Source organism: Pelodiscus sinensis, chromosome 20 (assembly GCF_049634645.1).
Source record: "Pelodiscus sinensis isolate JC-2024 chromosome 20, ASM4963464v1, whole genome shotgun sequence".
In the NCBI taxonomy this organism is placed as follows: domain Eukaryota; kingdom Metazoa; phylum Chordata; order Testudines; family Trionychidae; genus Pelodiscus; species Pelodiscus sinensis.
In genome coordinates, this window is record NC_134730.1 from 30,249,700 (window position 1) to 30,537,368 (window position 287,669).

Below are 287,669 nucleotides of genomic sequence, written 5' to 3' on the forward strand. Positions count from 1 at the left end.
TCTGCCGACAGCGGCCAACCCTAGGGACCCTGGAGGGGATGGACCGAAAACAGTGACCAAGCCATTTGTCTCGTGCCATCCCTCTCCAGCCTTCCACAACCCTTGGGCAGGGACACCACTCCTACCCCCTGGCTAATAGCACTCCATGGACCCAACCTCCATGACTTGATCTCACATCCCTTTAAACTCTGTTCTAGTTCTAGCCTTCACAACCTCCACAGGTTGACTCTGCTTTGTGAAGAACAACTTTCTGTTACTAGTTTGAAGCCTGCTACCCATTCCTTTCCTTTGGTGTCCTCTAGTCCTTCTTTATGGGAACTAATGAAGAACTTTTCTGTATGCACCCTCTCCACACAACTCCTGCTTTTTGAGACCTCTATCCTGTCCTCCCTCCGTCTCCTCTTTTCTAAGCTGAAAAGTCCCAGTCTCTTTAGCCTCTCTTCATATGGGACCTGTTCCCAACCCCTCATCATTGTAGTTGCCCTCCCCTCTCCCAGCCTCTCTCTTCCCCTCTCCCACCTCCTTTTCCCAGTCTCCCCCAGTTTTGTTCAATAAAGACAGACTCCATTTTTTAACACAATTGTCCTTTATTTTGTACATCAAGAAGAGGGGCTAGGGAAGGGTAAGTGGAAGGAGGTGAGGGAGGAATGGGGTACGCGCCCCCGATGGGGAGGACTGGGCTGGCTCTGCGGGCTTCTGGGGGTGGAAGCTCTCCTGCAGGACACCAATTGCCCCCTCTCCCCAGATGGCAGCCTGTGGCAAGTGCAGCCAGTCTGATGACCGAGTTCTGTGATGTGCCCAGTGTAGGTAGTCCGGGCAATCCAAGCCAGGACTGCTTTGCAAGTGGGGCACCCCTGAGAACTGTCTGTCTGGGGTGGGGGTCGGGACCCTTTAAGCACAGCCCTCGGCTAGCCTGAGACAGCATCTTCACGCTCTAAGTCCTCCTCTGATGCCCTGCCGGCACTGCTTCCGGCCATCCTTAAGCCTGGTTCAAGGTCCACTTAATGTAGACATGCTAGTTCGAATTAGCAAAACGCTAATTCGAACTAGTTTTTTAGTCTGGATCCATTAGTTCGAATTAGCTTAGTTCGAATTAACTAATTCGAACGAAGTTAGTTCGAATTAATGTAGTGTAGACGTACCCTAAGTGTTAAGTATCAGAGGGGTAGTTATGTTAGTCTGAATCTGCAAAAGTGGCGAGGAGTCCTGTGGCACCTTATAGACTAACTGAAGTGTTGGAGCATAAGCTTTCGTGGGCAAAGACCCACTTCATGCATCTGACGAAGTGGGTCTTTGCCCACGAAAGCTCATGCTCCAATACTTCAGTTAGTCTATAAGGTGCCACAGGACTCCTCGCCGCTTTCACCAAACTAAGTGACTGGACAACAAAATGGCAAATGAAATTTAATGTTGATAAATACAAAGTAATGCACATTGGAAAAAATAATCCCAACTATACATACAATATGATGGGGACTAATTTAGCTACAGCTATTCAAGAGAGAGATACTGGAGTCACTGTGGATAGTTCTCTGCAAACATCCACTCAGTGTGCAGTGGCAGTCAAAAAAGCAAATAGAATGTTAGGAGTCATTTAAAAAGGGATAGAGAATAAGACAGAGAACATCTTATTGCTTCTCTATAAAACCATGGTATACTCACATCTTCAATACTGCCCTGAGACTAGCAGCCCTTCATTGATGAGCTTTACCTGTAGTGTAGAATATTTGATAGAAGGCCCAGGTCCAATGGCATGGAATCCACAATGATTGGGAATCTCCTGTCCACTGCAGCCTTCATCTGCCTTCACAGTCGTGAGGACTTCTAGGATCATTCTTTGTCTAGTCCCTCCCCCTTGACCTTGCCACCATAGGTGACCCTACCAGAAGTATAAGACTTCCTATGGCATCGCTCTCAGGTTCATTGGAACATGCAAGTCCACTCATCATGACAAAGTGACAATCCGGAGACTGATCTGTCAAGGATGGTGTGGTGGCTGCAGTACAACAGTTCCCCACGTTAAAAGAAGTAACGCACAAGCATTTTCCTATGTGCACTACTCTCCTAAGCTTAAGCCCTACAGCCACTGGTGAATGGTGATAGGAGCAGAACTGTGAAATCCAGAAGCTTTTAGTCAAAGACCATCACGTAAGTGGTGGATGTGTGTATCAGTCATTCTGTTTTGAGGACTGAAGTGGTAGAATGGTCCGGCAGCTGCATCCATGACTGAGTAGCCCTATTTAGGATCTATTCTGTTCACCCCATATGGGGAGGGGGCTAGAAAAGATGTCCTAAACATAGTCCACCTCAGCCCCTGATTGGATAATCGTGTCCAGTGAGTACACCTCTATGCAGTAAAAATCAAAGGTTAAATTTCGGAACATGGAATATTCAGATTTTAATGGACAATCCAGACAGTGGATGACCTGAAAGATGCATGGCAATTATCACCTACAAGCTCCAATGATTTAAAATCGACATAGCTGCCCTTGCAGAAATGCGTAGACCAGAAGGAGGACAGCTAAGAGAAGAAGGTGGAGGGTATACCTTTTTCTGGGAAGGAACCCTAAAGGAAGAAAAACAAATTAATGGAGTAGGATTTGCCATCAAGAACGAACTGACAATGATCCTATCTGAAGTCCCTGTTGGCATCAATGAGCATCTCATGACTCTCCACTTGAAGCTTGCCAAAAACCAACAGGCAACTATTGTGAGTGCTTTCGACTTTAGACGCTGAAGATGATGTGAAGGAGAAGTTTTACACCCAACTGGACACAGTCTCAAAAGACATCCCCAAAGAAAACAAGATTATTCTTTTGGGAGATTTCAGTGCCAAGGTTGGAAGAGATGCGGACCTCTGGCAGACCACCATTGGAAAAGAAGTCGGCAATAGCAACTCCAATGGAGTGCTCCTTATGAAATTCACGGAACATGAGCTTATCATCACAAACACACTCTTCCGCCAGAAGAACAAATTTAAGACCTCATGGCAACATCCTCGATCAAAGCATGGCACCTTATAGATTATTCCATCGTCCGCTGTCAGGATCGGCGTGATGTCCATCTCACACGTGCAATAACTAGCGCTGATGTCTGCTGGACTGATCACCGCCTCATCCAATCCACGATGGTGATTAGGATTGTCACCAAATGGATAACTCAGAAGAAACTGATCCAACGTAAGATCAATGTACAAGGCTTGAAGGACCCCACCAGACAAAGTCACTTCTAGATAGCACTCCAAAGAAAGCTGCCGACAGTACACCCTGAAGACATGGAAAAACACTGGTGTCAATTGAAAAATGCCATCATTGGAGCTTGTGGAGAAGCCATTGGCTACCAGTCCAGGAAGCATTGGGACTGGTTTGATGAGAATGATGTAGAAACTGAATGTCTGATTGAGGTAAAAAGGAAAGCCTTCAGGGCCTGGCAAAGTGACATGAACTGCACAACGAAGAGAGAAGTGCATGCCAAGGCCAATGCGGAAGTCCAATGCAAAACAAGGACTCTGAAAAATCAATGGTTGACTGAGAGGTACGAGAGCTCCAGCATCTCTCAGATATCAACAATACGAGAGGTTTCTTCAATGCCACCACTGCTGCTTAAGGACCAAGAAACCATGGAATTAGGCCCCTGATATCAAAGGATGGCACCCAACTCTTGAAAGACCATGAAGCCATTGCTTCTCACCAGACGAAGCACTTTTATGAGACCTAAGCCGCCCCTCTACCGTAGTCCCAGAAGCCCTTGACTGACCTTGCAATACTTTTGACCCTGAATGAGGTCCAAGCTGCCATCAAAGTGATAAAGAGTAACAAGGCAACTGGACTAGACGGAATCCCTGCCGAAGTCTTCAAAGAAGGCAGGACAGAGCTCCATAAACAACTCCATTTCCTGATTCTCAAAATCTGAAATAGGGAACAGATACCATGAGAGTTCAGAGACACACTGATCATCAGTCTCTTCAAAAAGGGTGACAAACTGGACTGTGGAAATTATCATGGCATCTCTGTCCTGGCAACGGCAGGGAAAATCTTAACTCAAATCCTTGCCAATCAACTCCTGCCACACTCAGAAGAAATTCTTCCACAGTCCCATTGTGGCTTCCAACTATTCCATGGAACAGTGAACATAATATTCTCCGCTCGACAACTGCAAGAAAAATATCATGAACAAAATCAAGCCTTATACATGAGTTTCATCGACCTGACCGAGGCGTTTGATTCAATCAATCGTAGTGCCTTGTGAACCATCCTCTCAAAGATTGGTTGCCCCAAAAAATGTCAGCATCCTGAGGCTGCTTCACAACAACATCACGGCCACACTGCTGAGTAATAACGTATCCTGAAGCAACCCCTCTGAGGTCAAAACAGGAGTCAAACAAGGCTGTGTCATTGCCCCAGCGCTATTCTGCATCTTCATTGCCATGACCCTCCAACTCATTGATGGCAAACTTCCAGATGGTGTGAAGACTATCTATAGAACAAATGGGAAGCTTTTCTCACTCAGGAGACTAAACGCCAAAAGCAAGACCTCCACAACTTCGATCATGGAGCTCCAGTATGCAGATGATAATATGGTTGCTACTCTTTCCCCTGTAGCTCTTCAGACCATCTTAAGCGCCTTCGCTGAATCGTACGAGAATCATGGCCTCACACCGAACATCAAAAAGACCAAGGTGCTCCATCAATCCTTGCTGACGAGACAATCTCATGTACCATCTATTAAAGTCAACAGAGAACTGCTGGAAAACATGGAGCATTTCCCATACCTTGGAAGTCATCTCTCCACCAAAGTCGACATTGACACAGAAATCCGTCAACACCTGAACTGTGCAAGCTCTGCTTTTGCCCACCTGAGATGAAGGGTCTTTGAGAACCAGGACATCAGTGCCAAGACAAAGCTCCTTGTGTACCGCGCAGTGGTTGTTCCAGCACTGCTGTACGCATGTGAAACCTGGACAACATATAAGCATCACTTGAAGGTACTTCAACAATATCATCAACACTGCCTCAGGAGAATCCTAAATATCCCCTGGGAGCACAGGCACACAAACACTAGCATCCTGGAAGAGTCAAACATGACCAGCATTGAAGCTATCATCATCATCTACCAACAACTTCGCTACACTGGTCACGTGGTCTGGATGCCTGATCAGCACCTCCCAAAACAGATTCTGTTTTCTGAGCTGAAGGAAGGACGGAGGAGCATTGTGGGCCAGAGGAAGTGATTTAAGGACATGTGAAAGGCAAACATGAAAAAAGTGCGGCATCAGTGTCAACACTTGGGAGAACTTTGCCCAGGACCATCCTCAATGGAGATCGGTAATCCATGAGGGGGTGTTGCAATTTGAGAGGTCCCGTAGCAGTGCAGACGAGGAGAGGAGAAAAGAGCGGCAAAAAGTACCCTGCGTCCCTCCAGTAGCCACCAGCACTTGCCTCTTCTGCGATAAGACTTGCGGCTCCAGAATTGGGCTGGTCAGCCATCAATGGATCCACAAATACGAGGGTGACAGAAAGGCATGCTACTCATTTTCAAGTGACCACTGAGGAGGATGTTTGATAATGCCAGAGTCACAGAGTTGCTGACATAGTCTGTGCCTTGGTACTCAGGCAATCTTCTAGATTCTCTGGGCCCTGGTCATTGAGTGTCTTAGTGAAAATAATTTAGACCATTCAGTATTCTACAGGAAGCTAGCCCAGACAGTGGGGGACAGGTGTGATATGTGTGCAGTAGCTAGTGTTGTTGAGAAGATGATCTGCAGTGTTCTGTGCTAGTTGGCATTTCCTCGCATGGAAAGGAAGCCTGCAGTCTACACACAGCTTCAGATGGGAGGTGACAAAGGCATGAATAATTGAGACCATGTTATCTGCCAGGACAGGATGGAGTCTTCACCCATATGCTGCTAGGTGAGAGCTTAGCATCAATGAGGAATCCAGGAGCAGTACTATATTATGAACTAACTAATTGTGGATGTGAAGCTTCAACCAAAAGCAACTCCATAATGGCAGTAAGCTCTTCAAAATGCTTCCACCCACCAGCATCAGCTCTGTCTTGCTCAGATTCAGCTTCAAGCAGCAGTTCAATAGCCATTCGCTGATCTTGTGCAAGCACTGGGCCCTCTTTGTGGTAATGGTGTGGTTGAATGTGGTGACAGATAGGCAGAGCTGTGTTATCTATATGTTGCAGGAACTTGAATCCATGTGGGTCTGTCCAGTTCACCTAAGGGCTGCATGTTTATAGAACAGAACCAAAGAGAGACATGACCTTGTGGGATTCTATAGCGAGGGAAGCAGTTTGCCATCCCTATTCATTTGGGCTGTGTCTACACTGGCATGAATTTCCAGAACTGCTTAAAACGGAATACCATTCCATTTTAAGTTTTTCCGGAAAAGGAGCGTCTACATTGGCAGGCTGCTTTTCCGGAAAAGCCCTTTTTCCGGAAAAGCATCTGTGGCCAATGTAGACGCGCTTTTCCGGAAAAGAGCTCCAATCGTCATTTTCGTGATCGGGGCTTTTTTCCGGAAAAGACTACTGGGCTGTCTGCACTGGCCCTTTTCCGGAACAGTGTTCCGGAATAAGGACTTATGCCCGAGCGGGAGCAGCGTAGCTTTTCCGGAATAGTGGCTGATTTTGTACAGTAGAGCGTCGTTGCTTTTCCAGAAATTCAAGGGCCAGTGTAGACAGCTCGCAGCTTATTCCGGAAAAGCGGCTGATTTTCCGGAATAAGTGACCCAATGTAGACACAGCCTTGGTGTATTCTTACACTGAAATGGCTTAAGCCCTTCCTGGATCAGCCTGAACTACCACACTCCCAGGCAATGTTCCCTCTGATCTTTTCTATCCACATGCAGATAATTTTTATATGCACCGAGGCATGTACAGCTGTGCACTACCAGTAGAAACACTGGCTACCTGCTGTGGGTGCTCTGCTTATCAGCTGGATGGCATTTGAATCTCTCCTGAGTGGCCACACAAGTGCACAGCTTACAGGAACACTGCTCCCAGGCAAGACAGGAATATTTCATGGTAACCAACATAAAATGCTGCAGACTGATTTTCCATGGGTCAGAGGCCCGACCCAAAAAGGGTTCCCCATCCCTGCCTTAAGCCTAGCCTTTTCCTAGCATCTCTGTGAGCTTGTGCAGGAGAAAGAGATTGGATAGCGAACAAACATTAGGCTGGCCAGCATCAGTATATCAAGGGGAGGATTCTGCAGTGTTGGTTTGGAGAATTGTGTGTTTGAAAAAGAAAGGGAAGATCTGAATGAGGTATTGGCTGTTTTAGTCAGGTGTTGCACTGACGGCTTGTAACTGTCACAAGTCAGCAACTCATGGGTCAGGTTTGATTCCACATCAGGTAATGCAATGTATCCTCAGGTCAGATTGGGGAAACTGAAGGAGGAGTCCCACAGGAACCTTAATCTTTTTTATGGGAGGAGAAGTCCTGAAAGAAGGGGCAGCTACTCACCTGGTGCAGTAACGTCTGTTCTTCGAGATGTGTGTCCCCGGGGGTGCTCCACTGAAGGTGTTGGGCTTGTCCCGGCACTGCAGGTTGGAGATTTTTCACCAGCAGTAGCTCCGCCAGACCGCGCATGTGCGTTTGCTGCCTCGCGCTATTTGTGCCTTTTTGTGGAGCGCGGTCCGGCTCTGCCAGTTCCTCTTAAGCCGGGAGCATCTGAAAGCGATAAAGACACTAGCTCCAAAGCAGGGAGGAGGGCGGGTCGTAGAGCACCCCCGGGGACACACATCTTGAAGAACAGACATTACGGCACCAGGTGAGTAACTTCCTCTTCTTTGTTGAGTAGTGTCCCCATGGGTGCTCTATTGATGGTGAGTGGATATCAGTGGTCCTGTGCTAGTGATGTGCTTCCAACTCATGGCCTCATTGCTGTGGATAGGACTGCCTGGGCCACTGCAGAATCGTTTCTCAGTATATTCGCAAGGGTGTAATGCCTGGCGAAGGTCAGGGTAGAGGACCAGGTTGCTGCACGGCATATGTCTTGTAATGGTATGCCCTTAAGAAAGGCTGTGGAGGTCGCCATTGCTCTAGCGGAATGGGCCCTCGGTCTGTGCGGTAACATTCTATTGCGCAAGGAATAGCATCGCGTGATGCAAGATACAATAAGGTTAGAAAGGCGCTGCATGGAGAGCTGTTGGCCTTTTGAACGTTCCGCTATGGATAACAGAAGATGCTGTGATTTTTGGAAGACGCGTGTTCTTTCAAGGTAAAATGCAAGCGCTCGTCTGATGTCCAGCATATGTAAGTGGGTTTCTTCCACGGTGGAATGCGGTTTCGGATAGAAAGTTGGGAGGCTTATGGGTTCATTTATATGAAAGACCAAGTTCACCTTCGGTAAAAAGGTGGGGAGGACGCGGAGCATTACTCTGTGCTCAGTGAATAATGTGTATGGAGGATCCACAGAAAGTGCTGCTAGCTCACCCACCCTTTGTGCCGAGGTTATGGCAAGCAAGAACTCCACCTTTATACTGAGCGTGTGGAGATCACATGTCACGAGTGGCTTGAAAGGGGGGGGCGAGTCAAAGTGTCCAGGACCAGACCTAGGTCTTACGGCTCCAGAAGAACCCTGTGAGGAGGTATAGGTTTCCCAAGACCCTTTAAAAATCTTTTGGTTAATGGGTGAGCGAATATTGAGTGGTTGTCGATGGGCAGTTGAAAGGCCGAGATTGCCTCCAAGTGGATCTTGAGGGAAGATATCGCCAGGCTTGCCATCTTTAGCTGTAGAATATAATCAAGTATTTGCTGAATAGGCAGCGAAAGAGGATTGAGGCCCCTCACTGAACACCATGACTGGAACTGATGCCAGTTGTGAAGATAAGTCGTTCGTGTGGTGTGGCGTCTGCTGTGTATGAAAACATGCTTTACAGCCTGGGAACAAATCATTTCCAAACTTTGGAGCCAACTAGGAGCCATGCGGTGAGGTGCAGGTGATGGATATGTGAGTGGATTACTGTACCCCGCTGTTGAGACAGTAAATTGTATAGATTCAGTAGTTCTAGTAGTTGTGACATGGACATTCATGATAGCAGCGGTAGCCACATCTGTCGGGGCCAAAATGGCACTATCAATATCGCTGTGGCACTGTCCATCGCTATTTTCTCCAGTACTCTCGGGATCAGTGGAAGCGGAGGAAAGACGTACAGCAGATGGTGATGACTTCAGTCAAGTAGAAAAGCATCCTCTTGGGAAGCTGCACCGATGCTGACCCGTGAGCAATAATGATGACACTTCTTGTTGCGGTGGGTGGTGAAGAGGTTTGTACTGGGGTATCTCCAATGTTGGAAGAGGTCATAGGCGACCTCGTTGTGCAGTTCCCATTCGTGTTGTGGGAGGAATTGTCTGCTGAGGATATCGGCAATGATGTTGTCCTTGCCGGGGAGGTACATCGTGGTAAGGGTGATCCCGTATCAGATAGCTCAGTTCCACAACTGGATGGATTTTGCGCAGAGGGATCGAGACCGAGCATTGCCTTGCCGGTTGATATAATAAACAGTGCATATGTTGTCCGTGAGGACCTGTACTGTGAGACCGCAGATTATGTGTAGAAATTATTTGCATGCGTTGAATACCGCTCGTAATTCGAGGAAGTTTATATGCTGTAGGGACTCCTGAGGTATCCACAGACCCTGAGCCCAATGATTTTGTAAGTGGGCTCTCCAGCCAAGTAAGGATGCATCTGTGGTGATTTGCATGGTGGGCTTCAGGCCATGGAAGGGAACACCCATTAGCATGTTTCTGGGATTGTTCCACCACATTAGTGAGTCCCTGACATGTTTTAGGATGGAGACTGCCTTGTGCTTGCTCTGGACACCTGGCGCAGACACTGTGAGTACCCAATGTTGAAGGCACCGTAGATGGAGTCTCGCGTAAGGCACTACGTAAGTGGTGGCAGCCATGTGCCCCATCAGCTGTAGGCAGGTAAGTATAGGGGTTTTGGGAGCAACCAATAAGGTATGAACAAGATCTTGGATGGTATGAAACCTGTTTAGGGGGTAAGTATGCTCTTGCAGTTATTGAATCCAGCCTCCCACCAATGAATTCCAGGGACTGATGTGGTGTTAGGGAAGATTTTGCGAGATTGACTATAAGCCCCAGGACTTCAAATGCTGCCTTTGTTGTGCTGACCACCGATGTAGCCTCCTCCAAGATGGGAGCCTTTAGTAGACAATCTTCTAAATAAGGGAATATTGTGATGTCGAGATGTCGAAGGTAGGCAGCCACGACCACCAGGGTCTTTGAAAATACTCTTTGCACCATTGAGAGCCTGAAAGGTAACACTCTGTATTAGTAGTGCTCTGTGCCCACTATGAATCGGAGGAACCGCCTGTGGTCTGGGTGTATTGTTACATGAAAGTAGGCATCCTGCAAGTTGAGGGACGTGAACGAATCCCCTTTGTTGAGAGCTGGGATGATTGATGCTAACATGACCATTTTGAATTTGTGTTTTCGAAGGTGGCGGTTAAGCCGGCACAGGTCCAGGATAGGCCACCAGCCTCCTGACTTCTTTTGAGTGAGGAAGTACTGAGAATAGAAACATTTCCTGGAATTGATCTGGTACCCTCTCCATTGTCCTGATGGTAAGGAAGGATGAGACCTCTTGTTGCAGAAGAGGCTCGTGAGAGGGGTCCCTGAAGAGGGACAGGGAAGGTGGGGCGGGAGGGGGCAGTGTAGTGAAAGGGATAGTGTAGCCCGATGTGACTATTTTTCGGACCCATTGATCAGTGGTTATGGTGAACCAATGCAGGTGATATGGCCTCAACCAGTGATGGAATAATTTCTTTGCATTGTGTGGTACCTCTGTTAACGGGATGGTGCACAGTCCCTCAACTGATGCATCAAACCTGCTGCTGGCCGTGTTGTTAATTGGGCACCTTGTTGGACTGCTGGCGACGTTTTTGTGGGCGTTGTCTCTGTCTTGGCTGTTCATATGGCCTGAAGCATAAGAGAACGGTCTCTGTTTTTTGTAGGGCGTGTATCTTCATCGATACGGCAGCATGTACATTCCCAACATTCTCAAGGTAGTGCGAGAGTCCTTGCCTGAGTGGAAGACCTGATCCGTATTTTGGGCGAAAAGCAACTCACGGTCGAAAGGTACGTCCTCTACCTTCGATTGTAGGTCTTTCGGAACTGCTGCTAACTGAAGCCAGGATGCGCGGCGCATGACCACTGATGTGGCTGTGTCAGCGATGTCAAGGGTGATCTGCAGCGCCGTACGAGCTGCTGCGTAGCCCTCTTGAACTACTGTTTTTAGGATGTGTCTCTTGGTGTCTGGTAAATGCTCTAATAGAGCGACTAGTTTTGTATAATTGTCGAAAACGTGGTTAGCAAGAAGAGCCGTGTAATTAGCCATACTTAACGTTGAGGTGGCAGACGAATACCCTTTTCTGCCCAAAATGTTCAGGCATTTGGTTTCCCTATCATTGGCGGCGTTTTTGCACTGTGGTATTTTTTATCTCTGTTGTGCAGTGTCCATAACGAGGGAACTAGGTTGGTGGTGCGTAAACAAAAACTCCGTCCCCTTAGAAGAAACGAAATACTTTTTATCTGACCATTTGTTAGTCGGTAGGGTGGAGATTGGAGTTTGCCAGATGTTGTTAGCGATTTTCAGTACGACCTCATTGAAGGGAAGTGCTAGCTTGGATTTCTGGGACGGCTGTAGGTTCCTTAGCAGGCAATGTTACTTTTGTTCCATGTCTGTGGTTTGCACCTCCTGAGACTGAGCGACTCTTTTAAAAAGCTCCTGGAATTGCTCATAGTCGTCTGTTGGAGAAGAGTCCCCTGTGAAAACTGCGTCATTGGGTGAAGATGACTGGTTGGTGGGAGAGTCTGAGTGCTGTTGTTTGTGATCCGAAGGCTTGTTGTCATCCTGCTCCTGGTGGCTACGGACTGAGGGCACATCACCTGTGGGCGTTGGTGGTACCGTGTGTGAAGGCGAGGTGTCCTGAGCAGGATGCTGCGGAGACACTGGACGCCTATAGCGAGGTGATCTCGAACTAGGGTATTCTCCGCTGTGCGAGTATGGGCGCTCACGATAATAGTGGCTGTAGTGCTGCCTGTGATGGTATGTGCCGGGGAATACCTCGGAGAATACCTGCTTGCACTTCCATAACGGTGGGAGTACACCGAAGGTGGTGGAGATCTCAGTGACGTTGACCTCACAGTGTAGTGAGATGGCGACCGGGAATAGTGGGCATGATAATATCATCGGGGAGATGGAGAATGACGTGGTGATCTGTGGTAGTATTCCCTGGATGAAACATAGTGTGATGCACGGTCCTGGCTCCCGGAGCGAGAAGAAGGCAAAGGAGGCTGGATCCAGGCTAGGGGAGGGTGTGCGAATGCGTCTGGACTTTCATTGTGCCTTTGTAGGTACTGGGGAGAGGAGCACAGGAAGCTGTTTGCAGAGGGCTGGCCAGTGCAGAGACATCATAGCCCGGTTCCGTTATATTGCTGGGTTGTGTCGGTGCCGTCGATGCCGCTGGTAACAGTGCCGGTGCTGTTGGCCCAATGTGTGCTGCTGCCGGAGGGGTCGGTGCTGAGACCGTTGGTACGGTCTTAGTGTGAGTCCTTGGGGCTGTTGCTGGTGCTGCCTCTGACCGCGGCACTGTATGGGATGTCGGTGGTGGGTCATTGGATAGGGCTAGGCTTGGAGCTGATGTGCTACGGCCCTTGTTTGTTTTGTCGACATCTTGACTCGGTGGCATACCCAAGGTGCCAGGTCTGTCTCCCACATTCACTCGTCTGGTAGGTGTGGAGGTCCTCTTATCCGAGGCAGTGGAGATAGGGCGAGGTTTGTGTGCCATAGGTGTCTTGTTAGCCAATGAGGCCGTGGTTGGTGGCTGTAAAGCTTCATTGACTCGCCTGGCTCGTGCGGTTAACTTAGTGCAGTGGGTGAACTTTTGAGGGATATGACCCTCTCTGCGGCACTTAATGCAGTGCGAATGTCCATCTGATGTGGTAGGGCTTTTTTTTTTTTTTTTTTGAGGTAGGGCTAATCTATTGAAGGACGTATAACTGGAAACAGGAACAAACAAAAATTCTTTTTTTTAAATTAGAAACTGAACTATAAGAACTATAATTAACTAGAACAGCTACTAACAACAACTAGACTAAACGAATGAACTAATTATTTCTGTTTTCCTTTTCTCCTCAAAGCGGAGAAGGAGCTCGTCCTGACTCCATCTGCAGCTGTGGACGGTTAGGAGGAACTGTCAGGGTCGAACTGCACTCCAGAAAAGGGCGCGAATGGCGCAAGACAGTACGCACGCATGCGTAGTCCGACGGGGCTACTGCTGGTGAAAAATCTCCAACCTGTGGTGCCGGGACGAGCCCAACACCTTCAGTGGAGCACCCACGGGGACACTACTCGATAAAGAACATCATCATTTCTCACTGAAGAGACCACTGATACGGGTAGCAGAGGATATGGGGCTCAAATCCCCAAGATGTATAGTGTCTACATGGAAGAAAATCCAATTAAGATTTAAACTCTGGGAGGCGTCCAAGGGGGCATATACAGCTCTTTCATTGACCTGGGTTCCTCCTCACTGGGAGCTGCAGCAGAATAGGATTGCACCAGCTTATCTTGTATCCCAGGTTACAATACTGAGCTCATTCCCATGGGTTCTACAGATCAGGTGATGGCACAAGCCTGTCCTTAAAAAGAAATTCCTTCAGAGCTAACGGCTCATGGGCACAATGCTGAGGGATCAACTATTTCAGAGGAGATGTTGGAGGAACCAATGCAATGGAGCCAAAAGGAGAGTATCTGGGGTTCATTAGCACTGACAGTTCCAAATCAACCAGCATCTCCTCCCACACTGCCTTCAAAGAGTGTTGACTTCTAGTGCTTAGGGGACACACATCTGATGGTTAATGGATAACTAGGTCAAGCTGCCTGGATCAGAAGAAGCTTTGTTTTGAGGTGAATCTTGTGCTCCACAGAAGCAGACTGCATTGGGGTCCGTCTGGATCAGACAACAGATTTCTGCGGAACACCATTTTGCTGAACTTAGTGGCCTCTGGAAGCTGCTAGAACTGTAGGAGATGATTTCTTCAGCTTCATTTTGAAGAACTCTGATCTTGAGTTGGAACAACTTCCTTCGATGGTTCGAGAAGTGTTTATATCAGGACTGGGATTTTGGATCAGACTCTGGAACTGATGGAGGCTCAGCAGCCACATGGTTTGTATGTGGCTATTTTAGGAGAAGCCACCCAGATTCACATTTTACTACTGTCTCTTGCAGGAGCACATTCCAGAGTGGAGTTTTATGGTCATCTTTGGCAAGGCCTTGCAGGCATCACAGGCCTATGCTAAATGCCTTTCTCTGAGAAAGGAGAACCAAAAGGTACTTTTCATGCCCAGCTTTAGGAGGAAACATAGTGAGGCTAAGAGGACACTTCTTAAACCCTATTTTCCGACACAACTCCACCATCTTAGGCAAGGCCTGAGATGAAAAAAACAACAACAAAAATTGATGAGAACTAGGAAAAAAATCAAACTAAGACTCAAGTTTACACTACGTCTATTCACTATTTACAACTATTATATGGACACAAAAAGGGAGAGAAAGAGAAGTTGGTTCTGTGACTGTCCCAGCAGGTGGACAGAGAAACTGCCAGAGAGCACAGAGTATTTATACATGAGGGTATGAAATGAAGGCCACTTGGGATATGTGCACACACTCTTTAACAGCCAACTACTATCCAAATTGCTTCTTTGGCCACATAGGGTGTGTCTACACTGTAAAATTGCATAGCTTATTTTGAGTTAATTTCAAAATAGTTTATTTCATAATTTGGTGCTGTCTATACAGTGCGAATTTCAAAATAAACCACTATTCTGAAATGGCCCTTAATCCTCATGGAACAAGGTTTACAGAGACGTCAGAATAGGGAGCCCATTATATTTTGAAATAATGGGCTTGTTTCAAAGACATGGAATAGCTATTTCAGGATACTGGAACTATCCCATAATAGCACCGCAGTATAGACAAACTCATAGTTAGACATAGGATACCTATACGGGGGCTCTGTGGAGGCTGTGTTACAAAAGAAAAGTACACTTTCAATTTTTTTTGTCCATCAACAGAAAGAAAAGCAAATCCTTAACTCAGTATTAATAAGTAAGGGGAAAGAAAAGCTTATAGAATACTTAGGTAAATTATATGGCTACATCTACACTACAGAGTTTTTTCAGAAAAACTGTGTTTTTTTCCGAAAAAACTTCACTTACGTCCACACTGCAATCGAGTTCTTTAAAAAAAAAAATCAAAAGAACAGAGGGGTTTTTCTATTGGTAAACTTCTTTCTACGAGGAAGTAGCAATGGCAGTAGCAATGCTGAGAAGCATCTGGGAGTTATGGTGGACTGGACTGGGTTACCTGGGGTGGGGGCTATGGAATCCGTGTCATTAGAGAATTTTAAGAGCAGTTTCCACAAGCATCTCACTGGAGTGGTACTTAGTCCTGCCTTTGTGCAGGAAATGGACTAACGTAAATGCCGCCAACCCTATATGCCCATTCCTCAAAGTGGTTTTGAACATAGTTAATTTCTCTACACTAAATGGTATATATCTCAGCATTGCAATTTTATGAGGCAGGAATGATCAAGAGTGAATACCCAAAAGTGAGAGATGTTATTTAAAACAAAAATGTTTGCAAGAGGGCACTGGAGTAAGGGTAGGAAAAACTCTATGTGCCACATTCTGCTTGAAACTGTACAATGCTCAGAAACTTCAGAGGGATAGTCAAGTTAGTAATTGGAAAAATTTAAGAAACAATGAATAGTCTTGCAGCACCTTAGAGACTAACAAAACATATAGATGGCATCATAAGCTTTCGTGGGCACAACCCACTTCTTCAGGTGAATGGAATTTACTTAAAGGTCCAGTTTCTAAATAAATAGGGGATGGAGTAGAGGGAGAGAAGGAAAAAGAAGAAGCAAAAAGGGGGAAAGAAATAGTCAATTAGAGTGTCCATGCTACATGAAGCTGATAGTACTTTCTCTAACTGTTCTTAAGTACCCATTATTTGGTTTTTTATGTCATTGGGATGTGGAATGTAGTGGGCCATTCAGCCAATGTCTTTGTTCATAACTCAGGGTATGTCTACACTACAAAGTTAATTCGAATTAACGGATGTTAGTTCGAATTAACTTTGATAGGCGCTACACTAGCGCTCTGCTAGTTCGAACTTAATTCGAACTAGCGGAGCGCTTAGTTCGAACTAGGTAAACCTCATTCTACGAGGACTAAGCCTAGTTCGAACTTACTAGTTCGAATTAAGGGGTGTGTAGCCCCTTAATTCGAACTAGTGGGAGGCTAGCCCACCCCAGCTTTCCCTGGTGGCCACTCTGGCCAACACCAGGGAAACTCGTCTGCTCCCCTCCCAGCCCCGGACCCCTTAAAGGGGCACGGGCTGGCTATGATGCCCGTGCCAGGTGCAAGCCTGCCAGCACCCAGCCCGCAGACCCTGCACCTGGCACGGCTCGAGCCAGCACTCCCCCTCTTCCCAGGACCAGGCTGGCGGCTCCTGGGAGCTGGCCCGGGACTGCAAGAGGCAGGCACCCGCCTGGTCTAGTGCAGACATCGTGGACCTCGTCCACGACCTCCGCACTAGGTACAGGAAAGTGGCCGTCTAAGGCAGGAGAGCTGCCAGCCTGGCCACCCAGGAGCAGGTGTGCATGAAAATCAAAATCAGGCCCCGACCCTGAGCCCTGAGCTTACAATGGCCATACTGGGTCAGACCAAAGGTCCATCTAGCCCAGTAGCCTGTCTGCCGACAGCGGCCAACCCTAGGGACCCTGGAGGGGATGGACCGAAGACAGTGACCAAGCCATTTGTCTCGTGCCATCCCTCTCCAGCCTTCCACAAACTTTGGGCAGGGACACCACTCCTACCCCCTGGCTAATACTACTCCACGGACCCAACCTCCATCACTTTATCTCACTTCTCTTTAAACTCTGTTCTAGTTCTAGCCTTCACAGCCTCCTGCAGCAAGGAGTTCCACAGGTTGACTCTTTGCTTTGTGAAGAACAACTTTCTGTTACTAGTTTGAAGCCTGCTACCCATTCCTTTCCTTTGGTGTCCTCTAGTCCTTCTATTATGGGAACTAATGAAGAACTTTTCTTGATGCACCCTCTCCACCCCACTCATACTTTTATAGACCTCTATCCTATCCCCCCTCAGTCTCCTCTTTTCTAAACTGAAAAGTCCCAGTCTCTTTAGCCTCTCTTCATATGGGACCTCTTCCAAACCTCTGATCATTTTAGTTGCCCTCCCCTCTCCCACTTCCTTTTCCCAGTCTCCCCCTGTTTTGTTCAATAAAGAGAGATTCTATTTTTGACCACACGTTTTCTTTATTTTGTACATCAGGAAGGGGGGCTAGGGAAGGGTAAGTGGAAGGAGGTGAGGGAGGAATGGGGTACGAGCCCACGATGGGGAGGACTGGGCTGGCTCTGCGGGCTTCTGGGGGTGGAAGCTCTACTGCAGCCCCCCAATTGCACCCTCTCCCCAGATGGCAGCCTGCGGCAAGTGCAGCCGGTCTGATGGCCGAGTGCTGTGATGTGCCCAGTGTTGGCACTCAGTGCACTCCAAGACAGGACTGCTTTGCAAGCGGGGCACCCCTGAGAACTGTCTGTCTGGGGTGGGGGTCGGGACCCTTTAAGCACAGCCCTCGGCTAGCCTGAGGCAGCAGCTCCATGCTCTAAGTCCTCATCTGATGCCCTGCCGGCACTGCTTCCGGCCATCCTTAACCCTGGTTCAGGGTCCACTTAATGTGGACATGCTAGTTCGAATTAGCAAAACGCTAATTCGAACTAGTTTTTTAGTCTTGATCCGTTAGTTCAAATTAGCGCTGTAGTGTAGACATACCCTCAGTGATAGAAATCAAACTTGTAAATGCAGTTAAACTTTAAGGCTTCCCTGTGAAGCTGGTTTTTTAAATAGGTCTGAAACAATTCAGTGACTTTGAGATCCATTAAATGAGTGCCCAGGCAAGTTAAAATGTTCCCCAACAGATTTCTGTGTGTTGCCTTTTCAGATATCTGATTTGTGTCTATTCATTCTTTCTTGTAGAGACTGTTCAGTATGGCCAATATACATGGCAGAGGGGCATTGCTGGCATTTGATGGCAAGCGTCTGATGTGGTGGTTTATATGGTTAGGTCCAGTGATGATATCTGTTGTATATCTGATGTGTGGACAGAGTTGGCACCGGGGCTGATTGCAGAGATGGGTTCCTGGATGATTATGATGGATGTGTGCTGCGTGGTTACTGGAAAGAATTTGTTTTAGGTTAGAGGCCTGTCTCCTGAGGCCTGTGAGAGTGAGGGGTCATTTTCTAGGATAGGTTGTAGATTGTTGATACTGCATTGAAGGGGTTTAAGTAGTGGACTGTAGGTGAGGACAGGTGTCCTGTTTGTTTTCTTTTCTGAAACTGTCTTGAAGTAGCTGATGTCTGGGTACATGTCTGGCTCTTTCGATCAGTTTTTTCACTTCTCCGGGTAGGTATTTCAGTTTTAAGAACGCTCTATATAGATCCTGTAAGTGTTTGTCTCTGTCCATGGGATTGGAGCAAATCCATTGTATCTTAGGGCTTGGCTGTATGCAACAGATTGAGAAATGTGTCTTGGATGGAAGCTAGAGGCATATAGGGAAGTGTAACGGTTGGTAGATTTCCGGTATAAGTTGGTGGAAATATGTCCATCATGTAATTGTACTGTCGTGTGACGGAAGTGGATCTCTCGTATGGACTGGTCCAGGCTGATGTTGATGGTGGACTGGAAGTTGTTGAAATCCCTGTGAAATTCTTCAAGGGTCTCTTTTCTGTGGGTCCATATGATGAAGATGTCGTCAATGTGATGTAAGTAGAGTAAAGGTGCTAGGGGGCAAGAGGAAACATTATTCAAGGTCAGCCATAAAGATGTTAGCAAATTGTGGGGCCATTCGGGTGCCCATGGCTGTGCCGCTGACTTGAAGATACAAATTGTCTCGAAATTGGAAATAGTTGTGGGTGAAGACAAAGTCGCAGAGTTCTGTAACCAGGCGCACAGCGGTGTCATCAAGGATGGTGTTCCTGACAGCCTGTAATTCATCTTCATGTGAAATGCTGGTGTTCAAATAGACCTTTGACAGAACCATCAGGAATATATGTTATGTGGGTTAAATATCCAGAAAGGCTGAGCCTATTTTTCCTTTTAGCAGGTAGAGATATGAGTAGAGGCAAAACTATCAAAAACACCAGGGTGACGTGGGAGTTTAAGGTCCAATTTCAAAAGTGACTTAGGCTCCTTGGAGCTAAGTCTCACTGAAAGCCAATGGCACTGTGGCCAAGTGCATAAATCACTTTTGAAAATGGTTCTTAAGCTCCTATGCTCTTGAAAATTTTATCCTACATCAGATTTGTACCCACATTCTGAGATGTGTGCCTGCAGCTGAATTCCAGGTAGCCAGTTTGGATATGCAAGCAGAATCTTCAAAAAGGAGGCTTTTCTGCTGAAATGCTGGCTCAGTATATATGTTTAACCCAGCACCACTGCTGCAGAAACACTGAATTGCTTGCCATCAGGAGTATGTCTAGTTCAAGCTGGAAGAATGTTTTAGTGCAGAAAGCATAACCAGAGCTAATTAGTTAGTATTTGTAAAGCACTTTAAAGATGAAACATTTTACTTAACATAGATCAGAAATAGTGAGTCCTCCTCAGGCTACAGCCAGAAAAAAATAGAAATTTCTCTTGGTTAATATTTTACCCAACATCCCTGCCACAGCTGGCTTTTTACCTACATGGATAGCTCTTAAAAGTGCAACAGTCTGAAGTCAAAGCTGTTGAAATTCTGTCTAGTATGGGACAGTAAAAGATAACATTTCAGACCAGACAGCTGAGCCAATAAGAGCAAGAAAGAGGATTATGGTAAAAGTGGCTCTTTAGTTTTCTATATCTAAGTTCAAATATTGCAAAAGAAAAGTTATTTAAGTTCCAAGCATCTCCTGTTCGTTTGCTTTTTTACACGATACATGCTAAAGCATAATGCCAAACTTAGCTGCTCCTGTCCCACCCAGCTGCCAGTGTGGGGTTATAGACTTCGCTGCACTTTAGAGATCTTTAGCTACCATATTCATTTATTTGGCTGATTAATTAATTTGATTTCCTTGTGTTCCCTTAGCCTAAAATCAGTGGCAACTTCTTCTCTCAGATGTAAAAAACAAGTTCTAAATGTGTTTTAGCTCAGGGACCTTCAAGCAGTACAGAGAATGGCCAGAAAGAGTTGATGGCCACAGCCAGGAACCTCTTGCACAAACCATACATAAATTATGTACCTTACCCTATGATTTAATATCTGAATTAATTCTCTTCCTTCAAACCCTTCTTTTTCCCACCCCACCACCAAAACCCTTTTATTATAACATACTATTTTATTGAAATTCTAGGCTTTTCAAGATGCTCCGTTTTCATAACTTATTCTTTGCTTCAGGTCAAGACATGTCTTGCTAAGGCTCTCTCGTCTTACACAAAGCAAAAGAAAATTATTTTCTAGCCAGCAAAAGAAATAAAGACGCACAAAACTGTGCAATCAAATACCAGCCATAATTTAAGTTTCTGAGTTCATGCAATTTTGTATGATTCACGCAGCCTTAATACTCAAATAAATCTAAACTCACTAAAGGCTCACAGACTTCCTGTAGCCAGACCTCCCTCCCTCCCCGTAACATCCATCTTTGCTTGCTTGAAAGCATGCAGGGCACACAGAGCAATAAAACAGCATGATCTTTGAAAGCCTTGAAGCAGGAGGCTCAGATATGCTGGCTCACCCAGTGACCCTGGACAACTGTAAGCAGAGATAAGAGGGTGGTCAAACTAATCGCTGACCAAGAGGCTGCCGAGGAGTGCCCTTGACTGAAACCCATGTTGATACGATCACACACTCGTCCGGGGGGGGGGGAGGGGAATCTCCCGCCCAGCAAAGAATGTCCAGTACTCCTAATTTAGCTCTCTCTCTCTCTCTTACAAGTGTAAATTATTTGAAACTCCCTTGTAAGAACTGGCGCCACAAAACGGACCAGTACAATTTGGCATCTTAGATAAGAAAGAGGATACGGGCCCCTACGGGTATAAAGATGGGTCCAGCAGCACACTCACTCTGAGCATCAATCTACCATCTATCTGCTGGTTGGGTTAGGTGTTTGTCCTCCCGAGGTTCCATGGGGACGTCCACCTCGTATTCGTCTTTCCGAGGAATTGAGAGACCGACCCTAGCAAATATAGATCTTTAAATGGTTACAAAGGAAAAAGGAGGATAGAAAATAATGGTACCAAGTGACAGCTTAATCTTTAAAGAGCTCTAACACTATGTATATACTTAAACAAAGGACACATACAGGTACAATTTTTTTTTGTATCCTTTGGTATATATGGTTGTGACTACTTTCTTCCACTATTTGATCTGAGGAAGTGGGTCTGGCCCACGAAAGCTCATCATCTAATAAACCATCTTGTTAGTCTTTAAAGTGCTATATTGTCCTGCATTTTGCTCCAGTGAAGGAGCTTCCACAACCTCTTGAGGCAGACAGGTATGTCTACACTACCACCCTAGTCTGAACTAGGGTGGTTAATGTAGTCATACGAACTTGCAAAAGAAGCCCGGGATTTGAATTTCCCGGGCTTCATTTGCATGTTGCCGGGCGCCGCCATTTTTAAATGTCCGCTAGTTCGGACTCTGTGCCCGCGGCTACACGCGGCACAAACTAGATAGTTCGGACTAGGCTTCCTATTCCGAACTATCTGTACACTTCGTTCCACTAGGAAGCCTAGTCCAAACTATCTAGTTTGTGCCGCGTGTAGCCGCGGGCACGGAGTCCGCACTAGTGGACATTTAAAAATGGCGGCGCCCGGCAACATGCAAATGAAGCCCGGGAAATTCAAATCCCGGGCTTCATTTGCAAGTTCGTATGACTACATTAACCACCCTAGTTCGAACTAGGGTGGTAGTGTAGACATACCCCCAGTTCCATGGCTTACTATCCTCACAGTTAGAAAGACATGACCCCATGTCTTTTTCAGAATCACCACTTCCTTGGTAGAATCGCCCATACTGTAAGTCTGATCTGCATGCTTTGTTCACAAATGTTTACATTAACATTTGGATCTTAAAACACATTTTGTCTGTCCACAGCCAGCTTACCACACCAGCCAGATCACTCTGCATCAGTGACATCTTGTATTCATAATTGCTTTACATGAAGAATTTCCTTTTGCTTTGCTTTTGGTACCAGACCTAAGTCCAGACATATTAAAACGCTGAGCCCTTTTCACGTGGATACCTTTTACTTACAAGGTGTCACATACAAAATGTCATAATCCTGCCAGCCTTTTCCAAACGTATCCTCTGTCCGCCTGTTTGTGGGTTTTCAGGCAGGCTGATGAGGTGCTATGTCAGGAATCAGTGAAGGTTTCCCACAACCATTTGTAAGGTTGAGTCAGGTCAAGCCAATCTCTTGAATGAGTCCACCCAGTTTCTTTGAAGGCCCATCAGTGTTAATCCCCTCCCTACCTATCATCTCTCATTTGCTATCAAGCTGTCAAAGCTCGCCTCTGGCTGGACTATGGATGGCACAAACAACAAACCCACTCCCATGATGCCTCACTCCCTTGAGAGGTGCTGCCTATAAACATCTGCAAAGCTACTTCATTGTTCACCTTCAAATCTCTCTGCAAAACTCTCTGTGGTGATACTTATAAAATCCTGAAGGCTAGCCTGTTGCTGTGCAGAGACATCTGCCCATCATGACCAATACTGTTTCATTGTTTACTTGTTCTCCTTTACCTGTTCTCTTTTGTCTTATACTTAGATTGTGAGGTCTGGGAGACAGGGATGTTATCCTCATTCCACCAAGTTTTTGTTTCTCATCAGATCTTATCTGTATTTTATCATCTTCCATCCTCTCCTCCTTACTAGGACATAGCAAATCTCTCTTAATAGACTCTCCCCTAAAGGACAGCTCTGTCCTTCTCACATGCTTCTCTGCACCTGTTGGCTTTCTCCCAGCCCATAGTTTAAAAACTGTTTTACGAACTTTTTATTTTTAAGTGTCAACAATCTGGTTCCATTTTGGTTTAGGTGGAGCCCTTCTTCTCTGTATAGGTTCCTTCTTCCCCCAAAAGTTTTCCCAATTCCTAATAAATCTAAACTAATCCTCCCTACACTATTGTCTCATCCACACATTGAGATAGTTATTCACCTTGGTGCAGTAACTGTCGTTCTTCGAGATGTGTGTCCCTATGGGTGCTCCACTGTAGGTGCTGGGCTCATTCCGGCACCACAGATTGGAGACTTTTCCATAGCAGTATTCATCCAGACCGCACGTGCGCAGAAGGCGTCTTGTGGCGTTTGCGCTCTTTTGCACACACGCGGTCCGGCTCCTGCCAGTTCCTTGAACCCACCTTGGAATCTGAAAGACATAAGAAGAGACTCCAAAGCAGGGAGGAGGGCAGGTAGTAGAGCACCCATGGGGATACACATCTCGAAGAACAACAGATACTGCACCAAGGTGAAGCAAAATACAGGACTATGTAGCACTTTAAAGACTAACAAGATGGTTTATTAGATGATGAGCTTTCGTGGGCCAGACCCACTTCCTCAGATCAAATAGTGGAAGAAAATAGTCACAACCATATATACCAAAGGATACAATTTAAAAAAATGAGCACATATGAAAAGGACAAATCAAATTTCAGAACAGAAGGGGAATGGTGGGGGGGGGGGAGGTGAATGTCTGTCGGCTAATGATATTAGTGATAATTGGGGAAGCTATCTTTGTAATGGGTAAGCTAACTGGATCCTTTGTTTAGACTCAGATGTAAAGTGTCGAATTTTAGCATGAATGACAGTTCAGAGGATTCCCTTTCAAGTGCAGAGTTAAAGGGTCTTTGTAGCAGGATGCAGGTAGTTAAGTCGTTGAGACAGTGTCCTTTCTGGTTGAAATGGCAAGAAACTGTTTTTTCTTTGTGATCCTGTCTGATATCTGTTTTGTGGGCATTGATCCTTTGGCGAAGTGTCTGAGACGTTTGTCCAATGTACATAGCAGACGGACACTTTCGGCACATGATAGCATAAATTATATTTCTGGATGCGCAGGAATATGTGTTCTTGATCTTATAACTCACTTGGTTAAGTCCAATAATGGTATCAGCAGAATGAATATGTGGACAAAGCTGGCAACGGGGTTTGTTGCAAGGGAAGGTACCAGGGTTAGTATTAGTGTGGTATGTCCTGTGGTTATTGGTAAGAATCATCTTGAGGTTAGGTGGTTGTCTATAGGAGACTATGGGTCTGTCTCCCAGAGCCTCTTGGAGTTTGGTATCCTGTTCCAGTATAGGCTGTAGTTTATTGATAATGTTTTGGACAGGTTTAAGTTGGGGGTTGTAGGTGATGACAAGTGGTCCAGGCTGAGGTTGATGGTGGGGTATAGGTTGTTGAAATCTCTATGGAATGTCTCCAGTATTTCTTGGCCATGCGTCCAGATCATAAAGATGTCATCGATGTAGTGTAAGCAGAGAAGGGGTAAAAGGGGACGGGAGTTGAGGAAACGTTGTTCTAGGTCAGCCATAAAGATGTTGGCATACTGTGGGGCCATGCGTATACCCATGGCTGTGCCGCTGATCTGGAGGTATAAGTTGCACTCAAACTGGAAATAATTGTAGGTGAGAACAAAGTTACTTAAGTCTGCTATCAGGTTGGCAGTGGTGTCCTCTGGGATAGTATTTCTAATTGCTTGTAATCCGTCTTCATGTGGGATGTTGGTGTATAGAGCTTCTACATCCATGGTGGCAAGGATGGTGTTATTGGGGAGGTTATCGATGTTTTGTAGTTTCCTTAGGAAGTCAGTAGTGTCTCGGAGACAGCTGGGGGTGTTGGTAGCGAAGGGTTTGAGAAGAGAGTCTACATAGCTGGATAGACCAGTAGTGAGCGTGCCAATACCAGAGATGATGGGACATCCGGGGTGTCCAGGTTTATGGATCTTGGGAAGCAGATAGAACAATCCTGGTCGGGGGTCAGAAGGTGTTTCTGTGTGGATTTGTTCCCGAGTAGCTGCGGGGAGGCTTTTAAGGAGACAGTGTAGTTTCTTTTGGTATTCCGAGGTGGGATCAGAGGAGAGAAGTTTGTAAAATGTGGTGTTCGAGAGTTGTCTGGTTGCCTCCTGGTTATAGTCAGCCTTATTCATAATAACCACTGCATCCCCTTTGTCAGCTGGTTTGATTATAATATCCAGGTTGTTTTTGAGACTCTGGATGGCATGGTGTTCAGCGCGGCTGAGATTGTGTGCTGCTTGTTGTCATTTGTGAATAATGTCAGTCTGTGTGTTGTTGCGGAAGCTTTGTATATAGAAATCCAGATTGTAATTCCGACCGTCAGGGGGAGTCCATATAGAATTATTTTTCCTTTGGTGTTGATAGGGGGGATCTGGTAGGTCAAATTGGTGTTTATTGGTGGTTTGGAAATATTCTCGGAGGCGGAGGCGGCGAAAAAAAGCCTAAGGTCACCACAAAATTGTATCCAGTTTGTGGGGGACGTGGGGCAGAAAGAGAGACCCCAGGACAAGACGGACTCTTCTGCTGGATTGAGTTTGTAGCTGGAGAGGTTAACAATATTATCCGGTGGGTTGAGGTAGTTGCTGTTATAGCCTGTGGTATGAAGCAGGTTAGAAAGTTTATTGTCTATTCTAACCTACTATATACAAAGCTTCCGCAACAACGCACAACTCTTGTGAAGTTAGCTCTAGGTGGCAATGGAAGAGGTACACATTGCGCAGAATAACATTCAGCTATACATGAAGTTATGATTTTTGACACACATTGAGATATTGGCTCGCCTTTAGATCGCTCAGCAAGTTTAGACTATCAGTAGATCTGTCTCTATAAAAAGCAGGTGCCCTACAGACATCTGGGATGTGGAACGATGCTTCACATAGTGAGGTGTGTGGTTTAGGATAAAAAGATGGTAAGATAATTGGCTCATTGACATGGAATTCTGAGCAGATTTTGGGAATGAAGGCTGAATGGTGTCTCAAAACTACCCCATCCTTGTTAAAGATCGTATATGGGGACACTGCCATGAGAACTGATATCTCTCTGACCCTGCAAGCCGATGTGATGGTGAAAAGAAAGACCACCTTCATAGTCATTATTTGTAAGGAAATTGTAGCCAGTGGTTCAAACGGTGGTGCGGTTAAGGCCCCAAGTACTATGTCCAGGTTCCATGGTGGGGGGGACAGGTTTTCTAGGAGGATTTCACTTTGTAAGGTCTTTGATGAACCTTTTGGTAGTGGGATGGGCAAACACTGAAGTGTTATTGATGGATTGTCTGAAGGCCAGCGATTGCTGTGAGGTGCACTTTTAGAGAAGATAAAGCCAAACCTGTCTGTTTCAGGTGCAGGATACAGTCGAGGACGAGATGGAGAGGGATTGAATGATGTTCTGTATCATGTACGGAACACCAGGAGGCAAACCTGCGCTATTTGGAAAGGTAAGTGTTTCGGGTGTTCTGCCTACTACTGTGGATCAGTATGTCCTTGACTTGTGTGGAGCAGAGGTCTTTGGATGCATTTAGCCAATTAGGAGCTATGCTGTGAGTTGTAGGGTGTGCACTTGGGGATGAAGCAAGAACCTCTGGTTCTGGGTGAGGAAGTCTGGGAGAAACCAATGTTGGCATGCCCATAAGGGTGTCACTAATATCATGCTGGCTTTGTCCACCTTGACCTTTTCCAGGACTTTGGCCATGAGGACTGTGGGAGGAAAGGCATCCAGGAGAGGCCCGTTCCAATTGAGTAGGAGTGCGTCGCCCAAGGATCCCTGACCTACTCCTGTTCTGGAGCAGTAATAGCGGCACTTCTTGTTGCGATAGGTCGCAAAGAAGTCTATGAGGGGTGTCCCCCACCATCAGAAGAGGAGATGAAGGACTCTGTCATGGAGCTCCCATTCATGATCCGGTATGAAGGGCCTGCTCAGGAAATCTGCAGCAAGGTTGTTGACTCCGGGTAAGTAAGATGCCACAAGTGTGATGTTGTTTTGAATGCACCAATTCCAAAGTCGAATTGCTTCTACACATAGGCTGCATCTAGACTGGCATGATTTTGTGCAAAAGCGATTGCTTTTGCGCAAAATCTTGCCACCTGTCTACACTGGCCGCGAGTATTTGCGCAAGAACACTGACTTTGTAATGTACAAAATCAGTGGTTCTTGCGCAAAAACTCTGATGCTCCCGCTCAGGGATAAGCCCTCTTGTGCAAGTATTCTTGTGCAAGATGGCCAATGTAGACAGCCACGTTAATTTCTTGCGCAAGAGAGCCTGATGGCCAAAAAGGGCTATCGGAGCTTTCTTGCGCAAGAGAGCGTCTACACTGGCACGGATGCTTTTGCACGAAAGCAAATCTTTTGCACAAAGGCACATGCCAGTATAGACGCTCTCTTGCGCAAATACTTTTAACGGAAAAAATTTTCCGTTAAAAGTATTTGCGCAAAATCATGCCAGTCTAGACGCAGCCATAGGGAGCTAGAACGTGCTCCACCTTGATGACTGATATAGTACATCACCGCGATGTTGTCTGTGAGAATCTTGACTGACATATTGTGAATATGGTTGTGGAAGTGCCTGCATGCGTTGAAGACCACTCTGAGTTCCAGGTTTATATGGAACGAAGTCTCCTGAGGCAACCATCGACCCTGGACCGACATGGTGCCCATGTGCACGCCCCAACTTATGAGGGAGGCATCTGTGGTGATATGGCATGAGGGCTGTTGTTGAAGAAAGGGGACACCAGCAAGAAGATTTTTGTGGTCTGTCCACCACTTGAGGAAATGCAGGACCAAAGTCAGAGGTGTCACTGATCTGTGAGCATTGTGCTTTGTGTGGTTGTACACAGATGCTAGCCAGTGTTGTAGGCTGTGGAAATGCAGCCTGGCATGATGGACTGCATATATTGTAGCCACCATATGCCCCATGTGTTTTAGGCAAGCTATTATCTGTACGGTAGGGCTGTATCATATAATGTCTATCAAGTTCCGAACAGCTTGGAACCTTTGAAGGGGCAAATAGACCTTGCCATAGTGGCGTCTAATCGGGCGCCAATAAATGCCAGCTCCTGAGTAGGGTGGAATGTTGACTTGTGTTCGTTAACTAATAGCCCCTGGAAATCGAAAGTCCATTGTGGTGATATCTACCATAATAGATGTCTCAGTTGATCAATGGCCCTTTAGCAGGCAGTCATGAGGTAGGGAAATATAGTTACTCCTTCTCGACGTAGATGCACCGCAACTACTGCCAGGGTTTTTGAAAATACTGTGAGGGCAGTGGACAGACTGAAGGGCAAGTCCCAGTACTGGAAATGGTCTATGTCAACTGTAAACCGAAGGACTCTCCTGTGTGCAGGATGAATCGTGATATAAAAATACGCATCTTGAAGGTCAAGAGCAGCAAACCAGTTGTTGTGATCTAGTGCAGGTATTACAGAGGCAAGAGTCACCATTTTAAATTGTTGTTTTTGGAGATATCTGTTTAATTTCCAGAGATCAAGTATTGGTCTCCCTCCACCTATTTTCTTTTGTGTGAGGAAATAGTGGGAGTAAAACCCTCTCCCTTAGAACTCATCTAGAACTCTTTCCATTGCACCTATGGAGGGTAAATGGTTGACCTTGTTGTGCAGCAAGTTCTCGTGAGAAGGGTCCCTGAAGAAGGACGGGGTAGGTGGGGTGGTGGAGGGGATGGAGAGAAAGGGTATTGTGTAGCAGGACTGAATTATCTCAAGACTCACTTGTCGGTGATGACAGCAGCCCATTGCTAGTAAAAGGGCTGCAGACGATGGTAGAATAAGTGGGTGCTACGGTGCATGTTCCTAGTGTGTGTGACTGTTTGCATGCTCTCGACCGAGGAGTCAAATGTGCTGCTTGTTGACAGGTTGAGATTGTGTGCAATTATTTTGGTTACGGCATCTCTGAGGTCTTTGTCGGGTGTGGTATTGATCAAAGCCCCGTTGTTGATGTTGCCAATGTTGGCTATTATAAGAATAATCATAACGCCTCCAATAAGGGGTATAATGACGCCTCCAGTACGAGGGAGTGTACATCCCCAAGGTGTGTAAGGTCGTGTGTGAGTCTTTACTTGAATGAAGCATGCTATCTGTCTTCTCTGTGATAAGTCCTCCACTCTATTTTGCAGGTCTCTGAGGACTCCTGCTGATTGAAGATAAGAAACCCGTCTCATCACCACTGCAGTAGCCATCAACCGAGCTGCTGTGTCCGCTACATCCATGGCTATTTGGAGCCCTACTCTGGCGGAAGTGTACCCCTCTTGTACGATGGACTTCAATATGGGCCTCTTTGATTCAGGGAGGTAGTCTAAGACCGATGTTAGCTTGGTATAATTATTGAAATTATGATTTGATAAATGTGTGACGTAATTTGCTATCCTAAGCAGGAGCGTTGCAGACGTGTACACTTTCCTGCCAAATAAATCCAGCCTCTTATTATCTCTGTCAATGGTGGAGTTTTTGTAGTGCAGTGTTTTTTATCTTTGTTGAGCAGCATCAACCACCAGGGAGTTGGACTGGGGATGGGTGAATAAAAATTCCATCCCCTTAAGCAGCACAAAGTACTTCTTGTCCATTTTCTTACTGGTGGGCAGGGCAGATGCAGGGGTTTGCCAAATTTCATCTGCTACTTCAAGTATAGCTTCATCCAAGGTAATGGCTATCTTGGAGCTTTGTGTTGGCTGGAGATTCTTGAGAAGATGGTGTTGTTTCTCCTATATCTCTGCTAACTGCACTTCCTGGCTGACCGCCACCATCTTGAAAAGTTCTTGAAATTGTTTGAGGTTGTCAGGAGGTGAGATGTTTCCCGGAATAACGGCCTCATCAGATGAAGTGGAGGATTGGTCCATTGGGGAGATGTCAGATGGATGCTCCTCTATATCAGAAGACTTCCCCTCCTCTGGTTCCAAACTGTTGCAGCTGTGGTGATGCAGGTTATTGGACTGGAGTGGGGGGGGGGGAGGAGAGCTGGAGCCGGTGAATGCCTGGATGAGGTAAGTGGTGACAGTGATGGTCATAGTAACAGTATACTCTGTGAAGGGGTGACCGTCTTTCAAGGTGCAAGTGCCTGTAGTGTTCCCAATGCGCCGTCCGTGGTGATTGTGGCGAATGGGATCAAGTGTATGAGATCATGGATGAAGGCAATGGGGAGACAGAAAAACAGTGGTGGGAGTAATGGGCATGCTCTCTCGGTGCCCTGAGGAATGGGGATGATAGTCTCCGGTGCAGGGAGCAAGGAGACCTGTGACGTTCCCCAGGGTGAGATCTCAGTGTCGGTGATTTCAGTGCCAGCGGTGAGGGCGATAGCGCTGAAGAGAAAGTAGGCAACGGCGACTGAGGCGTAAGGCTTCGGTGCCGAGGTGTTTTCGATGCCGACTTCCTCCGTGCCGCATCGTCTGGACGCGGGCTTGGTACTAACAGCGCTGGTGGTCGTGAGCTTGGTGCCAGTGGTGCCAATGAGGAATGCAGCGCGGGCATGTCAGTTGGTGCCAGAGATTTGGTTGTCGGAGTTGCCGGTGCTGAGGTTACTCTCGGCTCTGTCGGTGAGCGTGGTGTTGGCACTGCAGTCATCGACTTTTTGTTTTGGAAGCTGAGACTGCTCTGGATTGAGAAACGGCAGTGCCAGACGTGCCAGGCTTGTCTCCAATACTCAATCTGCTCTGCGACATAGCAGGCAGAGATCTTGTAGGGGATGCCCTTACTTTCTTGGGCGGAGTGGCAGTAGAAGATGAGGCTCTGCATTTTGAGCCGGCTGGTCAGAAGAGGCTGTGTAATCTGATCCGGTGGGCTGGAGAGCCTTATCGAAAAGGATCATCTCTCTATCTCTGTGGGCCCTCGCCGTTAACTTACTACAATGAGGGCACTTCTGTGGAACATGAGCTTCGCCGAGACATTGAATACAAACCGAATGCCCGTCAGAAGCAGGCATGGCTTCGAGGCTTGTGTCACACTTTTTAAAACCTGGTGAGGCAGGCATTTTGCTGTTCTTCAGTTAGGCTTTTTTTTTTTTTTAAAGTCCTCAAAGTGAAGAGGAATGAGAAGGGATTTAACTATATATATATATATGAAAATCCTTATGTACTATCTAGTAAACGAAGAAAGAAAGGGTGTTTTTTTTTAAACAAGAACAAGGGTCTTAACTAAGGCTGTGTCTAGACTACACCTCTTTGTCGACAGAGAGATGTAGATTATGTATGTTGAAATTGCTAATGAAGCAGGGAGTTAAATAACCTGTGCTTCATTAGCATAAACATGGCCGCTGCTTTTTTTTTTAAACAGAGCTTTTTCGAAAAAAATGGCAGTCTAGATGCAGATCTGTTGAAAATAAACCCTTTTTTGATAGATCCTGTATTCCTCAAAAAATGAGGTTTATAGGATCGGTCAAAAAAGGGTTTATTTTAGACAGATCTGTGCCTAGACTGCTGTTTTTTTTAAAAAGCTCCATTTCGAAAAAAAAGCGGTGGCCATGTTTATGCTAATGAAGCATGGGATATTTAAATCCCTGCTTCATTAGCAATTTCAACATGCCTAATCTACATCTCTCTGACGACAGAGAGGTGTAGTCTAGACGTACCCTAAGTAACTATCGATTATTAACTATAAACTATGAAAAGTACTATTAACAAATTTGAATACTCTCACAAATGAGGAAAGGTTGAGACCAGTTCACTCCATCTGCAGCCTGAGGCGGTTGAGAGGAACTGGTGGGAGCCGGAGCACGAATGCCGCAAGGCACCCTCTGTGCATGTGCGGTCTGGCTGAATATTGCTATGGAAAAGTCTCCAATCTGCAGCGTTGAAGAACCACCTGCAGTTCTGCCTATCTACTTGGCCCTGAGCATGGAACTGGAAATCCAATTAAAATGCAATTTTAATGAGGTCTCTTCTTCAAATTCTTATACCACCACTTGCAAGTCTCCTTACTATGTCTTCTGATTATCACATTTCTCAGAGTACCCACTCTGATTGTCAGTTTGCAGAAAGTTTATAATCTTGTGGGATGAGCTGAGCCCTTTACAGGGTCAAATTCAGTAATTCAATGCTGCTTCTAAGTTGAATTTCAGAAAACCCATTCCTAAAATTCTAAGGCATGACACCTTTAAGTGGGCAAATAGCTTTAGCTTGAAGTGCCAACCATTTCAAATCTCAACAAGCTGTGCTATAACTGTTTAAGGAATCAGAACTGTGATGTGACTAGTTCACATGTCCTGAACCTCTTCAGAGCATCTGCAGTCAAAAAAGGCTAAAAGAATATTGGGAACTATTAGGAAAGTGAAAGAAAATTAGACAGAAAATAGAATAATAGAATACTAGGACTGGAAGGGACCTCGAGAGGTCACCGAGTCCAGTCCCCTGCCCCCATGGCAGGACCAAATACTAGACCATCCCTGATAGACATTTATCTAACCTACTCTTAAATATCTCCAGAGATGGGGATTCCATAACCTCCCTGGGCAATTTATTCCAGTGTTTGACTACCCTGACAGTTAGGAACTTTTTCCTAATGTCCAACCTAAACCTTCTTTGCTGCAGTTTAAGCCCATTGCTTCTTGTTCTATCCTCAGAGGCCAAGATGAACAAGTTTTCTCCCTCCTCCTTATGACACCCTTTTAGATACCTGAAAACTGCTATCATGTCCCCCCCTCAATCTTCTCTTTTCTAAACTAAACAAACCCAATTTTTTCAGCCTTCCTTAAAGGTCATGTTCTCTAGACCTTTAATCATTCTTGTTGCTCTTCTCTGGACCCTCTCCAATTTCTCCAAATCTTTCTTGAAATGCGGTGCCCACAACTAGACACAATACTCCAACTGAGGCCTAACTAGCACAGAGTAGAGCGGAAGAATGACTTCTTGTGTCTTGCTCACAACATACCTGTTAATGCACCCCATATTATAAACAACTATATAAATCCATGGTGCAGCCACATGTTGAATATTGTGATCAGCTCTGGTCATTCCATCTCATACAGGATGTAGTGGAACCATAGAGTTTCAGAGCAGGGTAACAAAGAAGATCAAGAGTATGGAACAGCTTCTGTACTAGGAGAGGTTAAAAAGAGGTTCTGCTGGAAAAGAGACAATCAAGGGCAGCTGTGATAGAGGTCTGTAAAATCATAAATGGTGTGGAGAAAGTACATAAAGAAGTGTTATTTTCTTTTTCCCCCACAATACAAAAATCAGAGGTCACTTGATATAATTAATAGGCTGCAGGTTTACTATAAACCCGAGGAAATACTTTTTCATACAGTGCACAGTTAACTTGTTGAACTCGTTGGGAGGTTGTTATGGCCAATAGCCTAACTGGGCTAAAAAACCCACCAAGGTAAATTCATGGAGGGCAAATCCATCCATGGCTATTGGCCAAGATGGATAAGGAATACAACCCCATGCCAAGGGCAATTTGAAATTTCTGTCAGCTAGAAACTGGGAAGGAAAGAAAATGATATAATCTTTCCAAAAATACCCTGTTCTACGCAAGGAATAGGGTAGATTTTTTATTGTAGCCAAGAAGCTAATGGCGTATTAGGGTGCATTAGGAGGAGCCCTGCCAGCAGGTTTGAGAAGATATTATTCTCCTTTATTTAGCACTGGCGAGGATACATCTGGACTACTGCATCCAGTTCTGGGCCCCCCACTATAGAAAGGATGTGGACACATTGGAGAGGGTCCAGCGGAGGGCAACCAAAATGATTAGGGGGCTGGAGCATATGAACTACGAGGAGAGGCTGAGGGATTTGGGCTTAGTTAGTCTAGAGAAGAGAAGAGTGAGGGGGGATTTGATAGCAGCCTTCAACTTCCTGAAGGGAAGTTCCAAAGAGGATGGAGAGAGGCTGTTCTCAGTAGTGACAGGTGGCAGAACAAAGAGTAATGGTCTCAAGTTACAATGGGAGAGATCTAGGTTGGATATGAGGAATAACTATTTCACTGGGAGGGTGGCGAAGTACTGGAATAGGTTACCTAGGGAGGTGGTGGAATCTTCATGCTTAGAGGTCTTTAAGTCCCTGTTTGACAAAGCCTTGGCTGGGATCATTGAGTTGGGGATGGTCCTGCTTTGGGCTAGAGGGAGCACTCGTCTGACCCACTATGGCTGTTCTTATTCTATCCTTAACTAAGCCTTGAGTCATTGGAAGTGACACATAAAAATGTTGTTGGTGGGGCTGATTTACAGGGTTGGACTTGCAAAGAAAACGCTTAAAAAGGTAAGTTGGCTTTCCACCCCACATCCTCAGAATCCTCGTTAGAGAATTTCCAGGTCCTGCTGACAGACACAAGTCAGCCAGTTATACTGGCTCTCTCCGAACAATGGTACATTTGATGGAGAAACTGAACCAAACGGATGTCATTAGGCATGAAAGATATTGGAATAACTAGATATGAGTCAGGCCCCTTCAATGGTGCTAACTGCCATCTGCTAACACCACGTTTGATCTTCACATTACAAAATATAAGTCCCCTGAAAATGTTGTATATACTGTTCTACCAAAACGGACAAATACATCTAAGTAACAGAGCTATTCCTTTACACTCTTTTCGCCTGAAACCTGCAAATTCCTGAACAACCTGGCAGAGCTAAGGAGATGGTTTGGAGAAGGGAACAAAATGAAAGCATAACAAATTTCATGTTTGAAAATTATTTCTTTACCAGTTTTGTTTACTTCCTTTTGGCAAAAACTGAACTGTTTTCTTGTGTTGCTAATGCAGCAGAAGTGATAATAGCTGCCTTTTGTTTATTTCCCTGTTAATTATGAAATCATTGTTAATTCTGGGAATATAGATAGCTAGTAGCTGCTGTTCATCTCACATTGTAACTTGATCTTCAGAGGGATAGCTGAGTTCTTTTGTAACAGGAAAAACTTAAAAAACAACCTGCCATGATTATGAGGGTTAGCCAGCAGCCTGGGGATTAAGGGGTTAACTACACCTAGCCAGGTGGAGTGAACAGTAGGAATGTAGGTGGGACTTTCAAACTGGGACAAAGGAATTCGAGTTTTTTGCTTTCTCCCTTTTGTCTCTCTGGGTGTGTTCTCTACAGCTACAGAGAGGGACAAGCATGTCTCTCTCTCTCTCCAAGACACCATTCTTCATTTTCTGTAAGTAGAGTAAGTTTAGGTAGTTTCGTTAGGCTTTATTGTTTTAAGGGTTAGATCTGAGATCTGGCACTGTTTAAAAGATGTTTTGGCTTTTCTTTGTAACTAAGTTCTAGGCCCATGGAGTTTCTCCATGAGTATATTTTGTTACCTTCCCATCTAGTCATTATGCTTGCAACAGGAATATTGTTGTAATAATAAAAGTTCTTTCTTTTCTTTCTATTAACCTGGCATTGGTTACTTGTGTGTCCTGATTTTTATAATAGGGGTGAGATTTCCCAAATGATCTTTCCCCTGATTTATTTATCAATATTTGGGTGGTAGCAGCGGAAGTTTTATTCCCAAGATCTAGGTTTTTAAGATTTTGGGGGAAGTTTTATACCAAAGCCTGGTAGATAAGGCTTTGGAGTACACTTGCTGGCCCCAACTTCTGCTTTTATCATGCCAGAGTGGGGAAGGAGCCATGACACAACCAATAGACTAGTAGCACTTTAAAGACTAACAAAACATGTTATGATACCATCTACATGTTTTGTTACTCTTTAAGGGTATGTCTAGACTACATGCCTGTGTCATCAGAGGCATGTAAAATAGGCTACCCGACATAGTCAATGAAGCGGAGATTTAAATATCCCCGGCTTCATTAAAATAAAAATGGCTGCTGTGCTGTGCCGGCTCAGCTGATTGTCGGCACAGTGCAGCAGTCAAGATGCGAATGCCTCGTTAAATGAGGTTTACAGGAACGGTCAACAAAGTCTTCCCCTGTCGACCGATCCACATCTTGCCTGCCACGCTGTGCCGACAATCAGCTGATCCGGCACAGTGCAGCGGCCATTTTTATTTTAATGAAGCCGGGGATATTTAAATCCCCGCTTCACTGACTATGTTGCATAGCCTATTTTACATGCCTCTGCCGACAGAGGCATGTAGTCTAGACATACCCTAAGGTGCTACTAGTCTAGTTGTTTTTTAAGTTTTTATTGTAGCTTGAGGTATTTGAGAGAAATTTAACAAATTTCTGTATATTGGTTCAAGTAGGTATAGAAATGCATTTGCAGTCTCTTGTTAATTTGGATGGGAAAGCTTTTTTTTTTTAAACAAAAATAATTTGCCTCTCCTTTGATATCCTGAAACAGCTCAAATGTAAAAATTTCATGTTTCAGTTTCAGTTTCTCCCGGTAAATGCTATCATAAACTGTACCCCAAATTGTTCAAGACTCTTCATGCACGTGACAGCCCTTTGTTAGCAGTTTCAGAAGGAAGGAATTTTTCTTCTTTTCCAGAAGGAGGCAGGAAACAATTTAAAAGACAACACAATGTCCTGCACTCCTTATTCATTTCAGAGTCTGAGTGGGATGAATAAGAAGCTCCTAAATTAACTATTCTCTGAATCAATCCAGATGCTCAAATTATCAGATTCAGGCTGTAATCACCATTGGATATCTTTACCTAATGATTTCATTCTGTTCCATCTCTGAGTTTCTATCAGAAATAGTGGTGTCTCTATTGTTTCTATTTCAATAAGCTTTGGACACCTGAAAATCTTGCAACAAGTGTTGCAATTCTGGTTGGAAGTTGCCAGAGGTTAGGAAATTGGTGTCCTTGTAAGGTTGCCAGTTGTGTTGCACCAGACTCAGCAGCATGAAACGACATGATATTATCAGCAAAATTACCATGACATATACATGACCAAACAGAGTTTTTGTTTATCCTGCCAATATAGATCTGACCTACAGTACCCCTGCTATTCCATTCCTGGACGCACAAAAGGGTGCATGAACTATAACCACCAGCACTGTTTCCATTCCAGTCCAAGGAGCCACCTCTGCCATAGTTCTGTCAATGTACATTAATCTTATCCTGCATTATGCCTGCCATTGGAGGTCATATTAATAAGTACCATTTATGATGCACTCTTCATTTTCAAAGCCATTTTCAGCTAATGAAGCCTATTCCCAAAAGTCCCTCAAAAAGAAACTGTTCATGTCCCAAATTGTGTTGTATTGTACAATGAACATCAATGTGTAAAGGGACAAATTTAACTCCAATACAAATGTTAAATTAAGTCTACCGATCTAAATATCTAGTACAAATTTATGGATGAGAATTCTACCTAGTAAAATGAGATACTAGGGACATATGTTACAGAACACATAATCTCACTAAGGAACAGAACAAATTGCTCTTTGCACTTCTGTCTATAATGTGTAAGAACAAAACCGGTCATAACGGATAACTTTAACAAAGGGCATCTGCTGGATATCTCATGCAGCCAGTTAAAAAACCTCCTTTACGTTTCTCAAAATAAAAGACAATAACATCTTAATACAGGAAGTCCTGCACCCAGCATGGGGTACGTTCAATAATTGGACTTCATTAATTCAAAAAAGAATTAATCACTGATATAAACATTAATAAAAACAAGGAATGCTGTGTTACCTTGGGACTAACACGACTCCTCGTTGTTTTTGCAGATACAGACTAGCATGGCTACCCCTCTGAGACTAAATATTAGTGTTGCCGCCATACCAAAAAATCACAATCTGGTTATATTTACCTTCTGCAAACAGAATATAGCATCAATCAATAATATGTATATTTAGCGCTTTAAAAGGGTCAGTATCCTAAAAAAATAATGCAATCACTGGTATAATCCAGGGAAAATAAATTTGAAAAGGAAAGCATTAATGAAAACTGGGACTTGTTCACAAATATCCTATTGGATGCTCATGATCCCACAGACAGATGAAAAGGTAAGTCTGGGCTAGATGCCAACCTGGTTAAAAATGTATACATACAAAAGATGGGGAAGTAAAGTTATAAGGTAAAAAATGTAGATGACATCAAAAGAGAAGTCAAAGGAATCAAAGAAAATATAAGTAGCCAAAGGACTTAAAGGGTATGTCTACACTACAACGTTAGTTCGAACTAACGGACGTTAGTTCAAACTAACTTTCATAGGCGCTACACTAGCACTCCGTTAGTTCGAATTTAATTCGAACTAACGGAGCGCTTAGTTCGAACTAGGAAAACCTCATTTTACGAGGATTAAGGGGTGTGTAGACCCTTAATTCAAACTAGTGGGAGGCTAGCCCTCCCCAGCTTTCCTTGGTGGCCACTCTGGCCAACACCAGGGAAACTCATCTGCCCCCCTCCCAGCCCCGGACCCCTTAAAGGGGCACGGGCTGGCTACGGTGCCCGTGCCAGGTGCAAGCCTGCCAGCACCCAGCCAGAAGACCCTGCACCTGGCACGGATCGAGCCGCCCACCCGATGCCCCCAGCCCTCCCCCTCTTCCCAGGACCAGGCTGGCGGCTCCCGGGAGCTTACCCGGGACCGCAAGAGGCGGGCACCCGCCTGGTCTAGTGCAGACATCGAGGACCTTGTCCACGACCTCCGCACTAGGCACAGGAAAGTGGCCGTCTAGGGCAGGAGAGCTGCCAGCCTGGCCACCCAGGAGCAGGTGTGCATGAAAATCAAGGTGGTCCACTGAGACCCCCGACCCTGAGCCCTGAGCTTACAATGGCCGTACTGGGTCAGACCAAAGTTCCATCTAGCCCAGTAGCCTGTCTGCCGACAGCGGCCAACCCTAGGGACCCTGGAGGGGATGGACCGAAGACAGTGACCAAGCCATTTGTCTCGTGCCATCCCTCTCCAGCCTTCCACAAACTTTGGGCAGGGACACCACTCCTACCCCCTGGCTAATACTACTCCACGGACCCAACCTCCATCACTTTATCTCACTTCTCTTTAAACTCTGTTCTAGTTCTAGCCTTCACAGCCTCCTGCAGCAAGGAGTTCCACAGGTTGACTCTTTGCTTTGTGAAGAACAACTTTCTGTTACTAGTTTGAAGCCTGCTACCCATTCCTTTCCTTTGGTGTCCTCTAGTCCTTCTATTATGGGAACTAATGAAGAACTTTTCTTGATGCACCCTCTTCACCCCACTCATGCTTTTATAGACCTCTATCCTATCCCCCCTCAGTCTCCTCTTTTCTAAACTGAAAAGTCCCAGTCTCTTTAGCCTCTCTTCATATGGGACCTCTTCCAAACCTCTGATCATTTTAGTTGCCCTCCCCTCTTCCAGCCTCTCTCTTCCCCTCTCCCACCTCCTTTTCCCAGTCTCCCCCAGTTTTGTTCAATAAAGACAGATTCCATTTTGGAAGACACGTTATCTTTATTTTGTACATCAAGAAGAGGGGCTAGGGAAGGGTAAGTGGAAGGAGGTGAGGGAGGAATGGGGCACGAGCCCCCGATGGGGAGGACTGGGTTGGCTCTGTGGGCTTCTGGGGGTGGAAGCTCTCCTGCAGCCCCCCAATTGCCCCTTCTCCCCAGATGGCAGCCTGCGGCAAGTGCAGCCGGGCTGATGGCCAAGTGGTGTGATGTGCCCAGTGTGGGTAGTCCGGGCAATCCAAGCCAGGACTGCTTTGCAAGCGGGGCACCCCTGAGAACTGTCTGTCCGGGATGGGGGTCGGGACCCTTTAAGCACAGCCCTCAGCTAGCCTGAGAAGCAGCTCCATGCTCTAAGTTCTTCTCTGATGCCCTGCCGGCACTGCTTCCGGCCATCCTTAAGCCTGGTTCAGGGTCCACTTAAAACGCTAATTCGAACTAGTTTTTTAGTCTGGATCCGTTAGTTCGAATTAGCTTAGTTCGAATTAACTAATTCGAACTAAGTTAGTTCGAATTAACGTTGTAGTGTAGACATACCCAAAGATAGTAAGAAAACATGTTTTACATGTAATCAGTAACAAGAAAAACCCTAAGTCAGGTATATAGCCATGGCCAGGGCTTGACAAATTATGGAAAACCCTACTTGCCAGACAAAAAAGGGACTCCTCCCCTCCCCCCCAAAAAGTGTTTTTAATAGCATAAATTCCGAATAAGAATAAGAACAGTAATTACTAATATGTTCTGAATAAATATCACCCAAGTTATTAATAAATATCTTATAAATGTCTACCTTTTCCCTCTGCTGCCCTGTCTCCTCCCCTTGCTCCATTAGCTCCCCTGGTGCCTGCTGCCCCCCCCCCCAACTCCTCACTCTCCTCTGCTGTCCTGACTCCTGCCCTTCTCACTGCCCTCAGCCCTCCTGAGATCTGGCCCCCTCCGCCAGCCCTTCTCTCCCCTCTGTGCCCACTCCTCCAGTAGCCCCACTCTGATCATGTGAGCTACCCCTCCTCATTCCCTTTCCTAACACCTCCCTCTACACACCTGCCCTGCCTCTCTCCTCTGATGCTGGTTCATCCCCTGCAGGTGCCTGCCCTTCTGCTTCACCCCAGAATCTCCTGGCACCTGCCCTCTCCTGGTGTCTCCCCCTTCCCTCACTGCCCTGCCCCATTTTTCCCCTGATACCCACCCCCTCAGCACCCTCTATCCCCATCCCCCTCATGACCCTGTGCCCTAACACATGCATTGCTCCATCCCCGCCTTCCTCATGCCCACCCCTTCTTTCAAGTCTTCTCCCAGCACCTTCCCCTCCCCCCTCTAGCCCCCAGTGCCCTTACCCTCTCCTCTCCCAGCATCACCCCATTCCCCCCTCCCACTGACACCTCCCCTCCTGCCCTTTTCCTCATTGTCTGCACTTGACCCCCTAGGATTTGTCTTTCCTGCACCCCGTCCCTTGGTGCCTTCCCCTTTCTTCTTCTCCTGACTGCCTCCCCTCAGCACAAGACCCTTCCCCATATTTTCCCCCTCCCCTCCTCTCCCCACATCCCAGCCCAGTCCCTTCCCCTCCCCCAGGGACAGAGCTAGGTTTTTTGCTGCCCCAATCAAAACATTTTTGCTCCCCCCCTTTTTTGTTTTCTTTTAAACGTTTGCATTTTGCAATTTTTTTTTCATTTTTGTCCCAGCATTTTAGCCCTATAAATAGCAAATAGCATTTTCATTCATTTTTTTCCATAAAGGCAAAGGCGCTTCAAGTGAACTCCCCCTTTCACTCGCTGCTGGGTCACAGCAGCCTTTTCCCTGGCCTGTCCAGCCCCTCCCTGTGGACAAGCACCCCTCACTCCCGACCCACAGGGGAAACGGTGCAGGGAACAGTGGGGGGGGGGGGGGGAGGGGACACGGGTGGCGCAGGGAACGGAAGGCACAGAGCCAGAGAGACGCAGGGATGGAGGGAGGGAGAAGTGTGCGGTGGAGGCACGGGGAATGGGACGTGGGGAACGGGAGGGGCAGAGGGATTGGGGTCTAGGGGCAGTGCAGGGAACAGGCAGCACAGAGCTGGGGGGGCAGGGATCAGGGGGAGCAGGGTGCAAGGGCAGTGCAGAGCCAGAGGGAGAGCAGGGGATCCGGGGTGGAGGGGTGGCGTGGGGAATGGGCAGTGGGAGCCAGATAGGGCGCGGGGCGGGCGCAGCGAGCTGGGTGGTCGGCCGGGATAGGAATAAGGGATCTTTCGGAAAAGGGTTCATTTTCTGAAAGATCCCCGTCTAAACTGGCGCTTTTTTCTGGCAAAGTTCCGAGCCGGAAAAAAGCAGCAGCCATGTTTATGCAAATGAAGCGGGGGGGATTTGAATCCCTGCTTCATTTGCAATTGCGATGTGTCTAATTTGCATCCCTTTTACGGAAAAGGGATGCAGTCTAGACACAGCCATACTGTGCTAGTAAAATATGCGTGGCAACACTGTACGTAAAGTTCTAATATTTTACTGAGATATATTCCAAGTTCAGACAAGCAGGCACAACACCTTTTCTCAAAGACAAAAGGCAAACTGATACCTCAGTTAGGTGTCAACAACATCAAATCAAATGGACTACCATTGGGTTGAGCAGCTATTCTTTGGCAGGAAAATGTGTGAAAAAGAAATTTAATTCTTGGCAAAGAAACAGCTGGAGGTTCCCATCCCACAGACTTTCTGTCTTATGAAACTCAACTGGAGATGTTTTTCAAAGAGGAGGAAAAGATCTAAAACATAGGGGGACATGCCCCAAAAGATCTCTCCTTTCATGTCTACTCACAACATCAAATTTCTTGATCCTTCTTCGCAGTGCTACATAATCTGCAGTGACCCGCTCAAGGTCATTCTTGGCCGTATCGTTAGTTCCCACATGGAGAAGCAGGAAGGGAGTAGTGATCCGAAGATTTGATCAGTTTTGGAAGACTCTTGGTCACATTCTGAATGCAAGCTCCCGGTAAGCAGCACACTTCTCAAGATTGCAGGTCTGGATGGTAGATGGATGACTCAGTCCCTCTTAGGAGGAGTCCCCGACCATCACCACCCGTCGTCTTCTTTTGGGGGTGGTGGTCGTGGAACCCCCATCCCTAGGACTACACATCCCATGCCTTCCGGTAGATGGTGTTCCCTTCTGATTTCTTCCCTGAGAGGTCCCTGCCAAAGCATTCTCCACCACAGTGTCTGTGGAGAAAGCCTGAAAGTGGTTCCTTACCTTTACAGGAATAGGGGATACCTGAGTGGGCCTTCTTCTTCTAGAGGTTACATGCTGCCAGTTCTCTTCTCTGTCCTGTACTGCCCTCAGTGGCTCTTCAGCCTGCTGTGCCTGCAGGATTAAATACTGCCTTCTACTGAAGAAGTGTTCAGCTTCCTGAACGTAGGGTCAATACTTGGGCCTCAAGTCCTTTAATTTTTTCTTCCAAAACGGCAACCAGCTTGCACTTAGTGCAGATGAAATCCCTTCTTTCTTCTAGAAGGAAGACAAATATGGCACATGATGTGCAGGTAACAAGAGCAGACCTATCACTATCCATACCTACCTTCCTTCTGAGAGATTCCTCAGATGTTATTAAATGCCTCCTTGAAAGGCAGGAGAGAGAAAAGAAAAAAAAATTCTTCAAGGAAAAGAGTACGAAACACTACTGGGGTCTCCCAGGGAGAGTTCCAAGGCAAACTCCTGCGTTGGCCGCTGCCCTGTTCGTTGCTCTCAGCGGTCGCCCTGGCTCCCTTTTTTTAGAAGGCTGAGGCTAGGCCCAACTCAAAGCCTTGCCTCTGATGCAATCAATCCCTGAAGGCCCACCAGAGGTCAGGAAATTTTGGTAATGGTTTAGTGAAAAGATTTTTTAAAGAATGGCAAGTGTATCGCCACCCCCCTTCCAAACTCCCTCTTACAGCTCCCTATTATCAGCCCCTGTTCGAAAACTCCTTGGTTACTGACTCTCTGCTATATAAAGCCCTGGACTGCCCCATAACCCCTTCCCCTGATTAAGGCTCAACCAATGAGCAGAGGGAGACCATCCCTTAGGAGGGGAGTGTGACAGCGCATTGGGGTTTTCCCATCTCCTGCACCCCCATAATGGCAAGAACAAACTCTACCAGCCAGTGGAATAGAGGGAGTTTATTACTTCTCCAGGATATAGCACAGCACAGATGTCATCTGGTTACAGGAACAGGGCCTAGGATGCCTCAGCCCTCCTTGAGAGGGGGGAGACTGGGCCCCTAAATTCCAGCCCCTTTCCCTAGGCTGTCTCCTCCATGATCCCAGACAGAAACTAACTCTCTTCCAGCCCTGCCCCCCAGCCAGGGCGGGATTCCACCTTCCTTTGTTTCTCTCCCTGGGGGGTAGCTGGTCAGACAGGTTGAGAGACTCTCTTCGCATAATGACTCATCCCCTGCCCTGCTGGGCCGTGCTACAGACAGCAGCCAGTGGGGGTAACCCACAGCCCCAGCATAGCAACCAGCAAGATACCCCCACTACGTCACAGGGAGCGATGGCAATAATAGTAGGAGTAACGAGTCGGTGCATGTTGGTAATGATGGTCATTGTGATAGTGAGAGCTGCCCGGGGATGAGTGCCTGTAATCTTCCCACTATGCAGTATGTGGAGATACCGGGGAATGAGCGGGCATGTAGGAGGCTCTGGATGACGACGGTGGAGAGATGGAAATTCATCTAGTATGGTAATAAGTATGCCTCATCGGTTCCGCACTAGCAGGAGACAGTGATCTACGGTGCGGAGAATGAGGGGAGCCGTGCTGTTCAAGTGGTCAGGTGTACCATGCTGGTGATCTCAGTGCCAGTGGAGATGGTGCTGGTGCTGGAGAGAAAGTCGGTGAGATGGAACATGGAGTGGGACTCCGATGCTTATCTAATTTAGATGAGGCTTTCCTGGAAGTGGGGAATACCTCAGGTCTCTCCAGTGCCAATGGTGCTTCCCATGGTGCCAAAGCTGCTGGTGCCGACAAAGTTGTCGGTGCTGTAGCCAATGGTGCCAACGGAGGTGCAGGTACGGCTTTGGTGGACGAAGCCACTGGTGCCAAAGCCGTTCTTGGTTCCACTCAGGGCCATGATGTCAGCACCATAAGCAGCATCTTCTTGGTCTTAGAGGTCCAAACCGCCCTTGAATGGGAAAAGGCAGTTCTAGACATGCCTGGCTTGTCCCCAATGCTCACCATGCTCCGGGAAAGGGACAGCAAGGAGCAAGTTGGTGATGCCCAAGTGTTTTGGGGCGGAACGGAGCCTGGTGAAGAGGCTCTACGTTTCTGAGAGACAGCCGGTTCTGAGGAAGCTGTGGACTTTGAGTCCAATAACTGGAGAGCCTTGTTGAAGAGAATCATTTTGAGGTACATCTCTCTGTCCCAACGTGCTCTCACCGTTAACTTTGTACAGTGAGAACACTTCTGTGCTATGTAGGCCTCGCCGAGACAGGGGATACATGATGCGTGTCCATCTGAGGCGGGCATGGCTTCGTGACATGTGTCACACATCTTAAAGCCTGGTGAGCCAGGCATCTTGATTTTCTTTCTTCTTTCTCTCCCTCTCTCTCTTTTTTTTTTTTTTAGTGCACGGCCTGAAGGCCAAGAGGTCGGAAAGAACGAGGAGGTTGCGTAACGCAATCTAACTAACTATATTCAGAAGAAAAAAAATCTTACCTCTTTTTTTTATTTCTTAAACTAAAGTACAGAAAAAAAGTCTGAGCAACTAAGAATTATAAAAACTAATTTACAGAGTATCACAGTCTCTGAAGAGAGGTAGTTCACTCCATCCACGGCTGGGGGTGGCTGACAGGAACTGGCGGGAGCCGGACCACGCGAGTGTGCAAAAGAGTGTGAACGCTGCGAGGCGCCAGCCGCGCATACACGGTCCAGCTGACCACCGCTATGAAAAATCTCTGAGCTGCAGTGCCGGGACAAGCCCGACACTTAACAGTGGAGCACCATGGGGGTTTCCCAGGATTGTTCTGTAGTATAACTCATGGAGGGTTGGCCATAGCACTCAGTATGGCTGGGAGTGATTTACTCATAGGAGGCTGTTTGTGAGCAGACCAGGAATGGTTATTCTCACAGCAAGGCAGGGTAAAAGGCACCCCACACTGGAGAATTGAGGGGATGCATATATTCAGCAGTCCATACTGTACCCTGGGGAATGTCACAATATTCATTAGATGGATTAAATACGGGCTCACTGGCAGATCTCGAAACATAGTTGGTAATGGCAAGATCTCATGCTATCACCAATCTAGATGAACACATAAAATAATATAGATTTGGCTACAGAAATGAAAATATTATGAGCCTGGTGAGGGTGATGCAGACAAATCTGTTCTCCCCATGGTCTATGAAGGAAAGGGATGAAAAGGGAGTACTTGGAATAAGATTTCAAAATCCAAAAGGACCATTACGACCATCCATCCCCTATTCTGACCCCTTGCAAAGCTTGAGTAAAATGTAACTTTTAAAAAGAGAGCTACATTCTCCATAAAGACTCCAAGCCAGTGCTCTGCACTATTTTTGAAGTGGGGGCCATTTTAGCAAAAAACTTTCAATATGAGAGTAACATCAACTGCTAAATTAACACATTGCTTACCACTCCTTATCTTACAGAGTCACTCATGTAACTAAAAGTCTGCTACTTGTACAATAAGCCAATACTTCCTTTATAAACAGGTGGGATGCGGGAGTGAGGACTGGGCGGGCGCATAAGCACCGGCGGCCCGTGAGCCTAGGCGAGCTAGGCAGGGCCCAGGCGCCCGATGATGACGTCACGACCATTGACAGCCATGCAGGCAGGGGCGTCGATTGCGCTGCCCCGCCTAGGGAACCAGCTGCTGCAGCTGGCCTCGGGCCACTCCTGTGCATAAGCTTATCAGGTAGTCAACTGGAGTATCAACTACTCTCACTCCCTTGCTGCCTCTCATAGAACCTGTGCTGGGGGGAGAGCCGCAATGCTGTCTCCCCACTCCCCCATTGTCTCTATCAAAGGGCCGAAGCTCACCAGGGCAGAGGCTACTTCAGTAGCAGCCCATGTCCGTGGGGGTTCTAACAGGAAGCTGGGCCCCTCCCCCACAGACAGGCTGTTGCCACCAAGTAGCCCCTGTTCATGGCGTCCTGGCTTGGCTGTACACAGGGGCTGCTCTGGTAGCAGCCTCTGTTCGTGGTGGACAGGGCTGACCACTGTGAATTAAGGATGTTAAGGATTGTATAATTGACTAATCAAGTAATCAATGCATTTTTGCATCGAGTATTTGATTAGTCAATAGGGCGGCGCTACCCTTTGAAATGCTGTGGCTGTATTTCAAAGGGGCAGCGCTGCACGGAGCCCAGGAACTCCCTAACTGACCCCAGGCTCCACGCAGAGGAGTTTCAAAGGGGTAGTGCTGCACATCTGATCCCGGGCTCAAAGGAGCAGTGCCACGCAGCTGATCCCAGCTCCCCACGGTGCTGCCCCTTTGAAATGCCACCATAGAGTTTCAAAGGGGCAGTGCAGCGCGGAGCCCAGGTCCCCCGCTCCTTGCTGCCTCTATCAGATAAAGGCAGTGGGGGGGGGGAGGGAGGAGTGACTAGTGGACTATCCAGTCAACTATCCAATAAGCATTTGCTTATTGGCTAGTCAATTAGTCCTTAACATCCCTACCACGAATAGGGGCTGCTGGACTCAGCGCGAGCCAGGATGGATCTTACTACATTTAAAATGCAAAGCCACAGCACAGATGGCTCCAAGAGCCAGCATGAACCAGGACTGCTCAGTCTCGGCTTGAGCCTTCTCCTGGAGCTTCCCCCACTGAAGCTCTGCAGAGCAGACCTTATCACCTAATCATGCAGTCGATACAAATATCAATTTCACGATTAGTCATATAATCATAATTTAACATCCCTAGTCTGCGTTGGGGCCAGGAATGAGGAATTTAGGGTCCCCCTAGCTCTGTCCCTCTAGGTAGCATCTAGCTCCAGGATAGGGACCTCTCTGAGATGGGACACCACCAAAAGAGTGGACCAGTGGCCTAAAGAGTTACAGAGGATCTTCTTTCTAGATGCCTAGCTGTTTATGATATAGAGCTCTGTGTAAGCTTGAAAGCTGGTCTCTCTCACTAGCAGAAGTTGATCCAATAAACGATATCACCTCACACATATGCTCAGGGTCATACTGATCACCAGAGTTGAGGTCAGGAAGGAATTTACCCCTACGTCAGAATGGCTGGGACCTTGAGGGTTTTTCACCTTCCTCTTGCTTCCTCCTGCTTTCAGCATGTGACACACAGTTAAGTCTCCTGAAGACTGAAAGGTTTTGATCTAACCGAAGTCTCTGACTTTTACATGGGGTATGAGGATGAAGTGTAATGGCCTATGACATATAGAAGTTCAGACCAGATGATCTAATGGACATTTCTGGCCTTAAAACACTATGCAATTTTAATTCACAGTCCCCCAAAATTAGCGATTTCTTTAAATCTGTGCCAATAAGTTGTTAGCATAGGAGGGTTATGGAGAGGCAGTGTAGTCCAGTGGCTGGGCTGAAGTCAGGAGACACAGCTGCTGTTCCCAGCTCTGATATCAATCTGTTGCATAACCTTGGTCATTTCGCATTAGCTTTCTGAGCCTCTATTTCTCCTCCCACCATTTGTCTGTTTTGTCTTTTTTAGTTAAATTGTGAGATTTTTCAGGCCAGGACTGTTCCTTACTGTACATTTATATGGTGACTTGCACAGCAGGGCCCTGATCTCAGTGAGGGTCTCTATTACCATGACACACGTAAATAATACAGAATGTTGAGGGAATTTATAGCTGCCACAAAGTAATAGCTTCGTGAGGACTGGTGGAGATGGCATGCTCCAACAGCAGCACAACAGGATAGGAATTCTTCAGTTATCAAGGACACACTTTTATATCTTCTCTTATTAAAGCGCCTGCTGTATAGGCAGGATGGCATCCGCATTCCACCAGTTAAGGATTTTATTAAGAGGGAAACAGTATTCTTAACAAGCATGAGAATATTGGGGAGAAGTGTTAGTGGTCATCAACTGTCTGTTCCTAGCAGCAGCAATATTCAAGTATCTGAATAATTCCTGAAACATTTATGACAGGAGTTTATAGATAATTAAGTGATAAACTTTAGGACCAACATATAATAAAATCTGGGTAAAAAAAGACTCTACCACTGTACTGTGACTCCTCCAGAAGACTGATGTTCTGTGAATTCTTTCCTAGTCATGCTTACCTTCATCTGTGTTGCTTTGAGGGCTGAGAATGGAAGGGCTTGATCCCATATCTAGAATCTGCCAAATATCCTGGAGGGAGCTGTGTACTCCAGATGATGACAACCGGCTCTGCTGGGACTGGCCAGTGTTCTCCCTACTGAGTTGCTGTGATCGGTTTGTTTCTGAGGAGGTACATCCCTTCTGTTGCCCTTGACTGCCATTTCTAACTGAAGAGTGCAGCTGAACCTATGAGAATCAAAACATCGTCTTAAGAAGATATCTACTCTTCAGATGGATTACACACAGAACCTGGGTTAATCAGAAGAGGGCAGCAGAGAGAGGGTCAGAACTGGAAGTATCTCAGTGAGGGTATGTCTACACAGCAGTATTATTCCAAAATAACATAGTCTGCGTCTACACAGCAAGCACTTATTTCAACATGTCAAAACAATGTCGAGCTGGAGGACTTCTAACTCTGACTTCTGTAACCTCACTGTATGAGGAGTAAGAGAAGTCAGAGGAAGAGAGCTCTCTCTCAGACTTCCTGCTGTGTAGACAGTGCCAAAAGCTGAAATAAGCTATTTTGACTTAAGCTATGCAATAGACGTAGCTCAAGTTGCATAGCTTATTTTGGCTTTAGCCCTGCTGTGTAGATGTGCCCTGAGATAGCTATATGGTTTCCAAAGCTGTGAGACAAGCTGTGTTGTTATTTTTAATTCAGATGGAGGCATAAGGGAAAAGAGAGTGAGGATGGAACATGGACAGTTTGGTTGGGATACAACTTGTTTAAAGGGCTGTCCATTAATCTCACACAATTAGCTCGAAAATTAATCTTGATTAATTGTACTCACGTGATTAATTTAGAAAAATTAATCTTGAATAATCACACTCAAACAACAGAATACCAACTTAAATGTATTAAATATTTTGGATGTTTTTCTACTCTTTCAAATATATTGTTTTCTATTACAACACAGAATACCAAGTGCACAGGACCCACTTCATATTTTTATTACAAATATTTGCACTATAAAATGATAAAAAGAAATAGTATCTTTCAGTTCATCTCATATAAGTGCTGTAGTGAAAACTTACAAATGTAGAAGTGTTTTTGCACTTCGAAACAATGTAACATTTTAGCACTTCTAAATCCATGCATTCTTACCTCTTGCTCTGCCAATCACCAAGACAAACAAGTGTGTTTACATTTACAGGAGATAATGCTGCCTGCTTCTTATTTACAATATCACCTGAAAGTGAGAACAGGCGTTCACATGGCACTGTTGTCTAGCATTGTAATGTATTTATGTATCAGATATCATATGTTAAACATTCATGGGTCCCTTGAAGCTTCAGCCACCATTCCAGATGACATGCTTCCATGCTAATAATGCTTGTTAAAAAATAATGCATTAAATAAATTTGTGATTGAACTCCTTGGGAGAGAACTGTATGTCTCGTTCTGTTTTACCAACATTCTGCCATATATTTCATGTGATAGCAGTCTTGGATGATGACACATCACACGTTCTTTTTTTTGAACACTTTCACAGCAGTTCTGACAAAAAGCAAAGGTACCAATGTGAGATTTCTAAAAACAGCTGCAGCACTCAAGATTAAGGATCTGAAGTGCCACCCAAAATCTGAGAGGGACAAAATGTGGTGTATGTTTTCAGAAGTCTGAGAAGAGCAACGCACCGATGTGGAAACTACAGAACCAAACAACCAAAAAAGAAAATCAACCCTCTGTTGGTGGCATCTGACTCATGTGATGAACACATCTCAGTCGCACTGCTTTGGATCCTTATCAAGCAGAACCCATCATCAGCATGGAAGCATGTCTTCTGGAATGGTGGCTAAAGCATGAAGGGACTTAGGAGTCTTGAGCATATCTGGCATGTAAATATCTTGCAACAGCAGCTACAACAGTGTCATAAAAATGCCTTATTTCCACTTTCAGGTGACACTATAAACAAGAAGCAAGCAGAATTGTCTCCTGAAGATTGTAACGAAACAATACCGTCATCATTGTCAACAATGAGGACTGCAACAATATCATCATCGTTGTCAATGATGAACTAACCAATATTTTTTACATAGAACTAAAGCACACATTTAAAGTAGATCACACTAGCCAAAACCTCACGTACTGTACCTGAAGCTGGGGTAATTCTGCTCCCTTGCCACAGCTACTTGGAGCATTTTCACCATTTACGCTCTCTATTGAGCTAGGAAAGGCAGTCCTAGAAGTCAATCTTGAGACATGTTGTTGCTGTGCATACTGGAGCTCCTGTTATGAAAAGAAGCCAGCCCAAATTATTGTACATTTCATTTAACACCAGCATCCACAGATAACCTGCAATATATTTCCTGACTGTACTTGCAGGTCAGCTTCTTGTGTGTTACTGCAAGCACTAGACACATACAATAGAGACTGTATTAAGGAGGAGCCTGAACTACGTTATGTATCCACGAGATCAGTATTGCTACGATGGACTCGTTTGCACTGCACACGCAGTAGCACATAGTGATCAGGTCACCCTGCTACATGGCATGGACATTGAAAGGTTTGAAATGCCCAGTGTAAGGACCTACGAGGGATACAAACAGAGAGAAAAGGGCCCAGGAATGAATGATGCTGGGAGGAAAGCCCTTCACTGTGTCTTTAGGGATCTGGAGCCAGAAGTCTTGCAGAGAAGGTGCAGCCAGGTCCCTCTCTCACCCAGTCAATTGGAAATGGGCTGGATCTCAGGCGGGGACTAGCATAAAAGCTGGCAATTCCCTCGTAACAGGGCAGACGCCAGCAAGAGAGGGTTGCCTGTTGGGTCCTCTCAGCCTGGAGATTAATTGAGGAAAAAGGAGCCAGCTGAGGAAGCAGCTGGTTAAATTATAGCCCAGGCCCAAGGAGGAGAGCTGAGCACTCCTACAGAGGTGTTAACTCCCTAATTAGCACAAAGAGCTGACCAGGACTTTTCTAGGGACTCAGTGCAGGGTCGTCTCAGGGAACTACCAAAGCATGTCATCCTTGGTGGAAAAACTTAATCAGATCCCATGAAGGAGGTACGGTTTTGAATGAATCCAAGTCTGGCAACTGATAGAAAGACCCCCAGGGAATGCTGAGTGCAATGAACTAGGAGGGTTTCAAGGGAGTTTGCTGGAGATGCTCACCCCTTGCCAAGAACCAAAACTCTCCTGCTAGAAATTCCTACTAAACTCTCGCCATAACTTCTATTCTCTATTGCTACTGCTAACATCATCCTACCTAAACTTAAAAAACAACAAATGGTCTGGTAGCACCTTATAGACTAACAAAACATGTAGATGGTATCATGAGCTTTCATGGGCACAGCCCACTTCTTCAGATGACCGGAGTTTTGAGTTTGGGATGTGCAGACCCAAAATAAATAGGGAAGAAGGGGGGGGGGGAGAAAAGAAGGGGGCGGGAAACAAATAACAGAGGGTATGAAAATATCAAAGGGAAAAACAAGTAGGCAGAACTGGTAACCTATAAGCACCTAAGGATTGGATAGTTAAAAGAAGCAGATAAGGATCATAGGATAGCAATTAGATAGGAAGGGTACTAACATCCTGCCTGTTGCCCAGGCTTGTAACAAGAGTCATTTTTAACTTCTTACATTCAGGCTATGGCGAAATGACATAAAAGTATTTGACAGTGCAAATAATCACCAACCTAAAATATTTTGCTAATGGAGATGATAGGAATCTCTGTTCAAGAAGTGGTCCCTAGGATGCCACATACAGAAGTATGTCTGGTGTATTTAGTTCATCTCAGTAACATAAAGGAGACTATTAGTTCAACTCAATCCAGAACCAAAACGGTTTAGAGAGCCCTTATAGCAGACTTCCTGAAATTAAAAAAAAAACAAACAAACCCAGCTCTAAAATGATCATGCCGGGGCTCTTGATCAAGTCACCTCTTAATCTCTTTGTTGACTAAAAGAGATTCAACTCTATGGGTATGTCTACACTACAGCACTAATTCGAACTAACTTAATTCGAATTAGTTAATTCGAACTAAGCTAATTCGAATTAGCGCATCTAGATTTAAAAACTAATTCGAATTAGCGTTTTGCTAATTCGAACTAGTGCGTCCACACTGATTGGACGCTGGGTCGCATTTAAAGGCAGCTGAAACTGGTTCTGGCAGGGCATCAGGTCAGTAGTTGCTTTGTGTGGCTGCTGTCTGAGGCTATCTGAGGCTCGTGCTTAAAGGGACCCCCCTGGATAGCCGGTTCTCAGCTTTTCCACTTGTTTGCCTACCTCGCAGAGGGACAGCAAAGCGTTTTTCTCTTCACATGCCTGTGTTGGTGCTTCCCATTGGGGATGCTGTTGCAGTTGGCAACATGGAGCCAGAGATCACCCTGGGCATGCTACTCCAGTTTTTGGACTTGCTGCTGCAAGCCTGCCAGCAATGGGTGGAGGCTGCCTTGCACCACCTGGTGCATGTCAGCCCTCTGCCTCTCCCCCTGGCCTCCCCGGGGGTCGTGGAGGAGTGGCAGCAGCGCCCGGATGCCAGCGTGCCCCGCTGCATCTGGCGTCTGGACACCAGCAGTGACTAGTGGGACCGCATCATCCTGGAGCGCTGGGGAGACAGACAGTGGACCCAGAACTTTAAGTTGAAGAAGGACACCTTCCTGGAGCTCTGCGAGTGGCTCGCCCCTGCTCTGCAGCGATGGGACACTCACATGAGGCCCGCCATCCCCCTCCAGAAGCATATGGCCATCTCCCTGTGGAAGCTCTCCACGCAGGACAGCTACCGATCCATCGGGAACCAGTTCGGCATGGGGAGATCTACCGTCGGAGCACTGCTCATGCAGGTACAGCACCCACCGGCCACTGGGCCGGCGGGGAAGGGGGGCTGCAAGGAGGGGGTGGGCCGCCCCAGGGAAAACGGCGAGCGGGGGGAGGTGGCAAAAGTGCCCCGCACGTGAGGGTTCGGTCTGTCCCAGCCGTACTACATGCTGCCCGCGGGGGTTGCTTCTGGGAGTGGGGTGCGGGGCAGTGCCAGGGAATGAACACTCTCAGCCACCTGGGCACCCCAGTGATTTGCAGTTTGCTGTGTCCCTCTACAGGTGGTCAAGGCCATCAACCGGGTGCTGCTCCGCAGGGTGGTCCACCTCGCCGACCTGGACGCCATCATCCAGGGGTTCGGTGCCCTCAGCTTCCCCAACTGCGGTGGGGTAGTCGACGGGACACACACCCCCATCCTTGCCCCGGAACACCAGGCCTCCCAGTACATCAACCACAAGGGGTACTTCTCCGTCCTCCTCCAGGCCATGTGTGACCACTGGGGCCAGTTCACGGACATTAATGTGGGCTGGTCCGGCAAGACACACGACGCACGGGTGTGCCGGAACTCCTTTGTGTGCCACAGGCTGCATGCCGGGACCTTCTTCCCCGACCGCCACATCAGGGTCGGGGACGTGAACATGCTTGTGTGCCTGGTGGGGGTTGCGGCCTACCCCCTACAGTCCTTTCTGATGAAGCCATACACAGGACATCTCAACCCCTCCCGCCAGGCCTTCAATGCCAGGCTCACCAGGGCCGGCATCGTGGTTGAGGGGGCCTTCGGACACCTGAAAGCCAGATTTAGGTGCCTCCTCACCCGCCTTGACCTCGCCGAGCACAATATCCCTCCCGTGGTGGCAGCATGTTGTGTGCTGCACAATTTGTGCAAGCGGAAGGGGGAGGCTTTCCTGCCAGCCTGGATGGCTGAGGTTGACCGCATGGCTGGCCAGTACGTGCAGCCCCGCACTACTGCCGTCCGGGAGGCCCAGCGGGGGGCCGTCGGATCCGGGAAGCCCTGAGGGAGAGCTTCCAGGTGGAGAAGGAGGACTGAACTCTCCCTGCATGCCCCACTGGGGCCTTCTTCCACCCTCCCCCCTTCCTCTTTCCCCTCCCTAACCCACCTTCCTAATGTCAAATAAAGATACCTGTTTTGCCAACAAAAATCTTTTTTTATTTGACATGACTGGGGTGGGAGAGGGGAGGGGGAAACCTGGGAGGAGGGAGCTGAAAGGGGAGGAAGGAAAGGGAAAGCTCAGGGTTGGGGGTCCTGCGGGCTCTCCCATCTCGCAGCACTGCAGGTGCGGGGGCATCGGGGAGGAGTGGGTGTGGAGGATGGGGCAGGAGGGACGGGGGGGCGTAGGAAGCGGAAGGGGAAGCAGGGGTGGGAGGAGGAGCGAGAGCTGGGGTGGCTGCAAGGGCTGGAGCAGGAACCTGTCCACCAGGGTCTGGAGGTGACCTCTGAGGGCAAAACTCTGCTCCTCCAGCACTTCCAAGCTCTGCTGCCGCAGCCGCAGGTCCTCCCGGACCTAGTGCTCCTGGATGTGGATCTGGTGCTCCAGTAGCCGCAGGTGCCACCGCTGGTAGTCCTCCAGGTTCCTGGTGCACCTGCTGGCCCGGGTGCAGGTGCCTGTTGCAGGAGGGGTGGTGCGCCCTGCAGTCCCAGGTGCTGCGGCTTTGGTGAAACAAGAGCAGTGGTCAGTTCTCCATGGGGACATGGTGGGTGAAACCCAGCCCCCCTCTGCAAGGTGAGGTCGGTGTGTGGGGAACAGTCCAGGGCCTCTGCAGGACACCCAGCTGCTGCTCCATGCTGGGCAAGGCCCAGGTGCACAGTCCCTGGGCTCCCTCTTCCCCCCACGTCCCCCATCCACATGAGGGAAGCATGATGGCACTCACATGTGGAGCCCTCCCCGGCCTCAGACGACACAGCCGATGTGCTCTGTGGGATTCCTTGGGGGTCCTGGGTCCTGGGCAGGCTTCCTGCAGGCTCCTGGCTCTCGGCATCCTCCTCCTCCGTGTCCAGGACGGGTCCCTCTGCCCCGGGGTCGATCACCACCCGGGGGGCATGGATGGAGTAAGCCCCCAGGATGCGGTCCAGGGCCTCAAAGTGGCGGCAGGCCTCCAGGTCAGCCCCTGGCTGGGAGGCCCTGGAGTAGGACTGCCGCAGGTCTTTGACCTTGCAGCAGACCTACTCCCCGGTCCGCATATGTCCTCTGGTGGCCAGGCTGTCAGCCATGTGGCTGTAGACAGCCGCATTCCTGTGGCTAGTGTGGAGATCGTGGACGTTGGAGGCTTCCCCCCAAACCTCGATGAGGTCCACGATCTCTGCACTAGACCAGGCGGGCGCCCACCTCTTGCGGCCCCGGGCAGGCTCCTGGGAGCCGCCAGCCTGGTCCTGGGAAGAGGGCTGGGTGGCAGCGGGTGGCTGGCTCATCCCGTGTCAGGTGCAGGGTCTGCTGGCTGGGTGCTGGCAGGCTTGCAACTGGCACAAGTACCGTAGCCAGACCGTGGCCCTTTAAGGGCTCCAGGGCTGGGGGGGGGGGGGGCAGAAGAGTTTCCCTGTTTATGCCCAGAGTGGCCACCAGGGCAAGCTGGGAAGGGCTAGCTTCCAACTAGTTTGAATTAAGTGGCTACACAGCCCTTAATTCGAACTACTTAATTCGAACTAGGCGTTAGTCCTCATAGAATGAGGTTTACCTAGTTTGAATTAAGTTTGAACTAGCGGTTTGCATGTGTAGCGCCTATGAAAGTTAATTTGAACTAACGGCTGTTAGTTCGAATTAACTTTGTAGTGTAGACATACCCTATGAATCTTTCCCTATGTGGAGGCAGGGAAAAGGGAATAAGGGAATTTATGTGCAGCCATCTTGGTCTTGGTAGCAAGAGAGCAAGAGTCAGGCTATATTTGTGGCCTGACAACGCGAGAGCTGTAATAAGACGCTGCCTTCGCCTCTCGCCTCCCGCCTCCATACGGAGAGGGGAGGAAGGGAAGGGAAAGCTCAGGGTTGGGGATAGAACGCTGACTCTGGCAGGGATCTTGAGCAAAGGAGCATCTGGGTGGAACTAAAATAACTGTTAGCCACTGGTGTCTGTAATGAGAAGCAGACTAATTGTTTAATGTTATTATATCTAATGGACAGTATATAAACTGCTTCATAATTGTTTGTATTCGACGATCTGCCTAGCAGCAGCTTCTTCCCTTGCAATATTGCTTGAATAAACTGTCTCTGACTACTTGTTGCTCACAAACACAGAGTGAAGTCTGGTTTTCTAACACACCTATGAAGAAGCTTTCTAATTTCTATTTCTTAAGTTGTTCTCATGGCTCTTCTCTGAATCCTCTCCAATTTTTTGACATCTTCCTTGAATTGTGGGCATCAGAATTGGACATAGTGTACCAGTAGCAATTGAATCAGTGACAAATAGAGGATAATAGAAGAGGTAGAAGGTGCAAAAAAGCTTGTAACTTTAAATCAAACATACATCAGTTTAACGAATAAGAGCAACAAAAATGATGAAGGGGTTGGAACGGGTCGCATATGAAGAGAGATTTAAAAGACTTGGACTTTTCAGCTTAGAAAAGAAGAGACTAAGGGGGGATATAATAGAGGTCTATAAAATCATGACTGGTGTGGAAAAAGTGAATAAGGAAAAGTTATTTACTTATTCCCACGATATAATAATTAGGGATCACCAAATGAAATTAATAGGCAGCAGGTTTAAAACAAACAAAAGGAAGTTTTTGTTCACTAAGTGCACAGTCAACCTGTGGAACTCCTTGCTGCCAGAAGATGTGGTAAAGGCTAGGACTTTAACAGGGTTCAAAAAACAACTAGATAGATTCGTAGAGGTTAGGTCTATCAATGGTTATTAGCCAGGATGGGTAAGAATGGTGTCCCTAGCCTCTGTTTGTCTGGAAATGAGTGACATGGGAGGGATCACATGAGGATTACCTGTTGTGTTCCCTCACTCTGGGGCATCTGGTAATGGCCACTGTCGGCAGACTGAATACTGGGCTAGATGGACCATTGGTCTGACCCAGTATGGCTGTTCTTATGAGTAAAGATGCCAGGAATACAAAGGAGATGAGGCATAACACATCCCTCATATATTGCTTGTACCTTGACAATATTTTGAAGATGAGAGAAATCACAAGACTGATGGTTCATTACCCCTGGATAAAAAAATTATCAGTTATAAGTTTCTCTTTGAGCCAACAAACCAGCTAGACAATACTGTAAAAAAACAATCATTGCTATATTTATTTATTTCACGTGGCTCGTCAATAAGTAGGCCAAATTCCATTTTTTTGTCACTGAAAATGGCTCTTCTCTGAAAAGTAGTTATTTAAAGTACATTGCAGGGCTCCTAATATTAAAATTCATCTTAAACTGACACATAATAATACATGATATGTTGCTAGAAAAAATAAGGTTTTTTTTTTTTTTAAATCAAGACATTTGCATTTTTGAAAGTATTCCAGTTTTGGAAAATAATTGCAAAATTTCCTTTGAACCCAAAACATAATGTTTTTATCATTCTTATTTCTTAAAGAAACAAATCCGTTTTTGTTTTAAATATGAAAAATGTTGCACTTTGGATTTGTGGCAAATATACATTTTCTGGAATGTTTCTGAAAAATCGTATTTCCAAAACGTAAAAATGGCCCAAATCTAATTGGCAATTTAGGTAATTTTTGTACAGCTGTTTGTACAATGCTCAGTGGTATTAACAAGGCACTATTCATCCGGGATGCACTGTGCAGGCAGATGCCTGAAACCTAATGAACCCCACTGACTTCACAGCTGGCTGTACAATGCAGCGGAGTTAACACTGCTGCGAGTATCTTAACTTTTATATTCTAGAGTAGTTTTGGGAGGGTGTTTAGAAAAAGGGGGGAAAAGCCACACCAGCACTTACTGCCTGGCACATTCCTTTACATCAGGAGTAGCCAACCCGCAGCTCGCAAGCCGCAGGTGGCTCTTCAAAGGAAAAATTGTGCCTCCCATACCCGCAACTGTTCTGCGTTCCCCTGCTCTGACCTTTTTTCCTTGTCTGGTCAGGGTGCTGCTACAGCCGATGGAAGCCTGCTCGGGCCACATGTGGCTGTTAAAGGAGCAGCTTTTTTTGTTGTTGTTTTTTGGCTCAACAACTTCTTTACCTTGGCTCTTTGCACTGTATCCACCACTATTTTCATTCTTTGTTTGTAATGCATTGGCCTGTGTGACAGGGCGAGGCAGCCGCACACTGAGCCTGCAGGGCCCGGCCCCTCCCCCGCAGCCCTACCAAGCATGCTCGGGCGGTAGCTCTACTATAAAAGCCTGGGGAAGGACTCAGTCAGGGGTGGCAGCCGGAGGAGAAGGACCTGGTGAAGGGAGCTCCCGCACAGCTGTCACCAGAGACTCCAGAAGAGGCCGGTGGGGATGCAGAGACGAGCTGGTGCATCCCAGAGACTGCCTGCTGAGGAGACGCCAGCCCAGAGGGTGCAGCAAGCTGGACGAGTACATGGGGAGAAACCCCAGTGAACCATGTAGGAAGTGGCCCAGGGCAGGAGCGGGAACCTCCTCTCTTGCCCCGAGAACCTCGGCGCGTTTTGGCCAGATTGCCCCGCCGAGGGAGTGACACACTATCCGGTCACTCACAGGGCCCTGGGCCGGGACTCAGTGGAGTAGGGTGGGCCCAGGTCCCCCTACCTGGGGTGCGTCCCCGCTACAACCCTGAACTGTGTTTTGGGACTAAGGCCGGTGGGCCTTGGCCTCGCCTTATAGGGCCAGATTTAAACTGTGTTTCGGACTCAGGCCGGAGGGCCTTGGACTTAAGAGGTCCTGCGGGAGTGGCCCGCCACAGCCACCCCTGCTTTAAATACATTGTTTATGCACACTCACTGCAACATGTGGGCACTTAGCATCACCTTAGCAATATTTGCAAAAATGTACATGGGTGCTTTCAAGGAACCATCCAGGGAGCAACGTGAGGACCCATTCTTCACTGAACAAAACAGAGACAGTTATTAGTTACCCTCCTCTGCCAAAGCAGACACAACCCAAGTGGTATATACCTAAGGACTCACCTCTCAGTCAAGGAAGCCTAGGAACAATTTGTGAATTAGCTCCCTAGTCAGCTACTTTACATTTTCTGAACTCTGGGGGACTTTATTCTGGTGGGCCATAGAAGAAGTGGTCAGGAAATCTGAATTGTGCGTGTGATTTAAAGATCACAAATTTTAAAAAAATACCACTAAGGGGAAAATAAGAAACCTTTAGGGCTTGCTAGAGGATAGAAGGGTCCAGGCTAGAAGGTAGCAATCAGACTTTGCATTCTGTTTGGTATCTTTTAAGTGGGCAAGCGACAATGTGTTTTGTGTTAAAACAGAAGTGAGCAGACACTACCACAGTGAAGGCAGCATGATTAAGATGATGCTGAAAAAAGCAAAACAGGAAATGTAATCTTTTTGGGTAAGAGGGGCCAACCTAGGGAAGAATCAGGAGTTACAGTGCAGATGTATTCTAGAAATGGTGCGAATAGCTTTGAGGGGCACCACATTTGTTTTTGCTTAATGACTACTCCTCAAATTCATTCACTTTACAAATAGGAACTATTTTTTCCTGATTGCCAACACTATAAACTCAGACCGGAAATTGAAAGTGTCACTAGGTTCTTTATGGCTTTGAGACAGTTCTGCCCTTGAAACTCTATTGGAGACATGCAAGTCAGAAGAGTCTAGCTGGGCTGTTCTGACTCAGTGTTTACAAAGAATGTATCTGCTGCTTACCAGCCACAGACAGGATGAAATACCAGCTCTGCTGAAGTCAATGGCAAACCCCTGCTGACCTCTGCAGAGCCAGGATTTCATTTACACTCTGTTTCTCAGACCATAATTTCATTTTAAGCAAATAAAGTCTGACTTTAAACTCTCCCTTCTCCAATTCCCCCCCCCACACACTCTCTATTTGCATGTTTAAATAGACATGTTATAACAATTATTTGGGTGACAGCGCTTTAAAAATCTGTTGGTCTGAATATTCAGAGGTGTGCTCATTGACTTGTCATTCCAAGTACATTTCAACACATTGCACGTGTTTTCAAATGGACTACAACCATCATTTTAAATCTAAATTACTTCAAGATAAGCACACTATTCATTTAAGACTCAAATGTTAATACAGTAACATAGAAATGAATCTGAAAAGTTTCTTAGGTGAAAACCATTTCTCCTTCTCTCTAGGTTCAGTTAACTCTAATTCAGTCAAACCCAGCCTTTTACAAAACAATTTCAAAACCTGGTTACAAAGGAAGGCAGCTGATGTGGATGTAAAAGGAGATCTAGCGTGAGAAATTTCAGTCCAAGAAGATGCTGGAGAAAGTTATAAGGAACTGAAACTATGGCTCAGCACAATATCTCATTAATCTGGTCAAAAACCTAGTTTCTGGAGGCTGTGTCATTACCTGTGTTGTAAGCCGGTACTGTAGATGCTCCAAAGCAGAGAGTCGGTGATGTGCTTCGTTTGCAAGCTCTTTAGGACTGAGAGCACAACAGCCCGTATGAACTGGATACTGTTTAGAGCTAATGTAATGCTGGAGTCCTAAAAAGGTGAGAAAATAAATTATGAAGAGGGAGCTTTCTATATTGTCATTCTTAACTAAAAGAAAATCCCCCCTTCCTCTAGGTGCTTACAGCAGCCAGAAAGGAGTTACAGAACATGGCAACTTCTCACTGCATAGGGATACAAAAAATGGCCTAGAAATGTCTTTTCCAGGTAGTGATTTTTTTTCAATCCTTTTTCCTAGCAGAATTTAAATCTCTATAATGAAATTCTCTCATATGACATCTACTTTTCACCTCAATTGTATTCCATAATAAGGATATTCTGCTTACTATTCCTCTTCCAAGAGAAACTAACAATTATAACATAAGACAAATAATCTCTTTAAAAATACAGATACAATTTTTAACTTTCTGTAGAGTCCACACTAATACTTTAGCTCTAGGTTGTTCTTTGCTGAATATCTCCATAAGCAACAGTCACTGACTGCCAGACTGTGCCACGTTTTAGCCCAGCACCTTCTGCAGCAGAGACAAATGTGCTCTCAACTCCAGCACCTAATTCTCTCATTAGAAATGCACTGTCTCCAGGATCTGCCTGTTCCCCATACTTTCACATAAGAATCTGGCTCTCAGTCTCAAATCCCTGCCACAGCAGCAAGAGCTTTATGCAGAATGAATTTACCTTCCTTTGAAACTACTCCAAGTTCTGCTCGAAATCTGTTTCCCATTTCAATGAGTTGCTGCTTTTCCTGGCTCAGAATAGAGATCTTCCTCACTGCTTCCTTCAGTTTACTCTGCATCTCTTGTACAGAGCAATTCATATACTGGTGAAGGCCATCTCCTGACCCCGTGCCTGAGAGTTGTTGTCTGAGATTAACAGTGTCTCCTTGAAGCCTTTGGATGACTGAACCCTGAAAGGGAAAGAGACAGCACAAACATCACTTTAATTTAAGGATAAGGGCAGGATACAAACTATTTGACTTAGAAGCTGGTGGCCTGCTTACCCTCGCCCCTCTAACCTCCACCAAAAACAACAACAAACCACATGAATGGTTACATTCTCAACTGCAGCCAATACTGAAGCCCATTTTTAGTATTGCCATTGACAATGTAAATGAAGGTGTAAATTCAGCCAGGATCCAAATCACCATCTGAAAAGATTAGAACAGTGGCTCTCATATGCCAAGAGGGAATACATGACTAGTAAATGTAACCCCAGACATTGAGGAGGAAAGAAAAAACAAGAGTTGTAAACAGGAGCGTGGCAAGACTGAGAAAGATCTGGAGAATGAGGTTTCACAATAGACAGTAAATTAAACACAAGCTCTTTGTGCAATACCAGAACAAAAAAAGGCATAATCTTGGATGTAATATATCACATACAAAAGAAAGATGTTAAAAATTAATGTTGCATAGTCAAGCACGCCAAAGGTAGAAAATTCCAGAATTAAGGTGACCCCCGAGCACCTAAATTTGGCTCACCTGCGCATATGCATTATGACACAGTCTTTAATTACAAGTTCCCATTTTATCCGGAGGATGACTCAGAAATTGGGTTAGTGATAAATAATGAAGAAGAAAGGCCACTGATCCAGACCTAGATCAGTTGGTAATCTGGGCACAAGCCAAAGAACAAAGAATGTAGGTCATATTTATAAAATGGAAAAACATGAGAAGTCCTGACACACCTTAAAGACTAAGGCTACATCTACACTGTGCTTTCTTGTGCAAGAACATATGCAAATGAGGCATGGCAATGAATATCGCCACGCTTCATTTGCATACTTAACTAGCCACAATTTTTGTGCAAGGGGCTTTTGCGCAAGGAGTAGTCTACACTGCTCCTTCTTGCTCAAAAACCCCCTCTTGCGCAGGAGCTGTTCTGTCACTTATTTTCAGGAAGAAGGGCTCCTGCGCAAGAGGGAGTTTTTGCGCAAGAAGGAGCAGTGTAGACAGCTCCTTCTTGCGCAAAAGCCCCTTGCTCAAAAATGGTAGCTTATTAGGTATGCAAATGAGGTGCGGCAATATTCATTGCTGCGCCTCATTTGCATATCTTCTTGCGCAAGAATGCGCAGTGTAGATGTAGCCCAACAGATTGGGAAAGTTTATGATCTGCTGAAAGTCATTGTTCTATCTACATGCGCGTCTCGTCAGTATATATGAAGTTAGGAGGTTGTGCTATACTGTTGTCACTAAAACATACTGTTAATCTGGTCAATCAACCAGATTTTAGCTCCCCCACAGACTACAGTAAGGAGAGTAGCCAGTGCTTAGGCCGGCTGTCAACTATCAACAGCCACTGTTCAGCCAGGGAGCTACAATGCAATGACTTGCATGGGGAATTGCTCAACCTTGCCTGGGGCTCAGCAATGCCCCCAGACATACCTGGACTTGCATTCTCCAGGCACCTCAGATTGAGGGTATAAAGGAGGCCAGTGGCCCTGTGCTTCTGCTTTGCCTTTCTCCTGCCAGCACCTTTGCTGTGAGCAACAAGGACACTGAGACAGAAGACTCCAAGGGAGGGAACTGGCCCAGGTTTCAAGGGTGAAATCTGATACTGTCACCTGCAATATCCAGGGGGGGTGAGAAAAACTGCTTCACGGGATGCTGCTTAGTCTGACAGGGCGGAGACTTCAGACTGGGGGCCTGTTTTGTGTCTTGGCAACTAACTGACTTTTGGCCTAGTACTTAATATCTCTCTTTGGTAGTCAATAAACAGTTATCTTTACCAGCGAGCTCACCTGACATGCTTAGCAAGGGAGCTTGCTCCAGTGTCACAAAGGTTGGGGTTTAGCCACTTTCCACTGATGAAGCGATAAACCAATTAATAAATTAGAAGGCATATTTGGAGACAAGTTCTGGGAGCTGGAGGGAGGATTTGGCTGGTGCCTTATTCTGTGTGCTTCAGGGGTGGTTCTAGGATAGGAGTGGGCAATAATTTTTGCCTGGGGGCCACTTCAAAACATTTTGAAGTAGCCCCAGGCCACCCCAAAAGGGGTGGGGTCTAAACAGGAAGGGGCGGGGCTAGGGTTGCCAGATGGTTTAACCAAAAATACCAAACACCCCCCTAAAAAAAAACCACCAGGGAAAAAATTCTTGGGGCGGGGGGAGGGAAAGGACTCCAAGAGTTATTTTCGCCTCCTGGCATAGGAAAAAAACACAGAAAATACTGGGCATTTTAAGTGTCTGATATTTTCTGAATTTTTTTTTTTTTACTGGACAGGAAGCGAAAATATCAGACTGCCCAGGTCAATACCAGACACGTGGCAACCCTAGGCGGGGCTAGGGGGTGATTGGCCTGGGGGTGAGGGAGATTGGCCTGGGGGTGAGGGAGCCCCTTTGCCCCCCTTCCCACTAGGCACCCATACCCTGGAAGAGGCTTGGCACGCTTCCCTACCCCTAGGCCAATCAGGGCCTGGGGAAGGGGGAGCACGGGAAGCCTCCTCCCACCCTTGGAGGAGCATGAGGCATTTTGACAGGGCCTGGGCAGGGCAAAGAAAGCTTCACGCAGTTCCCCCGCCCCCAGGCCCTGATTGGCAAAGCCACCTCTGCTTCCCCCACCCACACAAGTAGCGCGCGGCACTTCAAAGTACCACATGCTCCTCGCTGGGCGGGAGGAAGCTTCGCACACTCCCCTCCCCCAGGCCAATTAAGGCATAGGGACGGGGGAGCAGCAGGGCCAGATCCAGCCCGCAGAGGCCCTTTTGCCCACCCCTGCTCTACGCTGGGTGTGGGGCTCCACATGCAGTTGTGCTGAGTGATCACTGTGTCCAGAGGCATTTGCTGCTTGTCACCAGCAAGACATTGGCAGAGACAACCCAAGCAGGAGAGAGTTAAGGGGGCCACTGCTGTGCCACCGTCCCAGGCTGCTCTCTGGGGATCCCGTCACACTGGTTATGGGGAAAACTGTCTATGATCTTGTAATCTTGTGATGTGCTTCATAATACGTGTACACAAGGGAGGCAAATAAAGGGTGGTTGTAATTTGTTCTGTTGCTTTAAAAAGCAAAACTGACAACATGTATAGGAATTTCATCATCTGGAACCATACCAAGCCATACTTGGACAGCAGCTGGAGGGGAGTTAACATGGCAATCTGCAGTTATAGTAAATGATTACCCAACGTGTGGACCAGCCGTGCAGGAGAGGAAATACACAATTAGCCAGATACAGTAACTGCAAAGTACAGTGGAAGGTACAGACCCTTTTGCCTCTGCTCAGTCCCTATCCACCATATCTCATCTGTCCATTTTCCCCTTTGGTCCTATCCCTGCATAACCTGGTCCTATCTTCCTCTGCTATCTCTGTCCCTTCAACTTGCATCCCCCCACATCCTACCAGCCCTTTTCTCCATGCCTGTGTATTTGAGCAGGTCAGGCTGTGTCCTTCTTCTCATGCTGCCCAGGCACCAGCACAAGAAGCACTGTGAGCACAAGGGAAGCATCCCGCTGTTCTCAGTTATGGTGCTAGATGCCCCAGCAGTTCTTAACTGGTACCTGTACCAATGTTCTGCTCAGCCGCAGCTTACCCTGAAGCCCAGGGTGGAGCACGCTCCACCACGGTGCAGGGCTTCCAGTTTTAACTGATAAAACACCAATAAAATACCCTATTAAAAAAGAATGTGTGTTTATGCAATAAATATCAGAATGGTTAATTGTATCTAAGGGTTATCTACACAGAGCAGTTATATGGACCAGGGAAGTGGGATTTCTAAAGCACGCTATTGCTCATTAATTGGCCTTGTATACACTGTTGGTGCACACTAGTGGTTACCGCATGTGCTTTAATATAATGCCCTTAGCACAGCATTAAATTAAAGTGCACTAGGGAATGTTACATGATCAAATTTATCGGGAGAAAGTACTGAACTCCCCCCCCCCCCACCCACACACACACAATTTTTGGCTATCTACATAATACTAAAATATTACTCAAAATAATCCCCATCACTGTATCTTTAACAGGGTGCCTTGCAGAGTGGGCCAGGCCCCTCCCTAGTCCAACTAATTCAGAGTGAGCTAGGAGATGGGGACTAGCAGATATTCTGCCTTTGCCTACTCCCTCTTGAAACAGCAGACACCAAGGAGAAGGCTGCCAAATCTGAGCCTGAGGATGAAGAGGGGTTAGCTGGAACTGGTCTCATGCCTCCAGAGTGCTCTCTCAGGGTATGGCTACACTACAAAGTTTAATTCGAACTAACGGACGTTAGTTCGAATTAACTTTGATAGGCGCTACACTAGCGCTCCGTTAGTTCGAAACTAATTCGAACTAATGGAGCACTTAGTTCGAACTAGGTAAACCTCATTCTACGAGGACTAAGCCTAGTTCGAACTTACTAGTTCGAATTAAGGGGTGTGTAGACCCTTAATTCGAACTAGTGGGAGGCTAGCCCTCCCCAGCTTTCCCTGGTGGCCACTCTGGCCAACACCAGGGAAACTCTATTGCCCCCCTCCCGGCCCCGGACCCCTTAAAGGGGCACGGGCTGGCTACGATGCCCGTGCCAGGTGCAAGCCTGCCAGCACCCAGATAGCAGACCCTGCACCTGGCACAGCTCGAGCCAGCCACCCGATGCCCCCCAGCCCTCCCCCTCTTCCCAGGACCAGGCTGGCGGCTCCCAGGAGCTTGCCCGGGACCGCAAGAGGCGGGCACCCGCCTGGTCTAGTGCGGAGATCGTGGACCTCGTCCATGACCTCTGCACTAGGCACAGGAAAGTGGCCGTCTAGGGCAGGAGAGCTGCCAGCCTGGCCACCCAGGAGCAGGTGTGCATGAAAATCAAGGTGGTCCACTGAGACCCCCGACCCTGAGCCCTGAGCTTACAATGGCCGTACTGGGTCAGACCAAAGTTCCATCTAGCCCAGTAGCCTGTCTGCCGACAGCGGCCAACCCTAGGGACCCTGGAGGGGATGGACCGAAGACAGTGACCAAGCCATTTGTCTCGTGCCATCCCTCTCCAGCCTTCCACAAACTTTGGGCAGCGATACCACTCCTACCCCCTGGCTAATACCACTCCATGGACCCAACCTCCATCACTTTATCTCACTTCTCTTTAAACTCTGTTCTAGTTCTAGCCTTCACAGCCTCCTGCAGCAAGGAGTTCCACAGGTTGACTCTTTGCTTTGTGAAGAACAACTTTCTGTTACTAGTTTGAAGCCTGCTACCCATTCCTTTCCTTTGGTGTCCTCTAGTCCTTCTATTATGGGAACTAATGAAGAACTTTTCTTGATGCACCCTCTCCACCCCACTCATGCTTTTATAGACCTCTATCCTATCCCCCCTCAGTCTCCTCTTTTCTAAACTGAAAAGTCCCAGTCTCTTTAGCCTCTCTTCATATGGGACCTCTTCCAAACCTCTGATCATTTTAGTTGCCCTCCCCTCTCCCACCCTCTCTCTTCCCCTCTCCCACCTCCTTTTCCCAGTCTCCCCCAGTTTTGTTCAATAAAGAGAGATTCTATTTTTGACCATACGTTTTCTTTATTTTGTACATCAGGAAGGGGGGCTAGGGAAGGGTAAGTGGAAGGAGGTGAGGGAGGAATGGGGTACGAGCCCCCGATGGGGAGGACTGGGCTGGCTCTGCGTGCTTCTGGGGGTGGAAGCTCTCCTGCAGCCCCCCAATTGCCCCCTCTCCCCAGACGGCAGCCTGTGGCAAGTGCAGCCGGGCAGATGGCCGAGTGCTGTGATGTGCCCAGTGTGGGCACTCAGGGCACTCCAAGACAGGACTGCTTTGCAAGCGGGGCACCCCTGAGAACTGTCTGTCCGGGGTGTGGGTCAGGTCCCTTTAAGCACAGCCCTTGGCTAGCCTGAGGCAGCAGCTCCACGCTCTAAGTCCTCATCTGATGCCCTGCCGGCACTGCTTCCGGCCATCCTTAACCCCAGTTCAGGGTCCACTTAATGTGGACATGCTACTTTGAATTAGCAAAACGCTAATTCGAACTAGTTTTTTAGTCTGGATCCGTTAGTTCGAATTAGCTTAGTTCGAATTAGCGCTGTAGTGTAGACGTACCCTCACTGCTGGAGGTGCCAAGCCCCCACAGCATACAGTGACTTCAGGAGCAGTTGTGAGAGCTCAGTACTTCTACATTCAGTCCTCAGGGTGTCAAACTGGACAACCAGCAAATGAAGAACACAAACTTAGTGGCTAAGAGAGAGCCAGAGATATGAAGCCTATCATAAGAGGCACGGTGATAGAACCATGTACGATCATGGTAACCAACCTGTATATTGTGATTGACTGGTCGATTTCAGGGAGAAAAACCAGTCGATCATGAGGTGTTCCAGCCTCCCCGCGCCCCCCCCCCCCCCCCATTCCCTCTCACCCCCAAGAAGGAGCCTGCGCTGGCATGACAACCTCCTGGGAAAATTGAACTAGTGCCAGCTTGCTGTGGCTGCGCTCCTGATCCGGCATCTCAGGAAGTACGTGCACCGCTCCTCCCCTCCTCAAAACAGCGGGCTTGCTTCCTGAGACACCAGCTCTGGCACAAAGCCGGGGACTTCCTTCCCCACGCTGCCTTCCTGCGCCGGGTGGGGAGGGGAGGAGAAGTCCTGGGGCTGCATGCCAGATCTGACTTCTTAGGAAGCACGCCATCTGTTTTGGGGAGGGGAGGAGCAGCGCGTGTACTTCCTGAGACGCTGGATCTGGTGTGCAGCTGCAGGACCCCCAGGTACCAGCTGAGCTGTCCCGGCTCCCTCCCCCTTTCCCCACCAGCATCCTGCCCCTGCCCTGCCCAAGCCCCCACCAGCACCCTGGGCCCTGGCCAGACCCCAACTGGCAACCTGGTCGCTGGCCAGACCCCCACCAGCACCCTGCTCCTACCTCCTGGCCAGATACCCACCAACACTCTACTCCTGCCCCCTCCCTCATGGCCAGACACCTACTCCTAGCTTGCTCCTGAATCATATTTTCCACCCAGATTCTGCACCCCCAGCTCTATCCCACTCACTGGCAGCCCTGTTCCGCACACTGGATCCCTTGTTTTTGGCCCCACCTCAAAGTGTAGAGGGGCCCACAAATTCCACTAACCCTGGAACTCAGAAGAGTTAATCTGGCCTGAGGCCTTGAACCTTGGTCCTACCTACCCTCCCCCCCGCCATGGGGCTACAGTGCCAGAGGAGTGAGGGTCTCAGTTGAAGCCACATCAGTAAGGCTTGGGGGGGGTTGGAGGGGTTGTTTCTTTGTATCTCATTTGTATGGTCCCCAACTGATTTTTCTGTGGGTCAGTGACCTCTGACCCAAAACAGGCTCCCTGCCCCTCCCATAAAGACAGTGCTGAAACATTTTGTGTTTGACATAATATTTTATTTAAAAATGAAGCCTGGCCAACAAGGCCCTATCTGACTGCAGCATCATAATATTCCTGCAGCCCCCACACACCCCAACCCTGAGCCCATCATACACCTGAACCCCCTGCCCTAAGCCTCTCACAAATTTCCAACCCTGCACTCCCACATCCCCAGTCTTCTGCTACAACACTCCGGCACCATCCACACACTGAACCCCTTGAACTCCTCATACTCCCAACCCCCCGCCCTGAGCCCCTCATACATCCCAACCCAAACTCCTGCACCCCTACATCCACAAGCCTGCGGCTGGCTCAGCACCTCAACCCTCCACCTCACCCCAACACTCTCTAGCCTGGAGCCCCCTCCCTGAGCCAGCATCCCCTACTCTACCGCCTCCTGCACCCAAATTCCCTCCCAGAACTTGCACCTCTCACTCCTTCCCCACTCGCACAGAACTCCTTTGTGTCCAGGCCAGGGAAAGCAAATTCCTCTGGCCATGGGGCTGTGCAAGGATGGAAGGAGAGCTAAGTTCACCAGCACTGGGGCTGCTTGGGTAGTGGACAAGAGTCAGTCCACCTGCTGTAGTGGAGAAAGTCAGCTCTTTTGCAGGAGATCATAGACTCACAGAACACTACAACTGGAAGGGACCTCGAGAGGTCATCGAGTCCAGTCCTCTGCTCTCACAGCAGAACCCAATACCATCTAGACCAGTGGTCCCCAACCTTTTGGGGCTGCCGGACACCTGGGGGTGAGGGCCGCACATGCACTGGATGCCCAGGGCACAAGAATGGCTCAAGCTGGCCCTGGTCACTAGGCAGTCGCACATAAATGCCCCGGCGGGCGCCATGGCACCCGCAGGCACCGCACTGGAGACCACTGGTCTAGACCATCCCTGACAGATGTCTATCTAACCTGCTCTTAAATTTCTCCAGAGATGGAGATTACACAACCTCTCTAAGCAATTTATTCCAGTGTTTAACCACCCTGACAGGACGTGTTTCCTAATGTCCAACCCAAGCCTCCCTTGCTGCAATTTAAGCCCATTGCTTCCTGTCCTATCATCAGAGGCCAAGGAGAACAATTTTCTCCCTCCTGCTTTTAACACCCTTTAAACACTTGAAAACCGCTATCATGTCCCCTCTCAGCCTTCTCTTTTCTAAACTAAACAAGCCCAGTTCTTTCAGTCTTCCCTCGTAGGTTATGTTTTCTAGACTTTTAATCATTCTTGTTGCTCTTCTCTGGACCTTCTCCAATTTCTCCACATCTTTCTTGAAATGTGGTACCCAGAACTGGACGCAGTACTCCAATTGAGGCCTAATCAGTGCAGAATGGAGCAGAAGAATGACTTCTCATGTCTTGCTCACAACACTCCTGTTAATGGATCCCAGAATCATTTTTGCTTTTTTTGCAACAGTGTCACACTGTTGACTCATATTTAACTCATGGTCCACTATAACCCCTAGATCCCTTTTTGCAGTACTTCTTCCTAGACAGTCGCTTCCCATTCTGTGTGTGTGACTGTTCCTTCCTAAGTGGAGCACTTTGCATTTGTTCTTATTAAACTTCATCCCATTTACCTCAGGCCATTTCTCCAGTTTGTCCAGATCATTTTGAATTATGACCCTGTCCTTCAAAGCACTTGCAACCCCTCCCATCTTCGTATCATCTGCAAACTTAATAATTGTACTCTATGTCATCATCTAAATTGTAGATGAAGATATTGAAAAGAACTGGTCCCAAAACTTACCCGTGAAGAACCCCACTTGTTATGCCCTTTCAGCATGATTGTGAACCACTGATAACTACTCTTTGAGAACAGTTATCCAGCCAGTTATGCACCCACCTTATAGTAGCCCCATCAAGCTTGTATTTCCCTAATTTATTGATAGGAAGATCATGTGAGACTGTATCATAGGCTTTACTAATGTCTAGATATAATACATCCACCGTTTCCCCTTTATCTATGAGACTTGTTATCCTATCAAATAAAGCTATCAGATTGGTTTGACATGATTTATTCTTTACAAATCCATGCTTGCTATTACCTAATCACTGTATTCTCTTCTAGATGTTTGCAGATGAATTCCTTATTTCCTCCCTTATCTTTCCTAGAACAAAAGTTAAGCTGACTCGTCTGTAGTTTCCTGGGTTGTCCTTATTTCCCTTTGTATAGATGGAGCACTCTGCATCAAAGGGGGACTTCATAACCCTATGAAGGGTGACACTGAGGTCCCATGCTGGAACAGAGCCAGTAACAAATGGATTTGTACTCACACGGCCTTAAGGAATTTGGATGACGTTGGACTGGAGAAGATGGAGTGGGATTGTTTGTGAATGGCATGCAAATATTGCTGCCAGCTGGACCATACTTGAAATAAAGGAACCCAGTGTGATTTGAATTGCAGTAAGTAAGTAGTCCAGAATATTTGATACCAAGGCCTGTACTGGCTCCAGCCTGCTTAGGGCCAATCATATCAAGAATCAAAGAGGTTTTCCTTGTGGGAAATTTCCTGCTCTAAGATCTCCTGACCATGCAAAGAATAATCTTTTCCACAGTGCTCAGCCACCCATATCCAGGCCATTAGGGAGCAACTTAGAGTCAGGCGGAGAATCTGGCCTTGATTCTGTGACAATAACTCAGGGGTAGTCTGGAGTTTAAACCAGTCGCTAACACAGGGGTGGGCAAAAGCCTCTCTGGCCTGCAAGGCAGTTTCAGGCCCCACCCCCTAGCTCCTTGCCTGGAGCAAGAGAGGGGCACAACCCTTCAAATTGCTTCTATTTAAAGGGCTCGAGTCTTCCCCACACCTTGCCTAGCAGCTCCGGGAGAGGCACAATCCCTTTAAATAGAAACAGCTGAAAGGGCTGGGGGTCTCTGGTTCCCTAGCAACATGCTAGAGGCAGGCGAGAACTGAGCCCTCCCAGCTGTTTCTATTTAAAGCGCTCTCCTGTTCCCCTGTTGCGTTGCCTAGCAGCGGTGGGGAAGGCACCAGCCCTTTATACAGAAACAGCTGAAAGGGCTTGCAGCTGCCCCAGCCTCTAGCATATTGGTGGACTGCGATCCCTTTCAGCTGTTTCTATTTAAAGGGCTCATGCCTTCCCCAGGACTGCTAGACAACGCATTGCCTAGCAGCCCAGGGAACCAGGAGAGCCCTTTAAATAGAAAGAGCTGAAAGAGATTGTGGTGTAGTGTTTTAGTACCTTGTTGGTTATGATGCTTGGGCTGTGGGAGATGGCCCAGCAGGGGTTATCCTGCCGCTCCCAAGATGGTAGCAAAACCGATTATACAAGTTAAGGGAAGAGAGGGACAAAGGACTTGTCGGTGGGGGGAGAGCCAGTTGCTGTCTGGGAAGCATGGAGAGAACAGGCTAAGCTGGGGGCTGGGGGTGATGAACCCTAACCCTAGGGGCCTGAGCCATCCTGGCCCTGCCCCCAGTAGCCACATCACATATATGCTGTGCTGTATTCTGGAAAATCAATAAACTGGCTGGTGGAGATTATTCTGGCTGCTACAGGGGTGCAGGATCGGGGAAACCCCAACTCACCGTCACAGCACTAGAGGCCGGGGGAGCTGCAAACCCTTTCAGCTGTTTCTGTATAAAGGGTTCTCTTGTTCCCTGGGGCTGCTAGGCAAGGGTTGCTTGACAGGCGCAGGGAAGGCAGGAGCCCTTTGTATAGAAGCACTTAAAAGGGCTTGAGTCGGACTCCCTAGCAATAGCATTAGAGGCTGGGGGAGCTGCAAGCCCTTTTGAGTGCTTCTATTTAAAGGGCTGGTGCCTTCCCTGCGCTTGTCAGGCAACCCGTTGCCTAGCAGCTGTGGGGAACAAGAGAGCCCTTTAAATAGAAACAGCTCAAAGGGATCCTGTGTCTCCAGCAATGCAGTAGGGGCACAGGGAGCTGCAAGCCCTTTCAGCTGTTTCTATTTAAAGGGCTCTTGTGTTCACCCAGCTGCTAGGCAAAGAGGTTGCCTGACAGGCACAGGGAAGGCGCCAGCCCTTTATATAAAAGCACTTAAAAGGGCTTGCAGCTCCCCCAGCCTCTAATGAGTTGTTAGCCCTTTCAACTGCTTCTATTTAAAGAGCTCGCCTGCTGGGTGGCTGCATTGCCTGGCAGTCACCAGCAGGTGCAAGCCCTTTAAACAGAAACAACTGAAAGGGCTCACAGCTCTCAGTCCCACTGGCCCATTTCCTGGGAGCTGCCTGGGAGGCATGAGCCCTTTCAACTGCTTCTATTCAAAGGGCTTGTGCCTGCCGGGCAGCTGCCAGGCAATAAGTTAGAAGTGGGGGGCATGGCTTGATTCTCCTCTCCTTTCACATATGTGGTGGACAATGCTCCAAGTGACCTCCAAATTGAACTTATTGACTTGCAGAGTGATGCCTTGCTTGCGGAGCAATACAAATCAACGCCACTTCTGGAATTTTATGCATTTCTCAATGAACAAAGCTTTCCAAAGATCAAGGCTCATGCTCAAAAGATGCTTGTATTGTTCCGATCAACTTACATCTGCAAGCAGACATTTTCTGTGATGAAATTCATTAAATCTAAGAACAGCTCTTAGATCGCTGATGACCACCTTGCAGTAGTGCTCCACATGGCAACATCAGAAATGACACCTGACTTCACGTCCCATGTTAATGCCCAACAGAGACTTTTTTCTTCACACTGAGTTGCACTTTTTCTTTTACACTTAAATTTAATGCACATAAGTTGCATTAAACTCCGGTGGGCAATAAGTTGTATATGGCTTCTGCCAGTGCTTATTAACCAGTGCCTCTGCAGATATGGCCATTTAAAGCTCCTGTTGGCTGTGGACCACCATTCCTAGCCCATGTGAGCTGTAGGACATGGTGTCCCAATTCACCCACTGCCCATTGGCTAGAGATGGTGCTCCATGGTGAATGGGAGGTTCAAGTGGCTGTACCAATGGAGGTGCATGTAAATAACCGGGGCTAACCCTGGTGAACCGTGTCCACTCCGCGGGTCGGATACTGCCCGTCACTGATGTAACTAAAAGTTTAGTGTTAGTGTTGTTGTTATTACAAATGTTACAAGTGTTCTCAAAATGTTAGTGTTATTATTACCAATTTTACAAGTGTTGCCTTATATGATAACCTTTGGATAATGTTGTATGCAGTTAATTATTATTAAAATGTAATTACTTTGTTGTGTAAAAAACATATTGGCATCTTTTTACAGCACACGGACCGCCCCTTCCGCCTGAGGCCCCGGCCCTTCCGGGTCGGCTGGTAGACACTTCTGAAATTTGTGAAGTGGCCCCCACTTAAAAAATTATTGACCACCCCTGTGCTAACAGCTACAGGTCATATTTTCACTCCAAATTATAAATTCTACTTTTGTTTGATAGATTAATCAAATATATCACTGATCATGTGTTTTGTTTCTTCAACAGTCTAATGAGAAACTGTATCTCTTTTTATGTCTATAATGTGTCTTGTTCTATTGTAAGCCCTAAAGGATGTGAAATGCTTATACAACCAGAGATGTACAGACTATGTCCACTAGATTAAAAGAATATAAGGGATTTTTTTTTGTTTTCTTTCTTTATGATTATTGCACTATAGAAAGTGCATCACAACGGGGAGAAGAATATTACACAGAACAGAAAGGGACATTCTGGGTAATCTGGTATTGGAAAATATAATCACATAACCAGAGTAAAACATTGAAATATTAAGAAAAATTGCTTACAAATGGGAGTGGAGGATTCCAATTATTAATGTGGGCTAATGCTGACATACAATTTTTTAACTCCGCAACCATGAAAACCCTCAGAGACATATGGAAGAAATTTGTTATACAACATTGCCATCTACAGGAAATCAATGGAAGAGCAGATGAACTAAGCAGAAACCAGAGTGCCCTGACAATCAGTATCCAGGAGAAAAGTGATAGAAAAGTAGCCGTGTTAGTCTGGTGTAGCTGAAACAAAATACAGGACTATGTAGCACTTTAAAGACTAACAAGATGGTTTATTAGATGATGAGCTTTCGTGGGCCAGACCCACTTCCTCAGATCAAATAGTGGAAGAAAATAGTCACAGCCATATATACCAAAGGATACAATTTTTAAAAAATGAACACATATGAAAAGGACAAATCACATTTCAGAACAGAAGGGGGATGCCGGGGGGGGGGGAAGGAAGGTGAATGCCAGTGAGTTAATGATATTAGAGGTGGGGAAGGGTAGATGTCTGAGAGTTAATAGTATTAGAGGTGATAATTGGGGAAGCTATCTTTGTAATGGGTAAGATAGCTGGAGTCTTTCTTAAGTCCCCTGCGGAGAGTGTCGAATTTTAGCATGAATGCCAGTTCAGAGGATTCCCTTTCAAGTGCAGATTTGAATGTCTTCTGAAGTAGGATGCAGGTTAGCAGGTCATTGAGACAGTGTCCTTTCTGGTTGAAATGGCGAGAAATAGTTTTTTCTTTGTGATCTTGTCTGATATCTGTTTTGTGGGCATTAATCCTTTGGCGAAGTGTCTGAGACGTTTGTCCAATGTACATAGCAGACGGACACTTTCGGCACATGATAGCATAGATTATATTTCTGGAGGCACAGGAATATGTGTTCTTGATCTTATAACTCACTTGGTTAGGCCCAATAATGGTGTCAGCAGAGTGAATATGTGGACAAAGCTGGCAGCGGGGTTTGTTGCAAGGGAAAGTACCAGGGTTGGTATTAGTGTGGTATGTCCTGTGGTTGTTGGTAAGAATCATCTTGAGGTTAGGTGGTTGTCTATAGGAGACTATGGGTCTGTCTCCCAGAGCTTCTTGGAGTTCAGTGTCCTGTTCCAGTATAGGTTGTAATCTATTGATAATGTGTTGGACAGGTTTAAGTTGGGAGCTGTAGGTGATGACAAGTGGTGTTCTATTGTTGGTTTTCTTGGGTCTGTCTTGTAGTAGATGGTTTCTAGGTATTCGTTTGGCTCTTTCAATTTGCTTTTTTATTTCTCCGGGTGGGTAGTTGAGGTTTATAAATGCTTGGTAGAGATCCTGAAGTTTCTGGTCTCTGTCTGTGGGATTAGAGCAGATGCGGTTGTATCGAAGGGCTTGGCTATAGATGATGGATCGTATGGTGTGTGCTGGATGGGAGCTGGAAGCATGTAGGTAACTGTATGAGTCAGTGGGTTTTCTGTAGAGGGTGGTGTCTAATTTTCCATTGTTGATTTGTACTGTGGTGTCCAGGAAATGGATCTCTCGTGTGGAATGGTCCAGGCTGAGGTTAATGGTGGGGTGTAGGTTGTTGAAATCTCTGTGGAATGTCTCCAGTGTTTCTTGGCCATGCGTCCAGATCATAAAGATGTCATCGATGTAGCGTAAGTAGAGAAGGCGTAAAAGGGGACGGGAGTTGCTTTCCAGGAGAAAGATTGCTTTGACGTGGACCCCTGGAACTGAATACATTTACAAAGAAGCTGCAGAATCCAGAAATACTACAAACACTTGGACCAGCTATGTGGAAAGAACCCAGTTCCAGTGTTAACAGGACAAAGAAGAAACTGTAAGATTTCATTTCACAGATTGTATTTCTCTTTCTGTTCTTGAATATAAATGATAAAAACAAGGAGTCCAAATTCAACACTATCAACTTAGGACTATTAAGGATTTCAACTGGTTAACGCATTAAAAAGGCAATTTTCCCTCTCTAGATATTGACATCTCCACACCAAATGCTGTGAATGATCCACTTCCTCCCTGACTTAATTAGCTTCATTATCACAAGCAACTTCTCCTTATATATACTCCTGCATATAAAACTGAAGAAGTGGTTTTTACTCACAAAAGCTTATACCCTAATACATTTGTTAGTCTCTAAGGTGTCACAGGACTCATCATTTTTGTAGATACAGACTAACCCAGGTACACATTTGAGACATAAATAACAAAGTTCTCTTGTGAGTCCACACTTTTTAATGAGACCTCATGTTTTGGATTTTAACTAATGCTACATGCGTGTTCTCCTTTGTAAACTCAAGCAAAGCAGCCTAACAGAGATTTAAACAACTTTCAGCAATTTCTTTTGACATTTTAAACTGGACTCTTCCATACCAAACTATTCAAATCACAGGGACCTATCTCTTAGAAAAGTATTTGAAATAAGACATCCTCACTCCTTACAAAATGAACTGTTAGTGGTATTACAAAACTGATGACTGATGAGCATAAGCAAATGTAATAAGAAACTTTGCTAATTTGTATTATTATATCTTATAGCTGTTGAGCCTTAACCTTACCTATGACAATTGCTAGAAAGACTACATGAGTGTGTTCAGTACATACCTAGAAAATGTGATGTGCCTAATTTTGACCTATACACTGGATATATATTTATATGTTTTGAATGAATGAATGAATGAATGAATGAACTGTTGATTAACATCACTAAAGTGTCCTGACTTGCGAAATACTGTCCAAAGTAAAATCTGACCTGAAAAAAATCTAGAATTAAAATTCAGCTTTAAAAACTAACTAGCAACTCAGCAAATTCATAAAACTGACCCCATTCAGACTTACAATTGGAAAACACGGTTATATATAAATATAGTATAACCATAGAACATATAAAATTATGTTATTGTCAGCAAGTGACCTGTGTTATCTGGATTTAGAGCTGTATTTGTTAGCTAAAGTTAGAGAATGTATTTAAGTACATTCCAGCAGGCATTTGAAAGAGACCCATGCCTGTCAGATTAAGAGATTCAAAGGTGAAAAGGGACCATTGTGACATAGGGTCTGCTCTCCTGTGCAGCAGAGGTCATACAACATCTCGAAAACAACTCCTAGAGCATACTTTTTAGAATTTTTTTTAAACAATTTTGTGAGGCATTCTTTAACTGTTTAAAAATTTACACCTTATTGCCAGTCTGTACATAAGAACATAAGAATGGCCGTACTGGGTCAGACCAAAAGTCCATCTAGCCCAGTAGCCTGTCTCCCGACAGTGGCCAGCACCAGGTGCCCTGGAGGGGATGGACCAAAGACAATGATCAAGTGATTTGTCTCGTGGCATCTATCTCTAGCATCTGACAAACAGAGGCCAGGGACACCATTCCTACCCCCTCGCTAATAGCCTTTTATGGACCTAACCTCCATGAATTTATCTAGCTTCTCTTTAACCTCTATTATAGTCCTAGCCTTCACAGCCTCCTCTGGCAAGGAGTTCCACAGGTTGACTATGCGCTGTGTGAAGAAGAACTTTCGCTTATTAGTTTTAAACCTGCTACCCATTAATTTCATTTGGTATCCTCTAGTCCTTATATTATGGGAACTAATGAATAACTTTTCTTTATCTGCCCTCTCCACACCACTCATGATTTTATAGACCTCTATCACATCCCCCCTCAGTCTCCTCTTTTCTAAACTGAAAAGTCTGAGTCGCTTTAGCCTCTCCTCATATGGGATCTGTTCCAAACCCCTAATCATTTTAGTTGCCCTTTTCTGAACCCTTTCCAAGGCCAAAATATCTTTTTTGAGGTGAGAAGACCACATCTGTACACAGTACTCAAGATGTGGACATACCATAGTTTTATACAGGGGCAGTAAGATATTCTGTGTTTTATTTTCTATCCCTTTCTTAATAATTTCTAATTTTCTATTTGCCTTTTTGACCTCCACAACACTGTGTGTGGATGTTTTCAGAGAGCTATCCACGATAACTCCAAGATCTCTTTCCTGATTTGTCATAGCCAAATTAGCCCCCATCATACTATATGTATAGTTGGGGTTATTTTTTCCAATGTGCATTACTTTACACTTATCCACATTAAACTTCATTTGCCATTTTGTTGCCCAATCACTTAGTTTTGTGAGATCTTTTTGAAGTTCTTCACAGTCTGCTTCTGTCTTGACTATCCTGAACAGTTTGGTATCATCCACAAACTTTACTACCTCAGTGCTTGCCCCTTTCTCTAGATCATTTATGAATAAGTTGAACAGGATTGGTCCCAGGATTAACCCTTGAGGGACACCACTAGTTACCCCTCTCCATTCTGAAAATTTACCATTTATTCCTACCTTTTGTTTCCTGTCTTTAAAAAAGTTCTCAATCCATGAAAGGACCTTCCCTCTTATCCCATGGCCATGTAATTTACACAAGAGCCTTTGGTGAGGGACTTTGGTGAGGGATCCCCCTTGTCCACATGTTTGTTAACCCCTTCAAAGAACTCTAATAGATTAGTAAGACAGGATTTCCTTGTATTTGTCTAGATTCAGCTTCCAGCCACTGGATCACATTGTCCCTTCTTCTCCCAGGACACGTCCCCTCCCTGCGGTTGGCTCCATTCCACTGCCACTGCTGGGTTCCAGCCTGCAGGGCTTGGACTTCGGTTCAGGCCTGCTGGGGCTCCCCAGCTGCCATGGCCTTGCTTCTCCCCAACCCGACTGCGAATCCCCGGGGACAGGGCTTGCAAACTGCCTCACTTCAGCCGTGCTCTACCAGGGAGCCACAGACATGGGCTTGCCAGCTACTCCACTTCTGCCGTGCCCTGGGGATGGGGTTTGCTAGCTCCACTTCTGCTGCACTCTGCCTGGGAACCCCGGGAGGGGGCTTTCCGGCTGCCCTGCTTTTGCCGCTGGCTGCCCAGCTGGCCCACCCATCCAGGGCTCCCCAGGGATCGGGCTTACCTGTGTTGCTGCTGCCCTGCTGGCTGGGGCTCCCGGCGATGGGGCTCCCAGCCGGTTTACACTCCCAGGCTTTCTGATCCAGAAACATCCATGGTCCTGCCAGACCACAGATGTTGCCGAGCCAGAGAGTCCCAGATATCAGAGGTTCAACCTGTAGTTGTAAAAAATGAAACAAAATACAGGACTATGTAGCACTTTAAAGACTAACAAGATGGTTTATTAGGTGATGAGCTTTTGTGGGCCAGACCCACTTCCTCAGATCAAATAGTGGAAGAAAATAGTCACAACCATATATATGGTTGTGACTATTTTCTTCCACTATTTGATCTGAGGAAGTGGGTCTGTCCCACGAAAGCTCATCACCTAATAAACCATCTTGTTAGTCTTTAAAGTGCTACATAGTCCTGTATTTTGTTTCAGCTACACCAGACTAACACGGCTACATTTCTATCACTTGTAAAAAATGGTGACTGCAATTCTGAGTTGCATATCACAAAGCTCCACACAGTATGAAGCATCAATGTAATAGTTCTGCTTTCTTTCAAGGACTCGGATGAGATCACAGCTATAATACTGAGTTCAAATCTGTGTCATTCATTACAGAAAAGATATTTAAATATCTGTGGGAGTTCAGAATAAAAGCAATAAATTTGATTGGGAGGTAGAAGGATCAACTGGTGAGGACAGCTAAATCTGCATAGCTTAGACAAATAACAACAAACAGGGTGGGAGGCATGACAAAAGTCAATAAAATATATGTGTAAACATCAAGAAAGGACATGAACCAGGGATAGGACCAGACCCTAGCTTGCCCCTGGATTGTAGGAACATCAAATTGGCTTAAAGCCACCTTTGCTTCCTCTCCAGTCTTGCACTGAGCACTTGTAGTACCCTGGTGGGCCAAGCTTCAGTATCCCCATACATCATCAATAAGTTAAATAAGGATCTACAAGGGGTGGGGAACCTTTTTTGGGTCAGGGGCCATTGATCCACAGAAAAAAAATCAGTCAGGGGCTGAAGCAAAAGCAAAAAAACAAAACAAAACAAAAAAAACACCCACACCCCAAAAGCCTCCAAACCCTTATTGATGTGGCCCCCTCGACTGAGGAGAAAGATGCTTCCTCACATTCTCCTCCGACACTAGAGTCTAGGCGGGGCCTAGCCTAGTAGATTGTGTGTGTGCTCCAGCCCCGTGGTGCAGTGGCGGGAGAAGGGAGCCCTGAGCCACAGGGGCCAGATCTAGGCAAGCCGGGGACTGCATCCAGTTCCCCACCCATGCACTACAGTGAGCAATGCCGCTTCTGGGGGGGGGGGGGGGTCTAGTTTATTAAGGGACAGCCTAATGAAAATACAGGCAAACCTTCACCTCAACATCCTAGCTGGGCAAGAGAGTCAGCCTTAGTTTATCCTTTCCAATCCAGGGCCCCCCACTTCCCTCCAATGTGGTTCTCTTGGCTCAGTCCCTTCCCTGAAGTCAGGCCTCTTGCCAGTTGTGTGAGGAGTTTCCTTTGCTGGTGCCAGAGGACTGTGGAGATCTGTCAGTTGCAGCTCAGCACATAGCTCCTAACAGACAAGGCATCCTGAAAGAGCTCTCCGTAGCCCACCACGCACCTCCAGGCCCCTGCTCCTGGTTTATTCTCCCTGTCAGGAACTGTCACAGATAGGCTGGTCCCTGGCAACCCCCATCGGGGCCAGCCTGTGTGACAGATCTTGCTTAGGGTTGCAAACTCTCCTGGACCGGATATCATTGCTGCAAACAACATCCAGTTCGTCTGGTCAGGAGAGTTGGCAACCCTCATTCTTTCTCCAGCTATTGAATGTTTTGCCCACAAAGAAAATTTGCATAAGAAAATCTATAAAATAGCAAAGATAACAGCTTTGGGTAGCTCAAGTTTCTTCACACCTTTTGTACGTACTGTGTTTCCTTAGAGTCTGAGTGAGCAGTTCTGGCTTGAAGTGTCTTCAAAGGAGTGTCACAGAAAACTTCAGCACAAAATGCACCCTGACCTGAAAGAAAACAGGTAAATGAAGCAAAAACTGCCATGACATATTAGCACTATAAGAAATACAGACAAATCAACAGTTGTTTTTTTTTATTTGGGGGATTTAAAAAGCAAACAATCTGATCAGATTACATCACAGGTATATTGTTCCAGCATACGTAATGAATATTTTAAGAGTACTGTAGATAGTCTTAAACATGCAGGTACGGTAGGGTAATCTAACAGTATATGCTTTCTATTTATCTTCAATAGACAGAAATACTTCTAGATAATGCAATAGGGTGCATGCTTCATAAATCATGAGCATGCACCCAGCAATAACTTTGTTTAAAGGTGCTATTTAGGAGAAAAACAATCTTGGGCAACTGGTATTCACATTCCAGCATCAGTTCCAAATGTAAATAGGACAATCAGGAGATGATAGCCTTACAGTCAGCATATTTATTTTCAATAATCCTTGGAACAATGTTTCCAGAAGATAGCCAAATCTTGCCTTTTTTTTTTTTAAAAGGGTGACCAGGACAATTCAGAAAATTATATGACTGACTGCCTGACATGGTTTCTTGGTAAAATAACAGAATGGCTGATATGGGACTCAATCAAATAATTACAAGAGGGTAATATAATTAGTGCCAATCAACGTGGGTTTATGGGTAATAGACCCTATCATGCCAAAGGGACATCTTTTTATGATGAGATTACAAATATAATTGATCAAGGTAATGATGTAAATATAATATTCTTAGACATCTGTAAGGCCTTTGACTTGGTACTGCATAACATTTTGATTAAGAAACTAGAACAATACAAAAACAACATGGCATACATTAAAAGGGGTAAAATCCGGCTGTCAGGTCTCTCTGTAACTGTCAATTGACAAACATAATTGAATAGGTATTTTTCATCTAGTGAGGTCCCTAAAGGGACTGGTTCTTGACTCTACTTTATTAAACATTTTCATCAGTGTTCTAGAAGAAAACAAAATCCGCACTGATAAAGTTTGCAGGTGACACAAAGAGTGCAAAATAATGAAGAGGACAAGCCACTGAACCCTGGTCTACACAAGAGAGTTATTTCAAAATAACTCCCCTTATTTCAAAATAAGAAGTGGAGCGTCCACACTACCAAGTCCGTTACTTCGAAATAAGGGGATGGCTATTTTGAAATAATAACTCCTGCTTTCCACCAGGAATAACACTAAGTTCAAAATAGTTATTTTGAAATAGCATGAGCAGTGTTCACTACTGCTATTTCAAAATAACTACTCCCCAGCGTCATTCAGAGTAATTACTTCTCAGTGCTTCCTGGGGCTCTAAATTGAGGTAGTGCGTCCACATTAAGGGAGCCTGTCTCGGGCTAATTCCAAGGCTTCCTTGTAGTGTGGATGCGCTACTTCAAAAGTTGTTTCAGGAGTAGTTATTTCAAAATAATTTCCTAGTACACACATGCCCTGATAGATAGTGATCTGGATTTCCTAGCAGACTTGGCTGAGGCAAACAATATTCGAATCTCGCTGTGGACCTGAGGAGTGGAGCTGGAAAGCACACAATGTGGGTAGCAGGGTAATGGCAGCCCACCTGGAGTTCACAAGTCTGTGCCAGTGACTGGGATCTGCTTTCTCCAGATAGTGATCTGGATTTCCTAGCAGACTTGGCTGAGGCAAACAATATTCGAATCTCGCTGTGGACCTGAGGAGTGGAGCTGGAAAGCACACAATGTGGGTAGCAGGGTAATGGCAGCCCACCTGGAGTTCACAAGTCTGTGCCAGTGACTGGGATCTGCTTTCTCCAGATAGTGATCTGGATTTCCTAGCAGACTTGGCTGAGGCAACCAATATTCGAATCTCGCTGTGGACCTGAGGAGTGGAGCTGGAAAGCACACAATGTGGGTAACAGGGTAATGGCAGCCCACCTGGAGTTCACAAGTCTGTGCCAGTGACTGGGATCTGCTTACTCCCTGCCCCCATGTTCCATCTCCGTGACAGATAAGATGATTTGGGATACGTGAATACTGGGGGCATCCCCTCTTCTCATTAGACACCCCTTTCCCACCACCTACTGCCCCCAGTGATAGCCGTTGTGTGTAACTGGGCCTAGAGATGCGTCCAAGACTGCAGGAGAACAAGCTTTGGAAAAGACACTTTGAAAAAAAAATCTACTAGCCTATATTTCCCAGGACTTTCAGAATTCAGGGGGCCTCAGTGAGGCTATGTCTAGACTGCAGGCGGATCTTTCGAAAGAGCAATCCGCTTTTTCGAAAGAGAGCACCCAGCGAGTCTGGATGCTCTCTTTCGAGGAAGCCCTATTTACATTGAAGAATGCCTTCTTTCGAAAGAGGAACTTTCGAAAGAAGGCGTTCTTCCTCGTGAAACGAGGTTTACCGCCATCGAAAGAAAAGCCGCGTTCTTTCGAAATTATTTCGCAAGAACGCGGCTTGAGTCTGGAAGCAGGGGAAGTTTTTTCGGGAAAAGGCTACTTTTCCCGAAAAAACCCCTGAGTCTGGACACAGCCCATAACTGTGAAAGTCACCAAAAGGAAACTACTGTTGTCTTAAAAATAAGTTTTGTTTCCAATGGAGATTAGAGATCATGATTTAACAAACAATATACTCTTTTCTCTATTTCTTGCTTTTCTCTCTCTTCTCCTGTTCTCCAATATTAATCCGGATATTCACGTAGAAAACTGAAGTTAATTTTTACACTCCTCTGTAACTATTTATTAATTTCTGAACAAAGACTGCTAAATTCCTATGCAATTAAAAATAAAAACAAGCACAGAGTGAATCTGAAGTAGGGAGAAGGTAAGGAATTGGATGGAGGAGCAGTAGGTTGGAGTAAATAGCCAATCAGCGCAAGGCAGAGAAAAACTCTGAAGACATTCTAAGGTTTTAACTGGACTGTCCTGAGGGCCACAAATATGCTTTGACTCCTTCTGCTCCTATCCACAGGAGCCCCAGGTTGTGTCTCCTTTGCAGTTCTCTTCCAAGAGCACATGGCAGGAAGGCACCAGCTGGATCCTAGTGGAGATTAATCATGGAATCCTAGAACTGGAAGGGACTTGGGGAGTTCATCAAGTCCAGTCCCCTATCCTCATGGCAGGACCAAGCATAAAGTTTAAACATATTTCTCTTACCATTCATTTCATTGAAATTGTGGCTGTGCAGCTGCGTGAGGGATTGTGCTGACTGATGCTGAATGCTGGATGGGTCATGGGAAGGAGCAGATGATTTTCTGGGAAGCTTCAATACCTTTTCTAGTTGCTCTTCCATTATCCAGTATTTGTGCTTTAACTTTCTTATTTCCTCTTCCAGGGATTGAACATAATCTACAAACACAATTAAGAGTGTTCTTGGAAAAGGTATTTTAAATTAAAGCAGAGTGAGTTTCACAGACGACGTGCTACCCAACCATGCAAGGGTCTTTAATCCAACCCCTGCAAGGGGCAGGGTTTGCGTCTATACCATCCAAGATCAATGGCCATCCAGACACCTTCTGAAAACCTCCAGGAAAGGAACTTCGGGGGTGGCTGAGTTAGTCCGTTACAGAAAAAAACCAGCAAGCAAATGGTCTGGTAGCACTTTGTAGACTAACAACACATGTAGCTGGGATCATGAGCTTCCACAACCTCCCTAGGCTCTCTTCCATCGTCCTGCTGTTCTTACTGTTCAGAAGTGTTTTCTGAGATTTAATCTAAATCTACTATGCTCCCACTGCCTCTTGTGGCTAAAGGAGAACAGCCCCCCCTTTTGTACTGCAGCCTTTCAAGTATTTGAAGATCACAATCACATCCCCCCTTTAATACCTCTTTTCAAACTAAACATGCAGTTCCTTCTGCCTTTGCTCACATGGCTGCATTCCATCCCTTTAATCATCTTTGCCACTCATCTTAGAACATAAGAACGGCCGTACTGGGTCAGACCAAAGGTCCATCTAGCCCAGTATCCTGTCTGCCAACAGTGGCCAGCACCAGGTGCCCCAGAGAGGGTGGACCGAAGAAAATGATCAAGCAATTTGTCTCCTGCCATCCCTCTCCAGCCTCTGACAAACAGAGGCCAGGGACACCATTTCTATCCCCTGGCTAATAGCCTTTTATGGACCTAGCCTCCATGAAATTATCTAGCTTCTCTTTAAACTCTGTTATAGTCCTAGCCTTCACAGCCTCCTCTGGAAAGGAGTTCCACAGGTTGACTACATGCTGTGTGAAGAAGAACTTTCGCTTATTAGTTTTAAACCTGCTACCCATTACACTCATGATTTTATATACCTCTATCATATTCCCCCTCAGTCTCCTCTTTTCTAAACTGCAAAGTCCCAGTCGCTTTAATCTCTCTTCATATGGAACCCATTCCAAACCCCTAATCAGTTTAATTGCCCTTTTCTGAACCCTTTCCAAGGCCAAAATATCTTTTTTGAGGTGAGAAAACCACATCTGTACACAGTATTCAAGATGTGGGCGTACCATAGTTTTATACAGGGACAGTAAGGTCTTATTTTCTATCCCTTTCTTAATAATTCCTAACATTCTATTTGCCTTTTCGACCACCGCAACACAGTGTGTGGAAGTTTTCAGAGAACTATCCACGATAACTCCAAGATCTCTTTCCTGATTTTTCGTAGCCAAATTAGCCCCCATCATACTGTACGTATAGTTGGGGTTATTTTTCCTGATGTGCATTACTTTACACTTATCCACGTTAAATTTCATTTGCCATTTTGTTGCCCAATCACTCAGTTTGGTGAGATCTTTTTGAAGACCCTCACAGTCTGCTTCTGTCTTGACTATCCTAAACAGTTTGGTATCATCCGCAAACTTTACCACCTCACTGCTTACCCCTTTCTCCAGATCATTTATGAATAAGTTGAAAACGATTGGTCCCGGGGGGACACTACTAGTTAACCCTCTCCAATCTGAAAATTTACCATTTATTCCTACCCTTTGTTTCCTGTCTTTTAACCAGTTCTCAATCCAAGAAAGGACCTTCCCTCTTATCCCATGGCTATGGAATTTACACAAGAGCCTTTGGTGAGGGACCTTGTCAAAGGCTTTCTGAAAATCTAAGTATACTCTATGTACTGGATCCCCCTTGTCCGCATATTTGTTAACCCCTTCAAAGAACTCTAACAGATTAGTAAGACAGGATTTCCCTTTACAGAAACCATGCTGACTCTTGTCCAACAAATTATGTTCTTTTACATGCCTCACAATTTTATACTTTACTATTGTTTCGACTAATTTGCTCGGTACTGAAGTTAGACTTACCGGTCTGTAATTGCCAGGATCGCCTCTAGAGCCCTTTTTAAATATTGGTGTCACGTTGGCTACCTTCCAGTCATTAGGTACGGAAGCCGATTTAAAGGATAGGTTACAAACCACAGATAATAGCTCAGCAATTTCCCATTTGAGTTCTTTTAGAACCCTTGGATGAATGCCATCTGGTCCCGGAGATTTGTTAACATTAAGTTTTTCTATTTGTTCCAAAAGCTCCTCTAATGACACTTCAATCCAGGACAATTCCTCAGATTCATCACCCACAAAGGACGGTGCAGATTTGGGAATCTCCCTAACGTCCTCAGCCGTGAAGACTGAAGCAAAGAAATCATTTAGTTTATCCGCAATGTCTTTATCATCCTTGATTGCTCCTTTTATATCTCGATCATCTAGGGGACCCACAGGTTTTTTAGCAGGCTTCCTGTTTCGAATGTACTTAAAAAACATTTTGTTATTTCTTTTTGAGTTTTTGGCTAGCTGTTCCTCAAAATCTTTTTTTGCTTTTCGTATTACATTTTTACACTTGATTTGACAGTATTTATGTTCCTTTCCATTTATCTCACTAGGATTGGACTTCCACTTCTTAAAAGATGCCTTTTTGTCCCTCACTGTTTCGTTTACATGGTGGTTAAGCAACGGTGACTCTTTTTTAGGTCTCTTGCTATGTTTTTTAATTTGGGGTATACATTTAAGTTGGGCCTCTATTATGGTGTCTTTAAAAAGTTTCCATGCAGCTTGCAGAGATTTGGCTCTAGTCATTGTGCCTTTTAATTTCCATTTAACTAACCTCCTCATTTTTGTGTAATTCCCCTTTTTGAAATTAAATGCCAGAGTGCTGGACTGCTGAGGTGTTTTTCCCAGCACAGGAATGTTAAATGTTGTTATATTATGGTAACTATTCCCAAGCGGTCCTGTAACGGTTATCTCCTGGACCTGATCCTGCGCTCCACTGAGGACTAAATCGAGAATTGCCTCTCCCCTTGGGGGTTCCTATACCAGCTGCTCCAAGATGCAGTCATTTAAGCCATTAAGATATTTTATCTCTGCTTCTCTTCCTGAGGTGACATGTATCCAGTCAAGATGGGGATAATTTAAATCCCCCATTATTATAGAGTTCTTTATTTTAGTAGCCTCACTAATCTCCCTCAGCATTTCAATGTCAGTATCGCTGTCCTGGTCAGGTGGTCGGTAATATATCCCTACTGCTAATTTCTTATTATTGGGAGCATGAAATTACTATCCCTGGGTCTTTCCATTGTCTCTACTTCCTTGCTATACTCTTGTGATTAAATTGGACACAGCACTCCAGCTGAGGCCTACCCTGTGCTGATTAGCGCAGTAGTTATTGCAGCCTAGCACTGCATCTGCTTGTTTTGCAACATAACACCTTGTTACGCATGTTGAGGTGGTGACCCAATACAACTCTCAGCTCCTTCTCAGCAGTGCTACTGACAAGCCAGTTATTGCCCATTCAGGATTTATGCATTTGATTTTTCTTCCCTAAGTGTAGCACCTGATACTTGTCTTTGTGGAATTTCTTTTTTTTTTTTGTCTATAGCCCAATTGTCCCATTTAATTTTAGCTCTGTCCTCCAAAGTGTTGGCAGGCCCCTGAGCTTGGTGTCATCAACAAACTTGATTAACTATGCTGCTGGGGCCTCTCCTGTCATTGTTACTGTGGCAAATGGCCAACATTACTGTGGTGAAACCCATGCTTTTCTTTTTTGTGGTGGGTAAGAGCACTGCTCCCTACCCCACTCTTGAATGTTGTGGGCTCTGATAGAGAAGGGACCAAGAAAGGTCCCAGCCCCTTCAGCTTGTGGGCTGCTTATCCTCTTTCTTCTTGGGTAGGGTTTCCCTCAGTCCTCTGTGCTGAGGGAGTCCCTCTGTTCTGCTTGGACAGGGTTTCCCTTCCCCTGATCCTCTGCTGAATAGCAGCACTCTTCTGAACTCTAGTCAGCTCCGCCCACCCCTCTTCCTGTCTGACTGAAGCGGGGTTTTTTTTAATTAGGTCTCTGATAGAGCCTTAAATAGCTCCAGATGCTCCAATTAACCTGTAGTAACCTTTCCTCAGCCCACACGGAATAAGGCCTTGATCATCCTAGGGCTAATATCTCTCTCATCTACCACTCCCCTGCTGCTCTCTGGCCTTGCTGTATCACAATGCCCAGGGCTCAACAAATAATATAAGCTACTTGCCCGTGGCGAGTAGATTGTAACCCGGAGGAGCCGGGTTTGGGCGATTTGTGCATGCGCAGATCGCCGGACAGCGCAGCTGGTGAGCAGGGCTCGCCACAGTTCGGCAAGCCCTGACAATGCCTACATCCGGGTTAATAATAAATAAGGTTAAACACTGGATCCAGAACAGAACTGTGGAACCCACTTGAGACATCCTTCCAATCCAACATCATTCTGTTCCTCTCTCACTGTCTGCAGTTCTTTAACCAATTATGTATCCACTTAGTAGTAGTTCTGTCAAGCCTGCATTTTTTCAGCTTATCAAAATTTTGTGTGGGACTGTGTGAAAAGCCTTGCTGAAGTCCAAGTATATTGTGTCCATCACAGTCCCCCTATCCACCAAAATCAGTCGCCTGTCAAAGAAGAAATCAGATTGGTTTGGCATGATTTATTCTTGATAAATCATCTCTTAATCCTCCAGGTATTTGCAAACTGAATGATTTATCCATTGCTCTAGTAGCTTCCCAGGTATCGAAGTCAGGCTGACGGCTCTATAGTTCCCTAGCTCCTCCTTTTCCCCACGGCCATAGCCTCCAACAGCTGGAAACAGAAACAGCTGAGCTCTGGCAGCTGCAAACTTATTGTATATAGGAGCATCACCAAAAAGGCTCAAAGGAACTGTCTTCAGCTATGAGCAGGGAAGAATTTATGGCTGTAAAATTATAGCTGAAATGGTTAAATTTTCAGCAAGTTATGAGGTGTGGGCTGCAAACAGAAATAACGGACACATCTTAATAATAGTGGTTGCTACCAGTCCCCCCTGTAATGTAGGGTTAATTCACAACCAATGTATTTTTATGGATTTTCTTTGGAGTGATGAATATTTAAAACATCTCTCTCATGAATAGTGACAAGGAAAAGAAAAATAAGTAAGTGTGATTCTAAAAAGTTTCAAAATATAGAAAGATACTATTCAGTGACAGGATACCATTTTTAAAGAGTATTTTTTCTCATTTATAACCATTATTTCTATTAAATAAAATAGAATTGGTATTCTCAGGCAAGAGCTGAGACTTAAGGAGAAAGTGAGAACTGGTATACACAACTGCTAGAAATTTCAGCCTGGTTCTCTATATTACCACAAGTCAATATGACCATAGTAGCCTCGGCATCAGTGACAGTTTGCTGGGTGTGCGATATCTTTTCTTTCATGGGGACCAAGGGTGGCATCTGATCACCGAGAGTCTCCATTTCCCTCCTCATTTCTGCAATGGCAGCCCGCAGGCTGGTGTTCTGTTCCTTTAATATTTGGATCTCTGTGGCAGGAACATCTTTTCCAAGAACTCCTTTATCATCACCTAGAAACATCTGAAAAATAAAATAGTGATATCATGTTATCATCAGTGATGGAGCTAAACCAAGGTCATGTCTCTTCCCAACACAGCAAATAATAAACGACTCAAGGTTAAAAAGTATTGAGATCATCTGGAAAGAGAAGAGTTGAAAGAGGAAAATAATTTGGCAATTCTGGCTATGTCTACACAACAGCGTTATTTCAGAATCACAGATGTTATTCCTAAATAACATAGTACACGTCTACACACAGAAGGTTATATTGACATAATGTGCAAATAATGGAGAGCTGGAGGAGTGCTTACTCCGACTCCTGTACCCTCATTGCATGAGAAGTCAGGGAAGTCAGAGGAAGAGTGCTCTAACTTAAAATAACTGTTGACTAGACAGCACCAAAAGCCGAAATAAGCTATTTTGACTTAGGCTACGCAATTAGCATACCTTATTTCAAGTTTAGCCCTGCTGTATAGATGTGCCCTCTGAGAGTTACTAGAGAGAAAAGTGCTAGTAGAACTCTGGTCAGATTTATTAAAATGACTAAAAGAAAAGGAAAACTAACAGGAATACGCTTTTCCCTTTTGTATTCAACAGAGTTTTTATTTAAATAGGGTCCTTCTTCAAAATCAGAGATGAGACAGTATTTTGCATAGATGAGGATGGTGTATCTCACAGGCCGAAAGGGAAAAATCACAAATGTAAATTGAATAGACTAGGAAGAGAAAACTAAAATGTAACATGGCAAATATCTCAGTAATAACTACTGCACTCAAGTAACAGTGAGGGAAGACTAAAAGCAGCTGATATAAATGGAGAATCAGGTGAATATCATATAGTTATGCAGTGCCTATGAAGTCTGCAATTTCTCAGAAAGTTGCTGAAGTGACTCTCTAAGAAAGGATACACAGTAACTAGCTTTCCATCATCAGCCTAATTTTGTCTTCTCACCTTACTACATTCTCAAATCAAATTCTTTCCAGCTGAAATTTCTTATGCAGAGACATTTCTGCCAGAGGAGAACATTTTGAGAAAGTATAAAATTAATAAATACAACAAAATGCCTGATTTCATTATGCTACTATATGATGTTTCTATGAAATGTTATGAGAATGTAAAATTTAAGTCTTGAAGTTAAGGAGTGTTTGCGGCTCACTTGTGATGAATGGAAGGTGGTGTGAAGCCAAGGGTTTGTGCTCCATATTGGAAATGTTATGACATTGTGGCATGGCAGTTTAGTAGCTGGGTGTAAACGAGTTGTTGGTACACAAGCAAAGATGAGTAGTGATGTGGTGCTGGTGTTAAGGCAGTTTGTGCAACGTAAAGATATAGATTCTCAGCAGCTAAAAACTGCCATAGATCTCATTTGACTTCAATGGAGCTGATCATTTACACCAGCGGAGGATATGCCCCAAGAACTTAATTTTTAATTTAGATTTCAAGGCTTTCAAATATGTGTTTGTTATTTTAAAAGAGTTAAATTGCTGTAATAATTTTTTATTAATTTACATGTATTTGCAACAATAATTCTATTTTCATATAATTTGTACCTGGGAATATATATAAAGTCTATACTATAGAATTTTCTTGTATCTAAGATTTCTGTATCCTAGCTCTAGAAATCAGTAGACAGGGTTAGTACTTAGAGTATGCTTTAAGACAGTGTTTCTTAAATTTTTTAAGGCTGAGGAACGCCAAACAATTTTTTGTTATGAGTAACACCAAGGAATTTTTGTTGAGAAAAAAAAGGGGGGGGGGGAGAGAAGGGTTGAGGGGGAAGTTATTGAATTTTCTGTTGACCTCCCGCCCCACCCAAAAAAAAGGTCACCCGCCCCTTTAGGGCGGGCCATTTTCATTCTGTTGTTCTCCGTGGCACACCTCCGACTGCCTCGTGGCACACCAGCGTGCTGCGGAACACAGTTTAAGAAACACTGCTTTAAGACATACAGAGTTCTTCATGTTTTATTCCAGGAGGCCCCTATTTTCCTGGTTAACCACTGGTGATTGGACAGTAGGGTGGCACCGCAACACATTCCTCACTTTCATCCTTCAGAATGGCTTGCTCTGAATTCTGTTCTGCCAAAATCTCATTGGGGCAAAGTAACAGATATTAGCAAAGTCACAAATCTCCTGCCCAGCTGCAAGAAGGTTTTCAGATTTCTCAGTGATGTGCAAATATATCTCAAGGATTTAAACCTAAAGCAGAGATCAGTACGCTAGATGGCAGAGATGTTAAAAGTTACACCAACAGCCTGAAAGTAGTGTTTAGGGCAGGGGTGGGCAAAAGGGCCTCTGTAGCCCAGATCCGGCCCGCCGAGCAGGTTGATCTGGCTCATGAAAGCCCTGCCACTGCCCCGCCCCCAGGCCAATCAGGGTCTGGGGGCAAAGGGGAAGCACATGAGGTTTCATCTGCCCTGCCCCCACTCTGCAAGGAGTTTGTGGCGCTTAGAAGCACCATGTGCTCCTGGCAGGGTGGGAAGACACTTTGTGTTCTTCCCTCCCCTGTGGCCAAGCCCTGATCAGCCTGGGGGCAGAAGGGGGAGCGCGTAAAGTCTCCTCCCACCACCGGGGGGGGGAAGACTTCACTCACTCCCCCACCACCAGACCAATCATGGTCTGTGGCTGGGGAAACAGGGAAGTATCCTGTATCAGAGGGGGAGCCATGTTAGTCTGAATCTGCAAAAGCGGCGAGAAGTCCTGGGGCACCTTATAAACTAACTGAAGTGTTGGAGCATAACCTTTCATGGGCAAAGACTTGCATCTGACGAAGTGGGTCTTTGCCCACGAAAGCTTATGCTCCTACACTTCAGTTAGTCTATAAGGTGTCACAGGACTCCTCGCCGCTTTTTTAGGGAAGTATCCTGACACTGTCCCTTATGCCTGAGGCCCCGTCCTCTCCGGTGCGGCCCAGGGCCATTTAAAAAATGTCTGAAGTGGGCCCCAATAAAAAATTACTTGCCCACCCCTGATTTAGGGATACCATTATGCTTGGGTTATACTTTCCTGTTATACTGCACTGCAGTTCTCACCAAAATATGAAATGTGACAATCCAAAATGAATGCCCAATTAATGCCAACAACGTGCACTTCCCCCCCACTTGCTGCCTCTGTATCAGAAGCAGCGGGGGGGGGGGGGGGGAGCAGGAGCCAATGCCTGTGAGGAGCTGGATTTAAAAGCAGGCTCCCCACACTCACTGGATCCACCTGCCCTATCCACCCTTGCCCTGCTGCCTCAGAGAGACAGCATCGCAGAGGGTCAGGGGGGCAGGCAGGAGCCAATACGCATGGGTAGCTAGCCTTCAAGCAGGCTCTCCATGTGTCCTGACTCCACAGACCTGCCTACCCCTCCCTTGCTGCCTCCTGCAGAGGCAGCAAGGGGGGACCATCAGGAGCCGTACTGGGGGGAGCTGGCTTAAAAGCCAGCCCACCCCAGCACCAGCACTGTGGTGCCTCCCCCCACACTGCTGCCTATATCAGAGGCAGCAGAGCAGGGGAGGCTGCTGCAAAACAACCTCTGTCCACAGTGGCCCAGGCTTGCCGCGGACAGAGGTTGGTCTGCAGCAGCAGCCCCTGTCCACGGGGGCAGGGAGTCTGAGTTTCCCACAGGCAGAGGCTTCTCTGCATCCCATAGAGCAATCTCTGTCCATGGCAAACCTGTGACTGCCTTGGACAGAAATGTGTCTGCGGCAGCAGCCCCTGTCCACGGGCAATCTGATCTCCCTGTGGACAGGATCTGTGCTGGCATCCCATGGAGCAGCCTCTGTCCACGGGAAGCTTGGACTCCCTGTGGACAGGGGCTGCTGCCACCCTGTGCTGCTGCCTCTGTATCAAAGACAGCAGCACAGGATGGCAGGCAGCCTGTCTTGCACAGGGAGCTGGTTTCTAAACTAGCTCCCCTGGCAGACTGGCTCCTGCCTGCCACCCCACGCTGCTGCCTCTGATACAGAGGCAGCAGTACGGGATGTCGAGGGGCTCCCTGGGAGTGGAGCCGGGAGTGTACTGGCTGCTGGCCCCAACCCCAGGAACTATCAAATAGTCATGTAACTGCTGAGATTTCATACGGTTACACAACTATTCAATTACAATATCTAACATCCCTTGGGGTGACCTCTCCAGACAAATCCCCACAAACACACACACCCCAAACCCCTTGTCCTGAGCCCCTTCTCATTCCCACCCTGACTCCTGCACTCCTCCCACACCATCCCCTTGCTCTCAGCCCCTCTGGATCCCCCAACCCTGACTTCTGCACCCCCTGCCTGAGTCTCCCACATCCCCAAGCTCCTGCTCTGACTCTTGCACCCCCTATATTCCCACCCCCTGCCCTGAGCTCTAACCCTACCCTGACACTTCCCACTCTCCTGCCTTTAGCCACACCACACTAACATTTTTTACAGGTACTGTTGTATTGCAACTCCCTCATCCCAGGGGAGTTGCGATACAACAGTACGTATAAAAATGTAAATTATTTTCATCTCTGGACTGAACCAATATGAGCCAGAGAAACAGGATGAACCAGCAATAGGATTGCTTCTCAATAAACTTTACACAAACAGTCAATTGGGGTACTGCTCTGTTTTGGTACAGCTAAATCAATGCTTAAGGTTTGAAAACTAAAAGAAACTGTTATTGCAAACTACTTTGACTACCCTTTTTTGTTAAAACATAGCAAATGATAACAATTTATAAGGATTAAAAAAAACACACGACAGAAATTTTAAAAAATTTACTAAAATAAATTAAAAACGGAAAAAAATGTAACAATCCCTTTTTAAGAAATCCTAAATAAAATTAATTTCCTTAAAATAACACTGCAATTCTGAAAAATACAATCATTTGCATAAAGCATGTACAGGCAGTCCCCGGGTTACGTACAAGATAGGGACTATAGGTTTGTTCTTAAGTTGAATCTGTATGTAAGTCGGAACTGGCGTCCAGATTCAGCCGCTGCTGAAACTGACCGCCAGTTCTGACTTACATACAGATTCAACTTAAGAACCCCAAGTCCCCAAGTCAGCTGCTGCTGAAACTGATCAGCAGCTGATTCCAGGAAGCCCGGGGCAGAGCAACTGTGCCTTGGGCTTCCTGTAGTCAGCGCTGGTCAGTTTCAGCAGCGGCTGACTTGGGGACGCCTGGGGCAGAGCAGCTGGGGTGCTGCTGGGTTGCTCCAGTAGCGCCGCTCCTCGGTGCTATTGGACCAACCCAACAGCACCCCAGCTGCTCTGCCCCAGGCGTCCTGATTCAGCCGCTGCTGAAACTGACCAGCAGCGGCTGAATCAGGACCTGGGGCAGAGCAGCTGAGGTGCTGCCAGGTTGGTCCAATAGTTCCCAGAGCGGCGCTGCAGGACCAACTGGCAGCGCCCCAGCTGCTCTGCCCCAGGGTCCACAACAAAAGCCTGGTCTGCTGGGGGGGCACACTAGCTGCGCCCCCCCCAGCAGACCAGGGACACAGGGAGCAAATCCGCAGTGGCATAAGTCGGATCCGCGTAAGTCGGGGACTGCCTGTATATTTTTCTTTTATTTTCCAAAAAAAAAAAAATTAAGCAAAAGGGTCTAAGTAACGCTGTGCAAATGTGCTAGTTTACAGCATAATTTTAAGCACTGGTGAAACACTCTTTATTGTGTGATTCCCCATTTAGAATATAGCAACCACAAAAATATTTTCCTCTGGTATATTTTCAGATTTTCAATTTTTCCTTCTGTGCTCTCAATCTGGGATTCTCAACATTTTAAATCTGTCATAGGTGGCATAATTATGGAAAGACTATGACAAGCCTGTCCCTTAACAGGTACCTACAGAAGTGGGATGATATTTCTATCTACTTCATCACCCTGAAGCTTATAAAATAGTTATTTTTTAGTATTTCCAACAGAATTTAATTTCTTTCAAAGGCAGAAATTGTTCCCTAAACACTATAATTCCTTCCACTGTAATATTCAAACAAGAAACTAAGTCTTTTTCTACACACTATTTATTTCCCTGCTTTATATTTCTGGTCATATATGAGCTGGCCAAAGCCAAGTTTCTGTGGACTACAATCTTAAAGGACCGAAGACACCAAGAATGATTTTGCAAAAACTAAAGGGCCATTTTACTTCAAGAAGGAACAGGAAATACACAGTCCTTCAAGGACAGCCACAATGCCATATGAATATGAGATTAGAAGTACAGGATATGAGAAAGGGGCTGGGAAGGAGCCAACCACTTTGTTCACAACAAATTTTCAAACCATATTATTTACCTAACACAAAAACTAACCTTAATTTATAATCTGCTTTTTTAGCTAACTGAAGAAATAAATTGAGAAAAATATACCACATTCTTCCTCAAAAGGAATATTTCTTGTAAAAATGTTAGTGGGGCCCAGAGGTCCAACTAGCAGAGCCCTCTACAACTGGAGTCTTGTCGTGAAGCCAGGGTTCCCTCTATGATTTTCCATCCATGAGAAGAGTGAGTTTTGTCTTGTGTACCAATATTGAGGTCATGTGTACTTGTTTGGATGCGTGCCACAGTGGCGCCCACCAGTTACTAACAAATATCCAATATATATATTTTTTTAAATGTTATGGAAAAAGAATACTAAAATAAGGGATAATTAACAAGGTGCATGACTTTAAATATTGGCTTCAGTCAGTGTCTGTCTCTTCTGCACCCAGTGCAAGTTATGGGATGAGGGAGAAGCAAAAGTGAGTGAACTGTTATGAAATCCTTGGGCCAGCCAAGGATAAGGCAAATCCCCAGGGCAAAGGAGAGTAACCAAGTGCTAAAGGAATTTGTTCTTAAAAGTCTCAGAGCAGTAGCGGCCTTGGTTTGCATCTTAAAACAACTTAAACAACGAGTGGTCCTGTGGCACCTTAGAGACTAACAAAAATATAGATGGTATCATGAGTTTTTGTGGGCACAACCCACTTCTTCAGATGAATGGAGCAAGAGGTACAGAGAGGACTTTGTGCTTGTCAGCCTATAGCTCCTATGGGCCATTAAAGCAGTTGGGAATTATTGGGAGAAACTCTCTCCTAGATATACTAAAGCAAAATGCAGGACAATGTAGCACTTTAAAGACTAACAAGATGGTTTATTAGATGATGAGCTTTCGTGGGCTAGACCCACTTCCTCAGATCAAATAGTGGAAGAAAATATACTACTCTACACAATCAAGATGCTGGAGGAATTCTACACAAGCTGGTTAAACTCTGCTATCTGGCATTGCCAGAATGGGGCAAAGCGTAGCACAAGTGGATCTGACCCAATCTTTTTATGTAAAGAAACCCAAAGCAGGCTATGACATATTTGCAGTATTTCCTCTTCCCCATACATTACTTACTATTATATATAACAGGGCTACTCAACATGCGGCCTGTGGGTCGTTTGTTTGCGGCCTGCGGGGTGGTTTCGGTTTACACAGGGCTCAACATGCGGCCCATGGGTGGCCTCCACTGGGAACACGCTCCACAATGGTGAGGCATCTCCTAGGTGGGGTGAGCACTGAAAGATGCAAGCAGATGGGCTGGCTAGAACAGACCGGGTACAGGGTGTCAGTGTTTCTAGCCCCCAGGGGGGCAGTGCTGGGAGCGCTGGGGGAAGTACTTTATATTTATGCCCCCTGTCAGTGTGAAATAAGCTATTTGCATATATATGCTACCATACTTAAGTTGCAGCCCTTGGCATGTGCTGTGAGTATCACTGTGGCCCATGGGGCTTCCAAAGTTGAGTAGCCCTGATATACAAGATACAGTTCCACCATTGCTCTGAATACCATGTATGCTGAATAAACATCAGTATCAGAGCAGTTCTAATCAATATGGATAGACCCAGTAATCTGCTAACTATATATTTTCCCTTCCTGGAGCAGAGGACAGCCCCCAGGGTTTGTATGGAGAGGGAGGGGGGATGGGAGTGAGGTAGAAACATGCAGGGAGCCAGATGGGGACTTAAGGGGACAGAGGGCTCTGAGGGTGTGTCTCGACTACAGGGTTTTGTCGACAAAAGTGGACTTTTGTCAACAAAACTATACCTGCGTCCACACTGCCTTTGAGTTATGTCGACATAAAGTCGACAAAACTCAGCAGTTTTGTCGACGTACGTAAACCTCATTCTACGAGGAATAACGCCTTTTATCGACAGAGTTCTGTCGACAGAAGGGATTATTGCATTTACACTGTCCTTTGCGTCCACACTGTTATGTCGATAAAGCGGCTTGCTTTGTCGACAGAACTGAATGTAGTCTAGACGCTCTTTGTCAACAGAAACTTTGTCGACAGTATCTGTCGACAAAACCCTGTAGTCTAGACATACCCTGAGAGCCAAAGGACAATGAGGGGGGGAAGAGAGGTGTGGAGGAAGGGGACAGGGATGCAGGGGGCCCTGGCCCCAGGAGCAGTCGCACTGCAGCCCTGGCTCTAGCTCCAGCAGCCAACTGCCATGCAGCCCACCCTGGGAACAGCTGGCCAGCCCCACATGGCCCCGGCTGTAGGTCCAGCTCTGCCATGTGGCTTTGCTAAGGAGGTGGGTGGGATTAAAATTCTTTGTCTGTGTCTGCACAGGCGCACACCCTAGAGGGAACTTAGAGTGAAGCCCCTTAGAAGGAGAAAAATACCTGCCACGCCTTCATCGTGCCAGGAGCATGAAGTCACAAAACTGCTCAAGGATAGACAGTTTACTTATATGGTACCATACTGGGAGGGGTTGCAAGTGCCATGGAGAAGAGGATTAAAATTAAAAATACTTGGAACATACTGGAGAAATAGTCTGATGTACATAGGATGAAATTCAATAAGGACAGATGCAAAGGACTCCGTTTAAGGAAGGAACAATCAGTTGTGCATGTACAAAATGGGAAATGACTGACTAGGAAGGAGTAGAAAGGGATCTGCAGGTTAGAATGGATCACAAACTAAATATGAATCAACAATTTAACACTGTTGCGTGAAAGTGAACATCATTCTGCGGGAGTATTGTAAGCAATGCGTAAGTAGTAATTCTTGCATTCTACCCCATGCTGATTAGGTCTCCTGTGGAATATCGTGTCTAGTTTTGGGCATGACCTGCCAGGAAAGGTGTGGACAAATTGGAGAAAGTCCAGAAGAGAGCAATAAAAACTATTAAAGATCTAGAAAAACAGGACCTATGAGGAAATACTGAAAAAAATGGGTTTATTTAGTCTTGAGAAGAAAAGACTGCGGGGAAGGGCAGGACATGAAGTACATAAAAGGAAGAGGGAAAAAAATATTCTTCATAACCTCTGAGGATAGGACAAGAAACAATGGGCTTAAATTGCACCTAGAAAGGTGTAGTTTGGACTTTGTGTACGGGTAGTTATGTACAGGAACAAACTGCCTAGAGAGATTATGGAATCTCCATCACTGACAGTTTATAAAACCAGATTAGATAAACAGTTGCCTGGCTGTGTTCCTTGTAAAGCCGTGTGCTTCGGCAGCCGCCTGGGTGAGAGTCAAGTGCCACCCAACTGATTGGCAGAGTGCCCACAGCACCCACAACTGGCAGCATGTGTTTCTACTGGGGGTGCACATCTACACATCTTGGTGCATATAATAACATTTATTCCACACCTGAGTGGGGGGGGGGGGGAAATAGAGAGCACATTTCTGTTAGGAATGGTCTAGTTCAGGAGTCTCAAACTCCTAGCCTAGGAATACTAGTGGGCTGCGGGTCAGGAGGAGCTGTCTGTTCCTTTCACCCAAGCTCCATCCCTTCCCACCAACACCACGCCCATGGCACCCTATGAGGGACGTGACCCCAGAAATTATCTGGGGTAGGGGGGCTGGTGCAGTGTGGCAGCAGCAATTGGTTTCCCCCTGCATTCCACTCAGCAGCAGGAGGTGGAGAGTACTTGGCAGATCCAGTAGCTCTGCTTCCCCATAGCTCCTGCTACTGCAGGGAAAGGGGGAAGGTGGGGGGGAGGGTGACCACTGCTCCCACCCTGTGCCAGGTCCCATTAGGGACTGGATGCCATAGCAGGGAGGGCAAAGTGGTGGCAGAAAGGGGCGAGGCTTGGTACATACAAGTCTGCCCCCCACCCCGGCCCACCAGTACTGATGTGCTAGATTGCAAAACTGCTCCAGCTGGGCATGCCTGTAGGCTGGGACTGAGAGACCTCTGATCTAGTTATTACATAGCCCTGCCTTGAATGCAGGAGTCTGAATTAGATGACTTCTGAGGTCACTTCCAGGCCTATACTTCTATGATGTAGGGAAAATTCAGCAAAGACTCACTAGGCTACATTGGCTCACAAGGTGCAACCCTCCAGCAATATTCTGGAAAGTGGGCCCAGCCCTACCAATGTTTAAGCCAAGAGTGCCATCATAGAAGCACAGAACACTAGAATTAGGGATGTGAGTAGTTGTCTACTCACTTTCCCCTCCTCCTTGCTGCTTCTATATGAGGCAGCAGGGGGGATAGGGGATGCTGCTTCGGCAGCAGCCCCTGTTCACAGGGGTCCCAGTGGGGAGCCGAGCCCCCCATTGCAGAGGGGCTGCTGCTGCCAAGCAGCTCCTTTCATGGTGGCCCAGGCTGGTCGTGGGCAGGGGCTGCTGCCAGCCTCTGTTTGCGGTGGCTGGGGCTGGTTGCGGACAGAGGCTGGAATAGCCCCAGCCCATAGCCAGGCCAGGACACTGCGAACATGGGCTACTGAATCCGGTGCAACCCAGGACCAAGCAGTCTTGGCTCATGCCAGTCCAGGACCGCTGTGCCTCTACGTTCTAAAGACCTCTCACTACATTTAAAATGCAGAGGCACAGCAGTCCAGAGCCATCACAAGCTGGGACTCCTCAGTCCCAGCTCAAGCCAGTTCCAGGAGCTACCCCGCTGAGGTTCGGCAGAGAGGACCCCTCATTGACTAATCGTGTAGTTGATACAAATTATATCAACTACTAAATAACTGCTCTTTAACATCCTTAGAACTGGAAGGGACCTTGAGAGGTCATCAAGTCCAATCCCCTGCTCTCACAGCAGGACCAAGCACCATCTAGATCATCCCTGACAGATGCCTATCTAACCTTCTCTTAAATAGCTCCAATGATGAAGATTCCATGATCTCTCTAGATAATTTATTCCAGTGCTTAACCACCCAAGTTATGTCTACACTAGCCACCCTAGGTCGAACTAGGGTGGCTAATGTAGTCATTCAAACTTGCAAATGAAGCCCGGGATTAAAATATCCTACATTAGCCACCTCATTGCAGGAGGAGTAACGGTAGTCTGAATTAGGGGCTTTAGTTCGAACTACCTAGCCCGTGCCGCATGTAGCCGCGGGCAGGGAGTTCGAACTACTGGGCATTTAAAAATGGCGGCGCCTGGGAACATGCAAATAAAGCCCAGGATATTTTAACTAGGGTGGCTAGTGTAGACATACCCCCAGACAGTTAGGAAGTTTTTCCTAATGTTCATCCTAAATCTCCATTGCTGAAATTTAAGGCCATTGCTTCTTGTCCTATCCACAGAGGTTAAAAGAAAAATACTTTTTCTCCCCCCAATTTGTAACCTTTTGGACACTTCAAAGCCATTATGTCTGTTTTCTCTTCTCTATTCCAAATTAAACAAACCCAACTCTCTCAATCTTCCCTCATAAGTCACTTGTAACCAAACACTATGTCCACAAATTGGACTTCCTGCCGAGAATTAATAAAATGGAGCTCTTAACAGGAGACAGAAATTGGGATGTTTAAAGAGCAACAGGCATTCTAAAAATATTTTGCACTTTCATGTGTTTTTAAAATATTCATTTAAGACTAACACAGTGGTCACCAACCGGTCAATCTCCTGTCTAACCTGGTTCTCTCCTTCAGGCAATATACCATGTTTCTGAAGTGCCTGCACTGCTTGGTCTCTTTCAAAGGTCAAAGCAGACAGAAGTGTCTCCATTTCACACAGCTTCTGATCCTTCTCTTGTAGCTGAGCTGTAACCTACAAAACACAAAGTTATGGTGTCTCAAGTCAGAGAGAGCAAAGCTATTAGAAGGGAGGTTCTGGTCCAATCACAAAACAGGAAATCAAGAAACTTATATGCTATTTCTGGCTCTGCCACAGCCTTCTGTTACCTAAAAAAAAAAATCACTCAACTTCCCTGTGCCTCAACTTCCTAACCTCTGAAAAAGTGACAAGAATAATCATGTGCCTCCCAGACATTCAGCAATGTCTATAAAGCACTTAGATTACAAAACACCAGGATTACGGTTTTACTTTTTAAAACAAGAATCAGACTGCAGTATCTGCAATGTGAAGGAAGTGGGTTGTGCCCATGAAAGCTCATGTTATCATCTATATTTTTTGGTTAGTCTCTAAGGTGCTACAGGGCCTTTCATTGTTGTTTTAGGTTCCTGTGTGTTACCATTTTGAGTATCTGATTTGTGTCCATTAATCCTTTGTCGTAGACACTGTCCAGTTTGGCCAATATACATGGCAGAGGGGCATTGCTGGCACTTGATAGCATGGATCACCTTGGTCCATGTGCAGTTATATGAGCCTCGGATGTGGTGGTTTATGTGGTTAGATCCTGTGATGATGTTGCTCGTGGAGACATGTGGACAGAGTTGGAATTGGAGTTGATTGCAGGGGTGGGTTCCTGGGTGAGTATGACTGAAGTATGCGGCATGGTTACCGGAAAAAAATTGTTTGAGGTTTGGCAGTTGCCTGTAAATGAGGATTGGGCTGTCTTCCAAGGCTTGTGAGAGTGGGGAGTCATCTTCCAGGATAGGTTGTAGATTGTTGATAATGTGTTGGAGGGGTTTAAGTTGGGGGCTGGAGGTGATGATAAAGTGGTTTTCTCTGTTGGGCTATCTTGAAGCAGCAATATCTGGGTACTCATTTGGCTCTGTCAATCTGGTTTTTTCCACTTCCATGGGTGGATATTTAAATTTTAGGAATGCCTGATAGAGCTCCTGTAGGTCAGTGTTTCTCAAAGTGGTCTATGGATCCACTCTGCCCTTGCCAACAGACCCTGTTCAGCAGCAGGAGGAATGGAACCTGAGACCTTAAGGACTAAAGCCATGTGCCTTTATCACATGAGTTAAAGAGAAATCTGCTAACTGGCCACTCCAGTTTGTTTACTTACCATCTCCACAGCCACAGAGCTTTGCTGTTCCCATTGGCTCCGGTTCACCACTTGCAGCCAAAGGGAGTGCAGGAAGCAATGGCCTGGCCCACGCCGCTTCCTGCGGCTGCCGTTGGCTACAAACGGTGAATTGGAGCCAAGAGGAGCCACAAGACTCCGTGGCTGCTGAACTGGTAAATAAACAAACTGAAGAGGCCAGTTAGCAGGTTTCTCAGAGTAGATCCGTGGGCCCCTTAAGAAACACTGCTGTAGGTGTTTGTCTCTATCTGTAGGATTGGAGCAAAGCTGGTTGTATCTTAGGGGCAGGCTGTAAACAATTGATTGGGTAATGTGTTTCTGGATAAAAGCTAGAGGCATGGACATAAGTATAAGGGTTGGTAGGTTTCTAGTATAAGGGGATGGAAATGACGCTATCATTTAGTTATATGGTAGTCTCAAGGAATTAGATTCTCTTGTATGAACTGGTCCTGACTGAGGTTGATGGTAGGTGGAAGTTGTTGAAATCTCTGTGGAATTCATCGCTCTCTAATACCTTTACTCTATTTATGCTATATGAACAACATCTTCATCATAGAACCCATGGGAAGGAGACCTTTGAAAAAAATCCACAGGGATTTCAACAACTACCTACCATTATACTTACCTACATGCCTCTAGCTTTCATCCAGGACACATTACCTGATCAACTATTTACAGCCAGCTCCTAAGATACAACCGGATTTGCTCCCATCCCACAGACAGAGACAAACACCTATAAGATCTCTATCAGGCATTCCTAAAACTTAAATATCCACTAGCGGAAGTGAAAAACTAGAGCCAGATGAGTACCCAAGCATCAGCTTCTTCAAGATAGGGCCAAAAACCAAAATAACAGAACACCACTATTTATCACCTACAGCTCCCAACTTAAACCTGTCAAGCACATCATTAACAATCTACAACTTTTACTGGAAAATGATCCCTCAGTCTCACAGGCTTTGGAGGGGTGGGGGCGACAGGCCAATCCTCGTCTACTGACGACCCCCTAACCTAAAACAAATTATTTCCAATAACCACACAGCATACCTCAATTATACTCATCCAGGAACCCATTCCTGCAATCAACTCCAGTGCCAACTCTGTCCACACATCTACACAAGCAACATCATCAAAGGCCCTAATCACGTAAGTCACCATATCAAAGGCTCATATAACTGAACATCCACCAATGTTATCTATGCCATCAATTGCCAGCAATGCCCCTCTGCCATATATATTGGCCAAACTGGACAATCTCTACGATAAAGGATTAATGGACACAAATCAGATATTTGAAATGGTAACACACAGAAATCTATTGGGGAACACTAACATATTGGGGTACTCATTAATGGATCTAAAAGTGGCTATCCTCTTTCAAAGTAATTTCAGGAACCAGCTAGTCTGCGGAACTGGCCTTCATATGCATATGTGACACATTCACCCAAGCAATGAACAAAGATATGTCTTGGATGGGCCATTATATTCAACACCCAAATGACATCAAAAGCTAAGTATTGGGCGCCACTAGCCTCATTTAGCATAGACACTTTAATTGACAGGTTTTTTTCCCTTGCCCTCGCCCCTCTTTTTCTGCTATATATTTATACCCTGGGCCCCTTGCTCCATATTTGACATCTGAAGAAGTAGGTTGTGCCCACAAAAGCTCATGATACTATCTATATTTTTGGTTAGTCTCTAAGATGCTACAGGACCATCCAATTTTTTTAGGGTTTTTTTGGTTACAGACTAACACAGCTACCCTCTGAGACTTTTATTAATAATGTTAAGGTGCTTATGGCATTGGACAAGTTTCTTGTTTATTATTTTAAACCCAAGTAAATAGTCTGCAGAATCACAGAGATGTGGGACTGGAAGGGACCTTGAGAGTCATCAAGTCCAGCCCCTGTGCTGATAAAGCCACTCAGTACACACCAAAGTCAATTTGACCTGATAATGACCTGGTCCCTTGCTGTTGACAGGCTCTGTATGAGAGCCTCAGATTTCTGATATTGATTTCTTTCAGCATTTTCATAGCGCTGCTGCCAGTCCAGCTCTGCTTGCACTTGAGCCCGTTCCAGAATCAGCTCACGCTCTGCTGCAAGAGATAGTTGCTGTCTATACCTGTGATACAAAGGACCAAGGTGAGTGATTTTTTCAGGTCCCTGAATGTCTATTTCAGCTACTAAGACCATCGAACTGGGAAAGCAACATACTATGTCCAAAGTCTCAAGCTCTGGTGCCAAAGGGAGATTATAATTTCTGAAACATATAATAATAGGTAATTAACTAGCATTTTGAATTCTACACAAGACAACTTCTTATTTCAAAGAGTGGAGAAGACCATGTGAGAAAAGGCAATTTTGGATTTTATACTAACTTAGAGGGGGAGCTAATTAGGGCCTTGTTAGTAAAGGGGAATTCCTGGAGTACATACCAATCAATTTGGGGAATTTACAAAACCGAGGAAGAAAATTACAAAAAGTAGTTAGACAATGTTTGATCAATTCCATAAACAGCAATCGGAGAAATGAAAGGAACTAGTGCAGGCGGCCCCATAATCAGACGTATGAATGGGAATAGTAGTAAATGAAGGATGGAAGATCCTATAGGATATTGTACCACCACAGAGACACAGAGAAAAGGCTAATGAGTCACAAAACAGGATAGTTAAATGTACAGCTGAAATGAATACTGTGATTGTACAAAAAATGGAAAAAAGGACTATAGAGATAACGTGATCGGCGTATAGTGTTCAAGGACAGTACATCAACTTGTAGAAATCAATTCAAAATGGCAAAAAAATTGTTAGATGAATAGGTAAATTAAATGAGAAGAAATTATGTCCATGGGAAAAAAACCTAGGTTGTGGGAAAGACACTAGGACTGTGGTTAAATGAAGAAGGAAGTAACAACAGAAAGAAAATCCAGTATGACTGAAGTACTAATCAGCTGTGATTTTTCTTCCATCTGCAATATAGCAGAAAAAGAGAATAAGAGACATTGTGAACGGACTATAATGATGTTTGGGTGAACCAGGACATAAGGTTGATAAGGAAAGTAAAAGAATCAGACTGAAAGGTGGGCTTTTCCAGAGCACTCAGCACTGACCAAATGCTGCTCCCACTGAAATCGATGCCAAAACGCTCATTGGATTTGAATGGCACAAAGGGAAGATCCAATCACTTGGAGTATGCCTGCACTGCCAGTGGGAGCAAGCCTCCCAGTGTGGAGAGACAGACTTGCAATAGTGGGGGCTTGAGTTAGCCTGCTCAAAATAGCAACGTGGATGCTGCAGCTTGGGCTGCACCTCAGGGTCTCAAGCCCATCTGACTCCGCCTGGGTCTGAGCTGGGGTGGCTAGTTCGTGTCTTCACTGGAGCTACAACATCCATAGTACAGTTTTTAGAGTGCTAGCTTGAGCCCTCAGTGACAGTCTGTCCACCTGGGCTGGAAGGCTCACTCCTAGCTACAGTGTAGACATATCATGAGAGCATTTAAAAATCTGCTCTAAATCCTTATCCCTAAACAAAACCATTCAGGAGTCAAGGGTTTAGCAATCTCAGTACCTTTCTATATCCTTCTGGAATCTGGCCAGCTCTGCCTTCAGCTTCACCTTCTCCTCATGCAAGGACTGAATTTGAAGGTCTTTGGAAACGGTGTCTTTGGAAATCTGAGCTAGATGAGAATCCCATCTGGTTTTAAGTGTTGTTAGCTCTCCTTCAAGCCTACACAAAGTATGTAAGTCATGTACTTGTTCAAACAAAGTAGCTTTTTTCTTTTTAAGAAACCAAGTGGACAAATCACATTATGTAACACAAAAAAACTATTTCAAAACAATTTTATTCTAAGCAACAGATTTTATTAAATGTCCTCCTAAAATTTACATTTTGCAAATATACCAAAGCAATATTTGTATTACTGATGATTTCTCTATCAACCAACAGAAATTCATAGACCTTCAGTGAAGAGGACTGAGGATTGTTTTATGACAAATCATAGACTCTGGAAGAGACCTCAGGAGGTCATCAAGTCCAACCTCCTGCTCAAAGCAGGGCCAATGCTAACTAAATCATCCCAGCCAAGGCTTTGCCAAACTGGGACTTAAAATCTCTAGGGGTGGAGATTCCACCACCTCCCTAGGTAACCCTTTCCAGTACTTCACCGCCTTCCTAGTAAACTAGTTTTTCCTACTATCCAACCTAGACCTCCCACACTGTAACTGAATTCCATTGCTCCTTGTTCTGCCATTCGTCACTATTGAGAACAGCCTCTCCCCATCCTCTTTGGAACCTCCTTCAGAAAATTAAAGCTTGCAATCAAATCCCCTCTCACTCTGCTCTTCTGCAGACTAAATAAGCCCAGATCCCTCAGCCTCTCCTCATAGGTCATGTGCTCCAGCCCCCTAATCATTTTGGTTGCCCTCCACTGGACCCTCTCCACTTGCGTCCACATCCTTTCTATAATGGGGAGGGGGCAGAACAGGACACAATATTCCAGATGTGACCTTACCAGTGCTGAATAAAGGGAGATAATCACCTCTCTAGATTTACTGGCAATGCTCCTCCTAATGCACCCAAATATGCCATTCGCCTTCTTGACTATAAGGGCACACTCTTGACTCATATCCAGTTTCTTATTCACTGTAATCCCCAGGTCTTTTTCTGCTGAACTGCTGCTTAGCCAGTCAGTCCCCAGCCTGTAACAGTGCTTGGTAGTCTTCTGTCCCAAAGGCAGGACTCTGCACTTGTCCTTGTTGAACCTCATCAGATTTCTTTTGGCCCAATCCTTCAATTTGTCTAGGTCACTCTGGACCCTATCCCTGCCCGCCAACATATCTACCTCTTCCCTTACCAGGAACCAAACATATCTACCCCAAATTTGCTGAGGGTACAATCCATCCTCTTCTCCAGGTCGTTAATAAAGATGCTGAACAAAATCCGCCCTGGAACTGACCCTTGGGGTACTCCACTTGAAACCAACTGCCAACCAGACATCAAGATGTTGATCACTTCCCGTTGGGCCTGACAATCTAGCAAGCTTTCTATCCACCTTACAGTCCAATTATCCAATCCATATTTCCTTAACTTGCTGGCAAGAATACTGTGGGAAACTGTATAAAAAGCCTTGCTAAAGTCAACGTATATCATATCCACCAACTTCCCCATGTCCACAGAGCCAGTTACCTCGTCATAGAGGGCAGTCAGGTTAGTCAGGAATGACTTGCCCTTGGTGAATCCATGTTGACTATTCCTGATCACTTTTCTGTCTTCCAAGTGCTTCAAAATAGACTCCATGATTTTTCTGGGGATTGAGGTGAGGCTGATGAGTGTATAGTTCCCTGAATTGTGCTTCTTCCCTTTCTTAAAGATGGGGACTACATTTGCCTGTTTTCAATCATCTGGGACCTCCATGAGTTTTCAAAGATAATGGCCAATGGCTCTGCAATGACATTTGCCAACTCCCTCAGCACCCTCAGATGCATTAAATCCAGACCTACGCAATTGTGCACATCCACATTTTCTAAATAATTCTTAACCTGTTCTCACTCCACTGAGGGCTTCCCACAGAGGGGGGAAAAGCACTGAGTATTTCAGCTTTCCCCACATTATCTATCACCAGGTTACCTCCCTTTATTCACTAAAGATCCCACACCTTCCCTGATCATCCTCTTATTGCTAAAATGCCTCTAGAAACCTTGTTTGTTTCCCTTCGCATCCCTTTCTAGCTGCAATTCCAGTTGTGCTTTGGCCTTCCTGATTACACCCCTATGTGCTCGAGCAATATATTTATACTCTTCCCTAGTTATGTGTCCAAATGTCCACTTCTTGTAAGCTTCTTTTTTGTGTTTAAGCTCACCATATTTGCTTTTCTTACTGTGCATTGTGATGGTTTGTTCCTGTGCCTTCAATAAGGCTTCATTAAAATACTGCCAGCTCTTCTGGACTCCTTTCCCCTCATGTTAGCATCCCAGAGGATCCTGCCTACCAGTTCCCTGAGGGAGTCAAAGTCTGCTTTTCTTAAGTTTGAGTGTGTATTTTGCTACTCCCCTTTCTTCCTTTCATCAGGGTCCTGAGCATTAAGCTTCAACTGGAGTATTGTGTCCAGTTCTGGGCACCAAATTTCAAGGAAGATGTGGAGAAATTGGAGAGGGTCCAGAGAAAAGCAACAAAAACGATTAAAGGTCTAGAAAACATGACCCATGAGAAAAGACTGAAAGAATTGGGCTTATACAGAAAAGAGAAGGGATACATGATAGCAGTTTTCAAGTATCTAAAAGGATGTTACAAGGAGGAGGGAGAAAAATTGTTCTCCTTGGCCTCTGAGAACAGCACGAGAAGCAACGGGCTTAAATTGCAGTAAGGGAGGTTTAGGTTAGACATTAGGAAAAACTTCCTATCAGTCAGGATGGTTAAACACTAGTATAAACTGCCTAGAGAGAGTGTGGAATCTCCATCTCTGGAGATATTTAAGAGTAGGTTGGATAGACATCTATCAAGAATGATCTAGACAGTGCTTGGTCCTGCCTTGAGTGCAGGGGACTGGTCTTGATGACCTGTCTATGTCCCTTCGAGTTCTAATATTCTATTATTCTAACACCAGGGTGAGGATCTGAGATTGAACATGCTTGGTGAAAATCACAAGCTCTCAACTACTGACATGGGGAGAGGGAAAAGAAAATACCCACTGAGATGAACAGTGGAACAGAGAAGTTCACAAGTCACAGAGCTATCATTTCAGGCAATGGAGGCTGACACTGTGGCAGTCAGCAACCTATGGTTCATGAGCCAAATATGTCCCTCTAGGGAGCCAGATACGGCTCTCCTGGAGCCCTAACTCAGCCTTCCCTTACTCCCCTCACAACAGGGAGCCAGCGCTGGTGCTATAGTTTTACAGCCCCTGCAAGACGACTTCATGCATTGGGACGGGGCTGGGGTGGGGAGAGAGAAGCTGGCATGCAGGGAACAGAGCTAAAAATAACTTGGCACTACAGCATTTTCCTTCACCCTGGAGTAGGGGAAACCAGGAACCAAATATGGCTCCCTGTGTACTGCTAATTTGTTCCCTCAGGGGAAAATTCCTGCAGGCCTCCCCTACCAACCCTTCTTGCAGGCTTCCTACTGGCGAATAGGAGCAGTGGGAGGCGTGTTACACGTTGCTTGCTGCATGGCGCGAAAACAAGTGAGTGTCCCCCCACACTTCCTCATGCCCAGATGCCCCCCCCCTTTACCTCTCCCCTGGCCAGACACGGCCTGTCCCCTGTCCCCAGCCCTCTGACCAAATCCTCCCTGCCTCCTGGCCAAACACCCCTTGCCCTCTGCCCCATGGCCAAAATCCCCCCAGTCCCCTAGTGAATCAGGGTATGTCTACACTACCCCGCTAGTTCGAACTAGCGGGGTAATGTATGCATACCGCACTTGCTAATGAAGCCCGGGATTTGAATTTCCCGGGCTTCATTAGCATAAGCGGGGAGCCGCCATTTTTAAATCCCCGCTGCTTCGAACCCCGTGTAGCGCGGCTACACGGGGCTCGAACTAGGTAGTTCGGACTAGGGTGCTATTCCGAACTACCGTTACTCCTCGTGAAACGAGGTGTACCGGTAGTTCGGAATAGGCACCCTAGTCCGAACTACCTAGTTCGAGCCCCGTGTAGCCGCGCTACACGGGGTTCGAAGCAGCGGGGATTTAAAAATGGCGGCTCCCCGCTTATGCTAATGAAGCCCGGGAAATTCAAATCCCGGGCTTCATTAGCAAATGCGGTATGCATACATTACCCTCCTAGTTCGAACTAGGAGGGTAGTGTAGACATACCCTCAGCCTTCCCCCTGCCCAAAATCCCCTCTGCCCCCAGCCAGACACCCCCTGACCCTAGCCCCTTGGCCAGAACTCACCCCATCACCCCCTCCCACACCCCACCTCCCACTCAGATCCTGTACTCCCATCCTTATCCCATTCACTGGCAGCCCTGTCTCACACACTTAATGCCTCATTTTTGGCCCCAACCCAGAGCCTAAGGGGGCCCACAAAATCCACTATCTCTGGAACTCCAGAAGAGTAAATCTGACCTGAGGCCTTGAGCCTCTATCCTCCCTGCCCCTCCCCCTACTATGGGGCTGGCGCAGCAGGGGAGTGAGGAGTTTCAGTTGGAGGTCACATCAGTGAGGGTTGGGGGGGAAGGTTTGGAGGACTTTTTTTTTTTTTGCCTCTCACTTATATGGTTCCCAACTGAATTTTCTGAGAGTCAGTGGTCCCAACCAAGAAAAGGTTCCCCACCCCTGCCACAAATAAAGACAACATTGAAACCTTTTGTGTTGGACGTAATATTTTACTTTATTTAAAAATGAAGCCTGAACAACAAGTCCCCAATTGGAGCCCAGCCCACATCTGGCTGCAGTGTCATAACACTCCTATACACCCCCCCCCCCACACACACACCCCCAACCCTGAGCACTCATAGAATCACAGAATACTAGGACTGGAAGAGACCTCAAGAGGTCATCGAGTCCAGTCTCCTTCCCTCATGGCAGGACCAAGTACTGTCTAGACCATCCCTGATAGACATTTATCTAACCTACTTTTAAACATCTCCAGAGATGGGGATTCCACAACCCCAAATCATACACCTGAACCCCCTGCCCTGAGTCCCTCATACCCCCACATCCCCAAACTCATGCACACCCACATCCCTAGTCCTCTGCCACAACACTCCTGCACCCACACAGCCTAACCTTGTGCCCCGAGTCCATCGTACACCCCAATATCCTGCCCTGAGCCCCTCATACACTCCAACCTAGACTCCTGCACCCCCACATCACCAACCCCGCCATAAGATTGAGAGAAGACAGCTCGAATGCATGCATGAAGATGGATTTGACTAGTCATGATGTAAACTTCAAAACTGTGTGAAAAGATGTAGCAGCAGAAGTCTCATTAAATAAAGTCTGTGAGTACAATGTTTCATTTATGCTATAATTAGTCATTATGTCCACTATCAATAATATTAAGTTGTATATTTTCAATCAAGCAAATGGGCATTCTTATACAGCTTTGATGACCGCTTGTTCTGAATTTTGATGCAATTTGGCTCTTTGCTTTGAAAAGGTCGCCAACCCCTGCTGTAGGCCAATCAGACAGGCACTGACCATTTAATACTGAATAAGAAATGATAGGTAGGGTGGAGATAAGTGGATAAGCGGCTTGAAAGTGACACAAGTATCTTATGTTTGATGCAACAAAGAAGAGTCAATGGAGAGATGTAAAGAAAAGATGCCTAAGGTGGGGCTGGGTAAGTGGGTGTTGGTGGGAACTGAGGGGAGGAGGTGGGGGAAGAGGCACTAGAATAGGGAAGGAAGAGAGGAATGGGGAGTGAGGGGAGGGGAATGGAGTAGTGAGGTGGGGGGGGTGATATGGTGAAGAAAAGGGGATATTGGACTTTTATAGTCTGGTAAAATCTGTTTTGATTTGGCTAAATTATAATCTTATAGAAATTACACTATGTTTTACAATAATGGGATATTTTCACTTCGACAACCGCTCACTTTCAACAACAGAAACTAAAGAAAAGTCTTAACTTTTTATGTTGTTAATAGCAACAATTCATTTTTCCAGTAGTTCTACTCTGGAAAATATTTTTCCCAAAAATTCTATAAATACTCACCTTTGGTCAGATACCACACCTTGTATCTAAAACAATCTTAACTGAATAACTGTACACTTTTTGAGTCATATAAGTAATGAAACACAACACTGATCATGTAAGATTTTCTGATTTCTGTCTTTCACCTGTAGTTCATAGAATTCAGATTAATCAAACAACACTCACTTTTCAATTACAGTGTCTTTCTCCCTCAAGCAATCTGCATGCCTCCATTCTCTTCTACGCAACTCCATCTCCACAGTCTCATTACTTATTTGTAGATCTCTTATCTGATTTTCCAATTTTTGTATTTGCTCAGCATGGACTTCTTTCACTGAAGCCAGTACTGCATCTTTCTCCTTGGCAAAGTGATCTAGCACCTCATGTCTAGAAAACACCAATATACAAATTAAGACTATTGTTTGTTTGGATTGTTTCCCTCAAGTCTAAGGTTTAAAATGATAAAAAGTACAGCGTAAACTTGTGCATATCAGTGGACTTCACAAATATTTGTGTCACTTCTGTTTGAGAAGATCTGGAGAACTAAAAAGTAAAGCTCTTAGAACAAGGTCTAAGATCATTAGGATCAAATTAATCAATTCATGGGACAGACTAAATATGTTCTTCAACAAGGAATGATACTATAAAAAGGAATCAAGCAACCTGGAGTAAAATGATAAAAATATGATGTATGTTAATAAACTTAGTAGCTATTCAGCAAAACACTTAACCACATGCTTACACTCAAATACATGAACTAGCCCATTTTAAGCATGTATTGAAATGCTTTACTGAATCGACATTAAACTGCAACTACATGAACAAAATCATAACTTTCTTTAAACGCTTTCTTTATTCATTGACAAAATGCTTTGTTAACATAGAGTTAAGGTTGCCTGGTGGTATCTTGTGCCCTTCTGGAAGGCCAAATTCAGTTACACTCAAACCTCTAAAACAAGAGTAGAGAACCTTTTTTGAGTTAAGAGTCCACTGACCCCCAAAAAATTAGTTGGGAGCCACAAAAAAACCCTCACTGACCTAATCCCCAAATGGGGGGCCGGGGCTTGTAGATTTTGTGGGACCCCTAGTCTCTGAGGTGGGGCCAAAATAAGAGGTTCCATGTGCAGATGGGGGGGCTGCCATAGAGCAGCTGGGGTGGGAGTGCATGGTCTGGGTGGGAGGTAGGGTACGAGAACAGAATGGGGGAAGGGGTGGGGTCTGCAAGGCTACGGGGTGCAAGTGACGGTGGGGATGTGGGATCTGGGTGGGAGGGTGTAGGGGACTGGAGTGCCTACTTGACACAGCTCAGGGAGGCACCAATGGCTCCATGTGGCTCTGCGTTTGCAGGTGCTGCCTCCCTACCCCACTCAGTGACCCAATAAACCCACACACTCACACTCTGTCTTTGAATGCAATGTCATATATCAGAAATACTTACTTTCTCTGAAATGTTTCCTCTTCTTTTTGTAAAGTCAGGTATGCTACATGAAGCTTACATTCTAAATCCTTTATCCTAAATTAGCAAAGACATAAGATTTATCAATTTTGTAACTGAAATTGTTACGCTTAGAATTATAGCTAGGAAAGAAGATAGTGAGGATTAAGCAATTCAGAATAAGGAGATGAAACCAGAAAAAGGTCAAATATCAAATGGACACAAAAGCATGGATAAAGTCAGAAGGTGGACAATAGACAGAATTTAGATCAAGGCTGAAAAGTGATTAGATATTTGAGAATGGGTATGTCATAGGAGAGTTTATTGCTTTCAGATGGAAATAAAAAGGAGAAAAGAAAAAAAAAGGGGTCAAGAATCACAGTGATATGACAAAAAGTGAGGCAAAGCAAAAGGAATATTTGCATTTGCTTCCTATGAAAAAAGTGAGTTAATTAGTAGCAAAGATGGGAACTGAAGCAAGAAAGAAGCTGGGGCAGTTGGCTTAATTCCATTAGAAGTCAAAGTAATTATTTTCTAGAAACAAAATAAAAAGGTACATTTAGGAAATCCTGCCTATAAAAATGACAGTGAATTTAAAAGGAAGTACAGTGTCTACCATATTTTTCACTGAGCATATCCAGTAAGGAGAGCCCATTACACCAGGAACTAATGAGATACAAAAGATTGAAAAAAATTCCCTTCTAAAAATTTATCCTGATTTTTAAATGAATGTCAGTTTTGAAATGGCTTGTCCTAGAGAATCCAAATTTGATTTATCCTATTGTTGACTAGGAACAGTGTCTCTGAATATCTGAGGTAAGATAAGGTGGAGGAACTAACCAGAGAGACAGCCATTTAGAACTGATTCTAACACAGAGGAATTGGTAGGAAATTTGAAGGCATGGTGATTTGGATGAAGGTGAACATGAAATAACAGATTTCATGATTCTAAAGAAAGGAAGAAGTGAAAGCAGCAGAGTAAGGAAAATGGACTTAGACACTCAGAGAATGAATAAAGTCCAATAAGGACAAATTCAAAAGGAAAAAGGAATTCAGGAGAGCTGGCTGTTTCTCAAGGAGACAATATTAAAAAGGTACAACTGCAAGCCATTCCAATGTGAGGAAAAGATAGGAAGAACAATAAAAGGTTAATACAGTTCCATGAGGAGCTCTTAAATCTCTGGTTCTCAACTGGTGGGTCCACAGGAACATTGTCCAAAGTCACGAGGCGTGAGCAAGCACCGCGGTTAGGTCACATTCACAAACACGTGGTGTCACCTAGGACGCAACCGTGTTGTGTTGCCAGTAACTTCCATCTGAGGCTCTGAGCATCAGTGTAGCTGCCGCCATCGTGCTGAGCAGTTGCTGTGTCGTTCATCCTGTGCTACTAGTGCCGTTTTACAGGTGTGGTATAGTTTGTTTATAATGGCAATGACAGGAAGAAATGTCAAGCGCAAATATTCGGAGGACTAGATCAAATTCGGCTTCACTTGTCAAGAAAAAGAAGGCGTGGATTTGCCACAATATGTTTTTTGTTTCAAAGTCTTGGGGAATGACTCAGTGAAGCTGGCTAAGCTGAAACTCCACCTCGAAAAGTGTCACCTCAGCTTACTGCAAAAGGATGAAGATTATTTTGAGCGGTAGTTATCAGGTCTGAAACGGCAGTGCCTCAACTCAACAAGTGCATTCTACAATAAGACAAGCAATGCAGTGTGTGCTTCCTACATGGTTGCATACAAAGCTGAACACGCTAAGAAGCCTCACACCACTGTACAGCAACTTGTGCTCCCCTGTGCAAAAGAGATGGTGCGGCTTGTTCTTGGCGAGGAAACAGCAAGGAAGCTGAATGATATATCTGTCTCTAACGACACAGTATCAAGACGGATAAATGAGATATCACAGAACATCAGTGAACAAGTTGTGATGAAATAAAGAAGCCTCCATTGTTTGCCATACAATTGGATGAATCGACCGACATCACATTGTGCTCTCAGTGTGGCGGGTTTTAAGGGTGCGAGCGCCACACCCCGCTACCCCTGCCCGCGCCCCGGATCAGGGCCGGCGGGGTGGGGTGAGGCTCCGCGAACCCACCGCCTTCGAGAGCCTCGTAGTCCCGATGTCCGGGGTCCGTGAGCGAGCCCGGGACTGGATGCGATCACCCCTCGCCCTGTATGGGGATGAGGGGGCTCGGCGGACCCAGCCCAGCGCCTTCCCGGGCGGCCCCCGGCCGGGGCTCTTGAGCCGTCCCTCTAGTCTTGATTCCTTCCTCTCGCACCCTCTAGGTGGGGGGGGGGGAGGTTGGGTAGTGTGTTCGGCTATCACAGCCTGGAAGACCTGCGCTGAGGTCGGGGTGTGGGGAGTGGGGGACCCGGGCCCACCCTCGCCACCGGGTCCCAGCCCGAGGACCTAAGTGGGGCGGGTGCCTTAAAGCGATCCCCCCACGGCAGGCGGGGCAGCCGCAAGAAACTCGCCTCCCCACGGGCGCCAAAACGGTCCCGCCTCGGACTCCTTCCATTCCCGCGCCGCCGGCCCCCTGGGCCGGCGCAAGGTTAAGTCACTTACCCCGTCGCAGGCGCCGTGCCCATCTCAGGGCGAGTCGCCAGCTGCCGGTGTCGTCTCCCTTCGTTGCCCGGAAGGCCGGGTACTCGGGATGCCGGGAAGCCAGGGTGGCTGCCCTCTCGCTCCCCGCCCCCCCGGAGCGTCCCCCTGCCCCTGTTATGGGCGCGGGCGGGTGACGTCAGGGGCGCAAGCCCCGCCCCCTCCGGGGCTCTCCGGGCCGGCTCCCGCCCGAGCGCTCCCATGGCTCCACCCCGGGACGCGAACCGTGGTGCCCTAACCGGGCGTTTCGTGGCTGCCCGGGGCTTCTCCCGCTTCCCCCGGTGCACGCCCGCCCCCGCTTTCTGCTGCGGCGGGGCTGGCGGCGCCACGCCGAGCGGCTTTCGGCCGTCCACGGCCGCCGCTTCCCGCTCGGGGGGGGGCCTCCCCCGCTCCTTGTGCGGACCCCGCTGGGTCCGTCACACTCAGCTATTGGTGTTCGCATGAAACATGGTTCAGGGAGACTTCAAAGACGAGTTTCTTTTTTGTAAGACTCTTCATACCACCACAAAAGGTCAGGATGTGATGGAAATTGTTAACAATTTCTTTGAAGTACATGGTCTGGACTGGGTAAATCTTGTGGGTGTCACCACTGATGGTGCACCTGCCATGCTGGGCTCAAGATTGGGCTTCCAAATGCTGGTGAAACACTGCGCTCCAATGGTAACCGGAGTTCATTGCTTCATTCATAGGGAAGCTTTGGCAACAAAAACATTGCGGCTGCGTCTAGATTGGCATGATTTTCCGGAAATGCTTTTAACTGAAAAGTTTTCCGTTTAAAGCATTTTCAGAACAGAGCATCTAGATTTGCACGGACGCTTTTCCGCAAAAGCACTTTTTGCAGAAAAGCATCCATGCCAATCTAGACGCGCTTTTCCACAAAAAAGCCCTGATCGCCATTTTCGCGATCGGGGCTTTTTTTTTGCAGAAAACAAATCTGAGCTGTCTACACTGAGCAAAAGCTTTGCGCAAAAGGGACTTTTGCCTGAACGGGAGCAGAATAGTATTTCCGCAAGAAGCACTGATTTCTTACAGTAGGAAGTCCGTGCTTTTGTGGAAATTCAAGCAGCCAGTGTAAACAGCTGGCAAGTTTTTCCGGAAAAGCGGTTGATTTTCCGGAAAAACTGGCCAGTCTAGACACAGCCTGCCTGATGGACTAAATGCCGTTTTTAAAGGGTTGGTGAAAGTGGTGAATCACATCAAATCATCGGCTCTGAACACTAGGCTGTTCAAAAGATTTTGCCTGGACATGGGTTCCAACTTTGATGTGTTGCTGTTCTACATTTCTGTACGGTGATTGTCAGTAGGGAACGTACTCAACAGAGTTTTTCAATTGAGAGAGGAGTTTATTTATTTATTTCTCCAGGCTCAAGGGAAAGAGGAATTCCGAAATGTGCTGATGCAGTCAAATTTAGAACTTGCGTATCTTGTTGATATTTTTGGAATCTTGAACAAACTGAATCTTCAGCTGCAAGGGAAAGGTGCAAATCTGTTCTCTCACCAAAGCGTCATCAAGGCTTTTCTTGACAAATTGGAACTCTGGATCATAAGAGTCGAAGGTAATAATTTGGTTCAATTTCCATATGTGGATGCCATGCTCAGGGAAAAGGAAGCCATTCGGATGCAACTTCTCGATCATTTACGGAAGCTATGAGACAAATTCCAACGATACTTTTCGGAGGTGGACAGGACAAGGGATGGATTATCTTTCATCAAGAATCCATTTACAACAGATGTTAATAGTGTTCCAGAAGATCTGCAGGAGGAATTCTTGGATCTAAAAAATGATTTTGCGGCTCAAGACATGTGCCAGCAGTCTACCATGGAGAAATTTTGGGCCAGCATGACCGGGAGTTACCCAAATCTGTCAGCACACGCAGTCAGATTTCTTTTGTCATTTGCATCAACTTATACCAGTATGTATGAGACTGGATTTTTGTGTTTGTTGCATGTTAAGTCCAAACAGAGGACTCAGCTTGCAATGGAAAGTGATATTCATTGTGCATTATCAAGTACCACTCCAAACACTGAAAAGCTTGTCAGTGAGAAGAGAATCCAAAAATCTGTTAGTAAGAAATAAACTTCAAACCAAAATGTTGTCTGTTCTTTTTTATCATGTCTCAAAAAAGAGGTGGTCCATGAAAATTTTTGGATTGGCCTGGTGGTCCATGAACTGAAACAACCACCAGACCACCATTTAAGACTGGACCACTGTCTTAAATCATCTGAAAAGAAAAAGGGATCCTACACAAAGAGGAAACATGGACAAACTAGTAAGGAAGAGTACAAAGAATAGTACAAGCATGTAGGGACAACACAAGAAAAGTTAAAGGTCAAAATTAGTTACTGTAATACTTTTATGAACATTGTGGGAAGCCTCCCTTGTTTGATTATGAGTGGGCTGTAGCTAAATGGAAGCCTAAGTTAACTCTCAGGCTTAGCCTAAGTTAACTCTGGCATGAACCCAGATGCGCCTGCTGGAGGTAAGTACAGCTGGTGAACCAGCATGTTCTATAACCGAATGACAAAGTGGGTTGAACCACAGGGTTCCAATCTGAGGCCTGGTCTACACTATGAAAATAAGCCAAAGTGAGCCACGTTAGATCAGTTTTATAATCAATGTGTCTACACCACCAAGCTCCCTCTGCCTACTGTAAGCACTTTTTAAATCGACAGCTCTACTACAGCTTGATGAGAGGAGCTGTGCTAAATTCCACCATCTTGGGTCAAATTAGGGTAGTGCAGACACAACTCTGCTCAAGTTGACATTCTTGGCCTCTAGGGGTATGTCTAGACTACATGGCTCTGTCAACAGAGCCATGTAAACTAGCCTTCCCAACATAGTCAATGAAGCCGGGATTTAAATATCCCCAGCCTCGTTAAAATAAAAATGGCTGCCGTGATGTGCCGGATCAGCTGATTGTCGGCACAGTGCGAGAGTCTAGACACGGATCAGTCGACAAAGGAAGCCTTTGTTGACCGATCCTGTAAGCCTCAATTCAAAGGCTTCCTTTGTCGACCGATCAGTGTCTAGACTCCTACGCTGTGCTGACAATCAGCTGATCCGGCATAGCACGGCAGCCATTTTTATTTTAACGAGGCTGGGGATATTTAAATCCCGGCTTCATTGACTATGTCGGGTAGGCTAGTTTACATGGCTCTGTCGACAGAACCATGTAGTCTAGACATACCCTAGGAGGTGTCCCACAATGTGACCACTCTGGCCAGCACTTTCTACTCGGATGTACTTTCAGGTACACAGGAAAAGCCCCAGGAACAGACCTGGTGAGGTGCCCAGTAGATATACAAGAAAGGCAGCTAGAGCACATAGCTACCCTGCACTCATTAATAAACCACCTGCTCTCTTCACCAAGTTCCATATCCTCCTCTCTCAGACGTCTAGAATGTAGAGGGCAGAAGGCTTGGGAAGCCTTTCACTCAACTCCAGGGAATGGCTCATAGCGCAAAAGGCTGTCATTCCCACAGATATGATTGCTACACAGACCAAATGTAATGAGCCTTGAAGCCTTGTGCTCTTCCCACCACAGTGTTATCAGACCCTTGTAACACCCTCAATTACTTCTCTATTCAGTGCTGTCTGTATTCACTGTGTAGCCTAAATAAAAATGCATGAATTCAGAACAACAGGCTATTTATTCACTGTGCCAAGTGCAATTGGAGCGGGGCATTTGGTTTACAGGGCAGTACATGTGCAACAGGGAGAAGCCTGGTAATGAGCAATACATGAAACTGTCACACCATTATCTGGTCATTCCTGAAACTGGATTTCAAAGCCTCTCCAATGCACAGTGCTCCAACTATTGCTTTGGTGTCTGATTGCTCATAAGTGGCTGCCAGGTGATCTGCCTCAACAGCTCACTCCACCAGAAACTTTCCCCCTTATTTTAGCAAATATAATGCAACACACAGCTAGCAGCAACAATGGGAATAATGAATTCACTGAGGTTTAACCTAGTCAGTAAGCTGCACCAACAGGCCTTTAAACAGCCAAAGGCACATATTACCACCATTCTGCACTTGCCAGCATGCTGGTGAACTGCTCCTTACTACTATCACCGCGGCTTGTATATAGTTTCATGAGCCATGGCAGCAAGGGGTAGACTGGGTTTTCAAGGATAACCATTGGCATTTCAACTTCACCAATGGTAGTTTTCCATTCTGGGAAGAAAGTTCCATCTTGCAGTTTTCTGAAGAGAATGGAGTTTGTAAAGATGTGGGTGTCATGCACTTTCCCAGCCAGCTGACGTTGATGTCAATGAAATGGCCCTTGTAATACACCAGTGCTTGCAATACCATTGAGAAGTACCCCTTGGGTACTCTTTGGCAAGGTTGTCTGGCATCAAGACAGGGATATGCGCTCCATCTTTCAACCACCACAGTTAAGGAATCCCATTATGGAAAGCCATCCACTATGTCCTGCACATTTCCCAGAATCACTATTCTTCCTTGTAGAAGGGTGCTGATTGCCCTGGCTACTTGGATCACACCAGCTCCCACTGTAAATTTTCCCACTCTGAAATGAATCCTGACAGATTAGTAGCTTCCACCCAGCTAATGCCATTTATTCTCAACTGTCAGAGCAGGTCTCATTTACGTATTCTGTGCTTGAAGGTGGGGGAAAGCAATTCACAAAGTTCCATGAAAGTGGCCTTAGATATGCGAGTTTTGCAGTCATTGGTCATCATTCCATACATGCATAACTATGTGGTCCCACCAGTTTGTGCCTGCATCTAAGGACCAGAATCAGTATTCTATTGTGTCAACATGCCTAACTATCACCAACATATGCCAGTTACTCAATCCTCACACACTTCCTTGTACTAGCTGGCTAGGTTCTGGACATACCACAGGATAATGTGTGAGGTGTTTGTAATGCTCGCAATAGCAGTGTGCAGTTGAATGGGGTCCATGCTTGCCATGAACGGATATGTTGCCTGAATGGATAATCTGGGAAAAAAGGCACAGAACGATTGTTTGCCATTGCTTTCAGGAAAGGCGGGAGGGAGGAAGTAACTGCATCATGAGAGGCCGACGACATGTACCCAAAATCACCTGCCACAATATTTTCGTCCAATCAGGCTTTGGGAGCTTAACCCAGAATTCAAATGGGCACCACGAACTCTGGGATGGCTATCCACGGTGCATCGCTCTGAGTCGATGGAAGCCATGGAAGTAGGGATTCACTCTGCGGCCCAAATGTGCATAGGGAGGGAATTCACCTTCAACCTTAACAAAATCAGATGCTAAATGTCAATTTCGCTAAATTTGACCAAATTTCATAGTTTAGACATACCCTGAGATCTGCAGATGTAGACTCATTGGTTTGGAAATGTGATCTCAGAAAGATTGAGATAATGGTCAAACATGCAGAGCATGCCTGAACTATAACACAGTGTTTATAAATACTCGATAAAAACAAATTTTTTTTAAAAGGTTATACCAAATAGTGATGCAGAAATTGACTAACACCCACACTACCCAGAGACACTGTAGTGAGTACTCAGATCAATGGATATTGCCTTCTGTTGCGACTATGATAGTTTGTACTATTAAAGTACAGAGTTATTTATACAAGAGGTATGAAGCTACTGAGATTATGAGATGGAAAGGAAAAGGTGATTTCAAAAGCAGCAGCTCTTAATCATAGCTAGAATTGTACAGTACTGAGCATCTTTCACGGCTGCAAAATCTTTAAGTTCCCGATCCTTGCATTTGGCCTCTTTCTCCAACTTCAAATTAGTAGTTTCTGCTATTTGCAATGATTCTGCAGCTTTCATCCCAGCCTCTTTCAGAGCCTCCAGTTCTGTGGTCAATAACTTCACCTTTCAAAGGAGAAAACAATACTCAAAATTAGAAACTAATATCAAGAGGTAGGAATCAATATCGAAGTAGGAATAAGAGATCCTCCGGAAAAGGGCTTTATTCCGGAGGATCGCGCCAGTCTAGACGCTTTTTTTCCGGCTTTTCCCCAAGCCGGAAAAAAAAGCGGCGGACATGTTTATTTAAATCCACAGGGGATATTTAAATCCCCCCGCGGATTTCCCTATCCTGACTTACCTGATTTGCATGGGTTTTCCGGAAATTGTGGCCAGTGTAGACGTAGCCCAGAGGTTTAAAAAGAATCCCAGTTTACACTTAAACTTATTCATTAGAAAAATGCAGACAGAAGCCCAGCAGCAGAGTTTATTGTGTCGAGTGTACATGTATGATTACCTGCCCTGTGGGCGGGTGGCGTATGTGTGCACCCGTTGCAAGGAGCTCCTGACCCTCAGAGACCGAGTTCGGGCTGTGGAGGCCAGGGTGGCTGAACTGGAGGAGCTAAGGGAGGTAGAAAGCTATGTTGATGAGACTTTCCAGAACACTGTAGTACTGTCCCACCTCCAGTCTGAGAGCCCCAGTGCTCTTAAGGAGGATGAATGTCTCAAGGGAACAGAGCATTCAATGGAAGCAGAGGGAAACCATCCCGTAGTTGGGACCCTCCTCCCAGAGGATGCTGCGGTATCCTCTCGCACTGAGGATACCTCTGAGGGGGAGGGAATGCCAGTTAGGAAGAGGCAGGTGTTAGTAGTGGGTGATTCGATCGTTAGAAACATAGATAGTTGGATTTGTGATGACTGGGAGAACCGTATGGTCACTTGCCTGCCTGGTGCGAAGGTTGCGGAACTCTTGAGGCACCTAGACAGACTTATGTGTAGTGCTGGGGAGGAGCCGGTGGTCGTAGTACATGTAGGTACCAATGATATAGGGAAGGGTAGGAGAGATGTTCTGGAGGCCAAATTTAGGCTGCTAGGAAAGAGACTGAAATCCAGGACCTCTATGGTGGCATTCTCAGAAATGCTTCCAGTTCCACGCGCAGGGCCAGGTAGGCAGGCGGCGCTTCAGAGTCTCAATGCATGGATGAGACGATGGTGTAGCGAAGAGGGGTTTAGATTTATTAGGAACTGGGGACACTTTTGGGAGAGGGGGAGCCAATACAGGAAGGATGGGCTCCACCTAAACCAGAGTGGAACCAGACTGCTGGCACTAAACATTAAAAAGGCCGTAGAGCAGTTTTTAAACTAAGAGATGGGGGAAAGACGATTGGTGCGGAGATGCACGTAAATCGGAGGGAGAATTCTCTTAGAGGAGAATCCATTGATAGAGATTCTCTAAGCTGTAGTCAGAAAGAGAGGAGGGGAGAGGGCAAACCATAGGCCAGAGCAGACAAACAACCGCATACAAAGGAATCCAATGCACCAGGGAAGGGCAGACAAATAAGCAGTGGCAAATTTTTAAAGTGCTTGTACACAAATGCTAGGAGTCTGACTAATAAGATGGGTGAACAAGAGTACCTCGTATTAAATGAGGAGATTGACATAATAGGCATCACTGAAACCTGGTGGAATGAGGAAAATCTGTGGGACACAATCATACCGGGATATAAAATATATGGAAAGGATAGAGCAGGCTGGGTGGGTGGCAGAGTGGCACTGTATGTGAAAGATAATGTAGAATCAAATGAAATAAAAATATTAAGTGAATCAACATGTTCCATAGAATCGCTATGGATAGTAATTCCATGCTCCAATAAAAAGAAATTAGCAGTAGGGATATATTACCGACCACCTGACCAGGACAGCGATACTGACATTGAAATGCCAAGGGAGAGTAGAGAGGCTACCAAAATAAAGAACTCTATAATAATGGGGGATTTTAATTACCCCCATATTGACTGGATACATGTCACCTCAGGAAGAAAAGCGGAGATAAAATTTCTCAATGGCTTAAATGACTGCTTCTTGGAGCAGCTGGTGCAGGAACCCACAAGGGGAGAGGCAATTCTCGATTTAGTCCTCAGTGGAGCGCAGGATCAGGTCCAGGAGGTAACTATTACAGGAACGCTTGGGAATAGTGACCATAATATAATAACATTCAACATTCCTGTGGTGGGAAGAACACCTCAGCAGTCCAGCACCCTGGCATTTAATTTCAAAAAGGGGAATTACACAAAAATGAGGAGGTTAGTTAAACAGAAATTAAAAGGCACAGTGACTAGAGCCAAATCCCTGAAAGCTGCATGGAAACTTTTTAAAGACACCATAATAAAGGCCCAACTTAAATGTATACCCCAAATTAAAAAACATAGCAAGAGACCTAAAAAAAGTCACCATGGCTTAACCACCATGTAAAAGAAGCAGTGAGGGACAAAAAGGCATCTTTTAAGAAGTGGAAGTCCAATCCTAGTGAGATAAATAGAAAGGAACATAAACACTGTCAAATCAAGTGTAAAAATGTAATAAGAAAAGCAAAAAAAGATTTTGAGGAACAGCCAGCCAAAAACTCAAAAAGAAATAACAAAATGTTTTTTAAGTACATTCGAAACAGGAAGCCTGCTAAAAAACCTGTGGGTCCCCTAGACGATCAAGCTATAAAAGGAGCAGTCAAGGATGATAAAGACATTGCGGAGAAACTAAATGATTTCTTTGCTTCAGTCTTCACGGCTGAGGACGTTGGGGAGATTCCTGAATCTGCACCGTCCTTTGTGGGTGATGAATCTGAGGAACTGTCCTGGATTGAAGTGTCATTAGAAGAGGTTTTGGAACAAATAGAAAAACTTAATGTTAACAAATCTCCGGGACCAGATGGCATTCATCCAAGGGTTCTAAAAGAACTCAAACGGGAAATTGCTGAGCTATTATCTGTGGTTTGTAACCTATCCTTTAAATCGGCTTCCGTACCTAATGACTGGAAGGTAGCCAACGTGACACCAATATTTAAAAAGGGCTCTAGAGGCGATCCTGGCAATTACAGACCGGTAAGTCTAACTTCAGTACCGAGCAAATTAGTCGAAACAATAGTAAAGAATAAAATTGTGAAGCATGTAGAAGAACATAATTTGTTGGACAAAAGTCAACATGGTTTCTGTAAAGGGAAATCCTGTCTTACTAATCTGTTAGAGTTCTTTGAAGGGGTTAACAAACATGCGGATAAGGGGGATCCAGTAGATATAGTATACTTGGATTTTCAGAAAGCCTTTGACAAGGTCCCTCACCAAAGGCTCTTGTGTAAATTCCATAGCCATGGGATAAGAGGGAAGGTCCTTTCTTGGATTGAGAACTGGTTAAAAGACAGGAAACAAAGGGTAGGAATAAATGGTAAATTTTCAGATTGGAGAGGGGTAACTAGTAGTGTACCCCAAGGGTCAGTCCTGGGACCAATCCTTTTCAACTTATTCATAAATGATCTGGAGAAAGGGGTAAGCAGTGAGGTAGTAAAGTTTGCAGATGATACAAAACTGTTTAGGATAGTCAAGACAGAAGCAGACTGTGAGGGACTCCAAGAAGATCTCACCAAACTGAGTGATTGGGCAACAAAATGGCAAATGAAATTTAAGGTGGATAAGTGTAAAGTAATGCACATCGGGAAAAATAACCCCAACTATACGTAAAGTATGATGGGGCAAATTGGCTATGACAAATCAGAAATGAGATCTTGGCGTTATCGTGGACAGTTCTCTGAAAACTTCCACACAGTGTGCAGCGGCGGTCAAAAAGGCAAATAGGATGCTAGGAACTATTAGGAAAGGGATAGAAAATAAGACCCAGAATATCTTACTGCCCCTGTATAAAACTATGGTACGCCCACATTTTGAATACTGTGTACAGATGTGGTCTCCTCACCTCAAAAAAGATATTTTGGCCTTGGAAAGGGTTCAGAAAAGGGCAACTAAAATGATTAGGGGTTTGGAACGGGTCCCATATGAGGAGAGGTTAAAGCGATTGGGACTTTTCAGTTTAGAAAAGAGGAGACTGAGGGGGGATATGATAGAGGTATATAAAATCATGAGTGGTGTAGAGAGGGCCGATAAAGAAAAGTTATTTATTAGTTCCCTAAATAGAAGAACTAGAGGATACCAAATGAAATTAATGAGTAGCAGGTGTAAAACTAATAAAAGAAAGTTCTTCACACAGCGTGTAGTCAACCTGTGGAACGCCTTGCCAGAGGAGGCTGTGAAGGCTAGGACTATAAAAGAGTTTAAAGAGAAGCTAGATAATTTCATGGAGGTTAGGTCCATAAAAGGCTATTAGCCAGGGGATAAAATGGTGTCCTTGGCCTCTGTCTGTCAGAGGCTGGAGAGGGATGGCAGGAGACAAATTGCTTGATCATTGTCTTCGGTCCACCCTCTCTGGGGCACCTGGTGCTGGCCACTGTCGGTAGACAGGATACTGGGCTAGATGGACCTTTGGTCTGACCCAGTACGGCCGTTCTTATGTTATGGTTTTATGCTGCAATTAATTTTAAGTGGCACCAACCCCATAAGTGCTTTAACAAATTAGAACACACTGAAATAATTGGACATCAGTAATAAAATGGGTAAACTCAAGAGTTGTGGAATTCATCCTTCTATACAGAGTCTCTGTATTTCTCCCCTAATAGTCAACATCAAACCCTCGAGGATCAGACTGGAGACTTTCTGGAGACTGACGAGTAAAATCTGTCAGCAGTGTGCAGGAAGATTCTGTTAATCATAAAGGAATTAAGAGACAACCCTTAAGTATCTCCACTTTCTACTATCTTGGAAACAGCTCACTTAGTCAGGGGTGAAGGAAGGAAGAGTGTGAGCTATATATTTGTATCACAGAATATATCAAATTCAGGGTTATAGTAAAGTGTGTTTATTTTGTAGATAAAACAAAATAATAGTTTAAAGACAATAATTACCTTGAGTTCATGAGAAAGAACTAAATTACTCATTTCATCTGCCTGCTGTCGAAATGCATGGTCTCTCTTTTTAATTTCTGCATCAAATTCCACCAACAGCTCCTGTAATGTATTGCAGGGAATGGATTAATAGTCCCATAAAAAGTCATATACTGAACATTTCCCATTATTGCCACTACTAACGCAATTCCACTGATGGGAACAACAATGGGAATCCTCATATAGACCATATATCAGTTACCACTGTGTCCTGACCACTGTGTTATCTAGATTTGTTCAGAGAAGAGTTAGACAACATACTGGCTAAAATATTATGTCCTGCATGCAGTAATTTTCTCACCATTGCTTGCACCAGTGGAGCTATGCCAATGCAACAACAATAATAGGGATTTAAAAAAAATCAGTATAAACATAGCTCATGTGTTATCGAAAATGGCATCTTCCATATCATTAAAGTCAAAATGATCCACATTCGTAGAAAATATGAGATTGCCAAATGCATTTCTTTACTAAAAACTACTATTTATTTGAGAGAGTTTATCTGTCTGTCCATCTGTTCAAGAACTCCTCCTAAACGGTAAGTGCTAAGACCACTAAATTTGGTATACAGCTTCCTCTTATCAGAACAGAGCAAGGTCAGGGCTTGGTTGTGCCAAGAAAATGGGATGTGCCTGGAATGGGACTGCTTCTCAGAAAACCATATGAAAAAAAGACAGAATCAATAGCCAGGTAAATCTTCTAGTGTACATATATTAAAGTCATATTCCTTTATAATAAATATTTATCCAACTATGCAACCTATAACTTTTGATACAGAAATGTGAGTTTTACTTTAAAACTTACTTGAACAGTGAAATAAGCTATATTCCCATATGGAACTAAGAATGTGCTGCTTCTACTGGTACTATTACGGGCTTTCCTTCTAGAAAGATGAATTATCAAACAACAAGCAACAACCTCAAACTACCAATGACAATAAATGAAGCAGATTACAAAATGTGAAAACACAGAATAAATTATTTCAGCACAATTTTTGGTCATATTGTATATTAAGGTCCAATTATAAGTAGTTTACAAAGGGATAATGAATTTTTAAAATGTTAATTGTTATGAATAGTGTGTTATAGGTGGTTATAACCATATCAAGAGAGGAGAGCTATAGATGGGTCAAACACAATCTACTGACCTGTTGGACTCCATAATAATCTATAACAATTGGTTAAAATTCATGTTTATCACTTATGAATATTTTATAAATGCAACTTGACAGTAAAGCATGATGACTTTTTCTATTCTTGCATAAATTAGATATTATTTAGTTACTTGAACCATGAACACTACCAGAAAAAAAAATCTAAATCTTCGTAAAGTTTGGCACAAATACAACTGGAGCTATTAAAAGACTTGAAGTGATGAGACAAATCAATTATTTTACTTTAAAAATAAAAGAACAGGGAGTCCTGGGGCACCATAAAGACTAACACATGTATTATGCCATTAGCTTTCGTGGGCTGCAGCTCACTTCATCAGGTGCATGAAGGGGAAGCTTCAGTTTGGCAGGAGTGTATGCAATGATGGGAGTGTAACATCAGTGCTAATGAGGCTAATTCACTTAGGATGAATGTGGTCCACTTCCAACAGTTGATAAGATGAGAAAGCCCAAAGAGGGGAATTAATTTTTGTATTCAGACCCATTCTGATGGTGTCAAGTTTGAATATGAATTCCAGCTCAGCAATTTCATGCCCCAGAGTTTTTTTGCTCAACTATGGCAATTTTCAAGTCTTTTACTGTGTGTCCAGGGAGAATAGAGTCTCTGATTGAATTAGCCTCATTAGCACTGATATAACAACACTCCCATCCCTATATACACCCTTGCTAAACTGAAGCTTTCATTTTATGCACCTGATGAAGTGAGCTGCAGGCCACCAAAGCTTATACTGTGATAAAGGTGTTAGTCTTTAAGGTGCCACTGAATTCCTAGTCTGTTTCATCAAAAACAACCAACATGGCTACCTCCCTGAAAGTTTTACTGATGTTAATAAAATTACTCAAAACATCATGACCTGGATGTTATAAAGAGAATCACTATAATATCATAACATCACAGAACAATAGGGATGGAAGCATACGCATGGGAACTAGCTGTGCGGGGGGGGGGGGGGGCAGGGGGGATGACTTTAGAACCACCGGGTATTGCACAGGGTCCCAGCTGCCAGCTCTGTGCTCAGGGTCCCAGCACTGCCAGCTTTGTGTCTGGGTCTCTGATCCTGGTCCCGTATAGGGGGTCCTAGCTACAGGCCCTGTGCTTGGGGCTCTGCTCCTGCCTCCCAACTGTGGTCTCAGCCCCCTTATTCTTATCAATGTCTCCCTCTACCAGCTCTGGGGAAAGGAAGCACAAACAGGGGTAAAGGGGAATGTGAAGTAAAAATGTTAGAAGCATTCACTCCACACCATTATCCAAGTACATAATGAAAGTATCGAATTGTACCAGACCCAGGACTGAGACCCTCACAAAATACTCCATCCCCATTTAAGATCAAACCATTAATAACTACTTTTTGAGCATAGTCTTCCAGACAGCTATCCATACACCCTATAGTAACTGAATCTAGACACATTTCCCTAGTTTGCTTATGAGACCATCGTATGGAATTGAGTCTAAACAATACATGTACAGGCAGTCCCCAGGTTACATAGATCCGACTTACATTGGATCCCTACTTACAAACGGGGTGAGGCAACCCCGCACTAGCTGCTTCCCCCCAGCAGACCAGGGAGACGCGAAGCTAGCGCCTCCCCCCCAGCAGACCAGGGAGATACGGAGCGGCTTTTCTCAGCAGACACCTCAGCTTGAGAATAAAGGACTGAGGCAAGTGAGGTGTGGGAGAATAAAACTGAGCTCTGGAGAAATGTTTGGCTAGAGTTTCCCCTACAGTATGTACCAGTTCCGACTTACATACAAATTCAACTTAAGAACAAACCTACAGTCCCTATCTTGTACGTAACCCAGGGACTGCCTGTAATATATTTTAATTTTTGCGAGACTTGTGTCAAAAGCCATATGAAAACCACAATATATCATTTCTACTGCCTCCCTCCATCCAGTAGCCAAAAGCCCTGTCAGGGTAGACACCTGTTAAATAGATGGATTTGATGATTATATTACTGCATATTTTGCTAAACAAAAACATAAAGCTCACCACTGTAATGACTGTCACTTTGTTTCTGATATTTACATTTGTAAGCTTGAAATTTCCTAAATACAATTTTTTAAAAAGCGGAAGTGAGTATAAATTATCCTACAAAATATTGTTTTTGCAGTATGTAGGGAGTAAGATACCTTTAATCAGGTTACACAATTAGAGCTCAAACAAACTCCATGGCTAAGCATTCTCACATTATGATATGATTGAGTATTAATAGCAGCAAATGACTGAGTGTTAACAATGGCATAAAAAGCGGGAGGAGAGAGTCTTGAAATCAGAGAAGTTCAGCATGCTGGCACATGTTAATCTGTGTCTTTAACCCATATGCCAAGCCTAAAACTGCTTCTGATTTACAGAAGCTGACCTTTCCTGGAATTTGAAGGCTAGCCAATTTAGCACAGTGTGCTGGCTGTATCACCATATATAAGAATCTTACTCCATCCATCTCAGTTTACTAAACGTATCTTACCAATTCTTCCCAAAGGGAGGCTGCCAGACTAGTAAGTAAACCAACTGCCAGTATGCAAATACCACATGACACCTATTACTGTAAAGTAACATGCAATACTACCAATTGGACATCTTACATTAATGGGTAGTTAACATTAGAGCTAAAAAGGACTGCCTGAATAGCTATTTGATAAATACACCTACCCAGAGCATTCACCTATAATTCATAATTCTCACATGAGAACGGATGGACTGTAAAGTAGAAATTCCATCTACTGTGAGTCATTTAACACAACATTGTTTTTTACAGACTCCAATACCTGTTTTTGCAAAGCAAGCTCTCCTTCCACTTCTTGGAGTTTTTGCTCCAACTGCTGTTTTAGCTTCTTATACTCTTCACATGGATGATCAATGTCTGAAATCTTAGCACTATAACAACACAAAACCAATTTATATGAAATGTGGCCAATTATGAACTATTGATATGACCTTCTGAAAAGTTCTCCGAGCAACAATACATTCATACAAATATAACTTGCTAAAATGGAATTTCTTAAACAAAAATGCATCTTAACTTTCATTCACAACAAAGTATTGCAAAATAATTATTTTAATTCTTTTACAAACAAGAAAATATTTAACAATTTAAATAGATTTTTCAGATCAGAAGAGACCCTTATAATGATTTTTACAAACTCCTGCATAGGTTATACAGCCAGTCCCCGACTTAAAAAAAAAGTTACAGACCAAACACTTGGTCGTAGTATTTATGACCGCTTAATAGGAAGTTTGATTGTAAGTACAAACGGTTGTAAATCGACCGTTCATAACTCGAGGACCGGCTGTACGTTCTGGTTGAGCTTCAGTGTATCTTTTAGTCTACATTACAAAGACAGTATAGTTATATTAGCAAAGCCTCCTAGTAGAGATGCAGACTTACCATCAAAAAGAACTTTGTATACTTAAGCCACCTCTCCAAATGACAAACTATTCCATCAAAAAAATACCCTACATGAGGGTATTTACCAGCATAACTATGTCAGGGATGATTTTCCACACTTTCTAAAAGATGAAGCTAGGCTGTCAATTCTGTAGTGTAGACCTGGACTAATGAATGAAAGACTTCAAAGGATGGAGAGTACACCTCATCTCTTTTAAGTTGTCAAGTGGGTATTACCCTAATTGTTAAAAATTTGTGACTCATTTCAAGTTTGAATTTCGCTAGCTTGAATTGCCAGATATTGGATCTCATTATGCCTTTGTCTGATATGTTAAAGAGCCCTCTTGCAACAGATATCTTCTTTCTGTGTAGTTACTTATAGACTTGAGCATGATCAAACCATCTCTTAACTTTCTCTTCGATAAATGAGCTGGTGCACGCTTGCCCTGCACTGGTTCAGCAAACGTTAACCTCATGCCAAAGAGGCCACACCTCCTCTGCACTGCTGGGCATAAAAGCACAGGGATGACATGCATTCCAGCCGCCAATCTGCTGAAGCCTGTGACTAGGATTGCCAGATAATCACAAAAAATACGGAACATGCTTAAGAAAAAATTGGTTGATCAAAAAAAAAAAAAAAAAAAAAAAAAAAAAAGTTGTTGTGCAAACAAAAAAAAAAATGCACATACACAAAAGAGTCCTGCACCTTTAAACCCCCTCCCCCCCCCCCCCCACCCCCGGCTCCCCATGCCAGACACAACACACACCAGGAGAGGAATGTTTTCCGTCCAAGAAAAAAAGAAAATACCGTTTCTTTTTAAACCAGACAGAAGCCGCAAATATCGGACACCTGGCAACCCTACCTGTGACCATGGGAGTCAAGACTCTAGGATGCACCACTCCAAAGCTAAGGGTGGTTGGGTAGACTCAGCCCCGGGGTGATAAGTGATCCCAACCTAGAAGTGATCCCAACCTCAACACAAGAGGGGACATGTTTGTCTTGCAACAATAAACTAAATAGATCAAGCGGCGAGGAGTCCTGTGGCACCTTCTAGACTAACCAAAGTGTTGGAGCATAAGCTTTCGTGGGCAAAGACCCACTTCGTCAGATGCATGTAGTGGAAATTTCCAGAGGCAGGTATAAATATGCAGGCCAGAATCAGGCTAGAGATGACGAGGTGGATCCAGTCAGGGAGGATGAAGCCCAATACTTCCAACACAACACTGAACAGTGCAGTGACACACAGATACCTTCCCACCAACAGCACAAGAAGAACTCCACATGGACTCCTCCTGAGGGTCGAAATGACAGTCTGGACCTCTACATAGAATGCTTCAGCTGACGTTCACAGGCAGAAATAGTGGAAAAACAGCATCACTTGCCTTGTAACCTCAGTCGTGCAGAATGCAGTGCCATCCACAGCCTCTGGAACAACTCTGACATTATAATCAAAGAGGTGGATGAGGCTTTTTTTTAAACAACTAACAAAATCATCCAAAGCCCAAGATTTGGTGGTGATGGGGGACTTCAACTATCCAGATATATGTTGGGAAAATAACACAGCGAGGCACAGACTATCCAATAAGTTCTTAGACTGCATTGGTGACAACTTTTTATTTCAGAAGGTTGAAAAAGCTAACGAGGGAGGGGAGGGGAAGCTGTTCTAGATTTGATTTTAACAAATAGGGAAGAACTGGTTGAGAATTTGAAAGTGGAAGGCAGCTTGGGTGAAAGTGATCATGAAATAATAGAGTTCACAATTCTAAGGAAGGGTAGAAGGGAGAACAGCAAAATAGAGACAATGGATTTCAGGAAGGCGGATTTTGGTTAGCTCAGAGAGCTGATAGGTAAGGTCCCATGGGAATCAAGACTGAGGGGAAAAACAACTGAGGAGAGTGGGCAGTTTTTCAAAGGGACATTATTAAGGGCCCAAAAGCAAGCTATTCCGCTGCATTGGAAAGACAGAAAATATGGCAAAAGACCGCCTTGGCTTAACCACGAGATCTTGCATGATCTAAAAATAAAAAAGGAGTCATATAAAAAATGGAAAGTAGGACAAATTACAAAGGATGAATATAGGCAAACAACGCAGGAATGCAGGGGCAAGATTAGAAAGGCAAAGGCACAAAATGAGCTCAAACTAGCAACAGGAATAAAGGGAAACAAGATGACTTTTTATAAATACATTAGAAGCAAGTGGAAGACCAAGGACAGGGTAGGCCCACTGGTCAGTGAGGAGAGAGAAACGGTCACAGGAAACTTAGAAATGGCAGAGATGCTTAATGACTTCTTTGTTTCGGTCTTCACCGAGAAGTCTGATGAAGGAATGCCTAACATAGTGAATGCTAGTGGGAAGAGAGTAGGTTTAGAAGATAAAATAAAAAAAGAACAAGTTAAAAATCACTTAGAAAAGTTAGATACCTACAAGTCACCAGGGCCTGATGAAATGCATCCCAGAATACTCAAGGAGCTGATAAGAGGAGGTTTCTGAGCCTCTAGCTGTCAACTTTCGAAAATCATGAGAGACACGAGAGATTCCAGAAGACTGGAAAAGGGCAAATATAGTGCCCATCTATAAAAAGGAAAATAAAAACAACCCAGGAAACTACAGACCTGTTAGTTTAACTTCTGTGCCAGGGAAGATAATGGAGCAAGTAATTAAGGAAATCATCTACAAACACTTGGAAGGTGGTAAGGTGATATGGAACAGCCAGCATGGATTTGTAAAGAACCAATCATGTCAAACAAATTTGTAAAGAAACAAATCATGTCAAACCAATCTGATAGCTTTCTTTGATAGCGTAACGAGTCTTGTGGATAAGGGAGAAGCGGTGGATGTGGTATACCTAGATTTTAGTAAGGCATTTGATACGGTCTCGCATTATATTCTTATCAATAAAGTAGGCAAATACAACTTAGATGGGGCTACTATAAGGTGGGTACATAACTCACTGGATAACCATACTCAGAGAGTAGTTATTAATGGGTCTCAATCCTGCTGGAAAGGTATAACAAATGGGCTTACTCAGGGGTCTGTTTTGGGACTGGCTCTATTCAATATCTTCATCAACGATTTAGATATTGGCATAGAAAGTACGCTTATTAAGTTTGCAGATGATACCAAGCTGGGAGGGGTTGCAACTGCTCTGGAGGATAGGGTCATAATTCAAAATGATCTGGACAAATTGGAGAAATGGTCTGAGGTAAACAGGATGAAGTTTAATAAAGACAAATGCAAAGTGCTCCACTTAGGAAGGAACAATCAGTTTCACACATACAGAATGGGAAGCGACTGTCTAGGAAGGAGTACGGCAGAAAGAGATCTAGAGGTTATAGTGGACCACAAGCTAAATATGAGTCAACAGTGTAAGGCTGTTGCAAAAAAAGCAAACATGATTCTGGGATGCATTAACAGGTGTGTTGTGAGCAAGACACAAGAAGTCATTCTTTCGCTCTACTCTGCGCTGGTTAGGCCTCAGTTGGAGTACTGCGTCCAGTTCTCGGCACCGCATTTCAAGAAAGATGTGGAGACACTGGAGAGGGTACAGAGAAGAGCAACAAGAATGATTCAAGGTCTAGAGAACATGACCTGTGAGGGAAGGCTGAAAAAATTAGGTTTGTTTAATGTAGGAAAGAGAAGATTGAGGGGGGACATGATAGCAGTTTTCAAGTATCTAAAAGGGTGTCATAAGGAGGAGGGAGAAAAATTGTTCATCTTGGCCTCTGAGGATAGAACGAGAAGCAATGGGCTTAAATTGCAGCAAGGAAGGTTTAGATTGGACGTTAGGAAAAAGTTCCTAACTTTCAGGGTGGTTAAACACTGGAATAAATTGCCCAGGGAGGTTGTGGAATCTCCATCTGTGGAGACATTTAAAAGTAGGTTAGATAAATGTCTATCAGAGATGGTCTAGACAGTACTTGGTCCTGCCATGAGGGAAGGGGACTGGACTCGATGACTTCTCGAGGTCCCTTCCAGTCTTAGTATTCTATGATTCTATGAGTGCCAGTGGGGTGCATGCCCTGGACATGCGGTCTACATCCAGATACCAGCGAGCTACACTTCAAGTCACCAAGCCCCAGCACACCACCTTTGGACTATGCAGGTCTGTGGGCCACCTGTCTGTTGGTACAGAGGGGTGAACTCTGGCATGATGCCCCTTGAGAGGGGGAATGCTATGCCCAAGAGATCCTGCTATGCCTTAAACCTTTCTGCAGAGCCTCCTCTCTACAGTTGAGCAAGGTAATGAGAAGCAGATGCAAGCAGTACATAGTATTGTTAATTCCTAGCCCTTCTCCCACTTGCATCATGTAACTAATTAAAGGACACCTCTACCTCATGTCACCTTGCAGTATCAAAGCAAAATGAGTACTTACTAGAACTCCCCACTCTTGCTTCAGGAGTGTCAAAGCCAGAGTGCTGAGACTGGCTAGACCCCTCTGGAGACTTTGAGAGGTCCTGGCTCACCGCACCACCAAATAATCATGTCACCTGACCCACATTCTCCAACTCAATCTTCTCATCCACCACTTCATCCTTGGAGTTGACTCCACTGGCCACTGCCTCCAGTTCTCCTGAAGTATCCACAAGACTCCTGCCATCTCCAAGGATGGTGTACAGCTTCTTGCAGAAGCAGTAGGTCTTTGATACTGCAGCAGAGCGACAGCTGGGCTTCCTTGCCTTCTGGTGCACCTGCTTCATGTCCCTGATCTTAGCGCGGCACTACTACAGGCTTTTTTCATGGCCCTTTTTAATGCCACAAACAATATGCTCAGCGGTATCAAAGTTTGTATGGCTGGATCAGAGCTGTGACTGCACTGCCTCTTCTCCCCAAAAACCTAACAACGTTGGCGTACTCCAAATGGGAATGTATGTGTCAGCTTGGAAGATGCTATGTGAACTCTCCATGCTGAACAAACAGAAAGCATAATTTCAAAAATTCCCAAGGCTTTAATGAGGGAGGGGTGCATGCCTATTTACTTGACTCTAGAGCAGGGGTCTCCAAACTACGGCCCGGGGGCCGGATACGGCCCGCGAGGCCCTCTCATCCGGCCCGTGGAGACCTTTTTGGATTCAAAGGCAGAAGAAGTGAGATTGTTTCAAAACCCATTTGAAGCAGATGTGGCCAGTTGCCCAGATGAACTGCAGCTGGAAGTCATTGAGTTGCAAGCAAATGACCTCCTTAGGGACAAGTTCAAAATAGGACTGGTGGGTTTTTACCAGTTTTTGCCCAAGGAAGACTTTCCTAATGTCAAAACTTTTGCATCAAGGTACCTTTCAATCTTTGGAACAACATACCTGTGTGAACAAACATTTTCAAGAATGAAATACGTGAAGAACAATTTGAGAACAAACTTGTCCGATGATAATCTCAGGTCACTGTTGATGTTAGGGACAACAAATCTAAAGCCAGAAATGTCTGCTATTTTGGCATCCAGGAAACAATTTCACCATTCACACTAATACAGGTGTTCATGTGTAGTGTATGAATGTGTTATTAAATAATAACTGAATAAAATAATATTAAATAAATAATTAAAAACAACATCCATGTTTTGATTGTTTTTTATTTGGACCTCAAGTGTGTAGTCGGCCCCCGAACTGCTGTTTGATAGTTAATGCGGCCCTCGGGCTGAAAAGTATGGAGACCCCTGCTCTAGAGCAAAGGAGTTGAAACTGCTGACTAGAGCAGTCATGATGGGCATTGCAGGACACTTCCTGGAGAGTACTTAGGCCAGCAAAAGTAAGCACAGTGTCTACAATAACATTGCATTGCTCCAACTTCTTTGCAAAAAGCTCAAATACCTCTCATTGTGGTGGTTTTATTATGCTGCCACAGCAAGAGAGTTAAATTGGTGGAAAGAGTATTGCAGAGTGTGTCTCTCCACTGTTTTGTCAACAAAAACTGACTTTTGTCCACACAACTGTGTAACTTAGGGCATGTCTAAACTACATCCCTCTTTTGAAAGAGGTATGTAAAGTAGGCAGATCGAAAGTGCAAATGAAGCAGGGATTTAAATATCCTGTGCTTCATTTGCATAACTGCGTCACAGTATTCTTTTGAAAAAGGGTATTTTGAAAGTGAAACTGCCATCTAGTACAGGATCTTTCAAAAAAGGGTTTTTTTTCTGAAAGAACCGCGTCTAGATGGCGGTTTCACTTTCGAAATACCCTTTTTCAAAAGAATACTGTGATGCAATTATGCAAATGAAGCACGGGATATTTAAATCCCCACTTCATTTGCACTTTCGATCTGCCTAATTTACATCCCTCTTTCAAAAGATGGATGTAGTTTAGACATAGCCATAGACAAGGCCTCAGAGAAACAAGGTGGGGGAGGTAATATCTTTTATTGGACCAAATTCTGTTGGTGAGAGACACAAACTTTCAAGCTTACTTAGAGCTCTTCTTCAGGTCTGGGAAACCTACTCAGAGTGTCACAACTAAATACAAAGTGAAAGAGGCTGTTTAGCGTAACTAGTTACCATTTATTTCCTGGGACTATTCCCGGGACTATTCACAGTAAAGTGTTCCATTAACATTCCTCCATTCATGGGAGGAAAGGCAGCTGGTGGGAAGGGGTTGTTAGTAGATTATAGATTGTTGTAATAAACTGTAAATCCATAGTTTTTAGTGTCTAGCAAAGTTATGAATCTAAACTCTCAGGTTTGTCATTTGAAAGCATTGTGCAAGGTTCCTTAGCACCTGAGTCTGTATCTGACCTATCAGTCCTTGATTGCTAAATTGGCTATGCTAACCCTTTCTACGGCCCTGTTCCTATAACTGTATCTGCATTGGGAACTTCCAGGGACCACGTGGATCCTGCTGAATACAATGGTACAGTACAGAGCTCTTGGGAGTTACTTCAACAATGAAAGATTCAAGCCAAGATGTGACTTGCTGTGGGGCCGACAGCCTCACTGGGCCCCTAGTCCTCGCAGGATAGGGCCTCAGGCAGAAGGGGTGGGACAGAGAGGGGTGCACCTCCTCTTGGCAGCCCTCAGTGCTGCTTGGAGCACACACTGCTCCAGCAGCAATTTAAAGGGCCAGGGGCTCCAACCACCACTACTGCTGCTGTAGTAGCAGCGGTGGTAGCAGCAGCTCCTGGCCCTTTTGTATTGCTGGGTTCCAGGGCAGTTGTCCCCTTTACTGCTCCTCTCTCCTGCATCTCCGGTTGACAGGCCTGATGACTTGTAAACTGATGGAATCCCTTTTAACCCTTGACACACTGTAGACAAATATACCCGTCCTCTGTAAATTATAGTAAGATATACACACTTACCTACACTTCCTAACTGATCTCACAGACCACAAATGTCTCAATCCCCACATGACCACAGGAAAAGCTTCTCCTCTATCAACACTGAGATCCATCCATTTCTTTGCCAGCCTCTCCCCTGCCCCCATCTCACAGCTTTTGTCTCAGAGATTCAGTGCACCATTTGAGAGCAATTCTCTAACTTAATGCCAGAGGTTTGGAAGTCCTCCACTAGAAAGGGAATATCAATGCTGTAAAGATGGCTTAAGCTACCTTTGCACACCCTAACTCTGTTCTTGTGCAAAGGACAGCTCAGCCACAATGGAGTTTTTAATCTGCATGTCAGATTTGTATATATTTTCTTTTTTAATGTGTTAAAGAAAATCCTGCTTTATCAGACACACAGACAATCACTGGGAGACTATATGTCTACTTTTCCAAGATAGTAGATTTTTCTTTATACTCTCTTACCTGTGCAGGCGCTCCAGCTCTAACTGATGTTCTTTAAGTTTTTGTTGATATTTGTACTGCTGATCCTTTTGTTTCTGGGTTTCCTTGACAAGCATTTGTTGCAGTTTATCTAGCTGTATCCTAAGATCGCTAACTTCTACCTGTTTAGCATTTTCAGCCATTTTCAACTGAGTAAACATGGCATCGTAGCGCTCCAGCTCTCTGTCTCTCTCTTCGAGAACTCTCAGATTATAAGTGAAATCTTCTTTTAACCTGTTGAATTTTGTATGCATTTCCTGGAGCTGCTTTCTGGTATCCTGCAATGTTGTTTTCTGAAAAGTGAGTTGACGAGCCTGGAGCTCTTTCCATTCTTGTTCTTTCCTCACAAGAAGTTCATTCAGTTCTTTCTCCATTTGTAACATTATTAAACCTACAATAGAAAAAAATTATTGATTGGAGTCTGAAAAGTGAAAATGTCTCCTCTCCAACCATTCACTTCTCCAAACTCCATTTATTGTGCTTCATAATTAGCTAAATGTCTTATAAATTCAAAAGGAACTTTAACTTTTTGGTCATGGCTAAGAGCAGGAATTTACTTATCTTACATACTTATATGACCCCAATATCACAATATCTGACAGCCTCACAATCTTTTAAATGTAAATATCCTCATAACACCTCAATGAGATGGATAAGTACTATTATCCCTAGGAAACAGATGGAAAACTGAGTCAGAGGAAACTGAGACTTGCCCAATGACACACAATGGAAGTCTGTAGTGATGCAGGACATTTAACTGAAGAGTTCTTAATGAAAGAACAGCACTCAAACAAGGGAAGTGAATGGGTAGCTGGATAACCAGGAGCAGCCTGTCAACTTTTCAGAGCAGTAGCTTCCTCCACAAGCACAGATAAAATTTTCATAATTTTGTATTATTAACACATATCTAAGAAATTGACTGGGAGTTGAAAAAGCAGGAAAAAATTCGTATTTCTGTTTCAGTCTATGAATCAAAATGACAGTGGGAGTAGGGATGTTAAAATTTCAATTAGCTTCAGTGGAGTAGCCGAGTTAGTCCTTAACACGAAAAACTTAAAAAAACAACAAATAGTCTTTAAAGCGCTACCAGACTTGTGAGATTCTGTAGCCTGAACTGTGCAGGGGGTCAGACTAGATGATCATAATGGTCCCTTCTGACCTTAAGGTCTATGAGTCTATGAGACTAACAAAACATGTAGATGGTATTAGGAGCTTTCATGGGCACAAAAAAAAGCTCATGATACAATCTATATGTTTTGTTAGTCTTTAAAGTGCTACCAGAGTACTTGTTGTTTTCAGTATTTTTTTGTTTAGTTAAAAAAAAAAAAAAAAAGGTGCCAGTACTCCAGGGCAAAAGTTGTTGAGCTCTGACTGGAGGTGCCGGTACTGCGTATCAAGCAATACCATCACAAAAAAAGCACTGGTTGTTTTTTAAATTCCAATTAATCAGCTAATCGAGTAGTTGATGGAATTCCCATCAACTACTCGATAAGGGAGGTGCTTGCTATCCCACAACTCTTGTATATTTCAAAGGGAGAGACCCAGTGGAAACCCATGCCAGCAGGGACCAAAGTAGTCCTCTGTTTCTCTTCCTTTGAAATGTACAAGTGCAGCAATCGAACTGGAGCAAGCAGGACCGTTTCCCACTGCCCTCTGCCTCCCCTGCCTCCCCACAGAGACGGTGCTGGGGGGTGCTTTTAAGCCGGATTTGTGATTCCCCCTCGCCCCCCGCTACCTCTCTCTGATAGAGGTAGCAAGGGGGAGGGGGAAAGCAACTACCTGATAACCATTTGCTTATCGGGTACTCAACTAGTCACTAAGTGGGAGTGGGGAAGATGAGAGCTAGTTGTAAACGTTTTAAGGACACCGTACATTTAGTTTTCGGAGAATTAATTTTTTCAAGTTTTACAAACTCTAAAAAGAGTTGAAGGACAGCTGTCACCTGGCAACTCAGGAGACTGCTGAAACTGCAAATGTGAAACATTTCTGTAACATTTAGTTTAATAAAATAAAAGTGCTATTGTCTTTGATTTAGTTCTTATCATCCCTAATGTACTGCTGCTGTACCTGCAGCTTGACATAGGTAACGACTATTAGGCACTATTTCCTAAATTAATAAAAATCAAGTTACCTAAAATATTTACACAAAGTATATTCTCCTAGACATTGAAAAATGCTATGCTGAGTTGTAAATTAGCACGTTTTAGTGATCAGATTTGCACCCTTTTTAAAGAAATATGTGAAGTATCAGGGGAAACTTTATATAATCCAATTATTTTAATCACCTTGATTTAAATCACTCTGCATTGCAAATAATTACAATAATTTAAATTATTTTTTAATCTACTGCTCAAGATGTGCACAAGCCTAAATTGAATAATCATGTAAACTTGTTATAATCCTTGTCCTTTATTGATCCTCTTCCTTCTATTTGTTAGGCTCATTATTTATGTCAATAGTGATAGAAATGTAGCCGTGTTAGTCAGGTGTAGCTGAAACAAAATACAGGACTATGTAGCACTTTAAAGACTAACAAGATGGTTTATTAGATGATGAGCTTTCATGGGCCAGACCCACTTCCTCAGATCAAATAGTGGAAGAAAATTGTCACAACCATATATACCAAAGGATGCAATTAAAAAACAGTTCTAATAACCATCTTGTTAGTCTTTAAAGTGCTACATAGTCCTGTATTTATGTCATATCTAGCATATTACAAATTCATCTGGTCAATCAGTTAACTGCTTCAACCTTAGGTTTAAACCAGGGCTGAGCAAAATACGGTCTCGGGGCTGGATCCAGCCCACCAAGCCATCATACCCAGCCTGTGGATGCAGCGGGGAGCCTCAGGCAGACTCCCCGCTTGCTCCACGCTGCGCCTATTCTGCTCAGAAAAGTAGCTGCCACAGCTTTTTCTCTCTCTCAGCTGTGAGCCTGGGGGAACAGGGAGTGGTGCTCCATGCGCTGCTCTCGCCCTCAGCACAATCCCATTGGCTGATTTCTGGCTAATGGGAGCTGCCTGTTTGAAGAACAGGCAGCATGGGAAACACCACTCCCCCTTCCCTCAAGCTCTTATTCACCAATGCGCACGGCTCCTGCAGCCTGTGTGTGGGTGGGGCAAGCAGGTAGGCTGCCTGAGAACCCTGCTGTATTGCTTGTACAGGCAGTCCCCGGGTTACATACAAGATAGGGACTGTAGGTTTGTTCTTAAGTTGAATTTGTATGTAAGTCGGAACTGGTACATAATGTAGGGGAAACTCTCGCCAAACATTTTTTTTAGTTTTGGATAGCATAGGGAAAGGTTAACTCCCCTCTAATGTTTGTTTTGCTGTCTGTTCCCCTGTTCAGAAGATTTCACATCTATTTCTGTCCCTGTGACAAACTCAGGACTAAAGGAGTAACTCATCAAATACCAAACAGCTCTGCACCATGCTTTGAGCTAATAGCTTTATTTCCACACACCACCCAGGGTTCTAGGAGGAGGGTCCTTTTTTTAACACAATGAGGCCAGCACTTTGTTTGTTTTGGTGGAGTCTTTGTTTGCCCAGGGAGCCCAGCATGTATAGGGGGAGGAGGGGCGGAGAGGCTGCTTTTGTCTGCTGTTCCGCAGCCTGTTGCTCAGGGGAGGGGGCAGCCTGTTGCTGGCAGGGGGGGGAGGGGGGAGGCGTGCAGGATGCGAGGCCGCAGGGGGGGGGCAGCGGGCGTGGGGAGGCACTTTTCCTCTGCCCGGCAGCTCTGCGGGATCCCTGTCCCTGCGGCCAGCTGCTGCAGGCAGAGGCCAGTTGGAGCCGGCCGAAGAGAAGGAGGAGGTGGATTCTAGGACCCAGGTGAGCGAGCCCCGGGGACGCTGCTGCGCTCCGGGAGCCCGGCATGTATAGAGGGGAGGAGGGGCAGAGAGGCTGCTTTTGTCTGTTCGGCAGCCTGTTGCTTAGGGGAGGGGGCAGCCTGTTGCTGGCAGGGGGGTGGGGGGGGGCAGCGGGTGTGGGGAGGCACTTTTCCTCTGCCCAGCAGCTCTGCGGGACCCCAGTCGGAGCCGGCCCGAGGAGGAGGAGGATCCTAGGACCCAGGTGAGCGAGCCCCGGGAATGCTGCTGCGCATGTGCGGGAGTTGCCTCACCCCGTTAGTATCTAGGGATCCGACGTAAGTCGGATCCACGTAAGTCGGGGACTGCCTGTACTCTAAGTTTGTACTCCAGGATGGCCTGGAGTCACCCAAGCAAGTCTCCAGGCCAGAGCCTGCCTTTGGCACTGTGGCTCCTCCCTCCCCCCAACTCTCTGCCCCCCCCCCCATTCCTGCCTCCCTACTGCCCCATAAGCCAAACCCTCTGTCCCCCTCCTGAACCCATACGCCCTCCTAGATTCTGTACCCCAATTTCCTACCCAAGGTCACAACCCAAAACCCTGCACCCCAGTCCTCTGCCCCAGGCCACAACAACCTCCTGCCCTAGGTCACAAACCAAACCCCTGCATTCTAGTCCAGTGCCTCAGGTCACAACCACCTCCTTCATCCAAACTCCCTCCCAGACCCCACACCTCTTCCTGCATCCCAATCCCTTGCTCCAAGCTCCCTCCTGCACCCAACCTCCATGCCAAATGCTGCACCTCCTCCAAGCGAGGCCCTTGACCACTTTCCAAAATCTTAGAGTGGCCCCCCATAAAAAATTATTTCCCATCTCTGGATTAACCAATGAATCAGGATACCGCTCCCAACCCCTCTCCACATGGGACTGCTGCTGCCAGTTCCCCACGCAAGGGGGGAGCAGCATAAGGAGCCTGCAGCCCTGTGTATGGGGGGCCAGCTTCTGCTTCTGGACCCCCCACATGCAAGGCTCCTGGCTGTTGCTGCCAACCTCCCCACAGGGCTGAAGCAATCCTCCACTTGCGGCAGGGTATGGGCAAGGGACTACTCCCGAGTACTGGATAACTAGTACCCAGTAAGAATCACCTGGTAAGAAATAGTAAAAATAGATCATAGTCTCTGCTCAGCTGCTTTTCCTATATGGAGTCAGTACAGATACTCTCACATCACAATATTATTTGAATCAGTGAGTACAGATAATCCGGCCTGTATAAGCATGGGGATACAGAGAAAAATATATTAAATAAGCATGTCTTTCCCATGGTGACTCTTTAATCATCTTAAAATGCAAAACAGATTTTCAGATCAGCAAACCTGATAACATATCCATGCTCCAAAGAGATGTCACTGTTAAACATGATTTCTTTCCCCACAGAGGTTTAAAATTCAGTCTATGAGTGTCAAGATGGAAAACGATAAACAGCATAGTATCCTGAGGAAGTTTTGTCTTTCTTTGACAAATCATATAGTAACTATTGCTAAAGGAATCAATGGTCTGGATAGGTTTTCAAATTGTTGTCACTCATTTTGCCACTGTCATTACTGTGTCCACTAAGGAAAGCAAAATTAAATGGAATACTTTCTTCAACTTCTATTTGATGGTTGTATATATATGGAGATGGTATTCACGATACTATAATACAATCCCTCTTTTTACATAATAGGCAGAGATAAATATTTCCTACTAAAAGCAATATTACTTTGCATTTATAAGTACAACAAGCACAGAAGAAACACTGCTTATCTGATAACATTACAGAAAGGTCTGTTCTTTTTATAACTCCGTTACTCCTTTTAGCTGCTGCTGCTCCAAATGCATTTGGCTGTTAACAGAGCCACAAACATTAAGTAAAATACTTCTAATGTGAAGGAACAAATGCCAAGTTTACACACAGAAAGTAATAATATTATCATTAGTTCAAAATCCAATAGTGGGCTGAATCATCTGAAAACATTTCAAATTGTAGTGAACAGTGCTTTGTTAAACACAAGAGGCTTTTGTGCCAGCCCATAAACAGAGTGGTATCAAAACGCTTTCATAAGTGCTTTTTAAAAAAACCTGACACATGCTTCATTGGCTAAACTTAGCCATAGAATCTTTAGACAGTTAGAAGGGAGCAAAAATTAAATATTCCATGTACTGCCACTATTACCTCCTTATGAGTATCAAACTGAAGTGACAATTTCTCAAAAGGAGGTTAAACAGCATGAAACTTAAGAGTACAATAATATTTAATTGTACAGGCTTTTTCATTTAGAAAAAGTGGAAAAACACGCATAGAAAGTAATTAATGAAGGAAAAATGTCATTTATTTTTTAGTTTGTTCTATCCCCTCAGTCTTTCCTTCATTTGGATAGGGGATGAGGAAAGCTTAAAAATAAAGAAACTAAAAATACAGAAACTGAAAATGGGAAGAAAGCATTTGCTTCTGAGAGCAGGAGTACTCACAATATGGAGTTCCTACAACTATATCAGGTGACCACAAAGGTGTGGTGAAAACTGCTGCATTCTTTTATACAGAAGCTGGGACAATATACTGGATGTCTCACAATCAAGACTGAGTTCAGAGTAGTGTAAAGACACAGCCCAGGTGGCACCAATAATTATTTTCTAATGATCATGGATATACGCAAGATTTCCATATTCATATTGCAGGGTGTATATGCAACTTTTGATACAAGAAACAACAAAGTACTGATAAACTATCTTCATAACACAGCAGAGGTAGATCACAACGGTTCCAGTCACTTGCTCTCCAGTTGAACCCAAACTCCGGTCATCTGAAGAAATGCCCATGAAAGCTCATGATACCATCTACATGTTTTGTTAGTCTATAAAGTGCTACCAGACCATTTGTTGTTTTTTAAGTTTATCCAAAGAACAATGATGGGTAAGTGCTTCTCTTCCCCAAAACCTCTGCCATGCAGACTATTGCTAGGATCCAGACTATATAGCTACACGAGACCACTTAGACTGAGAGATGCTCATTTGCCAAACAAACATCTCTCTCATTTCGCACTAATCCAATGACTGCAATTACTAAAAATATTGCAATGCCTATAAAAGGACAGATGGCAGCTGCCTCAGACCAACCTGGACAAGGCCAAATGATGCTGGCTAAAAGAGGAGAGAGCACTTAGAACAACTAACTAGAATTCTGTCTACAGCTCCCTTTTTTCAGAATGGGGTCCTGTTTGAATCGCTTAAATTTTTCTCAATAGGTATCACTTGTGGCTAAAAGCAGGATTTTTCAGATCCAGAGTGCAACCCTTATCTCTTCCTCCCAGATGAGAAGCTGGCCACAGTGATCAATGCATCTGTCACATCCAAGACTAGATTATTGTATTTCAGTGTATTTGAAGCAGGATGTGAAAACAATACAAAACTCAAGAATAACTGTGAATTCTCTATTGTTTATGTGTTCATGAGCACATAGAGATTTTATTTCAGTCCCTCTGGTACCCCATTCATTTCTACTACCAGTTTAAGGGCTTGATCTCAAATTCAAAACCATGAGTTAAATCCCAGCTACATGCATTTCAATCTATGAACTGAAACAGATGCCTTTCTCTGCGTCAACACGTACCACAAAACAAAACACGTAAGAGCCAAGGATGAGGTATTCTCAGGTGAGAGAATCCAGGATCCAGCTATGGACCTGAGATTATGTTAATCCAAACTCTAATGCTTTTATGAAATACTACAAAAACTAATAGATTACTTCAGGGAACTCCGATGTGAGCTGAAGAAGACTGTCCAAGCAATCTTCTTTGAGATTCCTCCTGTCCCACAAGTAAAGGAAGGCAGAAGATTCTGGAAGTGAATGACAAGCAAGAAAAGTGGTATAAAACAGATATTTTCTGGAATATGGATCCTATTTTTCTGGAAGGAAGGGGTTATGTAGTTTGACTGGCCTCCAACTCAGTAAAAGGGAGAGCCATCTCCTTGGGGCCAGGCGAGTAGACAGGAAAGGATTAAACAAAGGGGGAAGGTAAAAAGAGGGAAGAAATGGGCACTCTGCACAAAATCAATATGTTGAGAATGAAATTAATCAAGAAATCAAAGAACATGAAAAGAAAAAACTCTTTAATAATCTATACACTAAAGCTACTAGACTGGTTAACATACAAGAGGAACTGAAATTCCTGATCTGTGAGCATAAATTCAATCTCATTGATATTACTGAAACCAGGTGAGATGATTCACACTGGAATGTTAAAGTCAATGTTATAATGTATTTTGGAAGGATCAAGTAGGCATAAGGAGAAGGAGAGTGGCACTCAACATACAAAAATATTACATATTTCCAAAAACAAAAGGAAAAACTATGTAGCACTTTAAAGACTAACAAGATGGTTTAATAGGTGATGAGCTTTCATGGGCCAGACCCACTTCCTCAGATAATATTCTGGAAGAGAACTGGCATGACCATATATACCAAAGGAATACAATGAAAAAAGTGAACACATTATTAAACTGACAAATCAGATTTAGTACAGAAGATAGAGTGAGGGGGAGGGAGGGAGGAAATCGCTATTTGAGTCAATGAATAGCTAATCAGGGGTGAACTGATCAAATTTTATTTGCATATTCATTTTGCAAATGATGAACCTGCAAATAAAATGTTGCCCGTCTGCCAAAAGCCCAGCCTCCAGAGCCCCCAGTCCCAGCCCTAATCCCTAGAACCACTCACCCCTCCACTATCCCCCAGTGCCAGCCATTGACCCTAGAGTCCCCTGCACACAAGCCCCTCAGTGCCAGCCTCCTGCCCTCAGAGCCCCCCCACTAGCCAGCCCCCCCATCCCAAATACTTCTGTGCCAGTCCCCCATCCCTTAGAGACCACCTACACCAAACCCCCCAGTACCAGCCTACCATTTCCAGAGCCCCACTGCACCCAACCTCCCACAGAGCCTCCCCAATGCTTGCCCCCCAATATTAGCCCCATCCCCAGAGCCCCCCAGTGCCAGCCCTGCCCCTCCACTACTAGCTCAGCCTGCAGAGCCCCCCAGCACTAACCCCACCCCTAGAGCCCTCAGTGCCTGCCTCGCCGCCCTCACCTAGCTATGCACTGCTGCCTGTGTCCCAGCAGCTCTGGGGGCTGGGACTGAGGTACACCATCCAGTGCTGCCCTTCCGACTGTGGCTGTTGGGAGAGGTCTGTCCTGCCCCGCCTCTCAGGCAACCAGCACCAGGCAGGGGCGGGGTCTCCTCTGACTTCAGAAGAGTGCTTCCCTGCATGGCAGGAGGGTCACATGGAGCGGGGCCTCCTCCCGGCCACAGAAGAGTGCGCTCTTCCTTGGCTGGGAGGAAACCCCGCCCCTGCCCAGCACTGGCTCGCTGAGAGGCAGGGCAGGACATGCCTCTTCCAACAGCCACAACAAGAGCAGTGTTCTTCAGCCCTGGCCCCCAGAGCCACCATGGCCTGACAACCAGAAGCCTGCAGCCAGGCAGAGGGCCGCAGCCTGGCGGTTGGGAGCCACTGCTGTAAGCATGCGGGATAGTGAGAGGGGATAGTGTCAGCAGATGCCTCCATCTGGCCATGGCAGCCTGGCTCCAGCCCCCCTCTGTCTCCTGTGGTCTGTCCCCAGCCGCCGTGCTCCTGAGGCAGATCCCATGGCCCAGCTGCAAGAGTCCAGTCATGGTGGCTTTGGTTGGTCTATCTAACCTGTTCTTAAATATCTCCAGTGACAGAGATTCCACAAACCCCTTAGGCAATTTATTCTAGTGTTTCACCACCCTGGCAAGTAGGAGGTCTTTCCTAAGGTCCAACCTAAACCTCCCTTGCTGCAGTTTAAGTCCATTGCTTATAGTCCTATCCTCAGAGGCCAAGGAGAGTAATTTTCCCTCCTCCTTGTAATACCCTTTTTGATACTTGAAAACCGCTATCATGTCCCCTCTCAGTCTTCTCTTTTCCAACTAAAGAAGCCCGATTCTTTCACTTTTCCCTCATAGCTCATGTTTTCTAGACCAGGGAGGCCAACCCATTAAACGAAGACAGCCGAAACACTGCCACCATCTTGCCACACTGAACAGCTCCTTTGCACCTGGTGAGCAGAGACCCCAGGGCTGTTTCTAGGGGCGCTTTGCGAGCCACGGTGGAGGGAGCTTCGCGAGCCGCACTTTCAGGGGTGAAGAGCCGCATGCATCTCACGGGTTGGCCACCCCCGTTCTAGACCTTTAATCATTCTTGTTGCTCTTCTCTGGACCTTCTCCAGTTTCTCCACATCTTTCTTGAAATGTGGTGCCCAGAACTGGACACAGTACTCCAACTGGAGCCTAACCAGCGCAGAGCAGAGCGGAAGAATGACTCCTCGGGTCTTGCTCACAACACTCCTGTTTAGTTCCAAGGGGAGGATGGGACGGGAGGGCTGGGCCTCCCCCCCTTCGATAAGGGGAGACACGGCACGGGGTCTGGGCACCCCAGCTAAATGGGGGTGGGATAAGACATGGGAGGGGCGCCCCAGCTAAATGGAGGTGGGGCAGGACACGGGGGTGGGTGCCCCGGTTAAACAGAGGTGGGATAAGAAACGGGGGGAACGCCCCGGTTAAATAGGGGTGGGGCAGGACACAGGGGGCGCCCCGGTTAAATGGGGGTGGGATAAGAAACAGAGGGCGCCCCGGTTAAATGGGGGTGGGATAAGAAACGGGGAGTGCCCCGGTTAAATGGGGGTGGAGCAGGACACAGGGGGGCACCCTGGTTAAATGTGGGTGGGGCAGGACACAGGGGAGCGCCCTGGTTAAATGGGGGTGAGATAAGATTAAATAGGGGTGGGATAAGAAAGGGGGGCGCCCCGGTTCAATAGGGGTTGGGCAGGACACAGGGGGCACTCCGGTTAAATGGGGGTAGAATAAAAACGGGGGGCGACCTGATTAAATAGGGGTGGGCAGGACGCGGGGGGGGAGCCCCGGTTAAATAGGGGCGGGGCAGGACGCGGGGGGGGAGGAGCCCCAGTTAAATAGGGGTTGGGCAGGACACAGGGGGCACTCCGGTTAAATGGGGGTAGAATAAGAAACGGGGGGCGACCTGATTAAATAGGGGTGGGCAGGACGCGGGGGGGGAGCCCCGGTTAAATAGGGGCGGGGCAGGACGCGGGGGGGGAGGAGCCCCAGTTAAATAGGGGTTGGGCAGGACACAGGGGGCACTCCGGTTAAATGGGGGTAGAATAAGAAACGGGGGGCGACCTGATTAAATAGGGGTGGGCAGGACGCGGGGGGGGAGCCCCGGTTAAATAGGGGCGGGGCAGGACGCGGGGGGGGAGGAGCCCCAGTTAAATAGGGGTTGGGCAGGACACAGGGGGCACTCCGGTTAAATGGGGGTAGAATAAGAAACGGGGGGCGACCCGATTAAATAGGGGTCGGCAGGACGCGGGGGGGAGCCCCGGTTAAATAGGGGCGGGGCAGGACGCGGGGGGGGAGGAGCCCCGGTTAAATAGGGGTTGGGCAGGACACAGGGGGCACTCCGGTTAAATGGGGCTAGAATAAGAAACGGGGGGCGACCCGATTAAATAGGGGTCGGCAGGACGCGGGGGGGAGCCCCGGTTAAATAGGGGCGGGGCAGGACGCGGGGGGGAGCCCCGGTTAAATAGGGGTGGGATAAGAAACGGGGGGCGCCCCGGTTAAATGGGGGCGAGTCAGGACGCGGGGGGGCGCCCCGGTTAAATAGGGGCGGGGCAGGACGCGGGGGGGGGGGGCGCGCCCCAGATCAATGGGGGCGGGGGAGGACGCGGGGGGGGGAGGTGGCGCCCCGGTTCAATGGAGGGGCAGGACGCGGGGGGGGTGCCCCGGTTCAATGGAGGGGCAGGACGCGGGGGCGGGTAACTCACCGGTTGCTCTGACAGGCGGCAGCGGGTCCTCGCGGAGCAGGCCCCGTCTCCATGGGAACGCTCCGGGAACGCGCCGCCGCGCAGCGCCCGGGCTCCCAGCCCCTTCAAGAGCGCTGAGCCCCAACGCGCAGCCTCGCAGAGACCGGACCCGCTTCTGCACCAGGCCGCCGCCTGCAGCCAGCACCGAAACTGCCTCCCTCAGCCAGAAACTCAGGCAGGCGGGGAGGGGTGCGGGCTCTGCATGTTCCTGGCACCATCCTCCCGCTCCTGGGTGTGCAGGACTCCTTAGACCTACCAAGCAATCAGGCTTGTGTCTAGCCAATAGAGGTGAGTGCATGATGCAGGAATAGGGGTTTTGTTAAGGAGATTTTGCTAGGAAAGCATAATTTAAAGTTATTCTTAATATATCCAAAAACCAAAATAAGATCTGAACTCATCCTCTTCCTCCTCCTGTAATCGATTAACTGTCAGTGAGATGGAAGAAGCAAGATGTGAAGCATCATCCACTTTAGTGACTCATCTATCTGGCAATTATGTGGTTAATTCACTGACATGTTTGTTCACTGATGATTTATCTCAAGTTTCCAGGTTACACAAACTGTCCTGCCAGACTAAAGAGAATTCATGCTTCCTTTTTCCAACCAGAATCTCATAGAAATTAGCACTGTCTGTAATAGAGGTATATTGGATCTTAAAACAAAAAAAATAAAAAAGTTGTTACATTGTTACTGATGCAGGCATATTTCTTATTTGGATCATAAAATAAATACTTTAAAGACTAACAATACAATGTTCAACCCATCACTAAGGGACTTACAGCCACCGAGATTTTTCCATTAATAATTGTTATAATTATTCAGTGCTGAGTTATTTGCCAGCTATTTAATTTGACTAATATATATAAGTTGACACCTTTCTGAACTCAAGAACAGGATTTGTCTCAAACCTTAAAAAAAAGGCTCTGGTCCAAAACCAACCTGGGACTCTTTTAGCCCTAAAAGAAAACTTTTCAGAAAGTTCTAAGCATGTGAAAGTTTGAGATACCAGATATAATGAGATACCAACACAATCTTTAGTAAATAGTAGTCCTACCTAAGCATCCACCATTGTAACAAAATGCACATAGTACAACTGTACGCCATGGCTATGTCTACACGACAGAAAAACATCCAGGGAACGCATCCGCTTTTTCAGAACAGTTTCTGAAAAACTGTGTGCATTCTTTCAGAAGCCCTGTATTCCTCATTTTATGAGAAATAAGGGATCTTCCAAAAGAGGAGGTTTTTCCCACATTTGGCCCCGTGTAGATGGGCCAAATGTCGGAAAAGCCTCTTCCGGAAAAAAAAGCAGAAAAAACGCAGTGTAGACCTAGCCTAAGTGCTGGTCCACACAACAATATAGTGCATGGCAAGCTGAAGTGTACAGTGTTCGAGTTCACTACCTACTAGCTGTGGACTCAGTTCCTGTGAACATTCTTTAGCGTGCTTTGACTTTAAGGGTGTGTCTAGACTACAGGGTTTTTTTTAAAAAGTGGCCTTTTTTCGAAAAAACTTCCCCTGCTTCTAGACTGCTGCCACGTTCTTTCGAAAGTAAATTGAAAGAATGCGGCAGTTCTTTCGACCATGAAAAACCTCGTTTTATGATGAATAACGCCTTTTTTTGAAAGTGCTCTTTTGAAAAAAGGCTCTATGTAATACAAACTGCTTTTTTGAAAGAGAGCATCCAGACTGCCTGGGTGCTCTCTTTCAAAAAAGCGGCTTGCTTTTTCAATAGTACTGGTCGTAGTCTAGATGCTCTTTTTCTAAAGAGGCTTTTTCTAAAGTATCTTTCGAAAAACCCTCTTTCGAAAGAGGATTGCAGTCTAGACGTAGCCTAGACTGTACACAGTAACAGGGTCCACATGGCAACTTAATACAAAGCAGATTAGTGCACTGTAGATTTACACTCCAGCTTTCTTTATACTAATTCTGTGGACAAACTCTAAGGCCCAGGTCCTCAAAGGCAGCACTCAAGTCCATATTTCACAATAACTACAGGTGTATGAAGTCATGCCTTTATGACATAGCTGGATGATGGTGTTGAAGCCAGAAGAAAGGGAATAGTGCCCTTATCTATGAATCCCTAGCTGTCCCCTCTCTTCTGGAGCAAGGTAGACCTACCAGATACAGCTGGGAAGGCAGAGTCCCAAAGATCAGTCTTTTCTTTGTGGCTCTAGGTGCTCCATGGCTCTCCCAGCCTAGACTGTGTGTCAGAGGAGCCTACCAGGCAGGCAGTCTCTCAGATTGAGAAAGACAAAATGGAGTCTGGGATCCTCTGCCACAGAGAGCAACTCACAAACTGCACCATCTTCTGCTGCTGCACCTGTAACCTGACAGCAGTAATCAGCTCCACCCAAGAGAGGTGTTGGCCAGCAAGCTAGAAACCTAAGCATGAGTCCTGTTACTGGACCAATGGACCATAGTAGTGGACTAAAGGTACAGTTGCCCTGAACTGTTTAATCAAACAGACAATGAATCAGCAATCCTCTCTTGCAACAAATTCAGAAGTACTGCATCACTGGTGACATCATCACCTACAACTCTAAAGCTACATTTCCTGATTTTGCAAGTGTATGAAATCTTTTTTCCTTTTAGTGGTTGCCACAGTTCAGGGCAACTGTGGCTGTATTACTCCACTGCGTTCAGCAAATGCACCTGTGCTTATGTTTCTGTTTCCCTGGCCATCACATATTTGAGTTGGAGATTGATGCCTCTGTCTGTCTTTTGATCAGGGTTTTTCTAAGATGCACTGTTTCCTGTCTACATTGAATTCCCCAGCAAGACAAACTGTCTCAGGAGCCCTGCTTTGCTTTTCTCAAGCTATAAAGAGCATAGATTGTCTCAGTTCTTTTTAAGCAAGCACATTTTTAAGGTGAAAGTATTACCTGGATATTACAAACAATAAATGAAAGTATGCTCATGCCAGAGATCACCCAAATGCGAAAAAGATCAAACAGATAAAAAGCACTTCAAACTCGCTAGGCAGTTGTTCTGCTCTTACAAGTTCATGACAAACACACCTATGAATCTGGAAATCACTTCTTTATATAATTTGGGGCTGTGATCTGAACTCAATTAACAGGTGATCAGCACACAAAATATCCCCTCTTCAGGCTAAAAGTACAACCAGAGGAATTATATTCATTTACACTTCCCCCTAGATATTTCCTGGAAAACCCACTTCACTTTTAAAGGTTCATGTTGTTTCAAGTTGTCCTTTCAAGCGCACAGTGCGTCAAGGTTTATGTTAGTCAGGTCTCCTCCATATACTTATTACATATAATCCCATTAAACTACAGAAACATTTGTATTTTTAATACACTGAACTCCTAAGATTCTTAAACATAATTCAATAAGATTTATAACACATGGGCAGTGAGTGACCCCATGTCTTGGGGAGGCAAGCCCTGCAGCCCTGTCCCTTCCACCTGAGGCCCCATCTCCTCTATGCCCACCATGGCCCAGCCTTCCCTCACTGCTGGCCTCTGCCCAGTCCCCTCCATGGGGCAGGTGGCTCTTGCCATCGGCTCTAGGGTAATGCCCCCAGCCCAGGATTATGTAGCCCCAGCCTGCGCTGGCCTTCGAATGCCAGCAGGCATCACAACTGCAGTCTCCCCTGGCTAGAGAGATTCAAAGAACGTCTCCAGAGATGGAGGTGGGTGGTGTGACCACAACCTACCCCAGCCAAAGCTCAGGGGAACAGCGGGCAGCATAGCTGTAGCCTGCCCCAATCCTGGAGCTGCAGAGAGCTGGTTGATGGCATGGCTGCAGCTTCCTCTGGCCCCAGGCTTCCAGCAGGCACCATGGCTCCAGCCTCCCCCTACCGCAAGGTACCAGAGACAAGAGCTGGGAGGCACAGCCCCAGCCTGCCTGTTCCATGCCTACTATATGGTCTCCAAAAATGCCCCAGAACCAGGAAGTCACCCCCACCAGCGAAGTCACTAGCCCCAGCATGGGGAAGGCAGGTGACACTGCAGGTCCCAGCCTCTGTCACTGCAAGAGCAAATGGGAAGGAGCCTGGGGGACTCTGGTGGACCATGGGTAGAGCCAGGTGAGGCAGTTTGAGAAGGCATTGCCCTCCCCTGCCTATGATGCCCTCCACCCATGTTTATACAGGCTATTGCAGCAAGTTGCCGTATCTGCCACAGTAGTAATGGGTAGGAGTTAACAGATAGACAGATTCTCTATTCTAATTGAGGTATGCTCAGTGCAACAAGAGAGTAACAGGGCAAAAGTGACTTAAAGCCATCTTTCTGGCATCTGTTTTTGAGGCCTAGCCCCTGATGTGAGTTAGAATACAAGATGATAAACTCCACAAATAGTTTCGCAATGGAGAGGGAGTTGGCTACTGTTTGTAAATATTACATTTTAAGCACTTAAATGCAAAACCATTATTTTAATACTACACTGAAATGTAATTGAAAAAGTAATATATGCAGAAGTACTGTTCTCACAGCTGTATTTTTGCCATAATATGCATAATAATATGGCTTTTCATTATATGATCATAGAAACCTGATGAATATAATTCCATATTAGTAACTAATGCTATACAATATTGGTGAGCAACCTACGTCATATGGGCTGCATGCGGCCAACTGGGGCTCCACCTGTAGTCCACTGACCCCCTGGCTGCCCTCTTCCCCCACAAGCTTCTGGTCCACTGGAGCACCAGAGCCCATATTTCCTCTTCCTCCCACTCCTTCCCAACATTCTCAGAGGAGACATGAATCACCTTATTCACCCTCCATTTCTGCTCCCCCTCCACCCTTCCAGAGCTGGAATGCTGCAAATCAGCTGTATGCAGCATTCCAGCTCTGGGACTGAGGGGGAAGAGCAGGTACTGAGAGCAAATTAGGCAATTTGCAGCTCCTCTGAAAGTACTGGAAGGGAGGGGGAGGAGCAGGTAAGTCTGAGGCTCCTGTGCCCCAGTGTGGGAGAGGCACATGGAGGAGTCCAGTAAGGCCGCATGTGGACCCCCAATGAGCTGTGGGCTGCGGCCCACTGAGGTGAAGGAGAGTCATTTATGTTGCCCACTCCCTTTCTAGAGCTTCAGAGGGGTAGTCAAGTTAGTCTGTAACTGGAAAAACTTAAAAAACAACAAATAGCCTAGCAGCACCTTAAAAAACTAACAAAAACATGTAGATGGTACCTTACACATCTTAATGACTTAACCAACCGGTGCTTATAGAGGTGCAAATTGTTCTTATCAGCCTCTTGTAACTTGAACAATCCAATTCACTATTTTGTTTTCTCTTATTTCCCCCCCACATACTCACCTTCCCTTACTTATTCTTGGGTCTGGACTTCTAATACTCGGGTCATCTGAAGCAGGGCAGCATTATGACTTTTGTGGGCCGTAGGCACTTTTGCCTTCGTGGGCCCCTTCCTCCATAAACAAAAAATATTAAAAATTATATTTTACGACTGCGTTGGTATAAAGACAAATATAATCCAGGCTGGATTATATTCGTCTTTATACCAACGCAGTCTAAGTATGTATCTCACTTATTGCGAGAAGTAAACTGCGCTGAGGCTAAGTGGGCCTCCTATCCGCCATCATTCAGTTGGCGCCTATGGCTGAGGCCATATTGGCCATACAGTTTACAGTCACTAAGCTTCTCACTATAGTACAAAATAATAGTGCATATATCAAAGTGTTCTCTGTTTTGATTACTTAAAAGGTACGTATTATAAGTAATTTCATCAGTAAGTTATCATCTATTTAGGTTAGGGATTACCTTATATAAATAATTTATTAATTTTGCAAATACAGGATTGTTATTCACTAAATACGTGTGAATAAATTTGAATGGTATGACGTGCACATGTATATTTTATCATGTCTATATTGTGTGCTTAATTATAACATTTGAAAAAAACAGTTACATCTCAAATATACTCATCATATTTCAGAACTGATAAGTAGTTCCATAAAATTATTATATGTATACATGTGCAAGAAATTATTCAGTAAAAATGCAAAAGTGTATTACTGATGGAAATTCCATTACGGTGTAATATCCGATTGTTGAGTTGAGCTCTAACTTCCGATTTGAATTATTGCAATTAATAATATAATATAAACAATTAAATTTTTAAATACTGTGATTTTTTTTGTATTTTAATACAGAATTTTTAGAGATATGATATTAATTTTTATCCTTGCAGTTAGAAATTAAAACATTTTCGTGGGCCCCTAAAAGTATCGTGGGCCCTAGGCACTGTGCCTACTGTGCCTAATGGCTAGGTCGGCCCTGATCTGAAGAAGTGGGTTGTACCCATTAAAGCTCATGATACCATCTACATGTTTTGTTAATCTTTAAGGTGCTGCAGGTGCTACTAGACTATTCGTTGTTTTCTAAGTTTTCCCTTTTCTAGGTTGCCCAACCCTATCTTGGTAATAGTTTCCCCAATTATCACCTCTAATACCATTAACTCACAAACATCCCACTCTCCCTACCTCTAATATCATCAATTCACAGACACTTACCTTCCTTCCTCCCCCCCCCCCCCGCATCCCCCTCCTGTTCTGCAATGTGATTTGTCCTTTTCATATTTGTTCTTTTTTTTTTTTAATTGTATCCTTTGGTATATATGGTTGTGACTACTTTCTTCCACTATTTGATCTGAGGAAGTGGGTCTGGCCCACGAAAGCTCATCATCTAATAAACCATCTTGTTAGTCTTTAAAGTGCTACATTGTCCTGCATTTTGCTTTAGATTGGTATGGACGCTTTTCTGCAAAAGCACTTTTTGCGGAAAAGCGTCCGTGCCAATCTAGACGCGGTTTTCCGCAAAAAAGCCCCGATCACCATTTTCACGATCTGGGCTTTTTTGCGGATAACACTACTGTGCTGTTTACACTGGCCCTTTTGCGCAAAAGTCTTTCGGAAAAAGACTTTTGCCCAAACAGGAGCAGCATAGTATTTCCGGAAAAGCACTGACGATCTTACATGAGATTGTCAGTGCTTTTCTGGAAATTCAGGCGGCCAGTGTAGACAGCTGGCAAGTTTTTCCGCAAAATCATCTGATTTTGCGGAAAAACTTGCCAGTCTAGACACAGCCATAAAGTTTGTGGATGTTACTAAGCTGGGAGGGGTTGCAAGTGTTTTGAATGATAGGATAGTAATTCAAAACAATCCAGATAAACTGGAGAAAGGGTCTGGAGTAAATAGGATGAAACTCAATAAGGACAAATGCAAATACTGCACTTAGAAAGGAGCAAGCAGTTGTGCATATACAAAATGGGAAAAGCTACCTTGGAACGAGTACTGCAGAAAGATATATGAGGCTTATAGTGGACCACAAGCTAAACATGAGTGAACAGTGTAACACTGTTGCAAAAAAATAAACATCATTTTGAGATGTATTAACAGGAGTGTTGTAAGCAAGACACAAGATTCCGTTCTGCTCTGCACTGATTACTCCTCAGCTGAGCTGGAGTAATGTGTCCAGTTTTGGGGGCCACATTTCATGAAGTTTATGGACAAATTGGAGAACGTCCAGCGAAGAGCAACAAAAATGTTTAAAGGTCTAGAACACATGACCCGGGAGAGAAGACAGAAAAAATTGGATTTGTTTAGTCTAGAAAAGAGAAGGCTGAAAGATGACATGATAACAGCTTTTAAGTATCTAAAAGGGTGTTGGGAGCAGGGAGGAATATTCTTGACCTCCAAAGATAGGACAAGAAGTAATGGGCTTAAATTGCAGCAAGGGAGGCTTGGGTTGGACAATAGGAAAAACTTCTTAAATGTCGGGATGGTTAAGCACTGGAATACATTTCCTAGGGAGGTTGAGGAATCTCCGTCACTAGAGAAATTTAAGAGCAGGTTAGGCAAACACTGTCAGGGATGGTATAGTTCAGGGGTCAGCAACCTATGGCTCTCAAGCCAAATATGTCTCAATAGGGAACCAAATATGGCTTTTTTGTCATTCCCAAAACATATGCAACTTTTTAAATCAAAATGAAAAATTAATTCCTAATTTAAAATGTGTATAATTGCTTATATCAAGATAGTCTTTTTTTGGTCTATTTTATCTTTAACCAGAGAGGAAAGTAAGGCAGTGCATCCCAGTAAGAGCTGGCTGTGCTCCAGCAAGAGCTGGCTGGAGCACTCTGTGGCTACGTCTACACTGGCCCCTTTTCCGGAAGGGGCATGTAAATTTCACTAGTCGTCGTAGGGAAATCCGCGGGGGATTTAAATATCCCCCGCGGCATTTAAATAAAAATGTCCGCCACTTTTTTCCGGCTTTTAAAAAAGCCGGAAAAGAGCGTCTAGACTGGCCCCGATCCTCCGGAAAAAGTGCCCTTTTCCGGAGGCTCTTATTCTTACTTCCCACCCCCAGCACCTTGCCCTGCCTCCTGCACCTCCCACACACACCCTCTGCCCTGAGTCCTTCATACAGCCCAACCCTGACTCCTGCACCCGCACAGCTGCAAACTGCACCGCAAGCAGCAGCTTAAGTCCCATTAAATAAAGTCTAGGAGTACAGTGTTTCATTTATGCTATTATTAATCAGCATGTCAATTATCAACAATATTAAGTTGTATATTTTGTAGTCATGCAAATGAACATTCTTATACCTACCCCGTTCTAGTTGGTGCTTAGTTCTGCCAGAAGGGCAGGGGACTGGAGCTGATGACCTCCTAAATCCCTTCCCCTCCTACGATTCTATGTTATGCTGATGGTTCTGGCCAATCTGGCTGTGGCCCAAGTAGGGGCTGGCCTGTCTGTGAATGAACAGGCGGTGGGTGGCGCTAGGACCCACCAAGACTCCATCCACATCGGCTGCTCTGACGTTGGTCGGAAACCAGTCGCTGCTGCTGAGTAACTCGAGCCCCCAGCCCAGACCTCACCAGCGGTCGGGTCGGTCTGGGACCCAGCGCAAACTCGAACGAGGTAGGTGGGTCCCGCGGGCAGGCGCAGCTTGCGGGATGCGCACCGGGAGCTGCTCCCCCGCAGGGATGGGGCGCGGGAGGAGGCAGGTGACATCCGCCGCTCCCGCGCCAGAGCCGGGCAAAGAGCCGGGCCGAAGCGGAGAAGACCCCAAAGCGCCCGGGTGTCGCTGGGGCGTGCCCCGCGCATCTTTTCCCCTCGGCGGGTCCCTGCGCGGAGCTGAACTGGGCAGGCGGGCACCTTTGTGCAGCCGGCGGAGCCGCTCGCCAACCGGAGGCGCATCCGCTCCTGTGTCCTTTGTGCAGCTTCTCTGCCTCGGTGCTTCGCGGGGGCACAGCCTGGCGCTGGGAGGGCGGGTGCGCTGCGGGCTCACAGCCAGGCCTTGGGGCGCTGAGAGACCGGGTGCGCGAGGTGGGTACATCTTGGCCCTGGGACGCTCAGACACGGGTGCGCTCGGGGGGGGGGGAGGGGAAGAGACACAGCCTGGCCCCAAGGCGCTCAGACATGGGTACGCTCGGAGTGGGGGGGACACAGCTTGGCCCCAAGGCGCTCAGACATGGGTACGCTCGGGGGGGGGGGGACACAGCCTGGCCCCAAGGCGCTCAGACATGGGTACGCTCGGGGTGGGGGGGACACAGCTTGGCCCCAAGGCGCTCAGACATGGGTACGCTCGGGGGGGGGGGGGGGGACACAGCCTGGCCCCAAGGCGCTCAGACATGGGTACGCTCGGGGCGGGGGGACACAGCCTGGCCCCAAGGCGCTCAGACACGGGTGCACTCGGGGGGGACGACACAGCCTGGCCCCAAGGCGCTCAGACATGGGTACGCTCGGGGGGGGGGGGACACAGCCTGGCCCCAAGGCGCTCAGACATGGGTACGCTCGGGGGGGGGGGGACACAGCCTGGCCCCAAGGCGCTCAGACACGGGTGCGCTCGGGGGGGGGGGGACACAGCCTGGCCCCAAGGCGCTCAGACATGGGTACGCTCGGGGGGGGGGGGGGACACAGCCTGGCCCCAAGGCGCTCAGACATGGGTACGCTCGGGGGGGGGGGGGACACAGCCTGGCCCCAAGGCGCTCAGACATGGGTACGCTCGGGGGGGGGGGGACACAGCCTGGCCCCAAGGCGCTCAGACACGGGTGCGCTCGGGGGGGGGGGGACACAGCCTGGCCCCAAGGCGCTCAGACACGGGTACGCTCGGGGGGGGGGGGACACAGCCTGGCCCCAAGGCGCTCAGACACGGGTACGCTCGGGGGGGGGGGGGACACAGCCTGGCCCCAAGGCGCTCAGACATGGGTGCGCTCGGGGGGGGGGGGACACAGCCTGGCCCCAAGGCGCTCAGACACGGGTGCGCTCGGGGGGGGGGACACAGCCTGGCCCCAAGGCGCTCAGACATGGGTACGCTGGGGGGGGGATGGACACAGCTTGGCCCCAAGGCGCTCAGACATGGGTGCGCTCGGGGGGGGGGACACAGCCAGGCCCTGGGACGCTCAGATGGGGGGGCCGTGTGCAGGGAGCGATGGAGCGGAAGGGCTCCGTGCCATGGCCCACGCACAGCGTGCGGCGCTGTCCCGCCTTCCCCCATCAGGTGAGCCCTCGTCCCACGCTCTGCTGGAGCAGGCAGCGTCCCCCGGGTCCTTGCAGCTCGCCCTCTGCGCAGCCAGCTGCTGCCGGCGCCCGGGGAAGGATGCGGGCCGCGCGCGAGCACGTGCCGAATTCGGCTCGGCCGCTGCTCTGTTGTGGTTCGGACAGGCCCAGAGAGAAGCGATTCTCTGGTCTCCTGCTCTTGGCATCAGTTTCCCTGTAGCACAAACCATAGCGTGGCCCTGGCTGTGCGCTCAGCTCTGCGCCGCGGAGCCGGCAGGACTCCATGCTGGCTGGGGAACGTTTATTCCAGTGTTCAGGAGAGGCTAGGGCCGTCTGCGCCGATGTCCCTTCCCAGTCAGTGCTGCAGAGGGATAAGAATGTGCACCCTTCCCTTCCTGTTTCCTGTGACACCTCTGAGAGCTCTATACCTGGATCAGGGAGTTGAGGATTTTATTCCATCCAATCATCTCTTCTTAATCCCCTTTATCTCTCCTATCTTTCCTGGTATTGGCTGCAGGCAGATGGACCGGTGGTCGCACCCGGTATGGCATGCTTGTGTTCTTATCTTTTCTGTTAGGTGATTTAAGTTCAGAAGTCTTTTCAGATCAATGACAAATCTAAAATTCGCAAAATAAGTTTAATAGAAGACTGAACAGAATCAAGCCCAGTAAGGTCCTTTATAAAGAATTCAAATGATCTCAGCACAGCACACCATTAGCTAATTAGGCCAACATTTTCTAAAGTGGCTATTGATTCTGGTGTTTAAGTTTTTGGTGGCCAGCAAGAGACAACTTTAACCTCTTCTGGATGTCAAGATGTCTGTAGACAGGTGCATATGCACACTCATTTTCTCCCCTTCCACCCATGTATGCCCTCCTTTTTTTGTAGGGACCAGGACAATGGCTTTGATTTGAAACTTCCTTACTACATTGATTTTGCAAACATGGTTTGGCCATTGTTCACATACTACATTATTGTTTTGCCTTATTCTTTATTTTATTTGGCTTTTAAAAACTCAAAAGCGAGTGACTGAAATTTTAACAGTTCAATTTCTTCATTTGACAAAATTATTAGCATTGGTCCTGGAACACATACAAAAATGGACATTGAATTTGATGCATGAGTGCTTAGTTCAGATAACTTTTAATCTACATTCCTCTTATATTTGCAATGGGTGTCTCTGGTGGAGTGGTGGTTTAATTATTTTGGAATGGCAAATCAACAGGCTGAAAGTGAGTCTGGAACAGAAGTCTGTGTGTATGGGTTAGTACAATATATGGATGTTGGAATTAAGTTGGGAGTAATAAATTAGGCCAGGATGTGATGTGACTCAATTGTACACATTCTTAAATTGCAAATGAAGTTGTACATTCTTGAGGCATAAATTTATATAGACTTTAAATTGTGACACTGTACAGTTCTCTGAAAAAATGACTGAGTAAAATGACACCTTATTCAACAGAGCTTTTCCTGTATATTCAGTCGTATCAGCTGTTGATCTTACAAGCACTTCTGAGCCTACAGACACTTATTCATGTGAACAGTTCTGTCTACCTGAGTAGTCCCATGATGTTCAGTATGAGTAATCAAATGTGCATAAGTGTTTGCAGGATTTGAGCCATTATTATTTAGAGTGTGTGAAAGAGACAAAATAAAGGCAGTTCCTGCTATGAAGAATTTATAGCAGTTTTTTCTAGTATTAATTACTCTTACTAGTACTGCAGAGCCAGGAACTTCAGTTCTAGTCCTTCTCATGTATTATCAACACAATTATGTACTAAACTTTAGTGACAGGTCCAGTAATTTCTGCCTGTGCAAACGCATGTACTGATGCCAGTGGAGTTTCAGTGGGGCTATGCAGGTGTCTGAGAATTAATAAATTACCCTTCAGCTGATGAGGTCCAAATACAGAAGGGGGCATAGATTGACAGCCAGTTCCTAAGGTGAGTTTGTGATGCTGACAGTAAGGCACTTAATCAGCCACCTGTGGGTCCCCAACTCCCATGGAAGATGATCATACTCAGCAATTTAGGGCACTTAGATACAATGGTGGTGAATGTAGTGTAAAAACACAGGCATGGGGTGGGGGGAATCTCCTTATTTGTACATTAATCATATTTGACATAGAAATTAGCGAATGTCAGTAAGCAGAGATCCATGACATCTTGTTTACAAAATTTCATTTTGGGGTGTTCTTGAACTATAAGTGTTTGTTAAAAAAAACCCCATTGACATCAATTCTCGTTTTAGCTTTGTTGATATAAAGAAGTGTATATCAGCATTTCTAAATGTATTAGGCCAGGTTTATATTTGGGTCTCTAGTTTTGTTTCTGGAGCAGCATAAGCTGGACACATTTGATGGTAATATACTCAGGCTGCGTCTAGACTGGCCTGATTTTGCGCAAAATCTTGCCGCCTGTCTACACTGGCCACAAGTATTTGCACAAGAACACTGACTTTGTAATGTACAAAATCAGTGATTCTTGCACAAATACTCTGACGCTCCTGCTCAGGGATAAGGCCTCTTGCGCAGGTATTCTTGTGCAAGAGGGCCAGTGTAGACAGCAACGTTAATTTCTTGCGCAAGAAAGCCCGATGGCTAAAATGGCCATCGGAGCTTTCTTGCGCAAGAGAGCATCTACACTGGCATGGATGCTTTTACACAAAAGCAAATCTTTTGCGCAAAGGCACATGCCAGTATAAACGCTCTCTTGCACAAATACTTTTTATGGAAAAACTTTTCCGTTAAAAGTATTTGCACAAAATCATGCCAGTCTAGACGCAGCCTCAGTGTTTAGACAGGAGTACTTCCTGTAATTCCCATTCATATCTCAGATAGAAAATGCTGATCATTACATCATCATCAAAAGGAGCAGCACCCAGCTTCCTCAGCAATAGGGTGTGTATTTCAATGCAGGTTAGTAAGGTATTGTTCAGATGAGTATCTGTGTACATTCTTGTAGTTACACCAATGCATATGTCACAATAAGAGGGTGTGAACAGCTAGACAGCATTGAATTGGTGCCTGCATTTTGATCAGATTGTGGGGTGTTTTGATCAGATTGTGGGGTGTGAAAAGAGACAGAAGGGGAATGACAGAAAATGGCGAACTCTTTCAAAGAGCAGAAGTGAAGCATTCACCTCTCATGGTGGACATGGGACAGAAACGAAATCAGAGGTAGTTTGGAAAGATCCTATGGAGAGGACATTAGTGGCCTTTGAGGATGTTGTTTGCGTGAGCTAAAAGATAGTTTCATAGGCTGAACAATTTGGATCTGTATGATTCTGGGAAACTACTGAGGAATAAGTTATAGTAATAAAGATATGGAATTAGAAATACATGAAAGAGTAATTCAGGAAAGTGTCAGAAAGTGTGTCAGTATAAGGTAAGGCTGCTTTAACGGGGATGTCTTTCCTTGAAGATTTGAGGAATGAAAATTAATTGATCTCCATAGAGGTCATAATTGCCCACGTGATTTCCATTCCCCATCTGTAAACTGTCTTGTCCATTTAGAGCAGTGGTGGGCAACCTGTGGGCCACATGCAGCCCATTTGGGATTCTATGTGTGACCTGCAAGACCTTTTGTTACCCTTGCCCACACAGAGGGTTGCCAGATTCCACTGGTTTCCCTCCATGTGTTTTTTTTCCTATCGTTATTACTAAAGTGACACACACGTAAAGCAAGGACACATGAAGTAAGGTGCATGTTGATTGCACACAACGGGGACTGTGAGAGCCATGTGACCTTCTGCGTCCAATCAAAGCACTGCTATGGTTCAGTCTGTACGTTACAAATTCTAGGTACACAAGCGCAGTTAGCAAAACTGCCCTATCTTGGGAGACCATCTTGGTTACGACAATCTTGTGGCCTACTGAGATGAAGGAAGGCCACTCATGTGGCCCATTCACTGACTGCAATTGCTCATTGCTGATTTAGGTTAAGATATTAAGGGTAGGAACCAAGTCTTTTATCCACCTCGGTATTATGTGCGCCCCATCACCATACAATTAAGCAACTTCTAATCATGACTATACTAAACTTGGGATCTCTAAACACTCAGATTTGGTCCATCTCTCCTTTGCATTTATAAAGCACCAAAAAGCACAAGGGCATTCTGATCTGAACTGGGGCTACTCCCAGTGCTACTGTAATGCCCCTAATCAAAGATCTACTTTCCTTTGGGTAACCATTGGTAAGTGAGGCTTTGGCTCCTAAATCAGTTTTGTCTTGGAACACTGAATGGCCTTTGAAAATCTGTGCCTTAACCTCTGCACCACGAGACACTTCTACACAGGCAATAAAAGGTGTCAGGCCAACTTTCAAATAAAAACTCTGTTTAAAAATCATGTTTATATTACAAACTTCTCCTCTGGGATGCAGTAAGCCATGGCTTCTCACATACCTACAGCATCCCACACATTGCTGGAACAATCAGCTAATGTGCCAGCATGTGTGTTCCTGCACTGGTTTCTAAGGGAACGGCAAAGACATAATTTGGAGAGTGGAAGCATAGAAAATCTCCCTTTTGGTTATTTTATATTTGACTAACCCTGGGTTTCTAAAGCATACCCTTTTTTAAGTGGTGAAATTTAGTGTATAGATTACACATAGGCATATAGGAATTGGTGGCTTGGATCAGACCAGCTTCCTTGGAGATGGACATAAGCTTAGTTGGCTTGATTTCTCCATCTCTGACAACAGCCAGTGCCAGCTATTTGAGTCCCCGAAATGGACAATTTTTGAGTAACCTGCCAACAGAGGATGATTCATCCCCAATCTATTTGGTTTAGTTCTTATCAGTACTAGGTTTTTTCCTTAAAATGTTCTTAACATTTCTTCTGTTGCTACCAGTGCTGCTCCTCTGGTGCTAGCAACAGTGGAAGAACTAGACAAGGAACCAAGCAGCCCCCAAAATTTTAACACTGGCTTTACACTTAACAGTTCAAAGCAAAACCACAGCAGCACTGCTGCAGTGCTTTAAAGTATGGCCATGGCTCAAGAAGCGCTCTGTGTAAACCACCTTGGCATGCAAGGGGGGCAAACGCGGGGTAGCCTGGTGCACACTGGCGCTTTACAGCGCAGTAGCTTGCTGCGCTCAGGATGTGTTTTTTCACATCCCTGAGTCAGAAAGTTAGTGTTCATAAAATCCTAGAGCTGGAAGAGATCTCAGGAGGTCATCAAGTCCAGCCCCCTGCCCAAGGCAGGACCAATCCCAAAGTGTTGTAAAGTGCCAGTGTGGACTTGGCCACTGTGTTGTGACTATTACTGGAAGAAGTCATTTTGGGTGAGATTTGTAAATCTCCTTTCTACCTTATGCTGACCCTGATGGAAAGTATGAATCTCGTGGACACTCATTGTCTTTTTTTCTCTGTAACTTTGAAGCAATGGGGCTTATGCAGTTTTTAGACTTTTCTTCTAACATCAATTCATTTTAATATGGAGAATTAGTGATGGATGAAGATCAGACCTATATGTGAATCCATCATTAGACTAATTTAAAAATGTAATCTTCAAAGTTAAGAATGCAGTTTTATTTTGATCTCTAGTCCTATATACTTTGACACTTTTTGGGAGGAGGAGGTCATTAATTTTGCTCTGTTTCCCTAGGGAAGGGAAGGGATTTAGAAGTTCTGGGTATTTGCAGCTCTTTTGCCTTCAGTTCAAGTTGTGGGTTGTCAGCACCTATGAAAACCAGGCCCATCTACAATGGAAAATGAGCTGATTTTCAATGACAATGAGGCAGCCTGTGCAGACCCCGCCAAATGCGGTTGAAAGGGCTTTGTGAACCTGGCTGGGCCTGCTCTGCAAAGGCAGATAACAGCACAAGAGGAGGCGCCGACTGCTCATTGTTAAGATAAGCAGGACCTCTCGGAGTTTCTGGAGCTGGCGACTGCAGCTGATGGTTTGCGTACGTGCGGGAACGAAGGGAGCTTCCCCACCCTCAGGCTGGAAGTGGTTTCCATCCCGCGGGGTTCGCCCTTTGGCTCAGTGGCGCCCACCGCCCTCCCGATACAGGCTGTTCCGATTCCCGCTGATCGTGCAATATCGCCACGAGCCCCCGCGGCTTGCAGGGAGCCGGGCTCCGGTAACGGAGTTACGGGGCAGCGGGCACCGCCTGCGCCTCCCCGGGGCGAGGTGCCGCGAGCACGGCCAGGCAGGCGGCTGCTGGAGGGCGGTGCCGGCGGGCAGCGCCCGGCTTCTCGGGTCACGTCCGCCACGTCTCGCCCCCGCCCAGCTGCGCCCGGCGCCAGCCGCCGAGCCCGCGCAGCGGGGGCGCTTTGTCGGGCTGGGAGGCGGCCGAGCCCCCCGCCGGGAACGCAAAGAGCCTGCACGTCGCGGCTTCCGCCCATTCTCCCGCGCCACAGGTGCAGGGGCCCCGCGGGGTCTGCCTCCTGGGCCGCCTCTTCTTCCTGCCGCGGTCGGGGGGCGCCGCCCCGCAAAGCGGCTCCCTTCGGTCCCCAGCGCAGCGCTTCCAGCGATTGCCCCGCCGCCGGCTCCACTGTTTGTAACCGCGCAGATGGAAGGAGCCGCGAGCCCTGGCGGGGCGGACGTGGGCTGCACAGGTGCGCCGCCCGGCCGGCGATCCCGGAGCTGGCCCTCTCCAGCCAGGTGCAGCTCCACTGGGAACAGCGAAGGTCACAAGCGACTGTCCCGCATCAGCAGTGACATCTCCCCGTAGCAGGGCCAGGGCTTCGGGAGCCTCAGAGAGCCTGAGAGGGGCAGACAGGACTTTTCAGAAATGAAGCTCTGACGGCAAGGGGAAGATCAGTGACACGATGGAAGAGGCATGAAGGAGGAGAGCAATGAAGGGAACGTGGGGGGAGGGGAGTGAGCCTAGCAAAAGCAAATAGAAAACCTAGGATTGGAGACTGGAAACAGAAGTTGGGAGAACAGGAGACTTGTTCGTTTCCCGGGTCAAAGAGAAGAGGGACCTATGTTAGGAGGAGAAGGTACAAGGAATTGAGGCATAGGGATTGTTTTCTTCTACCCTGGGGCATTGCTCTCTTTTTGAAAGGAGAGCAGGTGAGGAGGGGATCCTCAGCTAATGAGACTCTTTCCCCCTCCCCCCCCATCTCCTATTGCCAAAGCTGTGTGGAACAGAGTGCTTGGAGGGCCAGGCAGCCTAGTGCATTGTGCTCCTGACTTCCAGACCCTTGTTTCCTTGGCCTGTGTCTGCCAGTCAGTCGGCATAGGGAGTCCCAGATCTTTCCACTCCACCTTGCCTCTTGGTGAGTTGCTCCTGAACTGGGGTTACTGTAAGCATGGAGTCTAAATCCATGCCCCTGAGCTACTTCTTACCAGAGTCCTTTCAGTTTGGAGTGTAGCCCTATTTTCCATTTTGCACGGGTAGCTTGCCTCCCATGGCACCCTTTCATGGGTTCTGGGTGGCCCCCTGCCACTGTCCCAGACTCCTCCTGGCAGCTATACGTTTTGGTGCAGCCAAACCCCACAATGTCTCTGGGGTGCAATCAAATAGTTACTTCCATTGCCAGAGGCTCCTAGGTTTCCTCCACAGCATCCCTTGCTGGTAGATAGAAGAGGTGTGTGGCCCTTCCTATCAAGTGAGGCAGTAGCTACCTCCTGCCTCTTCACCAGCCAGACCTGAACTGGGTCACCCTCTGTCCTTTTCCTCTCCCTCTAGGCCTGACACTGGCTGTAGGTATTAGGGGGCAGGGCTAGCTGGACCCCTAGGCTCTTGCTGACCTGTGCCATGCTCGTGGACAGTTTCTTCACTTCATTTCACCTGGCATTGATGGAACAATCCTCCATAATAAACACACCCAATCTGTCCCCTTAACCACCCTCCCTTGCCATGTCGTAAGTGTCCTTTCTCACTTTGAAGAGCTAATCATCCCTTCCTCCTGGCCTGAAATGTTCTGCCAGAATTTGGTGTTCACTGTTGGTAAAGGGCAGGTTAGGAGAAGTGCAGTTAGTGGCCCAGGATGGGTCTGCAGCTGCCTGCAGGCCAGATCACCACCTGCAGCACTGCTCATAGTCACATTGACTTGCCTCTGACATTCCATGGATCTGACCTTACATGCAAGAAGGTCTGGCGTGAAGACAGGAGTCCTCAATAGGAGGCATTTGTGGGTAAGGGAAGGGCTCGGTGGCAACATGTGACAGGGCTGGTGTCAGTTGTACCGTAGCACTGTCAAGTTGCTGTTCTGCTGGCTCAACAGCCAGGCAAGTGGGGAAATAAAACTATTTCCAGGACTCAGCCAGTGTTTTATTGTTTATTTTTAGTACAACTTTCTTGCACCAGCATTGGCACACAGGGCAATACCCAGTCTCTTTCATCTGTCTCTGTCATTAGCAGCTGCTTCCATCTGCTCTATGGTCTTGACAGCGACTGTTCTGGCCCCTCCTCCCCTTGTAAGATGTAATCTTAAGATCTTTCTTGTCAGCTTCAGGTTAGGGATTTAATGTGTAGATGACTACAGGATTAACTGACAAGCCTGGGTTGATCTTGTCGACTACACGCAATTCCCCCTCCCCCCCTTCTGCTGCTGCCTCTGAATCAGAGGCAGCAGTGGGGGGTGGCAGGCATCTGGTCTGCACAGGGAGCTGGTTTTTAAAACGGGCTTCTCTTGGGGACCAGCTCCCGACTGCCACCCTGTGTTGCTGCCCCTGATAGAGAGGCATCAGTGTGGGATGGCAGAGGGCTCCCTGGGAATGGGGCTGGTAGTGCACTGGCTGCTGGTTCCACTTCTGGGGATTATTGAATAGTCATGTAACCACTGAGATTTTAAGTGGTTACACAACTATTCAATTACACGTTATCTAACATCCCTGCTTCAGGTGAGAGTTGTGTCTTGGCATCTAGCATACATGCTACAATACATCCATATTATGTGCTTCAACTACCCCAGACTAACACGGCTACATTTCTATCACAATACTCCCTTCTAATTCTAATGAAAACAAGCTTCTAGTTGGTAATTTCTTGGATCTCTTTGCTGGCAAAGTCTCTCCATCCACCGCCCAGAGTCTTTTAAAGGCAATTTTTCAAAGACATCTAATTTTCTAACTTTTTAATAAAGCCCCAACTCTTGTAGCCATATGTTAGAATTAAGATGGTTTTATTTGAAAATTCAGTTTTGTTTTGGTAGTCAAACATATAAATTGATTCTCATATGTTGTAAAGTGTAGTGAATGGTATTATGGGGTGCCTTCCTAGTTTGATGTTTTAGAAGGGTAGCTGTGTTAGTCTGTAACAGGAAAAACTTAAACATTTTTTTCAAGTTTTTCCAAATTTGATGTTACTAGGGAAGTGAAAGGTTAACTAGTCAGCATCACCCCCAATGGGTCATGCTTACTGGTGCTGAAGATGTTGGCCTCTGTGAGGACACTGACGTAAGTGAGATGATCCTCACTCTTTATGTTGAGGATCTTCCTAAGGAAGTGCTGGCACTGGCATCCCATCAGTGTCTGCCCTCTGGTAGACAAAGTGTGCTACCTTTTCCAGTTCTTCTTTGTCAATGCAGATCTTCCTTTCTTGGTCTAATGATGGACTGAGGACTGGCTGGTGGAGAATTTTCAGCAGCAGTGGGCATGATTGAACAAACCTTTTTAGGGACCTCTCTGCTCATCCCCTACAGGGAAGAGGATAGAAAAAGTGCCCCAGACAATAGGCTATCCCACCCTACCTGACTGGATAGTCACGTCTGAGGGGATCACCCCCAATGCAGTTGAAAATGAAAAATGTTTTTTGCAACTTAGAATGAGCGTACCCTACTAGACAAACACAAAAGTGAAAGACCAAACAGTGATGAACAATAATTGTTGCCCGAGAAATCTCGAGGTACAGTATTGACATTGCTGCTGTCAGAGGAACATGACCACTCGAGGGATGATGGCAGTGGTTACCCTTTCTTCTGAGAAGAAAAAACAGCAAGCAATAGGTACATACATGGTGTTGGCCTTGCAATCAAGAACCTTCTAGTCAACTGCCTGACTGAGCTTCCTGTCAGCATCAGTGAAGACCTTATGACCCTCTGCATCCAATTGGTCAGTAAGTTATTTGCCACTATCATAAGTGCATATTCATCAACAATTGATGCTGAAGAACTGGAAGAACTTGTTCCCATAATATAAGAACTAGAGGCCACCAAATGAAATTAATGAGCAGCAGGTTTAAAACAAATACAAGGAAGTTCTTCTTCACACAGCACATAGTCAATCTGTGGAACTCCTTGCCTGAGGAGGTTGTGAAGGCTAGGACTATAACAGGATTTAAAAGAGAACTAGATACATTCATGGAGGTTAAGTCAATTAATGGCTATTAGCCAGTATGGGTAAGGAATGGTGTCCCTAGCCTCTGTCAGAGAGTGGAGATGGATGGTAGGAGAGAGATCGCTTGGTCATTACCTGTCTGATTCACTCCCTCTGGGACACCTGGCATTGGCCACTGTCGGCAGACAGGATACTGGGCTGGATGGACCTTTGGTCTGACCCAGTATGGCCGTTCTTATGTTCTTAAGAACCCTTCTACACTGACCTGGATAAAATGTTGCCACTGATTCAAAAAACAGATAAGATAATCCTCTTAGGGGACTTTGAGACACAACAAATAGTCTGGTAGCACTTTAAAGTCTAACAAAACATGTAGATGACATCATGAGCTTCCTGGGCACAGCCCACTTCTTCAGATAACCAGAGTCTGGACATCCAACACTCTGGTCATCTGAAGAAGTGGGCTGTGCCCACTAAAGCTCATGATACCATCTACATGTTTTGCTAGTCTTTAAAGTGCTACCAGACTATTTGTTGTTTTTTAAGTGTATCCTGTACACTGTAGACTGAACTCGGCTACCCCTCTGAAGCATTAAGACACAAGCTAGTCGAAATGGTATTACCAGAGCTCGACAAACTATAGAATCTACTCACCCGTGTCGAGTAGATTTCAGTCGCACTCCCCGTTCACCGGCGGCGCGCGCATGCACAATGCGGGTCTTGCGCATGTGCACTGTGAGGCTGGCAAGCGTTTTTTGCCGCCATTTGTCAAGCCCTGGGTATTACCCTCCTCCCCGTTCACCACATATGGAATAGCATCATTGGGAAGGAAGGAGAGGGAAAGACGAATTCCAATGGCATCTTTCTTCTCAGCACATATGGAGACCATGCGCTTGTGATCATAAAGCCAATCTTCAGACAAAGCAACAAGTACAAAACAATTGTACATCACTGAGAAAAGTGACATCAGAGCCCCCCCATGCTTTATGAAAATTGGCATGAGTATGAATATGCATAACTTAAAGATGCTTTACAGAACATATCCATTTTTTATGTGAAGACTAGCCTCTGTTTGTCTGGAAATGGATGACAGGAGAGGTATCATGTGATGATTACTTGTTGTGTTCCCTCCCTCTGGGGCATCTGGTATTGGCCACTGTCTGCAGACAGGATACTGGGCTAGATGGACCTTTGATCTGACCCAGGATGGCCATTCTTACATTCTTATTAGTTTAAAGTTGCTGAATGTGTATATCCTGTTTTTGTGCATGTATCATTCTTGTATGTGAAGTGAGAAATAAGCGTGAATCTGATTTTAATTCTAAATGTACTAATGAGAGCTATTAGGGACATTTTAGGAATTTAATGGCTCAGTACTCAAACCAACAACCTGTGAATGGTCCTGTTTGTCCTGGAAGCTCAAACTATCTTTGGTGACCATTGTAAGAGGTGACCATGCCACCTGATACTGGAATCCATCTTGAATCTAGTGATTTTCCATGGGAATGGGGAGACTGAACAAAGGGTTCCAGCCCTGAGGGGAGCAATCTATTTAAGGAATGAAAGCAATCTGTCCTTTGAAGCTAGTCTTTGAAATTGCCTCGCCCATCCTAAGAGGATACACATGAAGAAGCCTGAAAACAAAGGACTCAAAAGATCTTTGGGGAAAGCTGTAGACCCAGGTCAGTGTAAAAATAAACTCTGACTTGAAGCGTTTCACCTGAGATAAGAACAACTGTTTAGGGTAAGAATTTGCATGTTACAAGTTTCATAGTATATTAGAATTACTTGGTGTCTTTTCATTTTATATTAATAACTTACTTTAATCTGTTTGCACTTGCAATCATTTAAATCCTACTATATATTTGAGAGAGCTTGTCTGTTTGTGTGTTTGTCAGTCCAAGAACTGTTCCTAAATGGCATAGGACCACTACATGGGGTGTACAGCTTCCTCTTAGCATAACTTTTAAAGCAAGGTCAGAGTTTGGTTGTACCAGGAAAATGGACTGTGCCTGCAGTGGGATTGCTTCCCATAAAACCAAACAGAAAAGAGACAGAATCACCAGTCAGGTGAAAGGGACTGGCTGGGGGTGGGCTGCTTCTCTTCCAGGACTGTCCCAGCCCCGAGCTTCCCCCAGGCACTCTTTAGGAAGGGCGAGGGTAGCTGAATCTGCCCCCCTCCTTCTGATAAATACAGTCACATTTCTGGCTATACCTCTGCTTCAGGGAGTGAAGGGAAAGTGCGCAGGGGGCACATTAACCTGGACCTGCCCCAGCTGGGGGACATCCCTCCCCTGGCTGTGCCTGCTGGAGCTGCAGTGGCCAGGGAGAAGCACTTCCCATCTGGCCCCAAGTTGTTGTGGTGAGAGAGGGCTGGTAGTCTTCTCTTCCTGGGGAAGCCTCATCCTGAACCCCTCGTCCCCACTTGCGCCTCAGAGCAATGATTTAAATGAAGCCTGGACACTTTCATTTTATTTTCTAAAAACCCCCATTAAAACATGGGGAGAGGGGCAACCACGGCGCATCTCTCTCTTTCATTGTTAAAGGGGCGGACATCTTCATGAGCTTTCTCCGTGTAAAACTCTTAAACAGGGTAAGATGGATTTATTTGGAGTTTTTGTCCCTTTTGGGGGTTGGTTTCTTGGGTGATGCAAATAGCCCTTTAGCAGAGCCCTCCCAGAGCTGAGCTCATTCAGTGCCTGTGTTGCTCTGCAGTAGGGCAGTTACCCCAACTCAGTTCTTTGGTTGGGGGAGACCAGAGCTTCTGACCCAGCAGGACAGGATGGTGGGGAGCCCCAGACAGAAGGAAGGCAGGTGTCAGTGGCATGATCAGCACACACGGGGCAACCCCAAGGGGATTTCTGTGATTCAACCCATCACAGTGGTGTAGTCAAGCGTAGTCCAATCAGTTGAAGTTCTTGCTGGTCTGCAGACCAGTGTGAGCAATCACAAGAAGCTGGAAGGTAAAAATCTGAAGCAGAGGGTGGGGTGATGGGGGGTAATTCCCTGCTTTCCCCCAGGCAAGTGGAGGGCGAATGGGAGGCTGAATGTCCTCCCCAAGTCCATTCTCCTGTTACTCGTTCCAAGTCTCCTGGACAGACAGCAGAGCCCAAAAGATGCTGTCATTGTAATTCCACTGATCACTTGAGGAACAAATGCCCACTGCTGGTGGGGTGGGGGAATAAGCAGCAGGTGACTTATGGAAATGCTGCTTCCCAGACAGAGGCTACTTATCACACTGGGTTTGTAAAGCTGGCTAATGCAAAGCCAGGCAGTAAACAGATGAAGCCTGGCAAGTGGAATGGCCAAGACATCTCTGCATGGAGGGATACTGGGGCAGGAATTTCTGTAGTCCAGAGGGACTTGATTAAGGAACAAGCTATCTTGGTTGTGGACTTGGCTGAATTAGAATTGTTGGATGGCCATAAGAGCCTTTTCCTTTTGGCCAAGGTACAGGTGCAAATTGGGCAAAAACAAGCTGAGTTAAATGTTGCTGCTGGGTCACAGAACTTTGTATCATTTATTTTGGGAAATGACTTTTTGAGGTTGCTGAGTCCATCCCAGGAATTGTGAGTAGCAGGAAGGAATCTTGTGCTACAATCCTAGAGCAGGAGGGAAGAGCCCTGGCGGCTGTGGAGGAAATAAGAGATTGTCTCTGATTCTTTTCCAGGTGGGCTAGGCAATTTGCAACAAGGGAGAGGGAAGGAGGATGCTGGCCCTTATCTTGAGTTATTGCCTAGAGCCAGAGGGTCTGTCCAAGCTTTAAATGTCCAGGAGGGGCAGCAGAGCAGCAGGGGGCAGGTCCAGCCTTGGGAAGCACAGACATGTGTCTTGGAAGAAAACCTTCAGGCTAAGATAGGAGTCCAAGAAACCACTGTGAGGGCTAAAGAATCTGGGGGCCCGATGACTGACGATCAGCCCTCTTCAAAAGGAGAGAAGAATACAGGGCTTACCAGGGTAGGGTCTGTCATAGCTGGGAGCTCAATGACTACAGATGAACAAGTGGTGGATGGCCCTGAGGAGGGAAAGCAAAACTGTCTCTCCATCCTTGCAGGAGGGACTCAGAGAAGGGTGCTGGATCTGCATCTGTAAACCTAAACTGCCTACCTTCCATTCAAGTTTCAAGGGGGGGCTGGGCTCCAGGAGGGGGCTGACTCCACTCCCATTCATCTGAAGTGGGTTTTGCCCATGATTCTATACATTTTGGATAGTCTCTAACGTGCCACAGGATCACTCCTTGTTTGTCCTGTTAGCTCAGACTATCCTTGGTCCTAATAAGACATGACCATGCCATCTGGTCCTGGAATCCATCTTGAATCTAGTGTTTTTCCATGGGAATGGGGAGACTGAACAAAGGGCTCCCACCCCAGGAGGGATGGTCTATTTAAGGAATGAAAGCAAGCTGGCCTTTGAAGCTGGCCTTTGAAATTGTCTCGCCCATCCTAAGAGGATACACATGAAGGAACCTGAAAACAAAGGACTCAAATATCTTTGGGGAAAGCTGTAGACCCAGGCCAGTGTAAAGATCAACTCTGACTTGAAGGGTTTCACCTGAGATAAGAACAACTGTTTAGGGTAAGAATCTGCATGTAACAAGTTTCATAGTATACTGGAATTAGCTGGTGTCTTTTGCTTATTTTAACTTAATAACTTACTTTGATCTGTTCTCACTTGTAATCACTCATCCTACTTTTTATGCTTAATGAAAGCACTTTTGATTATTATCAAGCCCAGTGCAAATAATTGTTACCTGGGAGGGAGGGGAAGCAACCAATGTGCATCTCTCTCTTTCATTGATGAAGGGGGCAACATCTTTATGAGCGTTCTCCATATAAAGCTTTTACACAGTGTAAGGCAGATTTATTTGGGGGTTTGGTCCTTTTTGGGAGTTGGTTTCCTGGGTGCTGCAAATAGCACTATGGCAGAGCAGTCCCAAAGCTGAAGTGGTTCAGTGCCTGTGTTGCTCTGCATTGGGGCAGTTACTCCAACTCAGTGCCTTGGCTGGGGAAGACCAGAGCTTCTGGCCCAGCAGGACAAGAAGGCAGGCATCAGTGGCTTGATCAGCACATTGGGGAACAACTCCAAGGGGATTTCTGAGATCCAGTCTATCACAAGTGACACAAGCCTATGTCATTGTAAGAACACAGGATCTAAGTCTAGATGTGCAAATCACCTGTGTCATGAGAGGAGCCGATGATTGCTGGACTGATCACTGGCTTCAATACTCAGTGCACCAAGAGAACTTCCAAACATTCCTCAGTGAGAAACGGACCATATGCACACCTGGAAATGACAACACAAGTGCAAGTGTTAAAGACTGAGAAGCTCTAAAACAGGCCACTCATGAAGCTTGCAAGGAATCCATCAGCTTTGCAACCTGCTGCCATCAGGACTAGTTTGACAACAACAACGTTGAGTTTATAGCTCTTTTGGACCAGAAGAGAAAAAGCATTCTGTGACTGGCAAATCCAGCCATCATCCAGTCAGAAGTGGAGCTCTTTCCATCAGCTCAAAGCTAAAGTTCAAAGGAAAAGCTGAGAAATAAAAAACAAATAGTGGGGAGGACAAAGCAAAAGAAATCCAAACATTTGCTGATATGCTTGATATGGAGAGGTGTTTTGTTACACAAAGACCCTGTATGGACCAAGGCATCCTTCAGTGATGTCCTTAACATGAGAATCTGATCTGTACAGATCTCTTTGACCTAAAACCTAGCCTGTTCTTCCCCAGCTTTGCATCCACTGCCTCTTTTATCCTATGTAGTACCACACCAAAGAAAACTTTCTGGACATCAGAGACTGCTCTCCAGTTTCTAGTCATCAGGATTACCGTTTTGGGGTATTCTGACAATTATCCCATGTTTCTACTGGCCACAAGGGGTCTCTTTTCTTCCAAGCTTCCTTGAACAGCTCTGTCAGTTTCATTAGGCATTTGTGTCGAGTGCCTTTTGCATTTCTACCGTGATTTTATCATTTCCAGTACTTACTGGTTTTCAGCTTCTTGACTCCAGTCTGACACTCATGTTGGATCAATCTTAATGTCAAGTTGATTAGGTTTGCCTGTTTAACTGAGCTCTGATGGTGAGGTAAGGCTTGTCTGTTGAGGATGCACTTGAAATGCTCCACTCACCTATTGTTCTGCTCTTCTTCAGTTGTAAGCATTTTTCCATCTTTATTTGTCATTGGCCCACATCTCTTGGTTTATCCAATTCTTGCTTTGTCTATTTTCATATCTAACTGTGATGGTTGCAGCTGAATCATAAATGTCTAAGCATGTCCCAATATTTACCTTGTATTATTCTCTTTATATTAAATGCTCATGATTTCTTGGTTAAACAGCTGAGAATTTTTTCTGTTAGTCACAGGTGCTATCTAAATAGCATTAAAGAAGGTTTTCTTTAGGATAAATTAATGTCATTGTCTTACAAGGTATATTTTATTATCCACTCTGGTCTTACTCTGAACTTTAGCTGACCCTAATGTTAGCATATTGACAACCTAAAAGTTCTCTGTACTAAGTTAGTGTATCATTAAATAATGGACTGTAGGTTCTTTTTTACTCTAAACTTGTGATGCTTAGAGAAATGTCTAAATGTCTACAAAGGAACCACTTGTAACATGGAACAGGTGTTTCTGAGGTTAATCAAACAATAATAATAAACTGAAGGTTGCTTGTAGGTTATCGGAAATCACTCAAACCAATGTATTCATTCATAATAACTTGGAGCAGTGGTCTCCAACTTTCTGAAGCATGAGATCACTTTTTGATTTTAAGTGCCATTCAAGATCTACCTCAAACCCAAAACACCCTTGCCCCGCCTCCTTCCCCCTCCATCCTCCCTCACTTTTATCAGGCTGGGGGCAGAGGCTTGGGGGGCAGGAGGGGTTCAGGACTGGGACCGGGGTTCAGAATGCAGGTTCCAGCTGGGCACTGCTTACCACAAGTGGGTTCTGGGTAGTAGTGCAGGGGGCTAAGGCAGGCTCACATCCCTACCCTGGCCCTGCATCACTTCCAAAAGCAGCCAGCAAACTCCCTCCATCCCTTCCCCCTCTGCTCTGTGGAGATGGGGTACAGGGTGGATGGAAAGGCATCCTGACCCCAGCACCCCTGCTTCCTCTTCTTTTCATGCCCTGCACAGCAAGCAAGAGGCTCCCACGGATGAGGGGCATCTCCAAAGTAGAGGGCAGGAGCAGCACAGCAGTGCTGAGAGGGACAGATGAAGGGCCAGCACTTGACCGCCTCCCTGCCAAACCTCTCATGATCACCTGTCAAAGGTTCCAATATCTACCAATAGAACCTGATCTGGTTGGTGACCACTGACTAATAGAAATTGTTTGTTATTTGGTAAAATAGTGGATGGTTGCTCAGATGTCTTTAACATATAAAAAATGTCTCATGGTACCATCTACATCAGCCATGGCCAACCTGCGGCTTGCGAGCCACATGAGGCTCTTCCCTCCCAAGGTGCAGCACGCAAAGCCTCCCTCGTGGCTTGTAAAGCTACCTCCATGCCCCTGTGCTCACCGGGGCAGGGGAGCCGGCTGGCTTGGCCATTAAACATGGCGTCGGCTGGCGGGAGTCTGATGTGGCCAAAAAGCCTCTAAACGCATTTTCTTAAAGAGCTGGCAATCCTTTTTATTTCCCCCCTCCCCCTGACCAGACATGACCGCTCGACAACTTTGCCCTGGCTCTTTGCGCTGGATCCACTGATATCTTGGTTCTTTGCTCAGAATGGGTTGGCCACCCCAATTGACATTTTTATTAGTCTCTAAAGTGCTGCAAGACTCTTTTTTGTTTTTTAAGTTTATTCAGTTACAGACTAACATGGCTACCCTGTGAAACTTTTTAACATATCAGTGAGACCACGAAAAGAAGTTCATAGTCAATAGTTAATTTTCATAGTCTCATAGATGTTCACAGAAAAAATATTTAAAGAGATGTGTGCTGTTGTAGACATACGTTGTAATGGACAAAATAGTGTAATTGATAAGGGATGCTCACAAATGCTCTGTAATTCATAAACATAGTAATTGACTAACTAGACAAGGAATGTGGCATAGTAGGTATGTTCTATAATGAATGTATCCACAAAACAATGTATGGATTCATGTCAGCCTTAAAAAACTAATTGTGGTCACACATGATTCTAGTGATAAATTAGATACAAATGTAATTGGCTATGGGTTCAAAATAAATTAAGGCACAGGGAAAATTCTCATTATTTTAAATAGTAAATGAGAGCTGAGTTTCAAGGTGTTAGTCAGAAGTGAACTCAAGTAAGTTGTCTCATTTCTGCAGTCTCAAATTTAATACATCTGTGTTCTATATTTGTGTTTCTCAATCTTTTTATAAAGTACCCCTTTTTCCAAAAAAATATTATAAGTACCCCCAGTACCTACAGTTTTCAGACACGCACAATTTTTTTTCTACCATTGCAACACATTTGTTTAAACAACTTAATCATAGCAGGGCTGGTGATGACATTTTTGGGTGTAAAAAGTACAAAAATAATAAAGCACTGTAAAACTTAAAACAAAAATTCAGTTTTCTCCAAATTTCAGTTGTGTTGATGTACTCCCCAGACTTCCCTTAAGTACCCCATAGGGTACACATACCACTGGTTGAGAAACACTGTTCTATATAGCTTCAGGGGGTAGCTGAGTTTGTTGTTTTTTCCGTAACAGACTAGTGGTCTCGTAGCACTTTTTAGACTAACAAAACATGTAGATGGTATCATGAGCTTTCGTGGAACCATCTACATGTTTTGTTGGTCTATAAAGTGCTGCCAGACCATTTGTTGTTTATTTTACTGTTCTATATAGTTCTGCACTAAGTATTGCTCAATTGTCTGTCTCAAATAACACTGTACGGCTGGTCCCCGACTTACAAATGAGTTACGGACTGTCTTTACGACCGCTTAATGGGAGGTTTGGTCGTAAGTACGAACAGTCATAAATTGACCATTCGTAACTCAGGGACCGGCTGTAACTGAGTTAATTATGTGATATCATATCTGATTAAATCCAAACATGCAACATCAAGTTAAGTCAGTGTCTTCTGCCTTTGGCAGTGCTTCAAAGCCATTCCTTAGTTCAAGCTGAAATTTCATGCAGAATTCTTGCTTCCTGTTCTGCGCTGTTGATTCTCTTTGTACTTTCTGTTTAAAGTTGATCTTTCTCAATTTTAAGTTCATTATGGCAATGGAAAAATTATGATTCGCTCAGATGTCTGCTGCTTGAAATGCCCTTGCATCCTGGACAGATAGTCTGTATCTTCAGCTGATGCAGATGTGAGCAGTGTGTTTTTCTGGTTTTCCATCTGGTGAATTCTCTGTCTTTGAGGGAACAAGCTGCTTGCAAGGTCACAATTCACTGAATCGCACCATTTTGATTAAATAATGATTCCCAACCCTTGCTGCACTATTGCATTTTCTGTTCCTTTGTTCCCACATCCTACTTTAGCATTATTCACCCATGACGAGGAAGTACATCATATTTTCATGTCCCATTTGGGGGAGGGGGGTGAACTCCCCTGTCTGCCCCCTAGGTGCTAGTAACTCGGTTCTGACTGCCACCCCCGACTAATCCATACAGAAACGGACTGTTGGGACACAGAAAAGTATTTAACAAATTGTTTATTAAAGATGTGAGTTTATGGACACCAGAGCTCTGATTTGCAGAGTCATGGTGGTGTAACTTAACCAGCAGAGAGCTCCAATGAACTTGTAATAACAGAGTGAGTGAGTGTGCGCGTGTGTGCGCAAGCACAACTGACTAATCAATACAAAGCCAGGTGAATTGTTAGGTAAACAAAGCAGCCAATCAACACAGAGCCTGAGCTGCTGTTAGGTAAACTAATCAGCTAGCCAAAATCTGTTTTTAGGTAAATAGGTATGTTTCATATGAATCATAACCATAACCAAGCTGCTGAGGCCTGCATATTCCAAGTTAGGCGTACTTTCTGCAAACTGCAGACTTCTAGAGGTCACACAGAGGGCAGCTTGACTGACAGCTCTAGGCTGCATTTGTTCTGCTTGCCATGTCCTGGAAGAGCAGCCTACATTATACTGCTTTTCTTTCCCATCAACCTGGCCTGTCTTACAGTGCCACTGCCTTTCAAGGATCATACCCATTATTAGTTCGCTTGTCCTCAAAGGAGATATTTGTCACCATTTTATTTCATTTCAGGTCCTAGTTGCAAGTTTTTTAACACACATCATTTGCTGACCAAGTTCATTTCAGTTCTCATTTTCTCTTGAATGCGTCACCATCTAAGATGCATTATTTTGGTCTAAAAATACATGAAAAACATAACTGACTAAAACAATTTGTATGCTGCACAATATACTATAGGATGTAACATTCCATTCTGAACTCTCTTTATGGTAGGTGACCATCCCAAAACTTATTCACACCAACTAATCTGTCCAACCTTTTTAATAATTTCAACTTGCTTTCACCTTGTTTTCCATTAACTATATTCAGTTTTATTTCAGTACCTTCAATTACTCTTCAGAGACATTTCTAGATCTTATCTTTATCCTCATCACTGTATTCTGTTGGGAGCACTAGACTGTATGACTGACATCTTTAGGAAGCTGGTTTGGAATCTAGCACACATGATGCATTTGCTGGTAGGTTTCCAATTGACAGGTGATTTTTCTCGCACGGATTCCATTTTTGTGAGTGCTACCTCCTCTGAGTGTGCAGGCAGGACGACAACCTGAATAGATGGGATGTTTCTTCTCTTGCTTGAACCAACACTGGAGTCTGTTCTCACTGATGCCCAGTATTTCAGGGTCATAGCATCTGCCTCACAATCTGTGAGATCTTTGATGTTCAGGACATTGTTTTCTTGTTCCAGTAGCTCACACTGAAATTTTTTCTTGTTGCCAAGTTCAAACTTTTTGAGGTCCCAGCTTCCAGAGACAACTTGCAAGGAATCTCTACAAAGCACCACTTGGCCAGCATGCTCTGGTGAACAGCCATTTTTACCACAATGGTAGCCTGGTTGCATCTCTATAATTAATGAGGGTTTTTTAGCTAGCTAGTCTGCTGGGAAAAAAACTATAAACATTTTATGAAAATGAAATTCCAAAACACACTATGATTCACTATGTTGCACTCTGATTTCTCGTGCAGTGAGGAAAGAAATTGAAATAAATGAAAGAAGTGAGAATACCCGTATTCCATCTACAATATGAATGCAATGAACAGGGTCTAGTTGGGCTTCTGCCTGTATGTTGATCAGAGTAAGGACAAAGTGTGTGCCCATGTTTGGATACTCATGTTTCTGCATGAAACAGGCATTCTTTCAGCTAAGCATAGAATTCCTGTTTTGGGGACTGGGAATATATCTTTTGTTTGTGTAATAGGTGTTGAATGCTTCACTCCGACCCTAATGTAACAGAGAACAAAATCTGGCCCTTTTGTTTTATGCCTGCGTGCACTGACAGAGCCTGACAGAGCGTTGTGGGCATGAATAAGGAGGCTTTGGGAATAAATTTGAGGCTATTCTCTATAAAAGCAAGGCAGTGATTTCTTGGCAAAGACTTTATTTGGCACCTGGAGTGCATGTGAAAAGAAGTCGCCAGCTTCTTGCTATCTAAAGAGTGCCTGCTTTACAATGTTTTCCTGAACTAAAAGCAAAATATTTTCTTAACACAAAAGCTTCTGAAAAAAGTTGCTTGTCCTGCTGGACCAAGTGTTGGAAATCTAATTTTAGAGATAGTCATCTGCTCTATTATTCCTGCTTCCAGTGTAGACTAACTGGCAATGGGAAACAGTACTCTTTTTTTTTTCTAGAAAGAGTTAAAGTGTGCTGCTATTTAACAGTGCTTAGTTAAAAATCCATCTGCTCCTTTATAGACAGATATTTTAGCGACTAAATTATGTCAGTTTACAAAGGATTACCCTCAAAACAGCTTTGCTGTAAATTCACCAAAGTATGGGCGCATGAAGCTGTATCTACAGGAAGCAGTAGTGACCTGTCTGTGATAGGAAAAGTTGTTTATTTTTTACGTTGGATATCCAGATCCTATAGCACATTGGGAAGGGAGAGAAGACAGAAAAAGTTTCTTCTATTACTCTCTGCCATTCATAAACTTGAGTTGCTGTAAAAATGCCATGATGGAAACACTTTTTCCTCGAGTAACTTCATTCCACATGCTGGAAATACAATCCTATTTCAGCTATTTGCTCAAGAAGAGTATTTTGGTAGAAACCTATATGATGAATGGAACAAATTCCACATCATCTCATTTTGCAACAAAATAAATGAGCGAGAACATATTTATTACTAGAGCTTGACAAATAATGCAATCTACTCACCCGGGGAAAGTAGATTGCAACCCAGAAGAGCCGGGTTTGGGCGATCTGCACATGCGCAGAATGATCTGTGCAAGCACCGATCGCCGGACAGCGCGGCTGGTGAGCAGGGCTCGGCGCAGTTTGGCGAGCCCTGTTTATTACAGCAGAAATGCCATCGGGATTAATTTAGCAAAATGTATCAACCAACCAGTTAAATACATGAATAAATTTTAACATACTGTGCAAAATTAATTCTCAGTAAAGTCAACAGGAGGGAAGAGACTAGAATTAGGAAGCTGGGGGTTTGTAGGAATTTCATAGAATCCTGGGGCTGGAAGAGACCCAAAGCAGGACCAGTCCCAACTAAATCAGTCCAGCCAGGGCTTTGTCAAGCTGAGACTTAAAAACCTCTAGGAATAGAGATTCCAGCCCCTCCCTAGGGAACCCAACCCAGCGCTTCCCCACCCTCCTAGTGAAATAGCTTTTCCTAATATCCAACCTGGGCCTCCCCCACTGTAACTTGAGACCATTGCTCCTTGTTCTGCCATCCGTCATTGTTCTGTCACTGCTGAGAACAGCCTCTCTCCATCCTCTTTGGAACCTTCCTTCAGGAAGTTGAAGGCTGCTGTCAAATCCCCCTCACTCTTCTCTTCTGCAGATTAAACAAATCCAAATCCCTCAGCCTCCCCTTACAGGTCATGTGCTCCAGCCCCCTAATCATTTTGGTTGCCCTCCAGTGGACCCTCTCAAATGCGTCCACATCCTTTCCATAGTGGGGGGCTCAGAACTGTAGGTAATATTCCAGACGTGGCCTCACCAGAGCCGAATAAAAGGGAATAATAATTTCTCTGGATCTGCTGGCAATGCTCCTCCTAATGAAACCTAATATTTCATTCGCCTTCTTGGCTACAAGGGCACACTTTTGAGTCATATCCAGCTTCTCATCCACTGTAATCCCCAAGTCCTTTTCTGCAGAACTACTACTTAGCCATTCGGTCCCCAGCCTGTAACAATGCTTGGGAGTCTTCCGACCGAAGTGCAGGACTCTACACTTGTCCTTGTTGAATCTCATCAGATTTCTTTTGGCCCAATCCTCTAATCTGTCTAGGTCACTCTGGACCCTATCCCTGCCCACCAACATATTTACCTCTCCCCCTAGCCTAGTGTCATCCGCAAACTTGCTGAGGGTGCAATCCATCCCCTCATCCAGGTCACTAATAAAGATGTTGAATAAAACCGGCCCTAGAACCGATCCTTGGAGCACTCTGCTAGAAACTGACCGCCAACCTACCCATTGGGCCTGACATTCTAGCCAGCTTTCTATCCATCTTACAATCCATTTATCCAATCCATACTTCCTTAACTTGCTGGCAAGAATATTGTGGGAGACAGTATCAAAAATTTTGTAAAGTCAAATCCACCAGCTTTCCCATATCTACAGAGCCAGTTACCTTGTCATAGAAAGTAATCAGTTTGGTCAGGCATGACTTGCCCTTCATGAATCCATGTTGACTATTCCTGATCACTTTCCCTTCTTCCAAGTGCTTCAAAATGGATTCCTTGAGGATCCTCTCCATGATTTTTCCAGGGACTTAGGTGAGGCTGCCTGGTCTGTAGTTCCCTGGATTGTCCTTCTTCCCTTTTTTAAGGATGGGCACTACATTTGCCTTTTTCCAATTATCTGGGGTCTCCACAACTTTTCAAAGATAATGGCCAAAGGCTCTGCAGTAACATTTGCTAACTCCCTCAGCACTCTCGGATGCATTAAATCCAGCCCCATGGATTTGTGTATGTCTAGCTTTTCTAAATAATTCTTAACCTGTTCTTTCTCTACCAAGGGCTGCCCACCTCCTTCCCACACTGTGTTGCCTAGTGCAGTAGTCTGGGAGCTGACCTTGTCTGTGAAGACAGAGGCATTGAGTGCTTCAGCTTTTCCTACATCATCTGTCACTAGGTTACCTCCTTCATCTGTTCAAGTTTTCACTTCTTGTACGCTTCCTTTTTGTGTTTAAGCTCACCCAGGGTAAGCCAATCTGGTCGCCTACCATATTTGATTTTCTTACTGTACATCAGGATAGTTTCTTCCTGTGCCATTAACAAGGCTTCTTCAAAATACTGCCAGCTCTTCTGGATTCCTTTCCCCTTCATGTAAGCATCCCAGGGAATCCTGCCCATCAGTCTCTGAGGGAGTCAAGGTCTGCTCTTCTGAAGTCCAGGGTGTGTATTTTGCTACTCTCCTTTCTTCCTTTGGTCAAGATCCTGAAATCTACCATCTCATGATCACTGCTTCTGAGGTTGTCACCCACCTCTGCTTCCCCTACTAGTTCCTCCCTGTTTGTGAGCAGCAGTCAATCTGCGCATGGTCCCTGGTCTTTTCCTTGAGCACTTGTACCAAGAAGTTATCCCCAGCATTCTCCAAAAACGTCCTGGATTGTCTGTGTTTAAATCTCATTGTTTTGGAGGGACACATTCTGTGCTCCCGCCAGGGCCCTGGGGTGGAAGAACTTGTTCTCTCTGTCCTGGCCCTAGAGCTGGAAGGAATAGCACTCTTCACTGCAGCCGCTCTGTGCTTTCACTGATTATTGGGGGGGGGCATGCCCCTTGCCCCCCATTGTGAGACATACATTATTGGTATCTTAGTGTCTCAGGAACAACTTTTTGAACACCTGAACTGTACTTGTTTCTCAATCTCTGTATTTAATGCCTTGTTCTGCCTTTTTCTTCTAAATTTGAGAGCCCCTTTATTACTCATGCAGGGGCTTACATGCTGTTATTAAGTAATGTATCAATCTTCTTTTGATAAATTAAATGGATTGAGTCCTCTGAGTCTCTCACTACAAGGCATTTTGTTTTCTTTCTTCCACATGGGACTATTTAATTTTTCAGTTTATATTCCAGAGGGAAAATTAATCCCAAATCTTCAAAGTTAAGCATGTAGGGCAAATTTAATGGGACTGCTCAAAGCAGTGAAAGTTAAGCACATTTAAATGTCAGGGGCAGGCAATAATTTTTGACTGGGGACGACTTCTGAAATTTTTGAAGTTACCCTGGGCTGCCCCAGAAGGGGCGGTGCCTCAGGCAGAAGGGGCGGGGCCAGGACACTTACGTGCTTCCCCACCAAAAGCCCCTGATTGGTCTGGGGGTGGGGGATCATACAAAGTCTATGCCCTGCCCCCAGAGAGAACCGCCAGCTGTTCTGAACTGTTGGACGTTCCCTCTAGGTACCCGTGCCCCTGGCGGTGGGAGGATACTTTGTATGCTCCCCACTGCCACCCCCAGGTCAATCAGGCAAAGTCTCCTCCCACCCTGCTCCCATCCTGCAAGAAGCGTGCGATGCTTAGAAATGCCACACCCCTCGCAGGGGGGGAGGAGACTTCATGCGGGGGGAGCAGCAGGGCCTCCATGGGCCAGATCAACTTGCTTGGCGGGCCGGATCCGGCTCATGGAGGCCCTTGTGCCCACCCCTGCCCTACACTGAAGTGGCTAATCATTGAAATGGCACCTTTAAAATACTAACCTCCATATTTAAAATACATTTACTTGCTTGCAGTTTTATGCTTCACAGCCTGTTTTTATTATCCTGGCTTTAGGTTCTAGACACCTGGTCTTCAGGTAAGTTTTGTATCTGAATTTCCAAGATGAATAAAGAAAAGAGAAAGATGAAGGAGATCTTGTGGTGTTAGTTTTTCCCTTAAAGAGCAGCCTATGAAATAGATGAGTGATAGTCACTGCCAGGTTTATTTCTGGAACATGAACGTGAAAGTACTTCTTCCAAGTAGCAGAGTGCTGGTCTAAATGTCATAGAAAGGACACTCATTTCAGACGAAGAATGATCATGTATTCACCATGCAGCTGTCTAGACAGCAAGTCTGTGCCAAAACGATAGCTATGCCTACACACTCTGGTTCTGAAATGCATTTCCCCGGACTGAAGCGTGGTGAGCCAAGTACCAAATGCGTAATGCATGAAGAATCACAATGCTGTCTGATATTCCACAAGAGGAGAGAAGTAGGGCTTAGTAATAGGCAGCCTACGTCTCTGGCGTGCAGATCCCTTCATCACTACAGGTTTCCTCTGCCTGGGAGGGTGATTTAGTGGGTTGGCGATTTCTGAGCGATATGTCCAAATAAGAGTCCGCCCCTTCTGGGGTAGCAAAAGTCTAAACAAATGGAAATCTGAGTTTTTCAGCCTGTCGCAGGGGAGCCAATAGGGTGGCTGGGCCCCTGGGCAATGTGGGGGGAGACCTAGTTCTGTGCTCCCAGAAGGCCTGAAGCTGGGGCAGCCAGCCACCAGTGCCACCCCTTCCCCTGCCGGCCCTCAGAGTAGGCTGGAGGGTGTAGTGTGGAGTTCCTGTGGCAATTTTAAAGGGCCCAGGGCTCTGTGGTGGTGGCTGGAGCCTTGGGCCCTTTAGAATCACTGGGCCCTGGGACAATTGCCTCCTTTGCTTCCTCCTGCCCCCCGGCGAGGGCCAGACCAGGACATTCATTTGATCATCAGTCTCCCTTTTGAGGGGCCAATCTTCCTTCTCCTTTTCCCTGGGCCATAACTCTACTTCACACAGTCTTTCCCTCTGTTCTAAGGCTTCCTCTTTAAGCTTCACCACCCTGCCTGGAAGCATTTCCATACCTTTTACGTGGTGTACAGGAGAGTTGGCCAGCATTGGCAAGGTCTCTCTTTCAGAAATCATTGATGAGGCCCCAAAATAATGAGAGTAAAAAAATATTTCATTTGTCGTCTTGGGTTTGAGCTTTTTGTTTTAAACTTCTCTCCGCAATCATGGAAGCTAGAAACAGAGATTCTGACATTCGTTTGCCTCCCACAAGAGTGACTTCGAGAGAAACACTAGCTATTGTATCGCTCTCAATAAAATCATGACAGTCGGCAACACTAGTTACTAGGTTCCTTGCTCGTAACTGCCCTGGAGATAAGTGAAGCAGCTGCCCTTGCCATCCTCCAAAATTCCTGCTTCACTTATCTCCAGAGCAGTCACTTCCCAGCTTTCTGGGCCTCCTTCCCAACCCCCTCTCCTCAATCTTCTTCCAGATAGCTTCTCTCAGGAAGCATCATCTCCATCAGCTTCTTTTTAGGAGTTTCTTCCCTGGGTCTCCCTTAGCCTAAGCAGCACATAGGAGCCCTGCCTCTTCCCTGCAACCTTTTTTTAGACTGCTGTCATATGACTCTTCCTGGCTCTAAATCCCAGAAGACCTGTCCTCAAAGAGACCAGCTGAGGTAATATCATTTATTGGACCAACTTCTGTTGGAGAGAGAGAGACAAAACAAACAAAAGGTCTCTCACACTAACAGACGCCGGGCCAATAAAAGATGTTCCCTCACTCACCTCGTCTCTCTAATATACTGCTGCTCACGCGACCACAACTACCATGCGTGTCCTCAGAGAGCCACAACTAGGAGAAAGGATGATCTGGACCAGTGCTCCCTCTACGCTGCCTGGCATCAGGGCTTCACAGGTGGTTAATCAGCCCCATCCAGTCAGTGGGCCCCTTCATGGAGCCCTGAGTCTCTGACTGGGCAGGGCTGATTCATCATCTGTGAAGCTGCGCAGCTTAGAGGGAGCTGGTCTGCAGCTTTCCCTCCTTTTTTAAAAGAATCACTTGCCCTGTGACACACATAAAGGAAACAATGAAGAGTCTTGTGGCACTTTAGAGACTTACCGATTTATTTGGGCATAAACTTTTTACCCACAAAAGCTTGTGCCCTGATAAATCGGTTAGTCATAAGGTGCTCCAGGACTCCTCATTGTTTTTGCAGATATAGACTAACACAGCTCCCCTTCTGGGAATGTAAAAAATCCTCCTTTGGGAAATCCCATTAGGGCTAGAAAATGTCACTAAGTCAAGTCATAGGGTGACTCTAAATGCAGGAGTCTGAATAGCTCAGGCTGAGCTAGTTTCCATCTTTTTTTATTAATTGATCCATTAGTTTTGTTACCTCAGATTTTTAAAATGCAGTGACACTGATAGCATACATTGGCGCTCGTCTGACATTTAGCATTAGAATTATGCCACAAAGGCACAAAGGCTGTAGCCTTTTTTCAAAAACTTCACCTGCGTCTAGACTACAGTCGCGTTCTTTCAAAATTAAATTGAAAAACCCGGCTTTTCTTTCGATGGCGGTACTCCTCATTTCACGAGGAAGAACGCCTTTTTCGACGGAGATCTGTCGAAAAAAAGTGAGTGTGGACGTGGGGAGCCCCTTTTTTTTGAAAATCAGGGCCTCCAGGGAAGAAGCCCTGGTGAACAATCTGGGGCATGCCTTGCATCTCTCTGGTTCCTGTCTGCAGCCATCTTTTAAAGGGACAGTCACCCTCACAGCCACTTGTGGCAGCTGTTCCAGTGCAGCCATGTCCCAGCCCCAAGACCCTCCTGGCCCTTCCAGACAGCCTTCTGGTGACCCAACCAGGGGCTCCAAACACTGGGCACCGGCATGGTCTGGGCCAGAGCTCAAGACCCTTCTTGAGCTCTGATCAGGGGAAGAGGCCTTACAAGCCCTGAACACCAGGTGGCGAAATACGGACATTTTTGGCCGTATGGCAGAGGCCCTGGCTAAGAGAGGGCACCACCCCCGCACCCAGGACCAGGTGCGCTCTAAAGTGAAAGAGCTGCGCCAAGGCTATATAAAGGCCAGGGAGGAGAGCTCCCGTTCTGGGGCAGCCCCCAGCTTCTGCCCCTATTATTCGGAGCTGGCCCAGATCCTTGGTGGTGGGGAAGCACGCACACCACTGCGTCTCATCCAGTCTGGCTTGTGGGACCCTGTGGTGGACGCGCCAGAGCAGGACCTAGAGCAGTCCAGGGAGACTGAAGACGGGGAGATGGTGCCGGAGGAGGAGGACAGCGAGGAGACGGTGCCCTCACTCTGGAGCCAGTCACCCAGACCCCAGAGGCCTCCCAGGTGTCATCTGATGCCGGAGACGAAGCAGCAGGTGAGTGCAGTGAGGTCGTGTAACACACAGGGTGGGGGAGGTGGGTGCACAGTGGGTGATGCACAAGAGAAACCTGTAATGCTCAGCATGGACATCATGCAGCTGGCTGTGCAGTGCCAACATGTTCAGTGGTAGAGTGTGACACATGGGGGTGCACCACGGGGTAGCATAAACCATGTCTGGAACACACCAGGTGGGTTTTCAGTGCGAGGTCCCATTGGCACTTCGGGACCCCTGTGAAGCTCAGGCTGATGCCCAGGTCACACATGGTGTTACCTTCAGAATGCCTGAGTCCCCTGTCTGAAGGAGAGGGCATGCCCTTTTGAACAGCTATTGCACAGATGACTGTGTCTTCCTCTTTTCCTCCTCAGCCGGACCAGCCATGCAAGAGGGCCACAGCACCCCGGCCCCACCTGCATCCTGGGGACATGGGAGCCGCAGACACAGGCGTGTCTATGCAGACATCCTGAGGCAGCATGTGGTGGCCGTGCAGGAGTTCAACACCATCCTGTGAGAGAGGATGGAGGCAGAGGCTCAGTGGCATGATCGGCTGATAGAGGAGCTTGTCCAGCAGCGCATGTCCCTGTGTGCCACTCTCAGGGAGGTCTGTGGCTTGCCTGCTCCTGTGCCTGGACCCCGCCCCACCAAACCCCCCTTCCACAGCCCCATCCCTTTCCCCCCTTGTACCTCCTTCTCCCCCAGTCCCCCAGCCTCCCTCTCCCCCAGTCGCCTAGCCCCTATCTCCCCCTGGCCCTCCTCTCCCCCAGGTCTCCCAGACCCAAGTGCACCTACCCTCTGTCATCTAGCCAACAGTTGCCCCACCCCTTCCCGAGGCCATGGTGAACCCCGAACATGAGGCGCCAGCAGGAGACTGCGAGCAGGCAAGCACAATGCAACCTGATCCCCTTCCCCCCTTCAGGTTTCAAGTCCCCTTTCCCCCTCCAGGTTTCAAGCACCCCCATCCACCCCAGTTAAACACAATGTTTGGTATTTAAGAAAATGTTTATTTTTGATGGAGAAAGTATACTTTGAGGAAAAACTATGTACAATAAACAAAAGCTTTTTTATGTTTGCAGCAGTTATACATTCTTTCAGTTATTGATATTTATAACAATAAAACAGAAGTTATTCTTTTCAGACAATCCCTGGTGTTTATTATTTCTACAAACAGGGTCAGGATAAGGGTTGAGGAAGGAAGCTTGTATTGGGCCAGGGCCAAGCCCCCAGACAGGAGCCTCTCAGGAGAGTCAGTGGCCTCCGATAGAGAATCACGCCTGTAGGGCCTCACGGATGCGAACAGCAGACCGGTGAGCCTGGCGGATGGCAGCTGTCCGGGGCTGGTCAAAGTGCCTCTCCTGACCATCAGCACCTGTACCCCACCCTGGTAGGAAGGCCTCCCCTTTCCTCTCCACTAGGTTATGGAGAACGCTACACGCGGCCACCACCTCAGGGATGTTGCTCTCCCCCCGTCTAGCCATGTGAGCAAGCACCAGAATCTCCCTTTTAAACGTCCGAATGCACATTCCATCTGGTTGCGAGCCTGGTTAAGATGAGCATTAAACTGCTCCTTGCTCGCATCCAGGTGGCCGGTGTAGGGCTTCATCAGCCATGGCATCAGGGGGTAGGCAGCATCAGCCACTATGCACACCGGCATATGCACGGCCCCAACTGCAAAGTCACGATGCGGGAAAAATGTTCCTGCCTGAAGCCTCCGGTAGAGGTACGAGGTCCTAAAGATGTAGGCATCATGTGCCCGCCCCGACCACCCAACACAAATGTCAGTAAACTGGCCACGATGGTCGACCAGGGCCTGGAGGACCACTGAAAAGTAGCTCTGTCTGTTAATGAATTGGGCTGCTTGATGGGGCGGTGCACGGATTAGAATGTGTGTCCCATCGAGCGCTCCTCCACAATTCGGGAAGCCAAGGGCAGCAGAGCCAGCCAAGACGCTGTCCAGGTCTGCTAGACGGATGAGCCTGTTCAGCGGCTCAGAATTGATGGCCCTCACCACATGCAGAAAGAGACAAATAGACAACAACATTTTAGAAGGGGGTGCCTGCTCTCTTAAGAGGAGAACCCACCACACGCCTTCCCCCTTAAACACCTCAGGAATCCCCTCCTCAGAACTCCCGCCCCCCCGGCAGCTCAGGGTGAGTGGAGGAGCTCCCTCCCACTCCCACCCCGCCTTGCCCTTTCCTGACAGTCTCCCTTACCCCCGCTAACTGTGACTGTCCCCCAACAATGACTTACCTCCATCAGGATGGACCCAAAAGTAGACCTGCCCACTCCAAATTGGTGTCCCACGGAGCTGTTGGGGGTGGCCTGCTTCCAGAGGGCAATAGCGACCTTCTTTTCTAGGGAGATGGCGGGCCGCAGGTGGGTGTCCCACCGTTGCAGAGCCGGGGTGAGCCAGGTACACAGCTCTTGGAAAGTGGCCTTCCACATCCAGAAGTTGCGGAGCCACTCCCAGTCATCCCAGCGCTCCATAATGAGCTGGTCCCACCAGTTGGAGCTGGTGTCAAGCCGCCAAAAACGCCTGTCCACGAAGTTGTTTGGCAGCAAGGGCAGTGGGGCTGCATGACGGACGAACTCTTCTTACCTCTGGTTTGGGTCCAGATGGGGAAGTAGCCGCATGACTGTGTCATGCAGCTGCAGCAAAACTTGCAGTATGATGGCGTGGGGCCATCGCCTGCCCAGGGGCAGCGCTGGCTCCATATAAAAAAAAGGGGTCTAAATCAGATAAACATCCAAACAAAAAAACCTGCTGGGGTGTCCCAGGAAGCTGGGCACTCCAAACAAGCACTGCAATGCCTTGCTTACCTCCTAGAGAGGCAGCTGCAGGAGCAGCGCAACAGGTGTTCGGGGCATCCCTTTAACCACACGTCTCTGCAAAGGGCAGGAAGCAGCACCCGGAAGGAAATGCTGCCCCCATACCCTGGCAGAAGCAGTTCTGGGTGGCTTTTTCTTTCACCAGAGCGTCCAGCAGGCAGGATGCTCTTTTTTGAAAAAGTGGCTCAATTTTCCGATCCGCATAATGTAGTCTAGATGCTCTTTTTCTAAAGATGCTTTTTCAAACGTGGCTGTCAAAAAAGCGTCTTTCGAAAGATCTGCGCTGTCTAGATGTACCCAAAGAGAAGTGTGGAGGTAAGACAGTTGTCTCTTCAGCACAATGTGCTGGCATATGTTATTGTGTTAGTCCCTCATGCCATACTTTGACCCCGTGTGTCCTGTCCTAGATGATGTAACATCATACGCCACTTAGCCCAAGCAGGCCCATGTAATGCAATAATACTTTATCATAAGCTAAATCTAATTTGAGTGGGCCTTTCGCTTGCAGGTGAGGGGTCACCTGGATAGAAGTCTGGTGATGCGGTTTACTAAGTTGGCACTATGCATTCAAATTAATTAATAACCCACTGGCGTATCTCAAGTATTCTAACAAGAGACGCCACAAAAACCCTCTCTCTGCACCATTCAGCGATTAAACCCAATTATGAGGGGGGAGCAGCAGGAATCTGCAGAAAGTCTGGGTACCGGGACTGAATTAGCTGTTCGTTTGTTTTCCCCTTTAAACAAAATGCATTTATCACAACGATAACCAAGGAGGGAGCCAGCATCAGCAGCGGTTTATTGGCTGCCCTTCACTTACAATGGCTGTACTGTTCTGAAGTACTGTGGATTCCAATGGGGTGCACAGTGTTTTCCTTGGGCAGTTTGAATTTTCCCTAACGTGCTTACTGCAGTGAACTCCTGTTGTATGCTTGATAGGGCACTAGCCTGGATGAAAGGATACATTCAAAACACAAAGCTCCCTTAGTTACCAATGAATGAAGCAAGTGGCTGCCATAGCCTGGTGTGATGACGCTGCTGTGACGGTAACAGAGGTGTACAGCTTGCTTAGCATGTACCATGTTCCCAGCTGCTCTGCCCCTTGCTCCAGCCCTGCTCCACTTTGCTTCCAATCCGAGCTCCAGCCTGGCATCAACTTGATACCACTCTCAGCCCCTGCTCTCTTCCAGCCCCTATCCCCTCCACTTCTGACTGCTGGTTTCAAGCCCCAGCTGGCCTGCTCAGACACAATGCTTTTCAACCAATGGCCCGGCCCGTTTCACTGCAGCACCCCTTGTTTCTCCATGCAGTGCTCAATTTGTCCCAAATTGGCTTGAAATCCCATCCTGGTTGTGTTACAGTGGTATGGAGCAGGAAAGGGTCAATGACTGGCTATGAGCTAGCAGAGTAGCTTGTGACTGGGTAGGATTGCTGCTTGCTTTTGATTGGCTGAGCCTGGGAGCCAGTCAGAAAGCTTGGACTGTGACTGGCTGAGGCTCAGCGTGTGTCATTATCCATGGCTTTGTGAGCCTGTGTTGCCACAGTCTGAGCAAAGCATATGTGGGCCTGTATGTTTGTGTAACGCTTCCACTGGGTGGCACCAGCAGCAGCAGCCAGGGACAGGGTCAGTATCTAAGGTTCCCTCTCCTTCCATCCAACACAGAGCCAGCTGACCCCCCACTCAGCACCCTGGGAATTCACACCCCACCCGTGGGCGTCAGGTCAGAGAGGTCATGCTGCCGCTCTCGCAAGCACCGAGTCTGAGCGCAAAAAAGAAAGGGCAGTAATGTGGCATTAATTTGGGAAAACACCACAAACAGGATTCCTAAACATAAACCTTAATAAAAGCCCCAGCCCAAGTAGGTTGGGCCCTTTCCCCTCAGGTTCCTAAGCCCAGCAGTGTAAAGGCCCCTTCTCTTCCCAACCTTGATCAGTGCAGACCCAGAGGTCAAAGCTGCACCTGCAGCATTCACCTCCCATCTTGGGGGGGCAAGAGGTAAAGAGGCATCTTATTCTGCTTGCTGGCCACCCTGCCGCCGCCCTGCTGGCCACTCAGAGCAATCCCCTGCCGCCGCCCTGCTGGTTGTCAGTCACCATCTTTTGCCATCCAATTCTCAACTGTGAGCTCTGCATATTATTCTCTTAGCAGTATTGCAGGCTGGACAGAAACACTGGCTCATCTCAAGTGATTTCTGCGCCCAGTGATTTAGCTGTTGGCAGGTCGGCAAGAGACTCTTTATGGCGCCTATTTAGCTCCGTTCTTCGCAATGGGTAAACTGGTCAAGCCAGTCCCGTGGATATCCTGGGAAGGATGCAAAGCCCGTTGGCCAAAATACCTGCTCCCACTCTGCTTACTGTCTCAGGGCTCTGATCATCCGGCCTCTGCTTAGCAAGGTCCGTCCTGCTAAATGTGAGCCCTTTCCTTTGGAACAGATTAAGCACAGGCCTGCTTTTCTGTTTTTCCACAGTAATTACACATTAGTAACCACATCACACTGCTCCAATATTCAGTGCCAGCATAGCCGGTGTTGGGTCACAAATTAAGTTGATTACAATGAGCAAGCTGAATATCTAGCAAACCTAAGCAAAGCGGGAGCAAACTGAATTTCTATAGCGTGACACAGGGGATCTCTCGCTCCTTCCAGCTTGCTGTCATGGAAGCATCATTCAGACCCTGCTTATGCCTGAATATCCTGTGAAAACATTAGTCATCTGTAGTTAATTTAGTACACAGATCTGGGTTATTGCGCTGAAAATAGTCTGTCAGGCCCCATCCTCCCTTTATTCCACTGAGCCCTATGGGAAAAGCAGTTTCAATTTACAACATTTTTGCTTATAATACAATTCCAAGGAATGAATTGGGTCGTAAGTCCGAGGACTCCCTGTACTGTCATCTGAAGAAATCCTTGGTATTCCTCATAAAAAAAATTATTGTTTGGTGTTCCTTGGTCTTAAAAAGTTTAAGAAACGCTGCTCTACATGTTTTGTTAGTCTTTAAGGCAGCGTTTCCCAATTTTATTTGGCCACGGAACCCTTTTCAGCTTAAAAGAATTTCAAGGAACCCCCTAGGGTTTTCAGGGTAAAATTTGTCAAGCAAATTTAGCTTCATCTATACTGCTCCCTTCTTGTGCAAAAGCCTATGCAAATGCAGCATGGATTAGCATATTGCAAGCATCATTTGTGTAATTAATTTGGGGCCATTTTTGTGCAAAAGCCTCTTCCGCATTTTTTTCAGGAATAATGGCTCTTGCGCAAGGGGGGGTTTACACAAAAAGGAGCTGTCTACACAGCTCCTTTTTGCGCAAAAGCCTCTTATGCAAAAACGGCCTAATTAATTATGCAAATGAAGTACAGTAGTATGCTAATATGAGCTTCATTTGCATAGGCTTTTGCGCAAGAAGGAAGCAGTATCGATGTAGCCTTTGCGAGGGGGAGATGGAGTGCTTCGTTCTCACAGAACCCTTACTTTCGCTTAATGGAACCCCAGGATTCCGTGGAGCACCAATTGGGAAACAGTGCTTCAAGGTGTTACTAGACTATTGGTTGTTTTTTAAAGTTTTCCTGTTACAGACTAATATGGCTACCCCTCTGAAGCTTTTGTACTATCACTGGCATTTTACAGATAGGAATCGAGATCTTAAGTGATATGCCCAAGGTCACAGAGGCAGTGTGTGGTAGAATTAAGAACTGAATTCATATCTCCTGGGTCTCACCGCAGGACCTTACCCTAAAGCCATTTCTCCTGCAAACTCTCCTTGCTTCTCTGTCACAGTTGACAGCATCAGTGTTCATCCCGTCACTCAGTCTCAGAACTTGACGGTGGTAATGCAGGAGGGGCATTTTATTCCATCTCTCTTGCCCCACAACTCATGACCCTTTTTCCTTTATATTATCTCACTATATACAGTTAAAAAAAAATGTCCTGTGGGATGACAGTGACGTCATCACATCACTCTACATCCCACCTGACACTTCCCGCCCTTTCCCCAGAGCTCAGCTGCCACACTGAGGCCTCCCTCCTCCCCCAGCGGCCAGCGGGGAGAGTGTGGGGGAGCAGACCCCCTCCCCACCCCGGTGGCAGAAAGAGCCAGAGGCGCGCAGGGAAAGGGGGGCAAGAGCCAGAGTGGCCTTGGCCAGGACCGGGGGGAAAGAGCTGGGACCCAGGGGGACAGGGAGTGGGGAGCAAGGAGAGCCTTGGCCTGGCCCTACCACCTGATGGCCAGAGGGAGAGAGCCGGGCCAGCTGCGGCCTGGGCCCGGCCCAGCCCCCCAGCAGCCAGGGGGAGAGCAGGGGCTGCCCCCCTAGTTTCTTTTTAAGTGTTACTTATGTTGACTGCGGCTTTATTATCTGCATGCCTCAGCACCATAGGCAGGAGACTGCTTCCAGTAATTCAGAATTTGTGACCAGTGCCCAAAATTGAGCCTTATCCATCTGACAATCATAATGAAGAATCGGGTTGCTATGATCTGTAACTGTTTTTTTCTTCTCTGGAAATTGCCTGTAGGGGTGTTATCACACAGGTCTCTCTATATTGTACAGTAAGTTTCTGGCCCTCCATTCCCATTGTGTCCAACTAGCTGGAAAGCTTCAAAGTATTTATCCCCACAACATGTGTGTGGAGTACTAGTAAGCCCATGTTTCTGACATGCCAAGAGAAAGCAGGAAAGGTTGTGATTTATCTCAGTCATTCTCTGTAAAATGGTGTTTGGGTGAAACCCGCTGTGTCCTGATGTCAGGGGGTCTGTGAAGTGCCTCCATTAAAAGTTCTGTCAAATAATTACATTTCTGTGCACTGGCAAGAGATTTTCAGTTGATACAAAACAAAAAAATCTCTCTTCATAAATCTTCAGCCACTAGATTCAAAATGTTCTCTCGCGTGTCGTGTCTGCACGTACAATGCCTTCCTTTGGCGTGACGTCGAGTGGGTTATCACTCCAGTAGCCATGGATTACACTAACTGTATCTTGATTATTTCTTAGGCAACCCATTGAATTTCACTATGGGAGCTGTGGTGCTTGATGACGCACCATCTGGTGTCAAAGCCCCGGACGGGGGTTGGGGCTGGGCTGTTCTCTTTGGAGGTTTTGTCATCACTGGATTTTCCTACGCCTTCCCGAAGGCAGTTAGTGTCTTCTTTAAAGAGCTTATCCGGGAGTTCGGAGTTGGATACAGTGACACAGCCTGGATCTCCTCCATTCTACTGGCTATGCTTTATGGAACAGGTAAATGGCATCTATGTCACAGTGTTGTCTGGGAAGCAAAGGGGTAAATAAGACTTTCCTTCTCGTGTGACTCTGAAGTGGGAATGTCAAATCCTGTTGAATTGGTTAACTGATTAAAGGGGTCTAAGGGAGGGCCACTCCAGCCCACCCCCTAGGCAAGGACCTGCTCTAGCCCCCACGGGTTAGCTGGAACCCATAAGCATCACCTATTAAGGGTAATTAATGCTTACCGAGTAACCTTTCACATCCCTGCTCTGGAGTGCCTTTAGTTAATCTGCAGGTAAAACAGGCATTTTGAAAAATTCACTATGGGCAACAATGAATTGTCAGTTCCCTGGCTACATCCATCAGAGATATAAAGGGACAGTCTCTCTGAAGCTGCAAAGTGCTAAATAAGCAGAATTAGCAGGGAGAAGATGGTGCCACCAGCCACTCCTGAAGATGTGCTCAAATTGGGTTGCCTTGGTTACTGTATCACACCTATTCTTGTTCTTCTTGCTCAGGTCCCCTTTGTAGCATGTGTGTCAATAGGTTTGGCTGTCGTCCAGTCATGCTGGTTGGAGGTCTCTTTGCTTCACTGGGGATGGTGGCAGCTTCCTTCTGTACCAGCATCATTCAGCTCTATTTCACTGCAGGTGTCATTACTGGTAAGTGGGCATGGGTGCCACACAGGCTGTGCGTTAGCTCCATTGCAGACTCTGGAAAGCATTAGATCCTCAAACATGGGCCTCCCTGAAGACCCCAATTCATCCTGGAAGGAGCTAGTCAGATTGTTCCTGACAGATGTTAACCCTTCTCCCACCTTAGCCATTGCATACTAGAATAATAGGAGGATGGGATGTTTTTAATGGTTTTTTATTATTCTGAAATCTTTCCTCCAGGTAACGCAGGAAAAGTCTGAGCTTTTTTTGTCCATGTTTGTGAATCGAAGAATGTTGTAACTGGTGAGATTTTGTATATGGCCACTGAAGCCAAGGCCTGATTTTTGTGTCCTCTGTTTCAGGTTTGGGTCTGGCACTCAACTTCCAGCCATCTCTCATCATGTTAAATCGCTACTTTGACAAACGCCGACCATTAGCTAATGGGCTCGCTGCTGCCGGAAGTCCTGTTTTTCTCTGCACCCTTTCCCCTCTGGGGCAAGTGCTGCAACATGAGTACGGCTGGCGAGGGGGGTTCCTTATACTCGGAGGACTGCTGCTTAACTGCTGTGTTTGTGGGGCACTAATGAGGCCTTTGGAGCCTCCCAAGAAATCTGAAGCTGTTAAAGAAATTACTGAGAAGAAACCAAAGAAAAAGCTCCTGGATTTCAGTGTCTTTAAAGATGGTGGTTTTTTAGTCTACACTGTGGCTGCCTCCATCATGGTGTTGGGCCTCTTTGTGCCCCCAGTCTTTGTGGTGAGCTATGCCAAAGATTTGGGATATCCAGACACCAAATCAGCTTTTCTTTTGAGCATTCTTGGATTTGTTGATATCTTTGCCCGGCCTATCTGTGGAGTGGTAGCTGGTCTGAAGTGGATCAGACCACGCTGTGTCTACCTCTTTAGTTTTTCGATGTTTTTTAATGGTTTCACAGATCTCATGGGCTCCATGGCTCACAATTATGGGGGCTTGGTGGCCTTCTGCATTTTCTTTGGCATTTCCTATGGAATGGTGGGTGCGCTTCAGTTTGAAGTCCTGATGACTATTGTGGGAACTCAGAAGTTTTCCAGTGCCATTGGCTTGGTGCTCCTGGCGGAAGCTCTAGCAGTTCTAGTTGGTCCACCCTCAGCAGGTAAATATTCTTTCCAGTTGAGAGTTTGACACCATTTGTGTGAAGCTGGCAGTGCCTGCTTATGTGTGTTGTGAGGCAAGAGAGAGAAAAGCCAAGTAACATCAGTCACTCAAGAAGTACCTACCATTAATCAAACAGTGCACAGTCATATGGCTTCTTGCTGATAGAATCTAAGATGAGCCTAAGCCAAAGTTCTCACTTTTGTCAAGTTCAGACCTGTTTGGCGCTGGGGGCTTGTCCAGACCCATCTCTGCAATCTCTCTCCTGACTTAAAACCTCAGTGGAACAGATTTTACTTCCTTCTGGGGATTTGAAGGAAGAGGAAATCTTCACAAGATGAATAACTAGTGTCATGAAATAACTCTCTCCTGAAGAGGTATTGAAAAGGGATTGTTACCTTAGGACAGTTGGTGCGCAACCCGTGGGTCGTGACCCCCAAGGGGGTCATGGATGTCTTCCTGGGGGGCTGCCAACGGCCAGGCCCAGCCCCTGGCCGCCCGGCTCGAAGTGCTGCACTGCTCAAATTATCTTGGGGGGGTTGCGACATGAGTATATGTGGGTCATGGTTGAAAAAAGGATGTGCACCACTGCCTTAGGAGACAGCAAGAGGGAATGTGGTAAAAGTAGGTGAAATAATCAGTTACTCTAGAGTCGGCAGTTTGAGAGCTTCTGTTCTCTCTATCCCATCATACAAGGATAAAAGGAAATTAAAAGGGAGTGAAATGTGGGAAATTCAAAAGTGATCAAAGAAAATTACGTTTTCACACAGTTCTGCATTAGACAGTGGCACACGCTGTCACAGAATGTGGTTGAGGCCGCAACTAAGAGTCAAAGATCCTCACCAGGAAGGAGCCCTGTTTGGGGACAATAGTCCAGCCCCAGGTAGCATTAACCGTCTCTGTTTAATCTCACCCCTCACTCCCTGCAAACCCATGCAGAGTGCTCTGCACAGTCCGGCAAGTTAGGAGACAGTAGCATGGATTCAAAATATATGGTGGTAACTCATGCAGTATAACTCCCCTCTGCAGTAACCAGCCTAGACCACAACAGGAGGATGAAGATGAGCAATTTTGTTCGTAAAGGCTCCTTGGGGCTTTTTGTATCTGTTCTTCAATAATCCTCCTACTTCAATAATCCTCCTACCTGAGTCCACCTCAATTTGAATTGAGAAGTGAATTGTGAGAAGTTCTGTGCTCCAGATTCTGTGGTTCCAGATTCTGCTTATAAAGAGAAAGATAAATCTAAAAGCATAAAAAAATGCAGCACCTGAGAGGAGGGGGAAATGCTGTTAGAAGTGAAGAGGCAGGAGTAAGAAGTGCAACCTTTATCTGCGGAAGCAAAGCATTTACTTTGACATGTATGAAGAGCTGCCTTCTCTTTTGTTTCAGAAATCGGGGTCAGCTCTATCTGACTTTTGATTTGTCATTTTGTTTTAGTTGTTTTTCAAGTTTCAGGACAATTCAGTATATTTTAGGTTTGATATTACAAGAGAGGACTCCTATACCTTACAAGCTGAAAAATGGGTTAAAATACTCTCACGATAAGTGTATTTATATTTTTTATGTGAACAAATGTTATTTCTGTTAAATGTCTGAAAAATGCTTTGCCTATAAAACACAAGCATCTACAAATGTTAAGCATACTTTTAAAAGCCAGTTTTCTCCCTGTTTGTGCACACATACTGGAGCCCCATAATTGCAGGACGAGCTTCTAACTCATAGATAGAAAAGATCACGAGTTACAAGTGCCATCAGGAACATCGGTTTCTAAATTTAAATATAGGGTTGCCAGGTGTCCGGTATTGACCTGGACAGTCTGGTATTTTCACCTCCTGTCAGGTACAAAGATTCAGAAAATACCAGACACCTAAAATGTCTGGTATTTTCTGATTTTTTTCCCGGCCAGGGGGCAAAAATATTGGACTGTCTGGGTCAATACCAGACACCTGGCAACCCTAAGCAACCAGGTCCAGCCCGCCCACTTCCCCGGCTCCCCCTTACCTGGTTCTGCAGGGGAGCTGTCTGGTCTGGAGAAGGGAGAGAAGGCAGAGAAGACGGCCATCGCCTGCCTGGATGCAGCGTCGCAAACAGCTGCCTCTCAGAAAGTCATACCTAGGTGATGCGTCTAGACTGGCAAGATTTTGCGCAAAAACTTGCAAGCTGTCTACACTGGGTGCTTGAATTTGCGCAAGAGCACTGACGGTGTAATGTACAAAATCAGTGCTTCTTGCGCAAATACTTTTACACTCCTGCTCAGGGAAAAGCCCTCTTGAGCAAGAATACATGCACAAGAGGGCCAGTGTAGACAGGGAAGAACTGTTTTGCTCAAAAAAGCCCCGATGGCTAAAATGGTGATTGGGGCTTTCTTGCGCAAAATCGCGTCTAGACTGGCCACAGATGCTTTTGCGCAAAAGCACTTGCCAATCGAGACGCACTTTTGCGGAAATACTTTTAACGGAAAAACTTTTCTGTTAAAAGTATTTCCGCAAAATCATGCCATTCTAGACGCACCCAGGGTGTATTGAGCATGTGTAGTGAAACTGAGCATGCTCAGTAAGAGCTGCTGTTGCTGTTGCCCTCACTCTGCTGCTACTCTGGCAGCCTGTTAAGCGTGGCAGAGCCCAGCTGCTCTAAAAAGGTGCCATGCTGGGTTTTTTTATTTTTTATTTTTTTTTACCTTAACTCTTGGGGCCCTTTTTTTGTTTTTTGTTTTTTTTTTTTGCCTCAGCAACTTTGGTCGCCCTCCTCCCCTTTTGTAACATAATTTTTTCCCCGGTGGTTTTTTTTCTGGGGGGAGGGTCAGTATTTTTGGTTAAACCATCTGGCAATCATATTTAATGGGCCTGGAAAATTTCCTGTGCAAACAGAAGCATGGTGAAGGCAAGGATGCAAAATCAGGGCCTTTGTGTCACTTGGCGAGAACTCAGCATTGACTTAAAAATGACACATCTTGTAACAGTTTATAACAGATAAGATTAATAGAATGGAAAGAAATTGGTTCTTTTTTCAGTTTGTTTACCTTGTCTATTTGCTAGCACATTGTATCAAATAGTTTCCCACACTTCTAACCCCACCTCTCCCCAACTTTGGCTTGGTAGTACCCACATTGTTAGCGTGGGTCTTTGGCACAAAACAGGAGATAGAAAAAACATTTTTAAAAATAGCAAAGGGCAACTATAAAATCACCAGTGTGAGGCAGGAACTTGAGGGCACATAATGAATGTGAAATTATTTTGATTTAGTTTAAAAATTAATTTGACTTCAAGGGTAAATTTTTCAAAAGTACTTAAATGATTTGCAGCCACAGACATCCAGTGGGACCTATGTTCCTAAATATCTTAGGCACTCTTGGAAAATCTTCCCTAAAAATGCCAGTATTTCTGTAAGATTTTTCACTTCAAGAATCATTTGGAAAATTAATTTTGTTTAAAAAAGTTGCCATTAACTTCATTCCCAGTAAGCATTTTTTGTTCATTACCTGTAAATTTTGTCTTTCAGGTAAACTCTTGGATGCAACAGGCAGGTATATGTTTGTTTTTATTATTGCTGGAATTGAAGTTGTCATTTCAGCCCTTGTACTGGCATTAGGAAATTTCTTCTGTATTAAGAAAAAATCAGAAGAGCTGCACACAAAAGAGGAGGCAGCAGAAAGAGAAGAGTTAAACAAATCCGAAGACAAAACGCCTGAGGATGCCAAGGTGGACTCTATTGAAGTGGAACAGTTTCTCAAAGATGAACCTGAAAAAAATGGGGAAGTTGTAACTAACCCAGAAACGTGTGTTTGAGGGATGCAGGATGAGTGGCATAACGTTTAGGGAAGAGTAAAAGAATTTCAATACTCTATTTATTTTAGAAACAGAACTAGGTTAGGGCTGGGCCATCTACTTGGCCCACTGGGAGGCCAATCAGCTAATCAAATCAGTCTTTGGAAACTATGTTAGAAACTCTTTTCACATAAAACTGGATTTATCAGTGAGAAGTTCAGCTCTGTGTTTAAGTACACTATAATAAGAAAATTGAATTAGAGAGCAAATACATGTACATTAATATAAGTGACATCAATTGTGTTTTGTGTGGTGCACTTAAACATAACTTACCTTTCTGTGTTCTTGGCAAGAGGAAAGATTTTTTTGGGGGGGGGGGGGCGGGAGGAAATCTCAGGAACTTAGTGGTCTCCACTAGGTTGCTGAAATATCTTACTTCTCTAGTTATTTTTGGGTGTTTTTGGCTCAGCCCTACTCTAAGTTGGATAATAAGAATATCCTTTGTTTTATGTAAGCGTATTTCTGAGTTTTAGCTAAACTTATGTAAGTTTCATAATTGGGATTTTTTTGTAAATATTGTACACTGAAAGGTATTCAGAGACCTTGTTCTTAGCAAGTCACACAACTGCTATTCCTAATTAGTAGCTAAAGAAAATGAAACGAGCAGTATTCGTGCTTACATAGGCTGTAAAGAGAACAAGGTAAGCTTATGTGCACATGTATCTTTGATGTCAGCTTTCACTACAGTCACTCAGTCCACTAAGGCCATTATTCTGTAAAAGTTTATTTTGAAAAATAACCTTGGAAAGAGGCTAGATACTAAAATTCTCCTACCCAGGAGTCTCTCTGTTTTTAGAATTTAAGACAGGGACACGTGGGACTCGACAGACCAGGAAAAAGGGCTTATTTGTAAACATCTTACCTAACATTTTAATTAAGCAGTGTTAAAGCTCTTTGGCTGTGTCTAGACTGGCCAGTTTTTCCGGAAAATCAGCCACTTTTCCGGAAAAACTTGCCAGCTGTCTACACTGGCCACTTGAATTTCCACAAAAGCACTGACGATCTCATGTAAGATTGTCAATGTTCTTGCGGAAATACTATGCTGCTCCCATTCAGGCAAAAGTCCTAAAACTTTTGCGCAAAAGGGCCAGTGTAGACAGCTCAGATTTATTTTCCGCAAAAAAGCCCCGATGGCGAAAATGGCGATTGGGGCTTTTTTGCGGAAAAGCGCATCTAGATTGGCACGGACGCTTTTCCGCAAAAAGTGCTTTTGCGGAAAAGCGTCTGTGCCAATCTAGATGCTCTTTTCCAAAAATGCTTTTAACGGAAAACTTTTCCGTTAAAAGCATTTCCGGAAAATCATGCCAGTCTAGACGTAGCCTTTGTGCTTAACTAACCCATTTTAATCCCTTCCCCTTCGGTTGTCCAACCTCTCCCCTACCCACCCCCCCCTTTCTGTCTGTACTAGACAAGGCTCTGTGCTAGTTCACATTTCAGCCCTAGAATTGCCAAAGAGCCTAACCCTTGTCACATAACTGTGCTCCATAATTTCATGTTACAGTTATTACAAAACAGCCCCCAAACAAACATAAACCAAAAACCCTCCAGTCGTTATGGGTCCAAAGAAAAACCTTCCAAGTAGACTCAAGTATAACCGATGCAGTTCTATAATCTTGACTCAGACACAGCTTGAAACAGTGGCTCCGAGAGGCAAATTGATCCATTCTGAAAACTAAGGCACCTAATGATGACCATTCAAATGCCAATACTATTAGCTAGTTCTCTATTGTTGACAGCAGTAGAAACAATCAGTCGGTCGATTTATAAGAGCATGTATGGAAAAGGGTTTCACTTACTAGTTAATGTCAATTCTTGGGAGGAGGGAAAAAGAGAGTTACTTCAGATTATTTTGTAGATGTCAGATGTGTCCTGAAATCTGGGGTTCCCTTATCTATTCAATAAATTCAATAAAAAAATCTCTGATATGGGTTTCAACCCTTTAAATAAAAGTTTTTCTCCTAAGAGGCATTTGCCTACAAATATGTATAGGTAAAAAGTATCTTGTGTTGGCAGCATAGACTCAAATCTTTATGCTTTTTTTTGGCTCCAGGCTTTGGGGGTGATGTTAAGATTCAGAGAGGTCTGTCTGTGCATGTTTTTTCTTTGTCTAGAGGTAGTATACACTGACTCCTCATGGCAACTACTGCACTCATGTATGCAGGCCTCTGCTCCTGAAATGGGCTGAAAAGTCATACAGCTCCAGCAGCTGGTACATCCTGTGCTCATAGATGTCAGCGTGAGATGGACTCCTTGCTTCTGTAATGCAATATGCTGACTTTACTAGTAGTCAGGGCATGGGAAGAAGCAGCGCACTAAAAATAATGCCACGTAACTCCCTGGGTTATTCTCACTTTTCATTATGTAATGCCGCTAGTGAACTCTCTCTGTTATCAGCCCTGTTTATAGTCCCACTGACTGGAGTAGAACTTGCTGGCTGAGTAAGGGGAGCAGGAGTTGGCCGTGGGCAGGCATTACACCCCTTGGCTTTGTCTACACTGCAGGATTAAAAAACTGCTTGAGCAAAAGCGCGGCCACACCTCAAAAGCACATTGCAAAAGCCATGTGCTTTTGAGATAAGAGCGTCCACACTGCATGGACACTCTTGCGCAAGAAAGCTCAGAAGGCCCTTCGCAGAATGGCCATCAGAGCATCTGTGTTCTGCCATTTTACTGTAAATTTTCTTGTACAAAAACACGCTTGAGGTGTGGACGCTCCATCGGTTTTTGCGCAAATAGCTTGTAGTGTAGACATAGCCCTTTGAACTGAAGGGTTAGACCAAAACTTGGAGTCTTGCAGGTCATGCCAATTCAGAAGCAAAATGGATGTCAGATGATTTATTTGATGCAATTTTTTACTTTACAAAGAATGCATCAAAAGCTGTTTCCTGGAATGCAGCAGAACTCACACAGTAAGAGACAATTATAAGCATAATTTCCAGGTAGTACTTAGCCCATAACCCTCTCTCTCTCAGGCCTGGTGCACTTTTAGGTCGCCATGACTGTGTCGCTATGGGTGGGCTGGGAAGTTGCCACTCGCTGAGCAACAAAGCTGTGCCAGCCTACCCACTGAGTGGAGACATATCCAGCGTGACAGAGCAGTGCTTCTGGCAGTCTTGCGACTGTTGCTTGGGGAGGTGGTGCTCCTACAGTGGGAAGCGGGGCGGGATTTTTTGTCACTGTAGCGATGCTACCGGACTGTGCCAGCATGGCTAGAACACAGCTGCGATGTCTCTGTAGTTCCCATAGTGTAGATGTGGCCTTAGCTTTGCTCAGCACCATGCTCCCACTGCATGTTCTGATTGAGTCCTTGGCTTTTCTGCCCTGGGGCCAGGCACACCAATGGGGGCAGCAAAGGGCGTGATTGCCACAGGGCCCACAGATTCAAAAGGGCCTGGAGCTCCAACCTCTGTAGAGCCAGCCTGGCTCACCCAGGGCTGTCCCAGCCGCTGGCTCCCAAGCCTGCTGCTCGTGTCCACGTGCTGCTCCTTGAGTTGGTGGAGCATGTCACACTGGGCACTGCTGGAGCAGCTTTGCCGCCAGCCACTTGTGCGGCCCTAGGGCTGCTGCACTGACTACTGCTCAGGCAGCCCAGGCAGAGGGCCTCAGGGGCTGCCCAAGCAGCACCCAGTGCAGCTGGCCCTGAGGCCTGCCTGCGCAACAGCCCAGGGATGGATCCGAACACCAGGTGCTGCTGGCCATGGTACCCCCCTCCGCCCCGAGCAGCGTCCAGTGGGGATGCCCCCTACCCAGCAGCAGGTCCTCCCCAGGGCAGCCCCCAGCAGTAGCTCCCTCCAAGAGTGCACCCCCACCCATGATTTTGTCACTGGTATAAGTCATGGACAGATCCTGGGCAGTGTGCCCTTTGATCTCTTCCATCGATGAGCAGATGTTTTCCACTTGGGTGAGATTAACGTTTTTATGTGCACCAAACCATGTGTAAATGTGCACCCCCAGTAGAAACATAACCCCCTGGCTGTGGGCACGCTGCTAATCAGCTGGATGGCACTGGACTCTCCTGAGGAGTCACACAAGCCCCCAGCATGCAGGGAACACTGGCCCTGGCACCCCAATTTCTGTTTATTGCCTGTGACTGGTCAATGATTTTTACTAAACTACCCACGACTAATGCGCAGCCATACGCAAAACACAGACCATTATGTGCCTGCAGCAGATCAGTCAAGTCTAGTCTGTGGCCTGTGACCCTTGGGACTTAGGTCAGCAGAATTTAGTGAGCAGCTCCTGGGTGGTGGCAGCCTGCGCAAAATTGGAAGCCAGCCTGGCCCAGTGACCAGCAACCCTTCCAGACCACAGTAGCCTCATCAGGCGTTTCATTTGTCTTGCAGTCCCCCAAGTGTCACCTCACTTCAAACCAGTGGCTTCCAAAATCAGACATCAACATACAAGAGTGCTACAGCACAGCACCTGAAACTGCTCCGTGTCTCAGGTGTAACTATACAATTATAACATGAAGCAACTGGACTGTCCTTACGTTTGATGTAGAGCTCAGTGTAAACATGTCCGGGTCTGTATGAAATTGCATTTTGTGCTGACTTCGCTGGTGCTTTATCTAGTGTAAACTGAGGCAAATCTCTAGCAGTATTGTGGTACGCTGCCCTGGGTTTCCTACAGACCCCCCAGGGTGCACGAGCCCTTGGTTGAGGGTCACTGGCCTAGCTGAGGAAGTTATCCCTTATGGCCTTAAGCACTACAGGCTGGTCTGAACTACGCCATTAGGGTGACCTAAGCTGCCAGTATCTACACCCCAGCTTCCTTCCCACCGATAGCAGTACCCTGGTAGCTGACATGAAACCGCCACAGGATGCGTAGGGCATAGGGCCATGTATTTAGGACAATGCAGCAGGAGCTGGGGGTCAAGAAGCCCAGTGCACACCCCAGTCTTAGGGAGCAGGGGAAGCCTGGGATGGCTTGGCCCTCCCAGCCACTCCCTGCCCAGAGATGGGCTGTCTTGTCCAATTCACATCTCAGAGCAAGGAGTGGGCAGAAAGGAGCTAAAAAGCCTTGAGTGGCTTTACAGGCACTCCTGGGGGGAAGGGGGGACAGAGCGTCCCACCCCTGAGCAAAACCTGGGGAGTGGAGGGTGGGGGGTAGCCTGCCAGGAGCCTGAAGCATCTGGGTTCCCAGAAACCAGCTTCCAGCAGAGCCCAGCCTGGGCTTCCTGTTCCCACACTGCCTAGCTCAATGGCCGCGCCCCTGGTGGGGAGACACCACCGACCCAAGGACCATTGTGTGGCCATGCATTATGCTGGTGCTTGTCATTTAAACTAATAAAGGGTGACTTGCCCCGAGACTAAATTATATATTTGTTCTTTCAGTATCTTACCCTCGTACCAAGGACACGTGAACAGCCTCTGACAATATCACACCAGGTTTTGAGCCACGCAGTTCCCCTGCAGACGTACTCTGTACACCACTGTTTTCTCCTAATGCTGCAACAATGCCAGATCTTGGGCATTCCAGCGCTACCTTAAAACAGTAACTGGAAAATATATCAGAAAGGGAAAGGGGAAAATGTTCCTTCAGAGCCATTACATCTTACACACTAGCCCCGTCTTCTAGTCAGTCCGTTGACAAGAAATCTCTTTATAAAACACTCGGGAATGCTACATCTGCTTTAACTGCCACGGGTTAGAAGTGCAGAACAAGAGAGGTAGCCCTCAGCTACTTCATTGGCAGGGCACGTGCCTCAGTAGCACTATCCAACCTCTCTGGAGTCAAGTTATGTGACCTTTATGTGACAGACTTCGGGAGCACACCAGCTAGTCACAATGTATTTTTAAAACATTCCACATTGTTTAGCAAATGTTTAAGGGCATAGGAAACAGCCTTGCAGACCAGCACATCTTATGGTTTGAAAAATAATGTTATGCTTACAAATTGTAAAAAACCCCACTATGGCGCTTTTGCATCCCAAAATATTTAATTCAGTTATAACTTCTGTGGCCCTATGGTTTGGGAATATGTTCACCTGGCTTATGGGGGGGGAAACCATCTGAAAATACAAATGCAAAAAGTGTAAGCATAATACTTTAGAAGTAAGGGCGTTTGTCCAGTTTTCTTTGAAAACTAGCCAGTTAGCCCATCCTAAGACGGGATTTTCAGGTCTCTCCGCCACGTCAGTCTTCTCTCCTAAGCCTCTGGTCTCTCGCTCCATCTCTCTCCTCCTACTGCCTCCCCCTTTCTCTCTCTCTCTCTCAGCTCTCCTCTGCCTCCTGCCTCTCTCTCTGTCTCTCTCTTTCTCTTCTCCTCCCCCTCCTACCTCTCACTCGGGGGACCGCAGAGCCGAAACGGTTGCTTGTGCCACTTGCTCCCACACGGTGGCCTGGCTGAGCAGCGCAGAAGTCAGCCGAGCACCACGGCAGGAGGCGAAGGGGGGGTGGGGCCTGGAGCCACTGTCACGCTGCACGTCACCACCCTGCCCCCCTTCCCCTCCCGCCGTGGCACTCGGCTGACTTCTGCACCGCTCAGCTGGGCCGCCGCGGGGGAGCGAGTGGCTGTTTGGGCCTCGCACTCTCCATGCAGCACGGGCTGCCCGGAGGGAACAGCCAGTATTTCAGGCAACAGCGCCTCCCAGACGGAACAGCCAGCATTTCGGTTTTACAGACTCACAGACACTGGGCTACTATAGATATGATAGTGAGGAACAGAAAAAAAAATCTTCCTTGAGTGTACAATATACAGCACAATACATGTTTCATCTTTGTACATCCTGTATATTGTTTATGACAGATTATAATTAAATATTCTAGATTGGATTTTTGTCTTGATCTTGGGCCCTTAAATAATTTTCTTCCACAAGTGTGTCTCTTTAGCACACACATAGCCTGGCTACAGAGCTTTGGGCCTATGTATAAAACATGCAAACCCAAAGTAAAGTGGAGGGGCAGCTGCCAGTCACATGCCCTATTTTCAAGGAGGAGTAAAGGGTTATTTGAAGCTGCTCTGCTACCTCCTCCACAATGGCAAGTATTAATTTGTTTTACTTAATAGTGCTAAATAAAAACATATGGGCTGTGTCTAGACTGGCAAGTTTTTCTGCAAAATCATCTGCTTTTGTGGAAAAACTTGCCAGCTGTCTACACTGGCTGCTTGAATTTCCGGAAAACCACTGACGATCTCATGCAAAATCCTCAGTGCTTTTCCGGAAAAACTATGCTGCTCCCGTTCGAGCAAAAGTCTTTTTCCGAAAGACTTTTGCACAAAAGGGCCAGTGTAGACAGCATAGTAGTGTTTTCCGCAAAAAAGCCCCGATTGCGAAAAAGGCGATCAGGGCTTTTTTGTGGAAAACCGCATCTAGATTGGCCATGGACGCTTTTCCGCAAAAAGTGCTTTTGCGGAAAAACATCCTGCCAATCTAGACGCGCTTTTCCGAAAATGCTTTTAACGGAAAAGTTTTCCATTAAAAGCATTTTCGGAAAATCATGCCAGTCTAGACGTAGCCATGGTGTAAAACCCTTGTGTAGCCACTTGAAGGCTACATGAGGAATGAGCTGAGCCAAATACTTTTAAATGATGCAACAGTCCTTTAAAATAGGGAACAGGAGCCTTGTTTTTCCTCCTTATAAATACTGTAGCAACAGATTCAATAGTAGCTGCTAATAAATTAACCAGCTCTCCTAGAGCTGAGAATGAGGGATGTCTAGCATGCAGGATTGGAAAATCCCAGCTGTCAGTAATACTAATGTATATCAAAGCAAAAACAAAAGAGTCCCACTGCCTAGCGTGTATGCGAGTTCTTTTAAAAACAAATCTCCATCACACTCAAGTATTTCCCAAAGAACAACTTTAGTTTAAGAACACGCTGTGGTGATGGAGGGCTTTCAGAAGAACAAAGCTCTTGTACACTATGTAATTTGTTAAGTTCAGAATCTTTTGTGTCTGTTTTGTGTTAGTGGCAGGTGTGCGGGGGGGGGGGGGGGAAAGGAGTATGCATGTCAATTTCATGCAAGTACGATCACTTTTTGCCCCTGCTTTTAAGTAAATGCATTTTACTTAAATAAATGTACGGTATGGATTTAGATTTGCTTTATGCTTTTATAGTCAACTGTTGCAAATGTAGTAAATAAATATTCATTTGATTGTCAATGTTACGGTGTCAGAAAATAAGTTGTGGAACATAAGCTACCTGGAGTGGGGAATTTATTTGATAATAAGGTTCACAACTTGTGGGGCCTGCTGGGTGCTCATTTGCTGCTGACTAGTCCTAGATTATCATGGGAATAGAATGCTGGATGTCATCTGCATTTAACTCCTAGGTTGGAACATTTTATTTTGGAAATGGAGACTTCAGCACCATAATCCAGATCTTTGTAAACTCCCAATTTAATGACAGAATGCACCTTACATCATAAGACCCTTTGGAACCTTAGTATAGAATACAGTATTTCTTTCAGAGTAGCTGCCCCTTAAATGAAACTGGGCTCAGCTCTTCATTGCTAGTGAAGAAACTAGGGATGTAAAACTTTAACCAGTTACCTGCTAAGCGTTAGGCTTACTGGAATGCTTACAGGAGTAGTGCAGGGCCAGGGCAGGAGTAAGCCTGTCTTCACCCCACAGTTTACAGGGTAACTGGACTGCCTGTCCGGAGGCATGCAGGACCCCAGTTGCACCACAGCCCCGGTAAGACCCCGACCCTGGCTGCCCTGTGCCCACCAATAGTTAATTAGATGATATAATTTTAAACATTTAACCAGTTAACTGTTTTGATGGATATTCACATCCCTTCTGGGTACTCCATGGCCATTTTGGAACATGATCGCTCACTCTCAGAAATCTTAGGGGAAAAGCCTATTCTCGCTTACAGACAATATATGTATATTGGACAGACTGGACAGTCCCTATGAGAAAGAATCAATGGACACAAATCAGATATACGTAAAGGGAACATTCAGAAACCTGTTGGAGAGCACTTCAATCTACCTAATCACTCTTGAAAAGATCTCCAGGAGGCAGTCTTGTCACAAACAAACTCTACAGAGAAGTGTGGGAATTACAGTTCATCTGCAAGTTCAATTCTCATGCTAAAGGGCTCAGTCAGAATGAGGGGTGGCTGGGCCATTACCAACCTAACATTCAGTGACAGTGCAAACAGCTCTTTGTGTAGATTCCTATGTTGGTACCTCCACCCCAATCTATTGACTTTGATCCTCATCTGCTTCGTTTTATCTGGCCAATCTTTAGGTGCTTTCTGATGGCTGCTCTGCCTTCCTGTTTTTCCCTTTGATTTTTTTCATATCCTTTGCTCCTTGTTTCCTGCCCTCCCCCTCCTTTTTTTTCCTCCCCCCTTCTCCCCTATTTATTTTGGGTCTGCACATCCTAAACTCAAAATTCCGGTCATCTGAAGAAGTGGGCTGTGCCCACGAAAGCTCATGATACAATTTACATGTTTTGTTAGTCTATAAAGTGCTACCAGACCAGTTTTGTTTCTTAAGTTTATCCTGTACAGACTAACTCGGCTATCCCCCAAAGCTTCATAAATAACTGGTACATGGGGGGGCAAGGTAGAAGCAAATTCTCTCTGAACAGGGTGTGGAAGGAAATTTGTGTACATTTGCAAGTGGAAGGACACTTCAGTACAGCTAGCCACTGACTAGTTTTTCAGACCATACCATCAGATAGCTGTTAAACAACAAGTTTATTCACCAGCAGATGATAATACTGCCTCTTGGCCCTTGGCCAAGATTTTACATTTGCAGGATGTTTCCCAGACTGAAGAGCGCTGTGTTAGGGCTGTAATAGTGTAGTCAATTAACCAATAAGCAAAAGCATCTAGGTTAATGCTATAGACTATACGCATTTTCCCCCTCTCCCCCGCCCTTGCCAGTAATTTTTTTAGCAGCCTTGCCAGCAACCTGGCTTGTGCTGGGTCTGGGAGCCTCCTCTGCTATGGTTCTGCATTTCAAGTGTAGTAGGGGTCAGGCAGGCAGCGCTGGGTCTGGGACTCAGCTCCTCTTTCCCCCAGAGAGTAGCGGCTGCCACTCCCACCCTACTGCTTCTGTATCAGAGGCAGCAGCCCAGGGTGACAGGTAGCAAGTCTGCAACGGGAGCTGGTTTTTAAACTGCCCTCAAGGACCAGCTCCCACCTGGAACCCCACGCTGCTGCCTCTGATATAGCGGCAGCAGCGCAGAGTGACGGGGGGGTTCCGTGGGAGGGGGGAACATGCTGTCTGCCAACCTCACCCCCCAGGGACTACAGAATAGTCAAGTAACTGATAAGAATTCATGAGGTTAATCAATTATCCAATTAACTGATATTTAACATCCCTACTCTATGTAGCACAAAAGCTTCTCTCTCTCAGAAGTTGATCTAATAAAAGACACGACTCTTAGGTCACCAAATGTAATTACAAAGGAGGCCGCCTCTGGATCAAGCCGGGCTGGGGAGTTCCACAGAGATCGGTTCCTGGCCTTATGCGATTCCACATTTGTGTCTGTGGCTTGGATGAGACCTGTAACTGATCACATTTGCAAATAAACACCAGAGAGAGATGGGAGTGTTACCTCTGATACTTGACACTAATGTAGAGGAGTGAACGGGTTCTCTTGGGAAATGGGGTGCAAACAGACTGTGTGTTTATACAGCAAATATATACACTCTAGATTTACCTAGCATTGCTTGGGTCCTTATTTCTTCATTGGAATCATTGCTCTGTGGTGGGGCTAGGGAGGGGGGGTTCAGGATGCAGGCTGCCTGGGAGCGGGGGGGGAGACTACCCCAGCCCTCTTTCACTGCAGCAGCTTGAGGACATGTGAGAAGCACCTCGCCTTGGCTGCTGCAGCTCCAGCAGGCACAGATGGGGGAGGGGTGCATGTCCTCCAGCCACCCTTAAAGGCAACTCTCCCCCCCCCAAATAACTCCCCCCCAACTCTATTTTTCTTCCTTTTTTTTTTTTGCTCAATAACTTTTCTCCAGCCTCTTTTATTTTTGCTCAGCAAAAAGTCCTTGGTGTTCCTCACAAAAAAAATTATTGTTTGGTGTTCCTCCATCTTAAAACGTTTAAGAAACACTGGCCTAAATGGTAAGAGCTAGAATCATCACATTTGGTACGCAGCTTCCACTTCTCCCAACTAAAGGAAGGGCTTGTTTGGCTGTGCCAGGAAAACAGGAAGTGCCGGCAATGGGACTGTTTTCCATAACATGGAAAGGGAGGGGCTGTTCAGAGGATGTGATCCTCACAGTGGCCACTGGAGTCAGTGAGCACAGGGGAGAGCTATATTTCAGAGTGATCACTGGGGGCAGTCATACCACCACCAGAGTGGCTTGCCACCAGCGTCCCGCTTCCCCCCCCCCCAAGATTTTCCATCCATGAGCAGAGTGCACCAGTACTGAGGTCATAGCGCTTGTTAAATATGTATTTCAATGTTATAGAAGAAAGAATACTATAACAGTCATTTCCAAGTCACAGCATGGCTCTGCTGAGGTGGACGGGAAGCAAATTGTTGGTGCGTGCCCACAGATGCATACCTTACAGAGAACACTGTCCCTCACTCCACCTACAAGCCACTGCCAACGGGTGTGCCCATCGCTTCTGGGAGCAACCCTAAGTAAGCATCAACCATCACAGCCCTCCTACATCCTGACCCTCTGCCCTGGCCCAGAGCCTGCCCACCCCCCATGCACCCAAACTCCCTCCCAGAGCCCGTACCTCCTCCTACGCTCAAATTACCTCCCAGAACCTGCACTTTGCAACCCCATCCCCTCCAACACCTAAATTCACTCCCAGAGCCTGCACCTCATACCCACAATTCCCTACCCCAGCCTGGTGAAAGTGAGAGAGTGCAGGAGAGCAAGACTGAAGGGGAAGAGGAATGGAGTGAGTGGAGGTCTCAGAGAAGAGGTGGGACAGGTGAGTGGCCTCAGAGAAGGGGCAGGGCAAGGGTCTTTGGATTTGCCCAATTAGACAGTTGGTAACTCTACCAGGTGAGCATGTGGGAGGATTCCTTGGTGTGTTCCCTCCCTCTGGGGCATCTGGCATTGGCCACAGTCGGCAGACAGGATACCGGGCTGGATGGACCGTTGGTCTGACCCAGTCTGGCAGTTCTTATGGGAGTCCTGGCCTAAATGAAGCTGGTAGCTTGCTGGGCACCAGCCAGACCACCCAAGTATCAAGTGGACCACCTCCATGCGGGTGCAGCTTGTGTGAGAGTGATGGCCCATTGCCTGCTCTGCACTGGGTCTGGAATTGCTATTGGCAGGCCTGCCTGCAACTAGCACATGTCATGGAAGAAGGATGTGGAGAAATTGGAGAGGGTCCAGAGAAGAGCAACGAGAATGATCAAAGGTCTAGAGAACATGACCTGTGAGGGAAGGCTGAGGGACTTGGGTTTGTTTAGTTTAGAAAAGAGAAGACTGAGGGGGGACATGGTAGCAGTTTTCAGGTATCTAAAAGGGTGTCATAAGGAGGAGGGAGAAAACTTGTTCATCTTGGCCTCTGAGGCAGCATCAAGCTCAGGACCTTTGTATGAAAACCCTGAATTCAGGGCTGGGCTGTCAGAGCAGCTGCCACACGGCCCCAGCTGGGGCCACGGCAGCAGCTACCACCCACTACATGGCTTTGACAGTGTGGCTGCAGCCACCGCCCACCACGTGGCTTGGGCCCCAGCCAGGGCTATGGCAGCAGCCAAAGGGCTGCAGACAGGGCCAGGGCCACATGGTGGCTGTCCTGCTGCTCTTAGGGTGTGGTTCCTAATCACCACATGGCCCCACCCTGAGCAGCCACTTCACGGCTCTGCTCAGGAGTATGCAGGTGCACACTGCTGCCACCTACTTGGGTAAGTGCTTCCCCCAGCTGGGAGACAGCCTTCACCAGCTCCCTCCCACTCTTTGGAGTGTCTGGGTGGGAGGGAGCCTCCCACGGGCCCCACCCCCCAAGAGGAGCCAGAGGGGAGGGAGCCAGCCCTTGTATCCCACAACCTCCTGCCTTGAGCGCCCTCCATCCTCAAGGTCTTGCCCTGACTCCGGCACCCCCCCCATACCACCAATCCCCTGCCCTGAACAACCCTGGCAACACTGGGTAAGACACATACAAAAGCAAGGAATGTAGGCTATGCTTACAGGAAAGAGAGCTCTAATCTTGGGAAGGAGACACGCTGAAAAAGATGGAAAATGTGGAGAGATACTCAGTTGAACAGGTGCACCCAGTATGACATGCTAGCCAAAAAGGTGATTGCAGCTGTACAGATGGGGACTGTAGAGAAGGAATAGGGAGGTTTTATTACCTATGAATTGGAGATGGCTCAGAGAGGCGCCACAAGGTTGACTAAAAGATTGGAAACCATGAAAGGTTCAGGGTCCAGGGAATCACGCCCTCAAGTTTGCTGTTTAAAGTGAAGGTTAAAGTGCACCTGGATCCCAATTTATAAGGAGAATTTTCAGCCTAGCAGACAAATGATAGAAGATCCAATGGGTGTAAGTGGAAGCGAGACAAATTAAAGTGCAGTATTTTAAAAGCAAGGATCAGAGCAAAAATATCAAGGGGAAAAAACTCGTTACCCGATAGCCTAGTGCATTATCTTTCCTTTCCACTGTGAGCACTGGGTGCTTCACCTTTGCCCCAGGGGCACTGGTAGGCTGAGCTTTGGGCAAACTTGTTGCTCTTCTACTCGCCCTCTTCTCTGTGTGCAATCTCTGGTGGATGGGAACCTGCTGCCCTTAAAACCCGCCTCAAGAAGCCAAAAGAAAATATTGGACTTAGTGGTTTGGAGCAGGGTTTCTCAACCAGTGGTACGAGTATCCTCAAGGGTACTTGAGAGAAGTCTGGGGGAGAGGCGGGGGGAAGGGGGCATGTCAACAACTGAAATTTGGAGAAAACTGAATTTTTGTTTTAAGTTTTATAGCTTTGCTGCTCTGTTGCTCTTTCAAAATTTGGAATTCTTCGAATCTCAGCTAAGTTCAAAAAACTAATAACTCGGAGAAAAAAGTTGTTAGAATTACATTATTTTTACTAGCAGTATTATTGTACTGGAGCAGTGGCATAACATAACTAGCATGGTTTAAACCAGTGTTAAACTTTTTAAGAGCAAGGAACACCAAACAATTTTTTTTTTTTATGAGGAACAGAGAGGATTTTTTGTTGAGGGAAAAAAAAAAAGTTAGAGAGGGGGAAAAAGGGTCAGAGGAAAGTTGAGCGCAAAAAACCCCCCAAAAGTTGCCTGTCCCTTTAAGGCTGGCCATTTTGAATTCTGTTCTCCACGGCACGCAGAATTTAAGAAACACTGGTTTAAACCTTTAAAGTGATATATAGCAAATAAATGTCAATAATGACACATATACAACCATCTATTTCAATTTCTGTTCCTCCAGCAAGAGACTATGATCCCCGTCAGTTTCATATTTTCAAAACATGAGTAGCAGTCAGTATTGGAAAAGTTATTTGGTATCTACATTTTACACTGAGCTTTTCCCCAAAGAGGGTGCTGCATATAGAACACACAGCTTGGACTGACTGCACTTTGTGTCTTCTGGAGCTGATGAAACCAGAAAATGAATTCTTCTATGGTTTTGTCAGCCTACAAACCTGCAATAACATCCAACAGATTTTTGTTTTAAATGGGCGGTGACAGGTACTTCTTTCCCTATGCCAATTTAAAATTCATTGTCATACAGCGAAAGCCTAGCTGCACAAATATAAAATGTTGACATGTAAAGAACTAGAGGAAGTGAAGTTTAAAGAGATACTGTTACCAAATTTGCCCATACTCTGGGGTATGCTCATTTATCAGGGTTACCCTTATGGGACTGGGGGAAGGTTAACAGTTCTATCAGTGTGCTGTTGGTGCTTACTTGGGCTCTCATATGGAGCTGAATTCTCCCTGCTGCCAATTCCCCCTCCCACTGGAGCTCTCCTGCAGGAACTAGGTTCCTCAGGATGGGGTTCTTCCCACCTTAGCAACACACACAGACACTCACACACGCTAACAGAGCACGTCTGAGAGGACTGGGTACTCAGCACTCACAAGCTGACCCCCTCATATGTCCCTGGACTCAGCTGGCTGGGTTTCACATCAATGCCACACTGCACCCTCATGTGCCTTTGGACTCCGTGGGCTGGATTAAACAGCACTTTAAGCTGCCATCCTCATAAGCCCCCAGGTTCAGCACCCCCTATCCCCACTTTCACACCACAGTCATTCACTGGTAAACCACACGATGAGCAAACCCCACAGGATTTTGGGCACTACAGGGATCTTTTCCTTGGGTACAAGAAGCGTTGTTGCAGAGCGAATGGGGAAGCCAAAACAACACCCCTTAAGGAAGAGTGAGCAAAAGAGAAAGAGAGAGAAGCAACCAGTTTAACAATGAAAGTGATTTATTTCTGAGTAGTGAATAGATATCAAACAGTTACAATATTAAATCTAACAATTACAATATTAAATCTAAATTGAAGCTGATTACAAATGTTAGGTAACCATATAACAGTTTACACAGGGCAGGGTCAGGAGGCTATGCTTAGAGAGATAGTTGAGAGAGAGAGAGAGAGAGACCTCACCACTCCACGGAGCTTGCACTGATCGGGGTTCCCAGATGATGATGGTAGCCGGGGGTCCAGAGGGCAGGAGAAAAGCAGGACAGAGCCCCCAGCACGATCAGAAAGGAGATGAAGAAGTCTCAATGAAACTGATGCAGTTTAAGTCCAGGTATCAGAACAGTTTTCTTGGGGCAAGGATAGGAGTTTTATAGGGATAGTTCAAAGAGAAAGAGGAGAGACAAGAGACTGATCACACCTGGTTATGGGTGATGTTCCTTGAACGAGCTCACAATGCAACTTGGCAGTTTCAGTATTTTAGATGTCAATAGGATCGTTACTAGAATTGGTCTGATAATGACTAATTTGGGTGTGAGCAGGCTTAGGTTCATTAGCATCTGGAGCAGGGATTTCCCATCAGGCAGTGCTTCTCTGCTTTCGGTGTCCCATAGTTCAGTGCGGTTCCTGCCTTGGAAGAGCTGCTCTCCATTCTGTATGCTAATGAGATGTCCCTCTGTTCCATCTTTAATGCAAATGAGGCTGGGGTGTTTCCTTAATTGTATCACCCTTGTCTGAAGCAGTTTAGGTGTGTCTTCCCCGGCCTTTTCATTGCTTTGTCTTTGATTCTAGCAGAGGCCTGAGGGAGGGGAATGGTTTTCCATGAGTGTCACTCCCTGACTCCCCAAGAGCACAAGGCTGACAGGTGACCATGTTCTGGTTCCCCAAGAATCACAGAGCTGGTGGGTAACAATACGTGCAAACACCACATCTACACAGAGGAAGATGACCAAGGCCCTGTTTACACTACATTGCTTTGTTGATAGAAGTTGGCTTTTGCTGACAAAACAGCAAGGGTGTACAAATTGAAATGCTCCTCCTGCTGATGCCACTCCCTTCCTATGCCAACACAGCAAGAGTCACCTCAGTGAGAGGTACAGGGTTTATGTTGGTGTGCTTGGGGAAGGGCAGTGTCAGGGCAGATACTGTGTTCCTTTCATAGGCTGTTTGCCACCCTTCTTTTCATTTCATAGCAAGGCATGAAATCAACTGGAAGGCTGGGCCCAACTGCCCCTCTGTCTCCATGGTGGAGAGTTATCACAGCTCATCCAGGAAATTAGGCATGTCTCAGACTAAACATTTCTAGAGCAATAGCACCCACTGGAGAAGTTTGCATATACTGGTTCAAATAATGAAAGGGCTTTTGGCATAGAGTTTAAACTGACAATGGGCCTTAAGAAAAAATGAGAGCTGAGGGTAACTATTGGGAATCTGGTGTTCACAGCCCACCAAGAGAAAGCAAAACTGTAGTACAGTCCAGAAAGGCTTGGGGGGACATCACTGTGTAAGGCATATGGCACCCAGATCAGAAGGGACTGACACAGGGCCCTGGTCAGGAACTGGTGACAGATGAAGTCCTGAAACCAGAACAGGCACTCCTGGGGTGGACTATGGAGAGGCAAGTGCAGTTCCCCTGAAGCCATGAGAGATGCTATTAAAGTACTTATATGAAAAGAGAAAATGAGCGTGGAGATAAAAATAACGACACAATTAACTGGTGATGTATCAAAACAACTCTGAACCAATGGTCAGGGTGCACATTGATCATCTATAATGGTCCTGTATATCTGTGGGTAAAGAGTTTATCTGAGTACCTTAGGTGAGACGTGCATCCCTAATGTTGCATTTCTGCAAAATTTTATTTTGTTTTTATTAAGTTAATATTCTTGAACGGTAACACCAACTATTGAGATGTGCCTATTACCTTAACTCTGGGGTATGTGTGTGAGAGAAAGTGTGATAGAGACAGACAGACTCTTTTGGATGATTGGGGAAAGAATGTCAGTTTGACTCGCAGTATTGCTCTATTAAGAGCCTTGATGCCCTATTGGAGTCTGAGAACCTAATTATCACTAGGCATGGTCATAGTTGCTGGGTATATGATGCCCAAATCAATGCTCCTTTAAAAAAAAAAAGCCAAAGGAGACTATATCCATGGCAACAAGGGTGGATTGTTTTTAACAATGCATTTCCGATCTTAAAAGTGCAAAGTAAACACCACCTTTCCATGCTCTTGCAGAACAAAATTTTAATATTTTTTTAAATGACACATTTGACCTGAAGAAACTTAGGAGTATAAATTTTGAAGATGAAATGCCAGAAAATGGTTGTTTGTAATAAATTTGCAGCCAAACAACTAACTAGCATCCTATGAGGGCTTTGTAGACCCAGGCTCAGTCTCTGCTCCACAGCAGATTTCCTGTTGTGACTTTTGACAAGTCACTTAGCCTCTCTGGCCTCTTTTCCTCACCTGTAAAGTGGGGGAAATTCTTTTCTGCCTCACAGAATTGTCACCAAGGTAAATACATTAAAAACGCACTGGCAGTCCACTGATGAAAAGCTATACATAAGCGATATTAACAATATGAAAAAAACCAGCCTTCCATCTTTGTATCTACAGCTCTTACCAGTTATAGGTCTTCTAGCTCAACAGCAAGTGTTTTCCCAAGCTTCATATCAATACTAAGTTATACTTGATAATAAAAGGAAAACAAATACTGAACACCTGCTCTTTGTAAGACTGTAAACTGAAGCAAGCTATAAATGGTGTAAATAAATAATACTTTACCATCAGGGAAAAAAGGCATTAATTCCAATGAGAAGAAATAGGCTACTACACAGTTAGGTCCTTATTTTCTCATGGACTACCTGCAGTAACTGGTTTCAGTTACTCTCTTCCCCATCAACTTCATTAGATCAAGCCCTGAGAGTTATATACTCCTGGGCTAAGTCCTTGGTTGGTATAAGATAACAGAGCCTTGTAAGCTTACAAAACCACAAAGCCAAATCATGGCTTTTCAATCAACTCTTACAATAGGAGAAGGCTAGGTTAGGGCAGAAATTTCCCCCCAACTCCTGAGCTGAGAGCATGGGCCAGTTTAAATATATATTCCCCTCTAGGCGAGCCAACCCAATTTGCTGGTCATTGCAGGGACGATGGACAGTCCTCCCCACCTTTAGGAAAGGGCACTAGATTGTGGGCACCAGTTTTCAATGCTCAGCATCTGAAGAGGAATCAGTGTGATCACGAGTATTTCCTGCACAGGAGTGAGGGCCTGGTTTGTCATTCCCAGTGTACGAACAGAGTAACAGACAGGAAAAATCCAAGTCAGAGTACTCCAATGTGGATTAGCATCAAGATCTTCTGGCTAGCATTTTGATATCACTTTGATTTCTGCAGGTGCTCGGTACTGAGAATCCATTAAAAGGACAAATTTCACCAAAAAACTAGAAGTCATTATGAATTTATTATTTACACAATTGATAAAGTACACAAATACAGTGGTAGTACAAATGAGGTGTTCTCAGATATCACTTACCAATACACAGGTTTATACAGACACTCTTAACTATTTTTTGTAGGTGATGGGATATAACTTTATGAAAGGGCAACAGCCCACAACCAAGTACAATTCTGGAAATTTGCATCAGTCAGCATTTGAAGGACAGTAATTTAAGAGGAAGGAAAAAAAGGCTGCCTTGTATGTCTCTCTAACATGACTTCATTACTCACACGTATTTACAAAGCACGCACAGTGACATGGAGAATTGTACAAATGGTAGTGCACATGCCTTACATACGGAAATCTGCAGTAACCAAGTAAGGGAGTCTGTTACACAAAATTACCCAGGGACCAAACTTTTATATATTTCCATTACACTCCCCCAACACACAGATTCCCCCAGTGAGATCTAGAGAAAGCACAAGCAATTAGTTAGCATTCTGAAATCTCTCAAGAAAAGTGACTAACAGATTTTGTCTGTGGATTTTGGATAGAAAATGAATTTGGAATAACACCAACAACAACAACATCTATTCCTAACAAAATTTGAGGCACAAGGATACCATTAATGGATTTGTTTTTAGTCTATACTTCCAAATAGGACAGAATCTTTCAAATAACTTGTATTGCACTTTCATCTTCAATAGGGAAACTGACATTATTTTGCTTGAATAATAGTTAGTAAGACTAATAATTCTACTTTTCAAGTTACTGCAAGGATAAAATATGTAGCATTACTTTACGAAAATGTTTTAAGTTAGAAACAATGTAAAGATCCTTCCATATTCCTTAATAGAGACATCTGTCAAGAGCACTTTTTATATTGGCCATTCTAGGCATATGAATAAGTCATTTAACTCCCCATAATTAATAGCAATTCCAGAAATATACAGCTTACATTATATTAGGAATGTAGTTCATGCCTCAAAATCAGTTCTCAGGATTTCACACCAAGATTATTTTGTTTATAATTCCTTTTTGAGTCCTGGCAATACTCAGTAACCAAAGTCACTTGTTTTTACCTATATGGATGCTGAAGCAAATGTAGTACAAATTCACTCAGTCTGCAATAGCAGTAATTCTTGTTCCACTTGCAACTGTCTGCAAAGCAGCCAGCCTCACAGTGTAGAAAACTAGATCTTACCAATGAAAAAGTGTTTTATACACAATCCTCCATCTCAAATGAAAGAGAATGACAGGCCATGCTTACCATCTCTTAACTCCAACAAATTCCTCTTAAATATCAGAGCCCTTCTCTCTCTCTATTCTTCACATTCTTTAGGAATAAGTTAACTACCAACAATCACCACCTCTAAGGGGCCTAGACCTTTCTGTCCAGCATCTTTTGCTTTCTCTGACTGTACTAGAGAAGAGTAAAAAATTCAAAAATGTTTGTATTGCATGGAGATTTCCATTTAAAATGTGGAAGAAGCAAAGTAATAAAACTATAACACGTATTTAAAAACTCTCAGCAGAACTCCCTCACCCTGAATGGGACCATACAAAAAAAGTATAGAGTTTAAATAAAATCAGATGGTTTTAATCAATTTACATATTCCCTGCCAGACTAAACTTTACAAGAAATTTCAAGTCATCGTCTTTAATTCAGGATTGTTCATAGTTGACATTTTTAAATCAGACGTAAGCAAGACAGAATTCTTTACACAGAATTAAGCTAATAATCTTAGCAAAATGATATAAAATTTTCTTAAACCAAGCAGGTAAAAGATTGATAGTTACAGTAGAATAATAAAAATGGGTAAAGTCTGCCGCCTGTAGAAGGAGAACTGAAATGGCTATTCAATAACAGGCGGTAAACTCCGTAAACCATCTCTTCCTTTTCCAGCCCTGTTGCTACAGAGTTCACTTAAGGTCATTGGGTTTCTGGCAAGAGCCTTTTTTAATGGAGTCTGTCCATGTTCCTGCAAGTATCTCTTAGTAAGTGGCCTGGAGAGCTCCAGTTGTAAGGTTTCTGCTCCCTCTCGGGATATTTCTGCTAGTAAAGCCATTGTGACATAGGCAATCAGCCATGCATTATCTGCCGTCTATCACACAATGAGTTTCACCGTTGCACAGCAGACTGGAGAGCACTGGGAGTCACACGAGCAGGAATCTATCAGGGCCAAAGAACAAAAAAACATCAGCACAAGTAATTTTAACTAGCATGTAGCTGGCTCTTCCAAAACTGTTTTAGCCACTTGTTGCAAAATATATGGGCACAAGAACCTTGGTAAAAGAAAATATGATATTTCTAGAATCAACAATCCAATGTACTACACAGGCTATTTCACACCTACCTGTATAGTAGACACATCAGGTAATCTGCATTTTCCTTCTGTATTAAGAACAACACAAGGAAATGCACCTCTTAAGCAAAAAGTGTCTGAAGAACAAATAAACCAGAACGAAAACATGCATGCAAAAAAAGAACAAAACCAGATTAAACTGCTTATCTCTCAAAATAAATTGATAGAAATTCAAGGCTGAAGAAATGCAAACTGAAATTTAAAATGTTAAAAAAAGAACTCTGGCTTTTTATTGGTGATGCTATATTAAACACATTTCACAATATTACTTACTTGAGTATGGCTTAAGTAGCATACTCTCCACAAATTTAAAAGCATCACACATCAGTACACTTAATTTGAGAAGTTACAAATGTCAAAGTAGAGGAATCACTCTAAGAATGAGAAACAGACTTTTAAGTAGCTACCACATTTTTGGCACATCAAGATCTTGTCTGTTGTTCTTGAACTTTATCAGGCTGGGTCTGGCAGCCCTAACTCATGCAAGATTCCCACTGATTTCAAAGGGTGTTTTGCTGGAGTAAACTGGAACTCTAAAGTTGTAAACTATCATTTGCAGACAGTTCTGAATATGACAACAACTATTTAAGAAAGAAGCAGCTTCTAGAGTCAGGCAAGTACACAGAACAGCTGGAGAAAATTAAATGAAAAGAAAGAGGAAGAGAAGAATGCTATGCCAACTGCAGGTGCAGGATTAGTACAAGCTAGAGTTTGACAAAGAAAGCAAAGCAGCAGGAAGAACTACCGAACTTAACAAGGAACAGAAAAATATGAGTGCCTTTAAAATATATAGCAAAGCAAAGAAGCTTTTAAAAGAACTGAAAAGTCAGTATTCTTCAACAGTGAGGTACAGATTTTGATCCACAATTGTTTCTATTGCTAAACCATAACTGGCTGAAATACTACAAATCTGTGCACAAAGGCAGAAATAATTTCACTGTCTTCTGGCAAAGAACTTTGCAAATCCAACTTCAAGTCTGCCTATATTAAAGGTGCCCATGTTTCAGCTACACTAAAAGAGAACTTCATCTGGCAGCTCAAAGGGGATGGAAGAGAATTTAAAAGCAGAAAAATGAAGGTAGCTTTAATAACTTGTTCCATTCATGCCAAGACAGCCTTACTTGAGTTAGTGAAGTCTGTTTTCCATGACAAGCTTTCAGAACAAGTAATCTGGTTGAGAACTGTAAAAGCTCAATCTAGTTTAGAAGGGATGTCTAAGATAGGGAGCATAATTACAGAATGACTAGTGGTTCTGGCAGACTTGATTTAAAGCTGCTGCTCTGCTTATTTTACTAGTAATACCTGAATAGTCAATGGGACATCCCAAATCACTAAATTTAATTAACTGTACTAAGAATGTAAGTATAATAAATAAAGGACTTCAGCTCTCGGAAAGATGTTTACTTTTACAATCAGAAGGACTCCTAAGGCCATGTCAAGTACCTGATATCTGAATCTAGGGCACAGAGATAAACTAAATGATTATAAGAATTAATGTGAGGAGGAAGAGGCAAATTTGAGATTTCCACAGGATTTAATCCCGCCCCATCCGAAAATATTTGGGTCTAACAAGAAGGAACTCACCCAGTGCTGCCTTCCAACGAGGAGATGAGCAGCTACTTGCTGTGATGCTCGAAGGGAATGCTATTCTGAGGTGGGGGGAAAAGAAGCAATTTGTAATAGTTCTACTGTCCAAATATATAAAATTGACTATAAAATCCAACCCCAATTTGCAGGCTATGTATACTTTTGAAGGACTTAAATTTTAAATCTCTACAAGACTTGTTTCTGTACTAATAGACATTTAAAAGAGGAATTCTTCTGCAAAGAAGGCTGCAATCTCAGGGTCTGAGGATCTATGTAGAAAATGATCCCCAGAAAGATTAACATAGGAATAAAGTTTCTCTCAATAGGAAGTGGAGAGTGAAGTGCATTTCCGTTCCAGCCTCTGTTTTATTCCCACAAAGTGGTGATAAATCGCAGATTGTTCATTGCCAGCGCTGGCCACTGATTTAAAAACATTTTCCGCTGTCCAAGAGACCTATTCCGATAGTCCTTTGCTTTTCTAAGTATTCAAAATCTTTTCTGCCCAACTATTGAGGGAATTCTCAATCTATTAACATAAATAGGAGCAGTGAACAGACTTAATCCTGCAAGGTGCCTCTACCAAAGCATTTAAGCACATGCTTAACTTTAAGCATGTGAGAAATCCCACTGAAACAGTCTTATAGAACTGAACCCTGTATGAAGAGAAACAATGTTACTCACCTGTTACTGGAGTTCTGAGATGTGCCTGATTGTGCAGTCTGTAATGGAACTTTTAGTAGCAGTGCGCATGAGAGGGCTCATGAACCACTATCTTTCCATCCCTATGCTGAACGTAATGCTCAAAGGCAGTAGGTATAAAAAGTGGTACAACATACTGACTGCCTCGGTCACTTCTACTACCTTCTCAGATCCAAAGTTCATAGATTCATTTTAAAGCAAGAGGAGATAATTAGATCATTTACTCAGACATCTTGTTCCACACAGGCCACAACACCTCTGTGCAGCCCATTAACTTGTGTTTTACTACAGCGTATCCCTTCAGAAAGAAACCCAAACTCAGGATTTCAAAACATTACAGGATGGAGAATCTTCCAGTAGTTAATAATCCTCAGTGTTAAAACACTGTGCCTTATTTCTGATTTGAATTTGTCTGGCTTTAACTTCCAGTCACTGGTTCTTCTCATGCCTTTCTCTGATAGATTTAAGAGTTCTTTAGTACCAATTATGTTCTCCCCATGAAGGAACTTGTATGTACAGTGATGAGTGCCATAGGTCTCACTGTAAGGCACAGCTTCCAGTCCTCAACTCATTTGAGGTTTTATCTGCATCCTCTTCAACTTTTCAAAATCCTTTTTGAAATATGAACACCACAAGTATTCTAGTATTCTCTCCTCAGTGCCATATACATAGCTAAACGCACCTTCCTACTCCTAATTCCTATTCTTGTGTTTATAAATCTCAGGTCTACATTAAAGCTTTTTGCCTCAGCATCATACTGGGACTGTTTGTCCATTATGACCATTAAATCCTTTCCCAGAGTCACTACTTTCCAGGATACAGTCTCCATTCCTTAGGTATGGACTGAATTCTTCCTGTCCAAATGTATGACACTGCATTGCTTGGAATGGACCCAGTTTACCACTCAATCTAAATCACCATGTACGAATGCCCTGTCCTCACCATTATTTACCATTCTGCCACCATTAGTGTTCCTGCAACTCTTCATCAATGCTTTAAAATAGTTGATAGTTTTTACTAGTTTACAAATCCTTGCCATGTAAATATCACTAAAGAGACAATACACAGGAATATTGTCAGAACTCTCCGTTTAACAGGGTGCTACTATATTACACAACGAACCTCTTTACAGCTCCTGCAAAATGTCCTTTCAAATGATAAACTGATTTCAGTAAAATCTTTGTATACACAGATTTGACAGGCCAGGCATGTCTATCAAATGTCAGTTGTCAGATACATTGGACAGCTGACATCTGCAAATTATCAACAGCAATTTTACATGCTGAATAGCAGTGGGCCCAGAACTGATCTCTGTAGAACTCTACTAGAAATACCAGCATTTAATGAGATATCTTCAAAAAGTAGCTGCAATGGGAAGCTATCAGTTAGCCAGGTCTCAATCCACTTAACATGGGTGTCACTGATGTTGTGCAGGGCCAGTTACTGAATCAGAATGTCACATTGTACTAAATCAAATGCTTACGAAAGTTTAAGTATATTACATCTCCCAAGAATGAAATCAAATTTGTTTAACAAAACTTATTTTCCTTAAACCTATGTTGACTATCATTATATTGGCTTCTTTCAACTCTTTGTTAATGTAGCAGCTTTTCCATAATTTTGCCCATGTAGTTGAAATTAGCATTCCAAACAAGAAGAAAAAGTGGTAGCTTTCATTTCTTCTTGAGTTTTTGTTGTTGTTTTGTTTATTCCCGCTCTTGGGAATTTGGGAAGCAAGGCTCCTCCCCCCATGTGGTGGGATGGGGATGCCTGATTAACTAAAGGTTGAAATACTACCTCACAAACTGAGCATCTGATAGAGGACCAATATTTTGTGAAACTACATGAGTTCCAAATGGCAGATCTACAGATTTCAAAGACAAGAGTATGTTTAAGGCTAGCTACACAGAGTGCTTGGTTGCTTTTCATTAAGGACTTAGAGGAGTATTTTAACACTCCTCATTACAAAGGGGTTTGGGTTGGCTTCCTTGACCACAGGATATTGTTCCATGAAGGAGGAGCTAGGATCCACTTACTGATGGCAGTAGAAGAATGTCTTGAGAGACAGACTGGCTACTCTAGGAAAGAGGGTTTTAACCCAGAATCAATGGGGACAGGAGCAAAAACCTATAGGTAAGTCACAAATATAGATACCTGGGAAAGGGTTTGGAATTGGGGGTTAGGGTGGGGAAGCATGATCAATTAGAGCAAAGATAAAGAAGAAACAATAGGGAACTCAGAGGAAACCAAATAATTATCTTGCTCCATGATTCAATAACTGTCTTTTGTTCTGTGTTTATTCACTGGTATCACAGAGACTTGGTGGGATAATACAAATGATTGCAATAGTGGTATAGAAGGGTACAGCTTACTCAGGAAGGACAGGCGAGGTAAACAAGGAGGAGGTGTTGTCATATATTAAAAATGTACACACTGACTGTACTGGACTGAGTAGGAGATGGATGCTCCTCAGACATAGGAGACAGACATGTTGAGAGTCTCTGGGTTAGGTTAAAAGGAGTAAAAAAACAAGGGCGATGTCATGCTAGGGGTCTACTACAGACCACCAACCTAGCTAAAAGAGGTGGATGAGGCTTTTTCTAAACAACTAACAAAATCATCCGAAGTGAAGGATTTGGTGGTGATGGGGGACTTCAACTATCCAAACATAAGTTGGGAAACTAACACAGCAGGGCACAGATTATCCAATAAGTTCTTGGACTGAATTAGAGACACTGTTTTATTTAAGAAGGTTGAAAAAGCTACTGGGGGAAGCTGTTCTAGATTTCAACAAATAGGAAGGAACTGGTTGAGAATTTGAAAGTGGAAGGTAGTTTGGGTAAAAGTGATCATGAACCCAGAGTTCATGATTCTAAGGAATGCCAGAAGGGAGAACAGCAAAATAGAGACAATGGATTTCAGGAAGGCAGATTTCAGTAAGCTCAGAGAGCTGGTAGGTAAGGTCCCATGGGAAGCAAGATTAAGAGGAAAAACAACTGAAGAGAGCTGGCAGTTTTTCAAAGTGACATTATTAAGGGCCCAAAAGCAAGCTATTCCTCTGCTTAGGAAAGAAAGAAAGTAAGGCAAAAGACAGCCTTGGCTTAACCAGGAGATCTTGCATGATCTAAAAATCAAAAAGGAGTCATATAAAAAGTGGAAACTACAACAAAATACAAAGGATGAATATAAGCAAACAATACAGGTATGCAGGGGCAAGATTACAAAGGCAAAGCCACAAAATGAGCTCAAACTAGTTAGAGACATAAAGGGTAACAAAGATGACATTCTATAAATATATTAGAAGCAAGAGGAAGACCAAGGACAGGGTAGTCTCACTGCTCAGTGAGGAGGGAGAAACAACAACAGGAAACTTGGAAATGGCAGAGGTGCTTAACGATTTCTTTGTTTCGGTCTTCACCAAGAAGTCTGATGATGAAGGAATGCCTAACAGTGAATGCTAGTGGGAAGAGTGTAGGTCTAGAAGACAAAATAAGAACAAGTTAAAAATCACTTAGAAAAGTTAGGTGTCTGCAAGTCACCAGGGCCTGATGAAATACATCCTAGAATACCTCCTATCAGCTCCTTGAGTATCTGAGCCTTTAGATACCATCTTTGAAAAATCATGGAATACAGGAAAAGGGCAAATCTAGTGCCCATCTATAAAAAGGGAAATAAGAACAACACAGGAAACTACAGACCAGTCAGTTTAACTTCTGTGCCAGGAAAGATAATGGAGCAAGTAATTAAGGAATTCATCTGCAAATATCTGGAAGAAAATAAGGTGACAGGTAACAGCCAGCATGGATTTGTAAAGAACAAATCAGGTCAAACCACTCTGATAGCTTTCATTGATAGGATAACAAGCCAGGTGGGGGAGAAGCAGTGGACGTGGTAAACCTAGACGTTAACAAAGCATTTCATACGGTCTCCCATGATATTCTTACTAATAAATTAGGCAAATACAACTTAGATGAGGCTACTATAAGATGAGTGCATAACTGGCTGAATTAACTGTTCTCAGAGTAGTTATCAACAGTTCACAATCCTGCTGGAAGGGCAAAAAAGTGAGATTCCGTAGGGGTCTGTTTTGGGACCGTTTCTGTTCAATATTTTCATCAATCATCTAGATGATGGCACAGAGAGCATGCTTATTAAGTTTGCAGAGGATACCAAGCTGAGAGGGGTTGCAAGTGCTTTGGAGGACAGGGTCAAAATTCAAAATGATCTGGACAAACTGGAGAAATGGTCTAAGGTAAATAGGATGAAGTTTAATAAGGACAAATGCAAAGGAGTCCATTTAGGAAGTTTCACACATGCAGAATGGGAAGCAACTGTCTAGGACGGAGTATTCTAGAAAGGTATGTAGGGGTCATAGTGGACCACAAGCTAAATATGAGTCAACAGTGTGACACTGTTGCAAAAAAAGCAAACATGATTCTGGGATTCATTAACAAGAGTGTTGCAAGCAAGACATGAGAAGTCATTCTTCCGCTCTATTCTGCACTGATTAGGCCTCAATCGGAGTACTGTGTCCTGTTCTGGGTACCATATTTCAAGAAAGATATGGAGAAACTGAAGAAGGTCCAGAGAAGAGCAACAAGAATGATTAAATGTCAAGAGAATATAACCTATTAAGGAAGACTGAAAGTACTGGGCTTGTTTAGTTTGGAAAGGAAGACTGAGAGGGAACATGATAGCGGTTTTAAGGTATCTAAAAGGGTGTCACAAGGAGGAGAGAGAAAAATTGTTCTCTTTGGACTCTGAGGATAGGATGAGCTTAAACTGCAGCAAGGGACATTTAGGTTGGACATTAAGAAAAACTTCCTGTCAGGGTGGTTAAACATTGGAATAAATTGCCTAGGGAGGTTGTGGAATATTCATCTTTGGAGATATTTAAGAGCAGGTTAGATAAATGTCTATCAGGGATGGTCTAGACAGTGCTTGGTCCTGCCATGAGGGCAGGGGACTGAACTCGATGACCTCTCGAGGTCCCTTCCAGTCCTAGTGATCAATGATTCTATGTCTGTAAACCAATTCAAGCTATATAGGGGAATAAACAATTGGAAATACCAGAGAATAAACACAGAACAAAAAGACAATTACTGAACCATGGAGCAATATATGTCTTATTAGGTTTCGAATTAATTTTCAAGCTAACTGTTGGCCCTGGATCGGGGGGAGGGAAGAGGGGCTTGGTTCTATATTGTAACCTTGGTCCTCCATATCATCATTTCATTTCCCCCTGTCTTCCAAGACTGAAAACATGAAAGAACACTTTTGCATTTATTAGCAAGGAACAAGATCCTTAATGGCTTGTTCTCATAGTCCGGCTCTTTCAGAAGAGTCCAACACCTGTAAAATCCAGGATTACTGTACAATGTGATGCAATAAAGTGGATTCACATTGACTGGCAGCTTAGGACAGGCTCCAACTAGATTGCACTGTGGGCTTTTTCTGGACTTCTCATTGATCAGGGAGGACTCTGGTTGTCAGCACTTGTGGATCCCTTTGACTTGGAGCCAGAAAGTTTAGCGGCTAATACTTCCTCGAGTAGCAAAGCTTCGAGTTAATTCTCTGAAGTTTCAGAATCAAGACAGTAAAGACCTTCCTCCAAGAACACCAAACAATTCACATGTGCATCTGAAACATGAAAGACAGCAGTGCAAAAGGCCTATCAAGAACCCCAACTTCTGTGATATTCAGTTCATCAACTGGGAAGTGGGGGGATCTGAGCCCCTGTGAAAACCCCAGTGAAAGAAAAGAAATGTAGTTGCTAAGTAATAAATTACACTGCCCTGGGAATGATCAGCTCCATCAAATTCAGGTTGCAGGAAGATGGATAGATTCCTGGTTTGCCAGCTAGTATGGCTGGAAAAAACTGGGGTGGTTGGCAGGACATGCCCCCTTCTAGTCATTCATTCCCCTAGTCATTCATTCATTCTAGTTCATACATATGTAGAACAGCGAGGGAAGGGACAGTATGTGTGTGAGAGCACACTGACAAACAGGGCACTAGAAAGTTCCCTTGGCCCAGGCTGCACCATTGGTGCACCCTAGGAAGGGGGATGGGTGCAGACTATTTGAAGAGCACAGAGCTCTATGTTTCCAGAGCTCTTCCTCGCTTACAGCTGAAACAAAATTAAAAGCAACTGGCAATATCATTCTGGGGAACTGTTGACTGAGGCGAGATACTTTCCTGATCAGAGCATCATAGATGCCAGATCTACAGATTTCTAGTACCAGACTATGTTTAACGCTAGCTATACAGAATGCTCAGTTGCTTTATCATCCCAGCCAGGGCTTTGTCAAGGCTGGCCTTAAAACGTATAAAGATGGTGATTCCACCACCTCCATGGGCTACCAATTCTAATGCTTCACCACACTCATAGTGAAAGCTTTTTTCCTAAAATCCAACCTAAACCTCCCGCACTTCAACTAGAGATCATTGCTCCTCATTCTGCTATCTGTCACCACTGAGAAGAGCAGGAGGGAGCCTGTCTGCATGGGGAACATAATGGCCAGACTGGGTCAGACCAAAGGTCCATCTATTCTAATGTCCTGCCTGCCAACAGTGGTCAATACCAGAATAAGGGAACACAATAGGTAATCCTCACGTGATCCCTCTCCTGTCACCTACCTCCAGACAAACAGAGGCCAGGGACCCCATTCTACCCATCCTGGCCGATAGATCCATGGAGATTAAGTCCATCAATGGCTTTATAGCTTTTTTTTTTAACCTTGCTGAAGTCCTAGTCTTCATCACATCCTCTGGCAAGGAGTTCTAGAGGTTGACTGAGCTGTGTGAAGAAAAACTTCCCTTTGGTTTGTTTTAAACCTGCTACCCATTAATTTCATTTGGTGACCACCTAGTTCTTATATTGTGGGAATAAGTAAATAACTTTTCCTTATTCACTTTTTCCATACCAGTCATGATTTTATAGACCTCTATCATATCCCCCCCTTAGTCTCCTCTTTTCTAAGATGAAAAGTCCAAGTCTTTATAATCTCTCTTCTTATGGAACCTGTTCCAAACCCCTAATCATTTTTGTTGCCCTTTTCTGAACCTTTTCCAATGTCAATATATCTTTTTTGAGATGAGGCGAACATATATGTTTGCAGGATTCAAGATGTGAGCGTACCATGGTTTTATATAGAGGCAATAAGATATTTTCTGTCTTATTCTCTATCTCTTAAAATTATTCCTAACATTCTATTCGCTTTTTTGACTGCCACTGCACACTGAATGGATGTTTTCAGAGAACTATCCACAATCACTCCAAGCTCTCTCTTGAGTTGTTGCAGCTAAATTAGTTCCCATCATATTAAGTATATATAGTTGGGATTATTTATTCCAATGCGCATTACTTGATATTTATCAACATTCAACTTCATTTGCCATTTTGATCTCACTTAGTTTGGTGAGATCTTTTGGAAATTCTACATAGTCTGTTTTGGTCTTCACTATTTTGAGTAGTTTGGTACCATCTGGAAATTTTGCCACCTCACTGTTTACCCTTTTCTCTAGATTATTTATAAATAAGTTAAATAGTATGGGTCCCAGGACAGACCCCTGGGGGACCCCACTAGTTACCTCTCTGCACTCGAAAAACTTACCATTTATTCCTACCCTTTGTTTCCTGTCTTTTAACCAGACCATGAAAGGACCTTCCCTCTTATCCAATGACAACTTAACTCTACTTAAGAGCCTTTAATGAGGAACCTTGTCAAAGGCTTTCTGGAAATATAAGAATACTATATCCACTGGATCCCCCTTGTCTACATATTTGTTGACCCCCATCAAAGAACTCCAGCAGATTAGTAAGGCATGATTTCCCTTTACAGAAACCAAGTTGACTTTCCCCCAACAAATTATGTTCATCTATATGTCTGACAATTTTATTCTTTACTATAGTTTTAACTAATTTGCTTGGTACTGACATTAGGCTTGCAGGTCTGTAATTGCTAGGATCACCTCTACAGCCCTTTTAAAATATTGGCGTCACGTTAGCTATCTTACAGTCATTAGGTACGGAAGCTTATTTAAAGGATAGGTTACAAACCATAGGTAAGAGTTCTGCAATTCCCCATTTGAGTTCTTTCAAAACTTTTGGGTGAATGCCATCTGGTCCCGGTGACTTGTTACTGTTAAGTTTATCAATTTGTTCTAAAACCTCCTCTAATGACACCTCAATCTAGGACAATTCCTCAGATTTGTCACCTAAAAAGAAAGGCTCTGGTTTGGGGATTTCCCCAATATCCTCAGCCATGAAGACTGAAACAAAAAATTCGTTTAGCTTCTCCACCATGACTTTATCATCTTTGAGTGCTCCTTTAGCATCTTGATCATCCAAGGGCTTCACTGGTTGTTTAACTAGCTTCTTGGTTCTGATGCAGTTAAACATTTTGATATTACTTTTTGAGGTTTTGGCCTACTTGTTTTTCAAAATTCCTTTTTGCCTTTCTTATTATATTTTTACAGTTAATTTGACAGTGTATGCTCCTTTCTATTTTCCTCACTAGGATCGGACTTCAACTTTTTAAAAGATGTTTTTATCTCTCACTGGTTCTTTTACTTGCTTGTTAAGCCATGGTGGCACTTTTTTTGTTCTCTTAAATGTATCCCCCAAATTAAAAAAAAATACAGTAAGATGGGCCTCTATTACGGTGTCTTTTAAAAGTTTCCATGAAGGTTGCAGAGATTTTACTTTTGTCACTGTACATTTTAATTTCTATTTAACTCTCTTCCTCATTTGTGTGTAGTTCCCCTTTCTGAAATTAAATAGCACAGTGTTGGACTGCTGAGGTGTTTTTCCTACCACAGGGATGTTACATTTTATTATATTATGGTTACTATTTCCAAGCAGCCTAGTTATATTTACTTCTTGAACCAGATCCTATGCTCCACTTAGGACTAAATCAAGAATAGCCTCTCTCCTTGTGAGTTCCAGAACCAGCTGCTCCAAGAAACAGTCATTTAAGGTATTAAGAATTTTATCTCTGCGTCCTGTCCTGAGGTGATGCATACCCAGTGAAGATGGGGATAATTGAAATCCTGCACTATTACTGAGTTTATTTTGATAGCCTCTCTAATCTCCCTTAGCATTTCATAGTCACTATCACTGTCCTGATCAGGTAGTCAATAATATATCCCTACTGCTATACTCTTATTATTGAAGCATGGAATTACTATCCATAGAGATTCTATGGAACATTTTGGCTCATTTAAGATTTTTACTTCATTTGATTCTACATTTTCATTCACGTATAGTGCTACTCCCCCACCAGCACAACCTGTTCTGTCTTCCGATATATTTTGTATCCTAGGATGACTGTGTCCCATTGATTGTCCTCATTCCACCAAGTTTCCGTGATGCCTATTATATCAATATCCTCCTTTAAAATGAGACACTCTAGTTCACCCGTTTTATTTGAACTTCTAGCATTTGTGTATAAATACTTAAAAAACTGTCACTATTTGTCAGTCTGCCATTTCCTGATGTGTTAAACTCTTTTCATTTGATTGTGTCTCATCTAATCTGACCCATACTTACATCCTCTCCACCTGACTAGAACGACCCTGGCCTAAGAGATGTCCCTGTCAGATCAATGTGTTCCTCCACATCTGTTGGCTTTCCCCCAGCCCTAAGTTTAAAAACTTCTCTATGGACTTTTTAATGTTAAGTGCCAGCAGTCTGGTTCCATTTTGGTTTAGGTACAGCCCATCCTTCCTGTATAGGCTCCCCCTATTCCAAAAGTTTTCCCAGATCCAAATAAATCTAAATTCCTCCTCTCTACACCATTGTCTCAGCCACACATTGCTTTGCCTGCCTACCTGACCCTGCACATGGAACTCGAAGCATCTCAGATAACACTGCCATTGAGGTCCTGGATTTCTCTCTTTTTCCTATATTTGGCCTCCAGAACCTTTCTTCCACCTTTCCCTATATCACTGGTACTGGTTTCATGCACTCAAAATGGGAAGTTACTTTTAGGAAAAAGTACTGTAGAAAGGGATCTAGGGATCAAACTGGACCACAAACTTAATATGAGTCAACAATGTGACACTGTTGCAAAAAAAAGCAAGACATGAGAAGTAATTCTTTTGCTCTACTTTGTGCTGATTAGGCCTCAAGTGGATTATTGTATCTAGTTCTGGGCACCACATTTCAGGAAAGATGTGGACAAATTGGAGAAAGTCCAGAGAAGAGCAACAAAAATGATTAAAGGTCTAGAAAACATTATCTATGAGGCAAGATTGAAAAGACTGGATTTGTTGACTCTGGAAAAGAAAAAAATAGGAGGGAGTAGATAGACATGATAACCGTTTTCAAGTACACAAGAGGTTGTTACAAGGAGGAGAGAGAAAAATTAATCTTGTTAACCTCTGAGGATAAGACAAGAAACCACATGCTTAAATAGCATCAAAGGATGTTTAAGTTGGATATTAGGAAAAAAGGTCTAACTGTCAAAGTGGTTTAACACTGGAATAACTTGCCGAGGTTGGTTGCAGGATTTCTATCATTGGAGATTTTTTTAGAGCAGATTAGATAAACATCAGTAAGGAAGGCCCAAGTAATACTCAGTCCTGCCACGAGTGAGGGGGTAGACTAGTTGACCGGCACAAGTTCCTTTCATTTCTATGATTCACATGGCTTTTTTGTAGCTAGCATTGCAAGCCATTTATGTGCCATATACACTAAGTATTCATATGCCTCTTCATCCTTCAATCATCATTTCAGAGGCCCTGCTACCAAGCTGATGCTTGTTAAAAAAAAAAAAGGTCTTAATTAAATCGGTGACTCGGCTCTTCAGGGGAGAATTGTACATCTCCTACGCCATGATTTTACTCACATTCTGACATACAGTTCGTATTACAGCAGTCTCTGATGACAACCCAGCATATGGAAAGAAGGTATTTGTAAAGATAACTATAGCACTCAACCCACTGTTTAAGACTCTGAAGTGCCTTCCAAAACTTGAGAGGGATGACGCATGGAACATGATGTCAGCAATCTTGAAAGCGTAATACTCCTATTTGGACACTACAGAACACAAGCCTAAGGATGTTAAGGACTAGTCAACTATTGTTGAGTTGACTAGTTGATTCCCACTCCCCTTGCTGCTTCTATCAAATAGAGGCAACAAAGAGGGTGAGAGGGTACTTCAAAGTGTCATCGTCGCATGGAGCCTGTACCAAACTCCGTGTGGCGCCGCTCCTTTAAAACGCTGCCTCGGCCCTTCAAAGCAGCGCTGCAAGGAGCTGACCCGGTGTTCCATGCAGTGCTGCCCCTTTGAAACACTGTCGTGGCATGCCAAATGGATGCTGCTACTTTGAAACGCTGCCATGGCATTTCAAAGCAGGAGCACCACGTTGAGATCGGGTCAGCAGGGGAAACGCCACGCAGAACTCGTGGTCATCTGGGGAGTCCCCAGCTGATCCTAGGTTCTGAGGAAATGCCACACGGAGCCCAGGATGATCCCAGGCGCCGCGTGGCATTTCAAAGTGGCAGCACAGCATGGAGCCCGGGATCAGTGGGGGACTCTGTACATTTCAAAGGAAGAATGCAGAAGTGCCTATCGACTAGTCGATGAAAATTCCATCAACTATTTGACTAGTAAATTACTGGATATTTAACATCCTTACATGAGCCACCAAAAACAAAATCCATCTTCTATTGGTGGCATCTGACTCATATGATGAAAATGAACATTCATCAGCAGGGCTCGCCGAACTGCGGCGAGCTCTGCTTGCGAGCCGTGCATGCGCAGATCGCCCGAACTCGGCTCTTATTTGTTGAGCCCTGTTCATCAGCAAGGGAGCGGAGACACTTGCCAGGCCCCTGACAAGGTGTGTGCGTGGAGATGGGGGGAGAGATTCCATACTCCCAGAATAGGTGGGGGCTTAGGCAGCCAATCCTCAGTGCCAACTAGAGCGTATTGGCCCCTGTCCAGCCCTCAGCACCCACCATGGTGTGCTGACCAGGGCTTTGGAGTGCACCATGCAGCACTCAGTGGCGATTTAAAGAGCCCTGATCCCCTTTGAATTACTGGACCCAGTGCAGTTGCCCTGCTTGCTTCCCGTCAGCGGGCCTGTGCATTGGTCAGCACTGCTTTGGTTATCAAAAAGAGCCTATCACCAGCATGGAAGCACGTCCCCTGGAATATTGGCTGACGTATGAAGGGAGCATATGATTATTTAGCAAAACTGGCACATGAATACCTTACACCAATTGCCGAAGTGCCACGTGAATGCCTATTCTCACTTTTAGGTGACATTGTTAAGAAGCAGGCAACAATACCCCTGTAAAGGTAAATTAACTTGTTTGTCTTAGCAACTGGCAGAACAAGGAGGAAGACTGAGTGGACCTGTATGCTCCAAAAGTTTTACGTTGTTTTGGTTTTGAATGCAGTTATGTAAAAAAACGAAACAAAAATCTACATTTGTAAATTACATGGTCACAATAAAGATATTGCACCATAGTACTTGTATGAAGTGAACAGAAATACTTCTTTTAAAAATCTTTCTTTAGTGCAAATATTTGTAAGCACTGGACACTTTGCATTTTGTGTTGTAGCTTAAATCAATTTAAATGTTGAACCTCCGTAGTCTGGCACCCTTGGGACCCAACCAGTCCTGAACCAGCTAATCTGCTGGACCAGAGTGTGATGTAGTGGGGGTATGGTCCACTCGCTGGGTGTTATGCTTGGGATGTGGGCTCTGGGTGACCCCTACTGACCTCTGTCTGTAAATACTGCCCAACATGGGGGTCGCCCTGAGGCCCTGATGTGTAGACCATGGGCCCCACCGGTTCTCACGCGAGAGGGAAGGAGTTTTGAACAAAGGAAGGGTGTGGTTTGGGGGTCAGTGTGGTCTCGCAAAACATGAAGGGAAGAGGCTAAGCTGAGTACTGAGGGGTCAGGGGCCTGTGGACCCCTACCCAAGGAGTCTGAGGCTGCTTGGCCCTGACTCCTTATACCCACATCATGTCTATGCTGTGCTGTATTTTATTGGTTGGTGGAGACTCATCTTGCTGCTTCGGGGGTGCAGGATTGGGGGGATCCCCGATGCACTGCCACACAGGGAAGGTCAATGCTGGGCTGTCTGCTGCCATTGGCAGCAGATGGGCTGGCATTAATGGAGTGGGGGGTGCTCTGGGGAAGAGGCAGCTGCTCTGTCTCTTGAGTATCCCCACCACTCCCTCTCCCTCCCTAGGCTTGAGCTATTTTCAGCACTCTTGAAGGCCTGGGAGGATGGGGGACGAGTTACTGAGTGCCCCCCCCCCCCCCGGCTTTTCTCCATGCATCCTCTAACACTGGAGCATCCATGCATGCCACATGACAGATGTTGCCAGATAAGAGAAGTTCAGTTTATAGAGGTCCAATCTATATTTGAAAACATCTAAAATATTTCCAATAAATTTAAAACAAGTAATGTTTAACAGTGCAATTAATCATGATTAATTATTTTAATCAAGTTAATTCATTGAGTTAATTACAATTAACTGATGGCCCTAATATTAACTAGGTTAACTACATGAATAAGAGGAGGACACTGTCGATAAATGACGTTTCAAAGAAAATGCACTGATGAAGTCTCCACAATCTAACTTATCTGGAGATAAGTTTGTGTTCTACAGATCCCAAAGACAAGCCATATATATTCTAAAATTTAAGATACAGATTATGTTGAATCTAGAATTACCTACCTTCACTAGACACAAAGAACACTGCATTGATTTAAAGGCAATACTATCATAAACACCACCACAATATGACCATTTACACTATTGCCTACAACCATGCTACACAGGTTGCACCTACAATTTTAACTATTTATACAAATAGCTAGGCTAGGCATGTGTCTACAGTATAGAAAACACAATGGCAGACAGTTTAAAAAGCTTACTAATTTCCTAATTAAAAAGCTGTTAATTCCAAACCTTGTTAAAAAGCCCATTAATGCAGAGACACATTGAACTGTGCAGAAAACATACAAATTGAATTCTCAAAGTGATGATTTGCTTGTCAAACAAGTGTTAAATAATCAAGTACAGGCAGTCCCCGATTTACGCGGATCCAACTTATGTCGGATCCGCACTTAAGAACGGGGCTTTTCTCGGCCCGGAGCTCACGGGCAGCGGGTCGCCACCCGTGTCCTCCGGGGCGAGAAAACGTTCTCCCGGTCTCCCTGGTCTGCTGGGGGGGTCCAGGTGGCGGCTTTGCTCAGGTGTCCCTGGTCTGCTGGGGGGGGGGGGGGGGGTCCAGCGGCTTTGCTGGACCCCCCCCCAGCAGACCAGGGAGACAGGAGCAAAGCCGCAAAGCCACACGGGCGGCGGGGTCCCTCCGCCTGTGCGGCTTTGCTCGGGTCTCCCTGGTCTGCTGGGGGCGCAGCTAGTGCGCCGTGCCGCCGCCCCGCCCCCCCCCCCCCCCCCCCCAGCAGACCAGGCTTTTGTTGCGGGACGCCTCGGGTAGAGCAGCTGGGGTGCTGCCGGGTTGGCCCTGTGGGAACCTACCGGGCAGCGCCCCAGCTGTTCTGTCCCAGGCTCCAGATTCAGCAAGTGTTGAAACTGACCAGGGACTGATTCCAGGAAGCTGGGGGCAGAGCAACTCTGCCTCCGGCTTCTTGTAGTCAGCCCCTGGTCAGTTTCAGTGGCAGCAGCTGAATCTGGAGCCAGTTCCGACTTACTTACAAATTCAACTGAAGAACAAACCTATAGTCCCTATCTTGTACGTAACCCGGGGACTGCCTGTAGTAGTTTTGTTTCTCCTTGAAATCCACAGATGGGAAGAAATAAGCCCATGTTTACAAAATATCCAAAAAGCTAGTAAAGTAAAAACATTTTACTTTTACATTTTTAAAAGCAAACTATAAAGTACTGTGAGAGTTAAGACAAAAATCCAGGAATTGTAAAGGAAAGGTACCCAATAGGTAGGCAGAAGCCTGAAATAATCTATCAAAACAGGAAAGATATAGTGAGGAAGGTAGAATAGAAAAGTAAAAGATTACATAGACAAAAAAATGTATTTCGAGACTTAATTATCTTTACTAAGTGTAATATATCACATTTCCCCCTCAGAATTACAGCAATTGCTATATTTATATCCTCTCAAGAGTTAAAAAAACCACCACAGAACTAAACCGCACAAGCCATGTTTTCTAGATTGCACAAGACTTTTGAATTGTGCAGTTAAATTATTAGGATAATTTTAAAACTCTTTAAGATCCTGAATACTATAGTACCTGTAATTATTCTAATTGCAAATATATGGCATTGTTCTGATTGCTTCAGTGAAACAAATATATAGCACAGGCACCAACAGCATGTGAGACCAATGGGGCTTCTAATGCATACCAAACATCTTGTATGGCTCATTAATATAGCCATGCCATTAAAAGGCTCACCACTGGCAGAACACAAAGTAGTATAAAGATGGAGATTAAAACAAAAATCCCCGTTGTTCACTTCTTTAGAAATCAATATGACACTTTGTTATATGCTGAACAGAAATTGTAAGACAAAGACCTTATGAGTGGCAAATGTTAACATATTCCACAGGTACCTTCAACAAAGCAAAAAGGTGGGAACTACATCTTCTCAATATTCTAAGCTCTCTTACAAAATAAGGAAGTGAATATTCTTCATGAAATCCCGTTGATTAACTGGTAAATTGACATAGGAAAGTACAAAAGCATGATCAAAATACGTACTCAAATTAAACTCTCTCATAAAAAAATGGCTATTCTGTACCTGTGAAGTTGACATGCGAGAAGTATCTTGGCGGCCTGTTAAATCAGACGAAGAGATATTGACAGGAGCACCACGATGCAGTCTCATACTAACTTTCCGTTCTCGCTCCATTCCAGACACTGGCCGAGGAGAGGCGTTAGCTGTAAGAAAGATTGCATTAATATTATCATCACTTAACTTTCTTGTAGTAAGGATGTTAAATTGCATTTAATCAGCTAATTGTGCAGTCGATGGAATTTCCATTGACTATTCGATTAGTTGATAAGGGAGGGAACTACAGAGCCATGACGTGGGACCCTGAGTGGCTCTTACGACATTTAAAGGGGGTGTGTGTGCAGGGACTGGGCACGAGCTGGGACTCAGCTGTTCCGGCTTGCGCCCTGTCCCCCACTGTGCCTCTGCCTCCCCTGCCCACCTGCAGAGACAGTGCTGGGGGGAATCAGCTTTTAAGCCAGCTCCCCACAGCACTAGCTCCTGCTCCCCCACCGTGCTGCCTCTGATAGAGGCGGAGGAGAGGATGGGGGAGGGAAAGCAACTAGTCGAGTAATGACTCAACTACTCACTTACATCCCTATTTTGTACTACAGTTAAAAAGGATTAAAAATATTTCCTGAAGTCACGTGTCTAGTCACATCACAGGTGCAGAACCTTTAAGTAGTAATTTAGCAGTTAATGGGTGCATACAATTCCCTTCAGTCTCCATTCAACAGATTAAGGGTCTAAAGACATTTTACACTATCTGAGGATTTAGATTTTCCAGTCTGAAGGATCAATAGTTTTTTGGATAGGAGGGTACAAATTTTTAAGACCTTAAAAAAAACCCAAAATTAACCAACCCCCCTACCCCCCACCATCTTTGTTAATCAGGATATGGGACAAACACCTCCATGAACTTAGTTCTCTTTCTTGGGTGCAATAGCTAATTTAGAATCCATCTCTAGGTATTTATAGTTGGGATTATTTTTCCCAATGCTCATCACTTTGCACTGAACACTGAATTTCATCTGACATTTTGTTGTCCCATCACCCAGTTTTGTGGGATTCCTGTGTAACTCCTCGCAGTGTGCTTTCAACTTCACTATCCTGAATAATTCTGTATTGTTCAGAAACACTAGCACTTCTGTTCACTCCCTTCTGAAGATCATTCATTAATATGTTGAACAGTTCAGGTTCTAGGACAGATCGCAGGGGTACCCCACTGTTCACCTCCTTCTGCTAGGAAAACAGATTTATTTATTTCAACCTATTCTATCTAGTAAAAGACTAACAGGGCTGCCTTGATCTCCTGATGTCAAGTATAAAACATCAGGCCCTAGAAATTCCTCAGCTGTGCTGTTAGCTGAAGGACCAGCAATCAGCTGCACCTGATCTTGTTGCCCTATGGCAGGGAGAAAAGGGAAAAGAAGATGGATCACTGGACAGATGCAAGGATTCAGATATAACCAAGTCTGCCACATCTAGAATGGTGAGACTAAGATCATTCTGGGTATCTTCTGCCAAATCTCCATAAATATTTCAGAGATGTATGGAAATGGAGGGAAGGTGTAAGGGGAGCTCTTTCTTAGTGAAAAATGCTGTCTAACACAGATGGTGGATCTCTGCTTGATCTTAATAGCTATAAACCCAGGCCAGAGTAAAGATCAACTCTGACTTGAAGTACTTGACCTGAAAACTACTATTTAGAGTAAGAATTTGCATGTAACAAGTTTCATATTGTATTGGAATTAGCTAGGGTCTTTTGCTTATTTTAACTAACTTACTTTTTGGTCTGCTTTCACTTGCTACTTTTTATACTTAATAAAAACACTTTTGGTTATTATCAAGCTCAGCGCAAATTGTTACGGGGGAAGAGTAACAACTCCATTTCTCGCTTTCATTCATAAAGGGACAAACATCTTTATGAGCTTTCTCTGTGTAAAACAGGGCAAGATGGATTTATGTGGCGTTTTGGTCCCTTTTGTGGGTTGGTTTCCTGGGTGTTATCAGCAGCCTTACAACCTAGCCCTCCCAGAGCTGAGCTGATTCAGTGTCTGTGTTGCTCTGCAGGAGGAAATGGTGACCCCAATTCTGTGACTTGGCTGACAGACACCAGATCTTCTGACCCAGCAGGACTGGGAGGGGAAGAGAGGACTCCAGACCACAGTGTCACACTGTTGACTCATATTTAGCTTGTGGTCCACTATGACCCCTACATCCCTTTCTGGAGTACTCCTTTCTAGACAGTCGCTTCCCATTCTGTATGTGTGAAACTGATTGTTCCTTCCTAAGTGGACTCCTCTGCATTTCTCCTTATTAAACTTCATCCTATTACCTCAGACCATTTCTCTAGTTTGTCCAGATCATTTTGAATTTTGACTCTATCCTCCAATGCACTTGCAACCCCTCCCAGCTTGGTATCCTCTGCAAACTTAATAAGCACGCTCTATGTCATCATCTAAATCGCTGATGAAAATATTGAACAGAACCGGTCCCAAAACAGACCCCTGCGGAACCCCACTTGTTATGCCCTTCCAGCAGGATTGTGAATCATTAATAACTACTCTCCGAGAACAGTTATCCAGCCAGTTATGCACCCACCTTATAGTAGCCCCATCTAAATTGTATTTGCCTAGTTTATTAGTAAGAATATCATGTGAGACCATATGTAATGTCTTACTAAAGTCTAGGTATACCACATCCACTGCTTCTCCCCCACCTGGCTTGTTATCCTATCAATGAAAGCTATCAAGAGTGGTTTGACATGATTTGTTCTTTACAAATCCATGCTTAATAATCACCTTATAACCTTCCAGATGTTTGCAGATGGATTCCTTAATTACCTGCTCCATTATCTTTCCTGGCACAGAAGTTAAACTGACTGGTCTGTAGTTTCCTGGGTTGTTCTTATTTCCCTTTTTATAGATGAGCACTAGATTTGCTCTTTTCCAGTCCTCTGGAATCTCTCCTGACTTCCATGATTTTTCAAAGATGATAGCTAGAGGCTCACGTACCTCCTCTATCAGCTCCTTGTGTAGTCTAGGATGCATTTCAGCAGGCCCTGGTGACTTGCAGACATCTAACTTTTCTAAATAATTTTTAACTTGTTCCTTTTTTATTTTAACTTCTAAACCTGCCCCATTCTCACTAACATTCACTATGTTAGACATCACTTCATCATGAAACTTCTTGGTAAAGACCTTAATGACTTCTTTGTTTCAAAGTCATCACACCACCCACACCAGTAGGTCGAGGGCTGCATGGAGGCCATCAGAGTTCTGGGTGCAAACCACAAGACGTTTTGTTTACTGTTGCGCATGCACAGGGTTGCCAGATTCTACTGGTTTCCATCCACAAAGGGGTTTTTTCCTACTGGTACTTCTAAAATGACAGACGTAAAGGAGAAGTACACGAAGGAAAGTGCATGCTGATTACACACAACACTGACAAAGAGCCGTGCGCTTCTGCTACTTCCACAGCTACGTCTCAATCAGCACATCCTGCAAGTGCACCTGGCAAGACTAGCCTATCCTCAGAAACTGTCTTGGTTACGGCAATCTTGAAGCCCATTGAGGTGAGGGAGGGACACTCATGTGGCCCACTTAATAGCCTAGGCTGCCCATCACTGATCCACAGACTGATTACTTTCTGACGAGACTATACAATTATATCTCATATCTGTGGTGAAAAGATTTTTGAGCCAACCTGCTGGCCCTCAGTTTATGTAGAGCTGCCCCTCTTAGCTTCCAAAGACCAGAGATCCTAAACATGTTTCCAAATCTTGTCTGGAGGCATTCACAAACATGTTGAGAGAAATGGATCTTTTACATATTTCCTGGTTCTAGACACTACCATAAAAAGGCCTGAGGGAGCAACACCAATAGAATGGAGCAATGACAGAAGTACCAAAAATAATAAATGGTCTAGGGAACAAATATCAGAAGCTTCTTTTTCCCTGTTTCATAACACAACAAACATTTAAAGAGATTGAAATGTGGCAAACTCTAAACTGATATAAAGAAATACTATTGTTTAATGAGTACTTTGATTGTGAAACTCACTGCCATAGGATGTTGATGAGGACACTACTTTAGCACACTTCAGAACGAACACAAACAAAGACTATGCAGCATTATAATGACTAATATTAAAGAGTATGGAAGTGTTATATAACATATGCATCACAGTTCAATGCAATTTCTAATTACGGAAAAGGAACAAAACTCTCTACTATGGGCTCTCTCAACCCTTCCTGTGGAGAATCTTGTACTGACTAGTCTGAAACGGAACATCTGACTAGGTGGATAACAGCTCTGATTCAGTAATTCCTAATTTTGGGTGAGACCAAAGGTAAATTAAAACACCCTAAAATTACGAGTATAATGAGCACCTATGTATAATGCGCACCCTAACTTTGCTATGTCAAAATCATGGGAAAAAATGAACACATATCTATAATGCGCACTCTGAATTTGCTGTATTTCCTGCCCTTTTGTATTTCTGGTCAACTGCACGAGTACATAAAGCGCAGTGTTTCGATGCTCTCTTTGTGATACCATGAGTTGTCGGCGATCTTACACTACAGCTGAAAAACTTAAGGTACTTGGGTATGCTGAGGCTCATGGCAACAGAGCTGCCAGCAGTGAATTTGATGGCATAGCAGAGTCTAACATTCGGCTTTGGAGATGGCAGAAAGAGTGCCTGCAAGCGTAGCCTCGGATGAAGATGGCTGAGCAAGGTAAAAGCGCTGCATATCCTGAGCTGGAGACCAAGCTGCTTGAGTGGATTGCTGAGCATCAACAGCAAGGCGGAGGCGTTAGCATTGCGGAGGTTCGAATGAAGGCTTTGACTTGTGAAAACTTGCGCCAACACAGCTGGATTTAAAGCTTCGCATGGCTGGAGTGATCGGTTCATGAATCAGCATGGCCTATAGGTCCAATGCCGAACGACAATTGCGCAGAAGCTACCCATGGACTCTGACACCAAGTTACTATAGTTTCAAAAGTTTATCATAAAACAATGCAAGGAGCACAGATACAACCTTTCATGAATCGGTAACACAGATCAGACACCTTTAAATTTCGATAATCCTTATGATAGAACGCTTGAAGTGAAAGGTGCCAAGACCATCTCAATTGCTACCACAGGGCATGAAAAGTCGAGGTTCACTGTAATGCTTGCTTGCATGGCCGACTGAATTAAACTGCCTCCTTATATTGTCAAGTGCAAGACAATGGCAAAGAATATTATATTCCTGAACACTGTTCATGTGCGTGTTCACCCTAAAGGCTGGATTGACGAAGCTTTAATGCTTGATTGGCTACAGATGGTTTGGGCAAAGCAGCTGGGTGGACTTATGAGAAAGCGGTCTGTAATAGTTTTGGATGCATTTTGTTGTCATCATATGTCATCCATCAAGAAAAGGCTTCAGCAGTACAAAACAGACTTGGCAATTATTCCTGGTGGAATGACCAAAATGTTGCAGCTGCTTGACGTGACCATTAACAAGCCAATGAAAGATGCACTATGCAGGAAATGGACCACCTGATTGTTGGAAGGTGAATATACATTTACTGCAGGTGGACGTATGCGAACTCCGATGCTGCAAGACGTGACCCAGTGGATAGCGGATGTCTGGCTTCAACTTGATCCTGCCATCATAAGGAAGGGGTTTCTGAAATGCAGCATCTCTAATGCTATGGATGGCAGCGAGGATGATGCCCTGTGGACAGATCCGAGTGACGATGAATAGGCCAACAGTGAATTATGCGAAGATTACAATGCTTGTATTACCTGGATGAAGATGTTGAGGGCTATACCCCGGAAGATATTGCTCGTCTGTTCGAGGACGATTCTAACAACAGCGAATTCAAGGGCTTTGAAGATGAGTAGAAGATCAATTAACATATTTGCGTGTTTGAGCTGCGGTGTTTATTTCCTTACTTTTACTTACTTTTTGGAAAGTGTATATGTTTGCTTGTCTATGCTAATAAAATTCAACTTAACCTCAGGTATCCAGCAATTAACTAACTGATGCAGAACTTCCAAATGAAAACTTAAAAAAAATAACTCCTATAGATAATGCGCACCCAGACTTTGACGCTAAAAAATCCGGAAAAAAAGCATGCATTATACTCGCGATTTTACGGTATCAAAAATCTGATAAAGTGCACTTTTCAGTCTAAACTGACAATGGAATCTGTTTGTCTAATATGAAGTACAAAGGGAAAGGTTGGCTCTAGCAGATGGTGGGGCTTTGGGGAGCTATGTGCATCACTTCAACTATTAGGAATGTAAAGGGTTAACTGGCTACCTGGTAAGCATTGCCTTACCGGCATGCTTACTTGGATAACCTGTTACAATGGTCCACAGTGTGTCACACCGCGCAGTGGGCTGTTGCAGCATTTCCAGGCCCACCTTGCTGTACGTCGGGCTGCTCCAGCTTGGCTGAACCCACCATGCTGCAGACGGGGGGCTGCTCCAGCGGTTCCCTACCCACAGAGTGACATAGTAGGCTAGTTAACATTTTAATGGGATTTTATATCCCTATCAACTACTGCTCCAAAATATTGGGTAGCAGCATGGCTTGATACAGGATTTCTGCAATGTGGTTCGCCGGAAGTAATGCCATGAACAGGAAATTAATTGTACAGTAGACTTCCGATAATCCAGCACCTTTGGGACCTAGGTGGTACTGGGTTATTGGATATGCCGGAATATCGGGAGGTACTCTGGCAGGGGGCTGTGACAAGTCTGCTGGGACCCGCACTGCGTCCAGGGTGGGGTAGGGTGGAGGGGGTGGAGAATGGTGTGGCGAGGGGTAAACTCTCCACCGTTTTGTGGGAAGGCGGGGGAAGCCCTGCGCAGCCGCCAAGAGTTTCCAGGAGGGGAGTGGGCCCCCCACCCTCGAGACTGCAGTAGTTATCACTGAGCAGTGGGGTGAGGGGCGGCGCTGCGGGACCAACCCGGCAGGACCCCAGCTGCTCTGCTCCACCGTTTCTCCAAGTCCGCCGCTCATCAGCTTCAGCGGCGGACTTGGGGAAGCGGTGGAGCAGAGCAGCTGGGGTGCCGCTGGGTTGGTCCCGCAGTGCCGCCCCTCACCCCCCTGCTCGGTGATAACTACTGGGGGGTGGGGAGCCCGCTTCCCTCCTGGAAACTCTCAGCAGTGGCACGGGGCTGAGCACAGCTGGAACAGGGCAAGTTCAGGGACTTAGCTCTCGCAGCTCCACGGGGCTTCCCCAGCCTTCCTGCAAAATGGCGGAGGGTTCGCCCCTCACCACACTGTTCCCCGCCCATCCCCCAACCCCCGGTTGGATGCAGTGTGGGTCCCAGTAGACCCGTCACAGGGGTATAATTCCCTTCCCCTCTTCTCTCCTTCCCTTTCCCAGCCGCGAGCATCCATGGGTATCACAGCAGCTCCAATTGTCCAGCTGGCCGGAGCACTTCCAGGTTCCAGTTGGTGCCGGACTATTGGGAGAGCCGGACCACTGGATGCCGGACAATTGGAGTTTTACTGTATTATCTGAATAAGTGAAAGTCGGAACTGAATTTCTAATATTATGTAACAGCAAGATCAAATGTGTATCTAAATTCATTTTAGCTTGCCATTGACCTGGAAATCTATTCTCATGACGACTAGGTTGAGGGACAATAAAAGAAGATCTAAGTCCAACTTCAGTAGACAAGCTGGTTATTTAAACAAGTAAAAAAAGGCTTAAAAGAAAAAAAAAAAACCCTCAGCCCTATGGAATTTTATGTTATTCCTTACATAAGTAGAAAATCATTTTGCTATACAATTAAAAATCAAATCACCATTAGGGAAAATCTCGTTATATACAACTGTTTACATTTATTAGTCTGAAGTGGGGACTCCGCAGAACACTTAAAAACAGAACAACATTATATAAATCTAATGTCCTGAGATTAAGTTACAGGTTGGACTTCCCTTGACCGGCACTCTCGGGACCAACCCTCTCCCTAATAAGGGAATTTGCCAGATCGGGGCGGCCCCCTACCACCGGCCTCCAAGGATGTTCCCCCTCTTTGCAGCTGTCTCTGCTCCAGCCCCACTGCCACTGGGCTCCAGCCCACTGGGGCTCTCCAGAGATGGAGCTCCCCAGCTGCCATGGCCCCGCTTCTCAGCTGCCCCACTTCTGCTGAACACTGCCCCTCTTTTGCTGGGGATCCCTGGGTATGGAACTTGCTGGTCCTGCTACTGCCCCGCCCAGCCAGGAATGGAGCTTGCCAGTTTCACTGGCCGGGGCTCCCAGGCGGTTTGCACTCCCGGGTGCTGGGGCTCTCTGATCCAGCAACATCTGTGATCTTACTGGACTATGGATGTCGCTGACCAGAGTCTCCTGGATTTCAGGGGTTCATCCTGTAGCTTGGAAAAGGTGCGATTTCAATCTAAATCAGACTAGCAAGTAGTGAGGCCATTACTATGCACAATAGAAAGGAAAACTTGTTCAGCAATTTATGGAAAGAACAGCATTTACAGAACATAAGAACGGCCATACTGGGTCAGACCAAAGGTCCATCTAGCCCAGTATCCTGTCTACTGACAGTGGCCAGCACCAGGTGCCCCAGAGAGGGTGGACCGAAGACAATGATCAAGCGATTTGTCTCCTGCCATCCCTCTCCAGCCTCTGACAAACAGAGGCCAAGGACACCATTTTATCCCCTGGCTAATAGCCTTTTATGGACCTAACCTCCATGAAATTATCTAGCTTCTCTTTAAACTCTATTATAGTCCTAGCCTTCACAGCCTCCTCTAGCAAGGAGTTCCACAGGTTGACTACACACAGTGTGAAGAAGAACTTTCTTTTATTAGTTTTAAACACAGAGAGTAAGTTTATAAAATATTTCCCTACTCCTCATTATTTACTCAAGTTGATTTTGAAGGACAACAAAATAGTATGTATCAATTTCCAATAATCAGGAAGCAGTCGAAGAACAGTATAATCTGCAGCCTCAGTCTGCCCCAGGAGTTGGATGACTTACCGGTATGTGAAGTTGGGGTAAGGGGAGCAGGAGGAGTTACGTCCTGCGTTCCCCTCAGCCTCCCAGAGGCAGTGGAGGGCAAACCACGTACTGCAGGATTTCGTGTATGTCTCAGCCTTTCCTCTCGCTCTCTCCTTTCACGTTCAGCATCTTCAGCGACTCTGCTTGCTCCCTGTAAGTCATGAGACCATAAATAATCAGGCTGAGTATTGAGCTTAGTATTGCATTTCAAACAATTACTAATGGCTAAAATAACATTTCACACACAAAGTGTAAAATGGAATCTGGCAGTTTGTTTCTGTAAGTTCTCATCAAAACTCTGATACTGAATTTAATTTGTATTTCATTCTAGCATGCATATATTACAGTGATCAGAGGGACTGGGGTGTTAGAAAGCCTAACTAACATTTTCATTGTATGGTACCTCACAATATAGTTACAAGTAACAGTAATTGCCTTCTTTCAAAAACTCAAAAGTTGACTTCACAAACCCCAGAACCTGTTTTGATGGGAAAATACTGTAGGGGAGTGTGGACAATCCTGTCTTGACCAAAATAATAATGTCTGAATTGTCCGGCCCTACCCTGACTGAACTAACAATGGCTGTCTTGCCCAAAGTGCAGATTTCTAACAAAGCAAAGCCAAGCCTGTCTCAAGTCTGGTGCACATATGCATGCAAGCCAGGTCAAGGTGGAGGGGGAGCTTTGAGAATCAAGAGTGCTTTAAACAATCGTGCGTAGGGAGTATGGTACAGTGAAACCACGCCAAGAACATTGGGAAAAACCTGGCACAGGTACATAATATTTCAGTTAAATAAAAATCACAGATACATTCATGGAACTGTCAATCAAATATAGTTTTTTTGCAATATAGGCAGTCCCTGGGTTACGTACAAGATAGGGACTGTAGGTTTGTTCTTAAGTTGAATTTGTATGTAAGTCGGACTGGTACATATTGTAGGGGAAACTCTAGCCAAACATTTCCCCAAGCTCAGTTTTATTCTCCCACACCTCACTTCCCTCAGTCCTTTATTCTCAAGCTGAGGTGTCTGCTGAGAAAAGCCGCTCGTCTCCCTGGTCTGCTGGGGGGGGGGGGGCGGCGTTAGCTTCACGTCTCCCTGGTCTGCTGGGGGGAAGCAGCTAGTGCGGGGTTGCCTCACCCCGTTTGTAAGTAGGGATCCGATGCAAGTCGGATCCATGTAACCCGTAGTCTGTAGTCTGAATAGCAGGATGTATCCCAAATATGGGCATAATAGGTATTTTATGCAATACATAATCAATTGGTAGATATATTATATTCTTATGTTTTATGTTCTTAAATTACTAGAACGACTAAGTCGAGAATAAATATAGGTGTAGAAAAGAATCAGTGGGCGGGATTGGGCAAGGTGTCCCTACTACCTTACTCACTGCAACTAGAAGCTGTGCCTGTTCCTACTAACCAATGCACTGTGGACACCTTGGTGTCTGTTGGCTCCTTTCATATCTAATAACCAGAATCACGCAACAAATACCAATTAAAGATTCAGTTATACTTAATCATACTTTGTACCCTAAAACTGATCTCACACTGGCAGACCACAAGAAGAGTGGAATTCTTAAATGAAGACGCTTGATTAAAAATTTCCTACTTTAGGGAAAGCCACTTATGCCAAATTTCTCCCTTGTGAACAGGAAAAGAATTGATCTTTCTACTCTAGGTATGAGACATTCATTAGTCTGGTACAGTGATTTCTAGTGATGACTGATTAGGTCTACACTGGTTCAAAAAAAAACCTGGGCACACATTGAGGCTGGAGCCCAGACCAACATTCCATCTGCAATCTCTCAGAATAGTAGTAACACAACAGTACCCTTTGTGGTTTACACAGGCATGTGCTCCTCGAAGAGGGCAAACTATGGGCATCAATAGCCTCAGTACAATCCAGGCAACCCCATTCTCTCAAAATCAGCACTAACGTCAAGAATATTTGTTATTCTCACCACCTTGGGATAAACCACACGCCTTATTGCCTCAGAAAATTCTGCCACCACTTCACCTACAGTACACTTTCTAACAGCAAACTGGTACGTAACAGACCTGTAGCACTTCGGGGTAACCAATTTCCAGATGGCTATTGCATCACCACTCCTGGAATGGTAAGGGTAGCATCATGCATGATTTTACATTTTCAGGTGGGAAAACCTGTTCAAAAAGCTCCAGAAAGGTAACTTTCTTCATACAAAATTTCGGAAATCTCTGCTAATCATCCCATGTCTAGATGATGACATGATTCTATTAGTCTGTGCTTGTGGCCCTGCATAGTGGGCAGCTATATTAAGTGCTGTGGGCACCCTTAACCAGTGAGAGTCTGACACACTTACGTACTCCCTCACCTCTGCCCCCTCTTCCTTGCAGCCCATCATAATTTCTTTCAGTTGCCTTTGGTGGGCAAAACACATTGCCACAATATCCACCAGAGGCTCACAGAAACTCTGCTTGTTTCCTGACACAGGAGTGAAGGGAAACGTTCTTGGAAAGACACCTCCTCCAGCAGATGGGACCACAGAGACAAAAATGACAATTCAGCAATACATGTTGGCTAGATTTACAAACTTGCGGGAGAGGGGGTTAGGAATCAAGTTTTCCTGCGGTGCACCACAGTCAAAGGGCTAAAGCAGCTATGTTTCAGGAAGGCACCAAAAAGTCTGGGAAATGGTTGGTTAGACTCAGGTCTGTGCGCTAAAAAGTGGATGCTGGCACCCCAAGTTGATGAAAAAATGTATTAGAGTTTCAATATTCATTGCATTTGAAAATTGACATCTTACCATTGATTCATAATGGGGAGTTCCAATTCCCCTTTGCATCTTATTCTTAACATACGGAATCAACTAATCAATTTAGAACTAGGGATATAAGTGACTAGTCGACTACCCAATAAGCATAAGCTTATCAGATAGTCGAGTAGTGACTTGACAAGTTGCTTCCCTCTCTCTTGCTGCCTCTATCAAGAGAAAGGAGGGGAGCAGGAACCAGTGCGGGGGGGGGGGAGGCAGCTTAAAAGATGGTTCCACCCCGCACTGTCTCCTGGGTGCTGCCTGCTCTCCCCAGCTGCCTGTATCAGAGGCAGCGGGGGAAGGAGGGAGGGGCGGGGAAATAGGGGAGGCTGCTGCAAAGAAGCCCCTGTCCACAGGTGTCCCAGCAAGGAGCTGGGAGCTTCCTGTGGACAGAGGCTGCTGCCGCATACAGGAGCTGGTGCCGGAGCAGCTACTGTTTGCAGCCAAACCTGGGCTCCGGCGGGGGGGCAGCCCATGCGCGCCTGGGATGCCCCGCCGCCGGCTTCCCCCGAGGCTTTCAAAGCCGCGGAGGGGCTCCGGCGGGGGGGCAGCCCATGCGCGCCTGGGATGCCCCGCCGCCGGCTTCCCCCGAGGCTTTCAAAGCCGCGGAGGGGCTCCAGCGGGGGGGCAGCCCATGCGCGCCTGGGATGCCCCGCCGCCGGCTTCCCCCGGGGAAGGGGGGGGGGGGGGGGGGGGGGGGGCAGCCCAGGCGCTCCTGGCGGCTTTGCTCCCGGTGCCTCTGGTCTGCTGGGGACCATCTCCAGCAGACCAGGGACACCGGGAGCAAAGGAGGCGGAGGGGCGCTGGGGTATAAGATGAAACCCTATCTTTTAATTAAAAAGATAGGGGGTCGTCTTATACACCCAGTCGCCCTATACGCCGGAAAATACGGTAACTAGGCCTCAGACCTGGCCTGTGCTATATTGGCTTATGTTTTAGGCCTTCATTTTACAACATTTAAAATGCAGAGCTGAGCTACCCCCGCTGTGGCTCTGCAGAATGGTCCTATCAACTAACTGTATAGTCTATACAAATTGTATCAACTATACGATTAGCCTGATAACTGCATTTTAACATCCTTATTTGGGACATGAATATTTTTTAAAGCCAATGGCCACTCTCTCTCTCTCTCTTTCTCTGTTTGAAATGAAGAGGCACTGTAGAAAAATCTGATTCTTCAAACTATCAGCCTCCACGCAACCACCCAAAGAAAGCTTGGCCTTCTCAAATGCTGTTTGAGCACCGGCAATTTTGGGTAGCTCATTCAAAACAAACACTGTTAGTAAAGTGGATGAGGGAGGTACCATAGTGAGAGATGATGTGGGAAAAGCTGAAGTACTCAATGCTTTCTTTGCCTCTATTTTCACGGACAAGGTCAGCTCCCAGACAAATGCACTAGGCAACGAAGCATAGGAAGGAGGTGGACAGCCCTTGGTGGGGAAAGAACAAGTTAGGAACTATTTAGAAAAGCTAAACAGACAAATCCATGGGCCCAGATTTAATGCATCCAAGAATACTTAGGGAGTTGGCAAGTGTCATTGCAGAACTTTTGGCTATTATCTTTGAAAACTCATGGAGATCTGGAGAGATCCCGGATGATTGGAAAAAGGCAAATGTAGTGCCCATCTTAAAAAAAAAAGGGAAGAAGGACAACTTGGGGAACTACAGACCAGTCAGCCTTACCTCAGTCCCCAGAAAAATCATGGAGGAGATCCTCAAAGAATCCATTTTGAAGCACTTGGAAGAGGGGAAAGTGATCAGGAATAGTCAACATGGATTCACCAAGGGCAAGTCGTGCCTGGCCAATCTGATTAGCTTATATGATGAGGTAACTGGCTCTGTAGATATGGGAAAGTCAGTGGATGTGATATACCTTGACTTTAGCAAAGCTTTTGATACAGTCTCCCACAATATTCTGGCCAGCAAGTTAAGGGAATATGGATTGGGTAAATGGACTGTAAGATGGATAGAAAGCTAACTAGACTGTCGGGCCCAACGGGTAGTGATCAATGACTCAATGTCAGGTTGGCTGTCGGTTTCTACCGGAGTACCCCAAGGATCTGAACAAAACCGGTCCAAGAACAACATCTTTATTAATGACCTGGATGAGGGAATGGATTGCACCCTCAGCAAGTTCACGGATGACACTAAGCTAGGGGGAGAGGTAGATACGCTGGAGGGCAGGGATAGGGTCCAGAGTGACCTGGATAGATCAGAGGATTGGGCTAAAAGAAGTCTGATGAGGTTCAACAAGGACAAGTGTAGAGTCCTGCACTTGGGACGGAAGAATCCCAACCATTGTTACAGGCTGGGGACTGAAAGGCTAAGTAGCAGTTCGGCAGAAAAGGACCTAGGGCTTACAGTGGATGAGAAGCTGGATCTGAGTCAACAGTGTGCCCTTGTAGCCTAGAAGGCTAATGGTGTACTGGGGTGCTTTAGGAGGAGCATTGTAAGCAGATCCAGAGAAGTGATTATTCCCCTTTATTCAGCTCTGGTGAAGCCACACTTGTGTCCAGTTCTGGGCCCCCCACTATAGAAAGGATGTGGGCGCATTGGAGAGGGTCCAGTGGAGGGCGACCAAAATGATTAGGGGGCTGGAGCACATGACCTATGAGGAGAGACTGAAGGATTTGGGTTTGTTTAGTTTGCAGGAGTGAAGGGGGATTTGATAGCAGCCTTCAACTTCCTGAAGGAAGGTTCCAAAGAGGATGGAGAGAGGCTGTTCTCAGCAGTGACAGATGGCAGAACAAGGAGCAATGGTCTTAAGTTGCAGTGGGAGAGGTCTAGGTTAGATATTAGGAAAAACTATTTCACTAGGAGGGTGGTGAAGTGGTGGAATGGGTTACTTAGGGAGGTGGTGGAATCTCCATCCCTAGAGGTTTTTAAGACTCGCCTTGACAAAGCCTTGGCTGGATTGATTTAGTTAGGATTGGTCCTGCCTTGGGCAGGGGGCTGGACTTGATGACCTCCTGAGATCCTTCCAGCTTTATGATTCTAAGAAATCAATACATAGCAGCAATCCCAAATAGACTTTGATTCCTTCAATGACCTCTGTGACTAAGTCAACAATGTACTCTACTTACAAATTTGAGCATGTTCCAGTCAAATACATAATCATAGGAGAAGCCTTGTCGATGGAACAAGTTTCTGAATAGCTGTCTCAGATACGAATAGTCTGGTTTGTCATCAAAACGCAAAGAACGGCAAAAATTCAGGTACGTAGCAAATTCAGCTATGAAAAAAAAGAGAAATTTAATTTACTAGCTTCATATTAACTTTTAAATAATTGTTTCAAAAAGTAACATAATGTTTACTGGGATAGCACAGTTTTGTCATGCTTTTCTACATGTAACACTATCTTACATTGTGGGGGGGAATAGCTCAGTGGTTTGAGCATTGGCCTGCTAAACCCAGGGTTATGAGTTCAATCCTTGCAGAGGCCATTTAGGATTTGGGGCAAAAATTCATCAGGGATGGTACTTGGTCCTGCTGTGAAGGCAGGGAACTAGACTCTCAAGGTCCCTTCCAGTTCTAGGAGATAGGCAATCTCCATTATAAAAAAAAAATCCCAACAATTCCTTCAAATGCATCAAGCAAACAAAGTTACACCACCATTTTAGCTGCCATGCTATGTCTTTTTCATGACCTTTGGAGCAAATGTAATATTTACACTGCCTAGTTTACAGAAGTCTAAAGACTAAAGACATTAAGAATTGCTTCAAGAGTATAAATTAGGGCTATCATTTAATCACAGTTAACTCACATAATTAACTCAAAAATGTAATCATGATTAATCGCACTGTTAAACAGAATACACACACACACACACACACACACACACACACACACACACACACACAGAAACTTATTCAATATTTTGGACATTTAGTATATTTCAAAACTGATTTCAATTACAACACAGAATATCAAGTGTACAGTGCTCACTTATCATTGCTACAGTGCACATATTTGTAATAAAAATTATATAAAGAAACAGTATTTTTCAATTCATCTCATACAAGTACTGAAGTATGAACTCAACCATGGAAGTGAAATTACAAATGTAATTTTTTTTTATTATATAACTGCATAAAAAACCCAAAACAATGTAAAACTTTAGAGCTCTAAGTTCAAATGTAGGGGGAAATACTGGTGCAATGTAAGGCCTCTTGCGGGCTACTGTCAGAGATAGGATATTGTGCAAGATGAACCACAGATCTGATCCAATGTGGTAGTTCCTATACTCCATGTTCCCTAGTACAGCAGATGCAATTGGTGCATTGGACTTTGCAATCCAGCCCACTCAAAGGGATGAAAACCTCAACTGGTCAACACCTCTAATGATTTGTGTCTGTCTTCAAACAGCATGGCATTTTTACAAAAGTACTGAATCAGGAGACCTAGCTTTCTACTCCCAATTCGCAGTGAAGGTACATTCATAAAAATATTAATCTGAAGGTGAAGAGAGATGGTCAATGGATGGGAAAGAGTCCTGGCAAGCAAGCGTGATCACATGTGTTAAATTCCCTGTAAGCTGCACAGCCGCATGCAGACTATCAAGGGCTACACAGGCAAGGAGAGATGTCCCTCCCTCAGCTCAGCCCAGCCCCTCTGGAGCTGCCCAGACTGGAGAGGGGCACACTTCCCTCAGCTTCTATGAAGATAGAGGGAACTGGGGAGAAGGGAGTCCTCCTTCCCCCGCCATAGCTCCAGGGCAGCTTGCACCTCAAGCCCCTAATTCCTGGACCCACTCCAGAGTCTGGCCCCCTACTGAAACTAGGGATGTTAAATGTAGATTAAATAATCAAATTGTCGATGGGATTTCCATCGACTATTCAATCAGTCTATAGGGATGCCTCTGCCTAGTTCAAAAGCAGAAGCCCTGCAGGGAGCGTGGGGTCAACGCTCCCAGTGCCGCCTAAGCCTTTGAAACACAGAAGACTGGGGCTCTTGTACATTTCAAAAGCAGAATCGTAGCAGAAGCGGCACAAGTGGACACTGCTTCAGTCCCCATTTATGCCATTTCCCACTGTGCCTTCCCATGGAGATGGTGCTGCGGGGAACCAGCTTTTAACCCGGCTCCCGCTCCTCACCTTGCTGCCTCTCTCTGATAGAGGCAGCAAGGGGAGGAGAGGGAGAGCGACTAGTCACATCACTAGCCAGCTAGTTGCTTTCCTCCCTAGTTGGAACCCTCCCCCCAAACCCAAACATCTTGCCCCAGCCCTGAGCTCCCTGCCATGCTCTGAACCCCTTGGTCCCATGCTGGCCATGTCACTTCTACATTGGTACACATCAAAAAATTCACATTCTGCATATGGATATAAAAACTTAAGAGGGAACATTGTCCACTTGCATGAACAATTAGGCCACCATTGAGTTTGATGTGCCTATTTATGAACAGAAATCAAAGTAATTGCTAAATTAATATAAGTTAAATATGTCAATATTGATAAGACAATATTCAATGTTAAAAGAAAAGCTAACTTTGTCAATACACCATCAAAAGAATAACTTACAAGGATATCCTTTACACAAAACCTCAATGGGCGTAGACATTTTCTTTTCGCTGATACGTTCATATTTCTGTCTTTTTGTTGCTGCCTTCAATCCCTGCCAGGGGAGGGAGCCCAGGTTAAAATACATCAGTACATAGCCCAAGGACTCCAAGTCATCTCTGCGAGACTGCTCTACAAGAGTGTAAAAGTGGAGTTGTTAGATTTGATATTGTGGTGTGAAGGTACAAAAATGTTTATGCCACAAATTGTCACTGAAATCTTACAAATACATAAAATATAGCTGAAGGTCAATAAGTCCATCTTACACTTGCCAATAACTAAAAACAGTTACCCTTTAGCAGTTATCCAAAAACTTGCTAATTCCTTATAACCATTAGTTTTCTACTTCTATAGTCACCTGCAGACATAAGCCTGAAGTAATCACACACGTAAGGCCAAGCTCATTGCATACACCAGGCCCTGACTAGGGGGTCCCCTGGACTTCGTCCATTTCCCATCACAATGTTTCCAGTTTGGCACCTTTCCATCCCCTTCTGTTTCCAATAACTCTCAGAAACCCACCTATGCGCCAAGTGCACTCACATGCTTCCCACCCACTCCCACTATTATTTCTTTTCTTTCCTACTGGTGTTAAGTGATGCCAACAACCAGTTATTGATTTATAGAAAATTGCAGAGGTACTTGAACTTGTGGCTCTGCTAAATAGGAGGCAGAGACTGTGGCCTCCTCACACATTAGCAAGCTTTCATTTTCTAATCCCCCCTCCCCTCTACCCCCCAAATCCACAGTATTCAAAGGTTATCACATGACAAATAGCACAAGTTTAGTGTAACCCCTTGCAAACTTAGCCAGTTGTTAGTAAAAGGCACTTTCTTTCAATGCATCAGCTACATAAGAATATCCGCTTGCTAAAAGGAATTATCCAGCTTGTATATTTCATTAACTGAAAACTCAAATGATAGATGCATATTTTGCTAGACAGAAAGCTATCTTCCTCTAGCTCACCAATTCCAAGATGAGTGTTTATAGACGCATAACGGGCAGTTCCTGTTAAGTTTTTATTTTCACGATATGGAATGTGCTGGTGAGTTCGAGCATCCCGATACTTCTTGGCTAACCCAAAGTCTATGATGTAGACCAGATTGCCTTTCTTTCCCAGACCCATCAGGAAGTTATCAGGTTTTACATCTCGGTGGATGAAGTTCTTAGAGTGGATATATTCAATCCGACTAATCTAGATACAGAGAAGAAATTAATTCAAGAGACACTGTGCATCAACTTATTTTACTAGAAATGTGGTCTTAAAAAAAAGACATTTCCTTATCCATTTTATCATTTAATGTTAGATTCTTAAAAGAAATGGATTTTACAAACAGATAGTTTACTTTTCATTATATTGCTTTCATATCTTCCTTCAGTTACCCCACCTTAGTAAATTTGAGGTTTATTTTTATTCAGCTTCATTTCTGGCTCTATTGCATTAGCTCAATGTGACAATGTCTTGGTAGTTAATAATCCAGAAGAATATTTAAATTCCAACAAAAAACTGTTTAAATGAAAACATTTATCAAAATTACTGATTTACAGTTTTGCATTTACAAAAATAAACCTAATTTTGACTCGGTGTTTTAAAAGAGATAGCAAACCTCATCCACCTATGACTTCCTAACAGGGATATAGCTGAGTAAAATCTCTTTGAAAATCTTAATATGCCAAATAGATTTCATCATCAAAACAACTTCCTACCATTTGGTCAGCAAGCAACAGGACTGTCTTCAGACTGAATTTCCTTGAGCAAAAATTGAATAGGTCTTCAAGGCTTGGTCCCAACAACTCCATCACCATTACATTATAGTCTCCTTCAGCTCCACACCATTTAATTGTTGGAATACCAACTAGAACAGAGAGAAATAGTATAATCACAATGCTTTTATAGCTTATGTAGGTGGACTCCTAAGACAGTTTTAAAAACCACCCTTATCTTTTGATAATTTGATATATTCCCAATGAGGGCTATTTTGTGTCTCCGGTGATGCATAATATTTTACACTACTAAAAAGCTTTTTGAGAACATAACCCTTAAGATTCTGTAGCAGAGCTAACAAAATTTCTAGCAGCAGATATCTAAACTAGCATGATCCTCTTTCAAAAAAGAACAAACACATTTTGTGGTTTGCATTGTAAGCCCATGCTTTGATGCATTGTTGGATCGGGGCTTTGGAAAAAAATTTCACATATTCATATGGTCCCTGTTACGGAGGTAAACAGCTCCATTACATAGAGGGGAATCTGTGACAAGTGACTCAGGCAAAGTCATAGAGAGTGTGCTTGTCAGAACACACTTCAGAACTCAATTTCCTGGTCTCCAGAACTATGATCATATAAAAATAAAAGCATATCTTTGTGCTTTGTGGATTTTAGTTAGTTAGTTAACAATAAAACTGAGTTGACTTTACCTTTAAGCTCCAAAGCACTGTTGGTACAATGAAGTCAATAAAACTTCAGTATTTTTATCTACCATTGCATATGGTGGCTACTTAAATTCATGTTCTACTCTACGCCTCCTCTTAGGAGATCAAAATTATTTAAGAAGTAATTACAGGCAGTCCCCGAGTTACGTGGATCCTACTTACGCCGGATCCCTACATACGAACGGGGCTTTTCTTACCGCGGAGGACGCGGGCGGCAGGACCATGGTGCGTCTCGGCGGTCCCACCGCCTGCATCTCCCTGGTCTGTTGGGGGGGGGGAGGGGAGGGAGGCGCAGCTAGTGCCCCCCCCCCCCCCCCAGCAGACCAGGCTTTTCTCGCCGCGGAGGACGAGAAAAGCCGCTCCGCGTCTCCCTGGTCTGCTGGGGGGGCCACCCCAGCAGACCAGGGAGATGCGGAGCAAAGCCGCGGAGGACGCGGGTGGCGAGACTGCCGAGACGCGCCGCGGTCCCGCTGCCCGCGTCCTCCGCAGCTTTGCTCCGCGTCTTCCTGGTCTGCTGAGGGGGGGGGGGAGCGCAGCTAATGCGCGCCCCCCCTTCCCCCCCAGCAGACCAGGCTTTTCTTGCCGACGCCTGGGGTAGAGCAGCTGGGGCCCTGCTGGGTTGGTCCCGCAGCGCCACTCCTCGGCGCTACTGGACCAACCCAGCAGCACCCCAGCTGCTCTGCCCCAGGCGTCCCCAAGTCAGCCGCTGCTGAAACTGACTAGCGGCTGACTACAGGAAGCCCAAGGCAGAGCAGCTCTGCCTTGGGCTTCCTGCAGTCAGCCACTGGTCAGTTTCAGCAGTGGCTGACTTGGGGACACCTGGGATAGAGCAGCTGGGGTGCTGCCGGGTTGGTCCCCACAGCGCCGAGGTGCGGCACTGCAGGGACCTACCCGGCAGCGCCCCAGCTGCTCTGTTCCAGGCGTCCAGATTCAGACCCTGTTGAAACTGATCAGCGGCTGACTACAGGAAGCCCAGGGCAGAGCAGCTCTGCCTCGGGCTTCCTGTAGTCAGCCACTGGTCAGTTTCAACAGCAGCTGAATCTGGACGCCAGTTCCGACTTACATACAAGTTCAACTTAAGAACAAACCTACAGTCCCTATCTTGTACGTAACCCGGGGACTGCCTGTATTTCGTTCTGAAGTTTTAAGAAGCTAAAAAGCCAGAAGTGAGAATGCAAGCAGTTGGCATCTTCAGGGTTTTTTTCTTTGTATATCAATTAGTGCTCTATCTGAAAGTAATTTTTGGAGGTAAAAACTTGACATTGTATAAAAATTCAAAATATAATTAAAATATAAAAACAAATAGAAAAACATAAGAAAACTTTAAAAGCTGATAACCACCTGTTTTTAAAACTTTTTTTTTTAATCTGAGTTTTTGAAAAGAGAAAAACGTGAAATAAGTTTTGAGCCACGTTAATTGCATTAGGTAATGACAATGTTGGGTGCATATCCCCCACTACAGAAAAAACAAGGAAACCTCCTCATCTATAAATAGGAACCTGAACATTAAGCTGATAGCTATGAACACAGACTCTTACTAGATGGAAACTTAAATTTACCTCCTCCTTGCATCATTTTGTAGATTTTACTCTCTATGTGGAGCTGAGGATGTTTGGTTTTCACACATTCCAATTTGATGGCAACCTCCTCACCAGCAGCAATATCGGTTCCTAAGAACAGAAAAGTTGGCACTAAGATGCAAGAAAAGCAAGATATTTCTTTCCAAATGTTTTTCCCTGTATGGAAATTGGTAATTTCAATTAAACAAGACACTGAAACTCTTCTTATACTGATCATATAACAGACTGATAATAAAACTAATCTTTATTGAGTTAGGGTTAATATCTTTGAGTACACTGCATTAAAAATGTGACTGTATATTGTGGCATAGTATGCACCTTCTCTAGGAGGAAGAAGGATGTTAATCTAGTTCTTCTGTTGTTAGTCCTTTGAACCCACACCATGATGGAGCTATACCATCTCATAGAACTGGAAGGGACCTTTAGAGGTCATCGAGTCCAGTCCCCTGCCCTCACAGCACGATGAAGTACCATCCCTGACAGATTTGCCCCAGATCCCTAAATGGCCCCCTCAAGGATTGAACTCACAACCCTGGGTTTAGCAGGCCAATGCTCAAACCACTGAGCTATCCCTCCTCCCCAATGATACTCTATATACTACAGGATAAATCTCTCTAGTCTGGCACCACGGAAGGTCAATATTACCTAGCTGCATTACCAACACTTCTGCTGCGTACTGGGCTTTTCGGAGACAGTTAGGGGTATTAAAGCTAAACAACAGGACAGAACACTGAAAGCCAGGACTGGTGGCTGTAAAACTTTATGGGACTGCGGAGAAACTTGACCACACCCATGACAAGCAGACATCCAGGCAACTCAAATCATGCCAGACCAGAGAGTACTGGACTAGAGAGGTTCAGCCTGTGTGTGTCAATACAGGTTAAAAGGATTATCTGATTATGAACTGACTTCTCTGTTCCACTTCTGAGTTAAGATATATTTCTGTGCACCATTCTAGGATTAAGACCATCTAAAGCAGGGGTAGGAAACCTTTTCTGGGTTTTAAGTCACTGATCCACAAAAAGATTAGTTGGGGGCCCACACACAAGCGACACTCCTGCCATTCTCTTCATACACCAGAACCTAAGGGGGGGGCCAGGCTAGTAGATTGTGTGCTCCAGCCCCACGGTGGGATAGCGGGGGAGGGAGGACTGGATCACTAGCCAATTTGTAGCCATTCCTCTTTAAAAGATGGACCCAATCTGTAGTCTAATTTCTGGTAATACAGCTCTATAGGTCAAAATCCTATCTTTCCTTATTGGGACAAAGTTATACCACAAGCTCTGTTAGCCACAATGGCTTTTTTTCCCCACTGATTGAATGAATGGCAGTTTCTAAACTTAGAGGTGAACCATCATGATCTGGAAAAGCAAATCTGCAATTTGGGACAGAACTGCTTTCCTTCAAAGAAAAAAATGAGATTAATAAGGTGCATCAGCTGAAGTTAGCATGAAGCCTTAAAAGTCAATCCTAGGAAGAACTAACCCCTATGGCTAAGTCCCCAGATAAATGGAAAGGCCTTCTTGATGACTGGACACTGAGTCTGTAACTATCTACACTACAACAGCTACACTGCTCTACTGCTTCTGGGGAAGATGCCCTAAGCTGATGGAAGAGCTTACTCACTTTACTCTGGTATAATTTACATAGCTCAAGGGCGTGATCCATACCCAAAGTAAAGTGTAGTGTAGACTGTCTGAAAAATGTATGTCAAGCCGACTGGATGTCTAGGTGCAGCAATGAGTAAATCAGGTCCAAAACCACATGGAACTTGTAACCAAGAACAGCTAACAGGAGTTTCACAAGGAAGTTTAGAGGGGGAATTTTGAAGAGAGCTAGATACACCTGGCATTCTTTAAAACTTCCTTAGACTACACTAAAACCAAAACCACCTATCAAGAAACTAATTAGCTCTAGGAGTAAAAAGAGAAAGACAGAAGCCCAGCAGCAGATATGGGGCTATTCAGTTTATTGCACCCAATGCACCATGTATGATTGCCTGCCCTATGCCTCTAAGTGTGCATTCGGTGCAAGGAGCTCCTGGCCCTCAGAGACTGCATATGGACTTTGGAGACCAGAATGGCTGAATTGGAGGAGCTAAAGTAGAAAGATACATAGATGAGACCTTCCAGGACACAGTAGAAGTCCTATCCCCAGTGAGACAGCCACTGTGTTATTGAGAAGGGTGAAAGGCTCAGGAAAAACAACATCCAACTGGAGCAGAGGGAAAATGATTGCATAGTTCGGCCCGTCCTTCCAGATGATGTTTTTGTATCCTCTCACAATAAGGATGCCTCTTGGAGGAGGGAACTCCATTTATTAGGAAAAGGCAGGTGTTAGTAATGGGGGATTCAATCATTAGAAACAGACAGTTGGGTTTGTGATGACTGGGAGAACCCTGTGGTGACTTGCCTGCATAGTGCGAAGGTTGAGGATCTCTCAAGACATCTACATAGACATCTATCATACTAGGAGTCTACTGCAGGCCACCTAGCCAGGTGGAAAAGGCCTTTTTTAAACAATTAACAAAACTATCCAAAGCCCAAGATTTGGTGGTGATGGGGGACTTCAACTATCCAGACTTATGTTGGGAAACTAACACAGCGGGGCACAGGCTATCCAATAAGTTTCTGGACTGCATTGGAGACAACTTTCTGTTTCAGAAGGTTGAAAAAGCTACCAGAGGAGAAGCTGTTCTGGATTTGGTTTTAACAAATAGGGACGAACTAGTTGAGAACTTGAAAGTGGAAGACAGTATAGGGGACAGTGATCATGAAATAATAGAGTTCATGATCTTAAGGAAAGGTAGAAGGGAGACCAGCACAATTGAGGTAATGGATTTCAGGAAGGCAGATTTTGATAAGCTCAGAGAACTTGTAGGTAAGGTCCCATGGGAAGCAAGACTGAAGGGAAAAACAACTGAGGAGAGTTGGAAGTATTTCAAAGGGACGTTGTTAAGGGCCCAAAAGCAAACAATTCCACTGTGTAGGAAAGAGAGAAAATATGGCAAAAGACCAGCTTGACTTAACAAGGAGATCTTGCATGATCTCAAAATAAAAAAGGAGTCATATAAAAAATGGAAACTAGGACAAATAACAAAGGATGAATATAGGCAAGCAACACGGGAATGCAGGGGCAAGATTAGAAAGGCAAAGGCACAAAATGAGATCAAACTAGCTACAGGCATAAAGGGAAACAAGAAGACCTTTTATAAACACATTAAAAGCAAGAGGAAGACCAAGGACTGGGCCCACTGGTTAGTGAGGAGGGAGAAGCAGTAACAGGAAACTTGGAAATGGCGGAGATGCTCAATGACTTCTTTGTTTCGGTCTTCACCGAGAAGTCTGGAGGTGTGCCTAACGTAGTGAATACAAGCAGAGAGAGGGCAAGTTTAGAAGATAGGATACACAAAGAACAAGTTAAAAATCACTTAGGAAAGTTAGATGTCGGCAAGTCAACAGGTCCTGATGAAATGCATCCCAGGATACTCGAGGAGGTATCTGAGCCTTTAGCTATGATCTTTGAAAAATCATGGCAGACAAGGGAGATTCCAGAAGACTGGAAAAGGGCAAATATTGTGCCCATCTATAAAAAGGGGAATAAGAACAACCCAGGAAACTACAGACCGGTCAGTTTAACATCTGTCGCAGGGAAGATAATGGAGCAGGTAATTAAGGAAATCATATGCAAACACTTGGAAGGTAATAAAGTGATAGGGAATAGCCAGCATGGGTTTGTGAAGAACAAGTCATGCCAAACTAATCTGATAGCTTTCTTTGATAGGATAACGAGCCTTGTGGATAAGGGAGAAGCGGTGGATATCATATACCTAGACTTTAGTAAGGCATTTGATACAGTCTCACATGATATTCTTATTGATAAACTAGGCAAATATAACTTAGATAGGGCCACGATAAGGTGGGTGCATAATTGGCTGGATAACCGTAGTCAGAGAGTTGTTGTTAACGGTGCTAAATCCTGCTGGAAAGGGATAACGAGTGGAGTTCCGCAAGGGTCTGTTTTGGGACCTGTACTGTTCAATATCTTCATCAATGATGTAGATATTGGGATAGAGAGTACGCTTATTAAGTTTGCAGATGATACCAAACTGAGTGGGGTTGCAACTTCTTTGGAGGATAGGGACATAATTCAAAATGACCTTAGCAAGTTAGAGAAATGGTCAGAGGTAAACAGGATGAGGTTTAATAAAGAGAAATGCAAAGTGCTCCACTTAGGAAGGAACAATCAGTTCCATACATACAAGATGGGAAGCGACTGTCTAGGAAGGAGCATGGCAGAAAGGGATCTAGGGGTCATAGTGGACCACAAGTTCAATATGAGTCAACAGTGTGATGCAGTTGCAAAAAAAGCAAATATGATTCTAGGTTGTATCAAAAAGTGTGCTGTAAGCAAAACTCATGAAGTCATTCTGTCGCTCTACTCTGCACTAGTTAGGCCTCAGCTGGAGTACTGTGTCCAGTTCTGGGCGCCACATTTCAAGAAAGATGTGGAGAAATTGGAAAGGGTACAGAGAAGACCGACAAGAATGATTAAAGGTTTAGAGAACATGACCTATGAAGCCAGGCTTCATGAACTGGGCTTGTTTAGTTTGGAAAAAAGAAGATTAAGGGGGGACATGAGAGCGGTTTTCAAGTATCTAAAAGGGTGTCACAAGGAGGAAGGAGAAAATTTGTTCCTCTTGGTTTCTGAGGACAGGACAAGGAGTAATGGGCTTAAAGTGCAGCAGGGGAGGTTTAGATTGGACATTAGGAAAAAATTCCTAACTGTCAGGGTGGTCAAATATTGGAATAAATTGCCAAGGGAGGTGGTGGAATCTCCCTCTCTGGAGATATTTAAGAACAGGTTAGATAGACACCTGTCAGGGATGGTGTAGACGGAGCTTGGTCCTGCCTTGAGGGTGGGGGGGCTGGACTCGATGACCTCTCGAAGTCCCTTCCAGTCCTATTATTCTATGATTCTATGATTCTATGATAGGCTTATGCGTAGTGCTGGGGAGGATCCATTGGTCGTGGTACATCTAGGTACTAATGATTTAGGGAAGCATAGTAGAAAGGTCCTGAAGGCCAAATTCAAGCTGCTAGGAAAGAGATTGAAATCCAGGATCTTAATGGTAGTGTTATCTGAAATGCTTCCAGTTCCACATGTGGGGCCAGGTAGAACAGTAGGGTCTTGATGTGTGAATGAGACAATGGTGTAGGGAGGAGGGGTTTAGCTTTATTAGGAACTAGGGAAACTTTTGGGAAAGAAGAGCCTATACCGGAAGAATGGGCTCCACCTAACCCAAAATGGAACCAAATTGCTTGCACTTAAAATGAAAAAAGGTCATCGAGCTGTTTTTAAACTAAGGGCTGAAGGAAAGCCAACAGATGCAGAGGAGTACATGGATCAGACAGAGACATCTCGTAGGGGAGGGTCTATTAATAGAGATTCTCCATTTCCTAATAAAAAGGAGAGGATGGAATATGGAACATAAGAAGATATGCATAAGATCAGATGTGAAACATCACATAATGGCAGGCAGCTAACAGGTTTTCTAAGTGCTTAAATACAAATGCTAGAAGCTACTGTACAGTGGCTCAGGGGATGACCCCCCAGAGCTGCCACACAGCAGCTGGCTTTAGCTCCAGCAACCGCCACATGGCGGGCAGCTGCAGCAGCTGACGTTGGCTGTTTGCGGTGGCTCTGGGGTACATATTTTGGCAGACTGGTAACACTGTATATACTTATTTACTATTTGCATAATGAATATGCAAATTAAATTATACCAGTCTGCCAAAAGTTTGTGAATGGGTTTGCCAGTATAAAAGTGATGGAGAACCACTCCTAAAACTTACAGTGCCAAACGTAAAATCCCTGAAGCTGCACAGAAAGTCTCCAAAGACACCATAATAGAGGCTCAACTTAAATGTATACCCTAAATCAAAAGAAAGTAAGAGATCCAAAAAAGTAACACCGTGGCTTAACAGCCAAGTAAAAGAAGCACTGAGAGACAAAAAGGCATTGTTTAAAAGTGGAAGTTAAATCTTAGTGAGGAAAACAGAAAGGAGCATAAACTTGTCAAATGAAGTGTAAAAATATAATTAGGAAGGCCAAAAAGGAATCTGAACAACAGCTAACCAAAAATTTAAAAAACAACAATAATTTTTTAAAGTACATCAGAGGCAGGAAGCCTGCTAAACAACCAATGGGGCCAGTAGGCAACTGAGATGCTAAAGGAACACTTGAGGATAAGGTAATTGCAGAGAAACTAAATGAATTATTTGCATCAGTCTTTACAGCTGAGGATGTTAGGAAGATTCCCACGCCTGGACCATTCTTTTAAAGTGACAAATCTGAGGAATTGTCCCAGATTGAAGGGTGATTAGAAAAAGTTTGGGACAAATTGTTCAACTAAACAGTAACAAGTCACCAGGACCAGATGGCATTCACTCAAGTTCTGAAAGAACTCAAAAGTGAAATTGCAGAACTATTAACTGGTTTGTAAGCTATCCTTTAAATCAGGGCTACTCAACACATGGCCAGCACGACCCGCAGCCTGTTTGTTTGTGGCCAGCGGTGCAGTTTGGCTTTACACGGGGCTTGACATGCAGCCTGCATGTAGTCAATATAATATTCTTCTGCTGATGTGTGTTTTAGTAGTTATATTCCTGGACTGTCATTGCTCATTAAAAGTGCTGTCATATGGGTGGAAATCAGGTAAATATTGCATTTTATTAATATCATCAGAACGGACTTAAATGGGGCTTGTGTGTTGTGTAGTCTTGCTTTAATCTTTGTATTCATGTCTATCACTGCAAAAGAAGCTATTTGCATATATATTTGCATGTATATGCAAACACACTTAAGCTGCAGTTCGCAGCATGTGCTATGAGTATCATTGTGACTCCCAGGGCTTCCAAAGTTGAGTAGCCCTGCTTTAAATCATCTTCTGTACCAAATGGCTGGAAGATAGCTAATGAGATGCATATCTTTAAAAAGGGCTCTAAAGGTGACCATGGCAATTACAGACCTGTAAGTCTAACACCAGTACTAGGCAAATTAATTGAAACCATGATAAAGAACAGAATTGTCAGATACCTAGATGAGCATAATCTGTGGGGGAAAAGTCAACATGGTTTCTGTAAAGGGAAATCATGGCTTACTAAAGTTCTTTGAGAGGGTCAACAAGCATGTGAACAAGGAAGACTTGGGGGATATAGCATATTCGATTTCCAGAAAGCCTTTGAAAGGTTCCCTCACTAAAGGCTCCTAAGTGAAGCAAGCGGTCATGGCATAAGAGGGAAGGTCCTCTCAAACTGATAACTAGCTAAAAAGATAGGAAGCAAAAAGTAGGAATAAATGATCAGTTTTCAGAATGGAGAGAGGTAACTACAGGTTGAATCTCTCTTAACCAGGACTCTCAAGGCCTGGGACCAAAGAGTCCTGTGAAGGACTGGTGGCTAGGAGCCCTGCAGCAGGGCCGCAGCCCAGTAGCGGGGCTGCCCAGTGGCAGCAAAACTGGGATCCCAGCAGCAGAGCTGCAGCACGGTGGTGACACTGTGGGGTGGGAGATGGGGGGCTGGGAGACAGCAGGGCTGCCTGGCAGCACAACCAGGAACCCAGCAGCCCTGCTGCTGCCCACCAGTGTACCGGGATTACGAAGCAGTAGGGCTGCCCTGTGAGGCTAGGAGCCCAGGAGTGGGGTTGCCCACAGCACAGCAAAAAGCCCGGCAGCCCCATTACCACGCAAAGGAGCTGTCCGGTGAGACCAGAAGGCAGCAGAGTTGCTGCCCACTGGCATACCTGGACCCCAGCAATGGGGCGGTGCAGGTGGCGGCAGGGCTACCATAGTGGGGCCAGTAGCCCTGGATGCAGAGGGGCTGGTGGCAGGGGGAAGCTGGATGGGAGGCTGGCAGCAAGGCCGTGGATGGGGGAGCTGGTGGCAGGAGAACCCCAGAAATGACCTTCCCTGGTCCAGCAAAATCCCTCATCTGAGACCAGTCAGGTCCCGAGAGTGCCAGACCAAGGAGGTCCAACCTGCAGTGGTGTCCCACAGGGGTTCGTACTGGGACCAATCCTATTCAACATAATTATAAACAATTCAGAGAAAGGGGTAAGCAGTGAATTGGGAAAACCTGCAAATGATAATAAACTGCTCAAGATAGGGAAGTCCAAAGCAAACTGCAAAGAGCATCAAAAGGATTTCACAAAACAGCAAATGATTTTAATGTTGATAAATGCAAAATAATGCATATTGGAAACATACTCCCAACTACAGGTACTGAATAGTGGGGACTATTAGCTATTACGACTCGACAGAGCTTGGAATTATTGAGGATAGGTCTCTGAAAACATCTACTCAATGCACAGCAGAAGCCAAAAAAAGAGAACAAAATGTCAGGAATCATTTAAAAAGGGATAGAGAATCTTTTATTGCATCTTTATAACTCCATAGCATACCCACATTTTGAATACCATGTGCAGATGTGGTTGCCTCATCTCAAAAAAATATTTCTTTGCATGGAAAAAGTCAGAAAAGGGCAACTAAAATGATTAGGAGTTTGGAACACCTTCCATATGAGGAGATATTAAAAAGACTAGGACTTTATCAGCTTAGAAAAGAGGAAACTAAAACAGGATATGATAGAAGTCTATAAAAATAAGGAAAAGTTATTTACTTTTTTAGTAACTTGTTTAGAGATTCAGGACAAAATGCGATCATATGTCCCGAGCGGGCTACTGTCGGATGCCAAGCCAGACCCGGGAAAAGCAAAAAAAAAAAAACTTCCTTAATTAGAAAATACCAGACATATAAATATTTTCTCAATACCGGACACCTGGCAACCCTACCCTGAGCACATCATACACGTGAACCTCCTATCCTGAACCGGTCACAGCGCCAGTTTTCTGCCACAACACTCATGCACCACTCACACACCACAAACCTGTGCTGAGCCCATCATATACACAACTGCCCCCCCCCGAGCCTCTCATACATCACAGCCCAAACTCCTGCACTCACACCCCCAAGCCTGCGGCTTGCTCAGCACTCCAACCCTCCACCTGACCCCAACTCTCTCCAGCCTGAAGCCCCCTCCCTGAGCCAGCATCCCCTTCTCCTCCTCCTCCTGCAGCCAAATTCCCTCCCTGAACTTGCACACCTCACCCCTTCCCACATCCACATCCCTCATTCCCACTCCAGAGCCCGCACGTCTTGTCTCAACCCAGGGAGAGTGAGTAAGGGCTGGGGTCAGCAAGTGATAGAAAGAAGGGGAATGGAGAGAGCAGGGCCTCAAGGAAGGGGTGGGGTTTGGCGGAAGAGATGGGGTAGATCTTGGCTTGCCCTGACATTTAAAAAGTGATCATGAGTATAAAAAGGTTGGAGGCCACTGATATAGGGATTCGGAGGAGGGGCTAGCCAGGCGGTTGGTGTCTGTATCTATGGCTCTCCTGCCCAGAGACCCACCACAAACCCCTATGCCCAGCACCCCCACCCAGCTAAAATCATGCACAGATCTCTATGCCCAGAGACTCCTCCACAGTATCAACATCCAGGGTGGGAAGCTGAGACCGAAGTGCACGGGGCCAGAAGTGGAGCCGCAAATAAAATCTCAGGTGCTGCACCTCTCCTCCCACTCCTCCTTCCTGAATCCATGCTGCCCAACACCTTTCCACAAATCCCTCACTGCCTAGAGCCACCCAAACACCCCCTCCCCTGCCTCTTTCCGAAATCACTGGCCTGACTGTTGGCAGAAGAGCCCCAGGAGAGCTTCCTGATGCCTTTTCCCCTTCAGCCTGCCCCCAGCCCCCCCACCAGACTGAAGTGGTAAATACTGAATTTTTTTAGCACACAGCTAGGCCACATACATTCTGTGGGTTGAGAACCACTGCACCAGAGAGACTGTTTCCCATCCTGTGACCATACTACTGCAGCTGGAACCAGTAAAAGCATTCCATATGGAGATCACACACTTTGAAAGAGAGGACTGATAGTGAGACATTCTTTACTAGAGATCATCACCTCTAGAAATAGCCTTGTTTATCACTAGGGGAATAAAGTAGCCTGGCCTTACAACCTTCAGGGCATGCCACAAGGCACATCTATTTCCATCAGCTGCTGAAGAGGATAGGATTTGAGGGGGATTAGATCTGTGTGGAGCCAGGTAGTTTGTTTTGTAAGGGATCGAGTTCTGCTGGATATGGGGTTAGGCTGCTATTTAATGTTTCTCCTTGTAACTTGTATAAAGAGCACCTAGAGCCTTGGATAGGCCCTCTTTTGTATAAACCCAAATAAACAAACGATTATCTTAACTATGGATGTAAAAACCCCTTTAATTGGCTAACTGGTTAAACATATTTAGCCAGTTAACTGATGGGGAGGGTAAGCACCCCATTTCCCTGCCTGCCACTGGGCTGGAGTGCCCCCCCCCCTCGGCAACAGGCAGGGGATGCTGCAGCCTGGCAGGGGCTGGAGTAGCCCCCCACCAGTTAGGACGAGGGTTACCAGTTAACCGGTTAAACCTTCACATCCCCAATCTTAAAGACAGGCAAATGAGGCAGTATAAAAGATTCAACGTCAGTTCCTGGGAGAGTAAAACGGGAGTATTACAAGGCTTTTTGTTTGTAACTTTATAAAGAACAAAGTGATGTTTTAAGCCATACAATTTTGTATTCCTAGTTCTTTACACCTTCATTTCAAGTCTAGATACTTGTTAATGCCCTCATCATTAATGTAAATGTTTTTATTCTGTTCTTTTATATAGGAATTAAATCATACAGGATTATACTTCAGAGCAGTGTTTCCCTACTGGTAGACAGCAACTGCTGAGAGTGATCAGAGAGTTGTGAGGCATTTTATTACAATTCTAAAAGAAAAGGAAGTTTCCAGAACAACTTTGAAATGGTCTTCATGGTTTGTGATCAAATGTAGCAGTAGTATACATTTTTAAATTTTACTTTTAATAGTAAATGTAGAGGTTATGAAAATTTGACTTAGAATAAGGAGTTGCCAAGCTGACAAATGTCATGCTCGAGTCTGAAAGAGGGCCAGGTTTTGCAATCAATACGGCTGTGTCTAGACTGGCCAGTTTTTTCGGAAAATCAGCCACTTTTCCGGAAAAACTTGCCAGGTGTCTACACTGGCCGCTTAAATTTCCGCAAAAGCAATGACAATCTCATGTAAGATTGTCACTGCTTTTGCGGAAATACTATGCTGCTCCTGTTCGGGCAAAAGTCTTTTTCCGAAAAACTTTTGCACAAAAGGGCCAGTGTAGACAGCAGAGATTTATTTTCCAGAAAAAAACCCAGATCACCCAAAATTGCGATCGGGGCTTTTTTGCAGAAAAGTGCATCTAGATTGGCCACGGACGCTTTTCCGCAAAAAGTGCTTTTGCGGAAAAGCATCCTGCCAATCTAGACGCACTTTTCCGAAAATGCTTTTAACGGAAAACTTTTCCATTAAAAGCATTTCCGGAAAATCATGCCAGTGTAGACGTAGCCTACCAGTTTGATTCCAAAGACTCTGACCAAGTGCATTAAACATATACCTATTTTAAAGTTGTTATTCTTCGCTATCTATATATTTATCCATCCTTGGGACTGTTTAAAAAGATACCTGAGCATTCATGCAACTTCCCCCCCCCCCCCTTTTCCTCTCAGTGGAGCAATTTCAAATGATTTAAGCATATTAAACCCCTAGTTTGTTCTTTTTAAATTCCCACTTTAAAGTTCTTTGGATTTTGAAATTTGCCCTATCAAGTCCTACACAGCCAGCATGGTCACAGTTTGAGGAAGAAGGCACAGAATCCGAAAGCAGAAAGTGGCAGAGGATGAACTGCTGACTCCCTTCTGAAAAGTGTCATTTGAGACAGCCTCTTTCTCCATACTCAGGTTACCTTAGCCCAGTGTTTCTCAAACTGCTCCATGGAGCCCCAAGACATCTCCAGGGGCTTCGCAAGGTTGACAAACTGGAAACGTTGGTAGGTACAACACATACAATCAGTAGACTGCTGGGGCTCGGCATAATTTTTACACGTGTAAAGGGCTCCAGAGCCCAAAAAGTTTGAGAACCGCTGTCTTAGTCTCCCAGCACATCCTATAATTGCAGTGAATTATGAGGATAAGGTAGGGAAAGGAATCAAAACCCCAATCTAAAGTTTGAGAGGTTTAAAAAACTAGTGTGTAACTATTAAAAACCATTATTGGCTAGGTAGTGAACTAGTTTCAAAATGATCTCAGAAGCTGTCTGGACTTAGTTATACCCCATTCATACTCGCTTCACAATTATGGAAATAAACTAGCTTTAGAAAATTGTAAACAGAAACAAATATTAGCTGACTCTACACTATTTCAACATTTAGACAAACAGTGCCTATTCTAGGTAGCTGAAGGCACAAACATAATGAAACTAAGAATTTTTATTCACAAAAGCATTTCATGCCAGCTCCTGAGAAAAAACAGATTATCTTTCCCTGCCCCCACCCAAAAAAGTCCACATCATTAGCCACATCTCTTAAACGGAAACTCTTCCCAGATGTCTGTAAAAAAACATGTTTTTGGCAGCATGCCCTAACAGTGAGCTCAGTTTAGTTGGCTATTCTGAACCAAAATAATTGAGCACTCTCCTGCAGGATGTTCCACAAACATCTGTAAGGGCATGTCTTCACTGCAGGATAACGGACAGCGATCGATCCAGTGGGATTTCCTGTTAGCCATCCGTGGACTTTGGTGCTTTCCCAGACCGAGAAGCACAAGGAGACTCAACAGGAGACAATGCAAGAAGTGTATCTATGTATGCTGACTTCAGCTATGTTATTCACGTAGCAGAAGCTGATTAACTTAGCAAGATCTCCATCTGTACTGTAGGAAATCTCTTAGGGCAGGTCTAGGTTAGGAAAAACAGGACTAATACTTCACTTGAGCACCTCCACCAATAGAAGCTTTTCTGTAGATAGAGATGACAAGCACTGGCTTGCTCTCTTGCTTCTACCACCATTCCTAATGAAAATACTAAGACAGTATTTCCCAAATGGTGTTCTGTGGAACCTGCGGTTCTGTGAAGTGAAACAAAGGGTTCCGCAAAAAAATTCTACTTCCTCTCCCCCTGCAGAGCCCGTAGGCAGCTCCCATTGGAGCTTTGCCAGCAGGGGCAAGCTTCTGCAGCATGCGGCTCAGGCCACTCTACCACCCACTGCGGCTGCCCCACCACCATGCACTCCCCTCTTCACCCGGCAGGTCTGCCCCTGTCCCACAGCGCCTCCGGTGCCACACAGCCTCCTGCTCCTCGTATGCAGGAAGTGGTTTGTTACAGCAGTCGCTGTTGCTGGGAGAGGAGGAGTGGCTGGGCGCGAGGTGACGAGTAGCCACTCCCAGACCTCAGCATTTTTAAACTGCTGCCTGCACCCCAGCAGGGGCCATGCGGAACTCAGCTGGGGCTCTGCCCTCCCCCTCGGGATGCACTTGAGCTCTGCCACCCCCCCTTGGGGTGCACTCGTGCCCGCTACCCCCCATGCGCTGCTGGTCTCTCTCCCCACACTCCTCCCCACCCTGCTGGGGAAGCAGCAGAGTCTGGTCTGGCAGGGAAGGTCGGGGTTTCTACACAGGAAGCCTGACCTAGTGCTGCAGCTGCGCTGAGATCCCCGCTTGTGGGGGGGACATCTGAGCTCTCTCTCCTACCCCCCTGCTGAGGGAACAAGAGCATGCTGCTTGGAGGCTTTCCCTGCTGCAGCAGGTGCCAAGCCAAGTATGCATTTCCCCCTTGTTCCCAGACCCTACACCCAAATCCCCTGCACTCACTCCCTTTCCCTCGCCAAGACTCCACATTCCCAGCTTGGTCTGACACCCTGCTCCATACATGAAACTGTTTGTTCTTAGGGGTTCCACGAAATTCTTTCGAGTTTAAAAAGGTTCCATGGCCAAATAAAATTGGGAAACACTGTACTAAGGAAATGCCAACTCAAATGCCTCTGCTGATCTTAGTTATGGCAGCACTGCATGGCACAGCCTCTTAACACAGGCAGCCCCTAAACCACCTAACTCAAAATCAACATCTTAAACTCCTTCAAGAAACCTACAGGTAGCCAGGACAGAATCTGGAGCACAGGTATTATACGTGCATAACAACATATACCACCTTCCTCACACAGTCTTCTAAATGAAGGCATTAACAGAGCCCAAGAATCCTGAGCTGTCTCTATATACACTGCAGACCATCAGCTAGAAACATTCAGACCTCATTATACATATGTTCTCTTCCAAGATAATCACTATTCAGTGCCTGTGAACAAACTATTTTAATTTAGAATTTGAGGAACAGCGGTCCATTGGAATAAGAAATACTGTACTGTAGAAAGTAAATTAATTTGCATACAGATGATATTATTGCAATAACATACACAAATTGGTGATATTCTTTTTAATCTAAGTGTACTAGGGAATGGTGCCCCCTGCTTCCTGCACTTGCCAACCCCCCTCTGGGGGGGGCAGCCCCAGTTCTCCCCTTGGCCACCAGGGAGGGCAGGCAGCAGCCTTGCCAGCCCAGGCCCCTTCTCCTTCCCTCCGTGCCCGTTAACCAGGGCCCTTTCTCTCTCCCCCACAGTCTAACCGTAACCCCCATGATTGGCTGAGTATCCTGTCAGGCCTGGCACAAATCCCAGCAGTTCTTCCCCTTCCCCCAGCACTGTGGAGGGTCCACGGCCACCTTGGCTCTTCCCCCTGCCCCTAGGGAGGGCCAAGCCCTGGGGAGACCCTGCCTGCCTTCCAGCAGGCATCTCCCATGTGTGCTGTGGGGGGTGGGCTTCCTCCCCCTCATTCACCAGGAGGGGCTGGGCCCAATTTTCCCTCTGGCTCCATCTCTCCCACATCCCCTCCACGCTGCTCCAGCCCTTGCTGCACCAAGCCATGTGTTCTCCCTGCCCTCCCGCCCCTCGTGCCTCTGGTACAGCCAGCCCCAGATCGGGAAGTGACAACTAGTCGACTATCTGATTAGCAAATGATTATCGGATAGTCGACTGCTCGCTTCCCCCCCTTGCTGCCTCTATCAGAAAGAGGCAACAGGGGGGGAGAGAGAGGAGGGAGTGCTTCAAAGCCGGGCTTCCTGCAGCACTGCTATTTTGAAACACCACATGCAGCCTGGGCCAGCTAGGGTGCCCCCAGGCTGCACGTGGCATTTCAAAGCAGCAGCGCCAGATGGAGCCCAGGATCAGCTGGGGACTCCCCCACTGTCCCCAGGCTCCATGCAGCACTGCCGCTTTGAAACACTGCATGGAGCCTGATGCTGAACTCCCCATGGCATTTCAAAGCAGCAGCGCTGCACAAAGCACAGGGTCAGCATGGGAAACCCCAGAAGACTCCAGGCTCCACGCAGCATAGCCGCTCTGAAACACCATGTGCAGTCTGATGCTGGGCTCCCCACAGCGTTTCAAAACGGCAGTGCCACCAGGAACCTGGAGCCAGCCCACCTGACCCTCAGCTCTATGCAGCGCTGCTGCTTTGAAATGCAGGGGGTAGCACAGGGCCAGTGGGAGACTGCTTGGTCCCCCGCTGGCCCCATGCTCCTTGCAGTGCTTTTGCCTTTGAAATGTAGCAAAGCAGACGTGCCCTATCGAATAATCGATACAAATTTAACATCTTTAGCCCCAGCTCAACTCAGGGGATGGACTGTCCCCCACTCCAGGCCCCCTCTTCCCCCAGAGCTCTGTAATTTTCCTCCCTGACTTCCCCCCCATGCCACCAGCAGCAGCTTACTTTTAGAGCCACTGCTGCTTGGGAGACATAGGTTGCAGATCCTTGCTGGATTAGCAGCAGCAGGGAGGACAGGAGGAGGCAGGGAAGCTGAGGGGGGAGGGACACCGAGTGACATGATTATGTCCCAGTAGAAAAATCTTTTAAAATATATAGAGATTTCTAGATTTCCCAGCAGTTGTAGCAGGATGGTATATGTTTTCTGGCTCATATTTCAAAGGCTACTCCAATTTTTAAAAGTAGACACCTATGATAACATGTTACCTATGGGGTTTTTTCAAATTCTGTATGTAGCATGTTAGCAGGGGTGTCTGCTTATCAACACTAGAACAGCCTTCCAAAGACAAAAATCCAGAGACCTGTTATTCCAAACCCATTAAAGACGTGTTTAAAAGGGTGCAGTTTCTCAAGTCTGTTTATGATTTCAATGAACAGAATGCAGAGGCTCAGCCCACTGTAACCGACACGGTGTAAGCACAAAGCAAGAGACTCCCTGCCCAGAGGAGGTCACACGTAGGCCGGGCGCAGTGAGCGACACGCACGAGGCAGGCGCACAGGGCCTCAGAGGCCGAGCAGGGCAGGAGGGACCCGCAGTGACAGCAGCCCCGACCGCTCCAGAGCGATGACGCGGCTGCTGCAGCCACGGGCCGGACTCGCGTCCAAGTCACCAGCCCCCCGCCGCGGTTACAGAGCGGGCAGGGCGAGGGCAGCCCGGCCACGCCCGCCCCGGGCCCCGGACCTGACACCCGCCCGCGGCCGGGCCCCGCCTCACCGAGGTAAATGTCCCCGAAGGAGCCGCTGCCGATCTTCCGGCCCAGCCGGTAGCGGTTCCCCACGCGCAGCTCCATGGCGGCCGCCGGCCTCCCGCTGCCGCTTAGAGCCCGGCGGCCCCGGCCACCATCGCGGCCGCCTCGCGGACGGGCGACTCTGGCTCGGATGGACGCGGATTCCCCCGAGCTCCGACTCCCCTCAGCGTCTCAGTGCCCGGGCCGCCATACTGTGTGACCTCACTTCCTTAGCAACGGGGGCGGGGCGCCCGGGGAGGAAGAGGGGGCGGGCCTTGGCCTGGATTCAGATCCTGCTCAGGGCTGGGGGGTTCTGTGCCAGGCCGGACCTGCGGGGCTCCCGCCTCCCCTCACACAGGGCACCTGCCGTCCCCCACAGGGCCGGGGGGGCCACAGGGTTCATCCCTGGCAAGCTCCCATTGCTATTCCCCTGAGTTTCCACAGGGCCCGGCAATCGCAGCTCTCCTGGGGCTCGGCTCACAGGTGCCGGACAATGGGAGTTGTGGGATGCCCTGGCCTCTCTGTGCCACTTCCCACTGCTCCCATTGCCCAGGAGTGGCAAGCCGTGCCCAACGAGGGTGGAGATTACCAGTACGCAGGGAAATATAGTGGCAGCAGCCCACCATGGACTAACTCTGGCGGGCCACTGGGTTTTTTTATTGTCTTCCCCTGACACAGAGGAACAAGGAGGGGACACAAAAGAGCACCCCATTGAGCAATCAGTGTTTTGGCAGAGGCACAGTTGCCTCTGTCCCCTTCTGCTCTTTGCACAATCCCTTATGAAAACACCAAGGCTACATCTACACTGGCATGATTTTCCGGAAATGCTTTTAACGGAAAAGTTTTCCATTAAAAGCATTTTCGGAAAAGAGCATCTAGATTGGCACAGACACTTTTCTGCAAAAAAGCCCCAATCACCATTTTCACAATTGGGGCTTTTTTGCGGAAAACAAATCTGAGCTGTCTACACTGGCCCTTTTGCGCAAAAGATTTGGGCAAAAGGACTTTTGCCTGAACGGGAGCAGCATAGTATTTTCGCAAGAAACACTGATTACTTACAGTAGGAAGTCAGTGCTTTTGCGGAAATTCAAGCGGCCAGTGTAGACAGCTGGCAAGTTTTTCCGGAAAAGCGGCTGATTTCCCAGAAAAACTGGCCAGTTTAGACACAGCCCAAGTTAACTATAAGCTTTAACAAAGTAATCCTATTGATCCTAGATGTGTTTGGAGGTGCATGCAGGTATTGATCTGTTCAATGGTAATCTGGACTTTTCATGGTCCCTGTCATACTGCCATCATCATAATCTGGGCTTCTGACTATAACACAGTCAAAGAGGGGCCAGTGTTCAGACCAAAGATGTTTCAGGTCATCTTAAATTTGTTACTCTGCCTTACGCTGGTATTTGTGATGAACTGATCATGCTTCACACATTTGCTGAGAATAACATTGGAGTTTACATCTCCTGCCTCTTGTGCCACTCCAGAGCTGGTAGTCCCATCTGACTCTGGCATTGTGGAATGTGTATGTTTAAGGCTTGTAATAGCTGATTGCGGGCCCATGGATGTAGTACACAAGGAGGCTGGGCTGGCTGATAGGGAGGAGACACACTATCAAGAGGGTTTTACAGTAACAGGCCTCTGTTGCCCCTGACTCAGCCCCCTATGCCTATTCAGCTTGTAGCCATGGTGTGCTCCCGCTCCCTGTGGTGCCTGCACCACTGCTTCACCTCCTGCCCCACACCAGCTCTGCTCCTTGACCCACACAGTGATCACAGGCAGGTGTGGTGCCTTACTAACTAGCTGGGGGAAGGGTTTGGGAACTGCACAGTTATCATTGGTTTGGGTGCAGTGCTTGCTGAAGGAAGAGTTTAGGTGATGCACACTGTGATGTGGGGGAGGGGGTCTGGTTCTTCACAGTTGCTGGTGGAAGAGTTTCAGGGATGCAAATACTGATAATTGGTGAGCAGTGCAGTGTTGCATAGCTAGCTGAGGGAAGGCATTGAGTGATGCATACGGTGATCAGAGATAGGTGTGGCCCCTAAGGTTGCCTGGTGTCCAGTATTGATCTGGACAGTCCGGTATTTTCACCTCCTGTACAGTAAAAAAATTCAGAAAATACCTAAAATGTCCTGTATTTTCTGATTTTTTCCCCCTGCCAGGAGGCGAAAATACCGAACACCTGGCAACCCTATGACACACTCAGAAACTGGGTGGATCCCCCCCCGCAAACCTCCACTTACCTGGTTCCACAGGGGCTTGTCTTATAGCTGAAGCAGAAAAACAAGGTGGCCGCTGGCAAAAAAAAGCCTCTTCTTAAAGGGGCCCTTCTGATTTTTTTTTTCTTAATAACTGCTGTCGGGGTCCTTTTTCTTTTCTCAACAACTTTGGTCTCCTTTTTTTTTCCTCAGCAGAATATTTTTCCTGGTGGGTTTTTTTGGGGAGTGGAGGAGGTGTTTGGTACTTTTGATTAAACCATCTGGCAACCCTAAGCCCCACACAAGTAGCGGGCTAGCTGGGAGAAGCACAGAATGATCATGGAGGAGTGTGCAGTACCACACTAGCTACCTAGGGGAAGGGTTTGTGTGAGGCAGACAATGAGAATGGGTGGGATGCAGCCCCACACAGCTGGGGACAGGGTTTGGGTGATGCACACACAGGCTGTGTCTACACTGGCGGCTGCTTGCTCAAGAACATCTTGCGCAAGGGTTCTTGTGCAAGAACTCTTGAGCAGGAACACATCCACACTGCCATGTGCGAGATGTGCTTTTGTGCAAGAGCATCCGTGGCAGTGTGGACGCTCTCTTGCGCAAGTAAGCTCTGATGGCCATTTTAGCCATAGGGCTTTCTTGCACAAGAAACCCCTGCTGCGAGTCCACACTGCCATCTTGTGCAAGATCTCTTGCGCAAGAGAGCTTACACCTATTAGAAAAGAGTGTAGCTCTTGCACACGAAGCCCTCTCTTACCACGCCATACTGTAAATCTTCTTGAGCAAGAGTAGGTGGGCAGTGTGGACATTCTGTGGAAGAACGGCTGTTCTTGCGCAATAACCTGCCAGTGCAGACATAGCCACAGTGATTACTGTGGTAGGTAAATCAACACACACCTACCTGGGGGAAGGATTTAGGAGGCACACACATTGATGGGCGGAGGGGTGCTATACTAGCTAGGAAGGGGAATGGTTTGGGTGATGCACAGAGTTATCATGGGTGGGTGTGGCACCACACATGCTAGCTAGGGAAAAGGCTTGGGTGACGCACTAAGGATGTCATAGTGTAAATGAGTAAATGGTTAATGGTTAGCCTGGGCTCTTAGGTTAACCTCCATGGTTCCATGCACCCTCTCCTCTCCTCCCTCCCCACCTCTGCATCAGAGGCAGCAGCACAGGCAGGGGCAGGCAGAAGCTGGTGGTTGTGGGGAGCCAGCTTTTAAGGCTGCTGCCTCTGTAAAAGCCAGCTCACCTCACACACCAACTCCAGCAGAGCCACCTCTCCCCGGTGTGTAAACGTGTACTTGCTGAACATTTCAGTGGGTACCAAAACAAATTTTAACATTCCTATGTTACACACCATTATAATGGGGCGGGTTGGGTGGGTTGCGGTACAGCTCACTGTGGGAGATGCACACACTAATCATGGGTGGGATGTGGGTCTGCACAGCTACGTGGGGGAAGGGTTTGACTGAGTAATGCAGTGCTTGTGGGAATTGGGTGTGGCAATGCACAGGTAGTTAGGGGAAGACTTTGGGGGGGGTCACATGATCATGGCTGGGTTGGTGGTGCACAGCTCGCTAGGAGAAGAGTTTGGGTGACACACAGTTATGGTGGGGGCATTGCTGGGGTATGGCCCAGCTAGCTGGGAGTAGAGTTTGGGTGACACACAGAGATCTTATGGCAGGGGTTGAGTGCAGTGTTGCACAACTAGCAAGGGAGAAGCAAGGGTGCCACACACTGAATATGGGGGCGTGCAAGCTGTAGAGCTAACTGGGGGAAGGGAGTGGGTGTGGAACTGTACTAGCTAGCTTGGAGAAGGGTTTGGGAAATATACATACTAATGACTGGAGAAGGTGTGATCCCATCCCGGTAGGTGGGGAAGGGACTGTGTGCTGCACAGAGTGATCACGGCTGCGTGCAGACCCTCCATACATTGGGTGATGTGCAGTGATCTCTGGGATGGGTGTGATGCAACCCAAGTAGGTGGGAAAAGAGGATTCACCAAAGGTAAGCCATGCCTGACCAACCTGATTTACTTTTACTTTTGACTCTGCATATGGGGAAAGTAGTGGACATACGATATATTTTGACTTTAGCAAAGATTTTGATACAATTTCCCACAGTATTCTTGCCAGCAACTTAAAGAAGTCTGGCCTGGATGAACAGACTAAAAGATGGATAAAAAGAAGGATAGATTGTCAGGCTCGGCGGGTAGTGATCAATGCCTCAATATCTAGTTGATAGCCAGTATCAAGTGGAATACCCAGGGGTTGGTCCTGGGACCAGTTTTGTTGAATATATTCATTTATGACTTGGATGAGAGGCTAGATTGCACTATAGAATCATAGAACTGGAAGAGACCTCAGAAGGTCATCAAGTCCAGCCCCCTGCTCTAGGCAGGACCAATTCCAACTAAATCAACCCGGCCAGAGCTTTGTCAAGCCGAGACTTAAACACCTATAGGGATGGAGACTCCACTACTTCCCTAGGTAACCCATTCCAGTGCTTCACCACCCTCCTAGTGAAATAGTTTTTCCTAATATCCAACCTGGACCTCTCCCACCACAACTTGAGACCATTGCTCCTTGTTCTGCCATCTGTCACCACTGAGAACAGCCTCTCTCCATCCTCTTTGGAACCTCCCTTCAGGAAGTTGAAGGCTGCT

General features: G+C 45.6%; 3 protein-coding genes and 3 long non-coding RNA genes across 17 annotated transcripts; 4 read left to right on the forward strand and 2 right to left on the reverse strand.

The window, feature by feature from the left end:
• Positions 1-10,103: 10,103 nt before the first annotated feature.
• LOC142819159 (uncharacterized) lies at positions 10,104-13,445 on the forward strand. Its single transcript, XR_012896944.1, has 3 exons — positions 10,104-10,598; positions 10,989-11,112; positions 13,177-13,445. It is a non-coding gene; the product is annotated as an uncharacterized LOC142819159 (long non-coding RNA).
• A 49-nt stretch (positions 13,446-13,494) lies between these two features.
• On the forward strand, positions 13,495-29,524 carry LOC106732978 (uncharacterized). Of its 2 annotated transcripts, none has more exons than XR_012896942.1 (4): positions 13,495-14,369; positions 26,446-26,541; positions 26,784-27,052; positions 29,230-29,524. It is a non-coding gene; the product is annotated as an uncharacterized LOC106732978 (long non-coding RNA). The 2 variants fall into 2 exon arrangements; XR_012896943.1 differs by having other exon boundaries at positions 13,495-14,204.
• Positions 29,525-35,066: 5,542 nt separating this feature from the next.
• Positions 35,067-107,772, forward strand: LOC112543743 (uncharacterized). 5 transcript variants are annotated; one of them, XR_012896948.1, is made up of 7 exons: positions 35,067-35,189; positions 42,167-42,310; positions 71,346-71,580; positions 74,366-74,489; positions 81,736-81,827; positions 105,715-105,832; positions 107,635-107,772. It is a non-coding gene; the product is annotated as an uncharacterized LOC112543743 (long non-coding RNA). The 5 variants fall into 5 exon arrangements; XR_012896947.1 differs by having other exon boundaries at positions 71,346-71,576; XR_012896949.1 differs by lacking the exon at positions 71,346-71,580.
• CCDC57 (coiled-coil domain containing 57) lies at positions 50,698-152,230 on the reverse strand. 3 transcript variants are annotated; one of them, XM_075904235.1, is made up of 17 exons: positions 152,101-152,230; positions 140,401-140,809; positions 132,053-132,161; positions 128,076-128,177; positions 123,039-123,196; positions 114,762-114,836; positions 113,510-113,710; positions 107,257-107,415; positions 105,650-105,812; positions 102,389-102,523; positions 90,357-90,621; positions 84,941-85,132; positions 81,710-81,813; positions 61,579-61,807; positions 60,797-60,933; positions 59,262-59,338; positions 50,698-50,834 (listed from the first exon to the last, which is right to left on the reverse strand). In XM_075904235.1, exons 2-16 carry the CDS (start codon positions 140,799-140,801, stop codon positions 59,336-59,338), a joined length of 2,433 nt encoding a protein of 810 aa, XP_075760350.1. In that variant the 5' UTR covers positions 140,802-140,809; positions 152,101-152,230; the 3' UTR covers positions 50,698-50,834; positions 59,262-59,335. The 3 variants fall into 3 exon arrangements, with proteins under 3 accessions (XP_075760350.1, XP_075760349.1, XP_075760351.1); XM_075904234.1 differs by lacking the exons at positions 50,698-50,834; positions 59,262-59,338 and having other exon boundaries at positions 60,295-60,933; XM_075904236.1 differs by lacking the exons at positions 50,698-50,834; positions 59,262-59,338; positions 60,797-60,933 and having other exon boundaries at positions 61,584-61,807; positions 81,723-81,813.
• On the forward strand, positions 152,213-213,683 carry SLC16A3 (solute carrier family 16 member 3). 3 transcript variants are annotated; one of them, XM_006137281.4, is made up of 5 exons: positions 152,213-152,427; positions 199,913-200,155; positions 200,659-200,802; positions 201,159-201,926; positions 205,424-213,683. In XM_006137281.4, the coding sequence occupies exons 2-5, from the start codon at positions 199,933-199,935 to the stop codon at positions 205,708-205,710; spliced, it is 1,422 nt and encodes a 473-aa protein (XP_006137343.2). In that variant the 5' UTR covers positions 152,213-152,427; positions 199,913-199,932; the 3' UTR covers positions 205,711-213,683. The 3 variants fall into 3 exon arrangements, with proteins under 3 accessions (XP_006137343.2, XP_006137342.2, XP_025034368.2); XM_006137280.4 differs by lacking the exon at positions 152,213-152,427 and adding an exon at positions 160,887-161,040; XM_025178583.2 differs by lacking the exon at positions 152,213-152,427 and adding an exon at positions 196,428-196,557.
• Positions 213,684-224,516: 10,833 nt separating this feature from the next.
• Positions 224,517-283,026, reverse strand: CSNK1D (casein kinase 1 delta). Of its 3 annotated transcripts, XR_012896945.1 has the most exons (11): positions 282,785-283,026; positions 266,251-266,361; positions 263,967-264,115; positions 263,226-263,454; positions 262,221-262,391; positions 259,788-259,936; positions 253,889-254,060; positions 244,913-245,052; positions 228,462-228,526; positions 226,869-226,906; positions 224,517-226,684 (listed from the first exon to the last, which is right to left on the reverse strand). XR_012896945.1 is itself a non-coding variant. In XM_075904240.1 (10 exons), the coding sequence occupies exons 1-9, from the start codon at positions 282,858-282,860 to the stop codon at positions 228,494-228,496; spliced, it is 1,230 nt and encodes a 409-aa protein (XP_075760355.1). In that variant the 5' UTR covers positions 282,861-283,026; the 3' UTR covers positions 224,517-226,684; positions 228,462-228,493. The 3 variants fall into 3 exon arrangements, 2 of the variants coding, with proteins under 2 accessions (XP_075760355.1, XP_075760354.1); XM_075904240.1 differs by lacking the exon at positions 226,869-226,906; XM_075904239.1 differs by lacking the exons at positions 226,869-226,906; positions 228,462-228,526.
• Positions 283,027-287,669: the final 4,643 nt, after the last annotated feature.

Bases quoted from the DNA above. Each gene is read 5' to 3' on its own strand.
- CCDC57 (XM_075904234.1), bottom strand. From the start codon at position 140,801: ATGTTACAAATGGAGAAAGAACTGAATGAACTTCTTGTGAGGAAAGAA. The intron at 113,711-114,761 runs GTAAGTATTTCT...GGTGTTTTCTAG, and splicing joins GAGGAAACATTTCAGAGAAA to ACATGAGGTGCTAGATCACT. The intron at 85,133-90,356 runs GTGTATACCAGT...TTGTGTTTGTAG, and splicing joins GGCTGAAATTTCTAGCAGTT to ATTATGTTCAATCCCTGGAA.
- CSNK1D (XM_075904239.1), bottom strand. From the start codon at position 282,860: ATGGAGCTGCGCGTGGGGAACCGCTACCGGCTGGGCCGGAAGATCGGC. The intron at 266,362-282,784 runs GTGAGGCGGGGC...TTCTGTTCTTAG, and splicing joins CTTCGGGGACATTTACCTCG to GAACCGATATTGCTGCTGGT. The intron at 226,685-244,912 runs GTACAGAATAGC...TGGCCCTGATAG, and splicing joins CTCGCATGTCAACTTCACAG to ATTCCTGCTCGTGTGACTCC.
- SLC16A3 (XM_006137281.4), top strand. From the start codon at position 199,933: ATGGGAGCTGTGGTGCTTGATGACGCACCATCTGGTGTCAAAGCCCCG. The intron at 200,156-200,658 runs GTAAATGGCATC...CTTCTTGCTCAG, and splicing joins GGCTATGCTTTATGGAACAG to GTCCCCTTTGTAGCATGTGT. The intron at 201,927-205,423 runs GTAAATATTCTT...TTTGTCTTTCAG, and splicing joins AGTTGGTCCACCCTCAGCAG to GTAAACTCTTGGATGCAACA.